Source organism: Bos grunniens, chromosome 2 (assembly GCF_055505025.1).
Source record: "Bos grunniens cultivar Pamir isolate PY7600 chromosome 2, Bosgru_T2T1.0, whole genome shotgun sequence".
Taxonomy (NCBI): Eukaryota; Metazoa; Chordata; class Mammalia; order Artiodactyla; family Bovidae; genus Bos; species Bos grunniens.
The window spans coordinates 32326927-32580084 of NC_141166.1; the positions used below are offsets into that span (position 1 = coordinate 32326927).

Consider the following 253158-nt stretch of genomic DNA (forward strand, 5'->3'; position numbering starts at 1 on the left):
CTCAGATCTTGGTTTCTAATATCATTCTACAATGAAAGGAGCCAGGACTCCTTGGAGAAATGATGATCCCAGGACTGCTGAAGGACATATGCAAGATGAGCCTAGAGTGTTGTAGTGCCAGAAAGTAAGGAAGTGCATAAAAACCAAAACAAAAAACCCTGCTGTGATGGAGCTATGTCAAAGAAACAAGGTAACCAGCTGAAAGAACTCCCAATGGATAAGTCTGGCAATTTTTGAACAAAAAAATCAACTTTTGTTGATTTTTAACCCAGAGTAGAAAATAAATGACCATGAGTCCATGCTGATGTGAATAAATGATTGAATAAATAAATAAATGGGGGAGAAGAGGCAACTCACTCTTGCAGAAGAATTCTAAATAATTTATGTGGATTCTCTGCTCTCTAAGAAGGGGGATGTAACTCCTCACTCCTTAACTGTGGGCTGTGTAGAGTGATTCCTTCCAAAGAGCACAATATGAGAAAGCGAGGAAAGAGTAACCACGCAATGGAGAAACCTGCCAAATACCAGCAAAGCCGAGTCAAGGTCCGTATCAACAGTTATAAATCATGGAGGTAGCATGTCCCCCTGATATGGTGCAACAACAGTGGCACTTTACTTTTGTGGTCTTTCTCCAAACCCATCACCGAAGTCCAATCATGAAAAATCAGACAAATGCGAATTGTGAGGTGTTCTACAAAATTAAGATCATAAAGAAAACAGAGAGTCTGAGAAATTATCACACTCAAGGGGAGCTTAAGGAGACATGAATGTAAGTGTAAAATGGGATCCTGGAACAGAAAAAGACATTAGGTAAAAACTAAAGAGCTCTGAATAAACTGTGGACTTTAGTTAATAATAATGAATAAATATTGGTTCACTGGGGGCTTTCCAGATGGTTCTAGTGGTAAAGAATCCACCTGCCAATGCAGGAGGCGTAAGAGACGTAGGTTTAATCCCTGGGTTGGGAAGATCCCCTGGAGGAGGGCGTGGCAACCCACTCTAGTATTCTTGCCTGAAGCTTGACAAGCTCTGTGCATAGGGTCGCAAAGAGTCAGACACAACTGAAGTGACTTAGCACGCATGCACATACTGGTTCATTGATTATAATAAATATACCATACTAATGTAAGATGTTAATAACAGAGGGAACTGGGTTTTTTAAAAAGTATATGGGAACTGTGTACAGTCTCTTCAATTTTTCTTTTTAGGCCATGCTGCACTGGCATTTGAGATCTTAGTTCCCCAAAATCAAGTTCCTTTGATCAAACTGGTACCCCCTGCAGTAGGAGCATGGAATTTTTTTTCCCCTTTGTTTCACTAACAAAGATTTATTATTTTTGTCTTTCTAATTTAGTTATTTTTAATTGAAGGATAATTGTTGTATATTGTGTTGGTTTCTACCATTCAGTTCAGTTCAGTCGCTCAGTTGTGTCCGACTCTTTGTGACCCCATGAACTGCAGCACTCCAGGCCTCCCTGTCCACCACTAACTCCCGAAGTTCACTCGAACGCACGTCTGTCAAGTCAGTGATGCCATCCAACCATCTCATCCTCTGTCGTCCCCTTCTCCTCCTGCCCCCAATCCCTCCCAGCATCAGAGTCTTTTCCAATGAGTCAACTCTTCGCATGAGGTGGTCAAAGTACTGGAGTTTCAGCTTTAGCATCATTCCTTCCAAAGAACACCCAGGGCTGATCTCCTTCAGAATGGACTGGTTGGATCTCCTTGCAGTACAAGGGACTCTCAAGAGTCTTCTCCAACACCACAGTTCAAAAGCATCAATTCTTCGGCACTCAGCTTTCTTCACAGTCCAACTCTCACATCCATACATGACTACTGGAAAAACCATAGGTTTCTACCATATAGCAACATAAATCAGCCATAGGTATACATATACCCACCCTCCCTCTTGAACCTTCCTCCCACCTTCCACTGGGAGCAAGAAGTCTTAACCACTGCCAGGGAAGTTACTCTTCATTTAAAAAAAAAAAAATTTATTTGGGTGTACCAGTCTTAGTTTTGGCATGTGGGATCTAGTTCCCTGACCAGGGATCAAACCTGGGCCGCCCGCACTGGGAGCATGGAGTCTTAGCCACTGGACCCTGGGAGGCCCCAATTTTTTTTTTTTTAATAAATCTTAAACTTTTCTGAAAAATAAAGTCTATTTGAAAAAAAAGCCCACAAGCCAAGATCACAAGTCAACTCCATGAAAACAGAGCCTCAGTTGTCCACCTTTGCATCCCAGGACTGAACACAGAGCCTGGCGTGACGGTGGGAATGGGTACATGTTGCGTAGGGAAATGGTACCTTGCGTGGTATAATGTTGATGATGAGTTTTAAGGGGATTTTTATTTGTCTGGGCTTCTCTGCATTTCAAGGTCAATCCACTTATGTTAGAACTAAAAAAGGCTTTATAGCTTTTTTTATAGCTCCAAGTGGAAACTGATGCCCAGAGAGGTCAAGGGACTTGCCCAAGGTCATAGAGCCAATGAATGACTTCCAGACCAGTGCTCTTTCTACTGTGTCACAAGATTTGAGCTGATTACTCAGCTGCAAAATGAGTATACCATAACGACGTCTAAGGTTCTTGAAAAATGAAAGTGTTAGTCACTCAGTCGTGTCCAACTCTTTGTGATCCCATGGACTGTATGTAGCCCGCCAGGCTCTCTGTTCATGGAATTTTCCAAGTAAGAATACTGGTATGGGTAGCCATTCCCTTCTCCAGGAAATCTTCCAGACCCAGGGATCAAACCTGGGTCTCCTGCATTGGAGGCAGATTATTTACCTTCTGAGCCACCAGAGAAGCTTAAATAACTTCTGTGAAGTGCCTAGTGAGCATTTCTAAATGATGGTTATTATTGTTGAGATGATGATACCTGATTTCAATATCTCTTGATGCTTTATCAGTCCTATTTTCTGTCCTCCCACACTCAAGGAACTACAACAGATTTGTTTTCTACTTTTACCTTAAAAATATGCCCATCTCTTTTCTCTTTAATTTCTTTAGCTTGAACACAATGAGACTATTAAAGTCTTGGCTATTGCTACCTGCCTCATGGGTACCACCAATGGAGTAGGGTGTGCTCAGCATCCCTCAGTTTCACCAGAGGCTCCACTCACACATTCTCTGTGCCTCGAGGATGAAGGATGGCAGGGGCCCAAGGGAATAAGTCTCTCTTCCCTCAGAAGAGAAACACACTGCCTTTGGGGGATGATTTCTGGAAATTTCTTTACCCAAACTATGCCCTGCCTCCGGAAAACTATAAATTAAAATATATTGCAAACAAATGGGACTGGTGAAGCACTGTTGAGGAACTAGCACTGGGGAATTCCCTAGTGGTCCAGTGGTTAATCGCTCAGAAGTGTCCGACTCTTTGTGACCCCATGGACCATAGCCCGCCAGGCTCCTCTGTCCATGGGATTCTCCAGGCAAGAATACTGGAGTGGGTTGCCATTTCTTCTCCAGGGGATCTTGCTGACCTAGGGATCAAACTCAGATCTCCCACATTACAGGCAGATTCTTTACCATCTGAGCCACCAGTGAAAGTGACATCTTGGGCTTCCCAGGTGGCACTAGTGGTAAAGAACCCGCCTGCCGATGTAGGAGATGCAAGAGACACGGGTTTGATCTCTGTGTAGGGTAGGTCCCTTGGAGGTCATGACAACCCATTCCAGTATTCTCACCTGGAGAATCCCCATGGACAGAGGAGGCTGGCGGGCTATGATCCATAGGGTCACAAAGAGTTGGACAGGACTAAATCGACTTAGCAGGCACGCCAGTGGTTATGACTCAGCACTTGCACTGTGATGTGGCCTGGGTTCAATCTCTGGTCAGGCCTAGCCAAAAAAATAAAAAGAAGCAAAACAAGCAGTCTTCCAGTCCTTCTCTTCCAGCTATTCCAGTCTGTGCCTCTAGGTCAAGCAGGAGCTGGGTAAGGACAGGCAGCCTGGCACTGGGGCAGCCTGAGCTGAGGTGAGCTCCCCTGGGTTGGGTCTAGGGTTTAGTTTAGATCATCTTTTAGTGCATTTACCACTTCCCACCCCATCTTCTGTAGAGCTTCCCCTGTCTCTGACCTTCAGAGGGATAGAGAGAGAAAAAGCAGGAGAAGAGAGAATGCGTAAGTAGAAATGCAGTAGAGTGGCTGAAAATGAGACACTCCATTGTAAGAGGAAATTGTTCATGTTCAGAGCAATTTTTTCAAAACCAAACAATTCTCTTTAAATAGCAAGCTTGAGGATGTACCAATAGCACTCTCATGAAATCAGCTCTAAGTGGCTTCAGAGAATTGTGTGTGGAGTCTCAATTTATCTTATCTGTGGGCTTGTAAATCTCATCCCCATTAAAGGACCATCAGGTGTACGGGTTGTTAATGGTGATGTGTACCCGTAAAAGTCTCCATCAAAAGCTCTGCTGAGTCACTCCCACTCCACCAGAGCCAACAGAATTCACTTTTTGCTTTTAGAAAAATAAATAAAAGTTGCTTCTAGAGAAGAGTGCTTTTAGCTGTTTCATCAACCAGTTCTCTTGGGGGCATATGGAACATTTTATTTTTGAAAGAAATCTGAGGTGCATGCAACATCCTACGTTCATCTCACGATGCAGACAGAAAGGGCTCATCCCGGAGTCCTGGGCCCCTGGTTGTTTCTTCACTTTGTGCCTGAAGAGCTCTTTGTTCACTCTTCACTGGTGGCCACAGATGAAAGTGAAGTCTGCACAGGACTGTTGAGAGTGCTGCGGGCCCAGCTCAACTCTGAGGAACTGACCAGCAAGAGGAGGGCAAGGCTGCCAAGGCCTGGACACCTGGGAAGAATTGGGTGTCTGAAATGGATTCTTTCCTTCTTCCCGTCTCTCTCCACATTTACTGCATGGCATGTAGGATCTTAGTTCCCCAACCAGGGATGGAACCCGTGACTCCTGGAGTGGGAGCTCAGAGTCTTAACCACTGGACTGCCAGGGAAGTCCCTATTTGGCCACTCTTAAAAGGGATAAAGGAGATCAATATGACACAATGGCCAAATATGTTATGTATAATAAAAGGAGCCATTGCTAGTAGGAAGAGTTTGATACAATTTTTATAAAAACAAATTTTATGTATGTTTACACAGATTTGTTTGCATAGGGAGTAAGTTACCAGTGGCTTCATCCCAAATTGTTGAGTTATCCCAAAGGGTTATCACATCTAGGAAATAGGGCTGGGAGTAGGGTGGGGATGCAGGACTTTCATTTTTGTATTCAAACATTTCTAGATTAATATTTACATAGAATTTATAATAATGAATAGAGCAGTGGATGAAGGGGACAGGCTTTTCAATAAGTGGTACAGAGATAACTGCATCTTCATATAGAAAAAAATTAACTTTGATCTTATCTCTCCCCTTGTACCCCCAAATAAACTTCCGATGGATTGTCAATATAAACATTAAAAGCAAAACAATAAAGCTTCTAGAAGGTATTGTATTTGCAACTTTGGGGTCATGGTTACACGGGTGTTTATTTTATAATATTTTGTTAAATTGTAAATTTGTTTCATGAACTCTTTTGCATATTCTATTTCATTACCTTCCCCCCAGAAAACATTAGAAGGAAGAATAAGGGTGCCTGGTACTCAATGTATCAGTTGAATGGTTTGGGGTAGGGAGCATGTGGGCAGAGGGTGTCATAATACCCCAAAGACTAATGGTTTGGGGTAGGGAGCATGTGGGCAGAGGGTGTCATAATACCCCAAAGACTGTGACTCACAGGCTTCTCAATGCTGTCTGCTATGATAAGAAATCCATTTTCTTCTTGGAGAAACCCCCTTCCCTTGGAAAACACACCACCAAAATAAAACTTAGGTATGAGAGACTGTCAGTGAATCCTCCTTAAGCTTCTAAACCTTTTTTTAACCTTGTAATCCTGAACTTGGTAAGAAGTCAGAGAATAGGATGAAAAAATAAGATTGGACTTCTTTTCATCCCCTTTGCAGTTTAAAATTCACTTGAAAAGAGCTTCAGAAAACATCATTTCCAATAGATAAGAATGCACAAATAAGGCAAAACCCAAGAGTCAGCAGTGAGGGTACGGCACCTCCAGCTGTTTCTCAGCTCTCCCTCTGACCTAGAAAAAGGCTTCTGGGAAACCAAGTAGGAAAAGACATTTTTTCACGCACAAGTGGATTGAGGCCAGCAGGATTCCTTACTGCCTCTCAGAGTCTTCCTGATGCCAGCCCTCGAGGCAGAAATTAACCAGGGTCATTCAGGGAACCAGACTTCACTTGACAACCTGGTGAGGAGAGGCAGAGACAGCTGCAGAGGGCCTTTAAGGGGAACACTGTTGGTGGGGACAAGAGTGGGATGAGATGCCCCCAGATTTTCTTCATTCCAACTGGAACATTTCCAGAAAACATGGTGGATGGTGGTGTGCATGTCTGGATTGAACTGCAGAGTGAAGGAGGAAAAGAAGTTAGTGTGGAAATCCTTCCTTAAACCCAAAGGTATTCACTATCTAAATAAGTCCAAATATCTTTTACTGAATCACACAGAAATGGCTGGACAGATCTCAATGCATTTCAGAGATACATTTGGGGAGGTATAACTTATATAGGCTGCATGGGGTAAATGAAATTTGCTTTGGAGGACTTCAGAGACATCTTGGGGGGAGGGGGAATTTTTCTCCAGAGTAGCTGAAACTGAAGTTTAACTGGAGGCCTCAGATAGTGGCTCAACAGGCCATCTTATTGATACTAAGACCACAAAGGAAGAATGGTTTCAAATTCGAGCACCCTCCCACTGGCAGGCACTGACCTGACACCTGGAAGTACCTCAAAGACAGGCCCTGGGATGAATGCAGCAGGTTATCTGTTAATTTGATTTGGAAGTGATTCTTCCAACTGGCACTGTATGTTTCAGAATCACCTACACATTCACTTTTACTTTGAAGCGTACCCCTCGTATCCTAGCCACATTCCTGGAGTGAGAAGGGATTATTAATGGAAGCAGGAAATGAGGTCCTAAGCAATGAAAGAACTTGACCAAACAGCAGCAGCTGGGGATGTCCACAGACTCATGGGAGAGGGCTTCCTAACATTTTTCAAGCTGTGTGATTTAAGGGCATCGTGCAGGGGCTAAGGAGAGGCACTGGGACACGCTGGGGAGAAACGCTTCTTTCTGAAACTCAGGATCTGACTATGATTCCAAACCTTTTTGCTTCCGGAGTCTCGACTCATTTCAGCAATTTGTCCTTAATGAAGAAACTGTATTGTTTTCACTAATGAGCTCCCAGGACAGCAAAAATCACATGGGCAAATTTACTGTAGGATTGTTAGCATTTCTTTTCACAGAGATTCTGTCCCCACTGGGCCAGCTCCTAACAGGCCCCCTGGTGCACGACTGACCCTGTCCTTCTCCATATCTGCATCATTCACATGTCCACTGCAGATGGACAACAGCCATGCTGCTGCTGCTGATAAGTCGCTTCAGTCGTGTCCAACTCTGTGTGACCCCATAGACGGCAGCCCAACAGACTCCCCCGTCCCTGGGATTCTCCAGACAAGAATACTGGAGTGGGTTGCCATTTCCTTCTTTAATGTATGAAAGTGAAAAGTCAAAGTGAAGTCGCTCAGTTGTGTCTGACTCTTAGCGATCCCATGGACTGCAGCCTACCAGGCTCCTCCATCTATGGGATTTTCCAGGCAAGAGTACTGGAGTGGGGTGCCATTGCCTTCTCTGGGACAACAGCCATGCAGTGATGTAATTGGCTCTCCAGAACTGCTGCTCATGAAGGGACTTAATACAGCTTATGTGAAAGAGATGGGAATACCAGACCATCTGACCTTCTTCTTGAGAAACTTGTATGCCGGTCAGGAAGCAACAGTTAGAACTGGACATGGAACAACAGACTGGTTCCAAATAGGGAAAGGAGTATGTCAAGGCTGTATATTGTCACCCTGCTTATTTAACTTCCATGCAGAGCACATCGTGAGAAATGCTGGGCTGGAGGAAGCACAAGCTGGAATCAAGATTGCCGGGAGAAATATCAATAGCCTCAGATATGCAGATGACACCACTCTTATGGCAGAAAGTGAAGAAGAACTAAAGAGCCTCTTGATGAAAGTGAAAGAGGAGAGTGAAAAAGTTGGCTTAAAACTCAACATTCAGAAAACTAAAATCATGGCATCCAGTCCCATCACTTCATGGGAAATAGATGGGGAAACAGTGGAAACAGTGGCTAATTTTATTTTGGGGGGCTCCAAAATCACTGTAGATGGTGATTGCAGCCATGAAATTAAAAGACGCTTATTCCTTGGAAGGAAAGTTATGACCAACCTAGACAGCATATTAAAAAGCAGAGACATCACTTTGTCAACAAAGGTCTGTCTAGTCAAGGCTATGGTTTTTCCAGTGGTCATGTATGGATGTGAGAGTTGGACTATAATTGATGCTTTTGAACGTGGTGTTGGAAAAGACTCTTGAGAGTCCCTTGGACTGCAAGGAGATCCAACCAGTCCATCCTAAAGGAGATCAGTCCTGGGTGTTCATTGGAAGGACTGATGTTGAAGCTGAAACTCCAATACTTTGGCCACCTGATATGAAGAGTTGACTCACTTCCAGACCCTGATGCTGGGAAAGATCGAGGGCAGGAGCAGAAGGGGACGACAGAGGATGAGATGGTTGGACGGCCTCACCGACTCAATGGACATGGGCTTGGATGGACTTCAGGGGTGATGGACAGGGAGGCCTGGCGTATTGTGGTTTGTGGGGTCCCAAAGAGTCGGACATAACTGAGCAACTGAACTGATGTGATGAAACAGTGGCCTCTGCTCTATGTTAATCACTCTTAGAAAAATACTTAAGTTCCTGTTTGGGAGGAAATGATAGTAAAATTTAGGTAGACCATTTGTCCTCTGGAAGCTTCCAACAAGATTACTTGTTGTTAAAGACAAATGTGGTCAGGTGGAACAGCTCGCAAAGTTAAAAAATAAAATGCAAAGCTGGGAGTGAGATGGTGTGAGACAACCTCAGGTAGCCCAAGGGAGAGCCCAGGCAGGAGTTCTCTCACAGGCCTTTGGTCCTGGATTTTCTCCAGACAACCACAAGTAGTTCTTATGTCAGTGGGTGATGAGGAAACCAAAGTCCTGATTATTCATGGAGATCTGGGGCCCCAGCAGAGAATTCAGTGGCAGGATAAACCTGTAGGTGCAGCCTCAGCTGCTAATCCCACAACCCCTCAGAAAGACAGAAGCAGCATCTCATGCCCCTTAAGCTTAGGTGTTCAGGTGAACTTTCCAAAGAGCTCTGACCCTGCGGGGAAGTCAGGAGCAGCAAATCGATAATGGTGATTAATAGGAAGCAGTCATCAAAGGCCAGGTTTGACCCCAGAAAGCAGCAAGGTCAGCGTCTTCCTAGTTATTCCTTGAGGCTGGAGCTTATAGAGGACATGACCCTCAGCCCAGACTGTGCTGAGAGATCAGAGAGCCTGAACAGCAGTGAGGGAGCTGCGTGGCCCCCAAAGAGCCCCTCTCTCAACTGCAGCGGTCTGGGAGCCCAGGAAAGGGTGCTCAAAGGGATAGAAAGGGGTATATCCCAGGGTCTTGTCCTGGTCTGTTGAGCAGAGAGCTGACTGGGAGCCTGCAGAGAGACCAGGCTAGGTTCACGGCCAGGGCTGAGCCCCTCGGGAGGGAGGCTGTCTAACACACTGCTCTCCATCCCCCCGCCTCACCAAGCATCGTGGGCCTCCTGCCCTGGCCAAGCGGCACACTGACCCCTAGAGTGGGCCCTCAAGGGGGCCTGGCTGCCACGCTGCTCTGTCTCTTCCCAGCCGAGACACCCTCAGTTCAGCGTCTGCATCTACACAATGAAAATGCAGCTACCTACCTCAGGGCTGGGGTTCACCGTGTCTGTACATGAAAAGTGATCGGCTGGGTCAGTGCCCATCTGCAGCACAGTGCAAAACCGTTCGGGCCTAACCTTCTGTATAGCTCCAGGAACCCTACTCAGTGCTCTGTGGTGACCTAAATGGGAAGAAAATCCAAAAACGGGGGGATATATGTATATGTTATTGGGGCTTCCCTGGTGACTCAGTGGTACAGAATCTGCCTACAATGCAGGAGACACAGGAGATGCAGGTCTGATTCCTGGGTCAGGAAGACCCCCTGGAGGAGGGCATGGTCACTCACTGCAGTATTCTTGCCTGGAGAATCCCATGGACAGAGGAGCCTGGTGGGCTACAGTCCATGGGGTCACAAAGAGTTGGACACAACTGAAGCAACGGAGCATACATGTCTATGTATAGCTGATTCACTTTGCTGTACAGCAGAAACGAAAACACATCATTGTAAATCAGCTATACTCCAATAAAAATTAATATAAAAAATCATTTAGACCTAAGAATCCACACCAGCAAATGTGGGCCTCACTCCAAGCCAGCACTTACACCTGCCCCCTGGCTTTGCACAACACCAATTAGAGCAGCAATGCCTTTATTTTTGAAACACTTCAAAAAAAAAAAAAAATCCACTTCCGGGATCCCCATTTGGATCCTCTTCTCCTCTTCCCAACCCCATGTTGTGCAGTGCTCAGCTTTGGGTCAGATCTGCTTTGCTCCTGAAGCCACCAACCCCCTAGATGATCTCATGCGTCCCCATGACCATAAACACCATTCACATCAGGGGAAGGCAGAGTTAGAAGACTCAGATACCCTACTGCCCACGGAACATGTCTGCTTGGATGAACCTTGCTATGGCTGGTTTTCCAGTCACACACTGAGATGCAGTTTGGGATGGAAGAGGCTTATCAGAGATGGCCTGTGAAAGGAAGTGGGAGGAAGCAGGGCAGAAGCAGGTGAGCTGTGAGGCTGACAACCCAGTGTGAAGTGGGAGTTGTGCAGTGAAGACCGCCCACCGGTGGTGTCTTGCATCAGACCCACCTTGCTCAGTCCCTGATGCAGGCTGCCCCAGGAAGGGTGCAATCAAGAGTGCTCTGCGGCCTGAGACCCATCGGAAGTAGTGGGCAGGTGGAGGCTATTTGCTGAGTATACTTTCACAGCTGGGCAGCAAGCTCCTCCTCCAAGGGAAGCTGGGCAGGAGTCGCCAGGACTGCCACAGCTTGTCCAGGGGCCACCTCAAACTTGGTAAGTCCACAACCAACTGTGGACTTCTCCCTGACCCCAACCTCTACTCTCCCACCTTTGTGTGTGTGTGTGTGTGTGTGTGTGCTGGGTCTTAGTTACAGCAAGATCTTCGCTCTTCATTGCACAGCATGTGGGATCTTTAGTTTTGGCATGTGAACTCTTAGCTGTGTAGTGTGGGATCTAGTTCCTGACCAGGGATCAAACCTGGGCCCCCTGCATTGGGAGCATAGGGTCTTAGCCACTGGACCACCAGGGAAGTCCCCTTCTCTCCCATCTTTTTAATCTCAAAGTGGCTAAGAGTACTAGCACTTTGCTGAGGCCAAACCCCCAGGTCTCAGAATTGACTCTTACCTTCTCAAATGCCCACGGTCAGTCCATCCACAAATCCTTTCAGCTTTACATCCAAGATCTATCCAGACTCCAACCGCTCACTTCCTTCACACTGCTCCCCGTTCAACCACACGCGAGTGTCCCCCGTGGTCAGTGGCTAGAGCTCAGTAGCCCCTCCTACCAACTGGTCCCTCTGCTCATCCTTCCCGATCTATTTTCTACACTCAAACTGGGTGATCTTTTCAAAATATTATCAGACTGCCTCATACGCCTGCTCAAAACCAGTCAGTGACTTCATATTCAGGATGAAATTAAAAAATCAACCCATTACCAGGACCCAGAAGTGCTACACCATTTGGACTCAGTCTCTCTCTTCAATGTCATCGCCTTACTCTTCCCATGTGCTACTCCACTCCTCTCTCCCCTCTCTAAAGCTGTGGTGCCCAACACAGGAGCCACGAGACACAAGTGGTCACTGGGCACCAGAAACGTGGATATTCAGACTAAGATGCGCTGGTATGAGTGTCAAAGATTTTGAAGACTTGGTATGAAAAAAAAGAATGAAACGGTTCAGACTTCCCTGGTGATACAGGGGACAAGAATCCACCTGCCAATACAGGGGACATGGGTTCGATCCCTGGCCTGGGAAGATTCGACGTGCCTCAGAGCAGCTAAACCTGTGTGCGCCACAACCACTGAGCCCAAGCTCTAAGGCCCATGAGTGCAATTACTGAGCCTGTGTGCCACAATTACTGAAGCCCACCAGCCAAGATCCCATGCTCCACAACAAGCAAAGTCACCACAATGAAAAGCCCACAGGTCACAACAAAGAGTAGCTCCTGCTCGCCACGACCAGAGAAAGCCTGTGCAAAAGTAACGAAGGCCTAGTGGAGCCAAAAAAAAAGAGTGAAAAGTTTCTTAATTTTTTAATAGTGATTATGTTGAAATGACAGTACCTTGACTGTCCTGGGTTAAAGTATTACTAAGTTGGTCCTTCTTTGTTTTTAAAAATACTCTTTAGAAAATTAAAATCACATATGTGCCTCATGTCTTGTTTCTATTGGATGGTGTTACTTTACACCAGGGGTTGGCAAACTATGGTCTGTGGTCTCAATTCTGCTCACTGCCTGTTTCTGTAGGGCCTGTGAGCCAAGTCCAGTTTTTTACATTTTTAAATGGTTGAAAATAGAAGAATGGTAATTCATGACATATGAAAATTATATGAAGTTCAAAATTCAGTGTCTGGAATAGAGTTTTATTGGAAAAGAGCCCTAGTCGCTTGTTTCTGGATTGTCTATAGTTGATTCTGCACCACAGCAGCACAGCTGAGTGGTTCCAACACAAACATCCTGACCCATAAAGGCAAAATTAATTACTCTCTGGCTGGTTATAGAAAAAGCTTGTCAACCCCTGCTCTACACGCTTAGCTTACTTTACCTTTCTTCATAGAAAAATATTGCCTCTCCTGTTAATATGATAACCTTGGCAAAAGCGTGAACTTTCCTTCCTTGTTTAGTGAACTGCTGTCAGCACCTACAACAGGGCCTGGTACATATTAAGTGCTCTATAAATATTTGCGGAATCAATACATTTAAAAAAATCTAGATTTCAGAGGCTATGGAGGAAGTACCTTGTTAATTAAAGAACATGATTCACCATTACTACGACCTACTATCTGTTTCTCGGTAGGTCCAGCTAAGGTTAATTAAGACCCAGGCAAACCCACACATAATGAAAGGAAATGCTGACACTTGGCCTGGTAACCCACTGGGCTTGGAGACAGAGACCAACATTGAAGTAAGGACGAGAGGAGCATACGCCTCAAAAAAAATAAAAAGCCTTTTGTTATTTTAATAAATTCCATTATTTTTAATGCTTTTCCCCCCTCCTCTTATAGAGGAGAGGTAAAGCTGTCCCAGTTATCAAAAAATTCAAATCTCTTCTTCTTCACTGGGCTGCCCGTCAATGTGCTTTCATCCAGCTTGTCTCCCGTGTCCTGGGAACCTGGATCAAAGGACTCTGCTGCCTCCAGGAGCTCCATATCGTTTCCGTCTTCCTCGAAGGACTTCTGGAATAGGTTGTAGATCTTCTGCTGCTTTGAGTCCTTCATCAGAGGAAGAAAAGACATCAGTACCCAGGCATTAACATTGACTTTTCCTCCACCCCTGTGGGACCAGCTCAGTAAACTATTTATCACTCGAGCAGCCTTATTGCCTTCATGTCTGGCTTCTTCTCTACTGCTTGTTGGGAAAAAAGAAAAAGAAATGGTTGTGAGAGCAACAAAGGACCTGCTCTCACACTAATTTATGTTGGGAATGCTTCTCCCTTCTAACTTTACAAATCACTATCTCAGTGATGAAACAGCTCCCAAGCTCTCACTTCCTCCAAGGCCTTTTTCCACTAAGAGGTTAAACTGCTAAGTCAACTCCCAAATCAGTGTGTTCAGCCATGGTTTATACCTAATTTTCAGAGAGGTTATAAAACATACACTTAACATACTGATAAGTAGATACACGCACCCATTTCTGACTCCCCTAAAGTTACAATGATTACAACTGTGCCTACGTGCTGATGACAACAGTGTAGGGCTAGAATCACACCCAGTGGTCACGACCACAACACATGCTGGGCTCGTTCTCACCCCTCTGCTGGTCTCTCCTCTGTCTTGGCTCCCAGCCCTGACCATCATTCAACCCAGAGGCACATATTCAGTGTCTCCAGTGACTTCCCACAGGTCCATAAAAACAAACCTGTCTAAAAACCACAGCCATCTCTCACCTCAATCCTACATCTCCGAACCAGCTTCTGTTCCCTGGTTTTGACGGTCTCCCACTTCTCACCCAGTCCCCCGGGCTTGTGATCACCGGGGTGTCCTGATTCCGTATCTCACACATCAAGGTTGGCTTCTCCCTCTGATCCCTCCTAGGTTCCTCGCAGGCAGTTTGTTTACTTGGGCCGCATGGCTCTGTACCTGCCTGGACCTGAAATGGTTTCACTGCACTTCCTGCCTCAGGCCTCGTCCCACATCACCTGCCCACAGGTCTGGCCCAGGCCTGATTTTTCCCTCTAGACTGCCCTCTACTAAGATTCTCCTGTCACGTCACTGGGCACCCTGTGCCTACCTCATCAAGTCTGCTTCCAGGCCCTTTGTAGTCAGGTCTCAACCCAACTAGCCACTCTTTGCTTTCATGAAAGCCTTCCACAGTGACACTAAGTTCTTGAAAACTGATGCTGCAAGGACTCTAGATTATTCAGTAACCTGTGCCCTACATTTGCTAGCCATTCAGGATCCCAAATATTCAGATGGGACATGACATTAAAGGTAATTAAGATCAGGCTCATAGCAGCCATGTGCCCTCCTCTACGATAACCTTCATCAGGCTTCTGTCTGGGCAACTAAAAGTCAAGGAAATGCTGCTCAAAAGGCAGCCTACTCCAGATAGAAGTAACTGTCCACATTCATTGGAGTCTGTGACGGCAAAGCTCTGTGCTAATCTGGAGCACACACAAAGGGAAGCAAATTCCAAGATCAGACAAATATTTCACTTTCCCTCTCAGCAGGCAGGCAGACATGACCTTTTTTGCTTTTGGCTCCTATATAAGGAGGCAACATTTTCTTGTCCTAACAGTTGATAAAGCTTTCAGTTTTAATTACTAATCAAAATAAATATTGATAAACTCCGTTTGTATTATCTTGCATTTGTACTTTTAGGCAGAAAGTCTTAATTCAGAGCAACTGAGGGTCAGGCCAGTATAAATAAATGAGTTATAAATAAACCTATTCTTATTAGTTGAGAATCCTTTAAAAATAAGGCTCTTTCTTTTTAAAGGGCAAATAATAAGCAAGGCTCTATCAAAACAGTCATTATTCAACTGAATTAGAGAGTTCTTTAAAAAGTTTAAAAATAAAGTTGTTTTTTAAAATTGGCTTATTAACTGTAAGGATAATTTATATTATATCTCCCCTGAGTCCAATTTATCCCAATAATTACATCCTGAAAAAAGAATTTAGTTTTAAGTAAATGTAAAGATCACACCCTCAGACAAGTCTTAGAATCACCTACAAGACTGTGTTGATTTAAACTCAGCTTTGATGCTCAGTGATTCCACAGGAAGGAGAAGGCACCTCAGTTTTCTGAAGAGCAAGGCTGCCTTTCAGCACAAGGCTCAGACCTCTGTCCAAGTTCACTCTTTAGAAACAATCCTCTCAGGACCTCCTGAATTCTCACCTTCCTCGTCAACCACCTGAGCAGGTGAATGAAGACCAGCCCTGGGAGTCTTTGCACCTCTCACTCCTCTCTTCCTTGTTTCACAGAAATGGAGGAAGAAGGGCTGTGGGTGCCATGGGGCTGGAGAGCTAGGCCAGGGCAGGCCTGCTGGGCCCAGGCTGTTCTCGCCAGAGGCAAACAGATCTCCTCTCAGCCTTTCTGACAAGGCCCAGCTGGTCACGGGATGCTCATGGGCCTCTTACTCTCCTTGATAATAAGAGGCTGTCACACAGGGAGTGCTGGCGGAGCCCGGAAGCCTTCTGCCTTGAGCTGGCTTCACGTGACCAGTGACTGTGGGCCAGCTTGTGTGAAAGTGTTAGTCACTCAGCCGTGTCCAACTCTTGGCAACCCCATGGACTGTAGCCCACCAGGCTCCTCTGTGTATGGAATTCTCCAGGCAAGAATATTGGAGTGGGTAAACAGAGATTTGCAGGGCAGTTGTGGGCTAGTCTTACTCCTATGCAAATCTCTGTTCACCCCTTTATAAAACGGGGAGACACTGAGAATAAAATGCAGCTACAGAGGGGAAAATATGTACATGAAAACAACACCCTATGTGAAACACTCCCCATTGTGGACTGGGGACATGTTCTGGTGGCCAGCCTGCTGAGTGATGCTATGTACTTTTTGCAGCAATTTAGCAGTTTGCATGGGGTGTTTTTTGTCAGTTTGGCCTGATGGCAGCATTTGGAGGCCCTGGTTTTAGGAGGATCTAGGAGGGTATGTGAAAAGCAGCAGGAGTTAATGTCAGCACTTCTCCATAAAGGGATGCACACATGGATTGGCCTGAGAATGACTGCAGCCGTTTATTTCGGCTCTCAGTCTGGGGGAGATTCCAGGAGTGATTCACATCTTCCTATTCCAAACCTCAGGACGCCCCAGTGCAGGGAGCCATGGGCTGGTGTTACCTTGGAGAAGTAATCTGTGGCTTCTGTCATTTCTGAAAAATTGGTCTCAGAGAGCCCGGCTTCACCCAGAACTTTAATCTTCTCTTGAATCAGGGGCCTGTTGGGGAAGAAAGGAGCTGCAGTGCGTGGACCCAGCAGACTGATTACAAGACCACCCCTCCTGTGCTTATGGGACAGCTTACTGTCTCACATCTCTGCAACTCTCCAGGCACGAACACCCATCCTGAAACACATACTTCCTCTCTATTGTAAACCAACCAAATCAGGGCTCAGATATCAGACTCAAAGTTCTTTCTACTGGGAGATGTGTATGAAATAAATGCCATTACAACAAAATTTTGGACCTTGTGCTGTTATGAGCTGCCTGAATAACAAATCCACTAACAGAGACAGGGAAGAAGAAGCAAGCCACACACAAAGTAAAGGTAAGATACCTCAGTCATCAGCTAGAAAGAGGGAGGCAGTGGAGACAAATTAGATAATCAAGAAACTTATTATCAGGAGGGAGAAATGGAACTGGGAGGGAGTATTTTGAGATCGTTCTCTTAGGTAATGGATATGAAACTCCATAGAGTTGAACATTTTATCCCAGTTTTGCTAAGAAAGCACTGCATGACCCAAGTGAGCCACTTCTTTGGATGGCCCAGCAGCAGCACTGAAAATGTTGCCTTACGGTACCAGCAGACATCACGAGGGGACAAAGGGGGCGTTTCCCTGTCTAAGCAAGAGCCTTCACGTCTGGGAAGAGTGTTTTACAAACAAAATTTCACCTACATTTCGTCCCAGTAAGTTCTCCTCCCTTTTCTCAGGTCAGTGGGAAGGAGCCACGTACTCTTATTCCTGCAAGGTTTCCTCATTCCCCCCACCCGCCTGCAGTCACAGTAATGCTGTGCAGGGGGCCAAACAGGGTCATGATGAAAGGGGGAGGGCACTACCAGTGAGTCTTCTGTGTGGGTCCCTGGAGAGCTCCCCCAAAGCAGAGGCTCTCAGGGAGCAAAGAAAATACATCACTGGTGTCAAGCCCAACTGCTGGGCCAGCCAGCGGCCTCACCAGAGGTAGTCATCAGCCGTGCCTCTCGCCACCAGGTAGTGGATGCTCACGGAGCTCAACTGTCCGATGCGGTGCACCCGGTCCTCAGCCTGCATCAGCACCTGCAGGGCGTGGGGCAGGATGGAGACAGGTCGAGGCTGCTCGGTCCATCACAGCCCTGCCTCCTCACTGTGGGTCACACGGCCGGGGGCCTGCGAGCCTGTGCCCACAAACAACCTGTCGTCTGACAAAAGGGAGAGGCAAACACAGCACTGGGCATCACGGGGAACTCAATCTGTAAATGCAGCTGTGGACGCTCCCCAGGGCTGGGCCCGGTGCTGGAGGGAGGCTGAGCTGCAGCTCTGCCATCAGCCGTGATGAAGGGGACCCGGCATACTTTCTGTCTTCCTCCATGTAATGAAAAGTTATCTTCTAAATAGATAAAAATACTGTGCCTGGGCAGAGGCCAGATAGGATCGGGGGTAGGGTGGCTTTTTTATACCGTGGTAAACCCTACAACGAACAATGAAACCCACCAGCCATGGTTTCTATTCTAAGAAGCCTTCCACCTCTAAGCCCCCCATCGTCATCGTTATGGCCATTGCCAGCGTGTGGCAGTGAGAGCCACACGCAGTCAGGACATCAGGAGGGAAAGACCTTCTTTCTGCAGTTGAGGAGAAAACTTTACAAGTCCCAACAAATGTCTTCCGTCTGTTGCCACAGTAGTCAGCTCATCAGATAAGGCCAGTGGGCACGGTGGCGGTGTCCAGGGAATACCACCGTGGTCGCCCTGCTGTGGCCCCATCACTAAAGTGGCTCCCAGGGGTGGTGGATCAAAGGGGCTCAGGGTGGGAAGGCAGAGGCTTGGGACCGGGGCTGCCATGCGCTCCCCTTAAGTGACAGCTATGCTTTCTGAGCCCCCAGCGTCTTCAGGGAGAGATGGATCCGGAGGTTTCTTCAGAACATCAGCCTACCCATTGATAATGAGATGGAGTCGATAATCCTGCTACAAAGCAGGGTGCTGTGAAGACCTAAGATCTGTTTATGAAGCTGATGGACAACCAGGGGCCATGACGCTAGCACCAGGGACAGCGCACACAAGCCCCGCCTCTCGCCGCCACCCGGCCCCTCCCGACGAGCGCTCCTCACCCCCGGGTTCCAAAACAGCTCCCCGAACACCACCAGGTCAGCCGAGGAGAAGGTGAGGCCCATGTTGGCGGCGGTGATGGACAGCACGGCCACGGCAGGGCCCGGGGACAACTGAAACTGCTGGCAGAGGTCCTCGCGGTCGGCCGAGGAGGTGGAGCCATCGATACGGATGTGCTGAACGCGCTGCGGAAACAGGGAGAGAGGCGGTTGGGCAGGGGTGCGCAGAGAACCGCGCTGCTGGGGCTCTGAGCTCCAACAGGCGCCCTCTGAACTGCTTTCCAAGCTTTTTTCTGGCCTTTCCTTTCAAACTGAACCTTGTGTTGACAGAACTGTAGGTTCGCGTGTGTATTAAGCAATAAAACAGAGGGATTCCTTGTCCATTACCCCAATGATAATATTGGTAAAAGTTGAAGTATTGTTAGTCGTTGGCTTGTGTCCAACTCTTTGCAACCCCATGGACTATATATAGCCCACCAGGTTCCCTGGTCCATGGAATTTTCTAGAGTTCTCCCGAATACTGGAGTGGGGAGCCATTCCCTTCTCCAGGGGACATTCCCCACCCAGGGATCAAACCTAGATCTCCTGCATCGCAGTCAGATTCTTTACCATCTGGGCCACCAGGGAAGCCCAATATTGGTAAAACTATAGCACAATTATACCCAGGAGACTGACTTTGATACAATCCACTGACCGTATTCAATTTTCCATTTTACTGAGACTCATGTGTATGTGTTCTATACAGTTTTATCCCACATGTGGGTTTTCACATATCTGCCTTCACAGTGGAGACAGTGAATGGTTCTAACCACACAGGGATGCTCCGTGGCCCTTTTATAGCCCTGCCCACTTCCCTCCTGCTTCGCTCTCACCCACCTGCTCCTTACTAATCTGGCCTGCATTTCTAAAATGTTCCATGTCAGAAATGCTATATAAACACTATGTAAACTCTGGGGCTGTGGTCTCTACTCAGCATCATTGCCCAGAGACTCATCCCAATCATTGCATGTACAGACAGATCACATGTACCTGTAATTATACCTCAGTAAGGCTTCCCTGGTAGCTCAGACAGTACAGAATCTGCCTGCAATGCAGGAGACCTGGGTTCGATCCATGGGTCAGGAAGATGCCCTAGAGAAGGGAAAGGCCACCCACTCCAGTATTCTCACCTGAAGAATCCCATGGACAGGGGAACCTGGTTGGCTATAGTCCATGGTGTTGCAAAGAGTTGGAAATGACTGAGCAGCTAATACTTGCACTTTCAAAGCAATTAAAATTTTAAAAAATTTTAAAAGATGGGTTAAAACAACATGTTCATGGTTCTAAAAGCAAGAAAAATCCTTCAGAAAGTCTTCAGCAATGGTTCTGGAAAACTTCATCTCACTTGCTCAGATCTGACCTCAGCCTGCTCAAAACAACTCAGCAGCCAACACACAAACAAGAAAGCATCCTGTGCTGAAGTTCAAAGGGTGCATACCTTCCTCTCAAGCTCCTTAGTAATTGCATCCAGAACCACCTTATGGTGCGCAAACACAAGAAACTTCTCTCGTCCACTTTCTAGCAGGTCCAGGATATATTCGCTGCATTTAACAAAGACAACAATAAATTGAAAACATATGCAATCCGACTGAAGTTAGTTACTGAAAAGTGACTGCATCTGTGGCAGACACCTTTGGGGTACCTGCCTCCCTGGCCCATCCACTCCCTCCTCTGAGAGCTGACCTTTCCCTCTCGCCCTCAGAAGGTGTAGGGAAGTCATCTTCTGCCATGTACAGAATTCTTCCATACTTTTTAGTCATCTCCCAAACACAAATAAGTCAAAGTATCTTCATGTTTTACATGTTTCTGACAGGTTACTGAAACATTCTTATAACCTAAGATCATACTAGATAATTAACAGTTTTCACTTGGGCTGCTACTATCATTGAAGCGTGTTTTCAATAAAAACTGAAGTGCTGTCTATAGATCTGAAAATGCCTGGGCAAGGATTAAGGGATTCTTGACAGTAATCAAATTTCTGGCAATGTAGTATTGAGAAGTAAGTAGGAAATGGCAACCTACTCCAGTATTCTTGCCTGGGAAATTCCATGGACAGAGGAGCCTGGGGGATAGAAGAGTCATGTCGCAAAGAGTCAGACACCACTGAGCATGCACACGAATGCATGTACTCATACTCAGGAGACTCGTCAGGGATAGCCCTCCAGCTCCCTTCCCCATCAGACTGCACGCCAGGGCCTGCAGTTAAGGCAGTGTTAAGTGAATTCTTTTCGAGGCCAAGGAATAGCAGGTGAAAAGGCATTGTTTATGTGGTCTTTTTTCCTCCCTTTAATTTATTTCTCTTCTCCATCCACTGTGGGTTTTTTTAAAGTACTTATTTTTTAAAAAATATTTTTATTATTCTTATTTACTTTTTGGCTGTGCCATGGGACATGTTGGATCTTAGTTCCCTGATCAGGAATTGATCCCACACCCCCTGCATTGGAAACTTGGGAGTCTTAACCACTGGACCACCAGACAAGTCCCTAGCAATGTGTTGTTTTCTTGACTTTCTGCTCCTTATCTTTAGCTGTGGCCTTAAAGGAAGGCAGTGACCCCTGAGCACTGTAGGGAGGAGGGTCGCTCAGTCAGCAGACCCTAAGGCTTGCCCTGGCATTAGCGCCCTGCAGAGGGTTCTCAATCTCAATACAGGTCAAGGCTCCTGCACAGGCAGCAGGAATGTGAGCCTCAGTGAACAGGACACACACATGGGTGTCTGGGTAGAGAACAGACACCACTCTCCTTATGGGTCAAATCTCTAAGGCTTCCTATCACAGTATGGGCAGGTGGTGAAAAGGTAAGTGGACGCTCTTCTTAACATTTAAGAATTATTTTCAAAAAACACTGTGGTCAACCATAGTATGGAGTTGAGTTCAATCTGTGAATTGTTGGTACTAATAGATTCTAATTAGTTTGAGAGACAAAATTTACCATAAGTAAAAACATTTATTACTACATCATCAAAAAGTCACAAGGCCATAAAATCAACTTGCTCAGGCCATAAACACCACGGCCCCCCATTTTCCTAATGCTTTTCTCCCCTCTGCGTCTCAGACATGGCACTGCTGCTCTGCCTTCCTCAGTCCCTAGGCTACCAGGCTGGAAATATTTGCCAACCACAATAACCTTGGCTTTATATTGAAAGATGTCCATTAAAATGAAAACCAACAACAGCAAATAAGAAAAAAGAAAAGAAAGAAAGAAAAGCAACTATCAGAGGAAATTGGAGTTTTAAGATTTATAATCTAATTTCTACTTACTAGCTGTTTGATTCTGAAGTTTAAAGATTTACATGAGATTTACTCAGTTTCTACATTTTAACTTATTCTACTGATCTCACGAAGAGGCTGTAAATGTGACATGAGTTAATAGATGTTAGAACTGTTGGAAACTATAAATCACTATATAATTTATCACAGGATTTTGAAAAAGTATGTATATGTTAGGGACTGAATGTTTGTGTCCCTGTCCACTAGCTCATACGTTGAAATCCTAACCCCCAGTGTGATGGTTCGGGCTTCACAGGTGGCCCTAGTGGTAAAGAACCTGCCTACCAATGCAGGAGACGCAAGAGATGAGGGTTCGATACTTGGGTCAGGAAGATCCCCTGGAGATGGAAATGGCCACCCACTCCAGTATTCTTGCCAGGAGAATCCCATGGACAAAGGAGCCTGGTGGGCTACAGTTCATAGGGTCAAAGAATTGGACTGAAGAGACTTAGCACACACACAATGTGACGGTATTGGGAGTTGGGGGTATTGGGAGTTGGGGCCTATGGGAGGAGATGGAGCCAGTGTTCTTACAAAAGAGAGCCCCAAGAGTACCCGTGCCCCTTCTGCAAGGGAGGACACAGCAGGAAGACTGCTGTCTACAAGCCAGGAAGAGCACTCTCACCAGACTGAATCTGCCAGCACCTTGAATTTGGACTTCCTAGCCTCTAGGACTGTGAGAAATACAAGTTTGTTCAGGCACATGGCCTATGATAGTTTTATTATAGCAGCATAACCATACTAAATCAAGGTATAACCAAAGTTTCTTCACAAGATGGAAAAATAGCTAGATTTAAATTCCTAGGGGGAATGGGTGGCTCTGAGCCAGCACTCAAGGGACCCTGTCACAAGCTGAGAGAGCAAAGGAAGGGCTGACACCCTTGCCATCTGTTATCCAGCGGCACATGAGAAATGGGTTGGTGGGGGAATTCCGGCTGGTGTCTGAGAGAGAAGTTTTCAGGCTATAAAAACCACACCTGGAGTTCATTAGTCCCATAGCAGTATCATAAATGAAAAGGGCAGTAGCCAGAGGGTGAAGGAGGGCTGTCCAACACTCAGTGGTCCATGTGGAGAGCCTGCAATTGGAACAATGAGGTGAACTCACTCTCCAACCACATATGAGGATGCAGAGGGAGAGGCCAGGGAGGCTGGGCGATGCAGGGGCTGAGTGAGGGGCTGGGGAGGCTGCGTGGCTCAGTTTAACCCACGCTGAATTCCTTTCATTGTAACCTAATCACTTGGACTGTTATCCTGCCGGAGTTTCATACGAATGTTAAACAATAAAAATTAGGCAAGCTCCACGTCCTTAGACTCGCTTCAAGCTTCTATCACAGTGATATGTGAAAAGCAGTGGGGGTTTCTTTCTTTAGCAAAAGCAGACAATTTTTTTCAAGTCACTGAATAATTTTAAGGACAGAATTCATCACTTCAGCTTTAGTTTAAAAGGCGGAAGGAGACTCAAGTGTGACAACAGCCACTTGCCCGTATCTTTTGAACAAACCCTGACATTCACTTTCTTATTTAGGTAAATGATGGCAGAATCATGTCTTTGGAGAAGACTAGAGACTCTCTGAAAGGCAGCTTCTAAGTCTTCTATGAAACCCCTAATTTCCTCCTACAGGCAAGTGAGCACAGTTCTTGGAAGAGGAACAGTTCGCTTCAGTGTTTGGGTTATTCTGCCCTCCTTGGAAGTGGCCACAGCTCCACTTCACTTGAGTTAAGACATGATCACTCAGGGACCTTAGTCACATCCAGGAGGTGTTCCAGCTACAGGCCTACTTATGCCTCCTGAGCCATGAGGCTGTGGTGCCTTAAACTGTATATTCAAGGCAATTAGGATTCAAGTCTCAGATGATAAAGAGTCTGCCTGAAATGCAGGAGACCCGGGTTCAATTCCTGAGTCAGGAAGATTCCCTGGAGAAGGGAATGGCTACCCATTCTAGTATTCTTGTCTGGAGAATTCCATGGACAGAGGAACCTGGTGGGCCACAGTCCATGGGGTCACAAAGAGTCGGATATGACTGAGTGACTAACACAATCATTTCTTACAGAACAATAAAGCCATCCTGATGGACTAAGGTAACAGGTGTTTCTTTTTAAAAAAGAGAGAGAGAGGAGTGACACTTACATGACAGATGGAATTTTAGCTTCAGCTGTTCTGTTGAAGAAGAGAATGAGGGCTTCTTTTTGCTGCTGCTTCTGTGGAAAGAGAAAGGGAGAGTTTAAAGTCTCCCACTCTGAGAACTCTGCAATAGACTGATGTAATTATTGCCACCACAAACTTTATAGGTCCCAATATCATGTGGCAGAGCCAAGAGTCCCTGACTTATCCGCTTGCTTTAGCCACGCTGTGGCAACTGTCTGGACCCTGGGAGACACGGCGTTATAGCTCCTCCGTCAGCCTTTGAGAGCTGTCGTGAGAATCCAACAAGGCAAGGAACATACGAGCTCTTTGGAAGGACATCTCAGGTGGTACCTCAACAACCATACCAAGTTCAGGTGCTCAGCTGAAAGGCAGCCTTGCTAAGCACACCTGTTTACTACAGGTATTGCAGTCTGGTGACAACTTACATGTGACACTGGTCCAAGACGTTCCCCTAGTCCTTTCCTCCTGCCAAGTTTTGTCCATACTCAACTGACTGAGCTCACCTCTAAGACGTGCTGAATCAATTCCAATTGACACACTGTATTCAAATACTATCTCAATACTTTTATTCATGTGTTTCTGCCCTGTCTCCCCATCAGGCAACTGACTTCCCTTGAGAAGAAACCATATTTTCTTTAGTGTTTGCATCTAAATAAATCCCACTAAGGAATGCTAACACAGGAGGTGCTTAAATAGTTTCATAATAATATGAGAGAACATTTACCATCACTCCTGGGCTCCCAGAGATGACAGGTACTCTTACCAGCCTTGGTAGAGCCACCATCCCATTCCAGTGTGGGTTTACAGATGCTCCCACAGTTTGGGCCTGGGCCCTGTGAGGCCAGTGACTGACACGGCAGCTCCCTCATGGGACAAAGAGATGGCCCAGCCAGTAATAACACCTATGGCCCTGAACTCATTACAACTCAGAGAAGCAGCCACAGCGGGACATACCTTAAATGACGGACACCACAAGACGAGAGGAAAAGCTACCTGGTCAAAATCGTTGTTTGGTTTTAAACAGCATCTCTCGTCTAGGTCTTGACGAGAAACAAGAAAAAGACCCAAGAGCCACAGGAATCCATGGGGGTACTGACGGGGCAGCAGGTCCATTTCATTTTATACATGGCTGTCATGGTGGTGGCCACTGTTGCTCCTATTTTGTGGCAGCAGTTCAGTTTAACAACTCAAACTTCCTAGGAACTCGTGGCGAACATGTGGTTCTGTGTGTGCGTATGTGTGTGTGTAGGGGCAGGGGGGTGGGGGGGTGCATGTGCCTCGTTTCTCAGCCTTGGGCGTGGTCAGGACTCTGATGAGGCTCCAGACACACACCCAACTTTCCGTGTGTGGCCCATAAGCTCACATGGGGTCCACTCGTGTCCCTCAAAGGGTCCCTGGCAGCAGGTGAGGCTCTCCAACCGAACGTGTCCCTGGAAGGACATGCTGACGGGACAGTGTCAGGCTCCCATCTGGTGACCTCACCGGCAGTGTGCATGCCTTGAGCAGACTGCACCCCACTCAATCCACAAAATAAACCCCTGGGTCCCTTCAGAGACTCCTGTCAGATCCTTCCCCACACCCACACTTACTCCACATCTGCTATTAGAAAAGGAGAGGGCAAAACAGATGGAGAAATGGTAAAAAAGCACTTTCAGAAACCTTGCCCGGAGATTTAACATGCCCAGAGATGGTGTGGGTGTGAGAAAACATCCTTATTACACACGGCTAGGGGCTTAGCAGCAGCAGCAGCAAGGGGATGGTATTCTGGGCTAACCCTTTTGGTCAGTATGTAGCAAAAGTCTTCAAAATATGCCCATATCCTGTGATGTGTGTGTGTGAGTCACTCAGTAGTGTCTGACTCTTTGCAACCCCATGGACTGTAGCTTGTCAGGCACCTCTGTCCATGGACTTATCAGGCAAGAATACTGGTATGGGTTACCATGCCCTCCTCCAGGGGATGGTCCCGACCCAGGGATTGAACCCAGGCCTCCTGCGCTGCGGGCAGATTTCTTTACTGTCTAAGCCACCAGGGACTCCCTATCCTATGATACAGCAACTCAATCCTTAACATTTATCTTCAGGATAGAAATGGAGGTACACAAATTCAGATGTAAACCGCCTTTTCAGTGTAGTGTCATTTAGAATAGTGAAAAATGGAAATAACTTAAATGTCCAACTACAAAGACTGACAAAATTATTATACAGACATGTGAGAAAATATTCTGCAGTGTTCAAATTATTGTTGTTATTTAGTTGCTCAGTCATGTCCAACACTTTTGCGACCACATGGACTGTAGCCTGCCAGGCTCCTCTGTTTCCCAGGCAAAGATACTGGAGTGGTTGCCATTTCCTTCTCCGGGGGATCTTCCCATCCCAGGGACCGAACCTGCATCTCCTGCATTGAACAGGTGGGTTCTTTACTGCTGAGCCATTGGGGAAAACCAGTCTTCAAATACTATGTTTTAAAAGAACATACAACAACACTGAAAAGTGCACAGATATAGTTTTGTAACTTGCTTTCTCCCCTACTTGATGTATGCTTATAAGATCCGAATTCTGCTTTTAAAACATGTATGTTGCAATATCATATATTAATGGATACATATGGAATCTAGAAAAATGGTACTGATGAATCTATTTGCAGGGCAGGAACAGAGACACAGACATAGAGAATGAACTTGTAGACACAGTGGGGGAAGGAGAGGGTGGGATGAACTGAAACAGTAGCACTGAAATACATACATTACCATGTGTAAAATGGATAGCTAGTGGAAAGTTGGTATATAACACAAAGAGCTCAACCCTGTCTTCTGTGACAATGTAGAGGGGTGGGATAGGGGTGGGAGGGAGGCACAAGAGGGAGGGGATATATATGTATACTTATGGCTGATTCATGCTTTTGTGTGGCAGGAACCAATACATTATAAAGCAATTATCTTCCAATTGGTAAGCCTGGCATGCTGCAGTCCAGGGGTTACAAACAGCTGGACATGACTTAGTGACTGAATGACAACAACCACCTCCTCCCAATTAAAAATAAAAAAATAAAATATATACGCTGCTTATTATGTACATAAGTTCTATGTATATTGATATATAAATAATAAATATTTTAAAGCAAAATACACATAGATTTAATAGAAGAAAATACCCAAATGATACATGTCAAAATTATCAAAAGATGGGTCAATTTATTTTTTATCGTATAGTGATAAAAAACATTTAATAAATGCGACCCTGTGGACTGTAGCCTACCAAGCTCCTCTGTCCATGGGATTTTCCAGGCAATAGTACTGGAGTGGATTGCCATTTCCTTCTCCAGGGGATTTTCCCAACCCAGGGATCGAACCCGGGTCTCCCGCAATGTAAACAGACGCTTTACCGTCTGAGCCACCAGGGAAGCCCACATATCATAAGCACTTTTCTTGATCAGACTTTATAGAGTAGATATCTGCTGTATTTTTAATGTAGGAGAAATCAATAGTTTATCTTTTAAAAAAAAAAGAAGCTCCCCAAACTGAGTAGACATAATATTAGCCCAATAACTATCTTACTTCTTTTGCCAGCCCTGGACTGGGAAATTTTAAATAACCCGCATTCTTTGTTCCTGCCTCTTAGACTTTTACTAAATTAGATCCACCGGGGTTCTGAATTTCTCTGTGTGGGAATTTGAATGGATTGTCAAACAGCAGAAAGGTGAGCTGATACCATCCCCAGGAAGTCTGCGTGAACCAGTTCCATTTTTCTGCTCCTAGTCTTGCTGATCAAAAAACGGCTTTAGACAAAGGATGATTACAGTCAGCTTTTCTTAGCTGGTGAAAAGCTATCTATTATTTCGGCTGAAAATGAGAAAAAGCTTTCGCTGTACGTTATGTTTTATAAATTGGCTGCTTCACCTTGGCTTCTGTGATTTAAAGCTTTTCAAAAAATGTCATCCTCTGGATGGGAAGGTGTGAGGGAACAAAGAAAGAACCGCTTTTTGACAGGTTAGCCGTGCTTTGCTTGAACCACCATAATGTGTAAAATCACAGGGAAACTTGGGGCTGCAGAGTCACTATTAAAAATGGGGGTGGTGGGGTCCTTTCTGCAGATTCACAGACTCAACACACAAAACCATGATTCTCCAGTTTAACTCTTTCAATTCAGGGTTTCACAGGCAGTCAGGGCTTGGAAGGCACGTTGATGGCCATCTGGTCCAAGCCCCCACAGACACTGGTTCTATTTCCTGGGTTGAGTGGGGGATGGACTGCTCCCAGCTGGATCCATGGTTTGCAACGCACTAAATCTGTGGCTTTATGGTAAGAAAGGTTCTAATGTTCTAAAGGCTCATGCTCATAAATTCATTTGCTACTTGGATTTTCCATTATAAAAAATGAATTTACATTAAAGAAGACAAAAGAAAACAACATTTTTCAAGAATTTATCCTATCAAAAAGAATACAGTATTTTAGCACCATGCTGAAGGCAGTCTTTATCTATTCAATTTCTCTCTCTTAAAGACAGACTTAAATTTCCCAAGACACCAAGGAAGCACAGAGCAATTCTCAAGCACTGTGCTGAGAAGGGCTCAAGGGCTCTTCTCCACTGGATTCTTGAAGAATTACAGTGCAATTTAGGGTTTTTTTTTCACAATCTGAAAAATAGCTTGAAGACTCTGGGGTGAAGAAGCAGTGACAACAATCACACAACAGGTGGGATTCAGAGCAACCGCCACCAACCCTTTGCACTTTTCCAGCACCAAGCCCAGGAGGCAGGTTGTGGCTTCCCTTTTCAGGGAAGAAAATACCAACAAATCCCAAAGAATTTAAGGGACCTGCATAGCCACGGGGAGTTATAAACATCCAATATTCCTGATTTCCATGGCTCAGCCTAGTCAATTTCACATCATCCCCTATTAATTCAGAAATCAAACATGCAGGTTACACCTGAAATCATAAAGTGCCACTCACCTAACCGTGCACATTGGCCTAAAGTTTAAAATCCTTTCAAACCTTGCTGCACTAAGTTCAAGATTCCCATACTTTTTTTTTGGCTATTCTGCACAATTGACAGTTGCCTCCTGACCACTTAAAATGACTTTCGTCCTCAATTCAAGTCCCCACTGACTGCTTGTCAGTTGTCTACACTGGCTGTTCTCCATCTGGTTCGAGAGGTGAACTGGTGCAGGCAAGGCTGTTCTCTGGAAACTCCCATGAAATACTGATAGACTCTCTTCCACCACACATACAAGGAACTGAAACACTTCATAAAGCATTCTATAAACATTCATACCTTTGCATTTAAAAATAACATGCATCTGAATTTTTTCCATTAATAGTATATATATGCTATACATGTTCATTGGTTTTCTTGTTTGGTAGATTTCACTGATGGGCAAAAGTTAGCAGACTTGTTAATCGCTTAAGAAAGGTTTAAGAAAAAGCTTAAAATTGAGAAAAAATTTCCATTCATTGAGTTTTTATCTCAATGAATGGAAAAGGCCACTGACACTGATTCTAGCAACAGAACACCTTAGTTCTTCTGGTAGTTCCACGGAAATATAATTTGAGAATCACTGGTCTGTATGTCCACAGTGATGTTATGGAACCTTATTTGAAAATTCCACAGCAAAGAGATTATGCCTGCTCATTTCCTCCAGGCCACCCAGATTATTGTGTATAATATAGCATAAGTTAAACACAGCTGGATAAGGTATTAATATCAGTGCAAAATCCTACACTGTTTCTTAAAAGCTACTAGCCAGTTTTGCTCATCACATGGGAAGATAACATTAAAAAAAAGGAATCACACATTCTGTCTCTTGTCATTTTATTTATTTTGTACTCTCCCAGGAGGCTGGTATCTCATTTAGATCTAAGTTTCTGTATACAGGGTAATACCAAGCCCAGATAATGCCTTATGATAATGTCAAAAAATGTCAATGACTGCTATTTTCTTGGGAATGAAAATTGCAAGGTTTTTATCCCATGAGGACAAAAACAGAGCTGGTACAGATTACTTTATAGCACTTAGCACAGTGTGACACCAAAGGCAGATAGGAAATGAAAGTGTTTTGAAAAGATAAAGCCACCGTAGTGGAGAGAACCCTAAAATACAGAGCTAACAGCCTTGCGTACAGCATCAGCTCTGCCATGGAGTAGGTGTGAGACCTTGGTCGAATCCCAATCTCTGTGAACTTCAGTTTCCCTTTCAATAAAATGGAGGTGCCAACTTCCTGCCAACCATAAATGACTGTAATAAGGACTAAAAGGTAAGAAGGTTTGAAAACTCTGTTATATAAATGTTAACTTGTTACTTTGACTAAAGCAAGTGACATGGGATGGTTCGAGGGTTAACATGTACACCAAATACCCTTAGGACTAATTTCTAACAACTGTGACTACACAGAGGTACCCTCAAAATACACTGAATGCAAATTCCAACTTTCTTAGAGGCATTCAGAATATGTATCACCATCCTGTCGTTCCCCTGGGGTTTATTTTTATGACTGTCCATCAACAGTGATCTACCCAAGGAGTATGCTGAAAACTCATGAGAGATTTGGGAAGCAGACTAGATAGGCTGAGAAATGAAGCAGGCTCACCATCCTGGCCTTGGGAGGTAGGGAAAGGTTACAGAAAGACAACAGCAGGGGACTCTGGTCACCCCCACGGCGCCCCTCCTGGGAAGGAACGGCAGTGCCCACGTGGACTTCCAAATCCCCATCTGCTGCCCCGACTCACAGTTTTGTCCTTGGTGGTCATCTCCTTGGCGGCAGCATCCAGGGCGGCTCTGGTCCTGGCGTTGATCTGGCCTGGGGCGACCACCACCATCTTGCGCTGCTTGGCTGGGAGCTGGGAGAGGACATCACCCTTGAGGCGTCGCAGCATGACCGCCTCCTCTAGCAGGAGCTTCAGCTCCCCCAGGTTGGAGGAGCCTGAGTAGTCCCATCCCCAGGGCTGCTGTGGAGGCAGAACCAAGACACAGCCTGTGAGACTCCTCAGGACCTGGGGACAGGGCAGTGACCCCCAGGGACAACTTCCTCACAAGGCTCTCTTCCCCTGGCCTTGTTCATAGAACTTCAATTGGCTTTGAGGGATGAATCAAACCTCCAGGAAATCAAATGAGAACCAGGAAGGGAACAGGAAGAAACAAAGTTGGAAATGAGGTGAACCAAAAATGTGTATCATGGCATCCCACAATTTGGTTTTAAGCTTTCTAGCAGCAAAGGGAAGATGTCAAGTGGTTTGGTGCCCGTTACATTCAAGAACAAGCGAGAGGGACTCCCCTGGTGGTCCAGTGGCTAAGACTCCTTGCATCCAATGCTAAAGGCCTGGGTTTGATCCCTGGTTAGGAAACTAGATGCTGCAGCTAAGACCTGACTCAACCAAATAAATAAATATTAAAAAAAAAAAAGAACAAACAAGATATTCAGCTTGTCAGGCTCTTCCTATGCATCAAATGAGCTTGAAAGACTCTTCCTCAGGGCTTCTCCCAGAGTCCACTGCCCAAGGTAATAGACGATGCTGTGATATCTTTATTTGATGGGGTTGACAGGGATTTATTTACAAAGCTGTTCTTCCCCAGTGTGGGTTTCACCAAGCACGACCTGGTAGATGCCATCACAGTGGCCACAGTGGTGGGGGCAGAAGGGGAGAACCAGACCACAGGTGCAGCCGCATCTGGTTAAAACCAGAGGTGGGTTTTAGAGCACCCAGGCCGTCCTTCATAAAAACGGTTCCTTCATCCAGCAGCTCACAGGCGGCGGCGAGTGAGATGCCTACTTGCTGCCATACAGCTGGAGGGGACATTACCAATTAAAAACCCTGCCCTTCGCTAACAATCTTACCAGAAATAGGACTGACTTCTACGGTCTTGTAGAAAATGAGGGAGCCGGGGTGCCTGCTGCCTTAGGGTTTCAGCTGCTCATTTTCCCTCATGCCTCACCCTACCCTGTACTGTGAACCGCCGTGGGCAGGGGCTAGGCTTGCTCATTTTCGAGGGCCAGTGGACCTAGAATAACGGTGGAGATGTGGCAGGTGTGCTTTGCTAAACTAGAGACAGGAAGAGACAGCCAAAGGTAGAGAAATAAAATGATCAAAAACTGCTTCTTTCTTTTTAAAAAAAAATGCTCTGAAATCAACTGGAAGTTCTCAGCAAATGCATTCACACCATGGGGTGGAAAATGAGCTCAGTATGGGGCATTCTCTTCAGTGGCTTCTTTTATTGCAAGAATCTGGCCACAATTAAAAAAAAAAAGTAGATCTGGCCTACTGGCTGCATTATATAAAAATCATGCCAGGAACAAATGGATATCACAATTAATTTAGGTATCATGCTCCAACATTCTAATATTATCAGCTCTTAATCTTGCAGGTTAAAACCTGATAATACCAAAGGTTTTAATATATGGGAAAACTACACTTCAGCAAGCTTTTACTGAAAACTTATCAGGCAGCAGGCACTGGGCTAAGTGGAAGGAAGGATACATTGGTCTAAGTGGAAGGAAGGATACAAAGATGGGGAAGGTACTAACTTTGTTTTCTCAGGTGCTGGGGCAGCAAGGAGGAGGAAAAGGGTGAATTTGAGGATGTGAAGGACTGCAAAGATGGTGGCCAGGAACACAGGGAGGGATGCTGTGGTGGTAAAGGCAATGAGCTCTGCTTCTAGCTCTTACCACCCCTGGCTCAACAAGACACCATCAGGGACCAGACTGTCGAGGAGGAGAAAATCCTTTGCAGAAAGTGGATCACTTGCAAAGAGGACAGAGGTATAAATCACACATGGGAGCTTTGAATGATCAAGACAACCGTGTCCAATCTAATTTGGACTGATCCACAGGGAAACTTAGTTAAAGAAGTGTACAGCTTTAAATACTTTCAAGGACAGAAATTTCTTGCCTCAGTGACCAGCTAAAAATGGTGTGCAATTAAATTTGCCAGGCTCCACAAGTTACACGATAAGTACTTTGAATATAAGTGGATATTTTTAAAGTACTTGGAAAGCTTTTTTCTTTTCAGGAAGTATTTTAAAATAAGGCAGATGATCTTTTTTATGTCATGAACTTGTACAGCAAGGCTCTTCTCTCTCAGGTGGTGTGGGGGGCAGCCACTTCTCCAAAGTGTCAGGGCCAGCCATGCAAACAGCAGCTTGGCGTATTTGTGATTTGGTCACCAAACAGCAATCCTTGAGGTCTGAAGTAACAAGGCTTTTGAGTTGAGCTAGAGCCTCTGTGACAGGGGCACCACCCGCAAGAAAGAAGCCGGCATGAGAAAGTAATTAACTAAGGGGGAAGTCTGAGGGCTTCCTTGGTGGCTCAGACAGTAAAGGGGGAAGTCTGGCATCTGACTGTTTTTTTCACTCTTTTATTTCCCACAACATTAATTTTTTTCTTCAATTTAAAAAAAAAATTGAGGTTTTAGAAATCATGATAGCATTTGTGTCTACAAGGTTTGCTCTGCCCTTTTTGGAGAAGAGAGGCTGTGTGGACTGCGGCTCTGTGAACTGCAGCTCCAGGGGCAGCCGCTCCTCTGGCTCTGTATTCACAGACAAATAATCGGTAGGTCAGAGGCTTCTGGCCTGCGGACCAGACACAGTTCACCATCATGAGTCAACATCTACGAGCCAAGGCGCACTGCTGCAAGCCCACCAGGGCAGCCTGAGACCACGCCCCCCACTCCACCTGTTCAAAGGCATCCTCTGTCTTCCATGCACCAAGCAGGGGGGCCTTGGCTTCATCTAAGCTCACCTCAGTGTCCTCCAGTCGGGCAAGAGCTGCAGGCTCTCGGAGCTCCAGGCACCTGCGCACCGCCCACTGGTCGCTTTACCAGAAAATATTATCGAGCATTAGAACTAGGAGGGGCTGCTCTTGTCTTACCATAGAGGACACTCCAAGGTCAGAGTGAGAGGTGAGGCGGAGCTAAAATCTGAATCCAGCTCCATGGCCGGTCCCTTCTGACCACGCCATGGCGGAAAAGAAGGAACAAGAAGGAAAGTGTGACTGTTGTATTTAAAATGGATAACCAACAAAAACGTGTTGCATAGCACATGGAACCCTGCTCAGTGTTATGTGGCAGCCTGGATGGGAGGCGGGGTTTTGGGGAGAATGGATACATGCATATGTGTGACTGAGTCCCTTCACTGTCCACCTGAAACTATCATGACATTGTTAATTGGCTAGACCCCAATACAAACTGTTTTTTTGGTGTTAAAAAAATTATAAAATAAAAAAGGAAAGTGTGACAATCAGGGTGAAGGGTGGGTGGGGAAGAGAGGGAACGGAGAATAAATACCCGCTTGGCGCCACAGTAGCGAAGTCCAAAGGCATGGAACTGAGGGAAGAAGGTCGGCCTGACGGCGAGGATCTGCGTGTAGAGCTCCGCCGGCCGGGACATTGCTGGTGTGCCTGACAGTAAGATCACCCTCTTGGCAACCTAGAACACAAAGAGCCAAAGACGCTGAGGCACACACAGGACATACAGGGCACGTGCCCAGCACCCTCTCACTAGGAGCTGGAGCCGATGGCCCCAGAACAGTATATTCCATGGAATCCTGCACGAAGGAAGACCTTTGCTTCCTGGCATTCTGACCGTCGGTGCTTCCCAAGTTCACTCGTCTTAGACCCAAGGATCTAGATTCCAAACTCACTAAGACTGGTGTCACTCCAGGGCTCTGTGTGGCATCAGCCTGGGAACTCTAGGCGAAGGTACCACCATCAGAGAGAAGGAGCACGTGTGCTCCGAGAACGTCACGGTTGGACCCCTTAAGAGGCTGGGCGTCATCTTCCACGCTGCCTTGGCCGAGCCCTCGGTCCACGTCTATTTAAGCACTTAGCCCCTTGCACTGAATTCTATCTTGCCTGACTCCCTCAACTAGACGGCAAGCTTCTTGAGATCAAGGACTGAGCTGGGTTCACCTTGATTTTCTGCAGCACAGTGGCTAGCACTAAGCACTCAGTGGGTATCCACTGTATGCCGAAAAACATTCACAAGGAGGCTAACCAGTGTCCTAGGGATGGCACAGTAAACACGAGGAATCCAGCACTGGAAGAGGAAACATGGGAGACTGCAGCAGCTCTGAACTTTTTCCAGGATGGATTTCTGACATCCAAGCAGAGCCTGTGATCAGACAGTGGTGCCTAGGACCAGCCCTTTCTCACTCCCAGGAGGAAGAATCCACGATGGCCTGTGTGTTAAGCCTCCATTTGATTTTCTTTAGAGGAAAAATAGAAAAAAACAACAACAAAAAGTGTCACTAACCCAGCTGCACAATGCTTTGAGCCTGGATATCCCTGGCTCAAGTTCGTTTCGCAGTCAATAAGGACTTTAAAAGGTGGGACCTGGATCCATCTTCCCTAAATGCAGTCCAGGCCTGCAGCAGGCTGCTCAGCCAAAGGCAGGATGAGTCTAAACAGTTGGTCGATTCCAATGACAGGCTTCAGATTCCTCATTACCCTGACATCCACCTGACCCAAGGAGATCAGACCCCAAATCCTACTTCTTACTCAGATGAGAAAGAGGGTGAGGGGAAAAAAAAAAAAAAAAAAGGAGACACTCCCCACCGGATTAGAACGCAGAATGGTCAAAAATCACTGGAGGTAAAATCCATTTCAGCTCTGGGAAGGGACCCTACAGTGGGGCTCAGTTGTCTAGAAACAGCTTGCTAACCACTGTAACCTTGAGTTAATGACAGCAGCATAAGGCAATTGCATGCAGTCAATCATCCAGGGGAGGAAATTAGGTTTTCAGATGGATACATGGCCTCATAAAAATAAATAAATAAAGGTACAACAGAGGGAAGAAAGATGATTCTTTATAAATATACAATATATACCTTTCTCAAGATGCACTTCTGCCCTCTGAGCAACCACCGATACCTAATTCCATTATGACAGGAGAGCTATGAATTTCTCCAGCTATAATTTTCCACAGTTCAATTACCCAGGCCTTCTAATTTCCTGCAAGGTTTGATGTAGATTCATTAAAATAACAAGGAGCTTCTTGAATGACGCCTGTGGCATCGCTTGCCTTGGCTCAAGACTATTTCAATGAGACGGGAGAAATGAAAAGTCTTATCAGTAAGAGCAAATCAGCTCATCATCCTGAACCTATTCCCCACATCACTGGCATCACCGCTGCTATAGCCTGGGGATGGAGTCTGGGTAGCAGCTCACAGATTAGCTGATGGAAATTAACTCCAGGGTTCTCTGCCAGGGAGTAACAGGCCAGAGTTACTATGGAGTCAGCCTTCCCATATACTGTCCAGACCCTATAGGGCGTGATGGGACCGATGAAAATGGATGCTTGTGGGTGTTAAAAAGCAGAGGCAGCATTATGGAAAACGAAAAAGGCCAGCTTTGAAAAGAAGCCAACAGGGCGTCTCGTCTACTATGGAATGATTTAAACCGCTCAGCCCCAACACGGGTCACTGTCATCGCCGTCACACGTAAGGCCGTTAATCACGCCCGGCTGCTCAAGGTGTGGATGTCACCCTCCACCTCCGGAACATCCCGTTTAGGAAAGCAGAAATGCATACAGCTACACCAATCCACACTGAACTGAATGCCTTGAGTTAACTCTTACTGAACCCAAGAAACCCACAGTGGAATAACGCAAAAAAAAAAAAAAAAGATTTCTCTTTAGTGTCAAGAGAAGTTAGATGATTCTTACAAGCAGGGGATTCCTTCTGCAGATGGCCTGACCACCCTGGGGGAGAGAGCAGGCCCTCCAGCTGACACCACTCCCTCTCTGACCTGAAGAGGCAAAGAGCCATCTCTTCAGAACGCAGAGAGGCTGAGTTTCCTACTCCCTGCTTTTATATCACAATGAAAAGATGGCCACAGGGCTTTCCTGGTGGCTCAGACAGTAAAGAATCTGCCCACAGTACAGGAGACCCGGGTTCGATCCGAGTCAGACAGATCCCCTGGAGAAGGAAATGGCTACCCATGCCAGTATTCTTAAGCGGAGAATCCCATGGACAGAGGGACCTGGCAAGCTATGGTCCATAGGGTCACAAAGAGTGGACACAATGAGAGACTAACACACTTCCCTTGCTCTCAAAGAGTGTTTTTACAGGGCTTCCCAGGTGGCACTAGTGGTAAAGAATGTGACTGCCAATGCAGGAGACATTAAGAGACTCGGGTTTGATCCCTGGGTCAGAAATATCCCCCGGAGGGCACGGCAACCCACTCCAGTATTCTTGCCTGGAGAATCTCATGGACAGAGGAGCCTGGTGGGCTACAGTCCATGGGGTCGCAGAGAGTCAGACACGACTGAAGCAACTTAGCATGTATGTAGTACTGCATATAACACCCAGAGCTTGGCTACAAATCCACCAAAAGGGAACGGATGATACACTTTACGACAGATTTATGCAGCAGAAAACTACTTGTGAGAATGAGATCCTGTCATCAGTAATGAAATGGAATGATTACCAAGATACAGCATCAAGAGGAAAAAGAAAGGTAAAAAACAGTGGTAGAATACTCTAGGGAGGGAGATACGAAACACACATCATGTCCTGATGTGGGCACAGACCAATGTTTAGAACTAAACCAAGGGACTGGGGATTCAAGGTGAGCACAAGTTATTTTTCAGTGTACACTCCTTTGTACTATTTGCATATGCCATCTGGTGAAACAGCTTTAATGAAAAAGGAAAAGAAAAAGCTCATACACCGTAGATCACTAGTCTCATCTGGTCTAGCCAATCAACAGAGATGCAAGGACTCTACTCACACAGAAAGAGAAAAACCTGTTTATTAGGAAGGATGGTGGGATTCTTTCTCTACAGAAATAATCTAACTGGTTTAACAATAAAAAGCACTATAAATAAAACACCACGAAAGAAAACTCAAACACACACCTCACAGCTCAACAGGGAAAAGTCTGACACCCTTCAGGGCTGAGGTCACGAGGAGAAAAAGACCGTGTGATGATTTGGGCTGAGCGAGAGTGAAGATGGTGATGCGTGGCCAGACTGAATTTCAGAGGCAGCTGTCAGAAGGTAAGATCACTACCCAGAAATTCCGAATGTAGGAATTTGTCCTAAGAGGACAAGGTATGCAAGCTATGAATATACGGATGGTGTTCACTTGCAGAATTATTTATAACAGCTAAACAGTGTCCCACGCTAAGGGTTAAGTTATGGGATGCAACCATACCACATATAAGCCATTAAAAACGATCTTGTCCTACAACTGACGTGTCAGAAAAATAACCAAACTGTTAACAGAAGTTTTCTGTGTTGGGAGGGATGAAAGGTTATTCTATTTTTCTTTTTTTTTTTTTGTGGCCATGCCATGCAGCATTCAGGATTCTAGTTGCCCAACCAGGGATTGACCCCCACCCCGCCCCCGCAAATCCCCACCCTCTGACAGTGGAAGCTTGGTCTTAACCACTGGATCACCGGGGAAGTCTCAAGATTATTTTAGTTTCAGTTTTGTCCCATATAGCTTTCTGTCTTGCTTGCTTTCACACAACTGAACACCATGGGTGTGACCTGTACAGTTCCACTTAAGCAGATATTTTTCAACAGCAGGTTGAAAATTCAACCACACGGATGAATCTGAGGATGTGGGGGAACCACAGATACGGAGGGCCAACTAACTATAAGCAAGTTAAAGGCGGACTAACCTCCCCGTTGTTCAAGGGTCAACAGGAAATGAAAACAGAACCACTTTGTTTAGCAGCCCGGGAAAACAGTGCCATAGGGAAAGAAAGATGCCACCTTTCCCAGGGTACAATGACACCAATTTCCTACAGCACGTCCTCTGCACGCAGCTGCTGTTTCCATCCACGAAACCCAGATGCTCTGGCCTAGCTGTCTCAGACAGTGGGATGTAACCTAATTACCTCATCACGAACATCTGCTGAAAATCTTGACATACTAATTAACAGAATGTAGTTCTAAGAGATCCACGAGTGGAGTGAGGGGAATAGTCAAGTGGTATTAAATTAGGCCCATATGTGGCTTTTCAAAGGCATTATCTTACTTCTTCCCAACTCTCTTCTTATTCCAAAAAATACCTAGCTTGACTCGTTTCCTTAGAGCATCTAGATCAATGGTTCTCAAGAGAAATGGGGAAGTGTAATTCCCCTCCTCCTGCACCTGGGCTTCCCTGGTGGCTCAGCTGGTAAAGAATCTGCCTGCAATGTGGGAGACCTGGGTTCGGTCCCTGGGTTGGGAAGATCCCTTGGAGAAGAGAAAGGCTACCCACTCCAGTATTCTGGCCTAGAGAATTCCTGGAAGGCTCCTCTGTCCATGGGGTCGCAGAGTCGGACACGACTGAGCAACTTTCAGGTGCCACACATGCCACCTGGGACCCTTGGCCGTATCTGGAGATAACTCCAGTTGTCACAACTGGGGGTACCAGCGGCACTTAGTGGGTACAGGCCAGGGATGCTGTTAAACATCCAATTAATACAATGCCTAGGATGGCCCTGTGGACAACAAGGAATTGCCCAGCCCAAAATGTCACCAGTGCCAAGGTCGAGGAACTGTGATCTAGATGAAAATACAGCAGAGAGATGACAGGTCTGATCAACAGAATTAACACAGGATGCCTCATCCTCCACCCCTACTCAAAGGTGCCAACAGTCTAGCACCATGCAAAGTCAATGTTATGGATGACAATGGTTTTGAGACACCCATGAACAGGCTATATTCATGGGTCCTGTTTTGATACGTTAATTCACCCAAGTTCTACGGTAAATCCAGAGTAATATATACTAGTTCGCAGTTAAAAATTTGTTTTAAATGTGTCACTTTGAAATATACCCAAGATATGAAAAATACTAACACTGTTTAAAAGGTCTGGCTCAGAAGCACATATTTCAGAAACCAATATTTAAGTCCGGCTTGCCTGCCAGGCGATGAGTGCATTAACAAGACAGTTGCTAAGAAGCTTTCCTACTATATCTTTAATGATAGCATCTACCTACTGTGCAGTTTCTTTTGTCTACACAATCAAGGGTACAGATTTAATTTTAGTTATGGCTGTAATATTGAAACCACGGTACCAAAGTCTATTAACATTTTTCAAAAGAAAACATATTAAAACCTCCCAAAACAAGGGTCACCACTCTGGGGAAAACATTTCATTTATGTGTGTGCAGAAAGGGCTCTCAACCTATAAACATTTATAGGTAACTTGAGCAGAGAATGAAGCTTTTACGTAAAGTACTTTTAAGTCGAGAGCAAATACGATCCTGCTTTGGAAGATGTATCATGTTACCAGTTACTCCGAATGCAAAGCAAACTTGAAATGAGTAGATACTTGAGTGTGTTTTGTGGGCAGTCAGAAAAAATGTTCAAGTGCTAGTAAGTTTCACCAACATTTAGCATATTAGTTTTCTCCAGCTTAGTACAATAAAGCTTAAGGCAATAAAAGCTGCATTTTTAAAATGATACTGCAACCCAAAGACCGCTTTACTAGAACCCAAGATAAAACAGGCACTTTTGTTTGCTCAGTTCATACAAATCAAAGGAGATTGCTCCAGAGTCATCTGTGAGATATTTTCACCTTGTTATGAGAAAAAAGACTACTTTTCCAATTGTACAATATTTTTCTCCTAAAGGAGGAAAAAGCTCACTACAAAAAAATGGAAGGAAATGTAGGGCTTTCCCCCTGTTGGGAGTGGAGGGACTGGAACACACCAAAAAAGACACCAAAGTGTGTGACACACACAACATGGCCCTTATACGGCAGGTCAGAAGAGAATGCTTCTGCACAGATTCAAAGCTGCACTGTGCACACACACAGCACACACACACACCTTCTGCTTGGAAGCCAGGACTCGTGCAGTCAGAGTGCTCAGCACAGGTGCAGACCCCCCCCAGAAAAGCGTGTGGACAGCTGACCTTTCTGTTAACAATCAGCCTTAGGATGGCTCCAGAAAACGGTATCATCTTATTATTAATTATTACAGATTAATATTAATTATTATAAAGCAGGTCTCAGCTTTGTGGCTGATACCCACAATACCCAGTTGATACTCACACTTAGTTCTGAGTCTGTATAACTGGTTGCCCTTGGTTCCCAGCACCCCAAGAGCTCTGCCCCACAAACCACTGAGCAGACAGGCAGGTCCTCCTCAATAGTTTAAGACAAGACACTGCTGGAGGCTGTAGCTCTGCCTTGTCCAGGAGGCCCCCAAGGAGGGTCCGGAGTGAATCCTGACCCGACCCGTGACCTTCAACAGGTCTTCATGTATGACAGACAACTACACTGACCACTAGCTCCTCAGCAGCACGTTAGGAAGAAGAGTGAATCTGGGACTGAAGTCCCAAGTAGAGACGCCCTGAGTCAATGATAAGTCATGTCCATGGCCTGCAGCCCCAGACTTGCAGCCCCTGCTCCCCTTGGACCCCTGTCCAGCCAAACAAAACACAGGGCATCTCAGCACCCCATGGGCTCAGGCGCCAAGTCTGCCCTTGGCAGCACTCACCTTGAGGAGGGGCATAGCTGCGCGACAGCGGGCAGTCTTAATGTTTTTGAGGAAGTGGGATTCATCCTGTAAAGAAACAGTCACATAAGTAGACACGGCCAAACCCTGCATGGACACAGAGAGAGCCCACGTCAAGCTTGACCCTGGCACAGCATCGCCCTTCTTGTTCAGGGAGACGGCTGTGGGCGTGGCTAAGGACCAGGCTCTGGCATCTTCTCCGCAATGTTGTAGGCAAGCCGCTTCATCTCTCAGGGACAGTTTTCCACCTGCAAAGTGGGGCTGGCGATGCCCCTGCCCTGCCCTGCCCACCTCACCGGCTGCACTGAACAAATCTCTTTGCTGGTTTCTAAGACACACCTCCCACTAACCAGTGTGCTGAGGACCTAGGTGTGCCCCGTGCTGGCGCCTGGTGCTGCTGTCCAGCGTGTGCAGTCTCCTTCCCCTCCCTGAGTACCTCCTTTGCTCCCACGTCTCTGAAGGCACTGGGATGGATTGTGACGATCTGCGTGTGCTTCTGTCTGTCCTGCTGGGCTATGGCTCCCTGGAGGCCAGAGGCTGACCTCCTCCCTCCCTACCCGCAGCAGTGCATGGCCCTGCACAGGGATGACCCTCTAGTTGGCTGAGCAAATGGATGAAGGTGGCTCCCTTGCAGTCAACCTGCTGCTGGGAAACCTGAGGCAGAGCCTCCACTGCAGCCTTATGGCTCAGAGGCTCACCAAGAGCTTTCTAAGAGCCCTTCCCTTTCGCTCTCTCTAGACGAGATGTGCGCTTGACAACACAAGCAGCAAGGTCTGGGGAGCCACTGTCGACAGAGAATCCTATTTTTAGAGGAGGGAAATACCACTGGCAGTTTTCCAGTCACATGTTCGCATAAAGACCCTTTCATGTCACCTGGAGGCACTGGGGTCGCCTGTTCTGCCAAGAGGAGAAGTGAGGATACACTTACATTGGAATTCATCCATCGCACGCTCCACCACGGACCGTCTGTTACCTGGACTTGGACTAGGAGCTGACCGGATGTGGGCGGGGATGGGAGAGACTCACACCTTTTCAGGGTTATATCTGTGAGTCTTGTGGACACAGAGTGCTGGAGAGGAGGCCAGCCTCTCCAGACTTTCCTTCTGGAGCGTGAGAGGAGTTAGAAGAGGGCAAGTGGCAACTACAAGACATACCGTCACATCTGGGAGCAAGACTCTGAAAGCTTCTCTAAAAAAGGGTAATGAGTGCTTTTGTGTGTATGTGTTTGTGGTGGGAGGGAACATCTTTACATCGGCTGAAAGAAAATCTATTAGCTGTTTGAACTGCACGCCTGGGTCATGCCGACAAAGAGGGCAGCAGATGAAGGCGCAGGCCCGTGCTGTCCAGGCTGTAGTTCCTGGAGTTCTGGGCTGTCTGGGGTCCTCGGGCTCCATCGTGACCCCCCGTGGGGAGAGGAGGCGGGCTGGAAACCCCCAGCACAGACCCAGCAGATCACCATTTTCCAAAAAGCCCCCAGAAGATCCTAATATATAGCCAGGACTGAGAATTGATATTTGAGAGAAATGAAATACCAGTTCCTCACAAAATGAAGCCAGTGATTTCTCTTCTAGAAACCTAGGGAGGCTCCATGAAGTTACAGATGTGGACATTCGTGGAGCTTTCAGGGAGCCTTTACCCAGGGAGGAGGTACTGAAAGACTTTGTCGAGTCACTTACAATGATGACAACTTTAAATGGGGGTTTTAGCTGCTTTTCTAACTTGCTCAGAAGATCAAAACTGACAATGTTGACCAAGCCATCTGTCAGGCGGTCCTTCCCGGTCACCACGACGTTGATGTCTACTGGGTTCAGAGACGGCAGCCACCGACAGAAGGCCTGGGTGTGACAGGAGAGAACAAAACCCAAGTGAGGCTCTGGCCCGGCAGCCGCCAGCTGGGACCCCCGCCAAGCCATCACTGACTCTCTCCAGGTGGACCAAGGTTAGCGCCCCCTGCAGGTACACTCAGTCTGCCCCCTCCCCACCCTCCTGCATTTATTTGTCTTACCCCTGTCCCTATGAACGGCCATAGCCTGAGGAAGCCGACAGCTGCCCCCGACTAGCATGAAGCTGGGGAAAGCTACGGACAATGAACCACGTCTTCCTTCCTCACCGCGTCTGCTTATGGAGAGTTTTATTCATTTCACAGGACCACTCTGATCCCTGGGTTTATGCTAGACAAGCTCATGGCTGAGAGACAACACAACAGTCGTGCCAGGTTCTTCAGCCAAAAAGTTGCCCAGCAGACAGAGCACCTCCTACCCACACCACTTGCTACTGGGTGTAAAATCCCGAGCCCCCAGTTAGGAGGTGTGACCTCAAGGTCCCGGAACCGCCCCTCACTAGCAGTAAGCGTGGTGCTTAGCCTCTTTGAGGGGCAGTTTTCTCATCTGTGAGTGGGGTTAACATCTCGTGTCTATTGCACATGGCTACTTAAGGATTAAGGGAAATAAAGGGAGTAAAACTATTCTGAAACCTAAGTGAAAGGTGTCGTCAGCAGGGACACCAGAGGCACTCAGGAAGCGTCTGTAACAGACGCAGGTGAGTTGGAGCTTGGAGTGTTCCTGAAGGCCAGGGGCCTGACCTCAGGAGGCTATCTCATCTCCCTTCTCGCCCTCAGCTGACACAGAGCCTCGGAGCTTCCCTGGGTCCTGCCCCCGAACAGTCATGTGGTGACTCTGCCTCTGAGGAAAACTGTCCTTGTTAACGTGATGACGCCAGGAGAACTGACCTGCTCCCAGGTGAAGCGCACAGATGACGGCACCACCACCAGGAGGGGCCACTCCTTCCGGTAATAGGCCGCTATGCAGATGGCTTGGATGGTCTTCCCCAGGCCCATGTCATCGGCAAGCAGCAGGCGGCCTCTTTGTGCTATAGCGAAACTGAAGTGGACAAGGTCAGGATACAGCACAGCACACCTCCCAGGGTGGCGGTTAAACTGCCGTCGCATATCACAGGAAGCCACACCGCTGCTTGGGTGGGGGCTACCTGTTCATGAGAGACCTCTCCCCCGAGAAGGAAGACAGGGGCCACAGGGGGCAGGGTGGTAATAATCTAGAGAAGACTACAAACAGGGACAACGTGCTGTGCTTAGTTGCTCAGCTGTGTCTGACTCTTTGCGACCCCATGGACTGTAGCCCGCCAGGCTCCTCTGTCCATGGGGATTCTCCAGGCAAGAATACTGGAGTGGGTTGCCATGCCCTCCTCCAGGGGATCTTCCCGACCCAGGGATTGAATTCAGGTCTTCCACATTGCAGGCAGATTCTTTACCATCTGAGCCACAAGGGAAGCCCATGAATACTGGAGTGGGTAGCCTATCCCTTCTCCAGTGGATCTTCCCGACCCAGGAATTGAACAGCAGTCTCCTGCATTGCAGGTGGATTCTTTACCAGCTGAGCTACCAGGGAAATGTGTAGTCAAAGGGTAGGGAGAAGCTCCAAGACCTTTAGGTCATGGAAGCGAAGTAGGCAGAGTTTCCAATAAGATGAGTTGCTCTCTGCCTGGTGCAGGTGAGGCCCACGGGATGGAAGGGAAGAGAGTGGGAAAGCCTCTTTAAAGAGGGACTGGGAGGGCTGTGCTTGTCACGGGAGGGATGTTGGGAAGGGAAGGGAAGAAAGGAAAGATGGTGGGATCAAAATATGGTTTTTCTCAAGGTCAGAGAGGACTCTATGCATAAGCGTGGCAAAGACAGAAAACACTGGAGAAAAGAATGACGTCCAGAGGGAAGGATGGAGCAAGAGTGTTGGTCTAGGAGGGGCACTGTGGCTCATTACCTAGCAGCCTGCATCCGTGACCCTGACCCTCCAGGGCAGTAGCCCTGGCTAACAGTTTGTGAATAAGGCATGGATTACTACTCCACTCCTTCGGAGCCCCACTGGCCTGGGTTAGGATTCGAAGTCCACCACCTGGGAGCTGTGTGTCTTTATCCAAGTGATCTATACCCTCCTTGTACCTCAGCTGTCACGTGGAATAACAGCCAGACCTACTCCAGAGAGTGTAGCAGGCATTCACAATGTCTAAAATATTTAAAACAGTGCTTGGTGCCATTGTAACTGCTGGGAAAGTGTCTCTCTTATAACTAGTATTCCCCAAAATGAGAAAAATAACCAAGACACAGTGACAGTAACTTGCTTGACTCACATGATGAATCAAGGAAAAGCTAAAAGGATCTCTGAAAGCCAGATACCTGGTCTCCTGCTCCAAACACCACTCCTCTTTCATCGGAATTCCTGCAAAACTGATCACTTGCTCAGGACCCTGATAATAAGCCAACTGACTAGTTCTTCTCCTTTTCTTCTTACACAGAAAAGACAGAGGACATCCCCTCTTCTGATCAGCAGTTGGCATGGCCCACAAGAATTCCAGGCTGCAGAGGTCTTTCTGAATTGCCTGAAAACAGCATTTCTGCCCTTCAGAAGCCAGTGACCAACCAAGGTGGGAAAGTGAACAGTGGGCCTGTGGGTGGCATGAACCGAGGACACGTATGTTACTTCTTACACTATTTTGAGTAGAGTTTGTGCACCCTTGCCATCCAGAGTCCTGATTAACTTCATTTCAGTCGCTCAGTCATGTCCGACTCTGCGACCCCATGGACTGCAGCACACCAGGCTTCCCTGTCTATCACCAACTCCTGGAGCTTGCTCAAACTCATGCCCATTGAGTTGGTGATGCCATCCAACCATCTCAGCCTCTGTCATCCCCTTCTCATCCTGCCTTCAATCTTTCCCAGCATCAGGGTCTTTTCCAATGAGTCAGTTCTTTGCATCAGGTGGCCAAAGAACTGGAGTTTCAGCTTTAGCATCAGTCCTTCCAATGAGTATTCAGGACTGAATATCCTTTAGGATTGATTGGTTTGATCTCTGTGCAGTCAAAGGGACTCTCAAGAGTCTTCTCCAACACCACAGTTCAAAAGCATCAGTTCTTCAGTGCTCAGCTTTCTTTATGGTCCAACTCTCACATCCATACATGACTACTGGAAAAACCATAGCTTTGACTAGACGGACCTTTGTCGGTAAAGTAACGTCTCTGCTTTTTAATATGCTGTCTAGGTTAGGGATTAATTTAGGGAACTAACTTAGGGAATTCCCTGATTAACTTAGGGAATTTGAAATCAATGGTTACAATCAGGCTTTGGTGATGGCACACTTGGGCTGTTTAATTCTAATCCCTAGATGCTTTCAGAAGGTTGTGAAAGAGGAGTATTCATAAAAGAGGGAGCATCTGAACCTAGGTCATGGTGATCGATAAATCTGAACAGGAGACAGCACAAGAAGACAAAGGAAGAACCTACTTGACTCCAGCTCTCTGAAAGGGCAGCAGGCTAGACACAAGCTTGGAGTCCACCCTGGACAGGTCTGCCTCAGGGATGTCTGCCACAGGAGAGAGAGACGTCTTCTGGAGCTGAGCGGTGAAAGCCAGGGTGAGGGTCTTGGGCAGAGGATCCAGCTGAACTTGTGGAAGGCCGCGCACTCTTTCCACTAGAAAGAACAGAGGTGTAAGAATTGGAGTGTTAATGCCCAAGACTTCTGGGAGAAAAAAGAAGGGGCTTTGACATACAAAGTTCAAGGGCTGGAATTCTGCAGTGTGCCACCTTCTTCAAAAAAGTAACTGGAGAGAAAACTGGGCGCTGACAGATGCATGGCAGAGCACCAGCTTTCTCCCTCTGTACTTGATGTCCGCAAACAAGAGGGTGCTCAGTAACGCAAAACTGATCTTCACTACGCTACGCAAACACTGGAAAGAACTAACATGTTTTTGTGACTGATCTTTTTTAACCTTAAGTCATTTAAAAATGACTTCCTTTCAATAAATAACATCTCATATTCTTCAAAAACTAGCCCAATTAAAGCAAGACTTAGAATGAATAAATCTTGCCTTGTTTTCATTCTCCTTATGTTTTATTTTGGTTTTGATACTTGAGAAGACGGAGAACTTTAAGCTACATGCTGTCCACAGGCAAGAAAGCACTGCGGTCCTTGCAGAGAAACTGTGAGGTGTTTCCAAGAAAGAAGAGCAGCTGCGGCAGCCTGGATGGGAGGGGAGCCTGGGGGAGTATGGATACATGTGTACGGCTGAGTCCCTCTGCTGTCCCCTGAAACTATCACAACATTGTTAATTGGCTATATTCCAATACAAAATAAAAAGTATTAAAAATAAATAAAAGCAAAAAAAATACATAAAATTAAATTATATCACAAGCCGGGAGGTGGGGTGGGGGGGAGGGAGAAAAATCAGTAGGACAGGAGCGCTATTCATAAATAATGACAAAGGGCAGCGTCCATGCAAAGGCCACCCACTGAGAACAATGCACATGGCCTTGCACTTTGGACATTTTCCGTAAGAGAAAAAGCATCTCCTCTTGGGAGAGGTGGCCTGTGGACCAAATCAGTCTACTTATTGTTCTGATAAATAAAGTTTGTGTGGAGACAGCTGTGCCCATGTGTTAGTAGACAGTCAATGGTGGCTATCGTGCCTAATGGTGCAGCTGAGTCACTGGGACAGAGAGAGCACAGCCCACAGAGCCTGAAATATGAACGGTCTGGCCCTTTACAAAAGAACTTTACCAACCCCTGCTTGGCTTAGAGTCTACACTGGGCGTGGCCATGGCTCTCTTTGAACTAAAGCTTATACTTCAGGGTCTTCACTTTCCTTCCATGCGTGTGGCTTCCACACGCCGATATAATGGATGGAGAGACTTTTCTAGTTAGAGCCATAAAACTAGCTGGGAAAAACAAACGACCTAGGAAATGAAATGAAATGGAAATGAAAGCAAAGTAATTGCATTGATTTTTCTTTTTTGAAGGAATTTAGCTTCACCTGATTTCAAAAGAAAAACAAAACAAAACCTCTTTATTCAGTAAAGAAACAGAAAAAAAACAAAACAACCCAAGTTCCAAATAAAACAGAATTCTGTAGGGTGGGGGAAGGCAGGATAACATCAGTTAAAATTTAAAGTTAGAGAAAAGATAGAGCTAGAAATCCCTGGTAGTAGAATTATCATTGAACTACCAGTCACAGCCTACTGTCCCACAGTGGCAGCTTTCAAGATATCTTCCCTTTCATCATTTCCTTCAAAAAATCTGACTAGAAGAGTGACCAGTGTCTACAGATCCTCAACTGCTCTTTACCCTTTACCTCTCAGGGGCACCCTGGGAGAGTCGTAGTAACCCACCAAGGGGCTCATTGGATTCTCCAGGAATCTAGGTGAAGGAATCAGAGAGAGAACTTGGGTCCATTTCATTTCTAACCCATGTTACTTGAAATTCTAAGGCTGCTGGGTCTCTATTCCACAGGCTCATGTGTTCTTAATTTCCCCACAAGGTATTCCAAAAGCCTTCAGCCACAACCATCAACTGCCGGTTGTAAATACTGAAGTGAATATGGAGGCTGAGCCATCTACCACCACCTTAAATTGGGTTGCATTTTCAATATATTTAAATCCATTTGTCTTTCCCTAAATATTTCTGTTGTTGTTCAGTCACTAAGTCATGTCCGACTCTTTGTGACCCCATGGACTGCAGCATACCAGGCTTCTCTATCTTTCATTATTTCCCAGAGTTTGCTCAAATTCATGTCCATTGAGTTGGTGATGCTACCTAGCCATCTCGTCCTCTGCCACCCACTTCTCCTTTTGCCTTCAATCTTTTCCCAGCATATTTCTGGAAACCATTTGCATGAATAGCATCACCCTGATAAGAAATTAGGTAACGCTGATGGCTTTAATAAAAGATAGACTGTTCGTATTGATGCCTACATACACTGTAAGCTTCCAAATTAAATCTGAGCGTGCTGATTTCTGCACGCTTCAAAAGGCTGAGCACTCCATGTGCTTTCAGAACCCATTTTCATTTTAATCCAGTGATCTTCAGCACTCAGATACCTGATGAAAGCTAAGAAAGGGCTGATGATCCAGCGGGGGTGGGATGCAAGGCTTTGTGCGCATTATGTCCTTTCAGCCACTCAAGGGGGAAAAAAGAACGCTCTACTCTGTTTCCTATTGACTGCTAGCTCCCCAAATCCTACGCTGCCGGTTCAGCCCACAGACTGTGTTTCTGAGACCGCCTGAATTCTCTGTCAGCAACTCTCTGCTACCCTTTCCCTGCGCTGGGAGATCAGATGGATGTGCTATCTGGCTTCATGAGTCATCGAGAAGTCGTTTCTGTAAAACAGCTCTCTGGCAGAACGCTGCTGGCCCACATGGCGGAGAGATGTGGATGTGAATGTTTTCAAATAGCAGCCGACAAGACGAAATCACTGATTTGGGGATGAGGAACCCTTCTGGACTGTGACAGGCAGGGGAAAACAGAAGGCCTGCTGCCAGTTTCGCTGTGGCCAGGAGGCCATGAGTCATCACTGAGAGAAGAGGGAGGAGGAACACTCAGAGGAGACTGGCCTGACCTGGAGATCGGAGCTGCCACTGTATCTGCAGTGGGCACTCACACTCTCAGGTCTTACTGTTATTTCTTAATTAGTTTCAGAGGCACATGGTCACTAGCTCAGGTCAATAATCTGATTCCACATACGAGACCTAGGGGTGGGAGAGAGGTCCAGACTCCCCAGGTTTATGATCTGTTACCAGAGGAATGGAACTGCGATATATGCAGCACTTCATCTCCCTAGTCTCTTAGTTCACAGACCTGGTTTCTCCATCTCCTAGCAGGTCACATCACAAACTCAGAATCACAATTTTAATCAGACTTTACTGTGACCCTGCGAGGCTCCCTGACAAGAAAAACAACTGTTTCCTTTCTCTGGGTCCAGATTTTCCCCAATCTATGAAATGGGGAAAGGAGAAAAGGTAAGATATACTCAACTGAATGCAGAGTTCCAAAGAATAGAAAGGAGAGATAAGAAAGTCTTCCTCAGTGAACAATGCAAAGAAATATAGGAAAACAATAGAACAGGAAAGAATAGAGATCTCTTCAAGAAAATTAGAGATACCAAGGGAACATTTCATGCAAAGATGGGCACAGAAATGTTATGGACCTAACAGAAGCAGAAGATATTAGGAAGAAGTGGCAAGAATACACAGAAGAACTGTATAAGAGAGAACTCAATAACCCAAATAACTGTGAAGGTGGGATCACTCACCTAGAGCCAGACATCCTAGAGTGCAAAGTAGCGGGCGGTAGGAAGCATCACGACCAACAAAGCTAGTGGAGGTGATGGAATTCCAGCTGAGCTACTTCAAGTCCTAAAAGATGATGCTATGAAAGTCCTGCAATCAATATGCCAGCAAATTTGGAAAACTCAGCAGTGGCCACAGGACTGGAAAATGTCAGTGTTCACTACAATCCAGAAAGGCAATGCCAAAGAGTGTTCAAATACAATTGCATTCATTTCACAAGCTAGCAAAGTAATGCTCAAAATTCTCCAAGCTAGGCTTCGACAGTACGTGAACCAAGTGAGAGCTTCCAGATGTTCAAGCTGGATTTAGAAAGGTAGAGGAACCGGAGATGAAATTGCCAACATCCACTGGATCATAGAAAAAGCAAGAGAGTTCCAGAAAACCTTCTACTTTATTGACTACACCAAAGCCTTTGACTGTGTGGATCACCACAAACTGTGGAAAATTCTGCAAGAGATGCGAATACCAGACCACCTTACCTGCCTCCTGAGAAATCTGCAGATCAAGAAGCAACAGTTAGAACTGGACATGGAACAACAGACTGGTTCCAAATTAGGAAAGGAGAACATCAAAGCTGTTTACTGTCACCCTGCTTATTTAACTTATACGCAGAGTACATCATGTGAAATGTTGGGCTGGATGAAGCACAAGCTGGACTCAAGATTGTCGGGAGAAATATCAATAACCTCAGATACACAGATGATACCACCCTTATGGCAGAAAGTGAAGAAGAACTAAAAAAAAAAAGTTGGCTTAAAACTCAACATTCAAAAAACTAAGATCATGGCATCTGGTCCTATCACTTCATGGCAAATAGATGGGCAAACAATGGAAACAGTGACAGACTTTATTTTTTTGGGCTCCAAAATCACTGCAGATGGTGACTGCAGCCATGAAATTAAAAGACGCCTACTCCTTGGAAGAAAAGTTATGACCAACCTAGACAGCATATTAAAAAGCAGAGACATTACTTTGCCAAGAAAGATCCATCTAGTCAAGGCTATGGTTTTTCCAGTAGTCATGCATGGACGTGAGAGTTGGACTATAAAGAAGGCTGAATGCCAAAGAATTGATGCTTTTGAACTGTGGTGTTGAAGACTTTTGAGAATCCCTTGGACTGCAAGGAGATCAAACCAATCAATCCTAAAGGAATTCAATCCTGAATATTCATTAGAAGGACTGATGCTGAAGCTGAAGCTCCAATACTTTGGCCACCTGATGGGAAGAACTGACTCATTAGAAAAGACCCTGATGCTGGGAAAGATTGAAGGCAGGAGAAGAAGGGGTCAACAGAGGAAGAGATAGTTGGATGGTGTCACCAACGCAATGGACATGAATTTGAGCAAGCTCCAGAAGATGGTGAAGGACAAGGAAGCCTGGCATGCCGCAGTCTGGGGTCGCAAAGAGTCGGACATAACTCAGCGACTGAACAACAACAAGAAGACACGGAAAATCAGCACTCGGGGTCACTGTTGCACCTCTGTTATAGTCTATGAACCATTATCATCCCTTCAGTTGTGTCTGACTCTTTGCAACCCTATGGACTGTAGCCCACCAGGCTTCTCTGTCCATGGGATTCTCCAGGCAAGAATACTAGAGTGGGTTGTCATGCCCTCCTCCAGGGAATTGTCCCAATCTAGGAATCAAACCTGTGTCTCTTACATCTCCTGCATTACCAGGTGGGTTCTTAACCACTAGCGCCACCTAGGAAGCCCATCATTACAGTGAATGCAAAAAAAGCAGTCCTAACTCTAGAATTCTTAAATCAAGGTCCATGGGATTAGTAATATAAAAAACAAAATCTTTACATGTGGGGACTTCTCTGGTGGTCCAGTGGTTACAAACCTGCCTTCCAATACAGGGGACGAGGGTCTGATCCTTGGTCAGGGAAGGAAGATTCCACATGTTGCAAAGCAACAAGGCCTGAGCACTGCAACTAGAGAGGCAACGCGGACCCTGAGTGCTGCAACTAAAACCCAAGGCCCAAGGCAGCCAAAAATAAATAAACAAAATAAATGTTTTTTTAAAAAAAAAAAAAAAAAACCTTACACGTGGCCATTCTGTACATTTTTCCCAGTGAAGACTCCATTGTTTCATCACATATTTCAATGAGTCCATGGCCCACGAGACTTGGAACCATTATATAACGCTACGTGAGCTGCAAGTCATGGTTTTTCAACGTTACATTCATCTCCTAATGCTGTAAATGTCCTGCTTTTTGTTGTTCCATAAAAGTCAAAGGCTTCATAGCTCACATATTTACATGTCTTTCTGTGATTGAAAGACAAAGGGCTGAGAGAGAAAAACTCACTTTGACTGCTCATCAAAAATTCAGCTTCGGCCAAATAATTTGTTCATGCCACAATCTCCAAACAGTTGCAGCTAAGGAGTCTCAGATAAATGTCAGCCACCCTTTTTGCCTCAGCTAGTGGCTGCTGACACTAAATAAGTAACTCATCATATTCAAACTGAACCCCAAATCTGCAGCAAGTTTTCCCTCAAGGAATCAAATGCTCTTCCCTCAAGGAATCAAATGCTCTTTCCTCATATTTAATTTCTGTCAGTAGGATAGATATGGATTAAATACCTTCCCTCCCCCCTTTTTTTTAACTGAAGGGCCAAACGCGACCCAGAATATTGAGCTACCTACCTGATGTCACACAGTAAATCACATAGGAAGGAGACAGAGGGAAGAGACCTCTTCCTTACACCCCTAGCCTGGTGGACACCTCCCCGCCTCCACTGCACTGGAGAATGTCTCTCCCGGCTTAACAGGTACCATCCCTGGGACCGGAAAGTTCTCGGGAGTCAAGCAGGGGGAACCTGTGCTGTGCCAGCTGCACACCCACTGCAGGATTTGAAGTCTGGAAGACGGGTGACAGACGAGCATTCCAGGACAGGCCAAGATACGACCCATCACCCCACCCCACCCTTCCTCAGGCATACTGGAATTCATTCATTGCCCCACCCAAGCAGAGCACAGAGAAGCAAAATGATAAGCCCAAACTGACATCTTCTCATAGTTGTATCTGTACACATAGCCCTTCCCTTGGTCAGGCTCCAAAGCGTGTACTAAACACCGATGTGCCCTGGCCTTGGCTTCTGCCTCTGGCAGAACTCAGCCCATCATGAAGCCCGTTACCACTATGGCTCTCCCGCTTCCACAGACCATCTGGTTCTAGCAGTAAGTGAAGAGCCCGCTCTTACAGGGGACCTAAAGTAGCTTCCATCTAACCTCAGCAATCCTAGCTTGCCTCTGATTCCCAAAGCCCACGAACGCTCACTTCTCGTTCTTCTGTGATGGGTGGGAGGGTGCATAGGCCTCGAGTATCTGACTAGCACCGCCGCAGCCTGATGGAACATGTGGCCCTGCATTTCCCTGAGCTGTCACAGAGCCACTATCACAGAGTGCAGGGGCATGGCTGAGAGCATCTTCGCCTTTTCCAGTCCTGCACTCAAGCGTGCCATGTTATCGCAGCAGAGGGGAGGAAGGAGGTGATTCTTCTAAAATATGTTATGCTGGGGCTTCCCTGCTGGTAGAGTGATTAGGGGTCTGCTTGCCAATGCAGGGGACACAATCCCTGGTCTGGGAAGACCCCACATGCATCGGGGCAACTGAACCCACGTGCCACAACTACTGAGACCTTGCTCTGGAGCCTGTGCTCCACAACAAGAGAAGCCCGCACATGGCAGCTAAAGAATGGTCCCTCACCACAGCTACAGACAAGCCCATGTGCAACGGTGGAGACCCGGCAGAGTCAAAAGTAAAGAAATCGATCTTCAAAAAAAAACTACATTAAATCCGAGGCATGTGATTAAGGCTTAACAACAGCATGATATAAACAAGCAAGATGGGCAGCTCACTGAGTTTACTGTATTCTTCCAGGAGAAAGCTCCACTTCCGGGTCTTGACATCTGCAACGACAAGAGACAAACAGGCAAACGTGACACCCTGCCCTCCTGCAAGGTCACCACACTTATGAATTCATCCCCTGGTTTCACAAAACCCCAGGAAGTTTGGGCGGTGGGCACCTTGTGCTAATCTTGTGCTGGGCAGCGGGGATAGAGAGACTGACACCACCTTTCATCGAGGCTTTGACAGAATTCAGGGAGCAAAGACAAGCAGCCGTGGAGATGGCACTGGGCTGCTAAGGGTGGGGACAAAGAGAGTTACATGGACAGAGGACCAGGGATGGCCTAGCAGGTGAGAAATGCCCTGAATCTCCAAGGCTGGGATAATACTATAGCTTGTACTTATTCAGTGCTTACTTTAAACCAAGAAACTTATATGACCATGTCCTTGGCTCCTCAGTGCGCTATAAGCTGGGCACCATTATTAGTAGCTTCGTTTTGTGCATGGAAAACAAGCTACGTGTGGTCGGAGTGGTCAAATCCCAGGTCTGCCACTTCCTGGCTGTGTGACTTTGGGCAAGTTACATAACTTCTCTGTGCCTCTGTTCCCACCATCTGCCAAAGGAGGATCCTAAAGCCCTGCTTCATAGGCTTCTTGTAAGGATTATGTAAAATTTAAATGTAAAATGCTTATAAAAGTGGTCTGGCAAACAATGCACTCAAAAAAAGGTAAACAATGATAACTTATTATTATGATGATGATGCCATCTTCTGATTAGTGGAGTATAGCATCATCTACACACGTTATTAACTAAGGAGGGTGAGCATTTCCCTACCCAGCACTGACTCGTTACTTCTGGTTTTCCTACCAATCTACCTTTTGAGAAAATCAAGTAAGCTGCAACTCAGTAAGTGCTTTCTGGGTAGTACAAGAGGATTCTTCTCTGTCTGGTTACTGAGGAAGCAAGGTGGTTAGGGAAAAGGCATCACGGACACCAGGTCCACGTCAGGAGAGAAGCAAGGCGGCCCAGGTGTAATGTGACAGAAAGACCCAAAGCAGACAGCCCACTCCTGACGTGGAATAGTGCAGGAGGCCCTTTCTGGCAACAGCTGGATCCTGACGGCAGCAGGGCAGCAAATGGAAAGGCCCGTGAGTAACTGCTATGGCGAAAAAATATCCACTCATGGTGTTTTAACATCTAGTGGGTCTGGGCAGGGTTTGGGCGTGAATATTTTTGCTGTTCTCATTCCTCCACAAACAGCAGATCATGTCAGGAGTGTGATTTCAAAGGCCACACTTATCAGAAGTCACAGGTCATCGGTACTTGCCTTTTGAGGGCCGCCCCAAGCAGAGGTCGAAGACCTAAGGGGTCCAGGGGACAGGGGGACAACACTCTCTGGACTTGGACTGGGCCCTGTGCATCACACCTAAACCCTACTCCCCAGCCGGGTCTCACCGGTCAAAACTCTATCCATCTAAAGGATAACAAGGCAGCAGCCAGCACCACCCTCTCCTGAAGGATCCCCAACCTCGAGGAAGGCTCGCTACGCAAGTCACTCCACAGAGGCTTCATCCACGATGCTGCCTGAGCATAATGTCTCAAAGGCAAGAGGTTTAAAGGTTTGCTTTCTACCTGCCTGTGTGTGCTGTGCTAAGTTGCTTCAGTCGTGTCCGACTCATTGCACCCCTATGAACCATAGCCCACAGGCTCTTCTGTCCATGGGGATTCTCCAGGCAAGAATACTGGAGTGAGCTGCCACTTCTTCCTCCAGGGGATCCTGCCGACTCAGAGTCTGAACCCGAGTCTCTTATGTCTTCTGCATTGACAGGTGTGTTCTTTACCATTAGCGCCACCTGGGAAGCCCTTCTAACCTGACTAAAAAAAAGCTAAAACCATTTCAAGAATGGGAATACAAAAGCTACACTGTTTTGCAAAGCAACAAGGCCCAAGCTAAGAATGAAACCCAGAAGTTCAGAATTCTGCTCCTTATTCTGATGTGGCAGCTTTTGAAGAACCTCACAAAAAAAAAAAAAAAAAAAAAATCAAGCAATACTGCTCTGCTTTGTCTGGTGGATTTCAAGCCTAGCTGATTATTAGACTCACCTGAAGATTTTTCTTTTTTAATGCCAATATACAGGGCCCCACCTCAAGCCAATTAAATCAGTTGCTCTTGGTGGGAACCCAGGCATCAACATTTACTCTGGGGGTTGGATCAGCCAATCTGTGATTTACCCACTGCTTTAGGTGGTTGGGAGGCGGGCTCAAGCCTGAAAACCACTGGCTTAGTCTATGCAAAGAGTCGGATACGACTGAGCGACTGAACTGAACTGAGTCTGCTGTTGCTGCTGCTGCTGCTGCTGCTAAGTTGCTTCAGTTGTGTCCGACTCTGTGTGACCCCACAGACGGCAGCCCACCAGGCTCAGCCATCCCTGGGATTCTCCAGCCAAGAACACTGGAGTAGGTTGCCATTTCCTTCTCCAAAGCATGAAAGTGAAAGTGAAGTCACTCAGTCGTGTCCAACTCTTCACAACCCCATGGACTGGAGCCTACCAGGCTGGCAATTATTTTTATGGAAAACACCTATATTTCAAGCTCTCCTAAGAACAAGATAAAACTAAATGGGTTTAAGTGGTTACAGCAGGAACTTACCTGCTTCTACTAAGCAGACACTGCCCAGGTGACCAGGGAAGGAGTCTTCTCCTTGGGAGGCCTTTAAGGACAAAGCAGACCCTACTACGTGCTCAACTATCGGTAACAATTTAAGGAACACCTTTCCACAGGAAGAGGAGCAGGTTAGGAAGGCTTTGCCAAGAAAGTCACTTCTGAATATTTAAAGAGACAGGAACACCTTGCTCTGAGATCATGGGCCACCCTGCCTTCTGGGAATTAGGCCGAGGCCAACTACTTGCCATATTTTCTGGAATCCATCTGTTTAAACAGTGCAATCAGGTCTTCTGAATAGCTGATGTCTGCCTCGAAGCGGGCCCGGGAGATGAGCACGCACTGCCCTTTGACAAAGGCCAGGGAGGGAGCTGCAGGAAGGCCGGTCTTGGCTATAATGCCACTGCTGGTGGAGGGTGACTCCACGTGGCCCTCGGCTCCTTCCAAAGGCTGCAGGGTGATCCCTGGGAGGCGCTGGGCTGCTTTCACTGCGGAAGAAGAAAAGGACAGAGGTGATGACCTGGTAACGTTTAAGGCCCTGGCATGCTCAGGCAGATAGGAGAGGAGGCAGAAGCAGGGTGACAAGGACGTTTGCTAGGCAGGCAGGAGACAAGAGGTGTAGTTAGATGGGGAAGGTGAGCAGGTGAGCTTTAACTGGAGGTTCAGAGAGTAATTGGTGGTTCAGACGGTTAAGCGTCTATCTATAATGTGGGAGACCCGGGTTCGATCCCTGGGTCTGGAAGATCCCCTGGAGAAGGAAATGGCAATCCGCTCCAGTACTTTTGCCTGGAAAATCCCATGGACAGAGGAGCCTGGTAGGCTACAGTCCATGGGGTCGCAAAGAGTCGGACACAACTGAGCGACTTGACTTTACTTCAGAGATCTCAGGATTACCTGAATATAACTCTTCTGTTCTTTAGGTTTTCCAATTTAAAACTTAGAATTCAGAAATGAACAGGGAGAAGCAGGGTCTCACCAGGATGAATAAACTTATTAGATAATTCCCGCAGCTATGTCAGAGAAGCCACTGAAGGAAATCAACACACCTGAAATCAGCCCCTTAACCCTGTTCCCAGGTCAGTGCTCTGTCCCTCACTGGGAGGACAAAGAAGGAGACACAGGACTGTCAGGCCACAAATGCAGTTTTAAACCTTATTTTCTCTATTACTGAGGCACTTAATAGATTAATAGATTTGACAACATAAAACTAAACAGTCAAAAAACACAAACTGAAATGAAAGGCAAAACTACTGAATAAAGATATCTGCAAGAAATATGAACAGAGCTCATACTTAAAAAAAATACTGAAACCACTAAGATACGTTAGGTAACCAACTCAAAAGGGGGGAAAAATGACCAATAGACATTTGAGAAACATGCAACTCTGCAAATAATCAGAGTAATAAAAAGCCAATTTTTACTTATTAAACTTGCAGAATTAGAAAAAATAGATATCTGAAAATCTTTTGGAAAACAATCTTGCAACACAGAGCAAGAGCTATAAAAAGTCATCATAATGATTCAACTTTTAGGAAATCTGTCTCAACTAACATAAATTGAAAACACAAAAATTTATAGACCAAGGTGTTCCTTACAGCTTTGATACTAGGGAAACTGGAAGCAAATTAATATTAAACCAAAAGAACATGATTTACCCAATTTATGACACATTCTTACAATGGAAGGTTATATAGCCTTCCATTAATTATTTAGTTAATCTTCCATATATAGCCATTAATTTTTTTTGGAAGAAATTTTGGAAAACACAAAGGTACAAAAAACAACATTAAATCATCTTTTGGAGGCCAAAGCGGTTCAATAACAGAGATGTACATTTTCATCATTTAGAATGAACTGTTTAACATGCACCATTAAAATAAAAATGCTTTAGAACTTCCCTGGTTGCACAGTGGATAAGAATCCACCTGCCCATTTAGAGGACATGGGTTTGATCCCAGGTCCAGGAAGATCCCACATGCCTACGAGCAACTAAGCCCGTGCGCTGTAACTACTAAGCCTGCTGCTGCTACCACTGAAGCCTGTATCCTAGAGCCTGTGCTCCGCAACAAGAGAAGCCACAACAGTGAGAAACCTGGGTACTGCAACTAAGAGTAACTCCTGTTTGCTGCAACCGGAGAAAGCTCATGCAAACCGCACAAAGCAAGGAAGACCCAGTGCAAACCAAAATAAATACATAAATAAAAAATTAATAAAAATGCTTTATGCAGGAACACTAAATGAAAAAGTCAAGATACAAATTATATTAAATATATAAAACATTGTACATTTTAATGCACAGGCAAAAAGGCTGGAAGGAACAAAACTAAAATGCTAATAGTGAGTGGGGATAGATGGGGGGGCAGATGAGGGGGCTGGTTTTTCTTCTTTTGCCCATTGATATACTTTCCACATGGCCTACAAAGAGTGTGTGGTAGGGTTCAAAGAGTGTGTGGTAGAGTTAAAAAGTCAAAGTTCAGAGGTGAACCCAAACAAATAACAGAAAGACTGACAGTCTTCATAAATTATACTAATGAAAAGTGTAATCTACTAAGATGACACAGCAAACATGAACCATCTGAAAATGAAGAGAGAAGGATAGAGGCACAAATTCATGATTGCTGCAAGGGTTTTCAAGATACACTTTGGTAGAAGCAGATTGTGCGTGCAAAACACTGACAAGGATACGGGGAGCAAAACAGTTCCTGTTCAGCAAAATTCATCTGAAAGCTACACTGAGAATTTTGTGCCCAACAAAGTTTAAAAAAAAAATATGTGGAGCATTACCAGAAATAATCACACTGCACAGAAAACCTAAATGAATTTGCAAAAGCAGATATCATGAGTCACCATGCATTATGGTCAGAGAGAGAACAGGAGTAAAAAGATGACAAATCAAACAAAACAGAGACTTTAAACAGTCTCTATAGGTTACTTTTTTATACATATATAAAAGTAGAAAAAAGAAAAAAACACAGGACATGAAAAAGATTTCCTAACGTTGGAAATCACTGGTTTAATATGCAACAATGCAACACCATGTATCAAGACCTGCAGTGTTAACTCAGAGCACTGTCTCTCCCCTTCCTAACATGCAATAAATGGGTTAAAATAATGGTAAGGACTTCCCTGGTGGCTCAGTGGTTTTGAATCTGCCTGCCAATGTAGGCGACCCCTGATCTGGGAAGATCCCACACGCTGCAGAGCAACTAAGCCCGTGCGCCTCAACTCCTGAGCCTGTGCTCTAGAGTCCGGGAGCCGCAAGTACAGAGTCCACATGCCACGACTACTGAAGGCCACTCACCCTAGAGCCTGTGCTCTGCAACAGGAGAAGCCACTGCCGTGAGAAGCCTGCACACTGCAACTAGAGAACACCCTAAGTAGCAACGAACACCCAGCATGGCCAAAAATAAATAAATAAATAGATAAAATAATAAAAGAAATAAAATAATGGTAGAAGTGAGCTCTCCCAAACCTAATGGTGTACATTTCAAGTGGAGGAGGCAAAAAAAAAAAAAAACCACACACACACAACACAGGAAGTTCTGCAGGGGGCTGTCTCATCACTTCCAGAAACTATACTAGTGATTCTAGAGAATTCTACTCCAAGCCCCAAATCTGCAGAGGAGTAACCTCCCCGTGGATCCTCTGCTTTCCCCTTTTTGAACTGGGTGGGGAGAGAGAGGGCACTGACACGGCCAGCAAGGAGGAGCAGAACGGGGCTGACACTGACGAGGTGCAGCCTCCAGGCTTCAGAAGGCGCCAAACCTTGCTGCCGGATAGGCAACAAGATCACAGAAGACAGGAATGGTGCAGCTGGGAGCCCTGACCTCCAACAGATGTGGCACAGCCTGGCACCAGCCGGGGCAACGGCCCTTCTCTGCACCCTGGGGTTTGTGTTGTTGCTGAACTGTTACTCTTCCTGGCAGCAGGGCCCGCACAGCTGCCTGGCATGGCTGGAGCCCACAATCTGGTGGGAATAGGCCCTCTGAAGTCAGATGGGCTGGGTTTGAATTCCAGTTGCACAACCTATTGGTTGTGTGTGATCCTATGTTAGTTACAGAGCCTCTCTGGACCTCAGTTTTCCCAACTGTAAAATGGTTGTTATAAGGAATAAAAGAGTTAGCAAATACATAAGGGGCTTAACAGCCTTTGGAGAAGGCAATGGCACCCCACTCCAGCACTCTTGCCTGGAAAATCCCATGGATGGAGGAGCCTGGTAGGCTGCAGTCCATGGAGTTGCTAAGAGTCAGACACGACTGAGTGACTTCACTTTGACTTTTCACTTTCATGCATTGGAGAAGGAAATGGCAACCCACTCCAGTGTTCTTGCCTGGAGAATCCCAGGGACGGGGGAGGCTGGTGAGCTGCCGTCTATGGGGTTGCACAGAGTCGGACACGACTGAAGCAACTTAGCAGCAGAACAGCCTTGCATGTAGCAGGTTCTTGTAAGTGCTAGCTTTTGTTAATATGATCAGTGATGTCCTCCCAAGGACTTGCCTCACTAGGCTGGCCATGGTGAGAAGAGGAACATTGGGATGGCACCCCATAAGCCATGTGAACCACCAGCTAGACTACATCTGCTACTTCTAAGGAACTCCTCAAGAGCAGCTTCTCCATGCAAGAGGGGGCACTACACACCTACTTACTTAGGGGACCATAGTCAGTCATGCTGAAGTTCCACGTCTTGGTGGCAGGATCTGAAATGAAACAGAAGTACCCGGTTTGCACACAATAAGGCCAAAGACTTGGCATGAGCAGTACCTGGACATTCAATAAAGGCTTGTTGAATGAGTGAATGAATGAATGCACGCATGCATGCTAAGTTCAACACAGTTGACTGAAAAGCCCCTGCTGAGGTACAAAATCCCCGGGGAGGACAGACAGCAAACGTACCTGAGGATAGCCACTTTGGTTCTGCCCTTCCGGATTAACTAACCTGAGCACGCCACTTCACCTGGCCGAGCCAGTTCTATCGCCTTTAAAATGGAAATAACATCTGCTTATCACATCAAAAAAAAAAATAAGTGCTACAATGCACACAAAGCACCTGGCAGCAGCGGAGGGCCTGTGAAAAACTATGCATCTATTCTCCACAGGGCCACGAGGCAGCCCCCAGGCATGGCAGCTATTGGAAGGGATGCCTAGTACAAAAGGAAACATGAACTAAAATAGAAATTTTCTAACAACTGGATGGACAGAATGTGCCAATGCATCTTCTTCATATTTATGAGAAACTGTTAGAGACTCTAGAAGTAGGGGGGAAAAAAAAAACATCTGAAAGAACCAGTTGGAAGACTCATTACCGTAACTTCTGCTGGGCAGACTCTTAAACACTGCGATGAGCGCCTCATTGTACCCAATCTTCACCTGGAATCGCTCTCCGTTCCGGATACACCTTCCCTGCTGGGAGCCTACCACTCTGTGCAGCGGGGTCCCTGCTTTCTGTTGCAGTCTTCCTTCTGTCCTGGGCATCACACTCCCCGAAATTTTCTGCCCAGAGGTGGAGGGTCTTGTCATCCTGGCCTCTAATTCAGGATCCCTAGGAGGCTGTCCAGAGGAAGAGGCTGCTGTCTCCTGGAAATTCTTCACTTTGGCCAAAGGCTCGTGAGTTGTGTTAGCGAAGGGTGTTGACTGGGTCTCGAGTGAAGCCTGAGGATGACCTTGACCTAACTCACAACCCCAAAGCTGTTGGCTAGGGACCCCTGGAGGACTGTTTGCCAGAGGTGGGGAGATCCCAGCGACAGTCACTTGATTTGGTGGGCGGTAGCTTGGGCAGGCTGTGGGCATCTCTTCTGGCCTCTGCCACATCCCCTTTGCCTGCTCGGAGGTGTTGGGTGGAAAATTGTGGGGATTTTGAGGTCTCTGGTCACCCTGAGATGAACTGCTGGGATTTTGTTGTTTGAAAAAGATGCCATGGCTCCCTGACTTAGAAGGATCTCGGGGGAGGTTTTGGGATGGGCCCTGCTTGGACTGGGCAGGTTTCTGATGCTGTTCTGCTAATAGTTTCTCAGCTCTTCGGGCCAGAGCCTTCTGCCGATTTGCTTCAATTTTTTTCCTCTGCTCCTCTGTAAGAGGCAAGGACATTTTAATGGGGAGATGTTCATGCAGGAATGTCAGTCTGTAATCGGAAACTTGGCAAAAGCTGAGAAAGGAAAAACAACATGGAAATAGACATTAATTAAAAAATTTTTTTTTGCTTACCTTGATTTCAACAAGCTTTTGTCCCAGGAAATGCACAAGGAGTATAAACAAATGATATATTAAAATTTCTTTTATAATTAAACATACACACACACACACATATGACAAAAACCATGACCCTGATAAAAAAAGCAAATAGCAAGGTCAATCAAATCCAAAGTTGAAAAGGTATTTCAACTGCAATATTTTTCTCCCTCTCATCCACCAGCCAAGATGAGTCAGTTATCAGATCCCAAGCAAGTTACGCGGTGCAACCTAAATCCATCAGATAAAGAGAAGGGAGTATTTCAAACTAGAAAGGATAATGGATTAGACTGACATAGACCAAAACAACTACATACCGTGACGTGACATTTATAAAATAGCCTCTTTCCAACCTGGAAGAAGGAAAAAAACATTAACATCACACAGACTGCACACTAAATTCACCCCTCAAATTGAATCCTTTTATTATTCCTAGCAAGGCAATCTGCAGGTGGTAAACCTACAACCAAGGAGCAACAAGTGACTCTTGGAAAAGTAAGGTGAAAACAGTAATACATGCTCATTGTACAAAGCCAGATGCTACATACAGATGTAAAGAAAAGAGTACAATTAATCTGTAATCTCATCATCCATCCATAACCACTGTTCATAGGTAGTGGTTTAGTCATTAAACTGTATCCAACTCTTGTGACCCCATGGATGACAGCCCACCAGGCTCCTCTGTCCATGGGATTTCCCAGGCAAGAATACTGGAGTGGGTTGCCATTTCCTTCTCCAGGGGATCTTCCCCACCCAGGGTTCAAACCTGTGGCTCTTGCATCTCCTGCTTTGGCAGGCAAGATTATTTTCCAACAAGCCACCAGGAAAGCCAGCTAGTGTTCATAGAGTACAGTATAATTCTTTTTTTCTATCCATATCCTCAGATACAGGTCCTGTATTTTGGAGATAGATGAATTTACTACAAATTAGCAATGACACCCCACTCCAGTACTCTTGCCTGGAAAGTCCCATGGACCGAGGAGCCTGGTGGGCTGCAGTCCATGGGGTCACGAAGAGTTGGACACGACTGAGCGACTTCCCTTTCACTTTTTACTTTCATGCATTGGAGAAGGAAATGGCAGCCCACTCCAGTGTTCTTGCCTGGAGAATCCCAGGGATGGTGGAGCCTGGTGGGCTGCCGTCTATGGGGTCACACAGAGTCGGACACGACTGAAACAGCTTAGCAGCAGTAGCAGCAGCAGCATTTCTCTTGAGAACCATTGATTCTAGATGCTCTAAGGAAACGAGTCAAGCTAGGTATTTTTTGGAATAAGAGAGTTGGGAAGAAGTAAAATAATGCCTTTGAAAAGCCACATAAGGGCCTAATTTAATACCACTTGACTATTCCCCTCACTCCACTCGTGGATCTCTTAGAACTACATTCTGTTAATTAGTATGTCAAGATTTTCAGCAGATGTTCGTGATGAGGTAATTAGGTTACATCCCACTGTCTGTGAGACAGCTAGGCCAGAGCATCTGGGTTTCGTGGATGGAAACAGCAGCGGCATGCAGAGGATGTGTTGTAGGAAATTGGTGTCATTGGAGGATTCATCAGCTGAGCCACCAGGGAGACCCTGGTTCTATTCCTGGGCCGGGAAGATCCCCTGGAGAAGGGATACATAACCCACTCCAGTATTCCTGGGCTTCCCTGGGGGCTCAGATGGTAAAGAATCCAACATCTGCAATGCAGGAGACTTGCGTTCAATCCCTGAGTTGGCAAGATCCCCTGGAAGAGTGGTAAAGAACCCACCTGCCAAAGCAAGAGCCCTAAGATATGCAGGTATTCTTGCCTGGAGAATCCCACGGACAGAGGAGCCTGGTGGGCTACAGCCCATGGGTTCACAAAGAGTAGGACACAACGGAAGCACAGCACAGCAGGATCTTTTACATACTGTATCCCAAGCCTGATTTTATCCCCCAATTAATTTACTTAGGTCCTTTTTCCGAGAGCTGAGCCACTTTTACAGCATTCTAGGCCCAGGCTCTTTACACTAACTTCTCTGGCTTGTTTCAGAATAGAGTCAGCTCTCAATGTGCCACGGAGTGTTTACAGTGATGACAAGGGGGTAGGGGTGGGGTACTCTGAGAAGAGCCTGGGGTTAAAAAGGTTTCCTTCCTCCTGCGACTGTCTTTGACTAGAACCCCCAAACATCTGTCCCCAGAGACCTCCCACTTCCCCCAACCGCCAACAGTAAGGAAGGGGTTAGAGAAAGGCTTTGTTCCCGGGGCTCCGCTCAAGTTCTCTGGTTCCCTGGGCAAAACACTCCTGCCTAAACTTTCCATCCAGGGCTTTGCCGCGACCCCAAATTCTACAGGCCCAAGGCCTGGTGCGCAGCCTCCACTAGCCAGGGGAGACGAGGCCGTCGGATGAGGTCCCATTGATCAGCCCCAAACCGTAAAGCCACCCCACTACACGGAAGCCCCTCTTCTTTTTGCTAGGACCTGGGTTCCACCCTATTTTCGGGGCGCGCATCTCCCCCCAGACTTGGCAGGACGGAAGCACCATTCCCACCCCTATCATCTCCATTTGGATTCACCCTTTCCGTTGGCCACTCCCTGCTCCAGGCTGGTATTTGGTCTCGTCCTTCTCCGCCGCCTTCCTCCCAGTTTACCTTCTCGGCTGGTGAGACCTAGACCGCGAGCTTCATTCTCGCCAGACCCCGAACCCAGGCGCGTCTCCAGAGCCTTCCTGAGCCAAGTTGCTCTTCCGGTGACCGGTTAGGCTCGCCAGTTGGCTCGCCTTATTTCAATTCCCTGGCCTGAGAGGTAGTGTTAGTGGCAGGGTCGGTCATCGAGGAACTACATTTCCCAGTGGGCAAAGCGGTCCGAGTTTCCCTTTAAAAAGTGAGAGTTCAGGAGGCGGGAGGCCGGAGCGGTGCTGCAGAGCCTTCTGGGATTTGTAGTTTGAGCTAGGAACCTGGTGAGAATTAGGAGAGACGCAACGTCATGGGCGGGGTGGAAATAGTCCACCCTGGGAATTGTAGTCCTCCATTTCCTGATGATGAAGCCGAAGCTCTAATCCTTTGGCCACCTGATGGGAAGAGCCGACTCATTAGAAAAGACCCTGATGCTGGGAAAGATTGAAGGCAGGAGGAGAAGGAGACGACAAGGACGAGATGGTTGGATGGCATCACCGACTGGATGGACAGGAGTTTGAGCAAGCTCTGGGAGACGGTGAAGGACAGGGAAGCCTGGCATGCTTCAGTCCATGGGGTCCCAGAGAGTTGGACACGACTGAGCGACTGAAAAACAATTCCCTGAAAGGTTTCACCAAACTCCGGATCATTAAACCAGAGTTGTTGAGGTTTCCAAAACTGAAGTCTTGCTGTGAAGAACTGTCAGAGTTGTGGGGTTTTTGTTTTTGTTTTTCCATGCTCTTCCTTATTTTTAGTAGCACCCAGGAAGGAAGCAGCATGAGCTGTGCAAAGTATACAACATCATCATAACACAAGAATTTCATTTGACAAGTCAAAGATCCTGAATCTGTGGCTAATCTCATAGTACTATGGAGAGATGGGCAGTCGGATTTGGTAGTCCTGGAGGACCGGTTCCTGATATTGATAACTTTGCAATTTAAGCATCACCTGCTGTTCCAACGCCCACCTGACCTTCTTGAACCAAAAGAGAATTAGCATTGTCATCACTGTCATTGTCATAATCATCCTTTTCATCTTCAGTCGTTGTGTTGAGCATTTATTCTGAACTATCTCATTTAATCCTCACTACAATGTTTAGGAACACACGGTATTTGTATCCCCCTTTTACAGATAGGAAAATGAACGGCTACTGGATAACTTTTTCAAAGCCTTATTAGCCTATTTGTGGTTCTGACTCTGGAGCCCACTTGAGAGAAAATTAGTAACCTGACACTCTCAGAGTCAGTTTACCCCATTTCTGAGCACCAGTGTGAGCCCTGTTTCCATTCCATAATCAACTCCACTGTTAAATATTGTTGGTAAGTACAATATTCCCCTATCATCAATATTGCTATTCTGTTTCCAAACATGGCGCATTTAAAAACAAACAGGTATATCATTACTTAAAGATCTGGAAATACGACCAAGATGTATTGTTCAGGAAAACAAAGCACATCAATGCATACATTTTGGTCCATTTAAAAAAAAAAATCCTTACCTATCAGTGTGTATAAACTCAGTTCACAACCAAGGGAGGATGGGGTACAGTAGTCTACTTTTTAATCTAGAATTTCCTGAATTACTTGAATTTTCTTAAAATAATCATATAGAACTTGTGTGACTTTTGAAACAGTGAACCAGGTTTTTTAAATGACAAAGGCATTGGCCTGTCTTACAGGCCTTGAGTGAAGTTAAGCATAGTGTTCAAACCTCAGCTCCACCCCTTTCATTGGCCAAGTCAACACAGTGACCCTACCTCTATTTCCTCATCTGTAAAGTTACAGTAAGAAAACAGTACCACCTTTCTAAATCTTCTTGTGGTAAGGATCAACTTGAGAAAATACAGGAGAAGCACTTAGGGAACTGTGAAATCTCAGAAGAGATGGGAGAGAGACATTGCTATTATTTGAGAGACATCTTCGATTCAGTCACTCAGTTGTGTCTGACTCTGCAACCCCATGGACTGCAGCACACCAGGCTTCCCTGTCCATCACCAACTTCTGGGCTTGCTCAAACTCATGTCCATCAAGTTGGTGATGCCATCCAACCATCTCATTCTCTGTTGTCCCCTTCTCCTGCCTTCAAATATCTTCTTAGGCCTTTCATTACTTATACCCAGAAGCCATTTCCTACTATATAGTGTGAGCAAAAATGAATGAACATCTGTCCCTGCCCTTTCTGTCCCCCAATAGAGTCAGTTAATTTGCTAAAAAGCTGGGTGCTGGGCACTCCACCCACGTCTGCCACCCATTCATACAACAGTCACTGCCCTTGGCAGTTGGCTTACTTGTAAAATGACATATTGCCCTTTGATGTGTGCTAAGCAGGCATGGGGACCAGCAGAGCTTGGGTTCTAATATTCCTATAGATTCATGGGATCAAATCCTAATTCGGGAAGTCTAGATTAACTAAAAGATGTGCTTATTGTTCTAGCGCAAACATTCTAAAATTCTAAAAATAGGAAATTAGACTAAGAATTCGGTTTTAAAAAAATTGTTTTCAGAAAGTAAACTAATCAAACACCACTCAGTGTTCACATCTGCTTTGTCAACAGCACCACTGATTGAGTACTGTTATATGCAAGGCTTCTTTGTTTAAATTTCTGTACTTCCAAAGTTCTTCAGGCAACTTATAGTAAAAAATTCATTCACTGAAGAGATTTAAAGTCCTGGAGGAAAACATGGGAGACAAAGATTAGAGGGAAAGGTGAGAGTAGTTGTAGAAGCTGAGCTCGAGACTGACTCAGCTTCCTCGCAGCTACAGCAGAAAAAAAAGAAAACAAATGTTGTTCGAAGCCATCAGATAAACACCACACAGCTGAAACTCCCAAACACCGGTCAGCTGGGCGGTGTCTGCTGGTGTGAAACATTGCCTGGTTGCCTTATATGCACACAAACAAAAGGAAAATGTGATAAGTAGCTTGTAAAGTTATTTTTTAATGATTTATATAATTACATAAAATTACATAAAATGGCTTGAAGGCTCATTTTGTTTTGGGTTGGCCAATAGTTCATTCAGGATAGTGTGGGAAAACCCGAGTGAACTTTTTGGCCAGCACAATAGTTTTTAAAAGATTAACTGGTTTTTCTTTAGGAAAGTGAAGAATGTCATAAATGTCTTCGTTTAGCAAAATTAAAAGTAGTTTCCCTTTCAAAAATACCAATAATATTTAGTCTGTGAAATCCAAAAATCTGACAGATGCACTTATAAGGGATTCCAGCGATAAGATCCACTTCCTGTTCCTCCAAAAGGTTACATTATTTGGAGGATAGAAGACAAATAACTAAAATTGTCAGATTTAGCAAATGTCCCAAATATTTGTCCCCAATAGTGCATGAGACATGCTTTTATTAAAAAGCTATTATGTATCTAAAATTTTGATCTAACTGAGGGTCCTGTATCTTATCTGACAAACCATAAAAACAGTCCACCCCTTTTGTATCTGTTAGCAGTGAACCAATATGCATCAATAGTGTAGATACACGATTCACAAATACATTGACGACGTGGAATTTTAAATCCGGTTTTACAAATGAGGAGACAGAGGCCAGACCAGCTGCAGGTTCAGACAGCACCGTTGTGTATTGTAAAAACACACCAGAGGATTTAGCTGTGTTTGACAGCAAGGACCAGGCAGAGGCTGGGCTGGTGGAACATCAGTCCCACCGCAGGACTTTTTCTGACACTAAACATACAAGTAGCTGTTGCATGCTTGCCCTTGCTTAGCAGTATGTCTGGGTACCTACTGCAGCCCTTTCCCTGGAGCTTACACGCTAGTGATGCAGGCACTGGGTTTCCCCCTTCCCTGTTTCTGATCCCCTAGTGACAGTCCTTTGGGAAGGGAATTTTTGACAGGCACCTCAAGGGCTTGCCATCACTCAAGTTAATTACACCTAGAGCACTGTGATAAGATTTGGGAGCAGATGCAAGACTTTGGGTGGATAAGGAGGCTGTTCCCACCTCAAGTGCTGCCAGTCAGTAAAGGTATTTGCATATCCAAAGCACAGAGGAGCCATGTGAAGGTTTATAAGCCAAGAAATTCACCTTCCTTAGCGGTTGTTCCATTCTGATGGACTTAATTGCTTTGAGTCTGACAGTTGAGTTTTTCTCCCTCCTCTCATCCGAACCCCCCACCTCCCTGCCCTGCCAAAGCTCTAAATGTATAAAGACAGAAACTCAGTATCATTTCTACACTGTGCATTCCACAGTTAGGTGTGAATGTTCTCCAAGCATTTTAATTTCTCATAAAGATGAGAAATTATTATTCTTGCCTGGAAAACATCATGGACAGAGGAACCTGACAGGCTACAGTCAGTGGGGCTGCAAAGAGTCAGACACAACTGAGCAACACACTTGGGTCTTAGTGGCTGTGATTAATTCACAAGCCTCTCCCTCAAATCTGGGACATTTCTGTTGCAAGGACTTTGCCAAAAGCACCCCCCACCCAATATCCTGCTCCAGTTTCCTTAAACCTGTGAAATTTTACTTTTTTGTTTCTCCAAAATCACAAACTCCGTTTTATGCATCCATCTATTCATATATTCATTTAGCAACAATTCAAGGACCTGCTGTGATCCTTTATATGCTATGTAAAGGCCCTGGGGTTGCCACAGTCAATAAAAACCCAGAGATGTCACCGTTTCTTCTTAAAACTTACAGTCTGGTTGGGGAGGCAGACACATACAGATGAAAAGGAAACAAACTAAATAATAAGTCTTTGAAAAACCTAAATGGAGGGCCCAAGGAAAGATGGAAGGAACTAGTTCACAGTGGTCAGGAAAGGCCTCCTCAAAGGAAGGCATTGAAGCTGACAGCAGAGGATGAGGGGAGGCAGTCATGAAAATATTGGAGGGAGGAGGATCCTCAGCCCAAGGGACCCAAACAAGAAAGAGCTAGGTGTGTCTGTGGAGCTAAAAGAAGGCATGTGTGGCTGCAGGACAGTGGGAGGGAAGGTGGGGGGCACCCAGGGAGGCCAGAGAGGCCTGTAGGATCATGCCAGGATCCTGCATGAATGTTTGGATTTTGTTTAGGGAGCCGTGGGGACCCACTGGAAGGATTCACCCTGAAATAGTGTGATTTGGTGTCTTAGGAAGATTGCTTTTGCTGCTCAGTGGAGATATCCCTGGAGGAAGGGGAGAGTGCCAACAGGAAGGCCTTTTGGGAAGCCATGTAGGAAGGAGTCCAGACCAGAGAGCATGGTGGCCTGGCGAGACGGTCATGTTAGAAAGATGGTGGAGGAAGACTCCAGCACCAAATCCCCTTCTCAGAGAGCCTGACTGTCAGAGGCCAGCACACAGCATGCAAAGAGAGACCCATTGCTCACCTCCCACTGGTGGCAATGGACCTGAAGTTGCTTAGAAAGCTGGGGAAGTAAACAGAACTTTTTTACACATTGCTGTGTTTTTCTGTATACTAGGGAGCTTCTTTACAGAACTATGAATTAGAAAAATTCTGTTCTTTCATGATTAAAGGAATATAGAGGCAAAGAGGAGATAAGTAGCTTGTTCGAAGATATAGATAACATTGGAGCCCAAACTTGACCTCAGATGTCCTGCCTCCTACTTCTTATCCAGGTTGCTCCTCTGTAGGTGCTACAGCAAGGGAAGAACCTTCAGACTTGGCTCAGTATTGTATGTTTGATACACAGTAGATAATCCACCCCATGGGAAATTGCCCAGGTGGTAGCACCCAATTTGTGTTTTGTTTTGTTGTTCAATTGCTGAGTCATGTCCTACTCTTTGGGATCCCATGGGCTGCAGCACTCCGGGTTTCCCTGTCCTTCACTGTCTTCCTGAATTTGTGCAAACTCATGTGCATTGAGTCAGTGATGCCATCTAACCATCTTATCCTCAGTCGCTGCCTTCTCTGCTTGTCCTCAGTCTTTCCCAGCATCAGGGTCTTTTGGATTAGGAGTCATTGGCTTGGTGCAATATCCCTGAAGGCCACCAGGGGGCGAATAATAGTCCATGATCCCAGCCTGTGTTACTGTTCCATCACTCTGTCTGGACTCTTCTTTCTTCTGGTGGCTCAGCTGGTAAAGAATCCACCTGCAATGCAGAAGACCTGGGTTTGATCCCTGGGTTGGGAAGATTCCCAGGAGAAGGGAACAGCTACCCACCCAGTGTTCTGGCCTGGAGAATTCCATGGATTGTATAGTCCATGGGGTCGCAAAGAGCTGGATGTGACTGAGCGACTTTCACTTTTATCTGTTTATGCTTTGTCTCTTACTATTTCTTTTTTGTATTGTACAGTATTACATTTATTACCTTTTTATTCTTCCATTTTCCCACCTCTGTTTCTCTAACCCCATATCCAGCCTGCCCACATCATGGAAATAAAACATTTTTAGTAGTTTGTTGTATGTCATGAATTTCTCCTGGTTTTCAGTTGCCAAAGACTGTGAGACTAACAGTTTATATTTCCCTCCTCTAGCTTTTCCCTCGGAGAAAGCAATGGCACCCCACTCCAGTACTCTTGCCTGGAAAATCCCATGGACGGAGGAGCCTGGTGGGCTGCAGTCCATGGGGTTGCTAAGAGTCGGACATGACTGAGCGACTTCACTTTCACTTCTTACTTTCATGCATTGGAGAAGGAAATGGCAGCCCACTCCAGTGTTCTTGCCTGGAGAATCCCAGGGACGGGGGAGCCTGGTGGGCTACCGTCTATGGGGTCGCACAGAGTTGGACACGACTGAAGCGACAGCAGCAGCAGCAGCAGCTTTTCCCTGCTTGCTTTGAAGAAATATTTATTTATTTGGCTCCATTCTGCCAGGTCTTAGTTTCAGCACGTGGGACCTTTAGTTGCAGCATGTGGGATCTAGTTCCCTGGCCCGGGATTGAACCCGAGCCCCCTGCATTGGGAGCACAGAGTCTTATCCACCGGACCACCAGGGAAGTCCGTTCCCACTCATATTGGTTTGATTTTTACTTCTGCAGCCGTTAATTGCCTTCCCTCCCTTCAATAGAAAAAGAAAGGGGATCCACTCCTGATTCAAATGAAACATCACACAAACAAAAGGTCTTTCAATCAATAAGGAATTTCAAAAGTAGGGTTCAATTTAAGTGGCCTTGAGGGCTGCATGCTGTCGCCACCCTAACTAAGACAGCATGTAAATAACCATCCAAAGTGTGGGATTCCTCTGGATCTGGGAAACACACCTCTCCTTCCTACCCTGACTCCAGTATTTCACATTTTTTACCTGTCAGACAATTCTCCTTAGTGTCCATTCCAAATTCTCTGCAAGTGCAGTTTTTTCTGTCTATGGGAGAGAGAGAGAGATGGAGGGAGCTGCTAGCCGTTTTATGTTCCTGTTGACCTGGGGGCTTGCAATCAATCCCTTCCGCAGAGCCAGGCTGCAAGCTGCAGGGTGAGGCATTAGGGTGGTGGGGATGCAGGTTGGCCATCTGCTGCAAACAGAGCTATTTCCATGTGCATTAGAAGGAGGCATGCTCAGACTAAATCACAGAGCAGGAACAGTACCATATATCACGAGGGTAAATTATCCTAATTGAGTGGTTAAGAGAACGAATGCTTTCTAGGTAGTTTACAGTAAAGGACCTCCTTCTCCTGGCTGACTAATAGCAAACCACGGGCCATCAGATCCATTTGGGAAAGAGCATTAGCATCCAGTCCACTCACCTCCTTGGTCCTACAGCCCCTGTTGCCAGGAAATCAACCTTTCTCTGAGCAATCAGCTCATTATGATTTGAGTTTTTATTTTGCTCTTGTAAGCTACTGAAAGAGCAGGGACTTTCTCCTTAACCCTACTTGTGCAGCAAGTGATGTGTAGTCCGGTAAGTATCACATTAAGTGATATCCGGTAAGTTTTAGATTCAGGCCCAGAGTCTCTATTTTCAAATGATGGGTGTAAATTCCCAACCTTCTGATACCCTGTTTCCATTTAAACAGGAGACTCCAGAATTCCTTCTCAGCGTCCTCCCTAGCTTACTACAGGCACTTCCTTCTCTGCTTGTCAACAAATGAAAACAGTGATTTGCTTTTTGAACAATTTAGAAGTCCTGTTTCATGCTATCTGTTGGAGAGAGAGTATTTTAAAATATTAATTTAAAGCAATATATTTTTTGAATAGGCAATACATTCACATGATTCAAATTCTATGCACATGTAAGAGCACATACAGTGAACTATTTTTTTCCAGCTGGAAGCAGATTTAACATGAAGTTATATGAGTTTCAGCTTCAGGGACCTCTTTGCATGGGTCTCTTCTAAGACCCTGTTAGGTACCAGATTCTCTATTCATTTTATATTATTTTTTCTTTAAACGCTGTCCTGACCAAACTGTATGAGTTTCAGTGCCTCCAAGACTTGAATCTGCCTCTGCTTGCACCTCTGGCTTTTAGCCTCCCTGCCCAACAGTCAATATTGGTCATCACATTAGTGCATATATTTCTGGGTATATTCAGTCGTGTCTGACTCTGCAACCCCATGGACTGTAGTCCACCAGGCTCCTCTGTCCATGGGATTCTCCAGGCAAGAATACTGGAGTGAGTTGCCATGCCGTCCTCCAGGGGTTCTCCCCCACCCAGGGATCTAACCCAGACGCAGACAAACCTGCGTCTCTTATGTCTCCTACATTGGCATGCAGATTCTTTACCACTAGTGCCACCTATGTAAGTAAAAACATATTTAACCCTTGTTCTTTTTTCTATAAAAGGTAACAGGCTGAACATGTCATTCTGCACTTTGATCTTTGCATTTGTATTGAAGTACGTTACTTTCTTCCTATTTTGGCTTCCTCCTTTATAAAATGGAAAAATTGAGTCTATCCCAGAGACTTACTTTTAGGATTAAATCAGATCATGTAAAGCACTTAGCCTATCACCTGGAACATAGGAAGTGATGTAAGCTAATAGATGTAAGCTATTATTCTAGAGTTAAAGCTTAAAATGTTCTACAAAGCTACTCTAATGAAAATGGTGGTGGTACTGATAACATAATAGCAAATGGATGAAACAAAGTAAGAAGCATCTGTTCTTTATTATTTGCCTGCAAGATGCCAATTGTCCATGATTGAAACTATTGTTGTTGTTGTTTAGTCCCTGAGTCCTATCTGACTCTTTGTGACCCCATGTTCTATAGCCCGCCAGGCTCCTCTGTCCCTGGGATTTCCCAGGCAAGAATACTGGAGTGGGTTGCCAATTCCTTCTCCAGGGGATCTTCCTGACCCAGGGATCAAATTCATGTCTCCTGCATGGCAGGAGGATTCTTCACCCCTGGGCCACTGGGAAAGCCCCATGATTGGAAGAGAAACATAAAAGGAAAATGTTTGTCTCCAGGAGCTTCTAGTCTAGGGGAAGATAGGAGATGTGTGTCAAAATGTGATACGAAAAGAATGCATGTCTGTGAGGGTTATCGAGGAGATCATTGCTGTCTGGAGCGATGGTGGGTGCAGAGGGCCCACGGGACAAGGGAGTGGAAGTGGATGGAGTGGTGCCTGAACTGGCTTTTGAAGGACAAGTAGGAATTTGATGTCCAGAAATAACTAGGGAAAAATGGTAGCTCCGAGGATGATCCAACCTGACGGAATCACAAATGCTGAGGAAGGGACTTCCCTGGAGGTCTAATGGTTATAAGTTTGCCTTCCAGAGCAGGGGGTGAGGGTTGGACAAAGGAGCCTGGTGGGCTACAGTTCATAGGGTCGCAAAGAGTAGAACATGCCTAAAGCAACTTGGCACACTCGCATAGGAGAGCTAAGATCCCACATGTCTTGTGACTGAAAAACGAAAACATAAAACAGAAGCGATATTGTAACACGTTCAATAAAGACTTTAAAAATTGCCCGTTATCAAAAACAAACAAAAACTGCTGAGGAAAATTTGGTTAATTAAATGAAATGGTGTTTAAGAGAAAGAGTTACAGATTGACAGGGTGTTCTCCTAAAGGACAAGCTGTTGGGGGGAGTGCCTCAGTAGGGGGGTGTTACGTGGCTCTGACTGAATTTGGCCTCTCCACCCAATTCCCAACTGCAATCGAAGGGCAGAGTATCAATATTCACAGAACCGATCCCTCACGAATAAACTTCAAGTTTAAATCTTTAGCTCAATGGTATCAATAACACGTTCTAATTACATTTGAAGCTTTGAAAATATGGTACTGTATGATAATTGCTGTGAAGCAGATTTTCGTCACAGGGACTTATACACTGTAATTGTACAGAAGAAATAGAGAGCTTATTAAATTATGCCATTTGATTGCAACTGCAGATCGTGACAATGCTTGGAACAACAGGATCCCCGAGTCATCGCCCCCCTCCCCACCACCTTACCACCTTTCCAGTGTATCAAGCGTATAAATAACATTATATATGCAAAACCCTCCAAGCGTCCTCTAACCACTTCTCACGGCCAGACGGCACTTGGGGGGAAACTGAGTGTCAAGCCATGTGTTAGATAAAATGAATCTTACATGTTGATCTCAGAAATTCAAGAGTCCTATGGTTGAGTCAGCTTCCAGATAAACCCAGAGAAGAACCAGTTCCCTAAGTCTCTGTCATTAGATTGAACATATTTCAGGGGTGAAGAGAGAGGGAGCCCCCGAAACTGCCCCCCAGCATGAGTCGGGCCTCTTCTACCCTTTGGGCTCCTCTTTTTCACAGCTTCCCCTTTCAGTCTAGATCTCCCTTGGTGCCCCCAATTCTTGCCCAACCAGTGTATACTGCCTGTGTGATCAGCAAGTCATTTAGGGAAAAGCCTTTTAATTAAGAGAAGAGCAACAAATTATTCAATCAGAGTCATCTGATTTAATACCCTGCCATCTGGCCAGGACTCCTCCTGCCCCCTTCTCCTCCCAGCCTTCACCGGCGTAGAAAGGGACAAAGGGCATGGAAGGTGGGAAGGACCATCCAAGCCTTTCTGGAAGCAGGGAGACGGGTTTAGGAGGATTTCCATTCTTTGCTGTAGAAACTCACCCTCCCTTTTCTTATCAGTAAAATAAGGGGCAGTAACACCCACCTCAGTGCTTTGGGACGCCTGGTACCATGATGGCTGGCCTAGTGGCAGTGCTCAAGAAATGTAAGGTGGATCTGAAGCCTGTAAATGAGGAGCTGGTTTTTGAAACTGGATGTTGACAGTGGTGGCAGCAGCAGCCGTGGTGGCAGGAGTGAGACACGAAGGTTTTCCTCTGGTAGGCCAGCCCCAGTTCATCTCCTTTCTGTTGTGATCCACAGAGGCACTCCCCGGTCCTCTCCCCTGACAGGGAGCTCAGGAAATCCATGCCCCCTTCTCACTCCTCAGTTCAGTTCAGTCGCTCAGTCGTGTCCAACTCCTTGCGACCCCATGGACTGCAGCACGCCAGGCCTCCCTGTCCATCACCAACTCCCAGAGTTTACTCAAACTCATGTCCATTGAGTCGGTGATGCCATTCAACCGTCTCATCCTCTGTCGTCCCCTTCTCCTCCTGCCTTCAATCTTTCCCAGCATCAGCATCTCGCTCCTATTCCCTCCAAACCTGGATGTCAGGCTTTATCCTGAGACGCATGCAGTTGGAGCCTTCCATGTCTGGTTTGGGCATGATAAGAAGAGGGCTGGGAGAGACTTCAAGTTGAAAGAGGCTAGAAATAGAACTTGGGGGGTTATTTCAATAGGTAGCAGCTCAGAAGAGGACTACGCTAGACAACATCATGAAATAGATGCGAGTTCCTCAAAGTAATATTACCACCAATGTGACAGCTACGAATGAAGACTAATCCAGGGATATAGAAGACTCAGTTGCCACGCACAGCTTTTACTGTCAGTGATGTGACTTTCCAAACTGGTGAACAGCTCCTGGTAAAGTACTGAACAAAATATCAAATACAGTCTTCCTGCGATTTGCATAGTAGTTCCATTCTTGGGATATACTTAGTGTATATTAAAAGCCCTTTTAGGAAGTCCTTCTGTTTACATATAAAATGAAGTTACATTCTAAAGCTCAGATGATTATAAATGAGTTTCCAGCTCTGTAAATATCTAGTGGGACATTTGAAAGTTGTGTGGAGCATAGGGTGAGCCATGCAAAGGATCGCTATCGCTGCTCAAGTTGTGATAGATCCAGCTGCTGGGGTCCCAGGCTGTCTTTGACAGGAACGGGACCTCTACCCATCACTGGGACAAACCAAATCACTCCACATTTTTCCAAAGTGCCCACGATCCTATGCTAGGCTAAAAACCAAAATGTGAATCAAATTAAATGTAAAAAAAAAAAAAATTGAATGACAAGAAATTTTATGTAAAATAACACCTTGAGACAAGCAAGTTTGAGTTGGATATTAAACAAGACAAAAGAATTTTTCATTTTTTTTTGGTATGATAATAAAATAATTTTGTGTAAAAATACAGACAGATGTAAAAATGCCAAAAAGGAAATTTCAGTGGTGATCATTTGAATACAGTATGTCTGTGAGCTTTATAGAAAATAATTCCTGGGGTGGCTGCTCAACTCGCAAAGACTCACTCTCTTTGGGAACATCCTCCACACAATATTCAAGGTGAACCCTCCAGGTAGAGTTTGTATCACAAGCTGCTTCCCTGTTCCCCTGCCCTCAATCCAGGTCATTGGTCTAGCTGGAGGCGGGTCACACTCAATCAACCCAATTGTTACCGAAAGGATATGAGTAAGGGGTCTGGCTGCTCTGCTGCTTAAAAGCCAGTAAACAGGACAGGTTGGTGGAAAGGAAAGTTTGCTTCACTTCAGATGCTGGCAACTGGCAGTGGTAGAGAAGGGAGGTTGGCAGACATCTGTCCGAAGGCCGACTCCCCGCTTCCAACAGCAGGGGGTGAGAGCATTTATAGACAGAGTCGGGCGTTGGTGTGGGGGGGCTACATGCAGAAACAGCATAGTCATCTCTAACGATCATCTTCAATTGGTCTTCAGTGGTCTGACTAGCATCATCTTGGTTGTTTTAGGTACTTAATTTTCAGTTCCAGGATGCACTGGTTCCCATTTCTTTGCGATCACTTCTCAGAATTGTGGCAGCTCAAGTCCTGGGTACAGTCTGGTCATCATGTAGTTACCTTCTCCACTTGGTGTTTTGGTATCTGTACGACAGCTCCCAGGCTATGGCTCAGAATATTACCTACAGCTCTTGAGAAAGAAATAAAGGTCCTTGGCTATGCTTAATGACTACATCATTATTGTTTAGTCTCCTTAGACTGTTTTCCTTTGTTTCAGCAGTTCTCACGTCTCTGATTAAACGTATTCTTCAACTGAAGCTTTCCACAGGCAAAAAGCAGGCAAAAGATGTGGTGGCATTGGGGGGTGGGACAAGGATCACGGAGTCCTGCTCCGTTCCACAGTCAGATGCTCTTTCACAAGAAACTGGCATCTCGAATTGGGACTCTAGGGTTTGACAGCTTTCACATTAACAGTGCTCCCAGAGAAGACCCATAGACTTCAGGTGCTCGGGTTTCCAGAACCACTTTGTTTCCTGTCCTTCTTTGAAAGTGAAAAGTGAAGTGTTGGAAGTTCAGTTGTGTCCGACTCTTTTCGACTTAGCCTGCCAATCTCCTCTGTCCATGGAATACTCCAGGCAAGAATTCTGGAGCGGGTAGCCAATTTCTTCTCCAGGGGATCTTCCCGACCCAGGGATTGAACCTGGGTCTCCTGCATTGCAGGTGGATTCTTTACTGTCTGAGCCACCAAGGAAGCCCAGTCCTCCTTTGGGTTTAGCAACCGAGTTCTCCCATCATCTCTATGAGACACCATCGACTCCTTCCCCCAAATTCCATTTCTTTGTGCTCAAGCCAGCTAAAGTCGATGCCTGCTATTTACAACTAAAGCATCTTAGTAAGATTTTTTTTATCCTGGAGACAAATAGCATATCAGGAGAGGATTTACAGATTAAAGATTGACTACCATAGATTAGGTCCCTTGGAAGTCAGAACTGTAGAATTATTTGATTCTTCAGTATGGTTATATTTAGACAAACCTGGCAAAGAAGGATGCAGTTGAACGCTGTAAATCACTTTCTTTGCATTTATTGGAAAGCAACATTTAAACAGAATAATTGGTAGCCAGCTTGCAAATGGGCACCCAATGATGCTTGTGGCTTAATATTCTCCCTCTTGTTTAGAGCCCTCCATATTGAATAGGCCTGACTTGTGTAACCAATAAGGTATTGCAAGATATTGTTCATGGAATGTGACTCCTAAGGCCAGGCCATAAAAGACTTTGAGGTTTTCACCTGGTTCTCTCTTGGGTCATTCAGTGCAGAGCTGGGCTGGTCTCCATGTCATGGAGACACTCAGGGGGTGCAGCTAAGACCTCCTGCCGCCATTCAGCTCCAACTTTCCAGCCGTATGAATCAGCTACCTTGACAGTGGACATTCCAGCTCCTCTCAAGCCCTCAGCTGAATACAGCCCTAGCTGATATCTTGGTTGCAGTGTCCAGCCTGAACCACTGAAGCTATGAGCTACTAAAGTGTGCTGTTCTTTTAAGCCACTGTGTCTTTTTTTTTTCTTTTAATGTTTATTTCTTTATTTGGCTGTGCTGAGTCTTTGTTGCTCTGCAGGATTTTCACAGGGGCTACTTCCTAGTTGCGTGCACAAGCTTCTCACTGTAGTGGCTACTCTCGCTGCAGAACATGGGCTCTAGAGCGCAGGGACTTCAGTAGTCTTGTAGCACTCAGGCTCAGTATTAATAGTTGTGGTGCATAGGCTTAGTTTCTCTGCAGCCTGTGGGATCTTCTCAGGTCAGGAATCAAACCCACATCTCTTGCACTGGCAGGCAGATTCTTTACCACTGAGCCACCAGGGAAGCCCAACCCACTATGTCTTGAGATAATTTGTTGCAACCTGATTGAGAAATAATCCAAAACACTCAAACTCCTCACCATGATCCCCAGGACCACAGATGGCATGCCTGACTCTTCCCAATTATACTTAGACCTCATCTCCCGGTCTTCTCCCTCTTTTTCATGCTGCTTCAGATACACTGGCCATCCTAATTTTCCTGGAACTTTCCAGGAAAGTTTCGCACTCATACCTCAGATACTCTACACTTGTGGACTTCTCTGCCTGAAGCACTTTTCTCCCAGACATTCAGTTGACTCTCTCTCTGACCGCCCCCATGTCTTGGCTCAGCGAAATCCTCCCCGATCACTGTGCTTAAAATTAAAACTCTCCACCTCACCTGACAATTCCGTCTCCCTCTTGCGCTTCATTTTCTCCTTATCCCTTATCACTGTTTAACATGTTGTATATTTTATTTATGCGTCTTCTTTATCTTTAGCTCCATGAGGACAAAGATTTTATGGGTTTGTTCATTGCATTCTTAGAGTTCAATGCCCAGCACACAGAAAACTCTCAATAACTATTTGTAAATGAACAATAAATAAGTTATTCTAGTTAGCCTAAAAATATAGAACATATATAGGTTACTTGTAGAAAAATTAGAAATTGTGATAAACTTTCGGAATGAAATAAGAAGCACCATCTGGAAATAACCAGTACTGATATTTGCTGTATATCCTTCCTGTGTGCTCTCATCAACGCTCTTGGAGTTTTAAGGAACATCTACTCTGGCTGACCCGAACTCAGGAATGTTATCAGAGGCAGCGGTGGGCCCCAGGGAGCCCTGCAAGGCACAAAGAATCTCTGGGCCTCAAGAGAACAACATTCCAGCAGACACTGAAGCTGCTCTTTCTGGCTCCATGGGATTTTGGGACCCTGCTCTCATGGCATCTCGGCTTCATCTCTCCATCTGCTCCAATCTTCGGTCTCTGAAGAGTGTTTCCCTTAGCTCACTCCTTAGTGCACACGTGGCCCTGCTGTCTGCCCTGGAGCCTCCAGGATTGGTCAGTCTCCCTGCTCCTTTCACTGTCCTAATTCCAAGTCCCAAGATGACTCTGACGGTGCCAGCTTAGGCCAGGCAGTCTGATCAGGTAGACAGGGTGACACAGCTGTATGAGTTTGTCAGGGTTATCATAACAAAACACCGTGGACTGGGTGGCTCAACCACAGAAATCCATTGTCTCGTGGTCCTGGTGGCCAGAAGTCTGAGATCCAGGTGTCTGCATGATTGAGTCTTCCCAAAGGCTGTGCTTCTTCCCTAGATTCTGGTGATTTGCTGGAATCTTCGGGTTTTTTTGGGTTCTGCTGCATCACCATAATCTCTGCCTTCGTTCTCAGTATTTTCTCTGTGTGCATATGTTTATGTCCAAATTTCTTCTTTTATAAGGACAATGTCCTAATGGATATCAAACCACCTTAGTGATCTTAACTTGATCTGCAAAAACCCTACTTGTAAATGCTGTCACATTCACAGGTACGACTACTGGGGCTCCAAAAGCTTTGGTCGGGGAGGGAAACACAATTCAACCCGTGAGAGTCACATGAACATATTAATAGTAGATTTGTACCTTCAAGTGGCTCTGAGTAGTGGAAGCAATGATATATATGTCAGACCAGCATTGTTTTCTGTGTAAATATTTTATTTGTGCAAAAATGGAATCGTACAGCATTAGATTTCCCTTAACGATAAATTGTGAAAATTTTCTTGTATTGATATCATACTTTACCTTATTTTTTAATGGTTGCACAGTATTATGCTATGTGAAAATACTGAAATGTATTTAAGCAATCTCTTATTATTAGATTTCTTTCAATTTTGTGTTATCTTGTATAATACTGCAGTGAGTATATTCCTCTCTAAATCTTTGTGCATGCTGATAATTATTTCTTTAGGATAAATTCCTGGAAGATAGAAATAGCTTTCCAAGAGTATGGCATTTGATAAGAACTTGATATTTATTATTAAGCTGATTTCCAGGAGGTTTGTTGTGAATGACTGTCTCCCAGCTCTTTGTTAGTATCAGAAGAGTATTTTTGGTCAGACAAGGTCAAGGAGTTTACAGAATACCTTACAGTGGGTTTTAATGTCTATTTTTGGAGTAAGATTGAATTTTTATGCTCGAATTCAGTAGTCATATGCATTTCTTATTGGGAGGAATTGTCCATTCATTTACTTCCTTAATTTTCTGTTGAACTTCTTTTTCTTATTGATTTGTATTAAGTTTCCACCTTAGTGATATTAATCTATTATGTATGGTAGCTATTTTTGTGGCTTCTGTTTAGTTTTCACTTTGTTTGCAATGCTTTTAAGAAAGATTTGTTGATTTATTTTCGGCTGAGAGCAGGCTTTTGCTAGCTGCAGCGGGGGGTGTTCTCTAGGGGTGGTGCACGGGCTTCTCGCCGTGGTGGCTTCTCCTCTTGTGGAGCACAAGCTCCAGGCTCATGGGTTTCAGTGGCTGCAGCGTGCAGGCTCAGTGGCCGTGGTGCACTGGGTTAGCTGCCTTGCAGCATTTGGGATCTTCCCCGACCAGGGATCGAACCCATGTCCCCTGCATTGGCAGGTGGATTCTTAACCACTGGACCATCAGGGAAACCCTACAATGCTTTTGAAATACAGAAATTTGAACTCTAATTTTCCTTTCTGGTTTCTTTCAGTTCTCTTATGCTTAGAGAGTTTCTCCATTCATAGAGGGGATAAACGATCATGTATATTTCTTTTTATTTTTTTCCCCCAGTGGTTGGTATTTTTACATTACAAATATTGATCTGTATGCTTTCATTACCTCTGGTAGATTCAATATGACTGCAAATTCCTTGCTGCTCTTACTTTTGAGAGGTGGAATCTAATTCTCCGCTTCTTGAATCTGGCTTTAGTGACTTGATTACCCAACAGAATGTGGTAGAACTAATATCCTAGAAATTCTGAAGCTAGGTTATACTGTCGCTGTACAGGCTAACGGAATCTTGAGTCTCATTGTAAGAAGTCTGATTACCTTAAGCCACCATACAGGAGAGGTTACGTGTAAACACTTGACCATCCCAGCTGAGCCCAGAATTCTAGCCCATTGCACCAACACAGACCAGGTATCAACCAATTACCTCTGGCAACACTAAATGGAGTGGAAGAATCACCCGGTCAAGTCCTGCCCAAGTTCTTGACCTATAAACTCATGAGATAAAACATGTACAGTTGCTGTTTTAAGGCACTGAATTGCAGTGCAGTTTGTTACACAACAGGAGATGACCGGAACATTACCTCTTGCCTGAGGTACCGTAACAGAAGCTGCGAGGTACAGAAAAAAGTACTGAAATTGCCAGAAAGTGGAAGAGCCAAGAGCTTCAACAGGAGTATTCTCATCAATTGGTAATGACTGATGATATTAAAAGCAGCAAGGTTTACAGCTGACATGTACTTTGAAGCAGAAAAAAAAGGGCAAATAATCCCAACTCCAGCACATTTTGAGAAAAAAGAAAACCTTTTTTTAAATAATTGAAATCCACGGAGCAGTTTTAATGTGCCATACGGAGCACTAAGCCCTTGACACAGATTTTCCTCATTTGATTCTCAACAGACTCCCTGTGAGTAGTTGCCATTACTGTCCCCATTTTACAGATGAAGAAATGGAGGCTTCGAGAGATCAAATAACATCTCCATGATTACAGAGGTACAACTAGGACCTGAATCCTCGTGTCTGTGGGGCTTCCCCAGTGGCTCAGTAGGTAAAGAATCCGCCTGCAGTGCAAGAGACACAGGAGATGTAGGTTTGATTCCTGGGTGGGGAAGATCCCCTGGTGGTGGTGACTCACTCCAGTATTCTTGCCTGGAGAATTCCATGGACAGAGGAGCCTGGCGAGCTATAGTCCATGGGGTCACAAAGAGTCAGATACGACTGAGCACATGGCACATAACAGGATTTGAATCCTTTTGTCTGAGCCTGCACACTTGGCCACAGGACTCACCTCCTTTCCTCTGGCTTGGAGTGAGGGTGATACTCTCTATCAACTTGTGGAAAGCACCCCTTTGTCAAGGGACTGATTTGGATGCCTTCTTCCCCACCAGCTCCTGCCATTTAGATGTCGCCAGGAAACTCTCCAACTTTTCTTACAGATCTTATAAGCCTGTGGTTCTTAAAGTTGAACCGCGATCCTGCAACATGGACAATGCAAAGGAAACCAAGTGGTCCCTCTGAGCTGGAGATTCAGAATGACCTTTCCCACCCAGGGTCCTCTGGTTCCAGACAACCTGGAGAGATGGGGTGCAGTCATTTAGAGAGGAGGTCCTAATGGAAGGGTTCTTGTCTGATTCATCCCTCTGTCCCTGGAACCCAACACAATGCTGGGCTCCTTGGGACATGTCTGTGCCTCAATTACAGTGACCTCAACTGAGACCCCAGCCCTCTTAGACCCTCAAATCATTTTGGAAAGTTTCCTAGAGTACTGTCTTACCCAAGTCCAGGAAAAAGGCCATGAGGTTATTTCTTTCTGCCTTATCCCTAAGGACACTGCCGCAGCCACTGATCTCCATGATATTCCTACTGGGTACCGCCATCCGTGAGGTCGAAAAGAGTCGGACATGACTGAGTGACTGCAAATGCACGCGCCACTGCCCTATGGCTGCCACTGATTCTATGCACATCTGTGATCTCAAGGGAGGAGATGCTCTCTGCTCTGCTGCTGGGTCCCACACGGGTATCAGCCTCTTCTCTCAGCCACTCCAGCATCACTGAGATCGGGCTGTAAACCTTAGGGAGATTTTTCTCTAAGTCTGGGATTAATGGAAGAAATTAGGAAAGCTGAGAATTATCAAAATCCCTTGCTCATCCTTCGGATCAGTTTCCTTCCTGGGCCCCAGCTTGGCTCCACTGACAAAGGGCAGTCCTCCCCCAGCCCAACACGCACTCACACCAGAAATATCCCAGGGCTGTTCTTGGTCTTTTGGTGCCAGCTGAGGAGACATTCTATTCAGGAAAGAACAAATACTTTTTTTTTTTTTTTTACTTCCTTATACAAATCCCTCCTCCTTCTATCCTTATGGCTAACATCCAGTTAAATTCGTGCCAGGGTGATTGACAATGAGACTATCCCTTTGCTTCAAGGACAGGCCCTCCTCTCTTCCCCCAGAGGCATGTGTCTTGCCCAGAAAAGACAATCACAGAATGGTCTGACATCAGTCCATTCATCGGATTTCTCCAGTCTTACCGACATGCCCCTTATTAATGAATGGGAATGAATGAACCCAGCCAAACCAAGGTACCACCATGATTCTAACCAGTAAACTCCACACCCAGCATCTCCTTAAGCATTCAGAGCGTTTCCCCTTCAAGGTATAGGCTGTGAATTCTTAGCACAACTTTCAGTCCCGTGAATACCAGGCTCCCCTTCTTGGGCTGTTTGCTTCTGAAACCCAAGCTCATTAATCACTCTGACAATGGCACCCCACTCCAGTACTCTTGCCTGGAAAATCCCATGGATGGAGGAGCCTGGTAGGCTGCAGTCCATGGGGTCGCTAAGAGTCAGAGTCGCTAAAGAGCGACTTCACTTTCACTTTTCACTTTCATGCATTGGAGAAGGAAATGGCAACCCACTCCAGTGTTCTTGCCTGGAGAATCCCGGGGACGGGGGAGCCTGGTGGGCTGCTGTCTATGGGGTGGCACAGAGTTGGACACGACTGAAGCGACTTAGCAGCAGCAGTAGCAGCAGCAGCAGCTGCCTGCCAGGCCCTTCCGGCCGGCAACTGTTCCTCTGACCCTCCCTGTCAATCTCTATCCCTGGTCCCAGCCCCCGGCAGAGCGAGGACGGAGGTTGACACCTGTTGGAATGGGGTGGACAAAATCAATTAGCAAGGGAAGATTCTCTCCCACTTCCCAGCCTTGTCCTCCACCATTTCAGCCCCCTATTTCTCAAGAGGATGCTAGGATTAAAATTCTTCTCCCCTGGGATTGGCCAAGGGGAAGTGATGGCAAGATGAAGTGGGAAAGAATTTAGGGGAAAACAACAACAGTGGTTGGAGAGCCCTGCAGAGCTCTGGCAGCTCTCGACTGCTGGCTACAGCAAGCCTGTGAAAAAGTTCTCCAACTTGGACCCGGATCCCCATGGAGAGACAACCCAAATGGGAGCCAAAGAAAGACAGAAAACGATGCTTTGTTGGAGGTCTCGTTGCCTTATTTTCTCTAATGCCCGCTGCCTAATTTCCTCAAGGCCCTGGTCCCAGAAGCATGAATGAATCGAGTGACTGGTGTCTCAGTTGGACAAAAATTGTAAAGTAGGCCATTCCGGTCTTCTCTGAGCTCCTGGCAGTATTAGCTCTTTGTGCTAAAAGGAGCAGATGCAAGGGCCTCCCTTCCACTCCTGGGAAACTGGCTTTAACGGTGACCTGCTGGGAACAGTGCTCCATCCTTTGTCATTTAAAGCCTTCACAACTCAAATGGTAGGAATTGCAGGCCTGATAAGAAGGGAGGGTGTCCTAGGCAGGTGGGTAGAGGGGATATTTTTAGGCAGCCAGAACCTGGGAGAACCCATCAAATCAGAGAGGCCCGCCCACTCCACCTGTGTGTCAGCTTTAAATTTGGATTGAATTTTTTGGTGGCACAAAAGAGTCAGTGCCTCCTGCCACTGGGGGGGCCCATTCTCCCACTCTGCTATCTCCATGTATTCCGCCTTCCAGGATCCAGCTGGCTCCTGCTCTGCCTGAAGAACAAGCAGCTAGACCAGCCTCGCCAGACTGGCCATCTGTCCCAGCTGAGGGTGAGGGTCCCGCCCATCCCAGGGCTTCCCAGGGCTGCTGATGCAGCTGTCCCAGAAAGATCTTAAAGCCTGTGTTCTCATGGATGCCACGAATAAGATGTGGTTGCTGGTGGAATGACTTCTCCCATTGCCAGAAAGTCAGGCCAAGTCCCCAGTCTCTGCCTGTTTCAGAAAACAATATTGGCCAGGTGACCTGAGGGAGACTGAAGGGGGATGGAATTGTCAAGAGGCGTGGCCCCTATTCTTGGCTCTGCCTCTCAGTGACCATGTGACCTTGGTAATCATTTCCCTTCCCTGGGCCTCAGTTTCCTCCCCAGAAAAATGAGAAAGTGAGATAGGATGTATCTGGATTTCCTTCTTATGAATCCAATATCTCCCAAGATGATCAAATAAGTCTTTGTATCATCCAGGCAAAATCTACAATGAGTCAGTGGAATTTGAAACTGTGACACGTGTCCATATTCGATGCTCATAATTTTCTTAATATTTTAGGCAGAAATGCTTTGTTGTATTTGGGGAAGGTGGGCTGGTGGGGAAGGCTGGGTAGTGCCTTATTCTCTTTTGCTGGTACAGACACAGCCAAAGGGTTTGCATTAATTTGGGTGGACTGGCATCCAAAGTGCTTCTATCTCTCATCTGCTCTGAGGTGACTGGAGACTCTATCCTTATTTCATGTGTATCAGTTAGATGATTTTTTATTGCAAGGGATAGAAAACCCAACTCTGTTTATTTTATTTTATTTTTTTGCCATAGCAAAAGGGATCTTTGTTTCCCAACCTGGGATGGAACCCATGCCCCCTGCAGTGGAAGCATGGAGTCTTAGGGAAGTCCACGGAAAACCCAACTCTAATAGATTAAACCTAAGCAAAGAAAATGCATTGTCTTATGTGCCTGAACCGTTGTCGCTAAATTACATTTCGTTTCTCACTTCCCAGTCCTGCATTCTCTGTATTTTCTCAAGTCTTAGGTAGAATCTCCCTTTGTGATCACAAGAGAACATCTGAAAGCCCCCAGCCTTGCATACAACTGTTCTAAAGTCCATGTCACTTAAGATAACTTGAACTAAAAGGAAAAAAAAAAAAAAAAACTCAGTGTCTTATGACAAAAAGAGAGAGAGAGAGAGAGAGAACTTGAGTTGCAAACAACAGGAAATTTGACTCAAGTTAGTGTAATCAGTAAGAAAAACATTCAGCTCACCCAAAGCGAAATCCAAAGATACAGTGAGATCCAGACTGGCTAATTAAGTGCCTCAACAATGTCATCAGGAGCCAAGTTTTTTTCTGCTCCTCATTTCCAGTATCAATTTTTCTGTTAGAAGAAGAGCCTTTATGGTCACATAATAGCTATTGAAATTTCAAGTGTCATATGTAGACATTGCAAGGTGCAGGAAAAGAAGTAAAACCACCTCTTCCTATGGCTTTCTTCAAAAAAAGAAAATGTCCCCTAGAATCTCCTGGAAGACTTCTTATATTTTATGGTATAGAATTGCCCCACTTGCCCATTCATTCTTCAACCAACCACTGACAAGTTGGATAAAATTACCATGTTACTCAGATCAGTGGCTTTCAGCCAGGGACCATGTCTTACAGTGGCCATTTGACAAAATCCAAAGACATTCTTGCTGTTATAAATGCAGTGAGGGGTGCTACTGGCATCTAAGTGGGTGGAACACAGGGCTGCTGCTCAACATCTTCAATGAACAGTGACAGCCCACACAACAGAGAACCGTCTGTGGTGCTGAGGTTGAGAAAGCCTTGCTTAGACAAGCATCCAGGGTGCAATGACTGCTAGAAGGTCAACCTTGATGTCTTCTACAATGTTCTGTCTGGAACTCATCAACAGTCTTTGTTTCCAGTATTTCTAACAAAATCTTCCTATATTTTCTCAATCTGATTGCATTTCACATCCATTTCTGAACCAACTACTGTGTGCAGGAGAATTAGATGCAATGATTGGTTTAAGCCTATATTACATGTTCTACCTCTGAGCCAGGAATGAGTTAACTCTATGTAAAGATATGGACTGAGGATTGGAGAAGAAAGGGTAATACCCCAGAGAGAATTAGGAATGGTCATCAAGATGAGGTACATAGAAGCTAGTCAGCAAAAACAAAAATAAACAAAACCCCAGTTGCCCACCACCCCATCCCTGACAGACTAGAGAGGCAAGAATTGTGTTTGTACTTTGACTCTAAATAGCAGCAGCAGCAGAAGGCGGTCAATGGGATTGTCTAGGAACATTCAAGGCTGGCTCCTGTGAATTGCTCATTCCATGTGGTGGATAGAAGTTCTGTGGCTTTAATTACCTCCATTCAGGCAGCACTTTTCACCGAAGAAAATGCTCAGTCAACCTGGCAAAGTGAAAGCAAGACTAGCAGAGAAGGGGAAGGGAGAGGAGGAAATGGCAGTCTACAATGGTGCAGAGAGAGGGAGAGCTTGGGTACAGGGGTGATATGTATCCCCAACTCTGGATGACTTCTCTGCTCTGGAGCTGGGCTCTGTGGACCGTATCACCCAGGCCCCCTTGTCCTCTGTCTTCCAGTTGTTTTTGGAATGGCTGGCAACTTCGGGAGATGAAAAGAAAGGAGGAGAGAGAGACTTGCATATTTACTCCTCCTGATTCCTGCTGGCTTTGCCATGGTCTGGGAGTGTCTCAACTCACTAGTGCTTCTGTTGGTTGATTCCCCTTCCACGGTGCCACATTCATTTAAGCTCCATAATACTACCTCCTCCCTGTGACCTCAGGCCTAAAGGTTACTCAACATTTCCCACTGGTTCCCTTAATCTTACACTGAATACACCCACACATCTGTATATTGAATCTTCATTAGTCTCCAAGTGTGTTGTCTGAACATCCAAAGGAGCCTGCAGCAATAGACAGGTGGCAGGTGCAAGGTTGACTCATGCCAGATGGTCACACTAGGCTATGATGTGCCTTGATCACACCTAATATTCCATGAGCCTAAAGAACAGGCACTCACACCTGTTTCTTCAGTTCAGTTCAGTTCAGTTGCTCAGTCATCGACTCTTTGCAACCCCATGGACTGCAGCACAGCGGGCCTCCCTGTCCATCACCAACTCCTGAAGCTTGCTCAAACTCATGTCCATCGAGTCAGTGATGCTATCCAACCATCTCAGCCTCTCTCGTCCCCTTCTCCTCCTGCCTTCAATCTTTCCCAACATCAGGGTCTTTTCTAATAAGTCAGTTATTCGCATCAGGTGGCCAAAGTATTGGAGTTTCAGCTTCAGTGTCATCCTTCCAATGAATATTCAGGACTGATTTCCTTTAGGATGGACTGGTTGGATCTCCTTGCAGTCCAAGGGATTCAAGAGTCTTCTCCAACACCACAGTTCAAAAGCATCAATTATTCGGCACTCAGCTTTCTTTACAGACCAACTCTCACATTCATACATGATTACTGGAAAAGACATAGCTTTGACTAGATGGACCTTTGTTGGCAAAGTAATGTCTCTGCTTTTGAATATGCTATCTAGGTTGGTCATAACTTTCCTTCCAAGGAGTAAGCATCTTTTAATTTCATGGCTGCAATCACCATCTGCAGTGATTTTGGAGCCCAGAAAAATAAAGTCTGACACTGTTTCCACTGTTTCCCCATCTATTTCCCATGAAGTGATGGGACCGCATGCCATGATCTTCATTTTATGAATGTTGAGTTTTAAGCCAACTTTTTCATTCTCCGCTTTCACTTTGATCAAGAGGTTTTCTAGTTCCTCTTCACTTTCTGCCATAAGGGTAGTGTCATCTACATATCTGAGGTTATTGATATTTCTCCCAGCAATCTTGATTATAGCTTGTGCTTCTTCCAGCCCAGCATTTCTCATGATGTACTCTGCATACAAGTTAAATAAGCAGGGTGACAATATACAGCCGTGACGTACTCCTTTTCCTATTTGGAACCAGTCTTTGTTCCATGTTCAGTTCTAACTGTTGCTTCCAGACCTGCATACAGGTTTCTCAAGAGACAGGTCAGGTGGTCTGGTATTCCCATCTCTTTCATAATTTTCCACAGTTTATTGTGATCCACACAGTCAAAGGCTTTGGCGTAGTCAATAAAGCAGAAATAGATGTTTTTCTGGAACTCTTGCTTTTTCCATGATCCAGTGGATGTTGGTAATCTGATCTCTGGTTCCTCTGCCTTTTCCAAAACCAGCACTGTTGAAGCCTGGCTTGGAGAATTTTGAGCATTACTTTACTAGCATGTGAGATGAGTGCAATTGTGTGATAGTTTGAGCATTCTTTGGCATTGCCTTTCTTTGGGATTGGAATGAAAACTGACCTTTTCCAGCCCTGTGGCCACTGCTGAGTTTTCCAAATTTGCTGACATATTGAGTGCAGCACTTTCACAGCATCATCTTTTAGGATTTGAAATAGCTCAACTGGAATTCCATCACCTCCACTAGCCTTGTTTGTAGTGATACTTTCTAAGGCCCACTTGACTTCACATTCCAGGTTGTCTGGCTCTAGGTGAGTAATCACACCATCTTGATTATCATGGTTGTGAAGATCTTTTTTGCACAGTTCTTCTGTGTATTCTTGCCACCTCTTCTTAATATCTTCAGACACCATGTCAACCACTTAATATGTTTTATCTCGTTTAATCTACACAACAAGTTTATGGGTTAGATAATATTTTCCCCATTTAGAAAAAGAGGGAACTGAGGTTCAGAGAGTTCAGTAATTTGTCCAAGATCAAACAGCCGTTATGTGGCTATGGTGGTTAATAACAGCGGTCACCAATATTTCCGACTCTCTTCCCCTTCCTGGATACATGGAAAAGTATATTTATCATCTCTCTTTGCGATTGCTCAGAGTTTTGTGGATAATGTTGCCAATTGATGGTAACTTCAAGTAACAAGGTACTCCTTGACTGACACATTGCAGAGCTGGCATGAGGTCCTCAGTGCCTGATTTCTTTGTCACTGAACTCACAGGAGCATGTGTCGAGATGGGTGTACCATGAGACCAAAGCAGCCTGGACCTCTGAACCACTACATGAAGGCAGCTGACCTTCAGAGTCCCTAGAAATGGTACTAATTTGGTGAAAAGGTCAAATAAACTTTAATTGCATTAAGACAATGAAAATGTGGTGCTGTTTGTTATTGCAGCATAACCTAACCATTCCAAAAACGGAATATATAAACAGCTTGGCCACTAAACGGCTGTATGACTTCAGAGATTGGTTACAATCTGGGCCTCAGTTTCCCAGTTTGTGAAATGTTGGGGTGGGTTGAGAGGAGCAATGTGGCTCATTCTTATTTACCATTCTATGAAATGCTCTGTGGTAGCCTGAATTTGAGCCACACTCTTACATGTAAGTGGAAAATGAGTCTCTGGTTTCCCTCGCACTGCGTGCTGTGGTCACCTGATGCTAGATCAGCACGTCCTCTTCCTCTCCACGGCTCCTGACCGCTGTCCTCTCTCTGCCGCATCCTCAGCCTGGAGCCATCTGTTGGGGTTTGCAGTTTGGGGATGCTCCTGGAGGGGAAATGACTAGCCAGTCTGCTCCATGTCAACCACAACCTTGCTGCCCACTGCTTATACCTATGACTGAGCAGCCTTCTCTGAGCTCTTTTTCTGGGAAGGCAAATGATATCATTAAATATTCATAAAGCCCACAATGAGGACCATTGACATGATAGCCGGAATGTGCTTCTCAATTGTCCTGAGAGGGCAGTTGCCTACTCTGAGTCAGGCTGGGACAAAAGGGGAGGTGGTCTCAGCAGAAGATTCCCCAGGATCCTCTGGATGTGCCTCTGATATGTCCACCCTACATCTGGCTCCACATGAGGGCTTTCGTTCTCATGCAGACAAAGCCCTCCACTGACCCATCCTCTTTGTAACATATTATCTTGTTCGAGTGACACGTGACTACGGGCATCAGAGATGTACAAATACAAACATAGCCCCGAATGGAAAGGTAACTGTGTTTATACTACAAACTCCCCGGCTTACAGTGTACAGTGATTCCCACACTCTGTAACCTTTAGCCATGCACATATGCATAACCCATTTTAACAGAGAGCTTGCTAATGCAATGTGGCTTTTTAAAAAGCCTGTTTTAAATGGCCAGCCAATGTACACGTGTAGATTGATAGCCAGACAGATAGAAATATTGATTTTTAGATACATATGTAGCAATAATAAAACCTTGAATTTATATACCTTCTTTCGCCTGGGGGATTCACAGGGTATGTCGCGTCTCCCCTTCAGGGATAGCACAAAAGTTTAACTGTGCTTGTGATGTGATGTGGAATTTTGGAATTAGTATAAACACAAGGAAAGCCCCATCGCATCCTGGTTAATGTCACCTTGTATCTCATACACCTTGAGCATCTGGATTCATAGACCTTCCAAACTAAGGGAGACTTGGGTTCTATAAATCATAAGAGGAAGATGTAACGTGAAACCATCCATGTGCATGCTGTAACATCATGTTCTAAAGAATGTCACCCGGAGTTAAAAATTGTATCTGCAGTCCCTGCCATAGTTCTCATTTCTATACCTTCTGATCAGATGTGGTTATTGACAGAAAGTTGTTACATGAGGATCTAAGTGTGCCAAAATCCCTTAAGCTATCTGCCATGTTGTGATTTACAGGAAAGATAAAATTTGGTCAATCAGACGAGATATGAAATATGAGCTTTTTCTCACAGATATTTGGTCATCATCCACACTTCCTTGCTCATAACTCCACAAACCCTTGGAATTTTCTGAGTGATAATAGCAACAGGATAATATTTGGTCTCTCATTCTCAGTTCCTGTAAACACTTCAGAAAAGGTTCGGATCCTATCCAAGGGTGGGAGCTGGATCCTATCCAAGGGTGGGAGCTGGTTGCCAGGAGAAGACAAGTGACCGGAGGGCTGGAATATTCAGTCCCACCCCTCGATTTCTGGGGAGGAGAGAACCTTGCTGTTGAATCAATGCCATTGGCCAATGGATTTAAACAATCATAACTAAGTAATGAAGCTTCCATTAAAACTCAAAAAAAAAAAAAAACAAAGCAGGGTTTGGAGAGCTGCTTGGTTGGTAATACATAGAGATATGGGGAGATATGTGCCCCTGGGGAAGGCATGAAAGCTCCCTTCCCCTCCCCCATACCTTGCCTTCTATGTCTCTGGCTGTTGGTTTGTATCCCTTACCATCCTTTTATAATAAATCAGTAAGCCAATGAAAAGTGGGTTTCCCTGCGTTCTGCAAATGATCTTAGCAAATTAATTGAATCTTAGGAGGGGGTTGTGGAAACCTCTGATGTATAGTCAGTCAGTCAAAAATATGGTTAACAACATAGACACGTGGCTGACATCTGAAGGCAGTCTTGTGGGACTGGGCCCTTTACCTGTGGCATTTAATGCTATCTCCAGGAAGACAATGTCAGAAATGAGTTGTATTTTCAGACAGCCCGCTGGTGTCAGAGAACTTCTTGTTGTGGTGGTGAAACCTAGACACACACACACACACAGAGGAATTGGATTCAGGAACTTTATTTACTATCCATTTAAAATTTATGCAGGTGAGTGTGTATAAGTAAATGCTGTGCTGTGCTTAGTTGGTCAGTCATGTCCAACTCTTTGTGACCCTATGGACTGTAGCCCACCAGGCTCCTCTGTCCATGGGGATTCTCCAGGCAGGAATACTGCAGTGGGTAGCTGTTTCCTCCTCCAGCGGATCTCCCCAACCCCAGGATCAATCCCAGGTCTCCCACACTGCAGGCGGGTTCTTTACCGCATGAGCCACCAGGGAAGCCTCCTCAACAAATCATACAACCTGTTCCAATCACCATCTCCCTACTTTAACATGCTGTCACACTTCTGCCCCTCTAATCTCCAGACTCTCTCTCTCTCTCCTGGTCCTGTCATTCAGCAATCCCCTTTATATACACCCCTGTAGTTACGTACTCCAAAAAAGCTAGCCTAGTCAACCTTCTCTTCCAATACACTTAGGTGACAAATGGATGTGTGTGTGTGACTATATAGCATGGACTTTGTAGGAAGAAAGGCCTGGATCTGGATCCTAGGCATGTCCCACAGTGCAAGCTACTTGATCTTTCTGAGTCTTAGTTTCTTTATCTAGAAAATGGGACCGCTGATCCCTAAGTTAGAGAGTTGTGATGAGAAAGGAATTTGTTGTTGTTGTTTAGTCTCTCAGCAGTGTCCGACTTTTTGCGACCCCATGGACTGCAGCACACCAGGCTTCCCTGTCCTTCACCACTTCCCAGAGTTTGTACAAACTCATGTTCATTGAGTCAGTGATGCCATCCAACCATCTCATCCTCTGTTGTCCCCTTCTCCTCCTGCCTTCAATCTTTCCCAGCATCAGGGTCTTTTCTGATGAGTTGGCTCTTCACATCAGGTGGTCAAAGTATTGGAACTTCAGCTTCAGCATCAGTTCTTCCAATGAAGATTTAAGGTTGATTTCCTTTAGGATTGACTGGTTGGATCTCCTTCCTGTCCAAGGGACTCTCAAGAGTCTTCTCCAGCATCACAGTTCAATGGCATCAATTCTTCAGCACTCAGCCTTTTTTTTATTGTCCAGCTCTCACATCCGTACATGATTACTGGAAAAACCATAGCTTTGACTATGCAGACCTTTGTAGAGAATGGAATAAGAACACACATATCAAGGAACCATCTAACATTGCTCAACAGAAGCTTGGATTAGTGCTAAGAAGGAATGCAAAATAGGAAGTCAAGAAACACCTGGAGTAATAGGCAAATTTAGCCTTGGAGTACAGAATGAAGCAGGGCAGAGGGTAATAGAGTTTTGCCAAGAGAACGCACTGGTCATGGCAAACACCCTCTTCTAACAACACAAGAGAAGACTCTACACATGGACATCACCAGATGGCCAACACTGAAATCAGATTAATTATATTCTTTGCAGCCAAAGATGGAGAAGCTCTATACAGTCAGAAAAAACAAGACTGGGAGCTGACTGTGGCTCAGATTGTTAACTCCTTATTGCCAAATTCAGACTTAAATAGAAGAAAGTAGGGAAAACTACTAGACCATTCAGGTATGACCTAAATCAAATCCATTAAGATTATACAGTAGAAGTGAGAAATAGATTCAAGGGATTAGATCTGATAGACAGAGTGCCTGATGAACTATGGATAGAGGTTCATGACATTGTATAGGAGATAGGGATCAAGACCATCCCCAAGAAAAAGAAATGCAAAGAAGCAAAATGGCTGTCTGAGGAGGCCTTACCAATAGCTGTGAAAAAAAGAGAAGCAAAAAACAAAGGAGAAAAAGAAAGATATACCCATTTGAATGTAGAATTCCAAAGAATAGCAAGGAGAGATAAGAAAGCCTTCTTCAGTGATCAATGCAAAGAAATAGAAAATAAGAGAATGGGAAATACTAGAGATCTCTTCAAGAAAATTAGAGATATCAAGTAATTAGCTTCCAATTAAAATAAATAAATTTAAATTTTAAAAAATTGGAAAAAAAGAAAATTAGAGATATCAAGGGAATATTTCATGCAAAGATGGGCTCAATAAAGGACAGAAATGGTATGGACCTAACAGAAGCAGAAGATATTAAGAAGAGGTGGCAAGAATACACAGAAGAACTGTACAAAAAAGATCTTTACGACCCATATAATCACAATGGTGTAATCACTCACTTAGAGCCAGACATCCTGGAATGTGAAGTCAAGTGGGCCTTAGGAAGCATCACTACGAACAAAGCTAGTGGAGGTGATGGAATTCCAGTTGAGCTATTTCAAATCCTGAAAGATGATGCTGTGAAAGTGCTGCACTCAGCATGCCAGCAAATTTGGAAAACTCAGCAGTGGCCACAGGGCTGGAAAAGGTCAGTTTTCATTCCAATCCCAAAGAAAGGCAATGCCAAAGAATGCTCAAGCTACCACACAATTGCACTCATCTCACATGCTAGTAAAGTAATGCTCAAAATTCTCCAAGCCAGGCTTCAACAGTGCATGAACTATGAAAGTCCAGATGTTCAAGCTGGTTTTGGAAAAGGCAGAGGAACCAGAGATCAGATTGCCAACATCCGCTGGATCATGGAAAAAGCAAGAGAGTTCCAGAAAAGCATCTATTTCTGCTTTATTGACTATGCCAAAGCCTTTGACTGTGTGGATCACAATAAACTGTGGAAAAATCTGAAAAAGATAGGAATACCAGAATACCTCACCTGCCTCTTGAGAAATCTGTATGCAGGTCAGGAAGCAACAGTTAGAAGTGGACATGGAACAAAGACTGGTTCCAAATAGAGAAAGGAGTATGTCAAGACTGTATATTGTCACCCTGCTTATTTAACTTATATGCAGATTATGTCATGAGAAACCTGGGCTGGATGAAGCACAAGCTATAATCAAGATAGCCGGGAGAAATATCAATAATCTCAGATATGTAGATGACACCACCCTTATGGCAGAAAGCGAAGAAGAACTTAAGAGCCTCTTGATGAAAGTTAAAGAGGAGAGTGAAAAAGTTGGCTTAAAACTCAGCATTCAGAAAACTAAGATTATGGCATCTGGTCCCCTCATTTCATGGCAAATATATGGGGAAACAGTGGAAAGAGTGGCTGACTATTTTTTGGGGTTCCAAAATCACTGCAGATGGCAATTGCAGCCATGAAATTAAAAGACGCTTACTCCTTGGAAGGAAAGTTATGACCAACCTAGATAGCATATTCAAAAGCAGAGACATTACTTTGCCAACAAAGGTCCATCTAGTCAAGGCTATGGTTTTTCCTGTGGTCATGTATGGATGTGAGAGTTGGACTGTGAAGAAGGCTGAGTACCGAAGAATTGATGCTTTTGCACTGTGGTGTTGGAGAAGACTCTTGAGAGTCCCTTGGACTGCAAGGAGATCCAACCAGTTCATCCTAAAGGAAATCAGTCCTGAATGTTCATTGGAAGGACTGATGCTGAAGCTGAAACTCCAATACTTTGGCCACCTCATGCAAAGAACTGACTCATTGGAAAAGACCCTGATGCTGGGAAAGATTGAAGGCAGTAGGAGAAGGGGATGACAGAGGCTGAGATGGTTGGATGGCATCACTGACTCAATGGAATGAGTTTGAGTAAACTCTGGGAATTGGTGTTGGACAGGGAGGACTGGCATGCAGTAGTCCATGGGTTTGCAAAGAGTCGGACATGGTTGAGCAACTGAACTGAAGTAAGAAGGATCTTGCTGCAAATCCCTTGCTTGGGGGAAAGTTTGCAGTTCTTTCAGGCAAGATAACTCCTTATTAGTGAATATTAGATTCTGTGCCTCCTTGAGAATGATCTTCTCTGAGCATTTTCACTGACAGTCCTAGCTAGGGCTGGCAAGATTTGTGCAATTCACACATACTTGTGAAATTCGAAAACATTATCTCTTACTGACACACCATAATGATGGTAATAAACAGGGAAGCCTCTGTTCTAATAAACAAGGAGTTAAAGTTGACAATAAATGTGTAAACATGATGCTAATTAGCAAATCCTCTCATAGTTGTTCCCAGTTTGTAGACATGCTTGGGAATGTGGATAAGACTAGGCACTCTGTATTCTCATCCATAGGTATATGAATATGTGGGCAATAGGTGCCACCTTCTTGGTCAATCCTTTTTTACTTTTCCTTTCTTTTTTTCTGGCAGAAAGTATTATTATATTTTAAGTAAAGAAAATGAGGTCATGTTTAGTATCTTGATTTCCAATGTAATCTCTCTAAACTCAGATATACTGTAACCTTAAGTGAAAGTCTTAACATGACAGGGAGGCCTGGCGTGCTGCAATTCATGGGGTCGCCAAGAGTCGGACACGACTGAGCGACTGAACTGAACTGAACTGAATGCAACCAAGTGAAAGTCATTCAGTCGTGTTCCACTCTTTGCAATTCCATGGACTATATAGTCCAGAATACTAGAGTGGGTAGCTCTTCCCTTTTCCAGGAGATCTTCCCAACCCAGGGATTGAACCCAGGTCTCCTGCGTTGCAGGCAGATTTTTTACCAGCTGAGCCTCTAGGGAAGTCTAAGAATACTGGAGTGGGTAGCCTATCCCTTCTCCAGGAGATCTTCCTGACCCGGGAATCAAACCAGGGTCTCCTGCATTGCAGGTGGATTCTTTACCAGCTGAGCTACCAGGGAAGCCCATGGGAGACTGTAATTCATTACATAAAATGCCTTTAGATATGGGGACGCTGGCCTCATTATCTGAGTTCTTCGCAAACTTAGACATGGAGACATGGTTTGTCAATCCTCAGGATTTGGGAATGATGAGTGATATAAAGCTGAAAGGAGAAGGAGGTTAAGATTAACAGACAGTCTTAATCTAGCAATAATAAATATCTTAAATAATAAACATTTATGTGCATATTTATTTGGCTGTGTTTGGTCTTAGTTGTGGCTCAGGGGGTCTTTGCTGCCTCATGTGGAATCTTTCACTGGGGCACGTGGACTCCCTAGTTGTGGCATGCAGGCTCCGTAGTTGAGGCATGTGGGCTTAGTTACTCCATGGCATCTTAGTTCTCTGACCAGGGTTCGAACCTGTTCCCCTGTAATGTAAGGTGGAGTCTTAGCCACTGGATCACCTGGGAAGTCCCAACAAATTCTCTTTATTGATCCAAGAAGTGGGCCACAAAGGGGACAGCGACCCAAATGGAGGTTCTATCCTGCTCACAGGTGGAAGGGCGGTAGTTTAGAGCTTTTCTTCCAAAGCAGAAAGCATTTCCATATTCTTCCCTAGAGATGGTTTGCAAAATTATTTTTCAAAGAGGAGCAGCCGCAATCAATTTCTTCAGTTTAGTTCAGTTCAGTCGCTCAGTCGTGTCCAACTCTTTGCGACCCCATGAATCACAGCATGCCAGGCCTCCCTGTCCATCACCAACTCCCAGAGTTCACCCAAACTCATGTCCATCGAGTCGGTGATGCCATCCAGCCATCTCATCCTCTGTCATCCCCTTCTCCTCCTGCCCCCAATCCCTCCCAGCATCAGAGTCTTTTCTGATGAGTCAGTTCTTTGCATCAGGTGGCCAAAGTATTAGAGTTTCAGCTTTAGCATCAGTCCTTCCAAAGAACACCCAGGACTGATCTCCTTTAAAATGGACTGATTGGATCTCCTTGCAGTCCAAGGGACTCTCAAGAGTCTTCGCCAACACCACAGTTCAAAAGCATCAATTCGTCAGCGCTCAGCTTTCTTCACAGTCCAACTCTCACATCCATACATGACCACTGGAAAAACCATAGCCTCAGATTTCTTAGTCATGAGCAAAAACTCTTATGCCCTAACTATAAATATTTTTTCTAAGAAATCCTCTTTTTTATCTTCTTTATTATTTTTTGATTGATGTAGTAGGCAAAACAAACACAAGCATGATTTTCTGCTAATCGCTTTCCTCTTTTATTTCTCCAGTAGTTGTCCTCATAAGGATTACATTTTTTCCTTAGGTCCTTTTTCTCTCATCTTTCCAAGGCCGTGACTTTATCTAAGAGGTCTCCTGAATACTGAGGTAAGGAGAAGCAGTATTGCCTAGTAGTTAAGGATACTTCAGTCAAGACAGGTTACATTATGCTGAAATAACAAACAGCCCCACATTTTCAGTTTCTCAACACAATGCAAGTTTGTTTGGTCTTCTCAGCAAGACATTGCAAGTCTCAGTGACTCTGCAAGGCAGCTGCCTTCATGTGGTGGCTCAGTGGTCCAGGCTGCTTTGGACTCATGGCACACCCATCTCGACACATGCTCCTGTGAGTTCAGTGACAAAGAAATCAGGCACTGAGGACCACATGCCAGCTCTGCAATGTGTCATCCCAGGAATATCTTGTCACTTGAAGTCACAATCCATTGGCAGCATCATCCACAAAACCCTGCGCAGTTGCAAAGGGAGGTGGGAACTATAGTTTTACATGTATCCAGGAAGGGGAAGGGAATCAGAAATGTTGATGACCATTGTTATTAACCACCATAACCACACACTGACTGTTTGATCTTGGGCAAGTTACTAAACTCTCTGAGCCTCAGTTCCCTCTCTTTTAAAATGGGAAAAATATTATTTAACCAATAAATTTCTTGTGAAGATTAAATAAGACAAAGCATATAAAGTGTTCAGCATGGTGTCTAACATATTGTTCAAGAAATGGTAGACATCCAATCCACTCCCTACTTAGCAACCAGAGTGACCTTTTAAAAAATGGAAATCCATTACTTAAAATTTTTCAGTGGCTTCCCGGCTCACTTAGAATTTAATGCAATCTTTCACCATTGTTTCAGGACTCTGCATGACATGATTCTTGTCCTCCTCTCTGATTTCATTTTCCATCACCCCGCCACTCATTCCCTCATCTCCAGTCACACCTGCCTTCTCTCTGTTCCCCTAACATGCTACATCATTTCCACTTCAAGCTCTATGCTTGCTGACTTCTCTGATTGGAACATTCTACCCCAGATGTTTGCATCAGTAGTTCCATTTCACCTCTTTGGTCTAAAATCAGGAAGCCTCCCCTGTCTTCACCATCTATTTCCTTCCAGTCAATACATGTGCTAGTGAGTCATTCCCCATCACATTACCCTGTTACAGTTCTTTATAGCACTTCTCACCGTATGAAATTACTTGTTTTATTTATTTGTCTATTTATCTGCTTTCCACACTAGGATGTGAACTTTGTGACAGCAAAATCTTCATCTATCTTGCTTCCTACTGAATTCCTGTCACCAACAATGGTCTAGATTCCAGTGGTAAATGCACAAATCTTTTCTCAGCACCTTTTCCATATCACTGTGTTGCCTTTTTCTGATATTGATTTGAAGCTTGCTCTTAACTCACTCTTGTCTGGAGAAGAATTATCCACTCAGAGCCAGGGAATGGCCAGCCCTGCTCACATGGCAGCTGATGGTGGGAAGGTGAGGTCCTGACTCTGAACTTTGTCTTCTAAGCCAGTGTTCTGCACAGGGCAGCTCAAGAGGAACTAGACAAAAAGATGCAACCCAAGCCCCATATTGGACATATTAAGTCAAGATCTCTGGATGAGAATCTACCTAGGGAATCTGCACTGTAAACAAGCCCCCACGCTGATCTTTGGGCTTCTCAGGTGTCACTAGTGGTAAAGGACCCGCTTGCCAATGTAGGAGACATAAGACATGTGAGTTCAATCCCTGAGTCAGGAAGATCCCTTAGAGTAGGACATGGCAACCCACTCCAGTATTCTTGCCTGGGAAATCCTATGGAAAGAGAAGCCTAGTGGGCTACAGTCCCTAGTGTTGCAACGAGTTGGACACAACTGAAGCGACTTAGCATGCAGTCAAGCTGATCTTTAAAGCACACTAAGGCTTAAGAGGCATTCTCCCAGGTCTTAAGTTCAGCCTATCAATGAAGCATACCCAAACAGTTCTTTTTCCTGGTGATCTCTCACACGGACACTTGCATTGTCTTGGGAATGATCAAACTCTCCATCTGAGGTCAGAATAGAGTGCTTTGGGGCACAGAAATCACAGGCACCATTACTGAGTGCCCTATGTATGAGTTACCAATTGCTATGGAACAAATTACTCCAAAACTTAATATGCTTCTAACATTTGGGGACACTTTTCTGCTCACTAGAAACCCCTTGAGAGAAATGGGGTAAAGTAATATGAGTCATGAGCAGGAATAGGAGAGAAAATCTCCATTTCAAATTATTCCTTATTAGTGTCACAAATTATTCCTTATTATCCCTTATTGGACAAGGAGGCTGAGATATTGGTTAAGCTGGGGCGGTAATATTACTCTAGATTCTTAAAATCCACCGTTGAAAGAGTCATGGTAACAGCGGCTATGCTGATGGTCAGGGTGGTCATAATCCACTCAGCAAATATGTATCGAGCAGCTACTACTACATGTCATCACTGACCTAAGCACATGGGATCAAAATGGACCAAAGCCAAAACATTAAAACAAGACAAAGCAAAACCCTCCCTTGCCCCATGGAGCTTAAATTCTAGGAGAGGAAATGGAAGGAAACGATCCTATCATCTCACTCCCTGTTTGAAACATTTCCTTTTCAAGAGTTCTTAGTCCTGAGGGAATTAGTCTCCACCAAGTGCCGAAGTTCAAATGAGAGATTCCTTAACTTCATCTCTTCAAAGACTTGAAGGTGAATATCAACTCAAAATGCTTACAAGCGGGGAAATGGACTTTGGTTGAGAGGTAAATGTCTCTATAGATGTGTGTTGGAGTGGGGGTTGTGACAACAGAGAGGGGGCTTAAAACAACTACATTTATCTCACAGTTTGCATCAGTCAGGAATTCAGGCACCCCTTAGTCGGGTCCTCCAGAGAAGGCAATGGCACCCCACTCCAGTACTCTTGCTTGGAAAATCCCATGGACGGAGGAGCCTGTTAGGCTGCAGTCCATGGGGTCGCTAAGAGTCGGACACGACTGAGCGACTTCACTTTGACTTTTCACTTTCATGCATTGGAGAAGGAAATGGCAGCCCACTCCAGTGTTCTTGCCTGGAGAATCCCAGGGACGGGGGAGCCTGGTGGGCTGCCTTCTATGGGGTCTCACCGAGTCGGACACGACTGAAGTGACTTAGCATAGCATAGCATAGCATATTTGGGTCCTCAGGTTCTTTCATGAGGCTGTAATCAAGATGTTAGCCAGACTCAAGGCTCAGCTGGTGAAGGACTTGATTCCAAGCCCACTAATGTGATTATTGGCAATCAGTTCCTTGTGGGCTGTTGGACTCAGGGCCTTGGTTCCTTGCTGGCTATTGGCTGGAGGCTGTCTGTCCTCAGTTCCTTGCCACATGGGCCTCTCCATGGTGCACCTCACAATGTTGCATCTGATTTCCATCAGAGTGAGCAGGTGAGAAGAGCCAGTGAGAGAATGACAGCAAGAGGCAAGTCACAGTCTTGATCTCTGAAGTGACATTCCATCACTTTGACTATATTCTATTTATTAGAAACAAGTCATTAAGTCCAGCCCACACTCCTATACAAGGGCATGAGTACCAGGAAGTGGGGAGCATTAGGGCCCCTTTTAGAAGCTGCCTGCCACACGTTAGCCCTCATTTTGAACTATCTTTTGACATGGGACACAGTATGACAGACAATAAGTATAAGGGATTCTATATGGCCCTTGGAAGCTTAATTTAAAAGGCAGTGTTGCATCATAAGAAGAACATACACTTTAGGCCTCAATCAGAATCTTGCCTTTGCTGATCACCAACTGTATATAACTTTAAACTTTGTTTTTCTGAGCCTTGGTTTTCTTATTCACAAAGTATGGAAAATACCTACCACCTAAGGAGTTTTGAGGATCAAAAAGTCACTTGGGCAAGGCACTTGTTAAAATGCAGATTCTCAGGTTGCTCCCCAAGAAATTCATGTGCAGTAGACTTGGGGCAGCTCTTAAGAATTTCTATTTTAAAAAATTTGTTAACTTTTAATTTCGTATTGGGGTATAGCCAATTAACAATGTAGTTTCAGGTGGATAGCAAAGGGATGCAGCCATACATACACATGTATCCATTATCCCCCAAACTCCCCTCCCATCCAGGCTGCCACATAAAGGAATTTCTACTTTTAATAAGTACATTTGCAAAAGATGTGTGGCTTGGTATATGATAGCTATTAATAATCTGCATGATAACAGTAATTCTGCAATTATTCTTGAGGCACTATAAAGGGACTATGTATTTAATGGCACCCCACTCCAGTACTCTTGCCTGGAAAATCCCATGGACGGAGGACCCTGGAAGGCTGCAGTCCATGAGGTCGCTAAGAGTCAGACACGACTGAGCAACTTCACTTTGACTTTTCACTTTCATGCATTGGAGAAGGAAATGGCAACTCACTCCACTATTCTTGCCTGGAGAATCCCAGGGACGGGGGAGCCTGGTGGGCTGCTGTCTATGGGGTCGCACAGAGTTGGACACAACTGAAGCGACTTAGCAGCAGCATGTATTTAAACTGAATTAATGGAAAGCAAACTGTACTGAGGATTAGAAGATGTGTAAGTTCTAGCCCTTACTTTGCTATTGGATCTTAGGCACAGAGTCACCTAATCTATTTCCCCCTAGCCTCTGTAAAATGCCTTCCACCCTGAGTACTCTGTCTAGGAAAAGAAACAATAGCTACTAGATGGCATCCCTTTAGGGCTCCCCTGGTTGCTGAAAAAAGTGCAATGGCCTCTGTAATAAGTCTTTTCTGAATCTCTGCATCTCCTAATATTTCTTCCTGAAGACTATTCCTTTGAGCCTCTCATTCTTCTACTCTTTTAATTCATATGACCCCCAGCATCCCTGTATGTAATGAAATATATCTGAAAACAACCTCGTTTAAAAGAATAAATCTATTAAGGAGCTGAGAACTTTCTGGCGTGAAATGAAAAATATTGATTGCTTCTCACCTGTTAGCAGTGAAATCCCATCCAGTTAATTAACCTGCTAAGAGATAAAGTTTATTTCTGCCCTTCACCTTCAGCTCCAAATCTTTAAAACCATTAAAACAAGTACCTGGTCAATGAATAAATCTTCTCCCAGAGTGGCATTCAGGGCCTTCTGTAATCTGGCTTCAGTCTACCTTTCTAACTTTACTTCTAGCTACTTACCTTCAAGCAACTTCCACTCCAGGCAAATGGAAGAATCAAATTATTTCAGCATTCCCATTGCCAGAAATATACTTCCCTCCTCTGAATTCTACATATTAACTCAGTTCAAATGTCACTTCTTAAAAAAAAGCTTTCCTACAGCTCTGGCATCTCTACCTCCTCCCACCTCTCCTAACTGCTGCCAGGGTGTAAGCATTAATTACCACCTATTTCTAAACATTTTTCAAAATTTGAATACCTTTGTAGTATTTATTACTTTATAACTTATATTATGATTTTGTATAAGTTTATAGTACTAGACCTTAAAGGATTCAGTTTCAATCAATTCATTTCTATGTTCCCCACATCTTCCAACACAATGCCTTACTTATAATTGGTGTTTAGTAAATGTTTTTTTTGAATGCTTAAATGGAGACCCATTGATTTATGACTTTAATTCTTAAGGGGCTCACAACTACTGTTTCATCATCAGTATCAGAAGAATCTGACTCAGTGAGGCATTTTTCAAGATTTACATTATGTTCAAAACAGAACTTTCAAGCTTTCCAGGTTTTTTGAAAACAGTCTTGTTGCTTCCCACCCTTAGCAGCTTTCTGTTTCTAGAAATCTTTTTTGCTGTCAGTGAAAGAGTTGGAAAAGACAGTCTTCTTATGGATATCACCCCTTTCAATGACTCTGAGTAAAGCTTCTTATGGCTTTTGTATCTCCTGCCCCAATTTATTTCCATGACATACTTGGAACCAGTGTTTTATTGGCATAAAATCCTGAAACTCAGTTTCGGGTAAAACAGATATTCAGTCATGTATGAGAGCATTCACATAGGTGTGTGTAGGATAAAGAGGAAAAATATGATAGCTTCACTGAAACAAAAAGGCCATCCATCACTCGTTCATTTTCTTTTTAATTTTTATTTTTAATTTAAAAACAATTTAAAATTTTCTGAAACATTCATTTTCTTGATCACCCAGAAGACTTTAGGTGCCTTCAAGGATTCTTGCCTTCAAGGATTTCTGAGTCTTATAAAGGGAGATCGCTCAGTCGTGTTCGACTCTTTGCAACTCCATGGACTGTAGCCTACCAGGCTCCACTGTTCATGGGATTTTCCAGGCAATAGTACTGGAGTGGATTGCCATTTCCTTTTCCAGGGAACTTCCCGACCCAGGGATCAAACCCGGGTCTCCCACATTGTAGACAGATGCTTAACCCTCTGAGCCACAGGGAAGTCGAATATATGATGAAATCATTATTAAAGACTAATTTGCACAACATCAGAGGCAAACACAAGGTAATGTGGAGCACAGAGAGTTTTCTTTGAGATAAGATGGATTTTTTTAAGCAAAGAAAATCTTTTCTGTAGCACAGTAGTCATGTTCATATCAATAAAATACATATTATTTTGGAGTTGTTAACAGCACCATCCTCTTCCAACTACTCACCTTGGCCCAGGTGTCAGCATCTGTGGTGGGTTCTGAGGCATGATTCAAGCAAGTAGCCACCCCGGGTTAACCAAGACCTATACTTAAATCCTTGCTCCTTAGAACTTGTAGGAAAGAATCATTGAAGGAGATGGCAGCAAAGGGATAGTTTTCTTGTGACTCATAGGGCTGTCAATGATATTTTGAAACAGAGGTTTTTGCATGCTACTCTGTCTATGGCTCCAACATTTTTAAAGGAGATGACTCATTGGGATAGTTTGTCCAAGTCTGTGACCTTGGCTTTGTGTGTGCGCACACACACACACACACATGCATGGAGGCTGAAGACAGAGGGATTAGTTATGAGGAAAGGCAAGAAAGAAATCCTAAGTTTTAAATGACCAAAGCCCACAGCTGCTAAGTACTGAGTATTTGTACAGACCACTTTAAATTTTCCTTTTTCTTCACATTTAAGGACACTTTTCTATTCACTAGCAACTCATTGAGAAGGATGGAGTAGGATGACATGAGTCAGAAGTAGAAATAAGAGAGGAAATTAACATCCATCTCAAATTATTTCTTGTCAGTGGCTCAGTGAAAGGCTCAAATAGAGGGGAAGCTGGAGACGTTGGTTAAGATGAGGCTGTAATATTGCTCTGGATTCTTATGATTACAATTGAAAGAGGTCTATGGCTTGGAGTAATGATGGTTTTAGGCTTTCCTGATGGGAAATAGATGGGGAAACAGTGGAAACAGTATCAGATTTTATTTTTTGGGGCTCCAAAATCACTGCAGATGGTGATTACGGCCATGAAATTAAAAGATGCTTACTCCTTGGAAGGAAAGTTATGACCAACCTAGATAGCATATTCAAAAGCAGAGACATTACTTTGCCAACAAAGGTCCATCTAGTCAAGGTTATGGTTTTTCCAGTGGTCATGTATGGATGTGAGAGTTGGACTGTGAAGAAAGCTGAGCACTGAAGAATTGATGCTTTTGAACTGTGGTGTTGGAGAAGACTTGAGAGTCCCTTGGACGGAAAGGAGATCCAACCAGTCCATCCTAAAGGAGCTCAGTCCTGGGTGTTCATTGGAAGGACTGATGCTAAAGCTGAAACTCCAATACTTTGGCCACCTCATGCGAAGAGTTGACTCGTTGGAAAAGACACTGATGCTGGGAGGGATTGGGAGCAGGAGGAGAAGGGGACGACAGAGGATGAGATGGCTGGATAGCATCACCGACTCGATGGACATGAGTTTGAGTGAGCTCCGGGAGTTGGTGATGGACAGGGAGGCCTGGCTTGCTGCAGTTCATGGGGTCACAAAGAGTTGGAAACAACTGAGCGACTGAACTGAACTGATGGCTCCAATGGTAAAGCATCTACCTGCAGTTAAGAAGACCTGGGTTTAATCCCTGAGTCAGGAAAATACCCTGGAGAAGAAAATAGCAATCCATTCCAGTATTCTTGTCTGGGAAATTCCACGGACAGAGGAGCCCGGCAGGCAACAGTCCATGGGGTTGCAGAGTCAGATACAACTGAGCAACTAACACAAATGACTTTGGTGAAAGTGGTCATAATCCACTCAACAAATATGTATTAAGTACCTGCCACATGCTATCATTGACCTAGGTGCATAGAATTTAAATGGACCCAGAAAAATTTCTGTCTAGAAATTTATATTCTAGAAAAAACTGGCAAAAATGGTGTTAGCATCTCTCCCTGTCAGAAATATTTTCTTCTCATGAGTTCCTAGTCATGTGAGGGACTTAGTATCCATCAAGTCCCAGCATCAGTGCAAGAATCACAAAAATTTCTGTCTTTCAAAGTTTGCAGACTGGTATCTGCTTTAAATGTTTATATGAGCAGGGAAATGGGACTCTGGTTGACATGTAGAAGTCTCTGTGTATGTGAGTTGAGGGGGCAGTAACAGTGTACAGCGGGAAGAAATTCTATAGCGGTGCCAACCACACTGATACACTCCCCCAAGCTGGGGGCAAATGTACGAGTTAGTACCCGAATGCTCCCCTCCACCCCACTTGCCTTTCTCTCTCTTCCACCACTTTGCTCCCTCCTCCTTTCCTTCCTAAATCCCTCCTTCTCCTTCCTTCCTTTTCGCCTGGTCCCTCCCCATCCCCTTCCCTCGAACAGTGCTTCCCTTCTCCCCTCTCTCCTTCTCCCTCTAGTCTCTTTCCCTCCTCAATCCCTCCCCGGCGTCTGCGTCAGGCCCCCACTTGCGTGACGCTCTGGGTCTGGGTGGGAGCTGTCCACTCGCCTAGGGTGCTGAATGCAGCAGCGGCGGTGGAGAGAGCTGAGAGCCGATTCTCTGCTCCAGGAACCTTGCTTCCAGACCTCGGACGGTCAGCTCACCGCCTGCCACCTCCCTTCCAGCACCACCCCTTTGGGAACTGAGCCAGGGGGGCAGCAGTCGCGGCGGGCGGGTGCTGAGCAACGGCGGAAGACGAGACAACACCTGGCAGCAGCCTGGAATCTGATTTGCTTCCTCTCGCCTTTTCAAAGAGATATATTTATACATGGTTTTTGGGGAGTCGCGAGGACCCAGCCGGAGTCAAGTGCTGGCTACCTCCCACCTCGGCCACGCTGCTTCGTTCCCCCCTCCCCACCCTTAGCTGGTACTGCAAACAAGCCTTACCTCGTTGCTTCTACGAAGAGAGGTAGCAACAGCGAGCCCAGCCAGCTAGAGGCAGCGGAGAGGAGGGAGGGGTTGGGAGGGGGGGCGCGCAGAGAGCCGACCGAGGCCGCCCTTGGTGGGGGTAGCAGGGGCAGAGCTGCCGTGAAGACCCGGCAGCCGCCCTTCTCCGCCCCCACCCCTCTAGAAGCGCTCTTTCCTGATTATTTGGGAACCGAATTATTCTTATTTCATTAGTATTATTTCATTTTTTATTACCCTTACTCCTCACTCCCCAGCCGCCCCCACCCCGACGCCTGCCTCGCCTCTGGTTGCATGGCAGCGCTGCCTGGGCTCGGGGGCTCAGAGCTGGCCCCCCGGGAAGGAGGAGGAGGCGGAGGATCATGAAGCCGGGAGTCTTGGCCGCGTCGGACGGCGAGCTGCAGCCAGAGGACGAGCCGGAGCGGCCCCCGCCCCGGAGACACCGGGACGCCACCGACAAGCAGTCACCGCCGCCGCCACAGCAGCATCGGTGGCCGCGGGCAGATCCGGAAAGAGAGAAGGAGGGCGACAGCGGCCCAGAGGAGCAACCCGAGAAGGCGAGGCCGCTCACCCGCCCGGACCTGCCCTTCTACCGCCCCTTGCCCCTCGCCCCAAGGGACCTTTGATGGAGCCAGGGAAGGGGGCCGAGGGTTTACAGACTGCCACAGGGCTGGGCAGGGGGTTCTGATCATGTAACTACTCCCCCTAGTTCTCTCCCACACGCACGCCCCTCTTCTCTACCCCTTATCTCTGCTTCACTGCCTCCCACTCCCCAAACACACACCCTTCCTCTAGCCAGGATCTTAACGCTCAGGAAGGAGGTGGCTCTGCAAGGGTTAAACGATCTTTTCTGTTTTTCCCTTTCTTTTCCCCGTCCCCAGTCCCTGATTTTCCCACCTCTCTTCTCCTAATTGGCTTTCCCCTCTTCTGTGCAGCCCTTCCGCTGCAGAGGCAAAGCACAAGCCCCTTGCCCAGTATCACCTGGATCCCTTCCCCACCACCCACTGCTCTCTTAAAAACAACTCTGGTGCTTCTGGAGGTTAATTGCCCCAGTTTTCTGCCCAGGAGAATTGAAACTTCTCCCAACCTCCTCTCTTCCCCTCCTCACCTCCCCCAGGCCCTCAAAACCAACCTCCTGCTACCTAAGGGAAACTCTCTTTTCTCTCTAGCACATGCAGTCCTCAATTCTTCACTGAGCTAGTTTGCTCTAAGCCCAGCTCAGTACACTCCAAATTTTATTGATAACCTTCCTCACCCTTTTATATGAAGAAATTTCCCACTCCCTGGGAATTTGAGAAAAACCCAATAAGCCTCTTCCCAGGGAACTTTCTAACAGTCAGACTTTGATCTCAAGGCCCTAACAGCCCATCCTCAACTTTTTTTTCTATCCCCCTGCCTGTACCAGTGCTACCAGGTCAAAAGCAAAGAGGGAGACATGCTGAAAGCTTAAGGTTTGGGTAGAGGTAGGAGGGGCAAGACGATTTTTTTGGGCTGTCCAGGTAGAGTTCAGGACCAGTGACTCTCAGTTGCCAGTCCTGGGAGTCATTTATTTGCTACTTGGAGGGGATATAAGAGGAGCCAGCAAGAACGAAGACTCCCTCCATCATAACACAGATACACTGTGGACCCCCCAGACCATCCTATCCTCCGCAAAGACTCTACCTGCCCCTACCGGGCCCTCTGCTTCCACTGGGCACATGCTGATGCCCCTGAGTGGGCTGCTCTGGTGGTGGTGGTGCTGCTGTGCCTGGTACTGCTGTGGATTGTGCACCCCAGCTCCCCAGATGTTGCGCCACCAGGGTCTACTCAAGTGCCGCTGCCGTATGCTCTTCAATGACCTGAAGGTTTTCCTCCTGCGGCGCCCCCCTCCAGCGCCCCTGCCCATGCACGGAGAACCCCAGCCCCCTGGTTTGGCGGCCAACAACAACACCCTTCCGGCTCTGGGTGCCGGGGGGTGGGCAGGCTGGAGGGGCCCTCGAGAAGGGGTGAGCAGGGAGACCCCTCCCCTGCCACCTCCACCGCCTTTGCCACCTTCTGTGGAAGATGACTGGGGTGGCCCAGCCACAGAGCCACCTGTCTCGCTGCTCAGCAGTGCCTCATCAGATGACTTCTGTAAAGGGAAGGCTGAGGATCGCTACTCACTGGGAAGCAGCCTGGACAGTGGCATGAGGACCCCACTCTGCCGCATCTGCTTCCAGGGGCCGGAACAGGTGAGACCCTTCTCCCCTTTTCCTACTCACCTACTTGCCCTATGCTGTCTCTAGCAGGAGGACTGTAAGCTTTAAGGGATCCCCAGTGATGTTTCATGTGGTTAAATTTTCCCAAGAGGTTTCTGGTGCCTGGTGGAGCCTGTTTTGCATTTTCCTTCCATATGTTCGATTCCATCCCAAAATTCCATAAGCATCCTCAGAGGGGAAGATTTGGAAGTTGGAAGGGATGAAATGAAGGAACTTGGTGGTACATTCATGCTTGTTGCCAAGATATCCTTGTATCTGATTTGTCGTTAGTGACATTTCCCCAGACTGTCTTCAGTTCCAGATTCAAACTTCTTCCCTCTCTGATAGTGTATGGAGATCTTGTCCTTAACAGCCTACATCTGTTTCTTCCCTTTGAGATGATCCCCTCTCATATTATATTGACATCCTTGGCAGTGTGTTTTAGTTACTGAGGAGGAAATGGAGAGGGTTTGTAAGTTTGTGAAGATTATACAGTTTGCTAATACACTTCTTGTCAGACTCAAGTTTTTCTAGGTTGAAAGTGTTAGGTAAATAGGGTGAGAGGGAGTTTAAGCAAAGTGGAGAAGGAAATAGGGAGTCTGATCATAATTATTCCCCTTGGCAGGTCTGAAAGCACATGAACTTGGAAAGTCCCTTAAACTCTCCCCATCCGGATAGAGATGCCAAGTACCTTATGGACCAGAGTCTTCCCAAGGCCAAGGGGTCTCCCTACCCCGACACATTCAGATTTTCAAAGACATACTCACACCACCCCTTCTAGCCCCATTTTCAATCTAGTGTCTGCAGTGCTGGAGAATATGTGCACATTCTTCTGGAATCATAAATTGTGGCAACACAGTTCTGGCCCACAGAATCCCAGATAAGAAAGGTTCACCTGAAAATCTGACTTAGTGATGCTGGAGAAGGAACATTCAGTTGCACCCTGGGCAGGGCTATATGGTCACACATCAGCCCCTTCTTCACCAGCTTCCCTAAAGTGGGGGTCAGGCTTCTGGGTGCTCCTACAAGTGATGGTGTACTAGGATGACATGCTGCTGCACCCTCTAGTTTCTGTTGAAGGCTTTGTCTTTGAGAGACAGGCTTCGCGGACATTTTCATTCATCTCGTGTTTGCCTGGAATGAGCAGGGCACTTCAGGACAGAAAATGACTGGGGCCATGGCCCAGGCATTATGAGAGGAAGTGATGTTGATCTCAGTGTGAATAAATGTCTCTGAGAGGCTGAGGGCAGGGTTCCTCCTTTTGTGACTGGAGTGGGTTGCCATTCCCTTCTCCAGGGGATCTTCCCTACCCTGGGAATTGAACCCAGGTTTCTTGCATTGCAGGCAGATTCTTTAGCACCTGAGCCACCAGGGAAGCCCTTTTTTGACTAGGATTGCCAAAAAGTCCCAACTGGACTGCAGCCTAGAGCCAAAGACTCCTGTTCAGCAGGAAGGTCCAGGTGCCTGCTCAGTGCCCCTCTTCCAGGGCTGGGCATTCAGTGCAGACACAAGGAGGAGTGGCACAGCTGAGAGCAGGAAGTGTGTTTCACTTTGGGCTGCTCCCAGTCAGCATCTGTCCCCATTAGAAGCCCCGTCTTCTCAAAAAATAAAGAGAGAGAGAGAGAGACTTATTTCTTCTCCCGTATGCCTGGTTCAGGTCTGAATGTCACAGGGGCACTGGGAGTGTGGCTTCTGGCAAGAATATGCTTGTCTCTAGCAAACAACAGGGCTTGGAACCTGTTCTGGATGGTATCTATCTGCTGTGTGAACTCCTTCAATTTCTTTATTCCCCAGGGTCCCTTTTCCAACTTCTGTGATTTAAAAGAACCTTTTTCTATTCCCCACATTTCCTTATAAGTATGTTGAGAGGATCCAGAAGATAATGAGCCTGAAAATGACTTGAAAGGGATTAATATATAATGACATATATTTTGCTTATGGTAAAGCAATATTTTGTTTAAAAAAAAATTCTTAGGAATACTGTGAAATACCCTTAAGTGACATAAGGTCTGGTTGAAGGTTAGGAGCTTTCCTTTCTTGTTTGTTATTTTTATAGTGTGTCACAAATAAAGCATGGAGTGAAAAAAAAAAGCTAGCCCCAATAAAGAAATGAGCTCTATTATTATGTGAGAGGGATGGGAGATAGTGTGGATACTAAGTCTGGATCAAATCAGGCACCCTCTGCATATGATTATTATGTTTTGAGGTTTTGCTTTATTTGGGCAGGAGCCAGGAGATTTTAATGGGGTTGTGTTATACTAGAAACAAGAGTCGCATGTGTTAGATGTGAACACATTTTCCCACTTTTTGCTTGTTTTTCTTCACAGGATTTCAGTGAGGAAGGGAGACAAAGGGGAGGAGATGGGGAAAACTCTCTAGAGAAAGAAGAAAGAGAAGTCAGACACAGGCAGAAAGTGAAAAGCTGAGATTTCAGTATTTTGTTTTCTGTTCAGGGAGGGAGCTGTCCAGCAATTGTTCACACGTGGACTTGCAGCTAATGCAGACAGTCTGCAATCTCAGTAGCTGAATGTCTTGGTCTTTCCTCTGACCAGACAAAGGAACTGAACAGCTCCTCGGTCACTTGCCACTACTCCAGGGGCTAAAAGGATGCCAAAGCTGAAAACCTGGTCTCTTCCTGCCAAAGGCTTAAAATGTATGTGGTGAGGGGCAGGCAACTGAAGGATCCAACAAGTTCCAAATTCATATATATCTCTAAAGGACTTGGTATTTATTCATTCACACATGCATATATTTAACAAATGTTTGTTGGGCACCTACAGCATGCCAGATATTGTTTCAGACCCTGGGTTTCCAGGAGAGAACAACACAGATGAGATCTCTGGTCTCCTGAAGCTAATGCTCAAGTGAAGATGCAGAAATAGACAAGTAAACTAGCAGACAAAAAAAGTGATAAAGTGATTTCAGATGGTGTTGAGTGCTGTGATGAAGGCAAAACAGGAAAATGAGTTAGACAAGAAGGAGGGGGAGGGCTTGGGAGCTACATTACACAGACAGATTGTGAGCAGCTGCCCTAAGAATATACCATCTGAGCTGATACCTAAGTAATGCAAATGACCCAGGGACACATACAGAGGTCTAGAAGAAGAGTTATTCAGGTAGAGGAGACAGCAGGTTCAAAGACCCAGGAATGAACACACCTAGTATGTTTGAGAAACAGAAGAGAGGACAGGAGGAGAGAGAGGGGTGGGGTGTGAACAAATGCTTTGAAGGCCAACTTGGCTCCACACTGGACAACTGCCTGAGTAGCCAACTCCTCCCCATAGCCAGTCATTTGGGTGGGACAGGGATCAGTCAGTCAAGGATCCATGAGAGCATGGGGCAAGAGCCTGGCTGGCAGCCCTTCGCTCTCCATTTGTGCTTGAAGCTGCCCTAGTTCATGTCCAGGAAGTGTGCCGTGGCGGGTAAGCGGAGGTCTCTGAAGCCAGATGGCCCCAGTTTGAGGCCTGAACAATTTGCACAGATTCTCTGTGCTTCAGGTTTCTCATTTGTAAAACTGGCCTGATGATGACAGTCCCAAAATGCAAAACGTTGTTCTGAGCACCAGATTGGTCAACACCGTTAGAGCAGTGCTGACACGGTGTTTGTTGCTCTTGTTATCTCAGAGATAAGACATTGTCCCCTTTCCCACATACTTGGTTTAAAAGGAAAAGTGTGTTCCAGCTTCCAGGCTGGCAGGAGAACTGCTGTGCTGTGGTCCATCTGGGTGGCAGCTCGCTTCTTGCTCACTCACAATGCTCTAGACAGAGTGCTGCTCTTCTGTTTCCATCATCAAAAGTCTATATTAAGTGCCCACCTTTGCCTGCTGCTCTGCTGAGCAGGGTCTGGAGACACAGGGCAGATGTGGGCCTGCCCCCTCTGGGAGTTTCACAATCTAACCCAGACATCACAGAGGCTGATTGAGATCAAGAACACACAGACAGTGAGTCGCAGGTGAATTACAGTAATATCAGGGCAAGGAAGAGATGCAAGCTTAAAAGCAGCTAAAGTGTGGGGTGCCTATTCAGAGAGACAAGTGGATGAATTTGCTACCTTTTCTCCAATTAGTCAGAGAAGGTTTCTCTGATGCTGCTGCAGACTAAGTGAGAAGAAATAGGCTGAGTTTAGACAGCAGGAAGCAGAAGAGTTGTGAGACACAAGAATACGTTAACAAAGAGGTGAAACCATCTCCCAGCCTGGGTCAGCTGTGGAGCTCCTGGAGTGGGTACAAAGATGGAATCTACCATAGTAGAGGGGGTGACGGGTGATGGGGTACCTGTTTTGGACCTAATGAAAAGCAAGAAATAAGTAAGTCTGGAAGGGATTTAGTCTTGGTCAGCCTCCCTTATTCTTCCTGGGATTTATTTCTCTGGAGCTCCAAGTTCAGAAGGGGCCAGAGTAATGTGAAATATTTTAGTCAATGTTTTTGGATCTCAGAAAGTAGGAGAAGAGGGTGCTGCTGGGTTCAATGGAAACTGGGCACCCCCAGATGCAAGGAGAACTCTGGGAATGGAGATCAAATAGAGCATTTTAGGAGAGAAGAAATAGCATATTATTTTTCTTATCATCATGGTTCAATTTTATACTTCTTTGTGTGATTAATTAATATCTATATCCACAAAGAATAGACCCATACCTAACATTTATGGACCACAGGGCAAGAGCATGGATATGGTCTCACATATCATCAGTGCAGTTCAGTTCAGTCACTCTGTCATGTCTGACTCTTTGCAACCCCATGGACTGCAGCATGCCAGGCTTCCCTGTCCATCACCAACTCTTAGAGCTTACCCAAACTCATGTCCATTGAGTCGGTGATGCCATACAACCATCTCATCCTCTGTTGTCGCCTTCTCCTCCCGCCTTCAATCTTTCATAGCATCAGGGTCTTTTCCAGTGAGTCAGTTCTTCGCATCAGATGGCCAAAGAATTGGAGTTTCAGCTTCAGCATCAGTCCTTCCAATGAATATTCAGGACAGATTGCCTTTAAGATGGACTGGTTTGATTTCCTTGCAGTCCAAGGGACTCTCAAGAGTCTTCTCCAACACCACAGTTCAAAAGCATCAATTCTTCAGCATTCAGCTTTCTTTATAGTCCAACTCTCACATCCATTCATGACTATTGGAAAAACCCTTTCACATATCATAGGACAAAATATTTAGAAGTAATAAAACCAGCTAACAAACTGTTAAACAAAGTCCATTATATCATTCTGTCCTGGAAGGATATACCTTCAAAACAAGAAGGAAAACAGGTCTGAATTCAAAACTGTTAGGGTCCTCTGAATTCTGTGCTAGGCAAATGGGGACACTAGGCCCTTGGTCAACAGGCCACTCTGCTCAGATTCTCTTTCCACTGCTGGCTCCTTCTTGTACAGTGACAAGCCTTGGACATACACATGTGACACACGCACTGGCTTGTCCAAGCTCTATCTATACCACCTCCAAAGAGCTTCCTCTTGTCTCTCTCCTTTTGAGCCTGAAGAAGGAGAACCATGAAGGTTTGGGGAGCAGGCTCATAGCTAAATAGGCAGGAATTCCAGGGCTTCAGGTAATCAAAGCATGTTCTAGAAAGGGGCTGCGGGTCCCTGCAGGCTCCTTATGCTATGGAAAGCATGCAGCTGAAGAAGGAAGAGTGGAGCCTTCTATAGCAAGGGGCCCCCTTGCCTGAGTTTAAGGAAGGCATTGCAAAGGGACTGTAAGAGCCCTGGAAGCAGTGACTTGGTTGTGATTTGCTTATCAGTCCAGTTCCTGGCTTTATGCTCCATAAGTATTTGCTAAATGAATGAGCCTTTAGAACTTATGCAATGGGCAGCCCCACAGGTATGGGAAGTGGGGAGAAGAGACTAAAAAAGAGAAAAATACATTCACTGGCTGACCATGTGCTGCACACAAGAAGGGGCAGAGTTGTCCTCTGTGATCACAAATGGCAATGCCTTGGCCAGTGGTGGAATCTCCTGGGAAGCCAACTTGGGTTTTGATATTAGAAAGAACTTTCTATCAAAGCTGTCTCCAAGATAGTATAGGCTGCCTTAGAAAGGGGGCTCAAGTGGACATCTGAAACTAATGACCCTCAAAATCCCCTTTGAGCTTGAGACCTGGGATTCATTATGAGATTGCTTGGGGTCCAGAGAGATTTTAATCTAAGCAGAAATAGAAGGGTCTGCATCCTTTTCTAATTCAAAGGGTCATCTAGTTTCAGAATATCTAGTTCCAGGGTCTATATAGCACATGGCCTGTAAAAATGTATCTTCAGCAAAGATCACAAAGAACAGTCTCTGTCCTGTGTTTGTAGAAATTCTAAGGTGCTGATGAGGATGTGATGGCTGCAATCCTGAATTTGCTCCATGCATGTAAAATAGGAGAGCGAGCATTTCCTGAATGGCAGGCAACAGACACCATCATGGACCTAGGATGCAGAACCATCCCAGGAAAGGGGAAGCACACCTGTCACCACCTTTCCCCCAAATCACGTGTGAGCTATTTTCATTTTCCCATTGGAGATTTTTTCCCCACTGTTGTTTCCCAGTTGCTGGATTTGACAGTCCTGGTCCTATTTTAGCTGGAAGTTCCAAGGACCCTTTGGTGAGGGGTCTCAACAAAGCTCTAATGCTTTATTGGGAAATGATGTAAGGAGGCTTAAACCTCACCATTGGGCCCCTGGTTATTTTCCAGATTTAGCTCTCAGTGATTCACATGCACACACGTGCACATGCATGCATATGAATAAAGCATGAAGTGGAGGAGGGGAGTTAGCCAGTGTCTTGACAGTGCTGGAGTGATTCTCACCTCAACTCTCTGTAGATTCTCTGCATGGTGCTCACTTTGGAGTAATCCTTCTTCACTTGCCAGCCTGCATCTGCTTGCGGTGGGTTGGCTAATTTATTGGGTGTGGCTTCTAGCTGAGGCCCCCATACAGAGAATTCATAGAGCTGAAATATGGATTTCAAAAAAAGCCTGGAAGAAGAAATGAGAGATCCTGGAAATCAATATATCTCCCTCTCTCTCCCTCTGCTCTCTTTTCCAGCTGGTATGTGGAGAAGCCCAGCTGTGGCTTGTGAGTTGGGGGAGGGTGGTTGGTTTGAGGGGGAGGGGATCCTCAAAGGAGTGTGGGAATGAGCGAGCTGCTTCTTGTTTGCTGGGAAGGAAGCCAAGTTGGAAGTGAGCCCGGATGTAAACGATCTGGCGAGTGAATACTGTGTGGGCCGAACTGTATACCATCCCCCTCTAAGAAGTATCATGTGTAAGATAGTCACTTAGATGCTGTGTGTATTACGTAGAGTCCATCTTTGATACCGCCGTCTGTGCATGTTAAAAGTAAAATGGGGTGGACATAGGACTGACTGTTGCATGACAAGACAGGTGAAATTGCAGAAGTTATTGTCTGAGTTCTAGATAGATGCAAATTGTCAGAAAAAAGGGGGCTCTGCAAATACAGGCTCTGTGATCCAAACCCACGTAGGAGACACATAAGACCCGGTCTTGTAGCCAGTTCATTGCTTTGATGAGGGTATCTACAGGGCCTGTGCTCAGAGATGCTGAGGAGGACAGATCAGATTAGTTTCCTTCATGGTATCTGGATGTGGTTGAAGAGAAGCAACATCAGTTTCTCCAAAAGAAGCCTCTTGAAACCACCCTGATGTCTAACATGGGGCTTTGCATACAGTGCACGCATGGTCAGTTGCTTCAGTCAGGTCTGACTCTTTGTGACCCTGTGGACCATAGCCCACCAGGCTCCTCTGTCCATGGGATTCTCCAGGCAAGAATACTGGAGTGGGTTGCCATGTCCTCCTTCGGGGGATCTTCCCCACCCAGAGATCGAACCCACATCTCTTACATCTACTGCATTAGCAGGCGGGTTCTTTACCACTAGCACCACCTGGGAAACCCTTGCATACAGTAGGGATTTGATATTGATCCTTTCCCCTCCTTCCTAGCACATTCCAGACAAGCAGTGTTATCTTTGGTTCCTAGTGACATATTCACTTGTGTGTACACGGGCATATATGTGTATATACGTGTGTATATAAGTTAAAATGCTGAATGAGGGGGAAATGGATGAACCATTCCACCCCATCCAACCTCCTTTTCTGATTCTAGAATCACAAATAGCAATGATTCTTATTCTAGGAATCATAGTGATCATTATCCTGGCTTGAGATCACTTGACCAAGAACAGATCTTTTCTCATCCAATTGTACAAAGATGAGAAGAACATGGGATTCCAAGTCAGAAAGACATGGATTTAAATCACGGTTGGGGTCCTTCCCAGCTATGTGACTTGTTTAACCTCCCTGGACCTAGATTTCATCATCTATAAAGCAGGAATAAAGTGCTGAGCTTGAACACATAAGGAGTGGGCATGATTAAAGTTCTAGGCACACAGCAGTTGTTCGTTAAGTGAGAACAATATTTACCTGATTCTGTCCATGTAGCTTGGAGACCAGAGTGGGGCCCCCAGATCACACTGCTGTCTTTCCTACCACCTGCTCTCACAACAACCTTAAAAAATCAGACACGCTGATTAAAGCTGTGCTTTGACTACAGAAAGCCCCAGCTGTTTTCATGCCTGAGCATCAAGGACACACATTTAGATCCAATGTCTCTGTTCATCTGACTTTTTATCTTGCGTTTCCTGATTCAGCTGGACCTCCATCCTCTCCTGCTTGGATCCCTCAGTCCTAATATATTTTTCTTTCTTTTTTCTGTTTTGGCCACATTGGGTCTCTATCGCATTGTGAGGCCTCTCCATTTGTGATGCATGGGTTCTAGAGCACACTGGCTCAGCAGTTGCAGCACAAAGTTGCTTCATAGCATGTGGGATCTCAGTTCCCTGACCAGGGATTGAACCCATGTCCCCTGCATTGGAGGACAGATTCTTAACCACTGAATCACCAGGGAAGTCCTCTAACATATGTGTCTCATCTCAATCATCACCATGTCCCCGACCAATCTTTGTTAAATAACACTCTCTGTTGGCAGGAACTGTGCAGAAAGACACTTTTCTGGACTCTGAAATCCCTAGATGCCAGGAATAGGCTGTGCACAGAGAGGAGCGTGTTGAGGAACTGGCAGTGGAAATACCTGCTCAGGTGACAGCAAGGTGTTTTCCATTTAGGGTCATCCCTAGACTAGCATTTCTGAAAGCTGGGATGGGATAGATACTCTAGACAGACATGATGGTAAATAACATGGATCCTCAAGTGAGAATGTTGTTCTCTTGATATTTTGTTCTCATATCTTATGATTATGTCAGGAGAAAATCTCTGGAGATTTTCATAACATGAAAAGATTTTCATAAATCTCATAACATGTCTTGCATGTCTTTTTAATGCTTGTCAATCTCCTCTGTAAACAAAGAGAGAAGGTACCACACTCAGAGCCTTTGGACACACAGCAACATCGAGCTAGAATCTGTTAATCTTGTTTCTCTTGCATTTGTGTGTGTCTACTCTTTTTTCGGGGGAGGCTTCTCTGGTGGCTCAGTGGTAAAGAACCCTCCTGCCGATGCAGAAGGTGTGGGTTTGATCCCTGGGTTGGGAAGATCCCCTGGAGAAGGAAATGGCAACCCACTCCAGTATTCTTGCCTGGGAAATGCCATGGATAGAGGAGCCTGGTGGGCTACCGTCCACAGGGTCACAAAGAATCAGACACGACTGAACACACACACACACAATATTCTATTGTATGAATGTAGCACAACTTGTCTTCTTTTAATAGTTACTGATAGCTTTTATTTTTTTGCTTATGGTAATGACAAAAAGTCTCCTTTAGAAATAAGTTTACTGAAGTAAAAGTATGAGACATTTAGAGAAAAATGTTAACTATGAAGAAAATAATAGTATGAATATGTCAAACAGTGTAAGTGACTGAAGTCTGGGTAACATTGACATGGGTTGCACACTTTACAATTGCCCTGAAATATCTGTGGCCACCAAGAAGTGCCTCAGGTGTGGGGAAAATGCAGAGTCCCAGGCCATGGGCCCTGGAATCTGTATTTCTAACCATTGGCTTTGACAATTTCGAGTAGGGGACTACGTCACAGGAATAGTGTTATTAGGCAGGAGTTGGAGGAGGAAACCAAATGGTGGGAGAAGAAATGCTTCTACCAGACCTGAGGTTCCCTGACATGTAAGAAACAAGGCTGTGGGCCCTCATAGAGGAGCGGGCAGTAGTTGGGTAGGTGAGCACAGGACCATGTGATTAGGAAGGAGGTCTCTCAGTGAGGAGGAAGGAATTGATGACTCTTACATCTCTCTCCATCCCTGTCTCAGTGATCTGAGAGCTTCAAGTCCCACCTGGGACAGCCACAAGATGGGAAAAAGTCTAACCACTGTGTGACTCTGACATGAGGGAGAGACGCGAACTTTGACTGTGTAAAGACATTGCCCAGCGGATGCTAGTTTCCCTGACGAATACAGCCATCAATTCACATTCCTGAATGATGTTCAGAGGCTATTCTTGAGCAAAGTCAAATCAGGGCCTCTGGGGGAAGCCCTAGAGTCCCGGAGTAAGGGAACAGATGGCGCACAGCGTGCTCCCTCACAGCTCACTACCGACGATGAAGTGCTCCACTTTGGAATGGCACATCGCTCTTGTCTACAACTTGGCTGGATCTAGAGACGTGGCTCTGTCTAACTCCCCGTAGCAGGGGTGGGGAGTGTCATTCTCCTGGGTGATTGGAAAGAGAGGAAGTTCAGATGTCACGAGCTTTGGAAATCCCTCTCTCCACACTGTGTGTCCCTCCCTCTTAGGGTTGCCATGGGACTTGGATGAGCTAACACATGCCAAACACTTAGAGCACTGCTGACCCACAGTAGGCATGCAATAAGTGTTAGTAGCCATTGTTATTGTTTTCTCATTTATGTAAGGAGGAGGTGGTACGAGGGAATGTCCAAGCCCCTTCTAGTTCTGTTGTCTTCTTTTATGCCTTATCAGGCAGAGGAGCAATATCTGAGGTTATAAATCCAATTCTTCCTTTCCCAATAGAAAAACTCTTCCTAGAAGAATGACATTCGTGTGTGTGTGTGTGTGTGTGTGTGTGCTCAGTCGCTAAGTCATGTCTGACTCTTTGAAACCCCATAGACTGTAGCCCATCAGGTTCCTCTGTGCATGAGATTTTCCAGGCAAGAATACTGGAGTGGGTTGCCATCTCCTCCTCCAGGGGATCTTCCCAACTTAGGGATGGAATCCGTGTCTCCTGCACTGGCAGGTGGATTCTTTACCTGGGAAGCCCAGTGACCTAAGAGTGGAGCCTTGAAGACTGAACCAGAGAAAGAATTTGGAAAACAGGAAATGAAGACTTTTCCAGACACTGGAACAATGGAAGCAAAACGTCAGAGATGTTTTATGGGAAAATTGGCATGGATAAGAATATGGGGCTTTCAGAGCCAAGCGGAACTACATTCCAATTGAAGGGTTGCTTTGCAGTAGGTATGTGACCTTGGGCAAGTTACTTACAGACAGAAATGTTAATTTCTTCCATGGTCGAATGGGAATGATAATAATAGTGCCTATCTTAAAGGTACTATTGTGAGGCTCAAATGATGTAATGCATACAAAACTCTTGGCAAAGAGTAGAATACAAACACACAATAAAATTGCAAAGATGCAATGAACATTAGTTGTTAATGTTATCTGATCTGCCAGGCTTTCAGTGGTCTTCTCTAAACTTTCTTTGAGAATCTCTGCCTTGATGTGTGTATGATTGTGGGTTGCTGACATCAGGAGAAGCTTCCAAAATATCACAGGGGTAGGTGAAACTAAACATACTCAAGCATTGTCAGTAAATTAAAATTATTTCACAGATACACATAAAATTTTCCAAATGTACATGGAAGCCACCAGGACGAACAAAATCAAAAGCATCTTTCACGTTTGTTAAGCTTCTTGTCAATAAGTATTTTCTCAATTAACGGATACTCAAAGTACAAGTATGGGCTTTTCGGGTGGCCTAGTGGTAAAGAATCTGCTTGCAATGCAGGAGACCCGGGTTCGATCCCTGGGTTGGGAAGATCCCCTGGAGAAGGGAATGGCAACCCACTCCAGTATTCTTGCCTGGAGAATCCCATGGATAGAGGAGCCTGGTGGGTTACAGTCCATGGGCTCGCAAAGAGTCAGACGTGACTGAGTGACTAATGCACACACAAAGTACAAGTATAGTCATTTTGAGGGTTTGTGGAACTCTTTTAGTATTTAAAAAAATTTTTTTAAAGATTAATTTATTTTTGACTGTGCTAGGTCTTTGTTGCTTTGCTTGGACTTTCTCTAGTTGCGGTGAGGGGGGCTGTTCTTTGTTGTGGTGCGAGGGCATCTCATTGTGCTGCCTCCCCTTGTTGTGGGGCACCAGCTCTACAGCACACGGGCTTCAGTGGCTGTGCACATGGGCTTTGTTGCTTTGCGGCATGGGGGATCTTACCTGACCAGGGATCAAACCCATGTTTCCTGCGTTGGCAGTCAGACTCTTAACCACTGGACCACCAGGGAAGCCCCTCTTTAGTATTTAAAGAGACAGGCTAAAAAAAAAAAAACCAAAGGGTCATGGTCATGAAAGATAAAGAATGTAGGGGAAATCACCCTAGACTGGAGGAGGCTAAAGAGATACAGTAACTAAATACAATGTGTGATTTGGGCTAGCTTCTGGACCAGAGAAAGTCTGGACCAGACTTGCTTCTGTCCCTTTGTGGGACAGTTGCTAATAAGATGTAGCAATTACTTAATGGCATTGTATCAATGCTAAGTTCCTCATTTTGGTCATTGTACTATCATTCTATAAGATGTTAACCTTTGGAGAAATTGGGTGAAGGGTTTATGGGAAGCTGTGTTAACAAGTTTTCAAATGAGTCTTACATTGTTTCAAAATGAAAAGTTGAAAACTAAAAATAATTTAAATAGGGGGTAGTTTCTCATACTTGGAAAAATTGGGGGCGGGGGAGGGGGGGAGAATATAGAAAAAGGCACAGAAAAAATAGTATGGGTTTGGTGGTTAAAAACACTGGGTTAGAATCTAGGCTCTGGCACTCAGAAACTGAAAGCAACTTTGGGCAAATCCATTCAATGCCCTGGCTTCAGTGTCTTCTATCTGCAACAATTTGCTTCTCCGGAGCAAATTAAAGAAATAACGTCATAGAAATATTGTGAGAATTTGAGTAGACAACACCTACTATAGTACAAGGAAGGAGCTCCAGCTAAACATTCACTCTCTGTCTGGTCTCTCTTTACCCCTCTGTCTGCAGAGCATGACAAACATTCCTCACACATGTCCCAGATATGACGACTGTGTGCTAAGTGCTTTGAAATTGACAGGGTGACTCCTGAGCAATGAAAAGTGTTGAGTGGGCAGGAATGTTTTCCCAATACAGGATCTTGAGCACATAAACAGAGTTCATAATCATCAGCATGAAGAGCATTGGCCATTATGCAATGTTTTTTTTTTTTTTAACACTTCTTAACCTGACACCCAAAAAGGAGCGCTTTGGCACATTGAGTGAGTGTGGGCTGTTTATTTGATTCATCCTGTGGCGATTTCTCCAGGAGCCACAAACTTAAGCCTCCATGGAGCAGTGGGCTACTTTAGAAAGAAAAGCTCTCTGATGCTGGGACTCTGGTTCACTTATGTGTTCAGAGAACAATTGCCCAAAGCAGGCAGTCACCGGTGACTGAGGGCAAGTGTGAGTGGGAGTGAAGAGATGTCCTCTCCTGTGGTGTGTGTTTGTCTGTGGGTGGGAGTGAGTGAGTGGACATGTGTCTGCACGTGAACTACATCTACTTAACACAAAAGAAAACGGCGCTTGAGGGGGTTGGTCCATTTGACTGCTCCTGCCTTTCAATCATCTTTGTTCCAGAGAGAGCCCCAGGGGTCTGGTCCTTACAAACTCGGTACTGACGTTTTTGAGAGTCACTGCCTTGTTTCTTACTTCTGGCATCCATTAAGTGTCTGTCTGCAATAAAAAAAAAAAAGAAAAAAATCAGTTTGGGGCTTTTGAAAACGTATGTAGTTTGATTTCAAAAGTTTTCTGCTATCTCCTCCTCAAAACACATAGAGAGAGGTAATCTTTATCCTGTCTACTAACTAACATTTGACATGATGGCTGGAATTTGCTTCAAAATAATCTAGTGACTAAAGGTGAAACAAGACTGGTCATAAGTTGATAAATGCTAAATTTGGGTGATGGGTTTCATGCTTTCTTCTATTCTCTCTACTTTTATGTATGTTTGGAATTTTCCATAATAGAAAGGTATGGCTTATTGTCTGGTTAATTAAATGTTATTAAAAGACAATTACTGAACAGGCTTTTCAGGGGAGGAGGCACTAGCTGAGAGCAGACAAAACAGCTTTGTGGCACAGTGATGCTGACAATCAGGGCCAAGACAGACAGGACCAGAGTGCATCCCAGCGGGCCCTTCATCAGTCTTGCTCAACGAGGGGAATAAATTTGATGACCTCTTAAGGGATCTTCCGTCCCCAAAGGTCATTATTTAAAGACAAAAATGTCCTGTTGTCCCTTTTTTTTCTGGTCCACCTGGCTTGGTGGCAGCAAAAGATCGGTGTGACTACTCAGTCAACAGACATTGAGTGAACACACCCACGCCCTGAGGATGTGGAGATAAGATGCTCCAGGGAACAGTCTGGCAAGCTGAGAAGCAACCATAAGATGACATAATCAAAACAATGAGTACCTTGGACCAGAGTCACACCCACTGTGCTGAAGGACCACACAGGAGGGGTGGCTAGCAACATCAGGGAAAGCTAGAGAAGGATCTCTAGAAGAGCTTATCCTTGAGGGACCATGCTGGGACGGGTAGCGGGAATTCTCCAGGTGGGAGTCTGTGTAATGCCAGCTATACGAGATCTACCCTCACTCTCCTCATCGGGATTATTTCCCACACAGCTTAATCTTCTCTCCCTCTTGCTGCTTTCCAAATCACCCTGCTCTGCTCAAAGACCCTGAATCGCTCTCCTTAGAGAACTGGGTGGATTAAAGTATGGGCTTCATGCAAATGGGGGAGGGGTGCATTAACTCCTCTCTAGAAGCTTCTCCTCCCAAGGCCAGCCTTTTGGGACTTGGTCCTGCTGGCCTTTCTGTAAGTGGAACCTGCTGGGCTGGTTGTTCTTGGGGGGCACCTACCTGGTAATAATAACTCTGCAAAAACTTTCTTGGTTTATTGAATTAAGGTTTTTTTCTGTAAGTATTTCTTTTAAAAAATACTTTACTATTCTTACTTTATTAATTTTCATTGTTTGGCCATGACACACAGCATGTGGGATCTTAGTTCCCCAACCAGGGATCGAACCCACATCCCTTGCAGTGGAAGGGCAGAGTCTTAACCCCTGGACCACCAGGGAAGTCCCTGAATTGAGGTTTTATCTGGAAGCTTCAGTTGTGGGTCCAGGAGCTACATTATCCTCCAATGCATGCACAGACATGGGTTCATATTCCTTTGGTAAGGAGGAAAGAGCAAACTTTATTTTCCTAATTTCTTGGGGTAAGAAACCAGGATCTAGAGAGGTGGATGGAAGGCAACATGCTAAGGCTGCCTCAGCAACTAGAGCCTACATCTGCCCCTCACAGGAATAAAACATTTCCCCAGCCCCTTGCCAGTCACAGGAATATTCATTCATTCACTTCCTAAGACATAAACATGTTGTGAAGTGAAGTGAAGTCGCTCAGTCGTGTCCAACTCTTTGTGACCCCGTGGACTGTAGCCTACCAGGCTTCTCCGGCCATGGGATTCTCCAGGCAAGAATACTGGAGTGGGTTGCCATTTCCTTCTCCAGGGAAACGTGTTACAGTAAAGTGTTAATTTATCGGGATGTTTGGAGAATGAAAGAGATTAGGGAGGGAAAAAGTGGAGGAATGGGATACATTTATGATTAATTGAATTTTCTAGTGAATTTGGAGGTAACCCTATAATTTATATTTCAACTTTTATCACTGACAATCTTTATAAAATATAGCCTTTATAAAATATGTCTGCTTCATAGTGCATTTGGATATCACCCCAAGTTCCCTATATATACATTAAAGTGTTGCTGTTTAAAGTTAGACTCAGAGGTTACAGAAGGCAAAGGAGTGTGTTTCTAGCTTCACAGACCACAAGATACCTTGCAGAAGTCAGTATGTGGATTTTGTTGAGACTGTGATATCAACTTGTTTTGTCTTCCTCCCACAGGAGTGGTGTAAAACATCTAGTTCATTCATTCAGCACTTATTTATTTAGCAACTGCTTTGTGCCAGAGCTGCACTGAGCATCCTGGCTATCCTAGTGAGCTGGACCACAGCTCCTGTCTTCTAGGAGCTCTGCAGTCTTATAACTGCAGGTGGGGCCATTATAATCCAGGATGGAGAGGATTAAGAATTGTGCCAGGTGCTCTGGGAACACAGGATCAAGGTGGGCTTCTCATAAGAGGAGACAGCTATGGTGGGGCGGGTGCAGGGGGCTTGAAATTGTTCAAGATAACAGAAGAGAAGGGCATTCTAGGCAGAAGGAGGAGCTTTTCCAGAAACCCTGTTTGTTTCAATACACATGAATTCTCTCATCCATTCTCTGTACTCTGTTCAGCAGAGTCATATCTACCTCTCTAGGGGATCAGCTGTAGCAGCAATGAGCCTATCTTGACTTGGGGCTGCACCTGTGCCCGTCCTGGCCTAACCCAGTTCTGCTTCCACCAAGAGGCTGCCTTACAGAGCCCGTCTGAGGAGTGGGGACACAGGGGTCCCTCTGATGTGGGTGATCACCTTGGTACCAACCACCTCAGGTTGCCAGAGCCAGGTGGGAGCTGCAGCAGGTTGACAAAGGAGAGTCCAGAGGCCCAGGGACTCTAAATACACCAGGTCCCTCTAACGTGGGTGGGAAACAGCATCTCATTTCAGACTCAGGCATATTTTTATTTCAGGTCCCTCACCTATAGGCCATTGTCTAGCTAGAGAGATGAAATAAAATGTCATCAAAGTGTCATCAAAATGTCACCAGGCCCCATAGTCTTCTCAGACCCTCTGTGCTTGCTCATCCTTGTGGAGGCCTGGCAGACACAGCATCAACGTACTGTGTTCGTCTTTTGATTCCTTTGCAAATGATCATTCCAAAGTTGATCATTCTACTTTGATCATTCATCAGCACTATTATTACCTACCCTCATGCAAGAAAATATTCACAGGTTTTCTTGCATATAGAACAGTATGATTTGAGAAAGGGAACTTCCTTTTCTATGAGATAAGGAAATTGAGGCCCCAAAGAAAGTAAGTTATGTGTGTGTGTTACTGTTGGATGCACACATGCCAGGGAAGATGTAGGTGGTGGTGTTTAGTCCCTAAATTATGTTTGACTCTTTTGTGACCCCATGTACTGTAGCTCACCAGGCTCCCTCTATCCATGGGAATTCCCAGGCAAGAATACTGGAGTGGGTTGCCATGCCCTCCTCCAGGGGATCTTTCCAACCCAGAGATTGAACCCCCGTCTCCTACACTGGCAAGCAGATTCTTTACCACTGCACCACCTGGAAAAGCCCATGTTTGTAGGATATGTGGGGTAAAATCAATTCTAAATGTTACTCAATGCCACTTAACATAGGGTGGACAATCGTTCCAATTTCCCCAGAGACTGACAAAATTCCCAAGATGTGGGACTTACAGTGCTAAAACTGGGACAATCCCAGACCAACCTGGACAGTTGATCACCCTTCAAGAATGTTCCAGCTAACCATGCTGTAGACTAATATACCCCAGGACAACACCTCTGGTACTCAGTGTCTACCTGCTGTAAGTTGGGAGGCATTTGTTGATTGATTGGCTACTGGTGCCTGGTTTCCTATTCTAGGAGCAAGCATCCATCAGTGGTTCACCAGGCTGCTTAGAGTCAAGGAGCCATGATCACTGAGACCCTCCTGTTTGATCTTACACAGGGCAGGAGGGAGGGCCTAAGCAGTTAGATCTCTGGTATGGAGCTTCTCAGATTTTAATGGCCATGTGAACCACCTGGTGTTCTTGCTCAACTGTAGAATCTGATTTTGGCATTTGGAGTGGAGCCTGAGAATCTGCATCCCAACAGAACCCAGGTCAATGCGGATACTTTTGGTCCACAGACCACACCTTGAGTGTCAAGGAGCTCAGGGGTTCTTATCCTTAGCAGGCATATTAGGATTATCTGGTGGGGGGATTCTTCTTATGTCCAGCCACAAACCCAGACCAGTTAGGTCAGTCATTAGGGGTGGGACCAGGCTTTGGTATTTTTAACTCTCCCTAAGCATTTCCAATGTGCAAACAGGGTTGCAAATCCCAGGGAGGGGAAGGAGAGAAAAGTTCCCTCTGATGATAAGGGCTGATTGATAGGTCCAGATGGGCTAGGCTGTGCTGTCAAGAGATGTATTGCAAGTGGAATCAGAAATCTAAAAGAAGGTGCTTATTTTGGAAAGCCCAGAGGCAAAATTGCTTTCAAAATATCCGGCACAATGGTTTGTGTGCTTTGGCCTTTTAGCAGTGAATCAACAATGTTTCTCTTGCCCTTGGCATGGACGGAGCCCAGTATGCAACCTTAGGGAGAAGTGGGAGGCCCTGCTCTGAATGTATCTGATAGGAGAGAACAGAGGTTCTGAAACCAGCAAATCACGGGTTTCACAGACAAGTCTTCTGAACGGGTCCTCCAACTACTCAGGATTTCTTTCATTGCCTTGCTTACGGATGCTTTCCCGCAGCTGTTTCCAACATTCCCCATTCTCATCAAGCTGCCAGCCTCCTTCCAGCAGATGACTTTGCCTCCTGTTTTACTGAGAAAATTGGGGTCAGCCATTCAAAGGCCATCGTCTCTCCCCTCCTGCTGGTCATCGCTCCCTCTTCACTTCTGCAAATGTCTGTCTTTACCTAGTCCCTCCTCCTCTCCTACTGCCTCCCTCCCAGAGTGACCACACCAGTGCTCTTTGCCCCAGCATCCTCCACCACCCCTAGGACTTCATCCGCTGCTACCACCCTTTCCCTGCACCCACATACATCACTGTCAGACCCTCTCCATCACGTGCTCTTCCCTGGCTCCCTCTCCTCCGGACACAGGTGTGTTCAGATCTTTACTATCTCCTGAAGGGGGAGCGTTCTCTCTTTCATCTCCTCATGCCCATCCAGTTGTGCAACCTGGTTTCTACCTCCACCACCGACTGAAAATATTCCTTGGAAGGTCCTTGATGATCTAATTCCAAAACCATGTGGCCTTTCAGAAGCCCTCCTTCCTCTGGAAGGGGGTTTTAGGGGAGAAAAGATACATTATATGTATGGCTGAGTCCCTTCACTGTTCGCCTGAAACTGTCACAACATTGTTAATCTGCTATACCCCAATACAAAATAAATAGTTAAAATAATTACTTATTTAAAAAAAAGAAGTCCTCCTCCCTAGATTCCTCTGCACATTGCTGCTGCTGCTGCTGCTGCTAAGTCGCTTCAGTCATGTCCGACTCTGTGTGACCCCAGAAATGGCAGCCCACCAGGCTCCTCTGTCCCTGGGATTCTCCAGGCAAGAATACTGGAGAAGGTTGTCATTTCCTTCTCCAATGCATGAAAGTGGAAAGTGAAAGTGAAGTCACTCAGTCATACCTGACTTTTTGGGACCCCATAGACTGTAGCCTACCAGGCTCCTCCGTCCATGGGATTTTCCAGGCAAGAGTGCTGGAGCGGGTTGCTATTTCCTTCTCTACCTCTGCACATTAGGCACTCAGAATTCCCCACTCCATGTCTATATGGTCCTGCCTCTCGTCTTTGCTAACATCGGTTGCAGTGAAAATGAGGACTCGCTCTCCAGCCTCCATCCCCCTGCTGATGGTGAAGTCCTGTCCGGATTTCAGGCCACTCCCCATTTGTGGCTTCCCTCATAGCTCAGTGGGTAAAGAATCCACCTTCAAGCAGGAGACCCGGGTTCGACTCGTGGGTCCGGAAGATCCTCTGGAGAAGGAAATGGTAACCGACTCCAGTATTCTTGCCTGGAAAATCCCATGGACAGAGGAGCCTGGTAGGCTACAGTCCATGGGGTCGCAAGAGTCAGACATGACTTAGTGACTAAACCACCACCTCATTTGTGGGTCCTGAAGTCAGCTGCATGACTGAGTTGCAACCAGCATTTCCTTTCTCCATCCACTCCCCCCCGCCTCCCCGTCCTACCACGAGATAGACCAGAATAGGATAGGAAAACGTTTGCATGCATTACAAGTAGGAAGGGTAAGTATTGTTGAGAAACTTCTATTCTAGACTATCTTCTGTACTGCCAAACTGGGAATTAAAAACGACATTTCCCACACCTCTGCAGCATTTCCAAAACCACAGTGAGACTGTCTTCTGAGAACTGAGCCCTTCTCCCAAATTCCCTCCACGGCTGATGGTTTCTTGGGGGTAACATGCTGTGACTTCTACCTCTCGCTCCATCCACACTGACTGTCCCTAGGACCTACTCTGAGGAGTTGAGCATCCATTCCCGCCTCCCTCACTCCCATTCCTCCTGGCTTCACTGGCAGTTACAGATATTGCTATTCATCCCCTAGATATGACAACAGCCTTCTAACCGCTCTCCCGACCTCCAGTCTCCCAAAGCCTTCCAGTCCGTGGCAATCCTGAGCTGTCATTTACAAGTTACCCTTCCCTGCAAAGTGGAAGTATTTAATACTTTTCTCACAAGGCTGTTCCTAGGATTCATTGAAAGATACATAAGGAAAATATATAAACCTGGATAAAGGATATGTCAAGGGGCTGGCACACGTTAGGAGCTCAGAGGTTACTTTCTAGCCTCCTAATTCATCCAACATTCTGCTGCCAAACCCTCTATGGCTCCCTAGTGCCTACTGGATAAAATATCTCAATATCTTGGTCTTAGTTTCCTAAGAGTCCTTCAACATGGCCAGAAGGCTTCCATCTAAGCCTTCTCTGTCCACTGATCCCTGTCCTTCTGGACAGTGGCCAACTTGCCATTCCTCCCACAGACATGCACATTCCTGTCTCCATGCTCTTTTTTGGGCAGTGCCTTTTGCCTCACCGGTCCTAGACCTCAGTGCCACACCACTTCTCTCCTGCCTTGTCATCACAGTACAGTCTTGCAGAAGGAGAACACAAGATCCCCCTCACCAGCTGGTGGCCCCAGACCTGTGGAAGCAGATTGGGTTCAAGCCCAATCACAGCAGGCATCTTCAAGGGCAGGGAGCATGGCTGGAACCCAGTGCAGAGAGGACAGTGGCATGAGGATCTGTCGGCAAGGATCTGCGGAAAATAAAACCGCAGCTCACCCCTGACTCCCCAGCCACGACCCAGATGTGCTCATGCCTCTGGCTGGAATAAACCCCAGAATCTTTCTAACATGCCTACCCCATTCCCACTTCTCCATATAGATTATACTCACCCACCCCATACTTCCCCACCACTCCTGTAGCTATCCTAGCCGGGTCACAGCCACCCCCAGCTCCCGTGCTGGCCCCTTCACAGATCTGCCCACCTATCACAAGGACAAGTGCCGACTGGAGCACCAGAACACTTGTGCACTGGAAGGGGTCCTTCCTTCTTTTGGAGACAGGAAATCCTAGGTTCAAATAACCGCCCTTTCTTGTACCCATAGAAAACAAATTGGGTTCTTCTCATCTGTCAACTCAAGGGAACAGTAGGAACCTTATGGGTGGGTGTGAGAATTAATTGTGGTTTAATCTGTAAAGTGCAACACAGTTCCTGGTATCCTAAGGCCAGAGGGCTCAAAGTGGGGGCTTTGGGGGGTGTGTGTAGGCAAAGATATATTTTCTTTGAACTGGACTGGGCATATAGCTATTTTTAACAGAAAGAGCCCCTACCCCCACCCCCCACCACTCCCTGCCCTCCACACACAGACACACACACACTTTCTAGAACTGACTCTTGAAAAACTTGAAGATCCAGAATCATAGGGCCCCTTCTGCCCTTGAGACAACTATGGGCTGTTGCTAAGCAGAGGTCACCCCTAACTGTAGGCGGTGTGCTATAGGCCCTCCTCAGGCCCCTGATCTGATGCTCCTTGCACATGACTGAAATTCAACATTGCTGTCATAACCTAATTCTTCCATGCTGGTTGGTGAGCAGCAGCTGTCTGGGGCTCTAACAGCCCAGCCGTCCCAGTTCCTCCCATGGGCTCCCCTTCCCAGGCCTCACCAGGATCCAGCAACTAAAGGGTTAATGCCAGCACAGCAGGGGGCCTCGGGGACCCCTTGGGCTACCAGGCAACTAAGGGGCTGATGTCTGCACAGGTCCTGTTGCCTAACGTTTCAAACAACATCTCAGCCCAGATGTACAGAAGTTGCCCCTCTGTGTTCACCTCTGAGTCCCTAGCACTGAGAACAGATCCTGGCACACGATAGATGCTCTTTGTTGACTGACTGACTAACTCGCCTTATGCTCTCAAAAATACTAGCTTCCACCCCTTTGCCTCTCTCATAGCTCAGTCGGTAAAGAATCGGCCTTCAATGCAGGAGACCCGGGTTCGATTCCTGGATCTGGAAGATCCCTTGGAAAAGGAAATGGCAACCCACTCCGCTATTCCTGCCTGGAAAATCCCATGGACAGAGGAGTCTGACAGGCTACAGTCCATGGGGTTGCAAGAGTCAGACACGACTTAGCGACTAAACCACCACCACCACCCCTTTGCCTCATCCTCCTTTTCATCTGATGCTAATGGGAAGGAAACTGGTCCACTCTGGATCCTGCCCATTTACTCAGCTCTCCCTCAATCCCCCTCCATCCACACTAGCTGCTGGGGGTGGGGTAGGGTCGGGTCTGGTGGTGACCCCAGTCCAAGCCCCTCAGCAGCAAGCAGACTTTCTCCAGAAGTCAGTTGCAGAGGAATACAGATGGTGCCTTCTGCCTTGTGGGCAGCCAAATATAGTCATGCATGGGAGACCGTGGGTGTAATCAAAGCCATTTTATTTCTCAGACAATAGAAACAAACAGAACAGCAATCTCAGTCAGGCCAGAGAAGGACCAGCAGGGAGCAGGCAGATTGGAGGAGCTGTGAAACGGTATAAATTAATGAAAATGATTCTGCTGGCACTTATCACTGCCTGCCTGACTCCTTTAAATGGGTCTAGCAACTGCTGTCCTGGGCTCCCCGAACTTTGGGGCCTGGTACCCGGGGAGGGCAAAAACTTGCGGATCTGAAAGCAGACACGACTTTGAGTTCAATGACTCAGAGGAGAATGAGGGGGAGGAAGAGAGAGCCGACGGGCATCTATGGAGCTATCCACAGCCTGGGCAAGAATGTGTGGATGTCCAATCTGAGAAGCCAGGAAGCTCGCAAGGGAGTCCTGCACTGGGTGACCTTGGTCAGTGTGCCTCATCTCTCTGGGCCCCAGTGTTCACATCATTGAGTAGACTGGGCTAGTGGAGCTTCCAAGACCCTGCGTGTATATTAAGTCACTTCAGTTGTGTCCGACTCTTTGCAACCCTATGACTATACTCACCAGGATCCTCTGTCCATGGGGATTCTCCAGGCAAGAATACCAGAGTGGGTTGCCATGCCCTCCTCCAGGAGATCTTCACAACTCAGGGATCAAATCAGAGTCTCCTGCATGTCTCCTGCATTGGCAGGTGGGTTCTTTACCATTAGTGCCACCTGGGAAGCCGTCCAAGACCTTACCAGCCCTGATATTCAAATACTGTTTCATGAACACCCTCACTTCCATTTCTGGTAGAAATTATTTGGCTTGTCTCTCTCTGTCTCTTTCAGCCAGAAGCTCCTCCTCAAAGCCAAGAATTATTTCCTTTCTTTTTTTTTTTTTTTTTGGTCACGGGGTCCTAGGAGCCTGGGACCGTGCTGGAATGACAAAGTGATGGACAGACGGCTGCCCGCAGGGATGGCTAAGTCTGCTGCAGGCAGTAGCAAGACAGGCTACTTACCCCGTCTGATGGAAGGTGTGGGGAGGATTAGGCTTTAACCGGATTCGGGTGGGATTCATTAGTTCACACGGAAATTTAGCTCTGCTCTCTCCAACCCCCACCCCCACCCCCCCACATACACACTGGCAGGTTAAAGGCTGTAAGGCCAATGTGTGTCTGTTCCTGGCTTGATACTGACTGCCAGCCGGGCAAAAATCATTTGGGGTTTATATTTATGTGTCACCCTAGATTTAAAAACAACAGTGCAGACTGGAAGGTCTCCCTGCCTCGCCCCGAGCCCACCCAGAGGCCCCTCATTTTAGCCATGAACACTACGCAGGGCTCCCAGAGCCCAGGCTGTAAAGCCACGCACGCAGCAGGCTTTGTGGACACGCTCCAGCGAGCGGCGATCGGTCTGAAGAGCCGGCCCCACCCTCTCGACTTCCTGTTTCCTTTGTCTGGGGCGAGGGCAGCCGGCAAGGTGTGGGAAGGAGGCAGGCGGCTTCTGCTGAAATGGGCTTTAGCATCCCGGCGGCTCGGAGGGAAAGGGGGCCGGGCTGGGGGCGGAGCCCAGCGGGCGGCCAGCCGGCTGCTGCTTGATTTAAGGAGATGTTTTCGAATCACCCCGGCAGGAGGCCCAGAGAGATGGTGGAAATTAAGTGCACGACTCCCCCGAGAATCTCTGGTCCCCTGTCGCCCCGGCAGAGTCCTAAGTGGTTATGGGGTCCCCTGGAGGGTCTCCGTGGGACGCCTCTTGATGCCTGCTTTATACTTGAGAGACCCCAGTAAAACCCAAAGCCCCAAGTCGGTGCCTGCCCCCACGGCGGGCAAATGAATGAACAAATGAGCAGATGGATGAATGACCAGGAGGGCAGCGGAGGGTTTGAAAGGGATTGTAAAACTGCCAGGTTCCCAGCGTTAATGCCACTTTCTCTCTTGTGAAGAAAAACACGTCTCAGCTGAGCAGCTAAGAGAGAAAAGTGTGTCTCAGGGAAGGAGTGGGGCGGGGGGGTGGGGGGGGGTGGGTAAATGAAGGAATGAATGGATTTTGTGTTTTGACATATTTACTAAGAAATGTGGAAACTGCTTAGCACCTGCTAATTAGAGTCAGAGCAACCTCAATTCCCTGCGATCTGCAAATGCCAAGGAGCTGGAAGGAGGGGTGGATTTTCCAAAGGGATTCATGCGCTTTTCTCAGTTAAGGATGGAGAAACTGAGGGAGGTGCTGAGGAAGGCAGGGTACATAGCACTCGGATTTCTTGGCAGAGCACTCTCTTCTCTCATGATGAGGCTGCTGCTGGGAGGTGATGGAGAAGGGCTCAGGGCACTCAGGTGTACCATCTCAGACTATAGTTCTGGAATTGCAGTGTGTACTTAATCGCTCAGTCGTGTCTGACTCTTTTGGACCCCATGGGCTGTAGCCTGCCAGGTTCCTCTGTCCATGGGGATTCTCCAGGCAAGAATACTGGAGTGGCTTACATGCCCTTCTTCTGGGATCTTCCCAAACCAGGGATCAAACCCAGGTCTCCTGCATGGCAGGCAGATTCTTTACCATCTGAGCCACCAAGGAAGACCTACTGAAGGTCAAAGACTGGTCCAAGGTCACCCTGTGTTCTTTCTCTGTGCTTTCTTCTCCCCCATCCTGAGACTCTCTCCTATCTCCCCACTTCCTCCTGCCCAACCTGGGAACTGCAGAGTGGTTGGGGACCTAGCCTTGGACTCAGACTCCCTTAGTCCAACTCTTCCTTCCCTAATTTGCGTGTGTGTCTTTGAGAAAGCCGCTTTATTTTCTGGGCCTCAGCTTCTTCTCTTGTAAATGGGAGACAATAAGAGCACCTACTTCAGAGGGTTGTTGTGAGGATTAAAAATCTTGCCACAATGGATGTGGACCATCATTTGAAGACTTTGGAGTCTAAGAGCCATGAGAGCCTGAGCTCACAGTGAGTAGCTGGGAAAGTGTATGGATCAGGGTCTGTTCAGGAAAACAGAGAACCCACTGGGTACGTCAACGAGGGAACTGAACACCTGCAGAGGTATTGGTAGAACTGTAAGTCCAGGTAGGAGATGTTGAGGCAAGTTGGAGAAGCCATATAGTGAGGTGGTACCATCCCTAAGCTGAAGGAACAGAGGGAGGAGGCAGGTAACTGGAGCCTGGGAATCCAGGCTTCCTGGCCAGATCTGGGAACACTGAGGAAGGGTTGTCAGGGGTGTAGTGGGGATTAGAACTGAGGAGGCTGCATAGCTACTAGTGATGTTGCTACCTGAAGCTGAGAAGAAATGAGCTTTCCCGTCTCCTATGTCCCAGCCTCCCACTTGGCTGAACCAGTTGGCAGTGGAACCTAAGAAGAGCAGTTTGCAGGGGTCCATGCCCTGTGACACAGAGCAGAACAGGACAAGGCAGAAGAGACCTGCTCAGGGACCAGGGGCACACTACTCACCCTCTGAAGCTTTAATGTTCTAAACTGCTTACGAAAAAGTGGGCAGAGGATGCCCGATGGTTGACCTGGTGTGACTGTAGTGAGGCTTACATGAAAGAAAATGAACAAAGCCCACAGCACCATGCCTGGTTGTAGTAAGTATTCAGTAACTGTGGTTCATGCTGGTCCTCCTTTCAGGCTCCAATTCATATGCCACCTCTTCTGGAAGTCACTGCTGACCCCTGTGATCTGACACCAGCTTGCTCATGTTTTCAGCAGAGTGTTGATCACATTGCAGTGCTGCTTGGGATCAAACATCTGTCTCTTCCACTTGAGGATGAGACCCTGGGAGTGGTTTCCTCCTCTTGGCATCCCTTGCTCTTGGAATGCCTGTTACTCAGTTGTTATTGGGTGAAAGCCCAGTAGGCCACCATGAAATATGAATTCTTTAAAACCATCTTCAAAGTTCATGGCATGGGCTATGGGTTCCTAGAAGGTTAGTGAACGGAAAGGAAAGACAAGGCACGAAGCATAAAGTTTAAGGAAGATGAGAAGTATGGAAGTTTGGAGAAAGATATAGAGGCTCATTCACAGTCACACGCATAGTAAAAAGTGTCAGATTTAGCTAGTAGGTATTTTAAATTTTTAATTTTTTTCTCGTTATGAAAAAAACACATATTCAGTGTGGGAAATTTAGAAATTTCAGGTAAACAAAAGAAGAAAATTAAAATTATCCATAATGCCAACCCACTAAAATAACCACAGTAAATATTTTGGAGTTTATCTACTCAGTTGTATACATACGGCTTTTTTTTTTCTCTTACTAGAATAGTCTCAGTCTGTTTTGCAGCCCATTTTTTTTTTTTTATATAAACTTAACAGTAATGCTTGAGCAACTTTCCAAGACATTACATATACTTTTACAGCACAAATTACAAAGCTACATAACAGTTCACTTTACACATTCACTTGTTTTATTTAACCAACCCTCTCTTACTGCATTTTTTAGCTTGTCTTTAATATTTTACTGTGCTAGAAGATTCTATTATGAAATCTATTTAGCCTAATCTTTTTGCACGTTGTCAGTATTTCCTTGGGATAATTTCCTAGAAGTATAATTACTGGTCAGAGAACATGCACATTTTTACAGCTTCTAACAAGAATTGCCAAATTGCTTTTGAGAAGGAGATTAAAAAATTTTTTTTATTTGCGTTCCCCATTTGCTATAGAATACATGGTTCTGGGTAAATTTACCAATACTGAATTAATCTAATGCTATTTGCCAAAAATCAATTCATCAAATGATCAATTTGCAAAATAGCCATTTAAGAAAAAAAATGATAGGTAGATAGACAGGTAGATTGAGCAAGGCAAAGCAATTCATTAAATGACCAATTAACAGAATAAATAATTCAACACAGGTACTGATCAACATTGTTGTAAAGCAATTTCTACAGCATGGGGATATTTTCCTGTGGCTCTGGAGATCATCATTACGAGTGAGTGGAATGGCTTTCATTTTATCTTCACAGCAGCAGTTTAAGGATTGCTCCCTTTGTTGAAACTATGGGGTTTTGTGTGTGAGAGTATCTTTAATAGTCAAAAAAAAGTATATTTCTTCATTAGACACCAGAATGTTGACATTTTAAATGGGAATCTTTCCATTTTTACTGATTTGTTTTGAATACTTTTTTACATCATTTTCTGTTGCCACACTTAAAACATTTGTAATGAAATGGATGTGAGAGTTGGACTGTGAAGAAGGCTGAACGCCTAAGAATTGATGCTTTTGAACTGTGGTGTTGGAGAAGACTCTTGAGAGTCCCTTGGACTGCAAGGAGATCCAACCAGTCCATTCTGAAGGAGATCAGCCCTGGGATTTCTCTGGAAGGAATGATGCTAAAGCTGAAACTCCAGTACTTTGGCCACCTCATGTGAAGAGTTGACTCATTGGAAAAGACTCTGATGCTGGGAGGGATTGGGGGCAGGAGGAGAAGGGGACGACAGAGGATGAGATGGCTGGATGGCATCACTGACTCGATGGACATGAGTTTGAGTGAACTCCGGGAGTTGGTGATGGACAGGGAGGCCTGGCGTGCTGCGATTCATGGGGTCGCAAAGAGTCGGACACAACTGAGCGACTGAACTGAACTGAACTGAATGAAATGTTTAGTAAATTTTAATAAATGTTTAATAAATAAGTAGCTCCTTAATTTGTTCCTAGCAATTAGTAAACAAAATTTGATGTGTGATATACGTACTACTACCACTTCTCAGTTCCTATCTTATCTGGAAATTGTCCAGCCTTTTTAGGATTAGTAATCATTTTGCTTTTTATTTCCTCAATAGTTTAATATTGATGGTTAATGTTCATCATATTTGAGACACTCATTGTACTGTTCATTATAGTAATCTCCTCTAGGTTCTTTTTTAATTAAACTTTTTATTTTATATTGGAATATAGCTGATTAACAACGTTGTGATAGTTTCAGGTGAATATTCAGGTGAATATCAGAGATTCAGTCATGCATATACATGCATCCATTCTCCTCCAAACTCCTCTGTCATCCAGGCTACCACATAACATTGAGCCGAGTTCCCTGTGCTACACAGTAGGTCCTTGTTGGTTATCCATTTTAAATGTATCAGTGTGTACACGTCCATCCCAAACTCCCTATCTATCCCTTCTCCCCCATCCTTTCCCCTCTCTTCTGGATTCTTGAGCTCTTTTATCTGCTACTTACTCTTTCATGTCAAGTCTTCTGCAAACTTCTGACAAGTCATCATATCCCAATTACTCCTTGTTAGAAACCCGAATGCCAAGATCTCATATTGGATGAAACTGTTTCCTCTGATGTGCTAGTGAATTTCTTTTTTTCAATTAAATGTATTTTTAGCATTCATTTGCCAGTTCTTCAAATTGCATATCAGCCTAAATGTACTTCTAGCAGTTAAATTTTAAAATTTCAGCATTTCTTCTGTGATAGAATTGTTTTGGACATTTTTGCATGTCATTTTCTTTCTGTTTTTTAAAAAGCCGTTTATTTATTTGGCTTCATTGAGTCTTAGTAGGAGCATGTGAAATCTGCCTTGTGTCAGAAAGGATCTTGTTGGCTGTACACAGACTCTCTAGTTGTGGCACATGGGCTCCAGAGCACATGGGCTGCAGTGCTTGGGCTTAGTTGCCCAGCAATACGTGGGATCTTAGTTCTCTGATCAGAGACTGATCACATGTCCCCTGCATTGCAAGGCAGATTCTTAACCACTGGACCACCAGGGAAGTCCCTCATGTATCTTTTTCTGTTTATCCAATCTTTGGTCATTGGGGGCATTCTTCTATCAGTTCCTCAAATGGCATATCAGCTTTGATTTAGAATTTCTGGAATTAATTGATGCAATAGTTTCTGCCTTTTTCTTGCTTAACCCATCTTCTGATGTTTATAAGATTTGGGGCCCTTTAACCTCTGGCCTCTTTATTATATTTATGGTGAAAGTGAAAGTCACTCAGTCGTGTGCGACTCTTTGCGACCTCATGGACTGTATAGTCCATGGAATTCTCCAGGCCAGAATCCTGGAGTGGGTAGCCTTTGCCTTCTCCAGGAGATCTTCCTAACCCAGGGATCGAGCCTAAGTCTCCCACACTGCAGGTGGATTCTTTACCAGCTGAGCCACAAGGGAAGCCCACATTTATGGTGAATGTATAACAAACTTTGTGATTCTGTTCTGCATTGATATCTCTTTTTTAATGCTTTGACCAGTTTTGTCCTGAATTGTAAATCATATAAGTTTTCTTTTTTTAAGTCTTTATTGAATTCGTTACAATACTGCTTCTGTTTTATGTTTTTGGATTTTTTTTTTTTTTGGCCCAAGAGGCATATAGGGTCTTAGCTCCCTGACCAGGGATCGAACTGGCATCCCCTGCATTGGGAAGCGAAGTCTTAACCACTGGACCACCCATATGAGTTTTCTAAAAAATCCTATCCAGTTGATTTTCCTGTTTATTTTTCCCAGCATAGAATCATACATTACCACTAGCCATTTGAACAGTGGGAATGGTTCTGAAGGTTCCATTCTCATACCAATCTTCACAGTACTCCAGACTCCATGGGTTATTTTCAGGGTGAACTTGGTAAATTTGTCCACTTCTTGGACTAACTGGCTATTTTGGAAAATCCATGTTTTAGCAAATTCTTTTCTGATAACAGAGTCTGCTTCTTTGTGAAGGTCTTTATTTCCTTGCATCCTTGCCACTGTGCTAGTTTTTTACTGTTGCTGCAATTGCTACAATCTTAGTAGCTATAAGTAGTGCAGATTAATTTTCTTAAGTTCTGCAGGTGTGAAGTCCAATGTGCATCTCCCTGGGCTAAAGTCAAGATGTTGGCACACCATGCTCCTTCCTGGAAGCCTTAGGAGAGATTTTGTTTAATCTCATTCAGACTGTTGGCAATGGTCAGTTCCTTATGCATATAGGACTGATGTCCCTGTTTTGGTGTCAACTGCTGACTGCTGTAAACTGCCTGCTGGCTGTGAACTGAGGGACTTCTCAGCTGCCAGAGTCTAATGGGCCCCTTTTTCCATCTTCAAAGTGAAAGTGGAAGTGAAATCACTCAGTTGTATCCTACTCTTTTCGACCCCATGGACTATACAGTCCATGGAATTCTCCAGGCCAGAATACTGGAGTGGGTAGCCTTTCCCTTCTACAGGGGATCTTCCCAACCCAGGGATAGAACCCAGGTCTCCCACATTGCAGGCAGATTCTTTACCAACTGAGCTATCAGGGAAGCCCTCCATCTTCAAAGCCAGCCACTCTCACTCCTTTTGCAATTGACATAGCATCATTTATGAGAAGACTGGCCTTCCCCTCACTGTCCTGAGATTTCACGTTTGTGATAAATCAAGTAGCCATTGATATGTGTAAGTGGGCCTGTTTCTGGGCATTCTGCTCTGTTCCACTAGTCTCTTCAAATTAATTCAATATCACACTGAACTAATTTCTGTGGTTCTATCATTAGTTTTGATATCTGGTGGCAGAAAGTGAAGAGGAACTAAAAAGCCTCTTGATGAAAGTGAAAGAGGAGAGTGAAAAAGTTGGCTTAAAGCTCAACATTCAGAAAACTAAGATCATGGCATCTGGTCCCATTCCTTCATGGCAAATAGATGGGGAAACAGTGGAAACAGTGTCAGACTTTGTTTTTCTGGGCTCCAAAATCACTGCAGATGGTGACTGCAGCCATGAAATTAAAAGACGCTTACTCCTTGGAAGGAAAGTTATGACCAACCTAGATAGCATATTCAAAAGCAGAGACATTACTTTGCCAACAAGGGTCCGTCTAGTCAAGGCTATGGTTTTTCCAGTGGTCATGTATGGATGTGAAAGTTGGACTGTGAAGAAGGCTGAGCGCCGAAGAATTGATGCTTTCAAACTGTGGTATTGGAGAAGACTCTTGAGAGTCCCTTGGACTGCAAGGAGATCCAACCAGTCCATCCTAAAGGAGATCAGTCCTGGGTGTTCTTTGGAAGGACTGATGCTAAAGCTGAAACTCCAGTACTTTGGCCACCTCATGTGAAGAGTTGACTCATTGGAAAAGACTCTGATGCTGGGAGGGATTGGGGGCAGGGGGAGAAGGGGACGACAGAGGATGAGATGCCTGGATGGCATCACCGACTCGATGGATATGAGTTTGGGTGAGCTCCGGGAGTTGGTGATGGACAGGGAGGCCTGGCGTGCTGCAGTTCATGGGGTCGCAAAGAGTCAGAGACGACTGAGCAACTGAACTGAACTGAACTGAAGCAGCTTCATTCAAGACTGTGTTGGTTCTTCTTAGCCTAATGCTTTTCCACATAAGTTTTAAGATTAACATATCAATTTCCATAGATAAGATGGGATTTTGATTTGTACTTTGTTGAATCCAAATAGATGTTCTTAGGAAATGAACGTCTTTATTTATGAAATAAACTTAATAAATCTACTTAATAATAGTAAACATAGTATTATGTAGTAGTAGTAGTAAAATAGTAGTAAAAATAGTAGCAAATATATTTGTTGAATTTCAGCAATGTTTTGTAGTTTTGATATAAACTTTGTGTACATCCTTCATAAGATTTATTTTTCAGTATTTGAAATTCTTGATGCTATTACAAATGATATTATTAAATATATTTTAACTTTCCATTTGCCACTGATATGTAAGTTGATTTTTTTATATTAGTCCTAAAGATCAAGAAATGTTGCTGAACTTATTTTAAATATAATAGTTTGTAGATTAATTTTTGCAAGGTACCTAGTCATATTGACTATGAATAATGTAATTTTATTTCTGTATTTCTAATTCTTATAAAGAATTGTATTTTTTTTTTCTTGATAGAGAAAGGGGCTAAGATTTCTAGGATAGTTTGAATAAAAATGGTGTCTATTGATATGGTCATAAGATTTTTTCTCCCTTGTAAATAAATAAATAAACATATGCATTGTTTCTGAAGTGAACTACATTGATTGGTTTTCATCTGCTAAACAATCCTTGCATTTCTTTAAAAACACACTGGATGCTAGTGTGTTGTCTTTTTGTATATCACTGGATTCAATTTGCTGATATTTTATTTAGCAATCTTGTCTCATGTTCATGGGAAAGATTGGCCAGTAATTCTCTTTCTTTTAATGACAGATTTTAGTATCAAAGTTATATTAGTTAAATAAAATATGTCTCTTTTCTTTTTTATGATTTTATATAATATTGATATTATTTATTTTTTAAATGTTTGAAATAATTCATCAGTTAAGACATTTGGGCCTCGAGCTTCTTTTTGTGAAGGTTTTTAGTTACTAACAATTTATTTAGGAGACATGGTGATATTAGATTTTTCTATTTCTTTTATGTTGGTTTGTAAGTTGTACTATTCTAGTCTATTTCTTCTACATTTTCTAAAATTTTTGGCACAGGGATTTATAATATTCTATTATTAGCATTTTAATGTCTTAAATGTCTGTGGTGAATTTAATTCCTGATATGGGTAATTTGTGCTTTTCCTCTTTTTGCCTTATGAGTCTTGCTAGAGATCTATGTATTTTATTATGGGTCTTTTCAAAGACCCAATTTTTGGCTTTGTTGGTTTTCTCTATTGTACATTTATTTTCTACTTCATTAATTTCTGATCTCATTTTTATGATTCTCTTCCTTCTACTTACTTTGGGTTTAATTTGCTATTCTGTTTCTATCAATAAATTATTCAGATGAATGCTTAAATTACCAATTTTTTAGCCTTTCTTTTTTCTAATATAAATGTATAAGGCTCTCAGTAAAGTTTTAGTTACATCATCCATTTCTATATATCATATTTTTGTTACTAAGAATGGAAATCTCCATTGTGATTTCTTCTTTGACCCACGGACTATTTAGAAGTTTATTACTTAATCTCCAGACATTTGGTGGATACTCTACTCATTTTTTTATTGATTTCCAGTTTAATTTGGCACACTCAGAGGCTATTCTGAGAAATTTCTTGAAATTTCCTTAGAACTTGCACAATACATGTTCTAATTTGGGAAATGTTTCATGTACACTTAGAAAGAATGTACATTTTGCCATCAGTATGAGCAGTATTTTATCTATATCTGTAGGTCAAATGGGTCATTCAATTTTGTTTTTCAGATCTTCCATATCCTTTCTATTTTTTTTCTTGTCTACTTATTTTATCAGTTATTAAGGGAGTTGTTTTAAAGTCTTCCTCTGTGATTGTGGTTTTGTTTGTTTCTCCTTTTAGTTCCCTCTACTTTTGATTTTTATAAATGTTGAGTATATGTAAGTTATATACAAATGGAGAATTGTTATAAATTCTTGATAGATTGGCCATATTATCAGGTCTTCCTGCATTTTCCATCAACAGCTGATAAACTGTGACATTCAGCCCCATCCACTGAGATGTGAACAACAGCTCTTGCAGACCCTGGAGGGCAGAGCTGGGATGTAACAGGAGAAACAGTGAAACAGAACCCTAGGTCCTGGGATCTGCCAACTGGAAAGCTTGAACCACTCATTTAATACTTGTGAGCCGCAATTTCTTCATCCTCCAAAACGGGATTGTAAATCTGCTTGCTTTACTTCTCTTACAGGTATCAGTTCAGTTCAGTTCAGTTCAGTCACTCAGTTGTGTTCGACTCTTTGTGACTCCATGGACTGCAGTATGCCAGGCTTCCCTGTCCATCACCAACTTCCAGAGCTTGCTCAAACTCATATCCATTGAGTCGGTGATGCCATCCAGCCATCTCATCCTCTGTCATCCCCTTCTCCTCCTGCCTTCAATCTTTCCCAGCATCAGGGTCTTTTCTAACGAGTCAGTTCTTCACATCAGGTGGCCAAAGTATTGGAGTTTCAGCTTCACCATCAGTCCTTCCAGTGAATATTCAGGACTGATTTCTTTTAGGGTGGACTAGTTGGATCTCCTTGCAGTCCAAGGGACTCTCAACAGTCTTCTCCAACACCACAGTTTGAAAGCATCAATTCTTCGGTGCTCAGCTTTCTTTATAGTCCAACTCACACATCCATACATGGCTACTGGAAAAACCATAGCTTTGACTAGATGGACCTTTGTTGGCAAAGTAATGTCTCTGCTTTTTAATATGCTGTCTAGGTTGGTCATAGCTTTTCTTCAAGGAGCAAGCATCTTTTAATTACATGGCTGCAGTCACCATCTGCAGTGATTTTGGACCCCAAAATAATAAAGTCTCTTACCGTTTCCACTGTTTCCCCATCTATTTGCCATGAAGTGATGGGATCGGATGCCATGATCTTCGTTTTTTGAATGTTGAGCTTTAAGCCCACTTTTTCACTGTTCTCTTTCACTTTGATGAAGAAGCTCTTTAGTTCCTGTTTTACAGGTATATTCAAGCTTACATGAGATAGCAAATGTGAAAACACTGTATAATTCTAAAGCAGAGATTGTGAATGAATACATGGGCTGCATGCAGGCATCAGATTTTTTTTTTTTCTTTTTTTGGACTGCAGTGTGCTTCCTTTTTTTAACCCAGACATTAAAAAATCATATTTCACATAAAAAATATAGATTTCTGTCTCTGGGGAAAAAAAATCTGAAATTCTGACAACTACAGGCCTGGCTTCAGACACATGACCTATGGGCTAGGGCTGAGCGGGCTCACTGGAGCACAGTTTTACACTGTGAGAGTTGTGTCATACTCTCCCCTGCTCAGCATTTACACACATGCACTCACACTGCCAGGCTTGCCCATCTCTGCCCACCTCTTCATCTGTGGCTCTAGCTAAAGCATTATGTCATTATTAGTTATTACTCACTTAAAAGCCAGAGACACACAGGGACAGAGATTTTTTAGTGTTAAGTGTTGCCAAGAGCTGAAACAGGTAGCTGAGGGAGGAGGTAGAAACACTTTCCCTGGAAACCGAAAACTACAGCCTCTCCTGGATGCAGTGGAAAGGCAAAATGACTGCAGGAAGTTCCTCCCAGGTTTTAAACTGGGCTGGGGGTGGGGAGGAGCTATTATAGGATCTGTATGTTAGATGAGGCAAAGGTGGAGATTTTTCATACAAATTATACATTGTAGTATAATTCAACATTTGGGAAACAAAACGTTTTTACAATATAGACAACAGAAAGAGCATAAGACCTTTGTTTATGAAAAAAAGATTTATGGATTTGTCACAACTTACGGAGCTGACCACTTAAAATCTGTGAATTTCACTGCCTGTAAATTATATCTCAATTTTAAGAAGTAAAAAGTGAAAACAAAATTTTAAAAGGGTGACGGGGGTAAATTATAATTCTAACCTGTATCAGGCACGTTCAGTTCTGTTCAGTCACTCAGTGGTATCTGATTCTTTGCAACCCCATGTACTGCAGCACGCCAGGCTTCCCTGTCCATCACCAACTCCTAGAGCTTGCTCAAACTCATGTCCATTGAGTCGGTGATACCATCCAATCATCTTATCCTCTGTTGTCCCCCTCTCCTCCCGCCTTCAATCTTTCCCAGTATCAGGGTCTTTTCTGATGAGTCAGTTCTTCACATCAGATGGCCAAAGTATTGGAGCTTCAGCTTCAACATCAGTCTTTCTAATGAATATTCAGGACTGCACACACTCTGTACTAAGTATCTTACAGGGATTAATTGAATTATTTTATTCACACAATATCTTCTAAGGTAGGTGCTATTATCCCCATTGGACCAGGTGTTGAAACAAGTTCAGTGTGGTGAAGTAACCTACCAATTTCTCCAGCTGTTAAGTAGAAGAGCCAAATCTTAAACTCCAGATTGAAGAACCCCAGTGTCCAGATTCTTATTCATTCTATTCCATGTTCTAATCATTTTGATGATTACAAAGGGGAAGCAAAGGAATTATTATAATCTTAAGGAGGCAGAAATGGTATGAATGTAACTTGCTAGATTACAAGTTTAAATACCTGCTGATAAACACACTTTGCTTATTCAGTTTTCAGTTCAGTCAGTTCAGTAGCTCAGTTGTGTCCCACTCTTTGCCATCCCATGGACTGCAGCATGCCAGGCTTCCCTGTCCATCATCAACTTCCAGAGCTTGCTCAAACTCATGTCCATTGAGTCAGTGATGCCATCTAACCATCTTGCCCTCTGTGGTCCCCTTCTCCTCCTGCCTTCAATCTTTCCCAGCATCAGGGTCTTTTCTAATGAGTCAGTTTTTCACATCAGGTGGCCAAAGTATTGGAGTTTCAGCTTCACCATCAGTCCTTCCAATGAACAGTCAGGACTGATCTCCTTTAGGATGGACTGGTTGGCTCTCCTTGCAGTCCAAGACCTCTCAAGAGTCTTCTCCAACACCACAGTTCAAAAGCATCAATTCTTCGGTGCTCAGTTTTCTTTGTAGTCCAACTATCACATCCATACATGACTACTGGAAAAGCCATAGCTTTGACTAGATAGACCTTTGTTGGCAAAGTAATGTCTCTGCTTTTTAATATGCTGTCTAGGTTGGTCATAGCTTTTCTTCCCAGGATCAAACATCTTTTAATTTCATGGCTACAGTCACCATCTGCATTGATTTTGGAGCCCCAAAAATAAAGTCAGGCACTGTTTCCACTGTTTCCCCATCTATTTGCCATGAAGTGATGGGACTGGATGCCATGATTTTAGTTTTCTGAATGTTGAGTTTTAAGCCAACTTTTTCACTCTCCTCTTTCACTTTCATCAAGAAGCTCTTTAGTTCTTCACTTTCTGCCATAAGGGTGGTGTTGTCTGCATATCTGAGGTTATTGATATTTCTCCCGGAAATCTTGATTCCAGCTTGTGTGTCATCCAGCCCAGCATTTCTCATGATGTACTCTGCATATAAGTTAAATAAGCAGGGTGACAATATACAGCCTTGACGTACTCCTTTCCCTATTTGGAACCAGTCTGTTGTTCCATGCCCGGTTCCTACTGTTGCTTCTGGACCTGCAGACAGATTTCTCAGGAGGCAGGTAAGGTGGTCTGGTATTCCCATCTCTTGAAAAATTTTCCAGTCTGTTGTGATCCACACAGTCAAAGGCTTTAGCGTAGTCAATAAGACAGACATAGATGCTTTTCTGGAACTCTCTTGCTTTTTCAATGATCCAACAGATGTTGGCAATTTGATCTCTGTTTGCTCTGCCTTTTTTGAATCCAGCTTGAATTTCTGGAAGCTCATGATTCATGTACTGTTGAAACCTGGCTTGGAAAATTTGGGCATTATTTGCTAACATGTGAGATGAGTACAGTTGTGTGGTAGTTTGAACATTCTTTGGCATTGCCTTTCTTTGGGATTGGAATGAAAACTGATCTTTTCTAGTCCTGTGGCCACTGCTGAGTTTTCCAAATTTGCTGGCATATTGAGTGCAGCACTTTCACAGCACCATCTTTTAGGATTTGAAATAGCTCAACTGGAATACACTCATTTAGAAAACCCAAGTCACTCAAAGAGGTATCATCGGGTTCTAGAGTGCAATGTCTTCAATTCTATACAGTAAGGCAGGGGTACTTGGGAGCATCGGTAGTTCCTCCTCAAGGAAAATTATGACTTAATAGTAAATGGTTTTGTTTTCTTCAGGATATCTCGTGACAAGAAGTTTCTGTCTTTACAGAATATACACTGATCCATCCAGACAGGTCATCTGTATAACCTGAAAGCAGTAGTGTTTTTGTTTTTGTTTTTTTAATCCTGCCCCGAGGCATTGGAATCCTTGTTCCTTGACTAGGGATTGAAACCAAGTCCGCTGCATTGGAAGTGCAGAGTCTTAATCACTAGAACACCAGGGAGGTCCCAGTGGTTTTTATTTTGAGCATTTGATTTTCAAATCTAAATGCTAAGAATCCTCCCCACAAAAAAACTGTTCATGTTCAGAGATCCCATGAAACTCATTCATAGACCTTACTCTAAAAACCTTTGTTCCAAACCAGGATGAAGCCAGACTCTAGGGACCTCAGCCTTCAGCTTCCCTGATTGTTCCAAGCATCTCATCACCAGTTGTCAATCATGTACTTTCAGTTTTCTTCTCTCCTAATGGCTTGATGTTTATCTCTTGCTTTCTCCTGGTCTCCTGGAAAGTTGGTCCTGGTAACACATTCCAGGAGAAACTGGCTTTGCTGGTTCTCATTTCTGTTGCTTCTCTTGGACATCTTTAGCCATCTTTGGTAATTGGTTTATTCATCAGGACACATAACACACACACCTAATTCAGCATCGTTGTGTGCAATAATTTTGATCTGTCTAGTCTTCGTTTCACAGCTTTTTCAGTTACAGAAACTTGTATAAGAGGGGTCTGTTCACAGATCCACCAACTATGGATTGTTGTTCACTGGCTTGGGCTGTGGGTGGGGTGGAATGGTGGCTGGTCAGTAGGGGAAGAAATCTAGCTTATGCTGTACTCTTCAAGCCAGGTGCCTTGGCCCAAGTTTGGGTCTTCTAGAGGAAAGGGCATCTTTTTCTAAATCAAACAAATGCTGTGTATGGGACAGTGGCAGTCCCTTCTCTGATGAGCAGTGTGAGCAGGTAGTCCAGAAGACAGACATATCAGAGGATGAAATAGCACTGTCTCTATTCTGGCTTGTATCGTGAGTTATCTTGTCTCTTCTTTTTCCTCAGTGAATAAAACTTTCAGTGTTCCCAGAGCTACATTGGCTGGAGGAACGAGACTTGAAGGATCCATTTCCTGTACTGCCCCATCTCCATTTCACAGGACTCAGGTTTCTGCTATGGCAAGAAGAGAGGGAGAGAGGACAGGAATGGCTGGATAATTCTATTAGCAACTTCCTTCCTGTCTTTGCCCACTTAATTCCTAGCCATCATTCATATCTTGGCTCAAGCATCACTTCTTCAAGGACAGTCCTGTCCCTTTGTATTTGCCTCTTACAGCACTTCTTAGCTCTCTTGCCATGGACTTACTACCACTGGGATTTAATATTTATTTTGGATAATGCTGTAGATATGAAGATAGATAGGTGATAGATAGAGTCAAATACAAATGGGGAACACTATTTGTATTTACCATTGTATCCTGGTTGCCTGGCACATGGAGGGTATTTAATTATATATTTGTTTGAATGAATGAGTGAATGGATGGAAAGTAGTACAGATTGTGGGAAGCCTCAGAGTTTTGACTGAGGAGTTAAGCCCTCCTACGAACACTAGGAAAGCCCATTTCCTAGGCTAAATGAACCCCGCTGTCTTTGAACTGTGTACTACAGCTCTGGCATTCCAACGTAACCATTCCTCTCTGCTCTTACCTAACTTCAGAGAAGGTGCTTCCCTTGTAGCTCTGTTGGTAAAGAATCTGCCTGCAATGCGAAAGACCTGTGTTCGATTCCTGGGTCAGGAAAATCTCCTGGAGAAAGAAATGGCAACCCACTCTAGTATTCTTGCTTAGAGAATCCCATGAACAGAGGAGCCTGGCAGGCTACAGTCCGTGGGGTTGCATGAGTCAGACACGACTTAGCAGCTAAACCACAACCACTTAAAGGAAAAGAGACTCCACTATGCATCCTGATCTGCCCTGAGAAGATACATAGTGTGGTGATAAAAAATCAGGGATTTTGGAATTAGGTAGACCTAGATTTTACACCTGGATTGCCCACTTGCTGGCTGTGTGGTATAGGCTTCCCTGGTGGCTCAGCGGTAAAGAATCTGCCTGCCAATGCAGAAGATGTGGGTTTGATCCCTGGGTTCAGGACAATCGCCTGGAGAAGGAAATGGCAGCGTACTCCAGTATTCTTCCCTGGGAAATCCCCTGGACAGAAGAGCCTGGTGGGCTACAGTTCATGGGGTCATGAAAGATTTGGACACAACTTAGCAACTGAACAACAAGACTTTACACCTGGGTTACCCACGTACAGGCTGTGTGCCTCTGAGCAAATGTCTTCTGGCCTCGGTTACTTCAATCTATAAAATGGGTGTGATAAGATCTTTTTCATAGGGTTAAATGACTTAAGCTCTTTGAAATGTTAACCAGAGAATCTGATTCATAGTAGAAGCTCAATCAGTAGATGCTTTTATTATTAACTAAACTGAATGCTCATGAGAGAGGTGGAAAATTAAGAACCCATAGGAGTGGGGGCCAAAAAGAGTAACTATGTGACATCTGGCTTTCTTATTTCTTTCCCGGAAAATATGGAAAGGAAAATACCTTAACAGCTGGCATAATTTAGAGATGTGTTTAACATTCAGTTCTTGTGTTCCCTGAATCTACCTTTGTGTCTTACAATAGTCCTAAATTCTAAGCAGATTTTTCAACATCCCATTGACACCACCCAGCACGCTAGAGAGATGAAGAAGAAATCAAGCAAGGCATTGATTGGCGATACAGCTTATACACTTACATGAGCTTCTAGATTAGATGAGCATGTCAAGGAACAGCCATGCAGCAAGCTGGCTGTGTTCCCCCAAAGGCTAATAGCAAGTCTGTAGTCTTTTTGCTTAGAATTATTGTACTTCTCCAGTCATTAAACTCCCCACAGGCATGGCTAATTTGAAAATAGCAAAACTCTGGGATGAAGGACAGAAGCCAGGTTTCCATTGACCTGATTCAGGTAGGGCTTGGAGAGTTTCTTACTCTCCTGCTCCAAATGGAATGTGTAACTCCTCTCCAGAGGTTCAGCTCATCGAGTCCAAGAGCATTTACGAGTGTCTGACATGTACTGGGTGCAGCTCCCTGACCTGGGGATGCAGAAACACCACCTTCCCTTGAGGTAGTAGATGTGTTTGAAGGAAAACATATTTTATATTCTAGAAGCATTGCAGCAATCACAAATTTATTTTTTTGAAAAAGGAAAATGAATTCCTTAATCCCATCTCCCTAATATGATGACTTTTACTTTTGTGTGTCCCTTTTCTAATGTCTTGTTTTGAACCAGCTCTAAAGAACCCATTTTGATGACTCTTCTTAGTCACATCATTAAAGTTGGGGAGGAAATCTCTTAAGTTGTAAATGCTTCCCATTAACTAATTCCAAATCCGGTCCTGAGTAATGGAGTCCTCGCTGTCTCTCTGATTTCACTTCCTGCTAGTCTCCTCATTCATTTTGGTGTTCATGTAGTTTTTGCTCAAGCAGACTGCTTCTGCCTCTGGGTCTGTGAACGTGCACTCCTCTGTCTAGGACAGTGGTCCCTCTGGTCTTCACTCAGCTTATTCCCTCACTGAATTCTTGTCGCTAAGAGAGGCCTCCCTGGACCCTGTTCTAGTAGCTTCTATCACTCTCTATCCCTTTTCCAGATTTAAACATCTTCACAGTACCTACGACCCCCCTGACATTTGTATTTTAAAGTACTTGTGTGTGGTCTTGCTCTTCCCATTTGATGGGAATCACGTGAGGGCAAGGTCCACTTTTCTCAGTGTTATATCCCTAGCATCCAGAGCAGTGACTAGCCTGAGACAGACAGGCAGCACCCTGTCACTGCCACAGCTTGCAACTGCGGTCAGCTGGGATATTTAAAATGGATAACCACCAAGGACCTACTGTATAGTACAGGGAGCTTTGCTCAATATTATGTGGCAGCCTGGATGGGAGGGGAGTGGGAGGAGAATGGATACACGTATATGCATGGCTGAGTACTTCTACTGTGCACCTGAAACTTATCACAACATTGTTCATCGGCTACACTCCAATATAAAATTAAAAGTTAAAAAAAGATGAAATCAACTGGGAAGGGGTAGTGGTGTTTACTTGGCAAAAAACCTTTTGTTTCCCTGATAATCTTTTTTTTTTTAATTATAGTATGAACATTTATCATGAGACTTATTCTCTTAACAAATTTTTAAGTATGCAATACAGTGTTGTTAGCTATAGACACTACAGTGTATAGCAGATCTCTAGAATGTATTAGTCTTGAATAACTTTATAGCCACTGAATAGCAACTCCCTGCTTCCTTCTCTCTGCTGCTGCTGCTGCTGCTAAGTTGCTTCAGTCGTGTCCGACTCTGTGCAACCCCATAGATGGCAGCCCACCAGGCTCCCCCATCCCTGGGATTCTCCAGGAAAGAACACTGGAATGGGCTGCCATTTCCTTCTCCAATGCATGAAAGTGAAAAATCAAAGTGAAGTCACTCAGTCGTGTCCAACTCTTAGCAACCCCATGGCCTGCAGCCTACTAGGCTCCTCCATCCATGGGATTTTCCAGGCAAGAGTACTGGAGTGGGTTGCCATTGCCTTCTCTTTCTCTCTCTAGCCCCTGGCAACCCCTGTTCTTCTGTCTACTTCTCTGAGTTTGACTATTTTAGATACTCATGTAAGTGGAATCATGCAGTATTTGTCCTTCTGTGACTGACACTTCACCTAGCCAAATGTTCTCCATTAGGGCTTCCCATGTAGCTCAGCTGGTAAAGAATATGCCTGCAATGCAGGAGACCCCAGTTTGATTCCCGGGTTGGGAAGATCTGCTGGAGTAGGGATAAACTACCCACTCCAGTATTCTTGGACTTCTCTGGTGGCTCAGCTGGTAAAGAATCCACCTGCAATGCAGGAGACCTGGGTTTGGTCCCTGGGTTGAGATCTCCTGGAGAAGGGAAAGGCTACCCACTCCAGTATTCTGGCCTGGAGAATTCCATGGATTGTATAGTCCATAGGGTTGCAAAGAGTCAGACCCAACTAAGCAACTTTCACTTTCACTTCAGCGTTCTCCAAGTTCATCCCTGTTGTCATTTATGGCAGGATTTACTTCTTTCTAAAGGCTGAATAATATTCTATTTTATGTATAAGCCACATCTTTATCCATTCATCCATTTTTGGATATTTAGGTGGTTTCCGAATCTTAGCTATTGTGACTGATGCTGCAATTAATATGTGAGTGCAGATATCTCTTTAAGATCAGATTTCATTTCTTTTGGATATATATCAGAAGTGGGATTCCTGAATCATAAGGTAGTTCTACTTTTAATTTATTGAGGAAATTCCATACTGTTTTCCATAGGGGCTGCACCAGTTTACATTCCCACCAATAGTGCAAAAAGATTCCAATTTTTCCATATCCTTAAAACTTATCTTTTGTCTTTTTTTAAATAATAGCCATCCTAATAGGTGTAAGGTGATATCATGGTTTTGATTTGTATTTTCCTGATATTGAGCACCTTTTTATATACCTGTCAGCCATTTGTATGTCCTCTTTGGAAAAAGATGTCTATCTAAATCCTTCACCCACTTTTAAAATCAAAGGTTTATTTCTTTCTTTCTTTCTTTTTGCTGTTGAGTTGTAGGAGCTCCTTATATATTTTGGATATTAACCTTTTCTTCAGGACTTCGGTTTTCAAATACTTTTTTCCCATTTCATAGATTGTTTTTTACTCTATTGATTGTTTCCTTTGCTCTGCAGAAGCTTTTTAGTTTAATGTAATCCTATTTGCCTAATTTTGCTTTTGTTAATTGTACTTTTGGTTTCATATCCAAGAAATCATTGCCAAGCCCAATATCATGAAGTTTTTCCTATATGTTTTCTTCTAGAAATGTTATAGTTTCAGGCCTGATATTTAAATCTTTAAACCATTTTGGGTTGATATTTGTGTATAACATAAAATAAATGTTCAATTTCTTTCTTTCTTTCTTTTTTTTGCATGTGGGTATCCAGTTTTTGTGACAATGTTTGTTGTAGAGATTACCCTTTCTCCATTGTGCATTCTTGGCACCCTTGCCAACAATCAGTTGGCCATACATGAGTTAATTTTGGGCTTTCCAATCTGATCCATTGGCCTATATGTCTGTTTTTATGCTAGTACCATACTGTTTTACTTACTGTAGCTTTTCAATATACTTTGAAATCACAGTGTGATGCCTCTAGCTTTGTTCTTCTTTCTCAAGACTGCTTTAAATATTTAGGGTATCTTTTGTGGTTCCATATGAATTTTAAAATTGTGTCTCCTGTTTCTGTAAAAAATGCCATTGGGGTTTTGATAGAGATTGCATTGGCTCTCTAGATTTCTTTGGATAGAATGGACATTTTAACAATATTAAGCATTCCAATCTATGAACATAGAATGTCTTCCCATTTATTTGTGCTTTCTTTAATTTCTTTCATCAAAAATTTATAGTTTTTTTGGTAATTTTCATATGTGCTTTCTTTACCTACTCAGTGTAGACAGCTGGAGCAACGGTTGATATGTTCCACTCGTTCTCCTCCAGCAGTACCAACTACTGTGGAATTTCAGTATTCTTTGGAGGGGCAGTATGTCCAGTCTTCCATTCATCTCCTTCACACCATCCTCACACGACCTGGTCACATTCTGTATTTCCTTACCTGCCTGTGGAGAAGTGCAAAAAGGGTTTACTTTAAAACAAACAGGAAGGTGATGTACATCAGAGCCCCAGCAGTTCCTCATGGGAGGAGAAGGGGTTCAGTGACCACAGGAATTGGATTTGATGTTTTAGAGCTCAACCCCCCTGCTGCACTTCCTTGACAAGACCTGGTGAAAGCTAAATGCACACATAACAGTGCCATTACCTTAGAAATATCTACAAAGATGAGGAAATAATGCTGTCAACCAATGGGACAAAAATAGAGATACTAAAACCCACAGATAATCCCTGAAACCTCATTTTGGCTGGTAGTGTCTCATTTTCCACTTGTCGAAAGCCCCATCTATTGCACAAAGCAATGTACAAACAGCAGCGTGGTCCTCTCTGCCCTGCCCACACTTTGCAGGCAATGAAGGGAAAATACCCTCCATAAATCAAGGCATCATATTAACACGGATAATTTAAGCCCTGATCAAGCAGGGCTTCCGTGGAGGCTCAGTGGTAAAGAATCCACCTGCCAGTGCAGAAAATGCAGCAGACACAGGGTCAATCCCTGGGTTGGGAAGATCCTCTGGATTAGGAAATGGCAACCCACTCCAGTATTTCTGCTTGGAAAGTTCCATGGACAGAGGAGCCTGGTGGACTACAGTCCATGGGGTCACAAAGAGTTGGACATGACTGAGCGACTGAGCATGCAGGCATGCAAGCAGGAATAAAAAGGCTGTCTACTTCCTAAAAGAACAATTTAATATTGATGTTACTTCTCTCCCACAGATGTAAGGTAGCAGTTTTCAGCTTACCATCCAGGGAACCAGCTGAAATGCAGATTCCTGATTCAGGAGGTCTGAAGTGTGGCCCAGGAATCTGCCTGTCTCACAAGCACTACAGGTGGCTTGAATGGAAGTGGTTTTCCACATCCATGTTTTGCCAAAGACTAAACTAAATGCTCTCAAACACATTTCCTAGTTCAGACCTCATTCCAAGACCAAGAATAATTAGATCATATTCACAAGAGCCAAGACTGCATTTTTAAATGACCCTCCAGTGACCTAAGAACCTCTGCTTTAACCTCCCAGGTCCCTGGGGATTGGGGGCAGGTGTTCAGTGTTCCTCAGAGGTTAATGTGCACATGAGTTGCCTGAAGACCCTGTTAAAATGCAATCTCTGACTCCACAGGTCTGAGTTGGAACCTGATATCTGACTTTCAGTATTAAGGCTAATCCTCAGTTTTCCCTTCTTTAAAATGTGTGTAATATCTGCCTCACCTCCCAGAGATGTTTTGAAGATCAAGTACTATAATGTATGGGAAAGAATTTTGTCAACCTTAGAATGCTTTTTATAACAATTATTATAATAATTGTAATTATTATTCTCAAATGTAGAATATAATTGAAGCCATATTTGAGCCCAGGGGTCTGAGTCTGTATCCAAACTTTCCAATGTCCATCCAGGATTTCCATATTCATCTGCCTAATTGGCACTTACTGGAGAAGAGAGAATACTACCCGGCTGCCCCCTGCAGATCCCTACCCAGCTCTGTGACCTTCCATGAGTGCCCTAAGCAATGGATGTCAGACTTTATGGGGCTGACATGAATTGGTTGGTGGATGTTACCACAGGAAACAGGACAATCCCGGGATTGAACTGATGATCTGTGTGTTAGTTGCTCAGTCACGTCTGACATTTTGCAACCCCGTGGACTATAGCCCACCAGGGTTCTCCAGACAAGAATACTGGAGTGAGTAGCCATTCCCTTCTCCGGAGGAATCTTCCCAACCCAAGGATCAAATCTGGGTTTCCTGCATCGCAGGCAGATTCTTTACCGTCTGAGCCACATGGGAAGCCCTGAATTGGTGATGCCTCACATCAATTCCATGTTAATCTCTGGAAGTGCAGCTCAGATATATCTGTTTCCCAAACCTCATCAGGTGATTGCACTGGGCCACCTGGATTGAGAGCCACTGCCCTCTAGGGGTTTGCTACCCAGGGTGTTCCAGAAGTGACTTGGTAGCTTGCTAGAAATCAGAGTCTCAAGCCCCACCCCAGAACTACTGAATCAGAATCTGCTTTTAAACAGGATCCTTCATGTTGGAAGCTCTGCTACAGGGCAGTTGTCCAGCCAATGTTTCACTGGAGTGCAGGTCCTCTATAAAGATAGCAAGTAGAGATTTATAGCTTCAGGGAGCACTCACATCAAGTGGGGTCAGAAGCCATTTCTGGCTAAACTTGGGCTCTAGAAACTAGAGGCTTATATAACTACATCCCTTTCCTTTGTTGTGGACAATTCTTCCTCTCCCCACCTCATCACATCCTTCACTTTGTACCCCTTGGATTCCTCTGATGTATCCAATCCCTCAAACATGTTCACTCTTCGATGCAGGGGGCAGAGACAGCCTGCTCCGAGTCCCCTGGGTGCTTTTATAATACAGATTCCTGGGCAGCACCCCTGACTAGCAGAATCAACATTTCAGGATGTGGGGCCAGAAACACAGAGAACACGGGCTCAGAGTTTGTACTTTGTAGCTCTGTGCACTGCTTTCAGTGTTTTGCTCTACTGACATGGCTTTGGTGTGTTTCTTCTTTTCTTTTCTGTTCTCTGACCTGTCTCCTCCTTAACTTCTACACACACCCCAAGGCTACATATTTCTTTTCTCCAAAGATGTAGTTTTTCCTTCTTTCACGATGCAATCCCCTTTCCTAGAAATTCACTTTTTTCTTTTGAATCAGAGAGCTGCTCTGTTTTTGCTAGGTTTTGCGATCCTTGGCATTTTTTTTTTTCCCCCGCGTTCCAGGAGGACTAGAAGAGGCTAGCTGCTGCTGCTAAGTCGCTTCAGTCGTGTCCGACTCTGTGCGACCCCATAGACGGCAGCCCACCAGGCTCCCCCGTCCCGGGGATTCTCTAGGCAAGAACACTGGAGTGGGCTGCTATTTCCTTCTCCAATGCATGAAAGTGAAAAGTGAAAGTGAAGTCGCCCAGTCGTTCCGGACTCTTCACGACCCCATGGACTGCAGCCCACCAGGCTCCTCCGCCCATGGGATTTTCCAGGCAAGAGTACTGGAGTGGTGTGCCATTGCCTTCTCCGGAGGAGAGGCTAGGGCCTCGTTTATTGTAAGGGAGAGTGAGTGAGCAGGCAGGGATCCCCCTTCCCCCACAACAGGAAGCACAATTAAGAATGTTCCCAGCAGGAAGGCTGCTCTCTGGGAAGCACAGAGAGCTGTCAGGACAAGTGACCTTTCTAATCACGCCTGACATTTCACAGCCTGGAAGGCGGAAGGGCTGCCCTTATTCCGGAGGCATCGTGTCGCGCTGTGTCACCCCAGACACCTGCGTCTGAAGCTCCGGTGACTTGGCCTCCAACTGAGGGAGGGGTGGGGGGCGATGAGTCATAGCATGCACAGGGCTTTGTTTCCCAGGAAAAGAGAAAACATTGAGCAGGGGGCTTATGTGGACCGGGTGACTGTGTCTAAACCGAGGATAGAAAGGGATTGGAGGCGGAAATCGCCTCCCCAGGGATTAGCCCTGTTCCTGAGGGCTCAGGTGATGCTGATCAAATAGGCCTTCTTGAGGAAGAGAAACAGACAGGATCATTTTCCAGTCCCTTCTGGCCCAGGGGAACTGTAATGACTCACTTTTTACTCACCCCAATAAGAGAACAGCTTTATGTTTTCTTATTAGAAAAAGCAATCCAGGCTCATTCTAAAAAGGTCATGAAGAAGTGAAGTGAAAATCTCTCAGTCCTGCTGGACCCCATGGACTACACAGTCCATGGAATTCTCCAGGCCAGAATACTGGATTGGGTTGCCTTTCCCTTCTCCAGGGGATCTTGCCAACCCAGGGATTGAACCCAGGTCTCCCGCATTGCGGGCAGATTCTTCTTTACCAGCTGAGCCACAATAAAACATATCGAAGTATTAAAGAAGAAAGTAAAACTTACCTGCAATCCCATCACTCAGAGATAACCACTATTAATGTTTTAAGGACACATATGCATAGATATGATATTTTAAAACAAAATACAATCCCATCAAAGTTATTGTTTTGCAATCTACGGTTTTTACTTAACATCTTGAACACATTTCCATGTCTAAATATATATTTAATAGACTCATTCTTAATGCCATCACTGTAGTCCATTACATGAATGACCCTACTGAGGTCACCTCTGATTTTAATCATGATGGAATAAATTATAATGAACAGTCTCATAGTCAAACCTTTCTGCAGAACTCAATGTTTCCTGATGATAAATTCCTAGAAGTGGAATTGCTGAGTTTAAGAGTAGGCAGACTTGCTCTCTGTTCCCTAGAAAAATTAAACCAGTGTACATTCCTACCAGCAGGAAATAGAGAACCTGCTTCCCTTTACCTTTCTCAGTTCTGGGGATTACAATCTTTGCCAATTTCATGAGTGAAAAATGCTCCCTTACAATCATTTTTATGTGCCTTTTTCTTTTTATAAGAGGAGTTTAACATTTCTTCCTATGTTTAGTGGCCACTTGTGTTTCTTGTTTTGTGAATTTACTTGAACTTCCCCCCTCATCTTTGGGGGGTGTTAACCTTTCTTATCGGAGAAGGCAATGGCACCCCACTCCGGTACTCTTGCCTGGAAAATCCCATGGATGGAGGAGCCTGGTAGGCTGCAGTCCATGGGGTTGCTAAGAGTCGGACACGACTGAGTGACTTCCCTTTCACTTTTCACTTTCATGCATTGGAGAAGGAAATGGCAACCCACTCCAGCGTTCTTGCCTGGAGAATCCCAGGGACGGGGGAGCCTGGTGGGCTGCCGTCTATGGGGTCGCACACAGTCGGACACGACTGTAGTGACTTAGCAGCAGTAGCAGCAGCAACCTTTCTTATATTTACTTTCTGTACAGTAAAGAGGGCTTTCCAAGTGGCTCAGTGGTAAAGAATCCACCAGCCAATGCAGGAGACGTGGGTTCAATCTCTGAGTTGAGAAGATCCCCTGGAAGAAGAAATGGCAACTTGCTCCAGTACTCTTGCCTGGGAAATCCCATGGACAGAGGAACCTAGCAGGCTATAGTCCATAGTATTAGGTAGGTAGAATAGGAAAAAGGAGTCCAAAATGGTGGTGACTAAAAGACAAAGAAAGGAAAAAGCCTGTGAAAAGGGAATAAAAGAAAATCCGAGGACCGGAGTGAAAACCTCAGGTGAAACAGCCCTCCTGGCTAGCCCAATCTACATGGGGCAGGCTGGGGGCTGGACAGGGTGTGGCAGAGGAAACAAACGTATAAAAGGAGGAAGGCAAGACAGATCGAGGGCTCTTCTTTTGGGTTGGCCCACCCTCACACCTTGAGGATATATTTTCCTTGGCTTGCCAAATAAAACTGAGCTGTAACTGAACTGTAACACTGGTCTGCTGTTTCAAATCTTTGCTGCAGGGAGACGAACCGAGGAAATTGCACACTCCCCTGACAATAGGGTCTCAAAGAGTTAAGACACGACTGAGCACTCATGCATATACTGTAAAGATAATAACTTATTGTCATACAAGTTATAACTATTTTGCCTTGCTTACCACTTATCTTTAAGTTTATGTGGTTTCTGCCATGAAGTAGTTAAAATTTTTGACTAACTTCTGTGGTCCCAGCTTTTTTGGAACTGCATTTAGAAAGGCCTTCTCTGTTCCATGGTTATAAAAATATGGATCTGTATTTTCTTCTTGCATGTTCTAGTGTAACCCAGCAGGATTCTAGGGGGCCTTCCCAGAACAGGCCCTTCCCCAATCTCTTCTGCTTTAGCTTCTCTCTGAAAGTACCCAGACAATGTATTTGATGCACTTTTCCTGAATTGTGTTGCAGATGTGAAAACCCCCTACCAAACAGAAGAGGTTAGCTACTTGATGACTCTGAGCACGTAGCCTCAGGCCTCCTGGAGCTTGAGGACTAATAAAGTTCACCCCCATGACACCATCCTGTTCCCTCACCCCAGCCAAGTGACAATTGTGCATGATCTAATCTTGTACCCGGTGACCCTCCCCATCCCCCATCTGGTTTTTGAAAATGCTCTGCTGAAACCTTTGGGGAGCTTGGCCCATCTCCCTGGTGGTTCAGATGGTAAAGAATCCACCTGCAATGCGGGAGACCTGGGTTCTATCCCTGGGTTGGGAAGATCCCCTGGAGAAGGGCATGGCAATCCACTCCAATATTCTCGCCTGGAGAATCCCATGGACTGTATAGTATATGAGCCACCTCATTTCCTCCCATGGCCCTGCAATAAACCTTTCTCTGCTCCAGCTTGTTTGGCCTCACTGTGTGTCAGGCACAGGAATTGTGTTTATACTAGATTCCATGGTCTTCTGCTGTTCTCTCAGCCTGGAGGGAATGATCTTCCACTCTGAAGCTGGGTGGTGTCTTCTCACTTCTCAAGTCTCAGATAAATACTACTTCAGGGAGCCTTTCCTGGTTACATAACTTCTCCCAATCCCCATTCATCTTTCTCTTAGAAAGCTGTGATTTTCCTTCATAAGTTTTATCAAGAATTGCAGTTATGTATTTTATTTGTCTATTTGTGTGTGCACTTGTGCCATGTCATTTCAGACAGCTTTGCAACAGTGTGGTGTATGCATGCTCAGTCATATCTGACTCTTTGCAACCCCATGGACTGTGGCCCGCCAAGCTCCTCTGTCCATAGGATTTCCCAGGCAAGAATACTGGAGTGTATTGCCATTCCCTCTTCCAGGGGATCATCCTGATCCCAGGATTGAACCCAAGTCTCCTGAAGCTCCTGCATTGCAGGTGGATTCTTTACTGCTGAGCCACCAGGGAAGCCCCTTATTTGTCTGCTTAGGCAATATTTGCAACTAGACTGTAAATTCTGTGAAGGGCAGAAATCATAGGTCTGTTTTGTATTCCCAGCACCTTGCTTAGGGTCTGGCACATAGTAGATGTACAAAAGATATTTGTGAAAACTTGTTAAATGTTAAATTCATCTAGAATTTATTTTGGTATAACGTGTGAACTAGAACTCTAATTTAAGTGTTTCCAAATAGTTATCTTGTGGTTACAACACACAACTATAATACAGACTAGTTCTCTCTCTCTTTTTTTTTATTTTGGCTGCACTGGGTCTTCATTTCCATTTGTGGGTGTCTCTAGTTTTAGCTCGAGGGCTTAGTTGCGGTATGTGGAATTTTGGTTCCCTGATCAGGGGTCAAACCCCGGACCCTCTGCATTGGGAGCGCAGTCTTAACCACTGGACCACCAAGGAAGGCCCCAGTTCTCTCTTTTATAAATTTATTTGTTATTGAAGTAAAGTTGAATTACAGTGTTGTGTTCATTACTGCTGTAAAGCAGCGACTCTGTTATATACACTTTTTCATATTCTCTTCCATTGTGGTTTATCACAGGATACTGAGTATAGTTCCCCGTGTGGACTAGTTTTCTTATAGTCCCTGTTTCGTTTGCCACTGGGAAACGAAGCCTGGGATGTGGGAGGGCTAGAGTCAATGGCTCTCCTAATTGCGATTTCCAGCCCCATTGTCTCCTCTCTCTGCAATGACTTCCCTTTTTCTGTTATTGCCTGAACCCTAAGTGCTTCCCATAATGCTAATTTCAAGGCTCAGCCTAGAGAGGATCCTTAATTAATGGTATTTACTGGCTGATTCAAATCATTTAAATGGCAGGGGAATCAGATATCTTTGATGTGTTTCATACAATATTCACATCAGCCTTCGGAAGTCCTGAAAAATCTATGCTCCCCCTACAACCCTGAGAAACCCTGGATGTCTCTACATCCTTTCCATATCCAGGGATCACGTATAACAGCAGTGAATGAAAATGAGAGGAATGGAGAGTTAGAGACAGTAGAAAGAGGAAGCTGGCAGCCCTCACTTAGGTTCCTTTTAAAATCTTCAAGGGCCACCTTCTGTCACCTGCCATTGCTCCTCCTAAGCCACCTGTGAAGTAGCTGCAGCCATCGTACAGTCAGGCCTAGGGAGGCTGCAGGTTTTAAAGTTTTATATCAGTATTTTTTTCCTATTTAAAAGTAACACACTAGGCATAAAATAATGAAAGAAGTTACAAAGGAACTGATGTTACTCCGTTCAAAAACCATTTTAGTGAGCCTAAAAATGTCCAGCTTTACTAATCATCAAGCGACTGTGACTCTAAAAAGCAATTAGATACAATTTGCCTCTAAAAACAATGGGAAAGTCACAAAAGAGGAATCAGTTTTACTCCACTTAAAAATTTTCATTAAACCTTAAAAAGTCAACTTTACAGATAATCAAAGGATGTAACTTAAAACCACAATTAGATATTATTTATTCCTAATAAACTCATCACAATGTAAGAAATTATAAGTAACACTGAGCAGAATGTGGTAAGGCAAGTACTTTATACGGATAGAAAAATGAATGGAGAGGATGTTTCTGGAATGGAATTTGCCAGAAAGAAACAAGAATCTTACAAATGTCCATACCCTACTGTCCCTTAATCTTACTCTTAGAAAACTCTACTAAAAATGCTTATCATGTGCTTGTTTATTAAAACGAAAATGAGAAAAATTGTTTGACAATAAAGACATGAAAAACACTGGAAGTTCAGCCACAGTATGGATTATTATGAAATCATTATCAATAATATTACTGTGGCTTAATTAATGACATAGGCTATATTCCTGAAACTAATAAGTATCCAGAGTTTGATTTCAAACTTTATTTTTAAATTAACTTTTTATAAGAAAAAGATTAGACTAGAGATGATAAAGTGTTAGCATTAGTTATCTCTAGGTGTTTGGGCTACAGGAAATATTTTCCTTCCTTCAGTTCAATTCAGTTGCTCAGTCGTCTCTGACTCTTTGTGACCCCATGCACACCAGGCCTCCCTGTCCATCACCAACTCCTGGAGCTTACCCAAACTCACACCCAATGAGTTGGTGATGACATCCAACCATCTCATCCTCTGTCGTCACCTTCTCCTCCTGCCCTCAATCTTTCCCAGCATCAGGGTCTTTTCAAATGAGTCTAATCTTTTCATTAGGTGGCCAAAATATTGGAGTTTCAGCTTCAGCATCAGTCCTTCCAATGAACACCCAGGATTGATCTCCTTTAGGATGGACTGGTGGATCTCCTTGCAGTCCAAGGGACTCTCAAGAGTCTTCTCTAATACCACAGTTCAAAAGCATCAATTCTTTGGTGCTCAGCTTTCTTCACAGTCCAACTCTCACATCCATACGTGACTACTGGAAAAACCATAGCCTTGACTAGACAGACCTTTGTTGACAAAGTAATGTCTCTGCTTTTTAATATGCTATCTAGGTTGGTCATAACTTTCCTTCCAAGGAGTAAGTGTCTTTTAATCTCATGCCTGCAATCACCATCTGCAGTGATTTTGGAGCCCAGAAAAATAAAGTCTGACACTGTTTCCACTGTTTCCCCATCTATTTCCCATGAAGTGATGGGACCGGATGCCATGATCTTAGTTTTCTGAATGTTGAGTTTTAAGCCAACTTTTTCACTCTCCTCTTTCACTTTCATCAAGAAGCTCTTTAGTTCTTCTTCACTTTCTGCCATAAGGGTGGTGTCATCTGCACATCTGAGGTTATTGATATTTCTCCCGGCAGTCTTGATTCCAGCTTATGTTTCTTCTAGCCCAGCATTTCTCATGATGTACTCTGCATATAAGTTAAATAAACAGGGTGACAATATAAAGCCTTGACGTACTCCTTTTCCTATTTGGAACCAGTCTATTGTTCTATGTCCAGTTCTAACTGTTGCTTCCTGACCTGCATACAGATTTCTCAAGAGGCAGGTCAGGTGATCTGGTATTCCCATCTCTTTCAGAATTTTCCACAGTCTGTTGTGATCCACACAGTCAAAAGCCTTGGCGTAGTCAATAAAGCATAAATAGATGTTTTTCTGGAACTCTCTTGCTTTTTCCATGATCCAGTGGATGTTGGCAATTTGATCTCTGGTTCCTCTGCCTTTTCTGAATCCAGCTTGAACATCTGGAAGTTCATGGTTCATGTATTGCTGAAGCCTGTCTTGGAGAATTTTGAGCATTGCTTTACTAGTGTGTGAGATGAGTGCAATTGTGCAGTAGTTTGAGAATTCTTTGGCATTGCCTTTCTTTGGGATTGGAATGAAAACTGACCTTTTCCAGTCCTGTGGCCACTGCTGAGTTTTCCAAATTTGCTGACATATTGAGTGCAGCACTTTCATAGCATCATCTTTCAGGATTTGAAATAGCTCAACTGGAATTCCATCACCTCCACTAGCTTTGTTCGTAGTGATGCTTCCTAAGGCCCACTTGACTTCACGTTCCAGGATGTCTGGCTCTAGGTAAGTGGTCACACCATCGTGATTATCTTGGTCATGAAGATCTTTTTTTGTACAGTTCTTCTGTGTATTTTTGCCACCTCTTCTTAATATCTTTTGCTTCTGTTAGGTACATACCATTTCTGTCCTTTATTGAGCCCATCTTTGCATGAAATGTTCCCTTGGTATCTCTAATTTTCTTGAAGAGATCTCTAGTCTTTCCCATTCTGTTGTTTTCCTCTATTTCTTTGCATTGATTGCTGAGGAAGGCTTTCTTATCTCTCCTTGCTATTCTTTGGAACTCTGCAATCAAATGGGTGTATCTTTCTTTTCTCTTTTGCTTTTCGCTTCTCTTCTTTTCACAACTATTTGTAAGGCCTCCTCAGACAGCCATTTTTTTTTTTTTTTTTGGCATTTCTTTTTCTTGGGGATGCTCTTGATCCCTGTCTCCTGTACAGTGTCATGAACCTCCATCCATAGTTCATCAGGCACTCTGTCTATCAGATCTAGGCCCTTAAATCTATTTCTCACTTCCACTGTATAATCATAAGGGATTTGATTTAGTTCATACCTGAATGGTCTAGTGGTTTTCCCCACTTCCTTCAATTTAAGTCTGAATTTGGCAATTAGGAGTTCACGATCTAAGCCACAGTCAGCTCCTGGTCTTGTTTTGCTGAGTGTATAGAGCTTCTCCATCTTTGGCTGCAAAGAATATAATCAATCTGATTTCGGTGTTGGCCATCTGGTGATGTCCTTGTGTAGAGTCTTGTGTTTTGGAAGAAAGTGTTTGCCATGACCAGTGCATTCTCTTGGCAAAACTCTATTAGCATTTGCCCTGCTTCATTCTGTACTCTAAAGCCAAATTTGCCTGTTACTCCAGGTGTTTCTTGACTTCCTACTTTTACATTCCAGTCCCCTATAATGAGAAAGACATCCTTTTGGGGTGTTAGTTCTAAAAGGTCTTGTAGGTCTTCATAGAACCGTTCAACTTCAGCTTCTTCAGCATTACTGGTCGGGGCATAGACTTGGATTACTGTGATATTGAATGGTTTGCTATGGAAACGAACAGAGATCATTCTGTCGTTTTTGAGATTGCATCCAAGTACTGCATTTTGGACTCTTTTGTCGACTGTGATGGCTACTCCATTTCTTCTAAGGGATTCCTGCCCACAATAGTAGATATAATGGTTATCTGAGTTAAATTCACCCATTCCAGTCCATTTTAGTTTGCTGATTCCTAGAATGTCAACGTTCACTCTTGCCATCTCTTGTTTGACCACTTCCAATTTGCCTTGATTCATGGACCTGACATTCCAGGTTCCTATGCAATAGTGCTCTTTACAGCATTGGACCTTGCTTCTATCACCAGTCACATCCACAACTGGGTGTTGGTTTTGCTTTGGCTCCATCTCTTCATTCTTTCTCGAGTTATTTCTCCGCTGATCTCCAGTAGCATATTGGGCACCTACCAACTTGGAGAGTTCATCTTTCAGTGTCCTATCTTTTTGCCATTTCATACTGTTCATGGGGTTCTCAAGGCAAGAACAATGAAATGGTTTGCCATTCCATTCTCCAGTGAACCACATTCTGTCAGACCTCTCCACCATGACTTGTCCATCTTGGGTGGCCCCACAGGGCATGGCTTAGTTTCATTGAGTTAGACAAAGCTGTGGTCCATATGATCAGATTGGCTGGTTTTCTTTTTTTTTTTTTGAATTTTCCATCTGACTTTATTTTCAAATACACTTTCTTTAAAAAAAAAAAAAAAAAACCAAACACTTTCTGTGAAGATGACAAATATCAGTATTAGGAAATCCAATTATACAAAAAATACTACATCTAGTCTGGGGTAGATATATTTATTTTTGGTAACATACATTAAGCGGTGATTTCAGTGTGTCTGCCCTCTGATGCCCTCTCTCAGCACCTACCATCTTACTGGGGTTTCTCTTACCTTGGACATGGAGTATCTCTTCACAGCTGCTCCAGCAAAGTACAGCCACTGCTCCTTACCTTGGACATGTGGTATCTCCGCTCAGCTGCTCCTAATATATTCCAAATTCCTTATAATCTATTATGCATGCATGTTCAGGCATATCTGACTCTTTGCAACCCGTGGACTGCAGATCTCCAGGCTCCTCTCTCCATGGAATTTTCCAGGCAAGAATACTGGAGTGGGTTGCCATTTCCTACTCCAGGGGATCTTTCTGACTCAGGGATTGAACCTGTTACATTTTTATTTTTAAGAAGTCTTCCCCTCTCTTCTCCCTTCCTATCCCTTGGTGATGCTAACTTGGTCTTGGGCTACATTCATTGAAGTGTGAAATCCAGAAAAGTGAAGTAAGAACTTCCTATAGACCTCTCTTGTCAGCTTAATACCTCTTAGGTACAAGATAAAGCTTTTAAAGCTTATACTTCCAGAAGGGAGTTAATAAAAGTGTGACGTGAGAAGGCACTTGAAATCACAGGACATGAAAAATGGCTAGGATACATAGGTAGGATTAGGAAGCTAGACGGGTTGCCCATAAGTACCAGAAGGTTATCATGATGCAAAGGGAAAAAATTATTCTGTCACCCCAGAAAGCAAGACCAGTGATTGGAAATAACTGACAAAGATATCTGAGTTCACCTTAAGAAAGAACTGTCTAATGATTGGAGCTGCCCCAAAAGTGAGAAGGACAGTCTCAGCAAGAAGGGATATTCATTACTGAGGTCATGGCTAAGTGCCCAGATGGTAGCAAAGTTGAGAGGGCTCTGGCATTCCTTGAGTGGTTATGCTGGTCAGGTGCCATCTATGGTCTCATCTAAGCAAATGATGCTATGCTTTGCCCATCATTAAATGCCAAGGAGAGTACTGGGAATCACTTGGTAGTTCTACCCTCTCCCTGCCACTTCCTCAATTCCAAGCAGAAAGTCCCCAAAGCCATTTGAGACAAGTGGTATGGGTCTGTGGATGCGATGGGATGGGGCTTGGAAATGAGAGAAATGGAGCTATAGCTCCTTTGCACTCTTGGTTGTAAGTGACAAAAAGCCAACTGAAATTGTATCAGGCAAAATAAAAAGTGTATTAGCCCCAAATCAGGCAAGCCAAAATGAATGGAACTGGGTGCAGCATGGCTAAAACCACAGCTACCCAACTAGCAATGTCAATTACTCTTGAAAATTTAATACCAGTAAACATTTTCCAATTTCCATGGTATTCATAAGCTGATTGAAATCATTTAGTGGCAGGTACAAAACTGGAAGAAGTGCTAACTCATCTTTCCAAATAATTCAGATTACGCAAAAACTGTCTTCAAGTTTCTTTAATGTCTCATATACATTAGAGACACAGGAAGCTCGGAAAAAATGGCAGGTACAATCTGATTTCAAATTCCATCCTTGATCCACGTAGCTGAGTCTGGCTACATCATGACACAGGCCTCTTCATGTGGAAGCAAGATGGTGTTCAACAGCCTAGAGTTACACTTACAATTCATGAATTCAGACTAAGATGGTGCCTTCCTCCAAAACTTACATAAAATCCTTAAGAAGACCTCCTTAGATGATTTAGGTCATGTGACCTATTCCTAAACCAATCACTGTGCCCAAGGTAATCCACTAATTGATTAGGCTGGATTATATGTACACACCTGAAATTAGATGTGGTGGAGGGAATTCAGCCTTATATGGACTTCTGGGTTGAGCAGGATATGTAAAATGGCCTATGTCCAGTATAAGGAGTGCTCTCCTATTTTAAAAATATTTTGGAAAAAGATGTATCAGCTGCCATGGAAATCTATTTTATGTCCACACCATCTGGTAATTCTACCTCTCTTCCAGCTTGAATTCCTTCCGCTATAATTTCCATCCTTCTTGTTCTGTGCCATCTTCAGGGTAGATTTAGATCAAAACCTCTTCCTTCACAGACACGCTGTGAGGCTTAATTAGGTTTTCCAGAAACCATCTGTAAAGTGCCATGGGATCTTCAAAACCAGATGCTTTGTAAAGATATGCTGCCATTAGAATCAGCCCTTCATTTTTTATGCTTATGGGGATGGGAGGAGGATGGATCAAGAGACAGGAAATGGAAGTCTACAAATAGTTCTGAGACTTTACTTTGACCATGGTTACTATTCTCTTCCCTCTCCAAATACTTTGCCCCTGCCATGCACAAGGAGGAAACATTAAAAACAACCATGATAGGTTTGTGTGTCTGTACCCTTCTCCAAGAAAGAGGTAGGGGAAGTCGGGAATGGGAGACCAGGAGTGGCAAAGCAGGTTGTATAACCCGAACCAAATCAGTGTCCTGAGGATTAGCAGCTGACTATGCTGAGTCCTTTCTTTTTTTAGCTCAGGTTAATGAGCTATGAATGATATATAACTGTCTGGGCAGTATGCAAACGTCAGAGCTGGGCTCCTCTGTCAACCTGCAAGATCCTCTTCTGGGGGCTGTCAGGGACAAACTCTGGGAAGCATAGTGCTTAGTGGGAAGGTAGAATGAAGGTTTGGGAAGCAGAACGTAGGCCAGGTGTAGGCAGGACTGGGTACACTGGAGGGCTCTCCTGTCCCATCCTGGCTTATGCACGTCCATCATTGGCCTTCAGGAAACCAGTTTCTGTGGCTGTTCTAGGGAGCAAGCCCTGGAATCCAGCAACAGGAGCTCCACGGGCCTTCTTTGTCTTTAAAAAAGTTTTCCTCAACTTCGAACTCCAATACTTTGGCCACCTCATGCAAAGAATTGACTCATTGGAGAAGACCCCGATGCTGGGAAAGATTGAAGGCAAGAGGAGAAGGGGACGACAGAGGATGAAATGGCTGGATGGCGTCACCGACTCAATGGACATGAGTTTGAGTAAGCTATGGGAGTTGGTGATGGACAGGGAGGCCGGGCGTGCTGCGATTCACTGGGTCGCAGAACTCAGACATGACTGAGTGACTGAAGTGAACTGATAGATATGGCAGATAGGTAGACACACACACACACACACACACACACACACACACAATCTATCTATCTATCTAGATATATCTATCTCTACATCCAACTATCTCCAGCAAGCTGTTCCTGTTGTTCAGTCACTAAGCTGTGTCTGACTCTACATCCCCAAGGACTGCAGCACACCAGGCTTCCCTGTCCTTCACCATCTCCTGGACTTTGCTCAAACTCATGTCCACTGAATCACTGAGGCCATCTAACCATCTTATTTAGCCAGCTAGCTATCAAAAAACTTCTGTAAGCCATTTGAGAGTAAGTTGCAGACCCATAAATATTTCTTTATGAACTTCCTAAGTACAAGCATATTCCCCTATGTAAGTACAATATAATTATCACACCAGAAATTAGAATTGATACAATGCTGAAAGCTAATAACCTCGATTGTCCCCTTAATTCTCTAAGCTGATTTTTTTTAATCCAGCTCCCCTAGCTTTGTCTATCATTCAGGATATTGACATTTTTGAAGAGTGAAGAGTCCAGGCCAGTTGTTTACTTGCAGACTATCCCTTAATTTGGATTTGTTTAATTACTTTCTCATGATCGGATTCAAGTTCAATGCATAAACTGTTAGCAATGTGACCCTTAGCAAGTTGCTTAATGATGCACAACCTCAATTTACTGATAATATTACATGCCTCCTAGGGTCATTGTGAGAACGAAGAGAGAGAATATCTGGAGTTCTTAGCCTAGGAACTGACAAAAGTAAGCACCAAAAAATTGCTGGCTCTGTGATTAGAATCACTGACATCACCAGCCTGGGTCTGATAGAGTCTGTTCCCAAACAGATTTTCATTTCCTTGGGAAATTTCCAGAGCCCTTGATCCCATTCTCCTCACCTGCAAATGAGAAATAAGTCTTGCTCTGAGTATCTTGCTGAGCTATTGTGAGAATCAGATAAGAAACATGATTAATGGCACAGCAAACTCGTACGTGATATGAAAATACAAGAAAGCATCATTACTACTTTTTGTGTTTGCAGACTTTTAAATGACCCTCCCACAGAACAGGAAAATCCAAAGTGGGAAATAAAATAAATTAGCATCTAACAAAAACCTGATTTCTGTGTTTAACATTTTTATCAGCAGAACTTCATTTTCAAATGAAATTTGTGAAACCCCAATATATAAAGCAGACTAAAATAGAGCTGCTCTGAATGACGTTTGGGTAGAGATGGAGTACACAAGGGCTTTGGGTCACACTTCCAGAGACCTCAGGTTCTGAGGAGCCAGGCTGGAGCCCTGCAAATGGGCCCCAGATGCTGTGATGGTTACAGAGTTTTCAGGGTTTGCCTCAATTTCCTCAGTGGGATCTGCTCACAAAGCCATGCCATCGTTTATCTTCTCCTTCTTATTTCTGCTGAAGAGTTGTAATATCTATAGACCCCAATGATGGTTCACTCAGGTCAGTATTAGTGATTATTAATTATTATGAACATCCTTCCCTGGAAAGACCACTAAGTGCCTTGCACTCAGAGACAGACAGATCACATAATGAGGCACCGGTGATGTCACCGAGAGAGCAGCTACTGTCAGGAGCCTCCCAACCTAAGGGTCACCTACACCTGCATGTTTCACATCCTGAGCCGGAGGCTCAACATTCCTGTAGCCCCACCTTGTCTGCACACCGCCAAACCTCATGTGAAAAACTCTGATAATGGGCTCAGGCATTGCTTATACCAGAGCAGGGCCACGTGGTAGGACAGGAAACTGACACGAGCCTGGTCCCCACTTTGTGACAACCAGGTCACCTTTGTTGTTTTTGTTGTTCAGTCACTAAGTCATGTTAAACTCTTTGCAACCCCATGTACTAGAGCATGCCAGGCCTCCCTGTCCTTCACTGTCTCCCAGAGTCTGCTCAAACTCATGTCCATTGAGTTGAAGATGCCATCCAACCATCTCGTCCTCTGTCGCTCCCTTCTCCTGCCCTCAATCTTCCCAGCATCAAGGTCTTTTCCAGTGAGTTGGCTCTTCGCATTAGGTGGCCAAAGTATTGGAGCTTCAGCTTCAGCATCAGTCCTGCCAATGTATATTCAGGACTGATTTCCTTTAGGATTGACTGGTTTGATCTCCTTGCTGTCCAAGGGACTCTCAAAAATCTTCTCCAGCACCACCATTTGAAAGTGTAAATTCTCAGGTGCTCAACCTTCTTTGTGGTCCAGCTCTCACATCCATACATGACTCCTAGAAAAACCATAGCTTTGACTAGAAGACCTTTGTTGGCAAAGTGATGTCTCTGCTTTTTAATATGCTGTTTAGGTTCGTCATAACTTTTCTTCTAATTTTGTGACTGCAGTCACTGTATGCAGTGATCTTGGAGCCCAAGAATAAAATCTGACACAGTTTCCACTTTTTTATCATCTATTTGCCATGAAGTGATGGCACTGGATGCCATGATCTTCACCATCAATGCTATTAGGCAGACAACAAAACCCCAACTAAGGTAACTTGCTTACGGTCACCCAGCCTCGGAAGAGTGGGATTCAAATCAAGACTCTTTGGGCTTCAAAGACTATGTACTCTTATCCTAGGGGTTATAGACCAACCTATTTTCTTAGGACTTCTGGAAACACTGTGTAGCATCCATGGCTCACTGACACCGTCAACTCCTTTCACCCTTCCATCATATGTGAGACAAATTATTAATATTATCTAGTTCTTATTTGTGATCTGCTATGTGCCAAGTGCTTTTCCAAATGCTTTCTGTGTATAACTCATGTAATACTCACCATGACCCAATGAGTTAGGTACTATTCACTTTGCAGCTACAAACACTGAGGAACTGGGAGGTTCAGTTCCATGTACAGAAAAAAATATCATTACAGCTAGTGCTAGAAACTGAATGTTTGTTTCCCCAAAAAGTTCATGTTGAAATCCTAGCCCCACTGTGATGGTAATAGGAGGTGAGGCCTTTGGGAATTGAATTAGGGTGGAGCCTTCATGAATGAGATTAGTAACCCACTCCAGTACTCTTGCCTGGAAAATCCCATGGGCAGAGGAGCCTGGTAGGCTGCAGTCCATGGGGTCATGAAGAGTCAGACACTTACTGAGCGACTTCACTTTCACTTTTCACTTTCATGCATTGGAGAAGAAAATGGCAACCTACTCCAGTGTCCTTGCCTGGAGAATCCCAGGGATGGAGGAGCCTGGTGGGTTGCCGTCTATGGGGTTGCACAGAGTTGGACACGACTGAAGTGACTTAGCAGCAGCAGCAGCAGCAGCATGTGATTATTTTGCAAATGTTTGTCTCCCCTCTAGACCATAAATAGCAACCAGGGTCTATTTTATTTGCTGCAGCGTTCCCTAGGATCTTGTGTGGCACTTGCATACATCAGTAAATATTTGAATGACTGGATGGATGAGTGAATCAGCAAATGAATACAGGGAAATGTGGTCTTCTTCCTACACCCTGCTCAACAAAGGGCTTCAACCTGTTTTCGGTAGAGCTATCTCAGGGGTCGCTGTGCACTGTGCGGATCTGGAAGTGTCCACTCTCCTGTCAATTCACACAGCTCCCCTTTTATTTGTTTCAAATATTGGCATACCTCCTAGGATACCTTAGAGGAAAATGTTCCAGCTACTTAAAGAATGTTTAAAAACCACTGTTTTAGACCTTACCCTTCCTGTCAGCTATCCATTACTCTCTCCCATCTTCTCTTCCCTTCTTCCTTCCTCACAGAAACTTCCACAGAACTAATGCCTGGCAAAGCTTTAAAAATAGAAGCCCCTCTCGCTCCCCCTTTCCCTCCATTTCCTTTCCTTCCCATCCCCCCATAATTTGTTGTTTAAAAAAAAAAAAGGAAACCGTCTGGATGTATTCCACTGAAAAGACACACTCTTCCTGACTAAATGAGACAGTTTGCTGATGGATCCGTCCAGCCTGATGGTCGAGCCCCCATGAGTCACTGTGAGCAGCAGCCAGCTCCTCTGCCCTGGGTGGACACACACACACGCACACACCCCAGAGCCACCTCATTCAGGTTTCCAGCTGGACCTCGCAGGCACACACTGAAGTGACACTTTGAGGATCTTCTAAGGCAGTGGTCCCCAACCTTTCTGGCACCAGGGGCCAGTTTCATGGAAGACGATTTTTCCAGGGGCCAGGGTAGGGATGGTTTGGGGATGATTCAACTGCATTACCTTTACTGTGCACTTTATTTCTGTTATTATTACACCAGCTCCACCTCAGATCATCAGGTATAAGATCCTGGAGGCTGAGGAGCCCTGCAAGGTGCTGCCAATGGAAGGGTCCCTTGGGATGGCTGTGGGACCCATCTACTCAAGAGGAGAGCAAGAGAGTCACACTGCCTGGGGTGGGGTGAGGCCTGAAGTCAGATGGCAGTTTGGAGTGCTTTGTCAGCAGGGTGGGTATATGAGAGAGAGAAAACAAGAAATAAGCCAGAGCCTAAAAGGTGTCATGGGGTATGCGTTCAGCCAGTGGACACTGCAATTATGAATGAAGAGAGAGACAGTGTGATACGGTAGGAAAAAAAAAAAAAATAAAAGCTTTTGACATCCAAAAGTTGCGTGTTCAATTCCCAGGTGCATCACATAATCACTGCGTGACATTGGGTGCATGCCCTCATTACTCCTTGCCTCTGTTCACTCATCTATAAATGGGGATAATAATACTCACCTCTCAGCACTCTTGTAGGCTTAAAGGAAATCACATTTATTTGATGTCCACATGCACCAGGCAGTTAATAAAGTACTCTTGCTCTGATGTGGCAGGACGTCTTCACCCTGATGGCATTTTGAAACAGTCATTGTAAGAAAAAGTAGAGTGGCTAAAAAAACTGCTTTCCATAAAATTTATAATTTATTAAAACCTGGCAGAACACTCACAGCTTGTTAACAAAATTCAGATCTGCAAACTTTGATCCAGAAAAAAATTAAATTTGGAAGGATTATAAAGGCCACAGAATAAAATTTTCAACAACAAAAGCTATAATTAGTGAATTTTAATATGGACCCAAACCAGATCCATTAATCAAATGGTTAACACATATTTTACTTATAAAAACATTAATCCCCATGAAAAATCTCAATAACATTAAATGAGAAATAGAAAAAAGTGGAAATAGTTTAACTGTTCTATATTTAAAAAGATTAATCAAAAATTAAATGGACTTCTCTTTGGAAAACACATTTTCAAAGAGTTTATCGATGCATATACATCTCTCATTAAAACTGTGCATTTATTATCATATATTAATGCATATATATGGAATTTAGAAAGATGGTACTAATGAATCTATCTGCAGGGAAGCAATGGAGGCACAGACATAGAAAACAGGCTTGTGGACACAGTGGGGGGAAGGAGAGGGCAGGATGAATTGAGAGAGTAGCTTGGAAACATGTACATTACTGTATGGAAAACTAGATAGCCAGTGGAAATTTGCTTTATGATACAGGGAGCTCATATGTGATGCTCTGTGACAACCGAGAGGGGTGGGATGGGGTGGGAGGTGGGAGGGACGTTAAAGAGGGAGGGGATGTGCATGTATCTATGGTTGATTCATATTCATATATGGCAGAAACCAGCACAATACTGTAAAGCAATTATCCTCCAATTAAAAATAAATAATTTTTGAAAACTGTGCATTCATAAATGCAGAAGCAAAATGTCCTTGGGGTGCCAATGGTAAAATCAAAACCATCTTTACAATGTCTATAACAATAATGACAATCATGAAAAGTGTTTAGGTGAAAGAACAGTGGGATGTGGTTGAGCAGATGTGTTGGGATGAAAGGAGTATTTGGATACAGGGGGTGCCAGAATAAGATGGCATTGTCCCCCTGTCTCTTCATTCCCTAGGACTTACACTGTGCCATTCCTGGAGGGATTAAGGCAAAAGGAAAAGGGTTGAGAAAAGGGATGAGTATAGGGAGATGTTTGGCAGTGCCCAGCCCTTGATTCCTTCCACATGACTGCACCATGTAGGGCAACCCCCCAGCACAAGTTGCTCAGTTTTCATATGGGTCTATGATAATTCTGGGTTGAGAGGTGATAGGCCAAAGATTCATGGAATGAAGCTCTTTCTCATAGAATTTGATTCTATATGTGGATATTTGCTGGCTTGGCTGGGGCCATAAAGAGCCTATGCATCCATTCCTTTGTGAATCTTTTAGCAGCTCCTAATTTCCAATGCTTTCCTGCTGGCTCAGCTTGCAATACAGGAGACACAGGAGATGTGGGTTCTGTCTCTGGGTTGGGAAGATCCCCTGGAGAAGGAAATGGCAACCACTCCAGTATTCATGCCTGAAGAATCCCCTTGGACAGAGGAGCCTGGCAGCCTAGACAGAGGAGCCTCACAGGCTGGACAGAGGAACCTGGCAGGCTACAATCCATGGGTTCCCAAAGAGTCAGACACAACTGAGCGACTAAGCATGCAATCTCCCGGTCTGATTATTTCAGTCTACGTTCCCCTATTCTTCTCTGCTTCTCCTCCATTTTCCTTGCCTGTGGCATTTTTGCCTGAGGGAAAGAGTCAGGGCAAGAAAGGTGATGCTCATGGTGAATAAGGATAGGGTTTTACTGCAGAAGAGGGAGGTGGGACAGGTAATGGGGAATTGTTGCAGAGGTGAAGGAAAAGGCACCATGACCACATGAACATTGTTGCTGAATGGCAGAAACCAATGCAACATTGTAAAGCAATTATCCTCCAACTTAAAATTTAAAAATTAAAAAAGGTGATGGCTCATTCTGCCATCATATGATATCATAATCAAATGCAAAGTTGATTAAAAAATGCAATGGGCAGACACCATGGGTGAGATAGTAAGCTCCCAGTCATTGAGAGGCCGGTGCATGATTACAAGGGGCACATACAGCACTCTTGCTTGCTGAGTGGAATGGTTTCCATGGAGTCTACGAATGTTTTCCACACTGTCCTACTGTCTAAGACAGACTTGGCTGATGAGAATTTAAAAATCAAAGACATAAACAACAGAATAAAAACAAAAATAAACATTCACCTTGCACAATATACATTTCAGGAATAATTCATCTCTTTCGTCAGATGAAGGTTCAGAAAGAGGAGGGGAGAGGCTCTCCCAACTCCCCACTCCCCTACAAGACTGGGCTGAGGAAAGTCTAGTACCTTCATATAACAACCTTTCGCTCTGGGTGATTATGTTCTGAAAAGACATAATTTGGGCCAAGAAAACTTGTAAAAAACCAAGATAGAGATCAGAAAGCTGATTTATATTTACAGTGGAGGACACTCCTTTTCAATGCCTAGAGTGCTTATGTCCCCACATCAATGGGGCTTGTTCTAGGATCTTATATAGCTGAGAAGCCAGACAAAAGAAAGACAAGAAGCTTGCTGAATGACATGGGCCATGAAGAATTGAATCAGATGCTCTTTAAAAACAATTTGGGTCAAAGCGATAGAAATCTATCCTTCTCCCCTCTAGGGAGCAGATCAATGCAGTGCCCTGAGGATTTCCATGGCTACACGTCTCTCCCTCTGTTGCGTTACAGATGCACAACCATCAGTGGCTGTCTCTGGATTCTCTGCTTCAGGATTCTAAGATGGCCATGGAGCTTCCAGTGATCAGGGTTGCCACTCCCAGTATACCTCTCCATCTGCCCAGGGAGTGCACTCACTTCAGTTACAAAGGGCTCCTCATGTTGAGTTGTTTTGTATGTACAGAACCCTTATAGAATCTTAAAAGGTCAGACACTGTCAGTGACTGGTAGAGATTATTTAATCCAATGCCTCCCCACCCCCAATTAAACGATGAGAAACAGACTTGCCCAGCAGCAAGAGGAGGGGCCAGGACCCAAAGCCAAGCTTTCATCCCAGAGCGTCTTATTCATCTCTTTCACCAATAGGGATGCACCCAATTTGGGCATTAGTACTCTCTGGGGCACTAGCTTGCCTGCTGTCTGTAACTGTACCCACAGATAAGTAGCCTAGCCATGCTTTTCAGTACCTTGGATACCAGAGAAAGAACATGCTCAGTATCCGGAGACCCTGCCAACATACGGCAGCTGTAAGAAAAGTGAGAAAAAGTGTCCCTGGAAGGGGTGAGCTGATTCGTGCAACCAGTCACTTCTTTAAGTGGCTGTCCTGCTGATTTCCCAAACCATCAGTGATCCAAGTTGGGAGAGATCAGGTACAGGAGTCCAGACACCCAGTTGTGATCTGGGGACCAGGTTTGGAGGTGGAAGCGACTATTTCCAAGAGCCTGTTCTGCCTTCTCAAATCAATGCCATCTTCCTCCAGTTCTTTTCCCCAAAAGTCGAGGACTTTCATATGCTCTTTAAGGAGATGAAGTTCTCACTATTTCAGAGCGGATGCTGTGTGTTAGTCTTCTCTTTTATTCTATTTTCATTCTTATGAAAGTAAAATGAAGTTACTCAGTCGTGTCCGTCTGACTCTGTGCGACCCCATGGACTGTAGCCCACCAGTCTCCTACGTCCATGGGATTTTTCAGGCAAGAATACTGGAGTGGGTTGCCATTTTCTTCTCCAGAGGATCTTCCCAACCCAGGGATCGAACCCAAGTCTCCTGCACTGTAGGCAGACTCTTTACCATCTGAGCCACCAGGGAACCCTATGTTCTGAGCTTAAATCATAAAAATGCCTTATTTCCCAATGAAGAGATAGGAGGCGTGAATAGAGGGGAGGGGAGTGAGAGTAGAAATTGAATTGTGTGTTTGTCAGTTGGAAACTGGAAGCCTGTCTTCATTTCCTAATAAATTATAGATTTCCATTTTCAACAGTTTCCTTCAATGCATCTCTCCTCCATAACTGAATCTGTGATAAACTTTCAATAAAAATTTGATAACAAAAATCAAAATACACAATAAAACTGTATAGCAGTTATAAGTGATGTTTATTCCTTTACATTTTAAAGTATTAATGCAGCATAGTTTCCCAAAAATTCTGCATTTCTATCAACTTCTTGTCTCACAAAATTGTTTTCTGAAAGCTCTGATTCTGCTTGTGTATTTTTTGCTTTTCTGCTTTGCTTTTCACCAACAAGTTTATTACACCACTGGGTCAACAGAGCGCAAGTGGGTCAATGACTAGCTCCACCTCCCTTTCACTAGAAATAATCAGGAAAACACTTTTATTGAATCTCTGAGCATTTAAATCTGATTATTCTTTCCAACAGGGAAAGTAGATAAGTACTACTATTGCCCTCATTTTAGTGATGAAGAAAGTAAGGTACAGGGAGGTTAAATAACTTACCCCAAAGTCCCCTAAACCATACCCTGCATCCGTGTGCATCTGTACTAATAAACTCACACTGTTCTGTTTTTCATAGTCACATCCACTGACCTCCACATGTCATCCCATAGGTGTGTTGTAGGAATTGCCATGAAAGAAAGAGCACACGCATCGCCACCAAAGCTGTCCTCCCAAACATTCTCATGATAATTTATTTAAGTGAAAAAATACTAACGTTACTCTGAAAGGGTGGTATAGGAATGCTGTGCCATTGCCGCAAACCACACGGATGACAAATGGACACACTCAGACTGGGGGTGGATAAACTTTTATTTGGGCTTCCTTAGTGGCTCAGATGGTAAAGAATCTGCCTGGAATGCAGGAGAACCAAATTCTATCCTTGGGTGGGGAAGAGCCCCTGGAGAAGGAAATGGCAACCCACTCCAGTATCTTGCCTGGAAAATTCCGTGGACAGAGGAGCCTGGTGGGTTACAGTCCATGGGGTCTCAAAGAGTCAGACAAAACTGAGAAACTAACACTTCCACTTCTAAGCTTATATTTGGAGTGCTCTCTGAGGTGGGCAGTACTGGTTTTCTTGGTGATACGCTAACAGTAAGTACGAAGTGCTTCTCTCATGAAAGTCAGGGGAAGTACAGAGATGAGGAGGTCTGTGGGCTTGGTGCTCCTGTGCTGACCACTCCAAGTACACTGTGTGAGAGTCCTTGATCCTGGCTGGAGTCCAGCCCTGGTGCTGGGACAGTGGTGTCACAGCCGGGATGGCCTCTGAGGGTGAGGTCTTTGCTGCCAATGCACCTCCTCAGGGCCTTTCCCTTGAAGCCTCTCTCACCTGCTTTGGGGGAGAGGATCAACTCTTTCATGCACCTCCTGCCACGATGCTTTCACAGCCAATTAAAATTCTATTCCATCCCCAGCAAGGGAGCTGGCAGCCTTGGGTCTCCCCAGCAGGATGGACTGGCTGCAATTAATGTCTCTTCTGGAGCCCGATTAGCTAAGGGGAGGCCAGGATACTTATCCTACCCCCAAGGCCACCTTTAAATTAGGAAATGGAGGTTCCCCGTCCCATTGCCTCTATTCAGTCATCAGTTAATACAAACATGTTAACCCATTCTATTTCCCTCTTGGTAGTGGAGCTGGATCAGAGAGCCAGACATCATCTCTCAGCGGCACAGTCCCAGGAAGAAGAAGGGGGAGACTCCTTGAGTCCCTTTGTATCCCAATTCCCAACCACTGGAATTAATTGAGAGCCTCCTCTCCTGGGCACAGGTTAGGAGTTAGCAAAGTTCAACAAGAGCCACAGGTAGAATGTTTAGTGTCATCATGCTGAAGCTTTGAATGTGGAAGGTAATGCATATAAATAATATATTTAAGAAAAAAGAGAAAGTCCAAATGGTGGAAAGGAGAAGGAAATTAATACATAGTGGAAGTTAAGTATGTGCCAGACATTTTACATATAGCGTGGAATCCTTCAAAAACTCCATTTTTACAGGTGATGGTCCTTAGGGCTCAGAGAGGTTAAGAAAATTGTCCAAGGTCACAGAGCTAATGCGATAAATTGATTGTACTAATGGCCCTAGATCTTTATGCTTGCCTGTAGTCATTTTCTTTTGGTAGTGCCTGCTCACATTGACTCTGAAATAGGCACACGACTTGCTTTGACCAGTGGAACATTAGTAAATTTGATGTAAGCAGAGGTTTTAAAAGTGCTTGTGCATCAGGGCTTGCTTGTCCTCTCTTGTGGTGGGTACTATGCCCCCATCATGTGAGCAAGCCTGAGCAATCCTATTGGATGATAAGAAACATACAAGCAGAGGTGGACCATCCATCCTAGATCAGTCAGACTCCAGCCAACTCCAAGGTGCATGAGGGAGCCCAGCCAGGACCAGCCAAACCAAATCAGCAGAACGATTCAGCCAACTTATAGACTTGTGAAAAGTAATAAAAGGCTATATTTTAAGTCATTAATTTAATATATATGCAGGAGCATAGTTAGCAGCCTAATTAACTGATATAGTTAATAAATGGCACAGTCAGAAAGTTGTTTGATCTTAAAGCACGTGCAAGAAAAGATAGGAAAAGGCTGAAATCGTAGCAGGGAAAATGCAGGTTGGATTACGATACATCTTTAGTGACAGAGTTGCCCAGTCACACAAGGGTGTTACTGGGACCAGTGCGGCATTCTTACATTTAGGAACCTCAAAGAGAAGTGGTGGGCAATGATCCAGGTGCAAAGTGTAAGTGTGGAGTCCTACAGCCCCGGGTACCTTAACCTTATAGTCTGCCATCTCAGAGACTGGGCTATGCTGAGACTCTTGACCAGAAGACTCTGAGTCATCCATATCATCCACCAGTTTGCTGAAGAAGGAACACCCCACAATGCCCAGGCTAAGATTCTGCAGCCTTCAGCTAGCTACATGCCCCTGGTTCTCTTTCACAGCTGAGGCACTCTCCTAAGACTGCCTTGGTGGTGGCAATGCTGTAAATTCCTGACTCAGCCCCCATTCTGAAGCCACCTCCTGTGCTTTCTCTCCAGCAGAAAGAAAGGTGGAGAGGAACAGACCATCTGCATTTCTGAGCTTTCCTTCTCAGGGTCATAGTCATGGCACTACTGATAATCGTTCATGAGAATGTAGAGAAAGGACAAGACCTTAAACATGGGCCAATAGCAGCAGGTACTGATGGAAACGGGCACCGTTTTGCTGAAGGCCAGTTTGGCCTCCAGGATGTATTAACAGCCTTAATAATGTCCACACCCTTTGAATGAGTGGTTCCATTCCAGACCTGTCTTCTAAGGAAATAATTATGGATATGAGCCATGAAATCAAGGATCACTGTGAGGAAATTTTCATGACATGGTGTAAATGAGAAAATACAAGTTAAAAACTGGCTCTAAATTATGTTCCTGATTTGGGGAAAATTACGTGTGCAAGTGTAGGAGGGGTATAGTTATGAAGAAATGTTTGAGTTATTATAAATCTCTACATATTTTTAAGATAGAGTCTTTGCTCCCCCAGTCTCCGGACAGGTAGATCCTTGGCTGTCTTGGATGTAGCAAGGAAACGTAACTTAAAAATCTAACCGATGGTGAAGGTCTGAAATGATGCATGATATGAGAATAGGAGTCAAGAATAGATTTTTTAAAAATATGTATTTGTTTGTTCATTTATTTATTGGCTTTGAGGCATGTGGGATATTAGTTCCCTGCTGCTGCTGCTGCTTAAGTCACTTTAGTCGTGTCCGACTCTGTGCGACCCCATAGACGGCAGCCCACCAAACTCCACCATTCCTGGGATTCTCCAGGCAAGAACACTGGAGTGGGTTGCCATTTCCTTCTCCAATGCATGAAAGTGAAAAGGGAAAGTGAAGCTGCTCAGTAGTGTCCGACCTGACCAGGGGTCAAACCCGTGCTCTCTACAATAGAAGCATGGAGTCTTAACCACTGGACAACGAGGGAAGTCCCAATGTGTGTGTGTGTGTGCCCAATTGTGTTTGACTCTTTGCAACTCTGTGAATTGTAGTCTGCCAAGCTCTTTTGTCCATGGGATTTCCTAGGCAAGAATATTGGAGTGGGTTGTCATTTCATATACCAGAGGGTCTTCCTAACCCAGGGATTGAACCCACATCTCTTGCATCTCCTACATTGGCAGAAATAGATCTTTTTTCAGTGTGCATGGACCACTGCTGGAGGGAAGACGAATAAAGCTTTAAACAATCACGAAGTCTAAAGGGAGTGAGAACAGGGACTGAGTTGCCAAATCCCAGAAAACAATTGTTTGGAAACGTCTTGATTTCTTGCTTAACCACCTTGTCACCTGAAAGAGGTTACAGGCAAACAAAAGGAAGTAGTATTTTACAAAATTAATAATTAATTAAGTGAAATACAGGCTTAAACACTACAGCGAAGGCTGAGAATCTGGGTAGGGTTGAGGAAGCGAGTCCTAGTGTGGGTGTCCCTGGGGAGGTGTCAAAGAGCCAGGGCTTGACTGAGGCCACTGGATGGCCCCTAAAAGGGGACTGTGGGCTACAGTCACCATCTTCTGGAGGGAAGCACTGCTGGCCCATAAATATCCCCCAATCTTTAAGTGTAGAGGCTTAGGCTCTTCCGTGCATTGGTCTTCATTGTACACATCTGAAAGGGAAAACTGGAAACACAGGTAAGCCCGGGAGACTCTGGGGTCCCCCTTCCCAGCGTTGTCTCTAACAGGAGCACTGCATCTGTCAGGGACCCCTTGACAGACGTTCTGAGCAGAGGCTAGAGGATGAAGAGGTGGTCTTTGAAGACCAGTGCCTGCTTCCCAGCTCCAGAAGCAAAGAACACAGAATTCTTTCAAACAAAAAGTCAAATTGCCAAGATGACAGAAGCTACAACCACTTGGAGCCGCTTAGCAGAAGCTTGGAGTCAACAGACCGGCGTCTATTCGCACACCATAGTAATTCCAGCTCTCCTTAGCAGGCTTATTCCTGACGGGGATCTGCAGCCAACACTTCAGGAATAGCACGCTTCCTTGAGAGGTGTGAAAAGAACCGGGCTGAACTTTCAGCAGACTCTGGAGTGGGTATCACCCGGTGAGAGGCATTAATATCACAGAAATGTAGGGCAGACTCTTGGAAGCTCTGAACCCAGAGAGGAAGGGGCCCATCCTTTTATTTTCTTTCTCCTTTTGCAGTGTTGTCCCACCGCACCACCCTAGGAAAAGCCACTGCCCTCTCTGATGCTTCAGGTTTTTCAGTCTAAATGGAGTGGAATCTGAACATAGTTCATCATGAAGGAGAGATACAAGTCCTACACAGAGAAAGAATCGAACAGCGTGTTGATATTTACTGCAGCCTCTTTAAAAAGCAAGCAAAGGAAATCATAGGGCAAAAAATGTCCTTTCCCCCTTAAACTTCCCTTTCCCTGCTAAGCTCTCTATTACACATGGCCACTCTGCTCTCTTTTCTCTGCACTTTCAAGGGCATCGCAAAGCTCCCAGTTGGCTCCATGAACACAGAAATGCACGGCCTTACCTAAGACAGGAGTGGTAGCTGCAAACACTCATGGCTTAAGACCTTTTCTTGACCCCATATCAGGAGGTAGACACACGTGCGCATGAGGGAAGAAGACTCGGGGAGGGACAGAAACACTGAGACATGCGGGCGGATGGCGAGCTGGGACGTCTGTTCTGTCCTTCCCTCTCTGTAATAACAGGGCAGTGAGCAGCCCCGGGGACCCTGGCCTTCATCACACTCTTATTACCTATACTCATTATCCAGGCTCCCAGGCAGTTTTAAGTGCTCACAGGCTTCAGACTGATGAGTTTCATTTACAAGGTGGTAAAGTGCAGCAAATACAGAGACCCCTCATCCACAGGGCAAGAGGGCAGAATTTTCTGCCTCACTCCTTTGGTTAGGGTGTGAAGAGACTTAGGAAGGATCGATGGGCACACGATCGACAGCATAGAATGATCTATGAAGAGCTCTCGCTATGGGTCAGGCAGGGTTCCACGCACGCCTCACCGTGCACTATCTCATTTAATCCTCATGACACTCTGGGGAGCTGGAAGTATCTTTGGTCTCCCTTTACTTCTGAGCAGACTCGCCAGGGTCTCATGGGTGATCAGTGGCAGACCAGTCAGCCTGGTCCACTGGCCCGAGCAGCCAGGCTCTACTACCTCATGCATGCCAAGTGCTTAGAACAGACCTGGCCCCTGGCGCATATTCGTGTTAGTAAGAGGGGCAGACACAGCAGCTGAAATAAAGCAGGACAATGTAGATGAAGGACTGTGGCTCAGAGCAGGTGGGTATCTTGCACAACGTCCATCACCTAGCAAGTGGCAGAGCCAGGATTTGAACCTAGCAGTCACAGCTTGCATACAGGGGTTGGCACATAGTAAGTGCTCAGTAAGTTTTAGCAATCGGTATTTATTTTCCTCCTTTATTTTCATCTAAAAGCCTCAGAGTGATGTAGGAGACAGAAGGTTTGCTAAAATCTAGTCCAGAGCTTCACAAATGAGTCTTAGCCAACCTTGCTTCAAGAGAGGGGGATGGGTCTGCATGAAATCAGAATCTCTGCAGTCAAAGCTTGGGAATCTGAACACATAAGCTTTCCAGGTGATTCTTCTGTGTATGAAATTCGGAGAACCAAGGGATCAAGGCTTAGCTGAAACCCATGTCAGAGGGTGGCAGAGTTGGGAAGAGTGCCCAGGAAAGACCCTACATTTTTGCTTTGTTAGAGTCGGCCATACGCAAGATTCTAAGTGTCTGGGGCCATGATTCAGAGCATCTGTGAAGTACGACACATCATCACAGCTTGTTTACACTTGTAACCTCTGCTGTATCCCCTAAACACATCAAATCATGTATCAATTACTGCGGCTTCCCTGGTGGCTCAGACAATAAAGAATCTGCTTGCAATGCGGGAGATGAGGGCTCGAACCCTGGACTGGGAAGAGCCCCTGGAGAAGGAAATGGCAACTCACTCCATTACTCTTGCCTGGAGAATCCCATGGACAGAGGAGCCTGACGGGCTACAGTTCATGGGGTTGCAAAGAGTTGGACATGACTGAGCAATGAACACTTTTATTTTCATTCACTGTGACTGGAAAAGAATTTCTGTAGAATTTCACCACAACACCTTCAACTCCACGAGCATTTTGCACCCCTGAGGCTGGGCATCCTTCTGCCTGTGCACAGGGACTGTGGAGGGCTGACCCCAGGAGGTCACTGAGTAATTGCCCTTCAACTTGCCATTGACTTGTGCCCTTGGCTTGGCCTGACTTGTGGGAAAGAAAGAGAACACGGTGACCTGGAATCTCTGAAATTTCAGCCTACTGGCCTGGAACCTTGGAAACGGGCCCAGCCCTCTGCTATATGCAAACAACCCAATTATGGCCAGTGAGGTTTATCAAAGTTATGCTTTTCTATTAAGTCAGGCAAAGGACTGAAGGCGAATCAACCTTTAACTTTAGCTCCTTGTTAACAATAGTGATGGTAAGTGTACAGAAAGACACACAGACAGTATATGGCACCTGTAGGTTATTAGAAATACAGATACGATTAGAAATATCCACATAAAGTATGACCTTCTTTCTTTCTGCCAGCCCTTGTGGGGCTTGGTTTGTTTATTATGCAGATCATGTTTGACTTTATGGAATCAGATGTTATTTAAATTCAATTATTGTGAGGTTAAGTTCTTCTTTCTGGTATCAGTTGAGTAAATTCAAAGGCAGTTAGAGGGACTAGGTACATTTGTCTTATTCCAGTTAAATTATAGGGAGAAAAGCAGTGCAGGAATAAAAAAATTATCATGAATAGAAAAACATGGTTTGGGGGGTTTGGTTGGGGCTTGTGTGTGTGTTTCCTATGTCTCTTCTTGTAACCCTTTTTTTGAACTGATGAGCAGGAAGACTGAAAACTCTTCCATGAAGAGGAAAGCAGATTATATGTTTGTATGTGAGTGTGAGTGTGTGTGTAGTGTTGTGTTTGTGAAAGTAAGTTGCTGGTATGAGGGAACTGGAAATATTTATGTGGTTAATTGAATTTCGTGTAGATAACTAAAGCTCATTAAGGTCTTAAGTCTTCTTTTTCTACTTAGTAATAGAGTTTTCTTTTTTAAATCAAATTATCTTACAATCATTCCCTGTTTACCAGTGTTCACACTCTGTTAGTCTCCTAAAGCAGTGGCCCCCAACCTTTTAGGCTCCAAGGACCAGTTTTGTGGGAGACAGTTTTTCCATGGACAGGGCGGGGGGTAGGGTGCAGTGGCGGGTGGTGGTTTCGAGATGATTCAAGTGTATCACATTTATTGTGCACTTTATTTCTATTATTACATCAGTTCTGCCTCAGACCATCAGGCATTAGATAGAGGAGGTTGGAGGGCTCGGCTTTGGTGTCATTGAGGGAGGAAGTGAGAAGCTTGGGCCTGGTCTGGCTGGAAAGGGAGCAGGTAAAGTGCTACGGATGAAAAGCGCTATGGATGAGCAGCCAGAAAGGGCTCCAGCCAGAAAACAAATTTCTGCCTGTATGCTGCCCAACACAACACACAGAAAATTCAGAATGGCTTGTCTATGTATAATCCTGGATTCCAGGATCTTTAAAGGTCATCTTGCCGATCAGCCTGCTTCCCAGAGATAAGCAGGGAGCTTGCTTTCTCAAACATGTAGGTTTTCCTTCTATTCACTTTCCCCACTTGGGTTCCCCCTTTGTGTAGTTGGTTGATATTATGAACCAGTTTGCTTGTACCCATAAGTTGGGAGGATGTGTCCTTGATAAGCCTTCCTCTTAGCTTGCTGTTCAGTTGCTAAGTCGTGTCCAGCTCTTTGTGACTCCATGGAGTGCAGCACACCAGGTTTCACCGTCCTTCACTACGTCCTGGAGTTTGCTCAGATTCATGTCCACTGAGTCGGTAATCCTGTTAGCTTGTTCCCCCCAGATATGTGCGATCTAGTTAGTGATACAAAACAGTTCTGTGCTTCCCTGTCAATAGTCCTTCATCACAGATGCCGTCTCGGATGGACATGGAGGAGTCTCCTTTCTTTGGCATCCCTCCTAATTCTCCTCTACAGCCTCAGTGAACTTTTCCTATTCCTGTGCCCATTCCTCATCCCCTGCACCACACACACAGGTTTCACTCCACTCAGGAGGGGGAGTTCTGATTTTAAGGCTTTTGGTCCTCTGAGTCTTCACAGTGGAGCATCTACAAGGCAAGTGAATGTTTTCCTGTGAATACAGACTACATCTCAGAGAAACTTCTAACGCATTTCTATGCTTATAAAAAGTGCTGTCTCTTAATTTTGACTCAACAAATGTCTACTCCTTGCCAAGGGTGGGAGTGTGAGGAGGAAGTGGGGGGGGGGTGAGTTAATTCCATTATGTCCCCCACTCACCACTACCACCACCACCACATCAATTAATACTCAGTGAACACTGCCTGGAATGGGGTTCAGAGGAGAGGGGCAAAGGGGAGAAGAGTTTTTACCTTTGCATTTATACATTAATAGGGATCCAGCAAGGCCATCTCTTTTGTCAGGGCTGGAAAGGTAAGGATATGATGAACAAGACTGCTGGGGTGGGAGGAGAGACGGGAGGCAGGTGACATGAGCTGGCAGAGAAGTGGTGGGTATGGGCAGCCTGATGGACAGAGCTTTACCCTGCCTTTCTCTTGAGCAAGTAACAACCTCTCTGAGTGGGTATCATCATATAGTAAAGCAGGAGAAATGATATTAGCTTCATTAAGTTATTGAGGTAGTAGATGATATAATGTCTATCTTGTTAGAACTCTGAGATGTTTACAACACTAGAATTATTAATAAGAAGGGAATATTATTCAAAGAAGAAAGGAAGGCAGAGAGGGAGGAAATTGATCAGTGTTTGACATAGGTGTGAAGGTGGCCTTTGAGACAAGATCAGCCATAATACCTATTATAACCATTTCCATGTTAGTCTAGCATTTACTGAGACCTGCTTGTGTGCCAGGCAGGGTGATAAATATATGTTCTTATGACCCTCTTCCCCCAATTTCATGGATGCTCAGTGCCGCCAGTAATTCTATTTTATTTTACTAGTCTAATTACTCCCAAGCTCTCCCAGGTGACTTTGTAAACCAATTTTCAGACCTCCATATCTTCTCCCCCACTTCCAGTCTCAGTCCATAGCTTTGCTTTATCTAGAAAAAGAAGAAACTGAGAGAAAACTTGCCCAATATTCTCATCCGACTGGATCCATCAGCAGCTTTTGCCAGGGCTCCCTCTTTCTTGAGAGACTTTGTCTTCTTCTTTGGCTTCTGGAACATCACATTCTCCTCTCGGCCCACTGACCTTCCCTCTCAGGCTTTTCTACTGATCCTTTCCTATCTTCTAAGCTCCAACATCTTGACATCCTGTACAAAGCAGTTCTGGTAGCCCTCCCTCTTCCTACCTGCCCTCACTCCTGGGTTTGTGGCTTTAAAAACCATCTGTAGGCCAGTGACTCTCAAGTATATATACTGAGGCTAGAGCTTTTCCCTAAACTCTAGACTAATGTATATCACATTCCCACTTGGATATTTAACAGGCATCTCAAAATTGACACATTCCCAAATGAGCTCCCCATCTACCCTCCAAAACCTGCCCCTCCCTCAGTCTTTCCCATCTCAACTTGAATGCAACTCTCCAGCCCCTCACTGCTCAGATCTTCATCATCCTTGACTTCTCTCATCCATCACACCTAATCCATTAGCAAATCTTAACATCTGTATCTTCAAAAATATATCCAGAAGCCACTTCTTAGAACTTCCACTGCTACCCTACTGGTTCAAAGCACCATCATTGCTCACCTGGATTACTGCAATAGCCTCTTGGCTCCTTACTTGGTCCTTACTTCCTTCCAATCTATTTTCAATACAGAAGGCAGAAGGAACCTGTTGAATATGGTCAGATCATGTCACTCTCTTCTGCTCAAAACATGCTTGTGATTTCCCATCCCATTCACAATAAATGACAAGTCCTTAAAACAGCCCACCAGCCTTGTCTGGCTTGTCCCCCATTCTTGATCCCCATTATACCTCTGACTTCATCCACTCTCAGTCTTTCTGTTCATTCTAGCCCAAACACACTGGCTTTTTGGTGTCCCTAGGACATGGCAAACAGGCTTCTGCCTCAGAGCCTTTGTACTCGATGTTCTCTGCCCAAATGCTCAGGTCTCATACACCTACATGGCTTGCTCCCTCATTATCCTCAGGTCTTCTGTCAAATGTCCCCGCTTGTAGAATTTCAACCTGTCCCCTCCCTGGTATCTCATTTTCCTTTCCCTTGCTTATTTTTCTCCATAATAGCTCATAACAGCATGCCATGTACTTATAGTTTACTTGTTTATCTTATTTATTTTTAAAAAGATGTTTTGATGTGGCACATTTTTAAAGTTTTTATTGAATTTGTTACAATACTGCTTCTGTTTTATGTTTCCGTTTTTTGGCTGTAAAACATATAGGGTCTTCACTCCCCAACCAGGGATCGAACTCACACCCTCTATCTTGGAAGGCAAAGTCTTAACCACTGGACTGCCAGGGAAGTCCCTTGTTTATCTTTTTAAAATGTCTTTCTTTCTCGACCAGAGAACTTTGGTTAGTAACATTCACTGCTGTATCCTTGTCACCTCATATAGAACTTGGAACATACTACATGTATATTTGATGAAGGCCCAGAGAGGTTAAGCAACTTGCCCGGGGTCACACAGATCATAAAAGCCTGGGTATACTCAAGTCTGTCTGGGATTAGAGTCCAAGCTCTTAACCACCATGTTAGTGTCAATAAAGGGAAATGTCCCTGAACTGCACCCCAAGGCTGTTGAGTCTATTGCTTCCCTTGCTCTAGTCTCCCAGAACTGCAAACTATTGCACAGCACTGGGGCTGTTTTTTTTTTTTTTTTTCTTTCTTTCTTCTAAGTGGCAAGGATGCCTGGTGCCCATGTGGGTGGCAGGGGAAGTCTTTGGCTTACCTGCCAACTGCCATGGCAACCAGGTAACCTAAGGACTCCAGAAGCAAGTCCTTTCAGATTGAGAGGGGAGAAAAACTGAAGCAAGGCAGAATAAACAGGAAGAAATCTGTGAATGGAGAAACGACTGAAGTCTTGTTCCTGCAGCTTGCTGTGTCATTTGGCAGCGAGGCGAATCCATCCTGTTTTCTTCCCCACCCGCCAGCTCAGCCACAGCCACAGCTATGGATCACCTTGTCCTGCCTCCAGCATAACCCCACTTAACCCATTCAAGAAGCCTTCCGTTCAGCCTCCCCAGGAAAGGAGGACTCCAAACACTCTCAGTGACCCCTGGTAACACAGAGGGCAGTCCTGGGCCAGAAGCTGGGAGACCTGTGTCCTAACCCCTAATCTACTTCACTGGGGTGGACTCTTAGGCATTTCTTTCATCAGAATCTCCCTCTAGGCTCTGCTGACCCTGTACTTAAGGCATGGTTTGCTTATTTGATTGTGGGAGCATAGAATAGAGTTGTAGTAGAAAACCTATGGAATTAAAGTCATTATGGAAAGGCAAGTTGAAATTGTAATATTTTCATAAGAGGACTTACTCGGGCCAGGCTCTGCGTCCAGCACCTGGCTTGCATGATCTCAGTCCATTCTTACAGCCAGGCTTTGAGGAGGTAAGAGTTGCCTGCAATGGAAAAATGAAGAAAGAGAACCTCAGAGAGGTTAAGAGACTTGGTCCAGTTTGCATAGCCAGTAAGTGTTGAAGAGGGTTGGGTTGGGGAGGTTGGGATTGGTGTATATATATACTGTATATAAGATAGATGGCTGGTGAGACCCTACTATATAGCTCAGGGGCGTGGGGAAAAAGAAGGTACACTCTGCTTGTAGGACATATATGAAGTTAAAAATGCATTCTCACATACTTGGGTGCAGACAAATGCTGTTTGACAACTCCACTTACACAAGGCACTTGGGGCTTCCCAGGTGGCACTAGTGGTAAAGAACCTGCCTGCCAATGCAGGAGACGTAAGAGATGCAGTTTTGATCCCTGGGTCAGGAAGATCCCCTAGAGGAGGGCATGGCAACCCACTCCAGTATTCTTGCCTGGAGAATCCCATAGACTGAGGAGCCTGGCGGGCTACGGTCTGTAGGGTCCCAGAGTCAGACACGACCGAAGCGACTTAGCATGCACACGCATGAGGTATGTAGAGCAGTCAAATTCATGCAGTCAGAAAGTACTTTGGTAGATCCCAGGGGCTGGAGGCTGGGGGTATGGGGAGTTAGTGTTTAATGGGGACAGAGTTTCAGTTAGGAAGGTGATGATGTTGAGACTTGCATAGCAATGTGAACATGCTGAGTTCCACTGAACTGTACAGTCAAACATGGTGACAATGTATGTTTTACATTATGTGACTTTTACCACAATAAAAAGAATTTAAAAAGGAAAAACGGATGCATTTAAATCTAAGGGGTTGCTTTTCAAATACTGTGTTCTTCACCCCTCCCTTACACTGTGTCCCATGGGGGCCAGGGGATTAGAGAAGATCTGATTTTTCTTGACTTAGTCATTCCCAGGGTGGTCTCTGGGCCCCAAAGCTCTGAGGAGATCATCCAGGAAGTGTCTGGTGCCCTTTCCATTTAATGAGCCCCTTTGATCTGTGGAGTTTGCTGAACACTGCAGACAAGATGGTGATAATCCTCCAGCCCAAAGGCCGGAGGACCCTCAGGAGCTGGGCTGGAGGGGTTCATCCTCTGCCTTACTCTGGTGCCCATCCAGCCTATGAATGCACCTTTACTGTGTAACTCCGAGCTGCCTGGTCCTGTGGGGTATGCAGGATCACCCTGAAGCCTAGAGAAAACAACTGAAGAGTGATTAAGGGCTGAACTGTGGGTGATGATGCAGAGACAGAAAATCGGTCCAGAGCGGGCCCCTTCCAGACTTGGTGAAAGGGCCGGTGCTGGAGCAGGGAGGGACAGACAAGAAGAGACCCATGGGCACAGATGTGCAAGGGACAGCAGGAACCAGAGTACAGAGGGGGATGAGCAGAGTGTGGTAAGAAGCTGAGTCTGATGTCAGAAAGACCTGGCTTTACATTCTGGCCACGACACTGGCTGAGTGACCTTGGGTTGGTCATTTAACCTTTCTCTTTAATAGGAGTCACTGTTATATTGAGAGATGTTTATCACCTCCATTTCCATGTTCCACCATTTTAGCTTGTAATAAAGTTGACTGTAAAGAACATTCTCCTTCTGTCTAACCTGAATCCATCTGGCTTTGGCTCATTCACATCTTTCTTGTTCCAGGAGAAGCACAGGTTGACCAGCCAAAGATAGTCCAGGGTCCAGATTAAGGCCTCTTAGAAGCCCTAAACACAAAAAGATTATGGCCCTCCTCCCCAATGTAAAAATATGCCAAATCATAAAGCAAAAAATTTATGTGAATGCCAAGGTTAAAATAGCTTTTTTGCAGATTTTTTTTTTTTTCCCTAAAATCCTGGATCACTTCCTTCATCAAAGTTAAACTTTTCTAACAGCTTCGATATCCTTGCTTTCTAGTGTTTGTAGCACCCAAAGCAAGCCTCTATTCTACCTTTGGGTTGTCCAATCCAGGGAAAGTGTGGGGGACTGGGAGCTCCAGAGGAAATGGCACATCTTTGGCCTCATGGTCTGTGGCCAGGACTAGGACCAGGCCAGGTCATGCTCCTTCCTTCTCCAGATAACTAGGGGCCCCAGGGATGGTCCCCCATCCAGAGCCACGGTGGTGAGCCCAGGTCTTGTTAGTTATGCCTGGCCAGCGGCTCTCCCTCTCCTGTCTCACGGCTGCCGCGTTAGAAAGCAAAGAGAACAGCCTTCGCTGTTGCTTGGCACCGTTGCCGGGGACCGGAAGTACTGTCTCTTACCTGATTGGCAATCTGACATGGCTGCCTAACAACCCGATTAATCAAACCCAGCTCATCCTGTTAGAATTAATGAGCCTAGGAGATGCTGCCATGAATAATGAGGGCTTTTGCCCCTCCTTCACCACCTCTCCTCCCCCTCCCATTCCTATTTTTCTTCTCAGAGCCACACCGCAACTACTCATTATCGAGGACCTGGAGGCCTCCATGGGTGTGGTGAGCACCTGGCATTGTGGGCATCTCCTGCCTGTCCTACTGTACCTGGAGCCAGAGGCTGGCCATGTCCTAGAGGAGCGAAACCTCTCATTTATCAAACAGCTCTGTGCACACTGCACTGTTAAAGCAGGATGGAGTATGGGACTTCCCCGGCAGTCCAGTGGTCAAGACTCCATGCTTCCACTGCAGGGGTCATGGGTTCCATCTGATCCCTGATCAGGGAACTAAGATCCCACACGCCAAGTGGTATGGCTACCAAAAAAAAGTTAGATGGAGTATCTGTTTCACGTACTGCACTAGGTGCTAAGGATGCAAAGATGGACATAAGATGCATATTGCTGCTGTGAGAGGTCATGGTATAGTGACCCAGAGACACATGGGGAAGTGCTTTCAAAGTGGGTATGGGAGGGTTCCTGGCCTGCAGCCACCGTGAGGGGGTCTGTCAACACAAAAGGAGCAGAGTGGGGGATCAGAGAGGATTTTATGAGGTGGTGGCACCCTGAGTATTTCCGTCACCAGGTTCCTTCATCATACATACACGTGTGGAGTGCTGGGCACTGAGTGAAGTGCTGCGGTCCCAAGGTCAACAAGATGGACATGGCTCCTGTTCTTATGGAATAGGCAGTCTCATCTTCATTCCTCTGGGCCAGGCAGGAAACCTGAGCAGACAATTGAATTATGTTTTCACTTGCTCAAACACAAAGGCTGTTGAAGGCTTGCTGGGTGTAGTCTAGGCACTGGGAGAATGAATGCAAAGATGAACAACCTCCCATCCCTGCCTCCTAGGGCTCCTCTGATGGGGCAGTGGATAGGCATATGCCAAGGGCCTCAGAAGGTTACACTGGTGCTCAGAGATCAAGGCACTGCACTCAATCTAGAGAAATCAAGGATGACTCCCTGTAGAAGGTGAAGACAGAAAAGCAATTGAACAGGTACACCAGGTGCAGAAAGACACTCTAGATCTCATCCAGGCTGAGGGGTAGTCTTTGAGTTATAGGAGTTGAAGTGAAAGGGAAAGATGATTCCATGCATCTTGGGAGAAAATGACTGTTTCTATAGTCTACAGCAAAGAGCATGACTAAATACACAAATAAAGATCTGTGTCTAATAGGTCAGGAGCTCCTGTGCCTGCTTATTCTAAGTTGGGAACAAGATGTGTTTTCTCGAATAGTGAAATTCCCAAATTCCCAGGTGGATCAGTGGATAAAGAATCCACCTGCAACACAAGATACGCAGATTCGATCCCTGGGTTGGGAAGATCCTCTGGAGAAGAAAATGGCAACCCACTCCAGTATTTTTGCCTGGGAAATCCCGTGGACAGAAGAGCCTGGCAGGCTACAGTCCATAGAGTCACAAAAGAATTGGACACCACTTGGTGACTAAACCACCATCACCAAATTAAAAGGGACATGGCTTCAGTGGCCATATTGCAAACACACCAGCCTGGGACTTAGGGAAAGGGGCTGTGCCTGGCAGCTTCTGGGTCCTTTGACAGGAGTGAGGCAGAAGGCATCTCTTCAAAATAGATGAGTTGGGGGAGGAAGGGTGTGGGAAGCAAGGAAAGGGGCCTTGGGACTGGTCAGAAGGGAGCAGAGGTTGGGGAGTTGGGTGGGACCCACTCCTAAAGTCCCTGAGAAGGTAAATGAAGGCACTGGTGGACAGGAGTCAGGAGGTAGAAATGACAGGCTCTAAGCGAGGAAGGAAAGAGGGGAAAGTGAAGGGGAGGAGAGAAGGGAGTGAGGGAGGCCCTTGGGGGCCGGCAGCATCAGGACCAGCAGGGAGTGGACACAAGCTTCAGTTGTGGTCATGTGGTGTGTGGTCATGTGACATGTGGTCACAGGAGGCTGCAGAGACTGAGTCCAGCCTTGCGGTCCACAAGGAGCTTCAACTCTGGCACTGTCTTTGCCTCCCTGCTTCTAGTGAAGCCTGCCCCAAACTGGGCTTCCCAACGACTCCCAGCCAGTCCCAAGGGACATGCCGAGAGGGCCCCAGGCCTTCAGAGGGGGCATCTGCTCAGCCTCCTAGGTCCCCAGGATCCAAGCCTGCCACATTTTTGTCGCTCTGGGACCAGGGGCAAGAGGCTTCACAGAGGGGATCTGGGTCTCTATGGGCTGTGCTGTAGAAGAATGCAAAGGCTCAGGACCAGAACTCCAAAGCTAGGCCAAATGACCTTCATGACATGTATTCAAAGCTTGGGTTTGCTGTTGACATTTGACTACGGGGAAATTTTGCATAAACACTTGCCTCCTTGGAACACAGATTCCCACATCTGCAGCTGATGATGGCTGTCTCTTCAACCCGCCAATCCAATCCATTCCGCCAGCTGGCTTTAGTCACAGTGTGGCCTGTCTGCCCCTGAGAGCATTTGGGTTTGAGACCCCTGGCTGTACCTTTAAAGATAAGTCTACCTAGGCTGACACCCGTGTTAGATGGCAGAGAACTTCCATGGAGATCCTCTAACTCATTTTCATAGAAACCCTAGGACTTGGGCAGTACCGAGTAGGAGCCAGGAGCTCAGAACTGTTAGTTGAATTCACTAAAGTTGGGAACCTGGAGCCCAGACCTCCTCCAAACCAAGTCTGTGGTCTGGCCTGGCCAGAGACATGGAGGGTGGGGGGCAAACCAACTCTGAAGGCAAACTCCCCACCCCTTACCCCATTGCTGAGGTCTGGCTTCCTGGTGGCTGAGACGGTAAAGCGTCTGCCTGTAATGCGGGAGACCTGGGTTCGATCCCTGCATTGGGAAGATCCTCTGGAGAAGGAAATGGCAACCCACTCTAGTACTCTTGCCTGGAAAATTCCATGGATGGAGGAGCCTGGTAGGCTACAGTCCATGGGGTCTCAAAGAGTAGGACACGACTGCGCAACCTCACTGGTTCACTGGCTCACCACCCTCCGCCTCTCTCCCTGCAGGGGGAGCTGCTGAGCCCGTGCCGCTGCGATGGCTCGGTCAAGTGCACGCACCAGCCTTGCCTCATCAAGTGGATCAGCGAGCGGGGCTGCTGGAGCTGTGAACTGTGCTACTACAAGTACCACGTAATCGCCATCAGCACAAAGAACCCTCTGCAGGTACGGCCGGGGGCTGCCAGTTCGGGCGCTACAGCGAGGGCTGGGCTTTCCCAAACCCCCTGATCTCCGGCGGGACGTGAAGTCACCTTAGAGCTCCGGGGCTTTGGAGGAAGGGAAAGATGGCCAGGTGGGCGAGACCGAGGATAGAGAGTGGGCAGGAGGGCAGGAAAGAATTTTTGTGTTTTCTCTTAAGCCTCAGCCAGAAGAGGAGAAAGGGGTGGGATCAAGAGACAGAAATAGATAGAGAAGGAAACATGGAGAATCAGATGGAAAAGAGAGAATAAGTGAGTTCATGGATAAATGAATGGATAAAAGAAATCAGAAATAAGAAAAAGGAACAAGAAGCAAAGAGGAGAGGGAGGGAGGAAACAATAAGAAAGAGAGAACAGAGAGTGCAAAAAAGGCAAAGAGGCAGGGTGGGACGGTGAGGAGAAAGACTGCGATGAGGTTGGCAGAAAAGAAGAAATGAGAGCAGAGACTGGATGGTATGTCCCAAACTTGATGGTGCCTGGAATCCCAGCAAAACGCAGGGTGGGGCCTGATATTCTCCATTCCAACAAGCTACCCAGTGATGCAGCTGCTCCTGGCCCACAGACCACACTTCTTATGACAAGGGAAAAAACGGAGACGAGACAGGAGAGGGAATCAGAGGAAGAGAAAAGACGGGGCAGGAAGGAAAAGGGAGAGAATATAAAGAGTCCATGAAGGTCAAGGGCAGGAAGACCAGGGTTCAGGTAGGGTCTGTGGAACAGATTCACATGGGGTGGGGCTGTCAGATCAGAGGCCCCCACGCCCCCCACGGTCCTCCCGACCTCTCCCACCCTGCCCTGAGACATCTGTCATCCCCAGAAGAGCTGACAGCCCCTGTACCACCTCATAAGTCCTCCACATCACACAGCTTCCCCCCTGTGAGGCACACACACACAGAGAGGGCGCTTTGCTTCTGAAAATACCTTCACATAGACACGGTCAGCCGGTGAAGCTGCCACGTCATCAATTAGCCAGCATGCTGGCGAGGGCGCGGGAACTCCAGCAGCTTGGCACAGTTGTCTCTCTGCTGTCTGAGGGGGTGAGAGAGAGTCAGTGCTGCTGCCCCAGCAGAGCTAGTGGCTTGGGGATGATGGTGGGCTGGGATCTCTGCATGGAAGGGCAGCTGCAAACACCCGGAGCTGCAATGTCCTTGCAGTGGGGGCCAGCCCAGGGTATGGGGGCCATTATTGCTAGAAGGGAGCCTTAGAACCCCTAGGCACTTCAGTCATCCTGATGGTGCACCAAAGAGTCAGAACAAGAGGTGCCTCCCCATGCTCTGGTTCCATCCTCAGCTATTCATTTCAAAATCTTGAAGTGTCTTAAAATAGCAATGTCTGATTCCAGGCCCTGGGGTGCATTAACTCTTCTCTTCTTTCTCAGCCGATTCAAGCCTTGGAAAAGGGTCAGAATCCAAACCCACCAGGCGAGTGCCCCCTTGGCTTTGTCCTTGGCTCATAAATAGGCATTAGCCCTTGACACAAAAAGGGAAAAAACATTTAGGGATAACTTTTTCCTGGGGGTTGTTGTTGTTCAGTCTCTCAGTGTTGTCTGATTCTTTGAGACCCCCTGGAGTGCAGCACGCCAGGCTTCCCTGTCCTTCACTATCTCCTGAAGTTTGCTCAGACTCATGTCCATTGAATCGATGATGCCATCCAACCATCTCATCCTCTGTTACCCCCTTTTCCTCCTGCCCTCAATCTTTCCCAGGATCAGGGTCTTTTCCAATGAATCTTTTCCTGGGAGCAAAGAAAAGAAAAGATTATTCTAACCTCATAAGTGCCTTAAGCAAATGGCAATATTGACATTGCCTTTCTACTTTATTCTTTATTCTTAAGTTACTACTTAAGAATAACTTTGTCTTTTATTGTGCCCATCTTTGCATGAAATGTTCCCTTGATATCTCTGATTTTCTTGAAGAGATCTCTAGTCTTTCCCATTCTATTGTTTTCCTCTATTTCTTTGCATTGATCACTTAAGACGTCTTTCTTATTTCTCCTTGCTTTTCTTTGGAACTCTGGAATAACTTTATCAAGTTACTACTTAAGAATAATCCTTAAATTACTAATTAAGAATGAATTTATTCTTAAGCTACTACTGTGTCTTTAACTGTGAGTTTCTAGTCATTGGAGATTCTGATTCTGTTACTTCTGGATTGTGATCGGACCTCATTGCATTCAGTGGTATGTGCTCAGAAAATGCCATTTCACCCTTCCAGATAGTACCAGAAGAAGGAGGTAGTCTGGACTAGCAGCAGTAGTGTGTGGTTGTGGCCCAAATCGACCCAGTTGCATGCCTTGGGCTCCTCAGTCTCAGCCAAGTGTGAGACTGCCTGCTCAGCCATGGTTGGGCAACTTCTGATCCTCCTCATCTGTGGTAGAGGATGGAGCAGGCAGGCCCTACCAAGAGAAAGTAGAACAATGGATGGGGTGCCGGGGCTAACTTCTGTCAGAGTAGGGAGGTGTCTTCCAAGTCTCTGATGTCTCACCTCTTGGTTCATGACCCCATAAAACATTCTGAGAAACAGTGGGCATGACAGCATGTTATCTCGGTGACCCTCTGCAAGCTCTGTTTCTAGAAAGAGCTCCTGAGAAAGGTGGCATTTCAGTGTAGCCCTGTGGTCTCAAGGCTCTGTGGGTGCCTCTCATCCTCTTTGCTACATCTGAACTATAATTATATTCATGAACATTTAATTAGTGCTTACCGGGGGCCAGTGGTTGTTCTAAGTGTTCACATATATTATTTAACACTAACAACAACCCAATGCAATGGGTACTATTATCATCCCCAACTTACAGATGAGACAATGGAGGCACAGAGGGGTCAACAGTTTGCCCGAGGTCACCCTGGTGGAGCAGGGTTATATCCAGGGGTCTGACTCCTGAGTCTGGCCCTTCACCTCTACCCTACATGCCCAGCATGGAGATTGCTAAGTATGGTTATGAATACTCCTACCTTGCCATGCATAACTGTATTTTTGCTAAAATATAAAGGGGAATAGAAATGATGGCGGCAGGTACCCTTCAAAGCACTGATTAATTTCACTTAATTCTCACAATACTCTAAGAAACAATTATCTCCACTTTTTGAAAGTCCTGATGATTTATTGACTTCTCCTAGGTCACACTCCATGAGTTGGAGCAGAGCTGAGCTAGGATTGGGTGCCCAGGCCCTTGCTCACTGCCTCTTCTTGTTATAAGGAAAGAATCATCTGTCTTCATGCTCTTGCCCCTTGGTCTCTCCATTCGCTGCACAGAGGGGCATGGAGAAGTCTCTGGATGCTGTGATCAGGAGCTTGCTGGGGATGAAGAAGCTCCGGGGATCCAGTAGGGGCAGAGCCTGCTTCCTGGGGAGCCCTTCCCCATCTCCCTGGGAGACCAGAGAGCTCCCCTGTCCTCTCCTTTCTCCTTGTGGCTCTGCTCCCCATATGACTTGTGGAGCCTCCCATGGGGCAGACAGGAAGGAAGCCTTGGGCATAGCACCCCATCCTGCTCTTTCTTCTTCCTGCTTCAAATCGTAGTCGGGCTGCTGTATGGCTTCCACGAGTGGCTTGGGGCTGGTAGGAAGGACTTTAAGGGTTAAGGGGAGCTTCCTCTGCCTCTCCATTTGGGGTTTCTTTTGCCTGGAGCAGAAGAAGGGGAGGGTGTTGATGTCATAGAGGTAGAAACAAAAAGCTCAATCAGGAGCCCTCTTCACAGACAGGGAGGCTGGCTCTGGAAAAAGCATTTGCCCTCTATTAGAGGAGTCTGTGGGATCAGGCCATCTTCTGGAAAATTCCTGTTATGTGTAACCCTAGGCGGGGTGGAAAGAGCAGTGGAAAATGTGAAGGCCCAATTACCTGTAACAGGATGCTATCTGTATAATTACATGTAAAGGCTGATGTCCCACATCTAAATGAGCGAGCAAATGCTTTCGAATAGTTACAGTTCCTTAGGGGCCACTGGTCAGTCCCGGCAGGAGGCAGAATCATCAGTGCTTCCATCTAGGCCGTATAATGTGCAGGGAGGGCTTGCTGTTGGCAGAAGGAAGGTTGTCCGCCTTTTCTGGGGAGTTCTGACATGCCTTCTGAAATGCCTACTAGGCGCTCTCTGCAGGGCATTACACAAACTGCTACAATCAGGAGATAGTCCTTCCTTCCACTTTCCAAAGGGCTTCCCAGGTAGCACAGGGGTAAAGAATCTGCCTTCAAATGCAGGAGATACGGGTTTGATCCCTGGGTTTGTAAAGATCCCCTAGAGAAGGAAATGGCAACCCACTCCAGTATTCTTGCCTGGGAAATCCCATGCACAGAGGAGCCTGGTGGGCTACAGTCCATAGGGTCACAAAGAGTCAGACACAACTGAACATGTGCACATGCCACCTTCCCAAACCTGATCCTGTCATTTCCCTGCTGCAAACTGGTCAAGAGTATCACGTTTATTCCTACAAAAAAGTTTTTAAAAGTCTTTGCATATTCTTTAGGCTCCCGTGTGGTATTCCTTCTTCCTTTCCCAGTTGTCTTACCCCACTCCCTGCTCTCTGCTCCACCCTCTCTGGTCTTCTTCCAGGTTTTTGTACTTACCCTGCTTTCTTCTGTCACAGGGCCTTTGCACATGCTCTTCTCCCTGCTGGACACGTATGCCTCCTCTCTTTGTCTAGTAAACTCCCACTCAACTCAAAGTGAAATCCCCTGTCACAGGCTCTCACATGTCATGATGGATTGCCATTGTAAATAATCATATGTCTGTCTGTGTTCTCTAAATGTGAGGCCCCATGAAGGCAGAAGTCTGCATGCTTTTGCTTACTGCTTTATATTCAGCACCTAGCAGCGTACACACACAGAACACCCGGTACATATTTGCTGAGCAAGGGCATGAATAAATCCCAAACTAAAATCCAACTCATGGCTCATCTAGTCCTGTGATACCTGGATCAGTCATAGACTCATAGAATTTCAGTGGAAACCCACCCACACTCTAGCCTTCAATCCATCCATCAACAAAGCTATTAGCATAGTGCTTTTCTGTTAAAAAAAAACAAAACACCGAAATTTCAGCATTAGTATACAGTCAGTAAATTATACTGTTTTTCTTCTCTCTCCCTGACATCCTGTGGCCTCTCTTTGTCTGTTGAATTGGTAATCTCAAGCATGTATATTAAATGACATGCCAGGTGTTGTTGTAGAAAACAAGCAAAAAAAAAAAAAAAGCCCGTGCCCTCTTAGCACCTATTAGTGAGAAAATAATGTGTTGCTCAGAAAAGAATATTCTGGGGACCTGGAACACCACCTACACGCTGCATTTCCACTTTCTCCTTCTCAGTTTTCTGTCTGCATCATAATCAACCACAAGGACTTTCCTTCTCAGCCTCGCCCACCCAGAAATGACTTCTGATCATTTGGTGTGATATGGGTTTCTTCCATATCAAAAACACAAAGTTAATACTCAGAAACTCTCGGAAAGAGCCGCCATATCACACGTTGGTGAGCCCTGGTTTAAATCCAGAGGTGAGAGGCTGGGGCAGCAGCAGGAAGAGGGCGTGGGATGGGGTGGAAATGGGATGAGGGCCTGCAGGCCCCCACTGACCCGCCGTTCTCACCCCTGCAGTGGCAGGCCATCTCCCTGACAGTCATCGAGAAGGTTCAGATTGCAGCTGCCATCCTGGGTTCCCTCTTCCTCATCGCCAGCATCTCTTGGCTCATCTGGTCGACCTTCAGCCCCTCAGCAAAATGGCAGCGCCAAGACCTCCTCTTCCAGATCTGCTATGGGATGTATGGATTCATGGACGTGGTGTGCATAGGTGGGTCCCCGGGATGTGTGGATTCGTGGACATGGTGTGCCGAGGTGGGTCTCTGGGATGTGTGGATTCATGGACATGGTGTGCCGAGGTGGGTCTCTGGGATGTGTGGATCCATAGATGTGGTGTGCATAGGTGGGTCTCTGGGATGTGTGGATCCGTGGACATGGTGTGCCTAGGTGGGTCTCTGGTATGTATGGATTCGTGGATGTGGTGTGCATCGGTGGGTCTCTGGGATGTGTGGATTCGTGGACATGGTATGCATAGGTGGGTCTGAAAGCTTGTCTCTACAGGAAGTGGGGAGCCATGTGCTGGTGAATTAGACACATCCCCCAGGGTCCCTCCCTCTTGAAGGTAGAAAAGGTCAAAGCAGAGATGGCACCAGGCTTGAGACTTGTGAGCTCAAGAGGGGCCATGGCTTAGATTTAAGGGGTGTGTAGGGAGTAGGAGGAGGCAGAACAAAGACAGGAGACCTCAGTCTTTCCCGGAACTCTGTCCTGCCCAGTTGAAGATGAAAATGAGGAGGTTAGCCTCTAAGAATATTTGAGAAAGGTCAGTTGGTCAGTCTACCTGCCATAGGCAAGTTGTGGAAGGCCTCTTATCCGTTGTGTACCACAGCTGCCAAGTCAGAGCAAAGGAGGCCTAGACACTTAATTCCATTCTCTTCACAGCAAAATGCCCAGAAACAGTCATGATGATACCTCGCTCCCCGTTTTTTCAGCTTTCTTTAAGCCTATTAATACCCAAGATTTCTCTAATTTAGTGGTTTTCAAAGTGTATGTAGTTCAGGGGTTCCATGCACAACTTCAAGAGCCACTTTAAGGAGTGGGGGATGAGATGCTGTACGGACCGGCTCTGAATCTTCATCCCTGCTTCACCCCTAGCTTCTGAACTTTCATCGATTCACGTATGTGTCTGTTCCCAGGTAAGGCTTTGCTTTCAAGCTTTCAGTGTTTTAGAAGGTTAGAGTCCCACCACCGTAAGCCCCTGCTTGCTCCCTTGCACCATCCCCAAATGTGTGTTCCCTCCTCTTCCACTATATTAGGCTGGCCGGTGGAGGGTTTTTGTTTTTCCCAGCAGATGACTATGGCTGTCAACTCTGGAGTCTTCATCCAAATGACTGAGGAGGTGGGGAATGGCCCTGGTTTTCTCTGAGTGAAGGAAGCATGCTTAAGCCCTGGTCATACGTCCTATCCTGGACCTCTCAGGTTACCCCCTAGGCCATAGTGCCGACAGCACCAGAGCTCCACAGTGGTCCTCTCTGGGCATTAGTCTGTGTTTCTATCAGATAGGCTACACTGCTCTGTTTGGCAAGAAAACATCTATCAGCTAGAATTGGGCTAAGAGGGTGTTCATTTTCTTCAGGGTCCTTTAATATTAGGGATCACAGAGGCTTGGATACAGACTGCAGCAGCCAGAGGCTAGTGATGCTGGAACTTATAAACCTATCTAAGCGTCTTGCCGCCTCTCCATGCTGGCTAAACCAGTATGTCAACTCCCAAGTTCAAGAGCCTTTTAATTACAGCACCTAGGCAGTGAAAGAAACAGACTGCCCAGGCTTGGAGGCCTATAGAAGAGAGAGGCCTGTGAATGGGGAGGAATTTGACATTGAGGCATTCTAATTTAGTTTCCTCTCCCACCAGACTCCCTTCCTACCCCTGCTGAGGCACGAGTTGCTGATGCCAAAAACCAGGTGTGTCTCCATATGGAGGTGTGTGGCTCTGGCAAGAAGGGGGAAGCAGTGGAAACCTTCCTGTAGGGCCCTTCCAGCTGCCCTTCATTCTCCTTCAGGCAGGCTTTTGATGGGTTCCTGGAGTGCATGTCTATGAGACACACTTTCCTGTCACGTGGTGTATTCGTCAGCTTTGGCTGCAGTAACAAACAGCTCCGAAACTGCACTGCCTCACAGCGAGCATTTATGTCCCATTCGTGGGTCCACGAGATGATTTGGTTCTGCCAGGCTTGGCTGGACATAGCTTCTGAGACTGTGTTGGGCTCAGGCCTGAGTGTCTCCTTATGATGGGGCCCAGGCTAAAGGGGCAGGAACGACTGGGGTCTAGCACAGGAGGATGAGTGAAACTCACAGAGCTTCTCAGAGCTTCCGCTCAGTGCTGGCACCATGGCCCTTCTGCCCACAGGCTATGGGCCAATGATGTCACCAATAAGCTCCTGCCCTGGAGGCCAGCATGAGTGAGAGAGAGGAGCATAAATACCATCTCCCAGTCAGGGCTCCAGAGATTTGAAAACTGGGAGGACTGGACATAGAAGACACTTGGTCATGGGACCAATCAAGACAACTCCCTTGTTTGGAAGCCGAGAGAACAGGGGACCCACGGAAGGGGAGTGAGTGATCAGCTCACGATTGCTCAGCTGGGACTAGAAGCAAGGTCTCCCAACTGGCCATCTAGGGCTCTTTCTATTATCCTCTGGCATCAGAGAGCAGGACTCTTGCAGCAGCACTGGGAAACCTACAGATGCCACCTAAGACTTCCAGGGCACATGGCCCATGTACAGGAGGGGCTCTCATGGCAGGCTGCACCCCATGGGTCTGAGCCACCCAGCACCCCCACTCTGGCCCTCCTGGTGCTCTGGTCTCTCCTCATGGTGTCTCCTCTGAGTAGGGCTCTGGGACCATCTCCTTCTTTGTCTCTTCCTTGGCTCCTCTATCTGCCTGCCTGCTCCCCACCCCTGGCCCACTTTTTCTCCCATCTTGTATACATATGACCCTCAGTCACTCCGATTATGGGAAAAGCAGAGTGAGCTAAATGCTGAGAGTTTTCACATTGTTTTCCTTCCTTCCAAGCCTTCAGGAAAACATCCTTCTCAGGGGCACAGCCCCACCATGAGCTATCCAATCATCTGGTGTGAGAGCCAGTGACTGCTTGGAAACCGTTATTAGATGGAAGGGGAATGCATAGGGACCCTCATCTCTTTTAATGCCATCCAAAAGTGGTCACATATATTTATAGTTAGACTATCTCACCTGGAAAAATTTAAAAAGGGAGTAATATGTGCTCTGGGCTTCCCTGGTGGCTCAGTGGTAAAGAATCTGCCTGTAATGTAGGAGACCTGAGTTTGATCCCTGGGTCAAGAAGATCCCCTAGAGAAGGAAATGGCAACCCACTCCAGTATTCTTGCCTAGAGAATCCCACGGACAGAGGAGCCCTGAGGGCTACAGTCCATGGGGTCGCAAAGAGTCAGACAGAACTGAAGCAACTCAGCACACATGTGTGCAAAATGTGCTCTGGATAAAAAAGAGGGAGGTGACAGGCAGGAGCTGGAGTACATAGATTCTTGTGGTGGTTGCGATGATGATGCTTTTGATGATGGTGATGACCAATGTGTGGATGTGAGAGTTGGACTGTGAAGAAAGCTGAGCGCCGAAGAATTGATGCTTTTGGACTGTGGTGTTGGAGAAGACTCTTGAGAGTCCCTTGGACTGCAAGGAGATCCAACCAGTCCATCCTAAAGGAGACCAGTCCTGGGTATTCATTGGAAGGACTGATGCTAAAGCTGAAACTCCAGTACTTTGGCCACCTCATGCAAAGAGCTGACTTATTGGAAAAGACCCTGATGGTGGGAGGGATTGGGGGCAGGAGAAGGGGACAGAAGATGAGATGGCTGGATGGCATCACCAACTCGATAGACATGAGTTTGGGTGAACTCCAGGAGTTGGTGATGGACAGGGAGGCCTGACGTGCTGCGATTCATGGGGTTGCAAAGAGTCGGACATGACTGAGTGACTGAACTGAACTGATGACCAATAGTAAGGATGATGGCTTTAAGGATGAAATATAAGTAACAGTCATTTTTCTGCTGTGTTCTGGCCAGTTGAGGAGAAACACACAGCACTGCACAAGTAGATGTAAAAATAGCTTTTTAAGAGCTCTCTGGAAGGGATAATTGGGTGGCATCTCTTTATTTTTAAGCTCAGCTAGACATTCAGACTCATGGAACTACCAGGGAGCGTGTTTGGCGCCAGAGTCACTTAGAGGACCATAGACAGGAAGCACAGGCTCCTCGGGCGGGTGCAGCTTGCTTCTGCAGGTGAGTCCTCATCTGTTGTAGTTCAGGACCAGTCTCTCAGCCCCCAGGTGATAGCTCAGAAACAAGGAGATGAGAACCACAACAGTGTGTCCCTCTTGGCCCAGTTTTCAGGGTCCCCACAAGAGTCAGACATATTCACAAAAGTCAACGGACTAAGAAAGCCCAATGCTACAGCCTCCCAGCAGTATTCATAGTACAGCACTCACCAATCAGGGTCACCTCCAACTTAGGACATGTTACAAGTCAGCTGATACTGCACTTTCATCAGATTGCCAGGAGAGACAAACCAGAATGCCAACACAGTCTGTTCTTACAAAAGGAGTGTGCCATCACACTCCTCTTTATCCTTGGGGAAGGGAAAATGAGTGTAGCCCTGTATTAGCTTAACAGGTGGAGTAAGAAAGAAATTAGAATATGGTATTCCCTGGTAGCTCAGAGGGTAAAAAATATGCCTGTAGGGCAGTAAACGCGGGTTCGATTCCTGTGTTGCGAAGCTCCCCCTGGAGAAGGAAATGGCCACTCATTCCAGTATTCTTGCCTGGAAAATTCCATGGACAGAGGAGCCTGGCGGGCTACAGTCCATGGGATTGCAAGAGTCAGACACGACTTAGAGACTAAACCTTAGCCTAAGAAAAAGACAAGACACTTGTTAAAATAATTCCTTAAATTTTCTCTACTTTCCAGATGCCTTGGTCTATTCCTTGAGACTGTTAAATGGCCTCAGATAGTAAAAATTTGAGTAAACATAATGCATAGGTTTAATTCATCCTTAAACATAACTTTTCTATCAGAGTGATGTGTAAGGAAAAGTTGATGAGAGTGGGAGGGACGCATGAGAAATTCACTGTGTCAACACGAGCTTAAGGGGTATTCTCTGCCATAAAGCTAAGAGGATGCAAAGTCTGAGATATCGGCTTGCTGCTCATGAAGCCGCATCAGCCCCATCCATGGCTGTGTCCACCTGGCTGACCTTCAGGTGAATCAGTGAAAGCAATGGCTCTTGGACAATGGCCTCTGGTTTTCCTCAAAGGATTTTGCCTGGAATGGTTGCCAGGAAGGTCTGGGTTCTCTATTTAATGCAGCATGGGTTCAAGGCTGTGGACAGTGACTCTGGACTTCGTCATGTCAGAAGGTTGTACATTCTGGAACACAGGCCACCTCTACAGATTAAGCATCTCCTGGCTTAGAGTCCTAAGTCCTGAGACCAATCTCTGCCACAGTAAAAGCCAGATGTAACTTGCTGTAGACAGAACAATCCACCAAACCCAGGGAACAGAGAGGAACTGAGAAAGGGGCCGACAACCCTAGAAGGTAATCAGGGGAAGAATTATCCATATTGAACAGGTGAGGGTAGGCTTAAAGCAGTTGGGCTCCAGGTCACATAACTAAGCAAATGGTAGAGCTGGGGATTGGACCATGACCCTCTGGCTTCAATTACTGAGCGCTTTCTACTGCCTGTTTCATCTCTGATTGCTCTGTGAAATTGCAAATGCAGAGCTTGAATGGGGAGGCAGGTTGAGGGAAAATTGGTCCAGTAATATCTTGACTCATTGAGTTAATGGCTGGTGGCAATAAGAACTTCAGTGAGCCCCAGCTGCTCCTGTCCTGTATTCAGGGATTTGGAAATTAACCATTGTTGTACCTCCCTTTTGGTCAGTGCTATTCTGACATCAACTGAGAGGGAGGCTTGAGAAGTCGAGATGAAATTTGGGTGGTTTGTTTTCCTGTGACACTCTCGTGAAATGTCCTTGGAATATGGGGAGCTAAATCCACTGGTTAACATTAAATTAGGGAATCCATTCCTTCATTCAGAAATATTTATTGGAGACTTCCCTGGTTGCCCAGTGGTTAAGACTCTGGGCTTCCTGGGCTTCCCTGGTGGCTCAGATGGTAAAGACTCTGAGCTTCCACTGAAGAGGGCATGGGTTCGATCCCCGGTTGGGGAACTAAGATCCCACATGCTCCAGAGCTAAAAAAAAATTATTGAGAGAGCACTCCCGATGAGAGAATCATCCACTCTCAATGACTGTACATTTCACTGGGAAGGCAGACAAGCTAATTACTGAGGCTAGGACACAGGGTGAGCACAGAAAATGACTGAGTCAGAGTAAGCTCTGGGCAGTCAGATCCATTCATTCAGTAGCATTTGTTAGCTGCCTAATTTCGTTCATGAAACTAGGAAACTTTAACAAAGACGTGAATGAGTCCCAGTCCCTGCCCTTGAGGAGCTCACAGTCTACAAATAAATTACAACAGAACAGGAGCTTTTACAAGACACAGAGAAAGGTAGAACAGAGCAGAGAGCAGTTAACTCTTCTTTGGAGGTACTCAAGACTGCTGTATTTAAAATGGATAACCAACAAGGTGGAAAAGGAAATGGCAACCCACTCCAGTATTCTTGCCTGGGAAATCCCATGGACAGAAGAGCCAGGTAGGTGGGCTACAGTCCATGGGGTTGCAGAGTCAGACACAACTTAGCGAATGAGCCCATAACCAAGGACCTACCGTGTAGCATATGGAACTCTGCTCAAAGTTATGTGGTAGCCTGGATGGGAGGGGAGTCTGAGGGAGGATGGATACATGTATATATATATGGCTGAGTCCCTTTGCTGTCCACCTGAAACTATCATAGCATTGTTCATTGGCTATGCCCCAATACAAAATAAAAAGTTTAATTTAAAAAGAAGGGTTTCTAAAGGAAGGAATCCTATCCTTGAGCTAGTTTTGAAAGATATGTCAAAATTTGTCCAGAACAGTGGAGAAGAACTTTCCAGGCAGAGCGTGTTAGAGACAGAGATGAGAGAGAACAAGGTGTGCTTAGAAAGCATTGAGAAGCTTTGTATGGCTCAGTGCAAAGAGCCAGGATGGGGAGGTAGGTCACGGGGATGGGGAGGTTGGCAAGAAGCAAATCTCACAGCTGATGAATCATACACGAAGCAGCTCAGACCTGCCTGTTGGTGAGGGGAGGCATTTTAAAGATTTTATACAGAGAAGTATGATCAGACGTGTGTTTTAAAGAGAGAGCTCTAGCAGCTGTCGGAGAGTGGATCACAGAGCTGGACAGACTAGATGTTGGGAGAAGCCAGCTGGAAAATGCTTATAATAGAGTGAGAAAGAAGTAAAGAGATGCAAAACAGCGATGGTGGCGAAGAAGTGTGTTGGGTGACCTTGAGAAGTACACAGGATGTGGACTTGATAGGGCGGTCTGAACTCCTTCAGACTGGTGGGAACCCCGGGACGCTCGCTTGAGTGGGGACCAGGCATCATTCTTTGAGCATGAGAATGGGATGGGCAGTGGGTAAAACAAAGAGGAACTAAAGGGTACGTCTTCAACAAAGGCAGCACAAAAAGCAAGGACCACCCTAAATCTAAAATCCAGGCAGAGAGGCAAGAGGCAGTTTCTAAGTCATGAGTTGGCAGTAGAAGAGATGCCAGACACACGGAAGACATTATGGGCTGCAAAGAGGAGAATGAAGGGTCAGGAAGGTGTCTCTTTGCTGGGCTAGAAAGAGGGAAAAGCTTTTTTTTTTAGTGCATAGGTGGTCCCCTCCTGTGATATAGAAGAAGATATTGAGGGCACTGAACCATTTCTGACAACTCCTGGTAACTGATGGGGAGATGAGATGGTAAGGAAAGCAGGCAGTTGAAGACAGATTTGGAAGGCAACAGTAAGAGGTGTTTGAAGCTGTGAATTTTGAATAGGTAACTTAGGAGGACTGTTCAGGGAGTAGGTGACTAAGAACAGAGACCTAGGGAACATTAAACACCTAAAGGGATGAAAGGAGACAGAAGATGAGAAGATAGCAGGAGGGACTGAGCCACAGACCTCAGACTCTGGGTCTCCGGAATGGTGGGGGTGGTGCTGCAAGATGGTCTGGGGCTGCATGGTGCCCACTTTCTTACTAAACGGGACCTTAAGTGATTTGTATAACCTCTCTGCTTTTGTTTTCTCCCTTGTGAGATGGGATAATACCGTCTTCAGAGAGTTGTTGAGAGGACTGAATAAGATGGCACATGTAAAGAGCAGGCATTATACACATGAGTGACCAGATCAGGGTAGATTCCCCCTAGGCACTCGATAAAGATTTGCCAAAATGGTTAAAGGTTTGCCACAGCCTGGAGTCCTCCCATAATTGAGAATCTGCCGTTATTTGGAGCAGTGCCTCTCCTGGAAGGTTTTGGCTCCCTCACCCGCGTCTCCTGAATGAGAAGATCTGATTACATCAAACGTCCTCGTCCCACCTGCCCCCTCTTCCGTCATCTCTAATGACGCTGTCTTCCCTGGCGTAGAAGCTGACAGAGCCTCCCAGGAAACAAATGGGACGTTCTCTGCTCCAGTGGGTCAAGTTATTAGGATTTAACAAGAGCAAATTAATTAAGGTCCCTGGCACCAAAAACATTTTTTTTTCACTCCACAGACCCAAGAGATTGGCCACCAAGAAGTCAACTCTGCAAAAATGAGGCCCGCGTCCTCCTCATGTTTGTTTTTCTCTTGTGAGTGGAAGCGGGTCAGGGGAAGGAAAGCAAGAGAGATCCTGAAATTGCTCCAAATCTTTAAAACAGAGGGCTAGGGTAATGGATGGAATTATAGAAAATATTTCTCTTTTGTTGTTGCTGTTGAAACTTCTCTGTGTGCAGTCCAGTGAGTAATTTCCCTCTGATTTAGAGGTACCTGGTTCTTGCCTTCTGAGATGAAGAAGTTCAAATCCCAGTTTACAGCAAGCATGCAGCGGGTGGGGACAGGAGGGCTGTGGGAACATTGTTTTTCAAACTTAGTTTTAATTCACATTATCATAAAAAGCACATATATGCCACAAAGATTCCTTCCTTTCCTCCTTCCTTCTGGGTAGGAATGACCCCACCTGTCCAACCTCTTGTGCTTAATCGCTCAGTCATCTCTGACTCTTTGCTTCCCCATGGACTGTAGCCCGCCGGGCTCCTCTGTCCATAGGGATTCTTCAGGCAAGAATACTGTGGGTAGTGTTCCCTTCTCCAAGGGATCTTCCCAACCCAGGGATCAAACCCAGGTCTCTAACATTGCAGGCAGCTTACCAGCTGAGCTACCAGAGAAGCCCAAGAATACCGGAGTGGGTAGCCTATCCCTTCTTCAGGGGATCTTCCCAATCCAGGAATTGAACTGGGGTCTCCTGCATTGCAGGCAGATTCTTTACCAGCTGAGCTACCAGGAAAGCCCTGTTCAACCTCTTAATTCCCTGAAAATATGGAAGGGGCAGGCTGGTGCAGCAGAAGAGACTAGAAGACCTAGATCTGATGACCAGATTAGCTACCAGCCACCTCTGTGACCCAGGACAAGTTACTTCCTCTCTCTACAACTCAGTTGACTCATCTATAAAATGAGAGGGTTGAACCTGATAACCTACAAGGTTCTTTTAGGTCTGGAAATCCAGGATTTTGGAAACACTTCCACTGTGAGAGGTCATGATGACTCTCAGAAATTGGCAGTTGTGACCTTGGGAATTCCCATATTGTTGGGCCAAGCCAAACAACCAATAGAATCCACCACATACATGGGCCAGACAATGCACAGACCATGATCTGTTACCTCTATGTGGCTTATCCAGCTTCCTGGATTAACTTAAAAAAAAACAAAAACAACTTTGTTTTGGATTGGGGTATAAAGCATCACTATGAACAAAGGTAGTGGAATTCCAGTTGAGCTATTTAAATCCTGAGAGATGATGCTGTGAAAGTGCTGCACTCAATATGCCAGCAAATTTGGAAAACTCAGCAGTGGCCACAGGACTGGAAAAGGTCAGTTTTCATTCCAATCTCAAAGAAAGGCAATGCCAAAGAATGCTCAAACGACCGCACAATTGCACTCATCTCACACGCTAGAAAAGTAATGCTCAAAATTCTCCAAACCAGGCTTCAGCAGTATGTGAACCATGAACTTCCAGATGTTCAAGCTGGTTTTAGAAAATGCAGAGAAACCAGAGATCAAATTGCCAACATCCATGAACTTCCAGATGTTTAAGCTGGTTTTAGAAAAGGCAGAGGAACCAGAGATCAAATTTCCAACATCCTCTGGATCATGGAAAAAGCAAGAGAGTTCCAGAAAAACATCTATTTCTGCTTTACTGACTATGCCAAAGCCTTTGACTGTGTGGATCACAATAAACTATGGAAAATTCTTCAAGAGATGGGAATACCAGACCACCTGATCTGCCTCTTGAGAAACCTATATGCATGTCAGGAAGCAACAATTAGAACTGGACATGGAACAATAGACTCGTTCCAAATAGGAAAAGGAGTACATCAAGGCTGTATATTGTCACCCTGCTTATTTAACATATGAAGAGTACATCATGAGAAATTCTGGGCTGGAAGAAGCACAAACTGGAATCAAGATTACCGGGAGAAATATCAATAACCTCAGATATGCAGATGACACCACCCTTATGGCAGAAAGTGAAGAGGAACTCAAAAGCCTCTTGATGAAAGTGAAAGAGGAGAGTGAAAAAGTGGGCTTAAAGCTCAACATTCAGAAAACAAAGATCATGGCATCTGGTCCCATCACTTCATGGCAAATAGATGGGGAAACAGTGGAAACAGTGTCAGACTTTATTTTGGGGGGCTCCAAAATCACTGCAGATGGTGACTACAGCCATGAAATTAAAAGACGCTTATTCCTTGGAAGGAAAGTTATGACCAACGTAGATAGCATATTCAAAAGCAGAGACATTACTTTGCCAACAAAGGTCCGTCTAGTCAAGGCTATGGTTTTTCCAGTGGTCATGTATGGATGTGAGAGTTGGACTGTGAAGAAGGCTGAGCGCCGAAGAATTGATGCTTTTGCACTGTGGTGTTGGAGAAGACTCTTGAGAGTCCCTTGGACTACAAGGAGATCCAACCAGTCCATTCTAAAGGAGATCAGTCCTGGGTGTTCATTGGAAGGACTGATGCTAAAGCTGAAACTCCAATATTTTGGCCATCTCATGCCAAGAGTTGACTCATTGGAAAAGACTCTGATGCTGGGAGGGTTGGGGGCAGGAGGAGAAGGGGACGACAGAGGATGAGATGGCTGGATGGCATCACTGATTTGATGGACATGAGTTTGGGTGAGCTCCAGGAGTTGGTGATGGACAGGGAGGCCTGGTGTGCTGCGATTCATGGGGTCACAAAGAGTCAGACACGACTGAGCGACTGAACTGAACTGAACTGAATAGCCAATTAACAAACAATGTTGTGATAGTTTCAAGTGAACAGCAAGGAGACTCAGCCATACATATACATATATCCATTCTCCATCAAGAGCTTCCCAGGTGGCTCAGCAGTAAAGAATCTGCCTGCCAATGCAGGAGACAACGCAGGAGACTCGGTTTCCATCCCTGGGTCGGGAAGACCCCCAGGAGGAGGGAATGGCTACCCACTCCAGTATTCTTTCTTGGAGAATTCCATGGACAGAGGGGCCTGATGGGCTACAGTACATGGAGTCACAAAGAGTCGGACACGAATGAGCAACTGAGTATTCTCCCCCAAACTCCCCTCCCATTCAGACTGCCACATGACACTGAGTAGAGTTCCATGCGCTATACCGGAGGTGCTTGTTGGCTTGGATTAACTCTTAACTTGTAATCTTCGCCTTTTTCCTTAAGCACCTCCCTTTCACCCCACCCCCACTTCCCGTGCCTGGCAACCTTTCTCCACACCTGAGCTGCTGGATGTGCAGAAGATGAAGACGATGATTTAGAAGCACACACACCAAACGAGCACTGTCCCCCTCAAAGAAGACCCGTTGGGAGGCAATTCAGTTATTCCAGTTGTGCTGACAGGGCTAAAATATTTTAGGAACGCCTATTAGGAACTGCCTTCAGTGCCTGCAGCACAGTTTTTGGAACACATTCAGAAGTGGCAAGTCTGTTCATTGATGACGGGTTTTGACTAGAAATAGTTGCAATCTGGTAAATAGCGTGGATGCTCAGGCCAGCGCATATATTTTGGGAACCATATGAAGTGTGCCGTTGAGCCACAACTGCCTTTGTCTATGGCTCCTAACATGCCCCAAAGGTATTGTAACTCCAGCAAATAGAAAAGTAAGCTTCCAAATTCAGTGTTTCAACCCAATAGTAGTTCCTGTGAGTTGTGGGTGGCCGGTGGGGTGCGGGTTTCTCCTCCATACAGTGATTCAGAGACCCAAGAACCTTCCATCTTGTGGCTCCACAGTTCTCTAGGCTTTTGAATCTTCTATCTCTGGCTGATAGAAAATACAAGAGAGCATGGTAAGGCAAACACACGCGCAAACACACACACTTTTCCCTTCTGTACCCATTTCTTAAATCTTGACTTGACTCATGCTCACATTCATTGCCAGGCACCTGGCTCCACCTGAGTGCAAAGGGCTCTCTGACCTCAGCTTCCTGTTTTGTAAAGTGGAGATAACATCACCTTCTTCACTGGGTTTGTGTGATAAGTTGACCCTATTTGCAAAGCCCTTTTAATGATAGGACCTAATAAGCATTCAATAAATATTGACTTTCATCACCATCACCATCATCACCTGTCTTCCACCATCGCCACCCAGAGTGGTGGAGATGTGTGGTCCTTTTAGTATTTGTTCAGAGAGAAGAGTGCTAAGCCTCCCAAAAACTCATGAAAGAAGTCTATAGTCTCTTAGGGCATAACTTCACGAACACTTCCAGAAATGGACCTCTCAGTCATACCAGTGCAAGGATTTTTGGGACAGTGAAGAATCAACTGGTTTACAGAGCTCCTTTCAGGTCTAGCGTGTTATTCATCTATAAACAATGACTCAGACCGAGGGTTGGGAAGGACAGTTAGGAGACAGAAGAACAGGTGCTTGTGGCAGGGAATGGGGTTGGCAATAAAGGAGTAGGAGGAAGAGGGAGGAGATAAGAGTGGACTTTTTCTGTTCTGCAATTTCCCCAAAACAATCAAAATCGTGTGGTATCGAGTGTAAATGTGTGCCTGGCACACTGCAGGCATCAGAGCAAAGGATTCATCACCTCATTCAGTATCATAACAACCCTATTAGGAAGGGGATAGCAGCCCCACTCCCTGATGGGAAAACTGGGGCTCAGAAAGAGGAATTAACTTAGATCAAGAGACAAGGCTAGGAAGTGGCAGGTACTCTTAATGTTCAATTCATGTTCATCCATGAGTTGACTCTAAATTGTGGGACCCAAACACCTTTGGGTCTTGGAGAGGAAGTATCCATTTCTTCAGTTGCCTTAGCTTCTGTGTCTGTCATATCTGGAAATTGAGTGTTTTTAAAATTACTTTTGGTTCTTTGTTTGATCATAATTCAAAGGCTTCCATGACGCAGTATGCCAGGATAAGGACCATGTTCTGGGCAGTGCTGCTCAAGGGTGGCCACATCTAAAACATCAGCATTACCTGAGGGTAGTGCCCGGGAATCTGTCTTCATAAGCTCCCTGATTTGGGGGCTTCCCAGGAGGTGCAGTGGTAACAATCCACCTGCACATGTAGGAGATGCAGGTTCGATCCCTGGGTCAGGGAGATCCCCTGCAGAAGAAAATGGCAACCCACAACACCATTCTTGCCTGGGAAATCCCATGGATAGAGGAGCCTGGTGAGCTGCAGTTCATGGGGTTTCAAAGAGTCAGATATGACTGAGCACGCACGCACCACACCATTGTAAAGTTGTCTGCAACCTTTATGCCACTTAAACTAGGATACTAGCAAGAGAAGAGGCGAGGGTGGCAAGTGGGATCGGTGTCACTGAAGGGGCCAGAGCTCTTCTCTACGTACTTCTCAGCTGGCCTTAGCCTGTTAATTCTGTACATCATGGGAACCCAATTTCTTGGGTTGCTCACAGAAGTGAGCAGAAGTGCTTGCTCAGAGAAGTGCTCACAGAAGCACACAGTCGGTACTCAGGAAATAATACTAAGCAGAATTAAGCTGTATCTCACTGCTGTGGACACAGTGAGAACCAAGGGCCAAAATTCATCACTTGAAGACTGAGATTCTAGGTCAGGGAGAGCTTCCTGATAGCACTGTGAGTTAGGGCAAGGGAACCACACAGGCAGGACCACCTACTCACATGGCCACTTTCCATTCCATCCTCATGGGCTGAGCAAAGGCCCATTTCACCTGGAGGCTGGGGGAGAGAGATGGCAACAAACAAAGGGTTCTGACATCCTACAGAGCCTACAAGAAGAGGATCCCTGAAAGACGGAGAGACGTTAGAAAGATGAAGGCAGGAATTCTTCTAGAGCTGTGTCTATGGAGAACCGCCCAGGGTCGGGCACCTTGTTAGGTGGTTACTAGACAAATAAAATGACAAACCCCAGAAAGGGACTCAGTCAAAACACATTTGCAAGAGACATGAATGGACCTGTCATACAGAGTGAAGTAAGTCAGAAAGAGAAAAATATTGTGTATTAACATATATATATATGGAATCTAGAAAAATGTTATAGAGGATCTTCTTTGCAAAGCAGAAATAGACACACAGACATAGAGAACAAGCATATGGATACCAAAGAGGGAAGGAGGTGGGATGAATTGGGAGACTGACATATACACACTACTGATAATATGTATAAAACAGATAACTAATGAGTACCTCCTGTGTAGCCCAGGGAACTCCTCTCAGCGCTCTGTGGTGACCTAAATGGGAAGGAAATCTGAAAAAGACGAGACAGATGAAAACATACACCTGATTCACTTTGCTGTACTGCAGAAACTAACACAACACTGTAGAGCGACTGTACTCCAACAGTGTAAGAAAAGAACAAATGTATTCACTCCCACAGATTCCAGAGGCCTGCTAAGCACCTTTACTTTGGACTTCAAGCCTTCAGAACTATGAGACAGTAAATTTCTGTTTTGTTAAAGAAAGAAAAACCAAACGTATTGAGTTTCTGATATTGCCATTCATTAGAATTTTCCGTTTTGTTTTTCTACTACTTCTCTGCCTCTATTCCCCAATAGCCTTCTTCCCTCCTATTCTAATTTTAGTCTCTCTTTCCCTCCATACATTTCCCCATTCATCTTCTTTCTCTCCCATATCTTCAGCTTTGCCCACTTCACCTGTCCCTCTCAGATGAGCCCCACCCACTTTCCCTCATTAAAAAAAAAGAAAACAAAAAACTCTGCTGCTCAGGGAATCAATAGGTAATTTGTAGAGCAGGAAGCAGAGAGAGAGAGTGCGCTAGGGAGTGGATGTGAATGAGGTAGTTTGTGCTTTTCCAACTATTGCCAAATAAGCATTATCTACAAAAACAGGTGCACCTTCCTTCCCTTCAGCCACCTATCCATTAAAATGGTTTAATTACTTCCTGAACACTAGACAGATAATTAGGAGGTAGCATTCAGACCCAAAATTTAAGCCACCCTCTTCAATCAGGGTAAAACTGTCTGATCAAGAACTAATTAAGAATCAAGGAGAGCGACTCTTGTTGGAAAGAGTGAGTTTGGGTCTTTAAAAAAAGATCCTGATTTCCCTTCCCAGAGGCCCCTATGTCCTCTGTCATCACCAAGGCTTCATGAGGCTCTCAATACCATATCCGCTGCCCAAGCCTCAACCATATCTGACCCCTGTCCTTGAGGGGCTTACAATCTAGGGGAAAGAGCACAGCAGTGTTCAAACAAGACTTGTGGAGTGAATGAACCCATGAACACTGCAGTGCCAAGGGTACACAAGCATGAATTCAGAAGGTTGAAGGAAGTGATGAGAGTTAGCATGCTGGGAGAGGGTGGGAAACTGGGCAGAGAGGAAGTCTACTTGTCTAGAACCAGGCAGGAGATCAAGGGATCCCCTGGTGGTCCAGAGGAAATTTATGAACCCCCTAAAATCATACAGACAGTTCCCTGTGTCTGATGTTTTTTCCCCCAGGAATTTGGTCCTAGCTTTCACCAATCCTCAAAGGGGTCCGTGATCCAGAGGATTAGAAACAACTGAGCTACAGGGTAACTATCTCCTTTTATGAACCTTTGAAGACCTGTTGCACAAAGTACATTTTCAGGAGCTATTGGAGCCCTTCCTAGAGGAAAGAGTAGCAGTTGGGTGGCTGTCTTGTCTCCTAGAATCACAGCGTGTTAGAGGTTGAAGAGGCTTTGAGATGTTCCCATTCAGTCACTTTGCTTGACATGGAGTTGCTGGAGTGACTCACTGCTGTTTACGCCTATGAGTCAGCTCTTCCCTGCAGGGACCAGACCAGTTGCCTCTTGATTTGTCGTTGTTCAGTCACTCAGTTGTGTCCAACTCTTTGCAACCCCATGGATTGGAGCATGCCAGACTTCCCTGTCCTTCCCTATCTCCTGGAGTTTGCTCACACTCATGTCCATTGGGTCAGTGAAGCCATCCAACCATCTCATCCTCTATCACCTCCTTCTTCTCCTGCCGAAAATCTCCCCCAGCATCAGGGTCTTTTCCAATGAGTCAGCTCTTTGCATCAGGTGGCCAAAATATTGGCATCCCTCAGTATACAGCACTGCAACTGAATCCCGCTGTGCCTTCTTCCCAGTCATCTCACTCAACGTGGGTCTGGCCTCCTTGACCACCTTCACCATATGCACAACCATCCCTTTCCTGTTTTGCTCATCCCCATCTTCCCAGCTCTTCCACATGCCCTCTGGACCTCATGGTGCACGATTGGCAACCTCTCCTCCAAGTGTTCCCTTCCTCATCCTTTAATTTTGTAATATAGCTGTCTCCTGAGGACATTATTTCTTGTGTGGCTGTCTCAAGCAGTGGCTGCCGTGTCTCTCATACACTGTATCCTGGGGGCTCAGAGGTGGGGCGGTATCCTCCTTGCTCCCCGTTACCACCTACAGACTTCCTCTTCCTTCATCTTTCAGAAGCTCCAGCCCCTCTGAAGTGAATGTCACCAGATACCAGAGTCCTTTCCCCTTGATGCTGCTGGTGGCTGTGATTCATTCACTCCTCACGCCCCCTGCACCTGGCTCCCAAACTCTCTCCCACCTGTCCTATCCTTGGCATCTCTGGAGATCAGTGGTTCTCAAAAGAGGTGTTAATCAATCCCTGGGAATATTTTGCAAATGTATGAGGTGTTTGGTTTGTTTTCTAAAGTGGTTGTGCCCCAGCATTTACATTGATACTTGTACTATCTTGTTATAAATGACTTGCCCTTTGTTTTTCTTCACATAGTCTGTTAGGGCATTATATTAATTTAAAAAGGGAACCATACTAGCTTAGCTATCTTATATAAGTTTCATTTCAGAACAGAAAAGGGGATATTAAAATATATTTTTATAGGGACTTCCTTGGTGGTCCAGTAGTTAAGAATTTGCCTTCTGGTGCGATAGATGTGGGTTCGATCCTTGGCCAGGAAACAAAGATCCCACATGCTGAGGGGTAACTAAGCCCTCAAGCTACAGTTGGAGAAGTCTGTGCTCCACAACAGAAGACCCCGAGTGCCGCAACTAGAGAAAGCCTGCACACTGCAATGAAGAGCCCACATGCTGCAACACACTCAGCACCCCATATTTTGTATCTATAGAAACTATATAAACATATATATATATAAACATACATATATATATATTTGTTATACAAAGAGGGCATTTGGTCTGAGAGCATTGAGGATAGCTGATGCAGTTAATCTACCCAACTCCTTGGATTCCTCATTATTCCTTATCTTATTCCATAAGACCTTGTCCTCCAGGTCACCTCAGCCTTGCTTAAGTGGCCACTCCATAGAGCTTATCATTACCAAGAACCACCTCCCTTCAAAATCTGAACACCCCACTCTCTGATCATCACCCCCTATCCTTATAGTTCACCGACTCGCAATTCTCCAAATTCATAGAGACCTCGTGACATCGACCCTATCACTTTCTACTTTTCAATTTTCATGTTCCTTATCCCTTGCATGTTCTTACTTCCATCCTTCCTGGTCTAGGTTCCCTGGGCCAACCATTCCCTGTGGTAACCATTCCCTTTGCAGACTCCATAATTATGTCCCACTTTCTTTCCTGTCCTACTTGCTGGGAAAACAGGCTCTGCTGCCAAAGCCTGTGTGGTTTTTCTCCATATATGTCAGAGCCTGAAATAGTCTTGCTGGTTTGTTTTCATATCTACTGTGTCTCTATCTGCTAGAATGGCAGCTCTCTGAGGGCAGGACTCTACCTGCCCTGCTCACTGTTATCCTAGCGCTTAGTAGATAGAAGGCACACAATTTGTGTTTAGTTTCCTGGTTGCCCCGTGCAGCTCTTTTCTGACTCTACACTGTCCTTGGCCAGAGCTCTCTCAGCTATGTGTGTATTTCAGTTGTTTAGTCGCTAGGTCATGTTAAGACTCTTGCAACCCCATGGACTATAGCTCACGAGGCTCCTCTGTCTATGGAATTTTCCAGCCAAGAATACTGGAGTGGGTTGCCATTCCCTTCTCCAGGGGATCTTCCTGGCACAGGTATTGAACCTGGGTCTCCTGCATTGGCAGGTGGGTTCTTTACTGCTGAGCCACCAGGGAAGCCTGTGTATTTCAGTAGCACTGGGCTATTTGTTAAATAGCCAAAAGTGAGCCAGTGGAATTTTGGACATTCAGCAGGTATGGAATTACTACAGGGTTTCTTTCATGGTACCTTTGAAGGCACAGGATTCATTGAACATCTATATGCTAAGTGCTGGGTGCCACGCACACATGATCGCAGGAGGGAAAGCTATTTGTATTAATACTATGCCTCAATGGACAATGAATTTGGACTTTTTCAGGCCAAGAAGTAGGAGGGGTGGGGCCAAGGACTATGTGTATGTGCCCAGCTGTGACATGCACTCGGTGTGGCCACCTGCTGCTGCTGCTGCTGCTGCTAAGTCACTTCAGTCGTGTCCGACTCTGTGCGACCCCATAGACAGCAGCCCAACCAGGCTTCCCTGTCCCTGGGATTCTCAAGGCAAGAAGACTGGAGTGGGTTGCCATTTCCTTCTCCAATGCATGAAAGTGAAGAGTGAAAGTGAAGTCGCTCAGTTGTGTCCAACTCTTAGCGACCCCATGGACTGTAGCCCACCAGGCTCCTCCATCCATGGGATTTTCCAGGCAAGAGTACTGGAGTGGGGTGCCATTGCCTTCTCCAGTGGCCACTTTCTACCTGCTTCCAAAGACTAGTGAGCCTAAAAATGCAGGGATGGTTACCATGCAGCCCACAGCTGAGAGGCAGGTTTGAAAAGAACAAGTCAAACCAATATAAAGTCATCTCACCCAACACCTCTGTGCTTAGCTGCTCAGTTGTGTCCAACTCTTTGTGACTTCATGGACTATAGCCTACCAGAGTCCTCTGTCCATGGGGATTCTCCAGGCAAGAATACTGAAGTGGGTTGCCATGCCCTCCTCCAGGGGATTTTCCCAAACCAGGGATCGAACCTAGGTCTCCTGCATTGCAGGCAGATTCTTTATACCGTCTGAGCCACCAGGGAAGCCCAAGAATACTGGAGGGGGTAGCCTATCCCTTCTCCAGGGGAACTTCCCAACTCCCAAATCGAACCAGGGTCTCCTGCATTGCAGACGGATTCTTTACCAGCTGAGCTACCAGGGAAGCCCTCAACACCTCTACCCACTTACAAACAGAGGGAGGCTGGTTCCTCCCGGCAGTGACTTGCTGTCTCTTACCCACCTCTGTTTCTTCTCCCTGCTGCCCAGGCCTCATCATCCATGAGGGACCCTCTGTGTACCGCATCTTCAAACGGTGGCAGGCTGTCAACCAGCAGTGGAAAGTGCTGAACTATGACAAGGCGAAAGACCTGGAGGAGCAAAAGACAGGAGGCAGGACCAACCCCCGGACCTCCTCGTCCACCCAGGCCAACGCCCCCACCTCAGAAGAGGAGGCTGCGGGCACCCCTGCCCCCGAGGAAGGCCCTGCCCGGGCGGCTGGCCACCCCTCGGGCCCCCTGTCCGATCACCACTGTGCTTACACCATCCTGCACATCTTGAGTCACTTGCGACCTCATGAACAGCGGACCCCGCAGGGCGGCAGCCGCGAGCTGGTCATGAGGGTCACAACGGTGTGAGCCGAGAGACCTGCGAGGGAGCTGTGACCATGCACGTGCAAGAGAGAGAGCAAGAAGAGGATGGGCTGGGAAGGGCTCGCCCCGACACGAGGCCACCGCCGTCTGGGGAGCAGGTGTGGAGAGGCACCCAGGGGCCAGAGGGCAGGCAGAGGGCGGTGCGCCTTGAGGGCGCTGGAGGGAGGCTGGTGCTGTGAGTGGGTGATTTTCAGCGAGTTGATTCCATTCTCCAACAAGAGGGAGGAAAACCAAGACAAACTCAACAACGAAATGCAATACAGACAGTCTAACAAAACACAATGCACCCACATGTGCCCCACCCCCCGTGCCATGCGAAACACCCTGGCAAAGTGGCGGCTGGCGGGGGGTGCAGGGAGAGAAGCTTTGTGTCTGATGGTGGTGGGGCCCACAGGCACACATGTGGGAACAAAAGCACTTGTGGCCTGCTCCGTTTTACCCCTGAGCTTGCTTTGGTTTCCTCTTGGGCTGTGTTCCAGGGGCCGTTGAGGCGGGTGGGAGAGGGATGGGTGTGGGCTGGCAGGGAGGAGATACATGGTGTTTGTGAACCCCTGGGCTCCCCTGGGTGGGCAGGATTCCTGACTCGAGGGCCTGGGGGGGACAATGGTGCAAGAAGGGAGATGCTGGTCTGAATGGCCAGAGGGAGGGGGGTTTCTTGCTCCCTCCAAACCTTCCAAACTGGAACTCCCAATTCAGATGGGCTCAAAGAGGGCTTAGGTTTGGAGTTGGGTGTCTTTTTGTGCCCTTGTTACTTTATTTTATGGTGATTTGGCTCAAAGATGTTTACAGGAAATACGCACACACACACACACACACACACACACACACAACTAAAGTACAGGTTTCCCATGGGTAGCTCAAGCACAGTCCTGCTGCTGTGGCTTCAGCCTTCAAGCTGTCAATCCAGGAGTGATTTTCCCGACCACGCAACCCCACCCATGGCTGGGACACGCTCTGTGTCACTGCCCCTCCTGATTTGGCACATGCTGAGACCCCAGGGCCGCCCACGGCAGGGCACATCCTGCCCAGGGCCTCCCAGGAGAGCTGCTACAGTGAACAGAAGGAAGCTGGCCAGATGTGTCCCCAAGGAGTGGAGCGGAGACCCATCTTAGTAATCCTTGCTGTTGGGGCCCATCCCCAGGGGCAGTTGGGCTAGTCCTCTGTGCTACATGCTCCCTGGTCCTTCCCAGGCAACAAGGAGGGCCCAGGGACCCTCGCAGGGAGCACTGTCCCTTGAGCCCACCTGCTGGTCCTGGGACCCTGCCAGGGAAGGCCACAGGGTGGTCACCTGCAGTTTCTCCTTGTCATTGCACAATGGCCGCGTCATCCGTGGGTATTAAAGGGACACTGTCAAGTACTTTTTTAAACTAGTTTTTAGGGTTTTTTAAAACTCTCTGTTGTTTGTATTATTCTCTTAAAGCTTGAAAATAAAATTTCTTTCCCTACCACGAGTGTCCTTCTCCATCTGTGAGTTTTCCTTTCTCTGTCCTGTCCCCTCTATGATGCTTTCCCTCGCCCTTGTGTCTGCTTCACCCCTAGAATCTTCTCCCCCACAGTGAATTGTTCCTCCTTCATGGTACAGATGGCGTGGGGCAAGTGTGTGTGTGTGTGTGTGTGTGTGTGTGAACCTACGGGAAGCCCTGGGACTCCTGGCCTCTTCTTGGCTTCCTAGCAGGTAATTTCCTTCAAGTCACAGAGGACCAACTCCCCAGCTTTCTGCCTATGACTCCCCGAAGCAGAGATAGGCTGGGAGGAGATTTGGACTTTTCACTCCATCAGGTCATTTGAGAGAAGCTGAGAGAATCACAGGTGAGGGCCGTGTTAGGACCTCCTTCTCTTGACAGTTTTCCTTTTTATTTTTTTTAGAAAAAGCTTTTGTTGTGGTAAAAGTCACATAATATAAAGCATACTGTTTTGACCATATTGAACTGTACTAAGTACTAAGCACTTAGTACTAAGTATGTAGTACTAGCAGTAAGTGCATTCACATTGTTGCGCAATTCTTACTGTCACCCATCTCCCAAATTTTCCACCTTCCTAAACTCAAACACCCCGTTCTCCCTCCACACCCCTCCCCACCCCCAACCCCTGGTATCTACCAACGCATTTTCCGACTCTATGAATTTGACTCTTCTCGGTACCTTGTATAAGTGGAATCAAACAGTTTTCTGACAGTTTTCCTTTGAACCATCAGAAAACGGCTCCCAGGGCAGGACCCCAAGAGAAGGCTCAGACATATCACTAGGCCTCAGACAAGACCTTCCTTCCCTCTACCTTGATCTGGTCCTCCTCCCTAGGGGGCTGGGGCAGTCAGTTAGGAAATGCCATCAGTGGGATGCACACAGATTTAGGAAGTTTCCTCCTCTGATGAAGTTCACAGTTCAGAGGGTTAGAGAAGACGTATGACTAATGAGACACCAAAGGACACATACAAAGAAGACATGCAGGTGAAAACCAACAAAGCCATACAAGTAATTTATGTAAAGTGAAGGTGTCTGTTTTTTCATGTGCTCTAGGAATGGGACATCCCGTTTAATTAAATATTTGTGAAAAACTTAGATGTGTCAGACATGCATGATCTAATTTCAAAAAGTAACCAGAATACAGCAAAGTATGCACATCATCAAAACTATAGTGGCCGTTATGTTATCTTTCTTTGGAGATTCACTGATTTGTGGGGTACTTCAGAATCTTGTGCTCATTCATGCAGGCTCATCATTCCAGATATGCTGTTTGAAAGAAGAGGTGTTTAATGAGAAGTTCTAATGGGATGCTGAGTTTGTTGGATCTTGGTGATATAAGCACCAGGAGATCAAAGACCACATCTGTCTTGTTTACCACTATATATCCAGGACCTACAGACTTACGGCAGTGCCTGGCATACAGTAGATGCTCAATAAATGCTTTTTTAAAAAGTTTTGTTTATTTGGCTGCACCAGGTCTTAGCTTCAGCACTCGGGATCTTCGATCTTTGTTACATGCAGATTCTTTAATTACGGCATGCAAACTCTTAGTACCGCATATGGGATTTAGTTCCCTGACATGGAATAGAACCCGAGCCCCCTGCATTGGGACCTCAGAGTCTTAGCCACTGGACCACCAAAGAAGTCCATCAATGAATGATTTTGAGTGAATAAGACTACTGGATGGGAGGACCTTCCAACACACAGGAGACATGCCTCCACTTCTTTCAATTTATGCTCTGGCGCTCAAGGTCAATTATAGAACAGACAGGGATAATGCCTGACCGCTCTACCCAAGGGGATGGTAAATTCCCTGTGCCTTGGGGAATGAAGCTTTTGGGAACAAAAATGCATGAACTGTCCTCCTGGCCCCTGATCACTGGTCATTCAGGTGAGTCTCTCATCTTGTAATGAGTGACCCATACCATGTGCCACATACCTCCCCATCACACTCAACTCTGATCCAAGGGCTTAGTAGATATTTAGGGAAAAGAAGCCGTGGTTGAGGAGGGTTTAGGAAGGGTTTAGGTTTAGGAAGAAAAGAGAAGCAGGCTTACCCTGTTTCCATGCCTTCTTAATTTTCGAGACAGAAAAGTTGTGAAAACAGCATCCTCAGTGCCCATGGTGCTGGTCAAAGTCTGGTGCCCTGCTGTCCACCTAAGGCCCCGCCAGCAAGGAAGGGCACAGTACCTGGGCCAGGCAGCAGCATGGCATGGAGCATCTCCAGGGCATCCCCGATCCTGAGGGGCCCTCTCTGATGGAGAGGGGACAGTCTGCTTCTGCTTCTGTTAAATAAGAAAAGGGATATTCAAGTTATCCGCCTAGTATGGCTTTCCTTTCCCCTATCACTTTAGGGAAATAATAAAAATAGCCAAGCTTATGGTACTTTCCAGGCTCTCCTGGTGGCTCAGTGATAAAGAATCCACCTGCCAAGGAAGGAGATATGGGTTCAAACCCTGGGTTGGGAAGATCCCCTGGAGAAGAAAATGGCAACGCACTGTAGTTTCCTTGCCTGGGAACTACCATGGACAGAGGAGCCTGGCGGGCTATACAGTCCATGGGGTTGCAAAATAGTCTGACACAACTGAGCAACTCAACAACAACATAATACTTTCCATACGCCAAGGCACATCTCAAACTTTTTATGTATGTTAACTCATTTAATGTCCCAGCACAACTCCACAAAGTTGGGGACTACTATTATTTTTGTTTCTCTGGTGAGGACACTGAGGCATGAAGAGGTTAAACCTGTCGCACATGGTCACATCGCTGTGCACGGCCACACTAGAATCTATATCTCTACAGTCTTTATATGTTGGGCTGTTAACCACTACATTATATGGCCTTTCAGAAAAGTGAAAATGCATTTAAAAGGTTTATCTTGATTCAAGACGTGTTGGAGAAGAGTGAATGAGCCTTATACCAGCTGAACATGACCCAGGCACCATCTGTATCATCTGCCCTCAGAGTTGGCTGAGGTCTGCCAAGACCTCTGCATTCTTTAGGCTATGGGAAGGTCAATGCTCTCATCAGCATTTTAAATAATTCAGACACTAACATGTTTTCTAGGTGCTTCCCACTCAAATGTTCAGAATCTCCTGAACTCAGGGTTTCTCTCCTCTACCTTATCGCCATCTCTTTGACTCTAGGTTAAGCCCAAATGTTGGACGAGCTTCCTCCTCCTCATTCTCCCTCTAACCTGCAGTTACACACAATTGTGCATAATATAATTTTATTATAAATTTTGAAGTAATTTGAAGATTCTTCACAGAAAAACTTGCAGTGAGAAACTGCTATGTGGAAGGTTCTTGCCAGGTGGGTGTCTCAAATATAAACTGGATATAATCACCTTCAGGGATCTCATGGTCTGGTTACTAGATTCTAGTGAGAAGAGGCTCAGCATTTCTGATCAAAAGCTGTTCTCATGAAAGAGCTTGATAAGATTCCTCTTACTAACTGTAAATAAGTTAACAACCTTCTCTCTCCTGTGGAATTAGCATTTTTAAGAGGAGATCATTCTTAAGCAAGAGGAGTCACTCTGTAAGGGGTGGAATTTCAATCATCATCGAGCAGGTGCTAGGCTGTCGAAGTACTTTTAGCTGAGAAGATCACAACTGTGGGTGTGCATTTGACCCACAAACACATAGAATGTAGTACAGTGAATGATCAATGCATTTCCTCAAAAGTGACACCTCAAAAGGTCTCTCTACTGAGCAGCTCTCTGGATTCCCTTGGGAGGACCAAGACACCCAGGTAACAGGTGGCAAGAGGCAGGAAAAGAGTCATCTTTCTCAGGTCCTCTGGGCTCTGTTTTGTCACTTGGTTTGAGCAGCCTCTTTGTCTAGAGGTTGGATCTGGGATATCACCTTTTCTGCCCCAGCCAATCACCATTTCAACGGATGTCTTGTTGAGATGGAGACTCTCCACACCCTCCAACACAGGCCACTGAATCTCTTCAAAAAAGGGATGTAGAAACTCTGAGCGTGCTGAGTCCACTCCTACCTAGTAAATCGTGATGACATTATTATTTTTTTTTAGTATTTGTTTATTTGGCTACATTGAGTGTGAATTACAACACAAGGAAGCTTCATTGCATCATGAGGGATCTTTCATCAATGCAGCTGCAGGTGGGCTCAGTAGAGCATAGGCTCCCTAGCAGTGGTGTGAGGGCTTAGCTACCCCTCAACATGTGGGATCTTAGTTTCCCAACCAGGGATTGAACCCACGTACCCTGCATTGCAATGTGGATTCTTAACCACTGGACCACCAGGGAAGTCCCATGGGGACATTATGGTAAGCCCTAGTTCCTCCCTCAAAAGCCTCAAGGCTGAAGCATCATCTCAGGTCTTCTCAAATCAGTTTGGTGCCTGCCTGTTGCTTTTATCCATCTAGCACACAGAAACACTCTTTCCCAAGGGGAACATACATCATGTGGTCTTAGTTGGGCTTAAGCCCTGAAACCACTTCACCCAGGTCTGGATGACCAAAGTATCTTATTCCTCTGTCCACAGGGACTGGTTCAGAAGTAGACATGTAACCAAAAGCAATCCAAGTCCCCCCTGGGATTTTTCTACCAGAGCTAGTGGGAAATGGTTTCCTTCCACCATGGCTGCTAGCTGGGAGTCAGGGAAAATGAAAGACCCCACTTTCTGCCACACATTCATAGAGAGCACTTACCTATCAGAATAAGGTCAAGTGGAGACATACAAAGCAAAACAGCAGGAGAGAGACGATGCTGGTTCTCTCCCAGATCCATGATTGATCTAGTGTCTCTGCTAGATATCCCAGGACATTTGCCAGTAAATCCTATTTTTACTTGCATTAGTCTAAGCCGGATATATCTTTCTTGCAACTGAAAATATCCATCATGAATACAAAGATCTCCATACACTCCATGACAGAACTTTGAGTGAGATCCATGGTACATTGATTTGGGGCCAAAGCACTGGGGTGGGTTGCCCCTCTTTCCTGTTGGTTTGGGGCCCAAGTCAGCACAGCAGAAGCATTTTCAACTATCATCATCCCCTAATTATTTTCATAAATCTGTTCAAGGTTGTCAATGATTAAATAGGAGGGAAATATGCATAGGCATACATGAAAAGTGTTTTTTTAAGCAGTTCCTTTAAAATTTTTTTCTTAAGATTACTTTGGGGGACACAGTGACAGGGCCTAAAATGACAAGTAGATAGACAGTAATCAGAACTCCAATTTAAAGGCATAGAAATGGGCAGGATCCAGTTATGAGGCCACAGGACAGAAGCCAGGACACTAAGACTCAGAGCAGAAGGCAAGAGGCCAAGCTGAGAGCAAGACCCTGACCACCAGCCATGACCAAAGTTTTCCCATTCTCCCTGGCATTGACCATGTAAATGGCATGGCCCCATACACAAGTGCCATCTTACTGCTACTGCTATTGTTCCTACTGGGTTAAGTAAGCCACCCCGGGTTCCTGACTTTATGTCTGGGGCCTTGTGAAGCAGCCACAACTCCTCTGTGGGCTAGTCACTTGTTCTTTTGGTCTCTGTTTCCTTCCTCTTTAAAATAATCAATTTGCCTCTCAGGATCTTTGTAACATCATAAATAATGCACATAAAGTAGGCATCGAGGACTTCCCTGATGGTCCAGGGGCTAAGACTTTGAGCTCCCAATGCAGGGGGTCCAGGTTTGATCCCTGGTGAGTGAATAGATCCCACACGCCACAATTAAGACCTGGTGCAGCCAAATAAATAAGCACAACTCTCTAAAAAGTAGGCAGTGAATAAATTACTTCTATTATCATTTTATTGCTCGAAAGAGTAATAGGAAAGTTCTACCATTACCATAGCATATAAAAAACAAGGTTAAGTGAAAGCAAAAATGGGTACCTGGCACCAATGTTCTGTCTTGTGTGGTTTTCATTCAGCTGCAAGTAAAGATACCTGACTAGCAGGAGCTGAAACAACTGAGCTTTTATTTTTCATCTGCAATGAGACATCCAGAGTAAGTGGCTGCTGGCCATAATATAACTGACAATCCGGGCCCTTTCTGTCTTTCTGCTCAGGCACCTTTAGCCTGTCGACTTGTCACCCACAGCTATAACCTTAGAGTCTCAAGTAGACTATGATAGCTCAAAGTAGGAAAGGAATAAGGGATGACCCTGTCTCATCCTTTCTTTATATCAGAAAAAGCAAAATCTTTCCTAGAACCACATTTCTATTCCTAGAGGCTTCCACGTGGTTTTTTTTTGTTTTGTTTTTTGTGTTTTTTTTTTGGGCCAGAAATGTATCACAGAGCCACCCTTAGCTGCAGGAGAGGCTTGGAAAGTGATTATTTATCTTCTCAGCTCCTGCGGTGGAATGCACCAAGGGAAAAGGAGATGAAAAGGGATGCTGGTTAGACCAGCAAGGGCCACCTGCCCCACCCTGTGGGTAGGCTGATAAATCACTGTGCTCTTTCAGAGGGCCATTTGGTAATGTTCTATTAAGTGTAAAGTGCACATACCCGTCAACCTAGGAGTTCTATTTCTTTGGAAGTCTCCTAGAGAGACAGTGGCAGATGTTCCCTTCTCAAAGAGCTTGGGAAATGAGGATCAGAGTGGGAGCATCATAATAATGATGGAAATAAACCTCAATGTCTGTCAACATGGGAGTGAAGATGTGTGAGAAACTGAAACCACAGGGTATCACTCACAGCACACAGGATGTCATAGATCTGGGGGGACCGACCAGGACAGATCTCAAAGTCACGTTGTTAACTAAAAACTATCATCTGCAGGGTAGTATGCACAATGATCACATATGTGTCAAGCAGCCAAAGAGGAACCCCACCCAGATTTCAGTTTTAAAATACCGTACTCTGAAAGAATATGGATCAGTTCAGTTCAGTTCAGTCACTTAGTCATGAAAGAATATAGATGGATACCGCCAAACTGGTTAGAGCTTCTTGAGGGTCAAGTTGGGGAATGTGAAGAGGAACTTTCCCTCTGTTGCTTGCATTTTGATAAGAAGAATAAACTCATGTAATATTTTTGTAGTTTTAAAAAATTATGGTACATACATAGACCATTTATTAAGTGAGCATTGAAAACAACGATTAAAATCTTTTTGGAGAATAGGTACCTTGTAGTTGGAGGAAGCCCGAGCACATTTTTCCTGAGAACTTTAGAACTTTGGAGAAGGGGCTGCCCTTCCAGGTAGAGTAGAGGAGTCCTTGGGCTTCCAAGTTCTGTGTTCCTATGGTTCTGTGATAAGGTAAGTTTGGGTACATGTGTGCTCAATTTTGTCCAACTCTTTGCCACCCAGAAAGGTTGTTGCTGAACCACAGAAGACGCCAGGATTCTTGGCCTCTGGAGGAGAAGAATTCAATCCAGGGCCAGAGACGAGGCTTGATTGCTCAGAGCTTTTGTGTAATAAAGTTTTATTAAAGCATAAAAGAGATAGAGAAAGCTTCTGACATAGGCATCAGAAGGGGGCAGAAAGAATATTCCCCTGCTAGTCTTTAGCTGGATGTTATATAGCTACTGCTGCTGCTGCTAAGTCACTTCAGTCGTGTCCGACTCTGTGTGACCCCATAGATGGCAGCCCACCAGGCTGCTCTGTCCCTGAGATTCTCCAGGCAAGAACACTGGAATGGGTTGCCATTTCCTTCTCTGATGCATGAAAGTGAAACTGAAAGTGAAGTCGCTAGTTGTATTGGACTCTTAGCGACCGCATGGACTGCAGCCTACCAGGCTCCTCCGTCCATAGGATTTTCCAGGCAAGAGTACTGGAGTGGGGTGCCATATAGCTACTAGCAGTCTGCTAATGAAAGAAAGGAAATGTCTCAAAACTCAGAGAATGGTACCAGGCCCCTCACCCACAAGATGCATTTTGAGATCATCTTGGCACCAGGTGAGGCATCCCGGGCCATAAAACAATTGACATGAATCTTGAAGAAAGGCAGATTCCCATACAAATATATAGTTTCATTAACATAGATTAAGAGAACAATGTATGTATGTTTAACATACTGGTTTGTCAAGTCAGTTCTGAGCCTTTAGGTGGAACTGACTTGAAGACAGTCTGGGGTAAATGCATAGTACATAAACAGAGCTTAAGAGACACATTTCCATAAGAAAAATGCATTGGTTAGCTCAAGGTTTGAGAAAAGTTAAGTTCAGGTGGAACCAGGTGTCATTATGGCAACACAGAGTTTTAAGAGAAACCTCTTTTTAAATTTGTATAGAGAGAGGGAAAAATATAACACTAGTTTGTTTCCTCCTGCCGTTTAAGAGAGATAAGAAACATGTCTGACACTTGCAGCCTATTTCTTCTGTTTGGAAACCCCTGCCTTTCCTACCTGTTACACTCTCAACCCCTTGGACTGTAGCCTGCCAGGCTCTTCTGTCCATTCGATTCTCCAGGCAAGAATACTGGAATGGGTTGCCATTTCCTCCTCCAGGAGGTCTTCCGGACCCAGGGCTTGAACCCACATCTCCTGCATCTCTGCATTGGCAAGTGGATTCTTTACCATGGTGCTGTTAGGGGAAGCACACTGATTGAAACCGCCCACCCTGGCCAGGCACCATAGTAACCATTTGCATGAGTTGTTTTATGGCAGGAGGTCCTGATAAGGAATAAGGAACTAATAAGCCACCACCAACCGGAAGAGTTCAGGGAAGGTCCAAAAGAGACACCGCGTGTCCGTCCACTTCCCAGAATCCCTCTTGTTAGCATCCATCTTGGCTGAGCGATGCGTGCACCACCAGGAAAGACTCTGAATTAGAATGATCGGCCAAAGAGCACCCAGAAACTAATCCCATCACCATAAAACCCGAGACTGCGAGTGCCACGCGGCAGAGCAGTTCTCCTGGATTCCCTTACCCTACTGCTCTCCACCCTGGTGCCCTTTCCCAATAAAATCTCTTGCTTTGTCAGCACATGTGTCTTCTCGAACAATTCATTTCCGAGTGTTGGACGAGAGCCCAGTTTCGGGCCCTGGAAGGGTTCCCCCTTCCTGCAACAGTGTCATCAGGGAAGCCCAAGGAATGTTTGAGAGCCAGGAAATTTGCAACGGAGAATTGACTTGACGAGCTAAGAGACATCAATGGCAGGGAGGAGGACCTCAGGTTGGATTCCGGGAGCGGCCTCCCCCAAGTGCATTTTGGCCCTGGGCCTCCAGATCAGAGTTTTTCCCAAGATCATGAGCTTTTGCTGCCAGCACACACTTGAGTGAAGCCCGGCTGGGAGGCGCCGAGCACATCTGCAGCGTGTCTTTGAGAGTGGCCTCCTGCTGGCCAAGCTCTGCGTGTGCCGGAAGAAGATGTAGGCAAAGCTGGCCAGCACAGAGCCAGCATTGTCCAGGCTGCAGGCACCTGGTTTTGCCCCCTTCTCTCTCCCACCCCTTTGTCTCCACCTTCCTAATCCTCCCGAGGCGAGTGTTTTCAAGCAGCAGCCAGATGGTGCCTTCTAACGGCAGGTGATGGTGGATGGGATGTTTGACACCACGCTCCCTCCCCATGCCCACTCTGGGCTCCAGCCCTTGGGACCCTCTGGGCCCTGATAATAGGAGACAGGCCATTCTCTGCCTGGGGACGTGCCAGCCAGGATAGTCACTGCAGGCTCCTGCTTGTCCAGCCAAATGCCTGAAGCCTCCCAGGTGCCAGTCCTGGCCTCGGAACCTGCCAGATGTAACTGGGGAAAGTCAGTCAAGGAGATTGACAATGTGAAAAATCTGAAAACAAACAAGGTGAGGGGCTTTCTGGGCTCCGAGGCAGATGGTGACCCTGGGGAATCAGGCAGAGTAAACAAACAAACATCAAATAAACAAAACTTTCTTCAGCAGCAGCACCACCAACAAAACAGAGAGTAAAACAAGCAAGTTACATTCCATTTTGTGCGTATTTGACTATTTTCACAATGTAAATGTGAATATGTTAAGTCACTCAGTCGTGTCTGACTCTTTGTGACCCCATGGGCTGTAGCCTGCCAGGCTCCTCTGTCCATGGGATTCTCCAGGCAAGAATACTGGAGTGGGTTGCCATTTCCTTCTCCAGGGGATCTTCCCAACCCAGGGATTGAACCCGGGTCTCCTGCATTGCAGGCAGATTGTTTATTGTCTGAGCCACACAAAATGGCTTGCATCACATCACCTGGTTTCTGCAATCTCTCTGGCCTGGAAGGTCCCTCCTGTCACTCTCGATGCATAAATCCTACAAATCCTACAGGACCCACTCCAAATGCCACCTTCTCTCAGAAGCCTTTCCTGATGGCTCCTCCTCCACCACCCAGTGGGAAGAACTCTTCTTCTGGGTTCTTATGTCCTTTCCTTGTACCATGTTGATAGCAGCTATTCCATTCACACTTTTAAGATAGTTATATATATGCATGCTGATTCCACCAAGTAGCCCAAGAGTGCCCCCTCACTTTTTGGCCATTCCATGCAGCATGTGGGAATCTTAGTTCCCATCCAAGGATGGAACCCATGCGCCCCTGCATTTGAAGCCCAGAGTCTTAACCACTGGACCACGAGGGAAGTCCCCTGGGATTTGGATTTGTGCCCCTTTCTATCCTCAGCACCTACGCATGGTCTCAGGCAATGGGAACTAAATAAATGGATAACTAGATCAATCATTGACTCATTTCATAAATACTATGGTGCATCCAAATATAACAGGCACTGTTCTAGGCAGTGATGTTAACAAGACAGATCAGACTGTGGACCCATTGTCCTCACAGATTTTGCAGTCTGGCAGGTGAAGGCAGCCATATAGACAGATAATTACAGCGAAGAGTTACAGTGTCATCATTAACAGTACATCAAAGGTAGATGGGTGGGTTCAAGTCTACGTGAGAGAGATTAGGAAAGCCTTCAGGACAGAGGTGATGTTAACTTGATCCATTAGTTCTGGTTCATGCTTCCCAGGTGGGGCTAGTGGTAAAGAGCCTGCCTGCCAATGCAGGAGACATAAGAGATGCAGGCTTGATCCCTGAGTTGGGAAGATCCTCTGGAGGAGGACATGGCAACCCACTCCTGTATTCTTGCCTAGAGAATTCCCATGGACAGAGGAACCTGGCGGGCTACAGTCCATAGTGTCGCACAGAGTTGGACACGACTGAAATGACTTAGCACACATGCATGCAAAAAGAGGGTTAGACATGCAAGAGATTCGTTGGTAGGGAGAGCAGAGGTGGTAAGAAGAGCCCTCAGACTATAGTCAGCGTGACAGCTGTGGGAAAGGAGGATAGAGTAGGGAGAGTCTCAGACAGCAGGGCAGTCCCAAGAAAGCTGTGGCCAGGACAATGGGGAGTCCTTGAGCCCAAGTTGCCATTGGAGGAATCTCAGATCTTGTTGGCTGGGGCTGCCTTAGTGACCTGCTGTGCCCAGTCAGTGGCTGGGAAGAGTCCACAAAAACCACGGCGTTGGCAAGAACATGGTGGCAGGACCAGCAGGACAGTAGGTGGGGGCATCATTAATGATGTTCCCTGCAACAGGAGATATGAGGGCACATTTTCATGGCTGCCACACTTAGTCTTTATGCTTAAACAAGTATCAGCAGCATATTGGTGAGGCGACGTGGGAGAAGACAAAAGGGAAGATGCTCCAGGACGAGGAGTGTGTATGAGCAAAGATACTAAAGCATGAAGCAATGGCACTCACTGGTGGCCTGTAATAGCTGGGCATGAATGGAGTGTGGACTGGGGTATGAGGAGGGATGATACAGCAAGAGATGAGGTGGGCTGGGGGGCAGTGGCCCCATCATGGGGGGTATTACATGTGAGCTGTGGGGAGCTGTTGAAGACTGGGGGATATTAGAGCAGATCTGGGCTTGGAAGCTCTGCTGGCCGCATAGAAGAGGGCTCAGAGGGAAACAGGCTATAGAGGAGGCCCAGCAAGGGCTGGAGAGCAACATACTGAGGATGGACTAAAGCAGTGGAGGTGGAAAAGGGAGGAAAGGAGGGATGAATGAATGGAAGGCTGGATAAACCTAGAAATGAATGAGTGAATGCAGGTGCTAAGTCACTTAAAAGTCATGTCCGACTCTGTGCGACCCCATAGACGGCAGCCCACCAGGCTCCCCCGTCCCTGGGATTCTCCAAGCAAGAATACTGGAGTGGGTTGCCATTTCCTTCTCCAATGCATGAAAGTGAAAAGTGAAAGGGAAGTCACTCAGTCGTGCCCAACTCTTAGTGACCCCATGGACTGCAGCCTACCAGGCTCCTCCGTCCATGGGATTTTCCAGGCAAGAATACTGGAGTGGGATGCCATTGCCTTCTCCGGTGAATGCAGGTGGGCAGATGCAAACCAGCTGTGTTGTCTCAAGGACAGCTCACTGGATTCAAAGCCCTGAATTCTGCTCTTAAGTGCAAATGGAAATAAAGCAGCTCTACTATAACTCATCCTGCTGAAGAGTTTCCATTAGGTGGAAATATGCCCTGATACATTATCAAGGGACAAGTCTCTCTCCAAGGTCCTGCTCAGCAGAAACACACTGCCGCCTGTCCCCTCAGCCCAGGCTAGTGTTAGGCAGGCAGGCCTGGATGTGACTCTGAGCCCAGTTGGAGGCTGAATCCCCAGGAGGCCAGGCCATCCTTTTTCGCTCCATTCATTTTCAGGGCCAGATGGTGTTTGCCTCATTGACTTTCACTGCTGATGGCATCTTGTTTGCTGGTTTTTCACAGGTTGCTTTCTTTCCTTTATTTCAATTCATTCTCCTACTTGCCCCACTTTTGTGTCTGTGTCATGTTCATCACGCCGGCAAGGAGACACCTGGAGCTCTCAGCAGGTGGGTGTTTCCAGGGAGCCGGCCAAACCCAGTTCCTACAGCTCAGCACCCACCCCCACCTGACCCAGCTCCTTCACGTTGGGAGCCCTGAGAGCAGTAAACTCAGTTTTATTGAAAAACCCAGCTGATTAAGCAAGATGGCAAGGCCATCAATGACAGCCATGACCAAAAGGGTGATTTTTGGCCCAATCTACTTAATTCTGCCCAAGCTCCCTGTGACCACCTTGCATAAGGACTGTCTTAAAAGCAACTTCAAGGATGGTTCCCATTTAGTACTTTGTGTTGTTATTCATTTGTGTCCTATTGCTCATGACCCCATGAACTACAGCATGCCAAGCTTCCCTGTCCACCACTGAGTCGATGATGCCATTCAACCATCTCATCCTCTGTCGTCCCCTTCTCCTCCCGCTTTCAATCTTTCCCAGGATCCCAGCATCGCCCATGCAACTCAACTTTTCCAATGAGTTGGCTCTTCACATCAGATGGCCAAAGTATTGGAGCTTCAGCTTCAGCATCAGTCCTTCCAATGAATACTCAGGGTTGATTCCCTTTAGGATGGACTGGGTTGATCTCCTTGCTGTCCAAGGGACTCTCAAGAGTCTTGTCCAGCTCTATAATGTTACAAGCAAGGTCAATCAGTTTATCCGCCTGCTCATACCATGCCTCCAGGCCTCAGGGCCTACCTACAAATCAAAAGGCTCCATCCTTCCTTTCTAGTCAAAAAACAGCCTCTTTCACCTTTAAAATGCAGCTCTACTTTCTGCTCAAAGCAGTGTTTCCAGCAACCTCTGTTCCTTATGTTTGCAACCCTGTCCAATTGTGGCTAGTAGTTGACTTTCTTTGGTCTGAGTTCCCCTGAACATTAGGTGCTTCTGTTCTATTTTCTTCACCTTCTTAGATTCTCAAGAGTAAGAACGAAGCTGTGTTCCCCCTTTGGGGTCTCTGAGCATCTGGAGGATAGTCTAGCATCACCACGCAGTTGAGCGATGTTGGTGTAGGTGGCTTGCGAGGCCTGCTCTGGCTGCATGGTGAGTCCTCGGGCCAGCACTTCCCATTCACTCAGTGTAAACACTAGCTTCTGCTCACCCACAAGCCTTATCAGGGCTTGGGAACGATGAGTGTAACCTGTAAATTGTTCTGAGGTCCTCAGAAGAAATAGGACAGAGAGACTTGCAGCCGTTATCAGAAAGTGATCAATACTGGAGAAAAAAATCACCCAGTTTTATGTTTGTCTTGTATTTTCATCACTCTCATATACCCTGGTCCTTCTTATCATTTGCTGCTTGCCTTTCTCAGCCTTCCTCCCTGCAAATATTTATAACATTATGTAACTGTCTCACATTTAGATTTAAGTGACTCCAAGTGTGTTGTCCACAGTCTTTACTGATGAACACATGATTCCCTGGGCCTGCACTTTGGTGGTGGTGTTGGTAGTGGGGGGTATGTGTGTGTGTGTAACTGAGAAACAACCTGGCAAGTGCCAACTGGCAGCGTCTCTAGATCAATAATGGTAATGATTTCAGAGACTTCCAAAGAGCTATTGCCAAATCCTTTGGCTTTTTTCAATACCATTATCACTATTACAAGGACACCCCAAGGCCCTTTTACTTAAAGATACGACAGAGTGCCCCAAATGAGAGGACTGTTGATTTCTGTCTTAAAGGGCTGCAACCTCAACGCTTCCTAGAGTGGTGGGTGGCTGGGCTAAGGTTGACCTTGGAATGGCATGGTCTCCAGAGAGCTCATATTTTGCTAGTTATCCATGTGACCTTTACTCTGCCTTACCCTGAGAATTTCCACCTGCCTCAAAGAAGACATGTTTATAAAAATCTAGAGCTTCCCTGGCAAAATAAGGTTGTGTTTAAGTGCCCACGCCTGGGCAGACATTCTGCTTCCACTCTTCGCTCTGCTGTTTCCTGGGTGTGTGTCCTTTTCAAGGCTCTCCTCTCCTGGAGCCCCCATCCCTAGGTATTATAGATGAGGTATAGGGGCTGGAGGGTTGTCCAGGGATGATTGACAGTTGGGAGTCTGTGGTGGGCATTCCGTGTAGGGGAGAGGGGATCCAGAAAAACAGCATGTGGCTCAAACGAGAAGACAAAGCCCTGAGAAACCCATGGAAATCATTCATCCATCCATCGATCCATTCATTCACATGCACTCATTTAACATATATTTCTTGAGGGCCTACTTTGGGTCAGGCATTATTCCATGTTCCAGATCAATGCTGTCCAACAGAAATTTAACATAAGCCACACATGGGATTAAAAAATTTTTTTTTTGCTGTGCTGGGTCTTCATTGCTGTGCACAGCCTTTCTCTGGCTGCAGTGCATGAGCTTCTCATTGTGGGGTTTTTCTTGTTGCTGAGCACAGGCTCAGCAGTTGTGGAACACGGGCTTAGTTGCCCTGCGGCATGTGGGATCTTCCCGGACCAGGCATTGAACCCACATGCCCTGAACTGGCAGGCAGATTCTTTACCACTGGACCACGGAGAAGTTCATACACATGGGATTTTAAACTTTTTAACAGCTGCATCAAGAAGAGGAAATAGGTGAAATTAATTTTTATGATCTGTTTTAGTTAACCCAATATATCCAAGGTATTATCAGTGCCATTTCAACATGTAAGCAGTATAGGAAACACTAGTGAGATATTGTATGTTGTTGCTTTTATCCTGAGACTTTGACACCATGTGTTACTCACAGCACATCTCCAGCACCGGCTATGGAGACTGAGACGTCTGGAGACCTGGAGTTGGGGACAGGAGTGATAGCTGACGTGTACAGGCAGCTGACGTTTACAGGCTACTCATTAGGAGAGAGGCAGCGTGCTAAGCATTCCTGTGCATTAAATAAGTCCATTCTGCGGCCCAGCTGGTAGGTGTTGCTTCACACTTATTCCACAGTGATGAGGACATGGAGGCCCAGAAACTATAAGTTGCCCTAAACCATATGGCGGCTGAGTTGTGAGCCAAGGAGCATGGTCTGTCCAACTCCGCGTCCTTAGGCTTGTATTCACAATCCCATTACCTTGTCCCTTTAGGCCAGTCGGCCCGTATGAATCTGTTAACACAATGTGGTTGCTTTTTAGTTCTCAGGGCTGTGGTGAGAGAGGCAATGAAACCATTGTGACCCACATGAACTGCTGGCTCTGCCTTACCCATGACACCAAGAAAGGTCACATCCCTTAGATTCCCCCAATTTAGATGAAAGCCACCCATAAGCTAATCAGTAGGGATTCCCTGTCACCCTTTTTGGGTCCTCCCTGCCCCTGGGACTTTAGAGTCCTATCAGGGACCTTGCCTGGCTCCGCCACCACCTGCCACAGTCCCGTGTGCCACGCAGGGCCATGCCCAGAGCTGGGCCTCTCCCGGCTGGAGTGGCTGGTTCACGACAAAGCTGACCAGAGGTGACACTGCAGGACGCCACCCTCCACTGTGTGTTCCTCAAGCCCCAGGGCCAGCAAGTGAACTTAAAATCTCAGACTTCTGAGCCCGCATTAAAAAGTAAGGATATTTCACACACACACACACACACACAAGCACAAATAGAGTTTCTCTCTTAAGAAAAAAAAAAAGCCCCAAGCATGATAACCCTCATTTTGTACACCCACGTGGCGACCTGTGGGTGGTGGCTGTCCCTTTAGAAGAGGCACTTGCAACTGTGGATCACAGCACTCACCACTCCCTACCATCCCAGGCATGAAAAATTAGAGTTTTCGTTTATCATCACATGTTGGCTATTGCTTTGAACTGTGGAGACAGTGATCTCTCTGGGCTCATGTCTCTATGAGACAGACGGCACACAGGCCCCGAGTGGCCTAAGGCTGGCAGTTCAACAGTTCCCTCACCTGGCACCATGCCACACCCGTCCAGCTCTCAGGGCCCCTCCCTCAACCGCCCACACAGCCATTCTCCTCTCTGGAAGCGCTACCCCCTCGCCAAGTCTGGCATCTGGCCCCGCAGATGCTGCAAGCTCTGAGCTTCTCTCCAGTTCTTAGGAGCCTCTGAAGCACCAAGCATCCCTTTCGTTTGCCAACAACATGGTTTTGAGTGTGTGAATGTGCTTGTGAGGAGGCTGACCTTAACACCCCAGCTGTCTATTTCTCTTTTGCTAGGAGTTGGGAAACACCCACCATGCCTCACCGGTTTATCTTTCTCAGGCGACCACGTGGTAAAGTGACTGAGAGCCCAGATCTGGGAGCCACACTGCCTAAACAAAGCCTGGCTTCAACACTCACTACTCACTTGTACTTGAAAACGTTCCTTGGTCTCCCCATGTCTCACCTTCCCTAAGGGGAATTTGTACTAAAGTGTGTAGGGTGCTTGTCTCAGCGCCTGGCACAGCTGGTGCCATGGAAGAGGTTGCTGTCATTCTCACAAAAGACAAACCCAGTTCTCAGCAGTTCACCCACTGTACCATTTGATCTGACCGGTGCAGAGTAGGCAGAGGAAAATGGTGACTGTTTTCGGTCTTAGTACCATGGCCACAGAGTATCAACTCCGCAGAGACTTCCTTCTTTCAGGGTTTCTGATTTCAGAGAAGGGCACTTCATCGTTTTTCCACACTAGGAGAGAATTGTGATGACATGCTCCAAGGAAACGGGCCCAATAGAACAGCCCCTGTTTACTCCGCCCACTGCTCAACAAACTGGGAGAGTGACCACAGAGCACAGTGGACACCTGAGCCTTTACACAGGCGGGGGGCCCTGGCCTGCTCCCGCGTGTAGAAGCACCGCCCACCCGTGTGGGCGGCCTGGATCCAGACCAACCACTTCCTCAGAGTTCAGCTACAGCAGGAGGTGGGGGTGCTGGTCAAGATGTTCCCCTCCATACAGACTACAGATGGAGAAAGGAAGGACTCTGTAGAAGACAAGACAAATGCTAGCCCAAAGAGCAGGACAGGCACAGTAGGGGCTGGGGTCCTCTGGACCCAGGGCAGGCCACTGTGAGTGACCCGGGCAAGCAGGTCGTGGAAGGGTTTTGGTGGGGCGGGGGGTGGGGGTGTGGAGGCATGGACAGAACAGGGTTAGGAGTCAGAAGACTTGGGTTCCAGGTCCAGCTGTGCCCCAACCACGTGCGTGACCTTAGGCAGGTCCCCTCTGCTGATCCGCAGTCTCCTCAGGCAAGGAGGAGGGAGACAGGATATTCTTACTGTCCCTTCTAGTTGTGACACTCTGTGACCATCTTCTGGCCACAGTTGTTATGTCTTCTGTCTGTCCCAGTCTTGCCAGTGGTATACTGTGACCCCCCCCCAAAGCAAGACCCATGTCTATGATAAGCTCCAGGCTCCTGTGTGAGGTATTGCTTAGAACCTCAGACCTCACTTGGGCACAATAAAACTTTTTTCTTTTTATAGTGGTAGCTTCCATGCTGGGCACCCCACATTTCACTTATCCATTTTCCCATTAATTCAACAGCATTGATTAAACACACAGCATGCAGAACATGGTGTGGGCACTGGGGAGAATGAACGAGACAGCCCGGGGCATAAAATCCAGCACCTTGCCCACAGGCCAGGAGCCTGGATCTCTGAGCACTTGTGCATTGAAGCATCCTGATGTGCCCCTGCCTAAGAGGGTGTCATGGCCTCACCCTCATCTCATGGGTCAGGTGCAGAGGGTACCAGAGGGCCAGGCCAGCCTCCTGCATCACTGGAAGGGCAGGCTTTCAAGTCCCCTTCTTACCCCGTCCCTCTCTTCTTCAGGGCCAGTGGATGGTCTGAAATCAAAGCATTTCCAGAGACACTCCCCAGACTGAAGGGATCCTGGGCCCTGGTGTCAGGAGCCTCTCCTCCCCCAGAAGCCTGGACGGCCTCCCACTGATGGAGCCTGATAATAAATGAGTTCATTACCCATGCTGCTGAGGCCCATGACAGCCCATCTGCTGGCATGATTAATTAAAACTTTGACTGGCAATGGAGGTGCCATCTCAGGGCCGGAAAGCAATTAATCGGAGCATCTTCCAGCCCATCATTTCTGATGGATCCTACAGAGACCGGCGCCAGAGACAGAGAGAGGGGTCTTCGTGGGCTGCTCCCCTTGCCTTCCTCTCCTGTGCTCCCTGCAGAGCCTCCTTCCCTGTGAAACCCACTCTAATTAAGTGGAGGCAGAATGGTGAGCCAGATCCTCGAATTCCATCACGTGCAGTTGTCCCCTGAGGAAGATTTCCTTCAGTTCAGTTAGGGAAGGGTTTTTCTACCCCTCCCAGGAGCAGGAAGTGTTGGGGTTTGAAAGAGGGTCTCCCCCTCTCTTTTCTTGAGCCCTGCGCTCAGACGCAGTGAATTCCTCCTGCTTGCCTCTCCATGTGGAGACCATGTCATCATTCTCTCTCTCTCTGTCCTCCCAGCTGTGTGTGGAGCAAGGCTGCTAGGAAAGACCTCGGGCCCAAGCAGAGCGCTCCCTCCTCGGGACAGTGAAAGGTTGTTGCTGACCCATGACGTGGGTTTATTGATGTGTCTAGAACAGTGCCTGGCACACAGTAAGTACTCTGTAAAATGCTCATGCGAAACTGAGTGAAAAAAGACCAAGAAAAAAGCCTTCATGCAGTGTCTTTGAGGTTTTTAAGCTCATGGCGCCCTCTGATGATACAGTATCTTACAGGAACTCCCAATGAGGAAAACAGAGTAGGTGCTGCTCTGGTTTAAGTGTGTATGAATAGGGGAAGGAAGCCCTCACCTGCCCCCACTCTGAATTTACAAAGAAAGAAAGCGGAGGAAAGAGACTAGAGACATGTGGAGCTAACCCCAGTCCAGGGCCCCTCCCAGCCCGTGGCTCTCCCCATTGCTCTGGGCCTACCCCTGAGGGACCCCGCCAGGCCACCACCCCAAGTCTTCTCAACCAGAATGGCGTTACCTTTGTCTGTCATGTATGTTAAGCTTCTGCAGAGGCTTTCATTTGAGGAAAGGGTTCACATGTTTAAAAAGCAAACAAACAAAATCCATTGTTAGGGGAATGGAAGGAGAAGGGAGTATGGATTGAGACAGAGGTTGGTTCTGGGGGAGATTCTGCTTCCTTTTATCACATGACCCTAAAGAAATCAGAAAATGGACGAGGCAGGGATGAGACCTGAACCTTCTTGCCTGTGCTTCTTTGGGGGATTTATTGTTTCATTCTGTCCAGTGGGAGGAAACTCTTGCTCACTGACTAGGATCTGACTTGGTAGGAGACAAGAGAAAGGGGAGCGATTAGAAGGGAAGAAGGAAAAGAATTCCCGCTTGGTTCCTGAAAGTCCTGAGATGCTCAGATACCAAGTGCCTCCAACTCACATGGGGAGGAGTGACTAGAGAGCCTTTCTGCTGGTGTCCCTGGCTCACGCTGAGAGCTAAAGAGGGGGAGAAAGACACCAGGAGATGGTGCTCAAACTTGGCCACACATAAAATCATAGAGGGATCTTTAATCACTAGCGATGCCTCGTGCCTGCGTTGATTCCATGGGCAGGGCCTGGGACCCAGGGTGGGCAGCAGGAGTTTTTAAAGCTCTTCAGGTTCCAGAAAAAGTCCTTCTAATCAAAGCTACAGTTTTTCCAGTAGTCATGTATGGATTGAGAGCTGGACCGTAAAGAAAGCTGAGCACCAAAGAGAACTGAGGCCTTTGACTTGTGGGGCTGGAGTAGACTCTTGAGAGTCCCTTGGGCATCAAGGAGATCAAGACAGTCAATCCTAGAGGAAATCAACCGTGAATATTCCTTGGAAGGACTGATGCTGAAGCTAAGTTTCAATACTTTGGCCACCTGATGCAAAGAGTTGACTCATTGGAAAAGAAGCTGATGCTGGGAAAGATTGAGGGCAGGAGGAGGAGGGGGCAACAGAGGATAAGATGGTTGGATGGCATCACCGACTCAATGGACATGAGTTTGAGCAAACTCAGGGAGATGGTGAAGGACAGGAAAGCTTGAAGTGCTGTAGTTCATGGGATTGTAAAGAGTCGGACATGACTGAGTGACTGAACAGCAACAACAGGTGATTCTAACGTAGAGCAAAGTTCAGGAAGCCCTGCATCAGGAGCCGGGGTAGGCAGTCCTTCCTGAAGCCTCCCAAGGAGCAGCGCCTGTGATTCTTAACCCACTTCTTGCAAAGGGTGGGTCTCCAGGGACAGGAGCCCCGAGCCGGACAGGACAGAGGTGCAGAGGCACCAAGAGCGGCCGGCACACCTGCAACCTGTGGTTATTCTGCTCCCCAGGGCTTCCTGCTCCTTGGGGACACAGGCAAACCACATAGACAAGAGCTTTGCAGGAGGCTGCATAAATAGGAGATGCCAGGTCGGAAACATTGTCCTGCAAAGAAGGGAAGGTCAGAGAGGGATGTGGCTAAGGCCAGAGGGAGATGGACAGTTGTGTCCAGCTATGTCAAGGTGGGAGAGTGAGCAGCCGGGTGGCATGCTCTGAAGAGGAGGAGAGGGGAGAACTGGAGACAAGCTAACTCAGCCTGACAAGTGGGGTGAAGAGGGCAGACAGACACATGCCCTTGACAGCAGGCTCCGGTTTTCCAGGAATCTCAGGCTCCCCGGGGGCGGGAAGCTGGATTCCCGCTGCTGAATGGCTGTCAGCGGGGTCATGCTCTCGGCCATCCTCCTCTCCACTTCCCCGGGGGCTGCCCTGGTTTGGACTCTCATCCTTGTTCCAAGGCCACTCCAGCAGCCTGCAAACTGCTGATGTTGCATCTTCTCCATCCTCTCTGCCAGAATAACCTTGAAGGGCCCATCTGATTGCATTTTTCTTTTCAAAAACACAGTTCTTCTCACGACAGCTGCCTGACCTATCTTGGCAGTCTGACTGCTCACCGTTTTCCATCATGCACCTCACCCTCCAGCCAAACCAACCACTTACCCTTTCCTAGGTCTGGCCTGAACTTGGCTCTGTCCTCTGAGCGGCCTGCCTTTCTCCCATTAGATTCTTGTTCCATTCATGGTCTGTCTTCAATGCCACCAACTCTAGAAAGTGCCCCCAGCTACCAAGCCTGAACTCCATTGCTCCTTCAGTGTCTGAAGCTCATTTTTGTCCCTTTTATAGCCTTTCTCACCCTGTGGGTTTGGGTATCTGTGGCCATCTGGAGGACCAGCAATGTGTTCTCCTATTCTAACCTTCTGGAGCGCCCAGCTTTGTTTTGGATACAGCAGATGCTCAATGTATGCTTACTAAACTGAATTTTGTAGACAAGGAACCCAGGACACAGGTCAGGGAATGGGTGGACAGCGGGACCTGCTTGTGGGATAGCTGGAATATCAAGAGAGGCACCCCCATAGAAACATATACACTACCATGTGTTAAATAGATAGCCAGTGGGAATTTGCTGTATGACTCACAGAGTTCAAATTGGTGTTCTGTGACAACCTAGAGGGGTGGAATGGGTTGGGAGTGGGGAAGAAGGTGCAAGAGGGAGGGGACATATATATATACCTATGGCTGATTCATGTTGATGTATGGCAGAAACCAACACAATACTGTAAAACAATTATCCTTCAATTAAAAAAATTTTTTTAAAAGAGAGAAACGCCTCTTCTTGCCAGCCTTGGAGTTGGGTAAGAGCTGTGTGCTCCACCTATGTCCATAAGGGCATGTGGTAGGGCCATATGCTTGGGCCAGGCGGGACAGTGACCACCTGGTCTCCGTCCTCGGAACATATGAAATTTCATGAATAAAAGGATACAAAGACACATACTTATCAATAACAACAGCTAACACTCAGAGAACACTTTGTGGTCTGTTTCACATTCATATTCTCAATAAATACAGACATAGAGACTTTCTTTACAGGTTGGCAATCTGATCCTTCCCACTCACACAAGGTGGACAAATGTTATCCTCATCGATTGGACACACCACACACACACTTCTTTATATTTATAGAAAGAAGGGGACTAAAATCATTGCCTCCCTTCTGTATTTCAGGCACTGTTCTAAGTAGCCAACAGATACAAAACACGCTCCCCAGAAGCCTGCTCACATGTCTGTGTGTGCATCCAACTCAATGCCCCTCCTCTGTGTACCAAACCACTCTCTCTCTCCTAACTCCACACATTTATTCCCTGCAGATGCAGTCAACAGTCTCAGTGGCTATGACAGGCTGAACTGTGTCCCCACGGAAGCCGTGCTGAGTCCTCACCCCCGGAATGTGACCTCATTTGGAAACAGGATCACTGATGTGATTATTAAGATGAAGTCCTTTGGACTCTGTGGGAGAAGGTGAGGGTGGGATAATTTGAGAGAATAGCATTGAAACATGTATATTACCATATGTGAAATAGATCACCAGTCCAGGTTCAATGCATGAGACAGCCTGCTCAGGGCAGGTGCACTCAGGGATGGAATGGGGAGGGAAGTGATAGGGATGGAGGATACATGTGCACCCATGGCTGATTCATGTCAATGTATGGCAAAAACCACTACAATATTGTAGAGTAATTAGCCTCCAATTAAAATAAATTAATTAATTTAAAAAAATGAGGTTCTATGGGGTGAAGTAGGCTCCTGGCCCATTATGACTTGTTCTTTAGGAAATGCTGCCCACGGAAATGAAGACAGTGACCCAGAAAGGAAATGTGTGTGTCTCTGTGTGCATACTGGGCATAGGATTAGCCTTGAATGTGTAATGAGTGAGTGCCCATGTATGTATGAGCCAGAGGCTTTAACTCTGTGTGCACCTGTATATTATGCATGTAAAGTCAACGGATGATCTTTGCCTCTCTTCTATCACACACACACACAGTAGCCTTTAACCCTGAACCTTCCTAAGTCCTGTTGGTGGCTGTGCGCAGCCCTGTGTCCCTGTGCCGGTGGGTGTACTGCAATATATGAGTGGTGATCAAACCTCTATTAGGTTTCATCTCTACTGATCATCATAGCCCATAAAAGGCATATAGGCCTGATGGTACTGGAGGATCAAGGCTGAGAGGGTAACAGGCAGGAAGGCCAGGGGTCTCCAAATGGAGGAAATAGGCTGCAAGTGTCAGACATTTTTCTTCTCTCTCTTAAGTGGCAGGAAGAAACAAACTGGTGTTACATTTTTTCCCCTTCTCTATACAAATTTTTAAAAGAGGTTTCTCTGAAAACTCTGTGTTGCCATAATGACACATGGCTCAACCTGAACTTAACTTTTCTCAAACCTTGAGCTAACCAATGCATTTTTCTTATGGAAATGTGTCTCTTAAGCTCTGTTAATGTACTATACATTTACCCCAGACTCTGTCTTCAAGTCGGTTCCACCTAAAGGGTCAGAACAGACTTGACAAACCAGTATGTTATACTCAGACACTGTTCTCTTAATCTACGTTAATGAAACTATATATTTGTATGGGAATCTGCCTTTCTTCAAGATTCATGTCAATTGTTTTATGGCCCGGGATGCCTCACCTGGTGCCAAGATGATCTCAAAATGCATCTTGTGGGTGAGGGGCCTGGTGCCATTTGAGACATTTCCTTTCTTTCATTAGCAGACTGCTAGTAGCTATATAACATCCAGCTAAAGACTAACAGGGGGTACTATTTCTGCCCCCTTCTGATGCCTATGTCAGAAGCTTTCTCTATCTCTTTTATGCTTTAATAACACTTTTACACAAAATCTCTGAGCGATCAAGCCTCATCTCTGGCCCCGGATTGAATTCTTCTCCTTCGGAGGCCAAGATTCCTGGTGTCTTTCGTGGTTCAGCAACAGCCTTTCAGTGGGGGGGGGCTTGTCCAGGATTCTTCAGGACAAGGTAAGGATGCTTGGAGCTCTAGTTCTTTGTTCTCCCAGCAAACACGCTTTCTGCTGTATTTTACTAACTCTGCAGCGTGCTCGTGTGAATGAATGACACATCCAGCACAGAACAAGTGAGGAGCCCTGCTCCGCGGTTTCATGGTGACCTCACACGGCTTATGGCAGAAACCCGTCAGGGGATTATACTGACCTGCCAGTGCCAAGAGGCACCCAATGTCTCCTTCAGGGACCAACCAGAAATGGGCAAAGCATGTGGACTGAACTCTCCTTTCTCGGTCAAACTTTCCGATCTCTTTGACCATTTCATAATTTCTTGGGAATTAGAACTACTAACCTATCTGTCGGATCATAGACTTTCAAGGGACTTGTAATCTATGCTGTTACTGTGTACTGTTACTTAGGTTCCAAACTTGGATTGGCAGTCAGGAAGAGCCTAGCCTCACTAGGAGTCAAAAGTTCGGAAGCTAGATGGAGCTATAGCTCCAAGAGCATCTCTGACGTTAAAGGTTACTTAGATTGGAAGTACAATGGGTTTCTTCTTTTGGTAACGCTAGCTCTTAAGGTGGACCAGAGGAGGCTTTCCAGTGGCTTTTGTCCCAACTCCTTAGATATTCTTTCTGTGGAATCTGTGGGAATGAACTGGAAGGAATGGCCCTAAAAACTCTAGGACAAAAATAACTTTTTCCTCATTGGCCAGCCCTTCACCATCTCTTCTGCTATTGCTTATACTGGTGTGGCAACGCATGGAAGGAACATCTCAGTTTTATGTTCATACGAGTCTTATTGTGGTCAGGAATATACTCAGGGTTATGCACAGGCACTCGGGTGATGAATGTTTCCCCCAGCGGTCTTAGCTTGGGAGGCATTCCGGAAGGTTACTCTGATTGCACCCTGGGTGGCATCAGAGGCAAGCAAGGTTTTAATGGTAAGGAACTGAACATCAGTCAGGGATGCCATCAGGTCTACCCCTGGTGCATCTCCACCCCGCCTCAGTGGTAGAACCAGGAGGAATGAGTATGGCACCTGCGTTGGTAAGGGACAGACTAAGTCCAACCAGGAAAGGAAAGCTTTGGTGTAAAGTCTGTCTACACCCCCATCTAGAGCAGGGAGGGACACCTCTGGTTGAAAGATGGCGCTGGTCGCTTTCTCACTTACAGATGGGGGCTAACAATTCCAGCCTCACTCCTTTGAACTGTATTCTGAAAAATGGATAGATTTGATCCCCAGGGCTTAAAGAAGACACTCCTGATCTTCCTATGTGATACTGCATGGCCATGGTATCCATTGGAGGACGGTGAATGGTGGCCAGTTGGAGGGTCTCTTAATTATAATACTGTTTTACAATTATACTGGTTCTGTAGAAAACAAGGGAAATGGGTAGAAGTAGCATATGTGTTGCCCTTTTTCTCTCTGTAAGATATGCCAGACTTATGTCCTAAGGGTATAGATTTGGTGTGAAACCTTCAGCTCCCTCCTGTACTCCTACTTTGCCCCTGTAACCCGGGTTCCAAACTGAGCAAACTGAAAGTCAGAGACAGCCCCCCCCCCCCCGACCCCCACCCCCCGACCCAGGAAAGGTTGCCTTGGTCTCAGTAAAAACCCAAACTGAGATTCAAACTGCCCAAGTAGAGGTCCAAACAACCCCTGTCTTAGTATGACCTCAGACTACTCTGGTTTCAATAGAAACTCAGACAATCAAAGTAAGAGAAGCTCAGACAGCAAAAACTAAGGGTGAAATATAGGATGAGATGGAGGACAGGAGACAAAGAGATAAAGAAAAGCAGGTTTCTCCAGTCTA

General features: G+C 45.6%; 2 protein-coding genes and 2 long non-coding RNA genes across 16 annotated transcripts; 1 reads left to right on the top strand and 3 right to left on the bottom strand.

Annotated features, from left to right (window-relative positions):
- Positions 1-13274: 13274 nt before the first annotated feature.
- On the bottom strand, positions 13275-66357 carry SMARCAL1 (SNF2 related chromatin remodeling annealing helicase 1). 11 transcript variants are annotated; one of them, XM_086341168.1, is made up of 18 exons: positions 66157-66357; positions 63862-63897; positions 62623-63461; positions 61966-62016; positions 57568-57807; positions 54669-54719; positions 46968-47154; positions 44409-44559; positions 43357-43515; positions 41663-41728; positions 34509-34649; positions 30960-31175; positions 24220-24290; positions 20264-20366; positions 18790-18972; positions 17662-17762; positions 16611-16707; positions 13275-13538 (listed from the first exon to the last, which is right to left on the bottom strand). In XM_086341168.1, the coding sequence occupies exons 3-18, from the start codon at positions 63401-63403 to the stop codon at positions 13326-13328; spliced, it is 2811 nt and encodes a 936-aa protein (XP_086197294.1). In that variant the 5' UTR covers positions 63404-63461; positions 63862-63897; positions 66157-66357; the 3' UTR covers positions 13275-13325. The 11 variants fall into 11 exon arrangements, with proteins under 11 accessions (XP_086197294.1, XP_086197275.1, XP_086197331.1 ...); XM_086341149.1 differs by having other exon boundaries at positions 30960-31178; XM_086341205.1 differs by having other exon boundaries at positions 61958-62016.
- A 45695-nt stretch (positions 66358-112052) lies between these two features.
- On the top strand, positions 112053-226912 carry MARCHF4 (membrane associated ring-CH-type finger 4). 2 transcript variants are annotated; one of them, XM_086341222.1, is made up of 4 exons: positions 112053-112565; positions 199476-199631; positions 205244-205436; positions 225082-226912. In XM_086341222.1, the coding sequence occupies exons 1-4, from the start codon at positions 112053-112055 to the stop codon at positions 225447-225449; spliced, it is 1230 nt and encodes a 409-aa protein (XP_086197348.1). In that variant the 3' UTR covers positions 225450-226912. The 2 variants fall into 2 exon arrangements, with proteins under 2 accessions (XP_086197348.1, XP_086197358.1); XM_086341232.1 differs by lacking the exons at positions 112053-112565; positions 199476-199631 and adding an exon at positions 202751-205143.
- LOC147377879 (uncharacterized) lies at positions 189792-192874 on the bottom strand. Its single transcript, XR_015142344.1, has 2 exons — positions 192309-192874; positions 189792-190691 (listed from the first exon to the last, which is right to left on the bottom strand). It is a non-coding gene; the product is annotated as an uncharacterized LOC147377879 (long non-coding RNA).
- Positions 209337-225183, bottom strand: LOC147377880 (uncharacterized). Of its 2 annotated transcripts, XR_015142340.1 has the most exons (4): positions 225056-225183; positions 220048-220108; positions 217151-217695; positions 209337-214228 (listed from the first exon to the last, which is right to left on the bottom strand). It is a non-coding gene; the product is annotated as an uncharacterized LOC147377880 (long non-coding RNA). The 2 variants fall into 2 exon arrangements; XR_015142338.1 differs by having other exon boundaries at positions 209337-217695.
- Positions 226913-253158: the final 26246 nt, after the last annotated feature.

Coding starts and splice junctions, on each gene's coding strand:
- MARCHF4 (XM_086341222.1), top strand. CDS start 112,053: ATGCTGATGCCCCTGAGTGGGCTGCTCTGGTGGTGGTGGTGCTGCTGT. Junction 199,632..205,243: donor GCACAAAGAACCCTCTGCAG/GTACGGCCGGGG, acceptor TCACCCCTGCAG/TGGCAGGCCATCTCCCTGAC. Junction 205,437..225,081: donor CATGGACGTGGTGTGCATAG/GTGGGTCCCCGG, acceptor CCTGCTGCCCAG/GCCTCATCATCCATGAGGGA.
- SMARCAL1 (XM_086341149.1), bottom strand. CDS start 63,403: ATGTCCTTGCCTCTTACAGAGGAGCAGAGGAAAAAAATTGAAGCAAAT. Junction 57,808..61,965: donor GACTGACTATGGTCCCCTAA/GTAAGTAGGTGT, acceptor CTTCTTCCGCAG/TGAAAGCAGCCCAGCGCCTC. Junction 13,539..16,610: donor CCACAGATTACTTCTCCAAG/GTAACACCAGCC, acceptor CCTCTGATGAAG/GACTCAAAGCAGCAGAAGAT.